Raw genomic sequence first — 288,358 nt, 5'->3', positions numbered from 1 at the left:
TGTTATTTCCTGGAGATTCTTCTGAGGGGAATTCTTCCGCTTGGTCATTTTGGATAGTCCCTGGTGTGGTGAGGACCTGCAGGGCACTTCCCCTGTGCTGTGGTGTATAACTGGAGTTGGTGGGCGGGGCCGCAGTCAGTCCTGATGTCTGCCCCCAGCCCACCGCTGGGGCCACAGTCAGACTGGTGTGTGCCTTCTCTTCCCCTCTCCTAGGGGCGGGATTCACTGTGGGGTGGTGTGGCCCGTCTGGGCTACTTGCACACTGCCAGGCTTGTGATGCTGGGGATCTGGCGTATTAGCTGGGGTGGGTAGGCAAGGTGCACGGCGGCAGGGGGGGCAGGATTAGCTCGCTTCTCCTTAGGTGATCCACTTCAGGAGGGGCCCTGTGGCAGCCGGAGGGAGTCAGATCCGCTGCCGGAGGTTTGGCTCCACAGAAGCACAGAGTTGGGTGTTTGCGCGGAGCGAGCAATTTCCCTGGCAGGAACCGGTTCCCTTTGGGATTTTGGCTGGGGGATGGGCGGGGGAGATGGCGCTGGCGAGCGCCTTTGTTCCCCACCAAACTGAGCTCTGTCGTCCGGGGGCTCTGCAGCTCTCCCTCCCTTTGTCCTCCAGCCTTCCCGCTTTCCGAGCAGAGCTGTTAACTTATGACCTCCCAGACGCTAAGTCGCGCTTGCTGTTGGAACACAGTCCGTCAGGCCCCTCCGCTTTTGCCAGCCAGACTCAGGGACTCTGCTTGGCCAGCGAGCTGCCCCTCCGCCCCGGCTCCCTCCCGCCAGTCCGTGGAGCGCGCACCGCCTCGCCGCCCTTCCTACCCTCTTCCGTGGGCCTCTCATCTGCGCTTGGGTCTGGTGACTCCGTTCTGCTAATCCTCTGGCGGTTTTCTGGGTTATTTAGGCAGGTGTAGGTGGAATCTAAGTGATCAGCAGGACGCGCGGTGAGCCCAGCGTCCTCCTACGCCGCCATCTTCCCTTCACCAATTTTCAAATTAGTGCTTTTAGAATGTGCTCAAACTTAAGTGACCATAAACTTAATGTAGACTGCTATGCACTGAAGATGTTATATATAAATTCAATGGTAACCACAAATTAAAAACCTGTAATATATACACAAAAATTAGAGAAAGGAATCCAAGCATACCACCAAAGAAAGCCATCAATGCATAGGGAAGAGAGCAAGGGAAGAAAACAAGAACAGAGAAAACTACAAAGCAACCATGAAACAAATGTAAAATGGTAATAAGTACATATATATCAACAATTACTTTAAATGTAAGTAGACTAAGTGCTCCAATCAAAATACAAAAAGTGACAGAATGGCTAGAAAAAATAAGACCAATCTTATGCTGCCTACAAGAGACTCAGTTCAGGCCTGAAGACACATATAGACTGAAAGTGAAAGGATGGAAAAACTTATTCCATGCAAATGGAAGCAGGGAAAAAAAAGGCCAGGGTAGCAATATTTATATCAGACAAAATGGACTTTAAAACACAGACTACAACAAGAGACACAGAAGGGCACTACATGATGATAATTAATCCAACAAGAGGATATAACAACTCTATGTATCTATGCACACAACACCTTAGCACCTATTCAAATATTAGCAGTAATAAAGGGAGAAGATGACAGTAACACAATTATAGTAGGAGACTTTAACACTACTCTTAAAATCAATGGATAGATCACTCAGACAGAAAATCAACAAAGGAACACTGGCTTTGAAAGATACATTAGACCTAACAGATATATACAGAATATTCCATCCACAAATAGCAGAATATTTTTTAATTGCAACAGGGAACATTCTCCGGAACAGATCATGTTAGTCCACAAAACAAGTATCAATAACTTTAGCAAGACTGGAATCACATCAAGCATCTTTTCCAAATACAACATCATGAAACTTGAAATCAATTATAAGAAAACAAACTGGAAAAACCACAAATACATGGAGGCTAAACAACATGCTACTAAACAACCAATGGATCAACAAAGAAATCAAAGAGGAAATAAAATATACAAAAACACTGCAGCACCTGGGTGGCTCAGTTGGTTAAGAATCTGACTCTTGATCTCAGCTCAGGTCATGAACTCACGGGTTCGTGAGTTTGAGCCTGGCATCAGGCTCCACACTGGGAAACTACTTGGAATTCTCTTTCTCCTTCCCTCACTCTCTGCCCCTCACCTGCTTCCAATCTCTCTCTCTCCCTCCCTCTCTCTCTCTCTCTCTCTCTCTCTCTCACACACACACACACACAACATACATACATATATATATATATGTGTGTGTATATACATACATACACATACTGGATGGCTCAGTTGATGAAGCGTCTGACTTTGGCTCAGGCTGTGATCTTGTAGTTTGTGAGTTTGAGTCCCAGGTTGGTCTCTGTGCTGACAGCTAAGAGCCTGGAGCCTGCTTCAGATTCTGTGACTCCCTCTCTCTCTGCCACTCCCCCACTCACACTCTGTGTCTCTCAAAAAATAAACATTTAAAAAAATTTATAAAAAAAATAAAGTGAACCACTTTCTTACTAAACCCTACACAAAAATAAACAAAATGAAATAAAGGCCTAAATGTGAGACCTGAAACCATAAAACTCTTAGAATAAATCATAGGCATTAGGCCTTAGAAACAGGAAAAAAAACAAGCCTTAGAAGAGGAAAAAAAGCAAAAATTAACTATTGGGATTACATCAAAATGAAAAGCTTTTGCACAGCAAAGGAAACCATCAACAAAATGATAAGGCAACCTACTGAATGGAAGAAGATATTTGCAAATGATATATCCAATAAGGGATTAATATCAAAACCTGCAAATATCTTATAAACCTAACACCCAAAAGCAATCTGATTTTTAAAATTGACAAAGAATCTGAATAGACATTTTTCCAAAGAAGACATACAAAAAGATGCTCAATCTCATTCATCATTAGAGAAAGGCAAATCAAAATCACAATGAGATATCACCTTACACCTGTCAGAATGGCTGGTAATAAAAAGGGAAGAAATAATAAGGGCTGGTGAAGAAACCCCTGTGCACTGTTGGTGGGAATGTAAATTAGTACAGCCACTGTAGAAAAGAGGATGGGTGTTCCTCAAAAAATTAAAAATATAAATACAGTAAGACCCAGTAATTCCACAACTAGATATTTACCCAAGAAGAACAAAAATGATCTCAAAAAGATATATGCACCCCTACGTTTATTGGAGACTTACAAAAACCAAGATATGGAAGCAGCTCAAGTGTCCATCAAAAGATGAATGGATAGGGGCGCCTGGGTGGCGCAGTCGGTTAAGCATCTGACTTCAGCCAGGTCACGATCTCGCGGTCCGTGAGTTCGAGCCCCGCGTCGGGCTCTGGGCTGATGGCTCAGAGCCTGGAGCCTGTTTCTGATTCTGTGTCTCCCTCTCTCTCTGCCCCTCCCCCGTTCATGCTCTGTCTCTCTCTGTCCCAAAAAAAAATAAATAAACGTTGAAAAAAAAAAAAGATGAATGGATAAAGATGTGGTATATTTATATACAATGAAATATTATTCAGCCATAAAATAGAATGAGATCTTGCCATCTGTGATAACATAGATGGACCTAGAAAGTATTATGCTAAATGAAATAAGTCAGACACAAAAGGACAAATACCATATGATTTCAATTACATGTGGAGTCTTAAAAACAAAGTAAATAAATAACCAAACAAATAAGCAAATGCAATAACAGACCCATAAATATAGAGAACAAACTAATGGTTGCCAGGGGGGAATAACAGCCATAGGGATAAAAGATACAGCATAGGGAATATAGCCAATGGTACTGTAAGAGCCTTATATGGTAACAGATGGTAGCTACACTTGTGGTAGGCATAGCATAAAGTGTAGAGTTGTGGCATCACTATGTTGTACACCTGAAACCGATGTAATGTTGTGTGTCAATTATAATGCAATAAAAAAAGAAATGTTTAAAAAAAGTAAATTATGAGAGCAGATGTATACTATTTATTCTATGCTTTAAGATTTGAAAAACTGAAGTATGCTTTTATTAATTACGCACCACAATATAATTACTATTTTAAACTCCAAATCTAATTCCACCTTTATATTATGTTCATAAGAAGGCTTATGCTCCTGTTGTCATATCTAAAACTCAAACATAAAGTTTCTATAAATAAAAAAAATAAAGAAGAGCAAATTAAACTAAGGTAAGTAGAAGAGGAAAAAAACAAAGTACAGAAATCAATGAAATGGGAAAGTAAATATGCTAACAAAGCCATAATTGGGTGTTTTTAAATGGTGAATAAAATTCATTAACTCCCAGCAAGACTGACCAAGGAAAAGAGGGAAAATAAGAATTTCTACTAGCAAAATGTAATCTGATTTTTTAAATGTGATTATGTGTGATAAAGGAATAGTACCTAAAATCTATAAAAAACTTACCAACTCAACACCCAAAAACCAAGTAATCCAGTGAAGAAATTGGCAGAAGACATGAATAGACATTTTTCCAGAGAAGACATTCAGATGGCTAACAGACACATGAGAAGATGCTCAACGTCACTCATCATCAGAGAAACACAAATCAAAACCACAATGAGATACCACCTCACATGTGTCAGAATGGCTAAAATTAACAACTCAGGAAACAACAGATGATGTTGAGGATGCCGAGAAGGGGAACCCTTTTGAACTGGTGGTAGGAATGCAAACTGGTGCAGCCACTCTGGAAAACAGTTTGGAGGTTTCCCAAAAAGTCAAAAATAGAACATCTCTATGATTCAGTAACTCCACTACTAGGTATTTACCCAAAGGATACAAAAATACAGCTTCAAAGGGGTAAATGCACCCTGATGTTTACAGCAGTATTAACAACAGCCAAACTATGGAAGGAGCCCAAGTGCCCAACAACAGATGAATGGATAATGAAGATGTCGTATATACATATACATATGTATAGGTACACACACACACACACACACACACACACACGTACAATGGAATGTTACTCAACTATCAAAAAGATGAAATCTTGCTATCTGCAATAATGTGGATGGAGCTAGAGTATTATGCTGAGTGAAGTCAGTCAGAGAAAGACAAAGACCATATGATTTCAAACTCATATGTGGAATTTAAGAAACAAAACAGACAAACATAGAGGAAGGAGGAAAAAAAGAGAAGGAAGCAAACCATAAGAGAGTCTTAACTATAGAGAACAAATGGAGGGTTGCGGGAGGAGGTAGAGGGAGGGATGGGCTAAATAGGTGATAGGTATCAAGGAGGGCATGTGGCGTGATAAGCACTGGTTGTTGTATGTAAGTGATGAATCACTAAATTCTACCCCTGAAACCAGTATTACCTTACATTAACTAACTAGAATTTAAATAAAAACTTGAAGCCCAAAAAAAAGAAAAAGAAAAAAAATGTATTGAATTAGAGATGAATGCACTAAATGCCACTGAACTGTTCGTTTTAAAATAGTTAATTTTTTATGTTATGCAGGTTTCACCTCAATAAATTAGTACTTACAGTTAAAATTTTAAAACACTATAAAATTTCCACATCAGAAATAAAGCAGAGGGCATTTCTATATTCATATAATTTTTATTAAAATAATATATTTAAAGCATTCTTAGTCTAAGTGGCAAGGTCACAATGTCTTGTGACAGTGGTCAGATAGAGTACGAAGTGAGCATAATCACAGAGAATGTATTAGAAATGTGACTGTAATTACAAATATCCTTGTCATAAACACTACACAAATAAGTGAAGGTACAACTACTTAATTTCTTAAAATGCAGTGGTCCTTGAGGAGAATTACTTGGAATAATGTACAACTCATGAATTTATCACAATCACCTTTGCAGTACAGCTACATGGAAAAACCCTTATTGTCTTTACTATAATATATGGTATCCTTACAGAAAAGGATGGTACCTTCTGGCTTTTCCCATAAAACTAGCATGGTGCGCTGGTACATATTATTACTCAGGAAATACTTGTTGAGCTAAATTAAACTGCTTCACTTTGTAACAAGACTCAGGGTATGATTCCTCTCAAATCTGATGCCATTTGAAATTATGCCCACATAACTATAGCCAAGGAATAACTTTAAAGCCCTAGGGTGAAAGAACTCTGGAGTCTGTGAGACCTATATTTAAATCTCAGTTTGGTCCCCTACTGATCAAGTACATTAATTTTGGTGAATTACGTAGCCTGCCTGAACTATGCCTCTTTGGGGGCAAGTTTCCTCACTTGCAAAATGGGGATGATGATAATTTCCAGGGCATGGCAGGTAAGGATGGTGATGGTAAAAGAAGCAGCTAACACTTAATTGTGTTCTTACATTTGCCTAGCATTTTGCATGTGCATAATATGAAGAATAATTTCCTCTAATCATTAAACCAGTCCATCAGGGTATTATTATTTTTTTCTTTAGGTTATTGCTATTCGGAGCTGTCAGCACAGAGCTTGATGCAGGGCTCCGACTCATGAACTGCAAAATCATGACCTGAGCCAAAGTTGGACACAACCAACTGAGCCACCCAAGCAGCCCAGTTACTGCTATTCTTATTTACAAATGAGAAAATGGATGATTAGAAATCTGCCCAAAGTCATATGTGTGTGCAGCTGGTGGGTAGGCCAGGATTTGAAAAAGAGCCTATGGTCTAACAACCACAGAACTTGACACATAATAAAGGCTCAATAAATGGAAGCTATTATAATTATTTTTTTAACTACTACATCAATCTAAATTATGATTAGGAGGGGCACCTGGGTGGCTCAGTCGGTTAGCTGATTTCAGCTCAGGTCATGATCTCATGGTTGTGAGATTGAGCCCCATGGTGGATTCGGTCCTGGGCATGGAGCCTACTTAAGATTCTCTCTCTTGGGAGAAGCCAAGATGGTGGAACAGCATGGAAGGGTTTTTTTTTTGCATCTCGTGTCCATGAAATACTGCCAGATCAACACTCAACCATCCTATACACCTAGAAAACTGATTTGAGGATTAACACAACAATCTGCACAACCTGAACCACAGAACTCGGCAGGTACACGGAGTGGAGAGGTGAACTTGGGGAGAGAGAAGCTGGGGAGGGCAGGGAGCTGTTTTTGCTTGCAGAGAGAAAATGGAGAAGGTGGGGAGGGGGGAGGATATGGAAAAGCACCCCCCCCCCCACCAAAAGCAGCTGGAGAGAAGGTGGAAAAGTGGAAACAGCCACAGGGACTGAACTAAAAAGGGAAAAAGGAGAAAGGAGAGGGTTTAAATTCCACTAAGACTCTATAAACAGGGGGAGCAGAGAGTCTGAAACTCCGTAGCTTGATACCTGGCAGTGCTCTGGTGGGAAGGGCAAATCCCCAGGAGCAGAGTGAAGTCCGGTTGGTTCTTGGGCCACATGGGGAGAGACAGTTCTCCTGCAGGGAGAACATTTGGTAGAGGCTGTGTGGACCCCCCACCAGCAAAGGTACCAGCAGACCTTGGAGAACAACCACATTCACTGGTGCTGGAACAAAGTTGCTAAGGGTGAACCCTGGTGCCAGATGTGTGTTATGTTTTTCCATAATTCCTGAAATACTGTTGCTACATGACTGTGTGAACTTTTTCTAGGGCAGGCTGGCACCAAGCCATAGTCTCTGGGCATTGGCAGCAGCATGGTCCTGCAAACGTTCCTGGGTGCAGCCGGCACCCAGCCAATGCCTAGTGAGACCCTCTCCCAGAAAGTCTGAGTGGGACAAAGCCGCAGTCCCTCAGAAGTGAGGGGTTGGGAAACACAGCTGCATCTGAGATAAAACTCAGGAGGGAGGTGCTGCCTGGCAACCTGATGGCTTGGTCATGGACAGTATAAAAGTGGGGAGTGGACAGAAGCCAGAGACAAAGGACAGGTGCATGATTGCTGATCTGGGAGAAAAGAGTTTCGATACTAGAGACTGGGTAGCTGGGTGAAGCCATGAAGCCATTTTCACCCCTCCCACACATGCGCATACACACCTATCAAGCACCACAACAATCCACCCCAGTAAGCTAAGCAGTGCCATCTAGTGGAGAATGGAGCCATTACACTACTGAGCCCCGCCCAACTGGGCCAGCATAGCTCTTCAGGAACACAAGTCTCTCCACCTGCTTAGTTTACGGACTATAAATTGATTCACAGTCTGACTTCTAGAGAAAATGATATAATTTCAATCATATTTTGGTCTGTTTGCTGGTCCATCTATTCAATTTTCTTTTTTCTCTTTTTCATTTCTTTTCTTTTTCTTGAATACAGAAAGAGAAAAAATTATTTTTACTTTCAATTTTTATTAAAATATTTTTTCTACTATATTTTTTACTTTTTTGTAAATTCCTCAAATTCTATTTTACTTCCATCATTTCATTTTATTCTACTTCACTCAATTCATTTTTTCAAATTTTCAAACATTTTTCTTTTTTTTCTTCCCCTTTCCTCTGATCTATCAAGCTCCTTTGAACAACCAGACTAAAACACACCTAGGATCTGGCATCATTTATATGATTTGTGTGTGTGTGTGTGTGTGTGTGTGTGTGTGTGTGCTGTTTTCAATTTTTTAATTTTAATTTTTTTTACCTTATGAATTCCTTTTCTCCCCTGAAAATGATGAAATGAAGGAATTTACCCCAAAAGAAACAGCAGGAAGAAATGACAGCCAGGGACTTAACACAGATATAAGCAAGATGTCTGAACCGGAATTTAGAATTATTGTAATAAGAATACTAGCTGGGGTCTGAAAATAGACTAGTATCCCTCTCTGCAGAGACAAAAGAAGTAAAAGCCAGTCAGGATAAAATTTTAAAAAATGCTATATCTGAGCTGCAAACTCAAATGGATGCCACAGTGGCAAGGATGGATGAGGCAGAGCAGCAAATCAGTGATACAGAGGACAAACTTGTGGAGAATAATGAAGCAAGAAAAAGGGAGGAAAATAAGGCAAAAGAGCACGATTTAAGAATGAGAGAAATCAGTGACTCATTAAAAAGGAACATCAGAATCATAGGGGTCCCAGAAGATGAAGAGAAAGAAAAAGGGGTAGAAGTGTTATGTGAGCAAATCATAGCAGAAAACTTTCCTGATCTGGGTAAAGACAAAGACAACAAAATCCAGGAAGCACAGAGGACTCCCATTAGATTCAACAAAAATCAACCATCAAAAAGGCATATCATAGTCAAAATCACAAAATACTCAGGCAAGGAAAGAATCATGAAAGCAGCAAGGAATAAAAAAGTCCTTATCCTAGAAGGGAAGACAGATCAGGTTTGCAGCAGACCTATCCACAGACACTTGGCAGGCCAGAAAGGAGTGGCAGGATATATTCAATGTGCTGGATCAGAAAAATATGCAGTCAAGAATTCTTTATCCAGCAAGACTATCATTCAAAATAGGAGAGATTAAAAATTTCCCAAACAAAAATTAAAGGAGTTTGTGACCACTAAACCAGCCCTGCAAGAAATTTTAAGGGGTACTCTCTGAGGGGAAAAAAGATGAAAAAAAAAAAAAAAGAGAGAGAGAGAGACCAAAAGCAGCAAAGACTAGAAAGGACCAGAGAACACCACCAGAAACTTCAACTCTACAAGAAACATAATGGCAATACATATCTTTCAGTACTCACTCTAAATGTCAATGGACTCAATCCTCCAAACAAAAGACATAGGGTAGCAGAATGGATAAGAAAACAAGATCCATCTATATGCTGTTTATAAGAGACCCACTTTAGACCTACAGACACCTTCATATTGAAAGTAAGGGGATGGAGAACCATTTATCATGCTAATGGTCAACAAAAGAAAGCTGGAGTAGCCATACTTATATCAGACAATGTAGATTTATTTATTTATTTATTTATTTATTTATTTATTTATTTATTTTAACGTTTATTTACTTTTGAGACAGAGAGAGACAGAGCATGAATGGGGGAGGGTCAGAGAGAGAGAGGGAGACACAGAATCTGAAACAGGCTCCAGGCTCTGAGCTGTCAGCACAGAGCCCAATGCAGGGCTTGAACTCACGAACCGTGAGATCATGACCTGAGCCAAAGTCAGACACTTAACCAACTGAGCCACCCAGGCGCCCCAGACAATGTAGACTTTAAAATAAAGACTAATAAGAGATGAAGAAGGGCATTATATCATAATTAAGGGATCTATCCACTAAGAAGACCTAACAGTTGTAAACATTTATACTCCAAATGTGGAATATATAAATCAATTAACCACAACATAAAGAAACTCATTGATAATACTACCATAATAGTATGGGACTTCAACACCCCACTTACAACAATGGACAGATCATCTAAACAGAAAGTCAACAAAGGAAACAATGGCTTTGAATGACACACTGAGCGGATGGACTTAACAGATATATTCAGAACATTCATCCTAAAGCAACAGAATATATATTCTTCTCCAGTGCACATGGAATGTTCTCCAGAATAGATCACATACTGGGACACAAATCAGCCCTCAACAAGTACAAAAAGATCGAGATTATACCGTGCATATTTTCAGATCACAACACCATGAAACCTGAAATAAACCATAAGAAACAATTTGGAAAGATAAAAAATACTTGGAGACTAAAGAATATCCTATTGAAGAATGAATGGGCTAACCAAGAAGTTAAAGAGGAATTAAAAAGCACATGGAAGCCAATGAAAATGATAACACCACAGCCCAAACCTCTGGGACACAGCAACGGCGGTCATAAGAGGGAAGTATATAGCAATCCAGGCCTTCCTAAAGATGGGAGAAAGGTCTCAGATACACAACCTAACCTTACACGTTAAAGAGTTGGAAAAGGGACAGCAAATAAAACCCAAAGGCAGCAGAAGACAGGAAATAATAAAGATTGAGCAGAAATCAATGCTATCAAAACCAAAAGAAACAGTAGAACAGATCAATGAAACCAGAAGCTGGTTCTTTGAAAGCATTAAAAAAATTGATAAACCACTAGCTACTTTGATCAAAAAGAAAAGGGGAAAGGATCCAAATAAATAAAATCAAGAATGAAAGAGGAGAGATCACAACCAACACAGCAGAAATACAAACAATAATATCAGAATATTATAAGCAATTATATGCCAATAAAATGGGCAATCTGGAAGAAATGGACAAATTCCTAGAAACATATAAACTACCAAAACTGAAACAGGAACAAATAGAAAATATGAACAGACCAATAACCAGTAAAGAAATCTAATTCGTAATCAAAAATCTCCCAAAAAACAAGAGTCCAGGGCCAGATGGCTTTCCAGAGAAATTCTACCAAACATTTAAGGAAGAATTAACACCTATTCTCTTGAAGCTGTCCCAAAAAACAGAAATGGAAGGAAAACTTCCAAACTCTTTCTATGCATCCAGCATTATCTTGATTCGAAAACCAGAGACCCCACTAAAAAGGAGAACTATAGACCAATTTCCCTGATAAACATAGATGTAAAAATCCTCAATAAGATATTAGCCAACCAGATCCAATAGTACATTAAAAAATTATTCACCATGACCAAGTGAGATTTTTACCTGGGATGCAGGGCTGGTTCAATATCCACAAAATAATCAATGTGATTCATCACATCAATAAAAGAAAGGACAAGAACCACATGATCCTCTCAATAGATACAGAGAAAGCATCTGACAAAATACAGCATCCTTTCTTGATAAAAACCCTCAGGAAAGTAGGGTAGAAGGATCATACCTTGAGATCATAAAAGCCATTCGTATGAAAGACCCACGCTAATATCATCCTCAATGGGGAAAAACTGAGAGCTTTCCTCCTAAGGTAAGGAACAAGACAGGGATGTTCACTCTTGCCACTGTTATTCAACATAGTATTAGAAGTCTTAGCCTCAGCAATCAGAAAACACAAAGAAATAAAAGGCATCCAAATCAGCCAGGAGAGGTCAACCTTTCACTCTTTGCAGATGACACAATACTCTCTATGGAAAACCCAAAAGATTCTACCAAAAAACTGCTAGAACTGATTGATGAATTCAGCAAAGTTGCAGGATATAAAACAAATGCACAGAAATTTGTTGCATTCCCATACACCAATAATGAAGCAACAGAAAGAGAAATCAAGGAATCGATTCCACCGACAATTGCACCAAAACCCATAAAATACCTAGGAATAAATCTAACCAAAGAGGTGAAAAATCTATACGCTGAAAACTACAGAAAGCTTATGAAAGAAATTAAAGAAGACACAAAAAATGGAAAAAGATTCCATGCCCCTGGATAGGAAGAACAAATATTGCTAAAATGTCAATCTACATACTCAAATGCAATCTACATACTCAATGCAATACCTATCAAAATAACACCAGCATTCTTCACAGAGCTAGAACAAACAATTCTAAAATTTGTATGGAACCAGAAAAGACCCTGAATAGCCAAAGAAATGTTGAAAAAGAAAACCAAAGCAGGAGGCATCACAATCCCGTACTTCAAATTGTATTACAAAGCTGTACTCATCAAGACAGTATGGTACTGTCACAAAAACAGACACTCAGATCAACAGAACAGAATACAGAACCCAGAAATGGACCCACAAACTTATGGGCAACTAATCTTTGACAAAGCAGGAAAGAATATCCAATGAAGTAAAGACAGTCTCTTCAGCAAGTGGTGCTGGGAAAACTGGACAGCGACATGTAGAAAAATGAACCCGGACCACTTTCTTACACCATACACAAAAATAAACTCAAAATGGACGAAAGACCTATATGTAAGACAGGAAGCCATCAAAATCCTTGAGGAGAAACAGGCAAAAACCTCTCTGACCTTGGCCACAGCAACTTCTTACCCAACACGTCTCCAGAGGCAAGGGAAACAAAAGCAAAAATGAACTATTGGGACTTCATCAAAATAAAAAGCTTCTACACAGCGAAAGGAACAATCAGCAAAACTTAAAGGCAACCAATGGAATGGGAGAAAATATTTGCAAACAACATATCAGATAAAGGGTTAGTATCCAAAATCTATAAGAACTTATCAAACTCAACCCCCCAAAAACAAAGAATCCAGTGAAGAAATGGGCCAAAGACATGAATAGACACTTCTCCAAAGAAGACATCCAGATGGCCAACTCACACATGAGAAAATGTTCCACATCACTCATCATCAGGTAAATACAAACAAAAACCACAATGAGATACCACCTCACACCTGTCAGAATATCTAACATTAACAACTCAGGCAACAACAGATATTGGTGAGGATGCAGAGGCAGAGGATCTCTTTTGCATCATTGGTGGGAATGCAAGCTGGTGCAGCCACTCCGGAAAACAGTATGGAGGTTCCTCAAAAATTAAAAATAGAAGTACCCTATGCCCCAGCAATTGCACTACTGGGCATCTATCCAAGGGATACAGGTGTGCTGTTTCGAAGGGGCACATGCACCCCCATGTTCATAGCAGCGCTATCAACAATAGCCGAAGTATGGAAAGAGCCCAAATGTCCATCGATGGATGAATGGATAAAGGAAATGTGGTGTATATATATACAATGGAGGTTTTACTCGGAAATCAAAAAGAATGAATCTTGCCATTCACAACTACGTGGATGGAACTGGAGGGTATTATGCTAAGCGAAATTAGTCAGAGAAAGACAAATATCATATGACTTCACTCATATGAGGAATTTAAGATACAAAACAGATGAACATAAGGGAAGGAAGGCAAAAATAATAAAAAAAACAGGGAGGGGGACAAAACATAAGAGACTCTTAAATATGGAGAACAAACAGAGTGTTACTGGAAGGGTTGTAGAAGGGCTAAATGGGTAAGGGGCATTAAGGAATCTACTCCTGAAATCACTCTTGCACTATATGATAACTAACTTGAATGTAATTTAAAAAAAAATAAATTAAATTTTTAAAAAAGATAATCTCTCTCCCTCTCCCTGTGCCCCTCCCCTGCTCAGTCTCTTTCTCTCTCTCTCTCAAAAAAAAATTATGAGTAGAAGAGAAGAACATCACCACAGATCCATTTTCTATTTGAAAAAAGTAAAAGGAAAGGGAAATATACTCAAAATAGAAGTAGTAGTTCAGAAAAGAGAAATCCTCTGATTGGGAAATAGAGGTAAAACATATATAATTTTCCACTGCTAAAAGGAAAAAGATACATTTTATGATCAACCATCCCATGGCCAGAGGGGTGAGAGAAGTGAGAATAAGAACAGAAGTAAATCCAACAGCCTAGCTCATGGCTTGAGATGCAGAAAGGTATCTAAGGGTAATTTTTATTAAGTCCAAGGAGATTTTAGATATATATATATCTATATATATATAGATAGATATATATATATCTCCAAGGAAAACATTGGCTTTGAAGCATTTACAATCATCTGAAAAAAATTACTTTTAAATCTAAGAGAAAGGAACTATGGATTAAATTAAGCAGTGATTAATAACAGTTAAGTTTGGAAAAAGTTGCCATTTTATCCCCTGGTGCTTTTAATTCTGAAAAGCTGTTGCTAATTACATATTTATAAATATAGACAATAATTTTAGTTTCTTCTTGTGCTTGGCTGTTTTAACTTGTTTTTATTTTTTATTTATTTAGGCATGTTCTTAATTATCTCATAAGAAATCTGGCTATCTGAACCACAAAGCTATTTATGAGGTACTGCAATGCTTCTAGTAATGGCTGAAGGAAATAAACAACTTTCTGATTTCTGACTTATATAAGAACAAAAACACCAAGCACACAAAAAAGTGTGTTGAATGATAACAGACTGGAGGTAAAGCAGAGGCTGATGACTATGTTCCACAGACAGGGACACAGTCTATACAAATGTTTGCTAGCAGAGGGAAGGAGGAAGACAGGGTGAGAAGGGTAAGAAGGGGAAAATGGGATTCAAAAAGAGCCACACAAAGAAATCCTGATATGAGGAGATGCTAATTAAAGTAGTCTGGTGGTAATGCAGATTTTATGCAAGGCGATACATGCCAAGAAAGACATGGTCAAACACTTACTTCAATCCTTTGTAGAACAACCTCTTGTAGTCAACATTTATTCTACTGATATTTTCTTTTGTAAGACGTTCAATGGAAAATAACTGGCCCACTTGCTGAAAACCAGGAGCTCTGCTTTGGACATACTGCCTATCAAAACTTGGCAACCAAAAAATCTGTAAGGAGAAAAAGGAAGTCTTTAGTGGATAATCAGCTCTCTAGGTACAAAGAGCCTCATTCCAGCACTGGTAACAGTCTATAGAGAGTAGAGAGAGATTCTAGCCCTTGGTGAAAGAGTCAACGTGGCCTAATACCATCCAATGAACTCTTATGATGGGACTTTCACCAGGGTTGTTCTGGAGTGAGATTTCTTAAAGTTAATATCCTGAGTCAAGGGCCCATTGTGTTCAGATAGCCCCACACTAGCCAAAGTGGATGAGGAGTTGGTAGGTGCAGATGAAAGGTAGGAATCCTATTTCCTCCAGCTGATGATGCTAAAAATCATCTTTGAGAGGGGTCATTTCCTGTCAATGGGGAATACTATTATGACTCATCTGTGGAAATAGTTCCATTTGCAAGAAGACACACATTTGTTTCACTCAGCACTCTACCATATTTTAATAACTTAAGAGATTTGGAATGATTGCCCAAGTGCAGAGAGTTGCTTCTGAAAAACATGATGAACAAATCTCTGCTCAAATAAGAACCAGCTCTTTCTTCTGTACCATTAATTAAAGTCAAATCCTCAAAGCCTTAGTGCTATCCAGGCCCCTTCTAATAGTTCTATGCTAGTGATGGTGCAGGTTACATTGTATAGTCATTACACACATACTTTTTTTTTTTAACAGAGTGCTGTTATTTCATTTGGTTTGGAGTAGCAAACAGCTTCTGTGTTTTTCCCCACTGAGATAAACTTAACTGGGTCATTCTTAGATTGCCACGTGTAGCTACATAAGCAACAATCTCTATTTCTACAGATAGCAAAATTATTTAGACATCCCAGGGAAGATCTACAAGCTAGGTCAGGTTCAATTGCTATGCTCCTGGGACATGCTACCCACCTCCCAACCTCTACCATAAATAATGAGACAGACATACCAGATGTTGCTCAATTTTAGAGGCAAGGATCACGCTTACTACATGGCGAATATACGTGTGTCTGAGAGGATGTTTTCGTGGAGGGGTATTAAGATCAAATATCACAAATTTTTTTTCCTTCTGTGCAAGTTCCAATAAGTCAGTTAGTTTTGGAATCCTCTGATTTTCTGCTTTTTCACGATCAGCCCTTGATAGGGGTTTCATGTGGTAAAATGGTTTAAACTAAAAACAAATACATCAGAGAATACATTGGCTCCTATCAAAAGCAATTTCCAATTCTCCTGCTAGATAGCCCCACACCCAGGCCTATCCCCACGTTGCTCCATTATCATCCAACCCACCAGATCCTCTGAAATACTGGTCCTGAAATAACAGTTGCCAAGGAGAGAAATTGAATGTAATCTTAATAGGTAATTATGGTATTTGGAATGATTTCTTCTACGCTGTAGAACATGTCGTATTTGCATGGAAAGTCCTTAATACTTTTGTCCTGACCTTCCTTTTCAGATTTTTTTCTATAACTTGAAGTAATACAATCTCTTTTTATAAAAGTCACACTGGCTTCCCACATTTGCTCTCACTGTTCTAGTTATGTGTAATGGAAAAACAGGGTTTGGCTTAAGATTAAATTGGATTCAATCCCAGCTCTATCACTCATTGGTTTTCCTTGCTGTATCCACCTGTTAAATCTTATCCTAAACCTACAAAGCCCAGCTTAAGTGCTACCCCCTTCATGAAGCCTTCCTTAAATATTCCTGAGCTAAAAAGACTTTGATGGTATTAAATTCCAAAAACTCATTTTTATGCCTCAGTTGTACATTTCATTTTGCCTTCTATTTATGTCTTAGGCCAGATTCAAATTTTGACTTCATATACTTCTTTCTGTGTAACTGTGGTAAAACCATTTAAATTCTCAAAGTTTTCATTGCCCAAACTATAAAATGGGGATGTGGAGAGGTAACCTATGTATTTCTCAGGATTATTTTGAATATTAAATATGATAAAACATTTACAGGTTCTATAAGCATGTCTAGTACATAGAAAAGTGCACAATTCACATTAGTTCCCTCACTCTCTACTGCTCCTACTGGAGTGTACCTTCCTTATGGCAGGAATTGTCATATATTCTTTGCAATATTTTTCAAAGAATTTCATTTTATACCTCAGTCCATACATCTATTAGCTATATTAATTTTAAAAATGGCTACTTTTATAGTCATTTGTTTATTTTAGATAATTTGTGGGTGAAGTCAGTGATAAAAGGCTATCTCTAAGAAGGAAACAGGACATGGGTCCTTTTCTCAAGACTCAAGTAATATCTTTTTCTACACGACTTTATCTTCATTCTCATTCTCACCCTAGATTTCTATTTCTTCCCCTTCCCCTGATCTCCCTCTTTTCAGAAAAGAAATCATCATATTGCACAGTATCATCAAACTAGAACAGAAGCCAGATCATAGAAGTTGAATTAAATCATAGTCTAGACCTCAGTTGAGGTCTATTATTAAGGGTCTTCTTAATCCTCAGGAAAATAAAAAAATTGCCTCAGAATTCAAGAATTCGGTAGATTCTTCCAGATATAGAACAACTGATTTCACTTAATTATTAGACCTTCATGTGGGGAAACTGTTAAAAGAGCAGAAAGAGAAACACCAAGACAGAACTGAAATAAATCAGCTGTGCATAATTTTTAAAATGTCCCTGAATGAGCAAAAAGAATAAGAAATACTCTATGGAAGGACATTTATAAAGCCTTTTCTTTAAGGATAAATTGAACAAAATTTTTTTAAAAAATAAATATTAAACAACAGGGTTTAAAACAGGATTCCAGTAAGCTTTAAATAGTAATTTGGGGTAGATCTAACAGCAGAAGCAAATTGAGCCTCTTTTTTTGGTACATAAAACAGGAGACTTAGAAAAATAAACTGGAACGGGACAAAACCAGTTTAGACTATCTCCAACAAGTTGTTGAACATTTTTTTTAAAAGCCCTAGAAAACAACAAGCTAGAAATGAAAACAAACTTGTGGTTCTCCACATAAAAACACTAAAAATGTCCTCATTCTCTATGCTTATGCTTAGAGAAATTACAAGTAGGAGAATCCAATGTACCCTATTGGTAAGAAATGGAACAATTATCCAAAATCTGCCCAATGATACCACTTAAAGGGAAACACTACTACCCAGCATGTGATTCTGAAGATAACTATATATAAATATAGATGAACAATATAGCTTCTTGTTGATACTGGTGCCACTACCTTTACTATTAATACCACTACCATGGAAAATCAGACTGCTCAAAGTACCAAAACTATTCAAGTAGTGGGAATTTCTAACCATCTTAAATCCTTTTCCATGTCCCAACCTATAACTGTTACTTTTGTCAGAACTCTTCCTTCCCTATGGCACTTTCCTATAAATTTCATCATTAGGAATCTACTGTGCAAAAAGACCCACCAGAAGAAATATACTGCAGACAAAATATTTTCAGGAGTTGCAGAAAATTCTACTGCACATTATCAAATTATAGCATGGACATTAGTATATTGATTCCAAAACAAGCAAATAATGGGGCACAGAACTAGAACCCCATGAGGGGAAATGACAGAATAATTGAGAGTCAAACCAGTAAGGTTCATATTGACTCTCTTGACACTGTTGCCTAAAATCCTCTTAATGCTGAAGTTAAGGAAGATCTAAGCCAACTATAACAGATTTAATAAAATAAGGATTAACTATCCCTTGCTTTAGTCCAAGCAAAATGTTTGTTTTACCTGTTTAAAAAAAGAAAACCCAAAACTGAGATGGTAGAAGATACAGATTTGTCCCACATCTGTAAGTTATTAGCCAAAGAGTTATATACCTCATTTTCTAGTACTGCCTAATGCAAATACAATCTCTTTGGCCCTATCTCTACTTTCTTTCCTGTTTTAGCTGATGAAGACAATCAATATGTATTGCCTTCACCAGGGAACAATCAACAATTTACCTGGAAAATTATGCCTTAGACATTTACTGAAGCCCCATCCTACTTTTCTCAAGTGTTAAACCAAGATCATAGGGATATGCAATAAGACATATTGAAATTGCAAGATCAACTACATATTCATGAAGCTTCTAAAAAAAATTTTAGGGGCACCTGGGTGGCTCACTGACTCTATTTCAGCTCAAGTCATGATCTCGCAGTTTTGTAAGTTCAAGCCCCGCTTCAGGCTCTGGGCTGGCAGCACAGAGCCTGCCTGCGATTCTCTCTCTCCCTCTTTCTATGTCCCTCCCTTACTCATGCCTGTCTCTTTCAAAAGTGAAATAAAATAAACTTAAAATTAAAAAAATAAAAGAAAAAGAAATTTTAATTCTACAAAGTAACAGTTCATTATCCAGGGTTCAGCAAACTTATTCTGTGAAGGGCCAGACACTAAGTATTTTTTACTTTGTGGGTCATACAGTCTCTGTCACAACTACTCAACTCTGCTTCTACAGTGCAAAAACAGCAAAAGACAATTCATAATGAATAAGCATGGCTGTGTTCCAAAAAAAACACTTTACTTATGGACCCTGAAATCTGAGTTTTATATCATTTTTACAGGTCATGAAACATTTTTCTTTTGACTTTGTTCAACCATTTAGAAATGTAAAAACAACTCTTATAGAAGACCAAAGCAGGAGGCATCACAATCCCAGACTTCAGCCTCTACTACAAAGCTGTCATCATCAAGACAGCATGGTATTGGCACAAAAACAGACACATGGACCAATGGAATAGAATAGAAACCCCAGAACTAGACCCACAAACATATGGCCAACTCATCTTTGACAAAGCAGGAAAGAACATCCAATGGAAAAAAGACAGCCTCTTTAACAAATGGTGTTGGGAGAACTGGACAGCAACATGCAGAAGGTTGAAACTAGACCACTTTCTCACACCATTTACAAAAATAAACTCAAAATGGATAAAGGACCTAAATGTGAGACAGGAAACCATCAGAACCTTAGAGGAGAAAGCAGGAAAAGACCTCTCTGACCTCAGCCGTAGCAATCTCTTACTCGACACATCCCCAAAGGCAAGGGAATTAAAAGCAAAAGTGAATTACTGGGACCTTATGAAGATAAAAAGCTTCTGCACAGCAAAGGAAACAACCAACAAAACTAAAAGGCAACCAACGGAATGGGAAAAGATATTTGCAAATGACATATCGGACAAAGGGCTAGTATCTAGAATCTATAAAGAGCTCACCAAACTCCACACCCGAAAAACAAATAACCCAGTGAAGAAATGGGCAGAAAACATGAATAGACACTTCTCTAAAGAAGACATCCAGATGGCCAACAGGCACATGAAAAGATGTTCAGCGTCGCTCCTTATCAGGGAAATACAAATCAAAACCACACTCAGGTATCACCTCACGCCAGTCAGAGTGGCCAAAATGAACAAATCAGGAGACTATAGATGCTGGAGAGGATGTGGAGAAACGGGAACCCTCTTGCACTGTTGGTGGGAATGCAAATTGGTGCAGCCGCTCTGGAAAGCAGTGTGGAGGTTCCTCAGAAAATTAAAAATAGACCTACCCTATGACCCAGCAATAGCACTGCTAGGAATCTACCCAAGGGATACAGGAGTACTGATGCATAGGGGCACTTGTACCCCAATGTTCATAGCAGCACTGTCAACAATAGCCAAATTATGGAAAGAGCCTAAATGTCCATCAACTGATGAATGGATAAAGAAATTGTGGTTTATATACACAATGGAATACTACGTGGCAATGAGAAAAAATGAAATATGGCCTTTTGTAGCAACGTGGATGGAACTGGAGAGTGTGATGCTAAGTGAAATAAGCCATACAGAGAAAGACAGATACCATATGGTTTCACTCTTATGTGGATCCTGAGAAACTTAACAGGAACCCATGGGGGAGGGGAAGGAAAAAAAAAAAAAAGGACGTTAGAGTGGGAGAGAGCCAAAGCATAAGAGACTGTTAAAAACTGAGAACAAACTGAGGGTTGATGGGGGGTGGGAGGGAGGGGCGGGTGGGTGATGGGTATTGAGGAGGGCACCTTTTGGGATGAGCACTGGGTGTTGTATGGAAACCAATTTGTCAATAAACTTCATATAAAAAAAAAAAAAAAAAAAAACTCTTATGAGCTCACAGGCTGTACAAAAATAGCTAGTGGCTGGATTTGTACAACAAGCCATAGTTTGCCAACACTTGATCTAGACCATGATATACTGGCTGAGGAAGGACGTATCTAATGAGAGATACAAATTATCCAAGGCCAAACACTAAGGACAATTAAATAATTTCTGGAATTAAGTGGATGTTGTAGAGTATATACAACAGACTGTTTTGAAACAGACCTCTGTGTATAATTAGACTTAATCAAACATTTTGGAACCATTTTCACAAAACATGGAAACCAAAAAGACCTTCAGTAATCTCAAAATAATTTCTTCAACAATCATCTTTGCTGATCTTCTAGATCATAATAAACATTTCCTTTTGAAAGTACACAGAAGGGGAGGCCATGGTCTGAAAGTATTAGTAAGCTGTAATAACAAAGACTCATTGTCTATTAATGCCCATTGATCCAGTATCAAGGTTTTTTATCTTTGCTTCAGAAGAAAATGCAGGCCTGGTGAAATTAGTCTAAGAATCTTCAGATGCTATACTAGTTTCATCTTTCTATTTTATGGAAACACATTCCATACAATCTCTGTTGTTAACCAAAAATACCCAATGTTTTATGCCAGTTAATTAATTATGAAATAGTCATTTTCTTTTCTTGTATTGCCATTCACCAATATAACACTCTTCATACAGCAACTGTATTATCCTACCAAAGGAGAATCTCCTAATTTCTGTAATTTGAGAACTTTCCATGCTTGGAACAAACCTTTTGTGTGCTCCTATACCAAATCTTGATCTAATATTGTTTACTGACAGGTTTTATCTTAACAATTAAAAAAGATAATAATAAATGGATTATGCACATTCTTCATAATAAACTGATTTTTCCAGATTCTCTCACAAAATCTCAAATCTATTACCAGTTATCAAATTGGCTTGAGTGGCCAAAATTAGGGCCTTCTCTAGGGCATGTGAGAAGTTTTTTTACCTTTTTAGTTATCTGTATTAAACATGAATAACAAATACACAAACTGGGTGCCTTGAAGCTTCCCAAATAAATTGCTGTCCTAAAGGTAGAGGTCCACAGTAAAGAGACATTAGAAGAAATACTTTAGCAGATCATTATACTAAACAAAATGCTCTGACTAAAACCCTTAGACAAGGGCCTTTTATAAAGAACAAAGACCAATCTACGGGGTTTAGGAATTCCACCATTAATGCATAAAATTTGGCCCCCAATTCTGAAAAGAAACACTACAACTAATCAGGTTGCCAGATTCATGGTGGCTACCTTGTAGCACCAGTTAACCTTTTTTTCAAAAATTTTTTAAATGTTTGTTTAGAGCATGAGCAGGAGAGGGGCAGGGAGAGAGGGAGAGGGAGAGGGAGAGAGAGAGATTGAGAATCCCAAGCAGGCTCCACACTATCAGCATGAAGCCCAGCGCGGGGCTTGAACTCATGAACCATGAGATCATGATCTAAGCTGAACCAACAGTCAGACACTTAACCGACTGAGCCACTCAGGTGCCCCACACCAGTTAACTTCCAATGGATACTTCCCCCAAATCTTCATGACACAATTCATTACAGTAGGGATAAATTGGCTGCAATATCAAACACTGATAAGGTAACTATTCTATGACATCAGAAGTATGACCAGTTCTTTCCCCACCTGTAACCAACATAATCCTGGAAAAACTATAAAGTGAGAAATGAATTGGAACTTTGCACCAAAGGGCCCTTTGAGGTTCTCTAACATGGTTTTGTACAGTGTCTTCCCTCTGTGGACTATGAATTTATACTAGTAACCATGTTTACTTTTTGGTTGGGCTAAAGCATTTCCTTATTAAATAGTCACTGCAACTTAAAATAGCTTTAAAAACTATGACTATTTTTTGGTATTTATCCTATTTGGTATTCTCTCAGATTTTTGGATCTGTGGTTTGATGTCTGTCACTAATTTTGGAAGATTTTCAACCATTATTACTTCAAATATTTTTTCTTCTCCATTTGGTATTCTTATTACATGTATGTTAATACCTTTTGTAATTTTCCCCATAATTCTTGGCTATTGTGTTCTTTTCAGTTATCTCTTTGTGTTTCAGTTTGGGAAGTTTCTGGTGATGTATCTTCAAGATTACTGATTCTTTCTTTTTTTTTTTTTTAATTTTTTTTTTTCAACGTTTATTTATTTTTGGGACAGAGAGAGACAGAGCATGAACGGGGGAGGGGCAGAGAGAGAGGGAGACACAGAATTGGAAGCAGGCTCCAGGCTCTGAGCTGTCAGCCCAGAGCCCGACGCGGGGCTCGAACTCCCGGACCGCGAGATCGTGACCTGGCTGAAGTCGGACGCTTAACCGACTGCGCCACCCAGGCGCCCCTGATTCTTTCTTTATCTGTGTCCAATCTACTGATAATGTCCCCCCTAAATCTTGGCTATTGTACTCTTTTTCAGTTATCTCTTTGTGTTTCAGTTTGGGAAGTTTCTGATGATGTATCTTCAAGATTACTGATTCTTTCTTCATCTGTGTCCATGCTACTGATAAGCTCATCAAAGGCATTCTTCATTTCACTTAAATATTTTTTATTTCTAGGCTTTCAATTCTTAGAATTTTCATCTCTCTGCTTACATTACTTATCTTTTCTTGCATGTTCTCTACTTTTTTCATTAAAGCTATTAACATAGCCTACTTTTTCCATTAGATCTATTAGCATATTAATCATAGTTATTTAAAATTCTCTAATAATTCCAAAATCTGTGTTATATCTGGGCACTTTTTTTTTGTCTCTTCATATTGTGCTTTATCTTGTCTTAGTATCTTAAAATTTTTTTGTTGGAAACTGGACATGATGTCATGGATATGAGGGACTGAGATAATTATGTTTTTATATAGCTATAGGTACTAGAGGATTCAGTTTCTGTGTTTTGTTTTGTTTCCTCTCCTATTGTCTTTGGATTCCTTAAGAGCTCCTTCTTAGACAAAGTATGTTTTGCAGCCCTCTCAGTTGTAACCCACTATTATTATATTGAAGCCCTATTCATGTGGTGGTAAGGTGTTGGGAAAAGGAAGCATTCTACAATCTTATGATTAAATCTTGGCTTTTACTGAGTGTAAGTTCCAGAAGCATTTTCTAGTCTTTTTTTTCTCTACCCTCACATGGGCAGGAAGATTAGAGTGAACTGGAGTTGACTAACTGCCCTTCCCACATGTTAGATGAGGTTCTGGAATAGTAGTTCTCCCTGAAGACTAGGGCTTTGCAATGGAGAACACTCAGGATGTTATTTCAAAAAAGTTACTTTTCTCCTCCTGCTGCCCAAAACAGAAGTTTTTTCCCCAGTCCTCACTATGAAGACCTGATGGGAGTCCTTGGAGGCAAAATGGGAGTCTATATAAAACTGGGTCCCCAAGAGTTTTTAATTCTCAAGCTAGTCCACACTCAGCCTCCAGCATTAATCAAAATTACCAATAACTTAAACTGTTCCTACCAGTTCTTGGCCCCAGTGGCTTCTGCTTCTAGTAAACTGATCTTGGCTGTGATTCTCTGTACTCACCTTTCTCTCTAGATTGAGTGGCTCTGTCCAGAGTGATGGTTTGCCCTGTGATTTCAATTCTTTTATGGATCTAAAAAAAGGCATTGATTTCCAATTTGTTTTGCGTTTTCTCTCTCTCTTTCTCTCTTTTTTTTAAGGATGGGAGTTAGCACTTCCAAGCTCTTTATGTGTTGTAGCTGAAATGAGAAGTCCTCTCTGATTAAATTTAGGGTTTTTTGTTTTGTTTTGTGTTTCTTTAAATATTGACCTTGTTTCTTGTGTCCATACTAAATTCACCTATTAGTTCTTGAATATTTTTTGTAGATTTCTTGGGATTTTTTACACCGGCAATAATGTCCCCTGCAAAGAGAAATAATTATATTTCTTCTTTTCCAGTCTGTATGCCTTCTTCCCTTATTGCACTGGCTAGGATTTACAATATGATGTTGAATAGGAGTGGTGAGACATTCTTCTTTTTTCCAAGTCTTAAGGAGAATAAGTTCATTCTTTCACCAATAAGTATGATGTTAGGTATATTATAGAATTATCTTTATCAAAAAAAGGTAGTTCCTTTATATTTTTAGTTCTCTGAGAGTTTTTATCAAGAATGGAAGTTAAATTTATGAAATGATTTTTCTTCATGAATTGAGATTATACGTTTTCTTCTTTGTGTGTTAACATGGTTAAATTAATTGATTTTCAACTATAAACCATGCATTGTCAGCATGATACCTCTTTGATCACAGTATATTATCATTTTTACATATTGCTAGATTCAGATTAACATTTTCTTAATGATTTTTATATCTGTATTCATGAGGTTTTATCAGTCTTGAGATTTCTTTAAAATGCCTTTTTATAGATTTGTTATAAGAAATTCTGGCCTCATAAAAATGTACTGGAGATTATTATTTTTTTATTTTATGGAAGAGAATTTAGAATTGGTATTATTTGTTGCTTGTGCATTTGGTAGAATTCACCAGTGAACACATCTACAAACTGGTTTCCTGTGGGATGTTTTTAAACTACAAATTCAGTTTCTTGAATAGATAGTCTTAAATAGGACTTAAATAGTCTTAAATAGTCTTAAATAGGACTATTTAGGTTACATATTTCTTCCTGAGTGAGTTTTGGTAGCTTGTGTATTTCAAACAATTGTTCCATTTCACCTAAATTTTCATATTTATAAGCACAGCTGTTCATAGACAATGATGTGCTGCTAAATGCTTAACAAGGAGCTCTTGAGAAATAAAGAGATCTGACTGTAGTGCTTGTCAAGTTTTTGTTGGTTAAATACTATAACCATGCCTAATTTCATAACTGATATAAGAATTGGTTCCAAAAATTCTTAAATTTAATAATTGGCTCTTATGAACTAATATGAGCCAGCTCCACTATTACCAGTATTTCATTATTATCTTCTTTAATGTCTGGAGGATCTGAATGGATAAACCTTTATCTCTAATACTTGAAATTTGTGTCTTCTTTTTGTCTTGGTCACTTAGTTAGAAGCTTATCAGTTTTGTTGATCTCTTCAAAGAATAAGTTTCTTTCACTGACATTTTCTATTTCTCTGTTTCCATTCCACTGGTTTCTGCTATTTATTACTTCTTTTCTTATTCTTATTTTTGGTTTAATTCACTGTTATTTTTCTAGTGTCTTAAACAGGAAGCTTAGATTACTGATTTGAGACTCTTCATTCCTAATATAAGCAGATAATCCCAAGGGGGTTTTCCTCTAAGCATAACTTTAGTTGAATTCTACCAGTTTCAATACGTTCTATTTTCATTCAGTTCAAAATATTATCTAATTTCCTTTGAGATACCCTATTTTATCTAGGGTTTCTTAGAGCTATGTTTTTAAAAACATTTGGGAATATTTTTAAAGAACCAAACAAATTCTGGAGCTGAAGAACTTAATAAATGAGATGAAGAATGTATTAGAAAACATTAGAAATAGAGCAAATCAAATGGAAGAAATAAGCAAGCTGAAAAACAGGAATCTTGAAATGATTCAGGTAGGAAAGAGACAGCTAAGACTTTTAAAAAGTGAAGAAACCCTATGAGAACTATCAGACTCCCTTAGAAGAGCCAAAATAAGAATAATGGGTATACTAGAAGAGAAAGGGGCAGAGAGTTTACTTAAAGAAATCACAGTGGAGGGGTGCCTGGGTGGCTCAGTTGGTTAAGCATCCAACTTCGGCTCAGATCATGATCTCCTGGTTCACGAGTTCAAACCCCGTGTCAAGTTCTGTGCTGACAGGTAGAGCCTGTAGCCTACGTCTCCCTCTCTGGATTCTGTGTCTCCCTCTCTCTCTCTGCCCCTCCCCTGCTTGTGCTCTGTCTCTCTCTCTCTCAAAAATAAATTTTAAAAAATTAAAAAAAAAAAAAGAAAGAACAGCGGAGGGGTGCCCAGGTGGCTCAGTCATTGAAGCATCAACTTCGTCTCAGGTCATCTGGAGTCTGCTTCAGATTCTGTGTCTCCCTCTCTCTTTACCCTTCCCCTGCTCGTGCTCTGTCTCTCTCAAAAATGAAAAAACTAAGAAAGAGAAAGAAAGAAAGAAAGAAAGAAAGAAAGAAAGAAAGAAAGAAAGAAAGAAAAAAAGAAAAGAAAAGAAAAGAAAAGAAAAGAAAAGAAAAGAAAAGAAAAGAAAAGAAAAGAACAAACAGTGGAGAACTTCTCAAACCTGTTGAAAGAGTTGGGACACAAAAGTCCATGGAGCCAATACATAACATTATCTCAATGCAAAGACCTTCTCCAAGACACATTATAATAAAGCTGTCAAAAGTCAATAATAAGGAAATGTGAGAGGCTGCCAAGAGTTTTTTTAAAGCAGCCTACAAAGGAACCCCTATTAGACTATGAGCAGATTTCTAGGCCAGAAGAGAGCGGAATGACATATTCAGGGTACTGAAAGATTGAAAACTGCCGGTCCAAAATACTTTATCCAACAAAGTTATCCTTCAGATATGAAGGAGAAATAAAGACTTTCCCAGACAAGCAAAAGCTAGTGGAGTTTACCACCACTAGACCTACCTTACAAAAAATGCTGAAAGGAGCTTGTCTACCTGAAATGACACATGTACACAAAAACTCTGAGTAAGGTGATACAAAGGCAGAATCAGAACACTAACTGTATTTTAGAATATGATGTTAAACAATTATAGCACAAAGGTTAAAGAAAAAGAGCATTAAAAATAACTATAACTATTACAATTTGGTAACAAATTCACAACATAAAAGATCATTTCTGACAGCAAAAATATGAAAGGGGAAGAGTAAAAGTATAGAATCTATATAGACAAAAATAAATTGCTATCAGCAGAAAAAGGAGTATTTTATCTAACATTTTATGAAAACTTCATAATAACCACAAAACATAAACCTAGAGCAGAGACACAAAACACCAAAAAAAAGTGAAACCCATGGGGCTCCTGGGTGGCTCAGTCAGTTGAGCAACCAACTTCTGCTCAGGTCATGATCTCATGGTTTGTGAGTTCAAGCCCCACACTGGGCTCACTGCTGTCAGCATGGAGCCTGGTTTGTATCCTCTGTTCCTCTCCCTCTCTGCTCCTCCCCCACTCACACTGTCTCAAAAATAAATAAACATTAAAAAAAAAAACTTTTTAAAGGTGAAACCCAGCAAACCATTATGGAAAACCACCAACCTTAAAAGGTAGACAGAAACACAAGAAAAAAGAAATAATGGGGATACAAAATAATCAGAAAAAAAAGATAAAATGTAAGTCCTTACCTATCAGTAATCACCTTAAATGTAAATGGATTGAAGTCACCAATTAAAACACAATTAAGACAAAGAGAGGCTGGATGAATAAAAAAAGAACATATGCTGCCTTTAGGAAGACTCATTTCAGCTCTAAAGACACAAATAGGCTCAAAGTGATGGGGCAGAAGATGATATTCAAAGTAAATAAACAAAAGAAAGCATGTATAGCCATATTTCTATCAGACAAAATAGACTTCAAGCCAAAAATGTTAACAAGAGGCAGAAAATAACACTATCTAATGATAAGGGGTCAATACATGAGGAACACAAAACAATCATAAATACGTATGCTTCCATCACCTGAGCACTATTTGTAAATTTTATTCCAATAGAGTTAACATAGTGTTATGTCAGTTTCAGACGTACAATATTGTGATTCAACAATTCTATATATTACTCAGTGCTCATCATGATAAACATAGTCATATTCCCTTTCACATATTTCACCCACTCCCCAACTAACCTCCCTTCTGGTAACCATCTACAATAAAACCTTGGGGTTTTTTTGAGTAACTTGTTCTGTCAGTGTTCTGCAAGATGAGTGAACATTTCTAATAAATTTTAACTTGATAAATGAGCAATGTCTTGTAATACAAGTAGCACATGACACCAAACATCACATGATTACAACTGAGCCAATGGTTCTCTCTCTTTCACTGTGGGATTGTGGGTGATTGTCTACCATGCTCAGCCTCGGTGTTTGGCAGAGATCAGTGATATTTCAGAACATTGGAAGGTACCCACAACTAGCACTAGGGTACTTTTTTGTCACTAAAGCACCTATGGGCAGTACCTTGCTTTTCCATACAAAAGTAAGCTTAGGAATGCTTTGCTTCATTCTAGATCATTGGATAGGTTCCTTGCTAAAGTTGCATGAAAATAAAAAAAATTCCACTGAGCCAATAGACAGCAGTGATTCTATCAATGATAGTGAAAACTGTCCTACACAATAACCCTCCTCTCTTGCCTCCCTCACACCAGCCACGAAGGTTTTCAAAGATAAGTGGAGAGTAATTTATTTTTTATACATTTTATATTTTATTTATTGTTTTGTATTATATTACAGTATTATAATCATTTTAATATGAAATTTATTGTCAAATTTGTTTCCATACAACACCCAGTGCTCATCACAACAAGTGCCCTCCTCAATGCCCACCACCCACTTTCCCCTCCCTCCCAACCCCCATCAACCCTCAGTTTACTCTCAGTTTTCAAGAGCCTCTTATGGTTTGCCTCCCTCCCTCTCTAACTTTTTTTTCCCGTTCCCCTCCCCCATGGTCTTCTCTTAAGTTTCTCAGGATCCACATAAGAGTGAAAACATATGGTATCTGTCTTTCTCTGTATGACTTATTTCACTTAGCATAACACTCTCCAGTTCCATCCATGTTGCTACAAAAGGCTAGATTTCATTCTTTCTCATTGCCACGTAGTATTCCATTGTGTATATAAACCACAATTTCTTTATCCATTCATCAGTTGATGGACATTTAGGCTCTTTACATAATTTGGCTATTGTTGGAAGTGCTCCTATAAACATTGGGGTACATGTGCCCCTATGCATCAGCACTCCTGTATCCGTTGGGTAAATTCCTAGCAGTGCTATTGCTGGATCATAGGGTAGATGTATTTTTAAGTTTTTGAGGATCCTCCACACTATTTTCCAGAGTGGGTGCACCAATTTGCATTCCCACCAACAGTGCAAGAGGGTTCCCATTTCTCCACATCCTCTCCAGCATCTATAGTCTCCTGGTTTGTTCATTTTAGCCACTCTGACTGGCGTGAGGTGATATCTCAGTGTGGTTTTGATTTGTATTTCCCTGATGTGGAGTGACGTTGAGCATTTTTTCATGTGCCTGTTGGCCATCTGGATGTCATCTTTAGAGAAGTGTCTATTCATGTTTTCTGCCCATTTCTTCACTGGATTATTTGTTTTTTGGGTGTGGAGTTTGGTGAGTTCTTTATAGATTTTGGATACTAGCCCTTTGTCCAATATGTCATTTGCAAATATCTTTTCCTATTCCATTGGTTGCCTTTTAGTTTTGTTGTTTTCTTTGCAGTGCAGAAGCTTTTTTTCTTCATGAGGTCCCAAAAGTTCATTTTTGCTTTTAATTCCCTTGCCTTTGGGGAGGTGTCAAGTAAGAAATTGCTGCAGCTGAGGTCAGAGAGGTTTTTTCCTGCTTTCTCCTCTAGGGTTTTGATGGTTTCCTGTCTCACATTCAGGTCCTTTATCCATTTTGAGTTTATTTTTGTGAATGGTGTAAGAAAGTGGTCTTGTTTCCTTCTTCTGCATGTTGCTACCCAGTTCTCCCAGCACCATTTGTTAAAGACACTGTCTTTTTTCCATTGGATATTCTTTCCTGCTTTGTCAAAGATTAGTTGGCCATACATTTGTGGGTCCCATTCTGGAGTCTCTATTCTATTCTATTGGTCTATGTGTCTGTTTTTGTGCCAATACCATGCTGTCTTGATGATTACAGCTTTATAGTAGAGGCTAAAGTCTGGGATTGTGATGCCTCCCTCTTTGGTCTTCCTCTTCAAAATTACTTTGGCTATTTGGGGCCTTTTGTGGTTCCATATGAATTTTAAGATTCCTTGTTCTAGCTTCGAGAAGAATGCTGGTGCAATTTTGATTGGGATTGCATTGAATGTGTAGATTGCTTTGGGTAGTATTGACATTTTAACAATATTTATTCTTCCAATCCATGAGCGTGGAATGTTTTTCCATTTCTTTGTATCTTCTTCAATTTCCTTCATAAGCTTTCTATAGTTTTCAGCATACAGATCTTTTAAATCCTTGGTTAGGTTTATTCCTAGGTATTTTATGCTTCTTGGTGCAATTATGAATGGGATCAGTTTCTTTATTTGTCTTTCTGTTGCTTCATTATTAGTGTATAAGAATGTAACTGATTTCTGTACATTAATTTTGTATCCTGTGACTTTGCTGAATTCATGTATCAGTTCTAGCAGACTTTTGGTGGAGTCTATCGGATTTTCCATGTATAATATCATGTCATCTGCAAAAAGCGAAAGCTTGACTTCATCTTTGCCAATTTTGATGCCGTTGATTTCCTTCTGTTGTCTGATTGCTGATGCTAGCACTTCCAACACTATGTTAAACAACAGCAGTGAGTGGACATCCCTGTCTTGTTCCTGATCTCAGGTGGAAAGCTCTCAGTTTTTCCCCATTGAGGATGATATTAGCTGTGGGCTTTTCATAAATGGCTTTTATGATGTTCAAGTATATTCCTTCTATCCCGACTTTCTCAAGGGTTCTTATTAAGGATGCTGAATTTTGTCAAATGCTTTTTCTGCATCAATTGACAGGATCATATGGTTCTTATCTTTTCTTTTATTAATGTGATGTATCACACTGATTGATTTGTGAATGTTGAACCAGCCCTGCAGCCCAGGAATGGATCCCATTTGATCATGGTGAATAATTCTTTCTATATTCTGTTGAATTCCATTTGCTAGTATCTTGTTGAGAATTTTTGCATTCTTGTTCATCAGGGATATTTACCTGTAGTTCTCTTTTTGTCGCTGGATCTCTGTCTGGTTTGAGAATCAAAGTAATGCTGGCTTCATAGAATGAGTCTGGAAGTTTTCCTTCCCTTTCTATTTTTTAGAACAGCTTGAGAAGGATAAGTATTATCCCTGCTTTAAATGTCTGGTAGAATTCCCCAGGGAAGCCATCTGGTCCTGGACTTTTATTTGTTGGGAGATTTTTGATAACTGATTCAATTTCTTCACTGGTTAAGTGTCTGTTCAAGTTTTCTATTTCTTCCTGTTTGAGTTTTGGAAGTGCGTGGGTGCTTAGGAATTTGTCCATTTCTTCCAGGTTGTCCAGTTTGTTGGCATATAATTTTTCATAGTATTCCCTGATAATTGCTTGTATCTCTGAGGGATTGGTTGTAATAATTCCATTTTCATTCATGATTTCATCTATTTTGTTCATCTCCCTTTTCTTTTTGAGACGCCTGGCTAGAGGTTTATCAATTTTGTTTATCTTTTCAAAAAACCAACTCTTGGTTTCACTGATCTGCTCTACAGTTTTTTTAGATTCTATATTGTTTATTTCCTCTCTTTCTTATTTCTCTTCTTACGCTGGGTTTGGGGTGCTTTGCTGTTCTGCTTCTATTTCCTTTAAGTGTGCTGTTAGATTTTGTGTTTGGGATTTTTCATGTTTCTTGAGATAGGCCTTGATTGCAATGTATTTTCCTCTCAGGACTGCCTTCGCTGCATCCCAAAGTGTTTGGTTTGTTGTATTTTCATTTTCGTTTGTTTCCATATATTTTTTAATTTCTTCTCTAATTGCCTGGTTGACCCATTCATTCTTTAGTAGAGTGTTCTTTAACCTCCATGCTTTTGGAGGTTTTCCAGACTTTTTCCTGTGGTTGATTTCAAGTTTCATAGCATTGTGGTCTGAAAGTGTACATGGTATGATCTCAGTTCTTTTATACTTATGAAGTGCTGTTTTGTGAGGCAGTATGAGATCTTGGAGATTGTTCCATATGCACTCGAGAAGAAAGTATATTCTGTTGCTTTGGGATGCAGAGTTCTAAATATATCTGTCAAGTCCATCTGATCCAATGTATCATTCAGGGCCCTTGTTTCTTTATTGACCTTGTGTCTAGATGATCTATCCATTGTTGTAAGTGGGATACTAAAGTCCCCTGCAATTACCACATTGTTATCAATAAGGTTGCTTATGTTTGTGATTAATTGTTTTATATATTTGGGGGCTCCCGTATTCAGCACATAAAGATTTATAATTGTTAGCTCTTCCTGATGGATAGACCCTGTAATTATTATATAATGCCCTTCTTCATCTCTTCTTACAGCCTTTAAAGTCTAGTTTGTCTGATATAAGTATGGCTACTCCAGCTCTCTTTTGAGTTCTAGTAGCATGATAGATAGTTCTCCATCCCCTCACTTTCAATCTGAAGGTGTCCTCTGGTCTAACATGAGTCTTTTGTAGACAGAAAATAGATGGGTCTTGTTTTTTTATCCATTCTGATATCCTATGTCTTTTGGTTGGAGCATTTGGTCCATTTACATTCAGTGTTATTATTGAAAGATACGGGTTTAAAGTCATTGTGACATCTGTAGGTTTCATGCTTGTAGTGATGTCTCTGGTACTTTGTGGTCCTTGCAACATTTCACTCACAGAATCCCCCTTAGGATCTCTTGTAGGGCTGGTTTAGTGGTGATGAATTCCTTTAGTTTTTGTTTGTTTGGGAAAACCTTTATCTCTCCTTCTATTCTGAATGACAGATGTGCTGGATAAAGGATTCTTGGCTGCATATTTTTCTGTTCATCACATTGAAGATTTCCTGCCATTCCTTTCTGGCCTGCCAAGTTTCAGTAGATAGGTCTGCTACTACTCTTATGTGTCTACCTTTGTAAGTTAGAGTCTGTTTATCCCTAGCTGCTTTCAGAATTTTCTCTTTATGCTTGTATTTTGCCAGTTTCACTACGATATGTTGTCCGGAAGATCAATTCAAGTTACATCTGAAGGGAGTTGTCTGTGCCTCTTGGACTTCAATGCCTTTTTCCTTCCCCAGATCAGGGAAGTTCTTGGCTATGATTTGTTCAAGTACACCTTCCACCCCTTTGTCTATCTCTTCTTCTTCTGGAATTCCTATGATACAGATATTGTTCCATTTGATTGTATCACTTAGTTCTCTAATTCTCCCCTCATACTCCTGAATTTTTTTGATCTTTTTTCTCAGCTTCCTCTTTTTCCATAATTTTATCTTCTAATTCACCTATTCTCTCCTCTGCCTCTTAAATCCGTGCTATGGCCACCTCCATTTTATTTTGTACCTCACTTACAGCATTTTTTAGTTCCTCATGACTATTTCTTAGTCCTTTGATCTCTGTAGCAATAGATTCTCTGTCATCCTCTATGCTTTTTTCAAACCCAGCGATTAATTTTATGACTATTATTCTAAATTCTTGTTCTGTTATATTGCTTAAATCAGTTTTGATCAATTTGTTAGCTGTTGCTACTTCCTGGTGTTTCTTTTGAGGAGAATTCTTCCGTTTTGTCATTTTGGGTAGTTCCTGCGGTGTCTCCAAATGGCAGGCCACTTCCCCCTGTGCTGTTGAGAGTAACTTGTGCTGGTGGGCAGGGCCGCAATCAGACCGGATGTCTGCCCCCAGCCCACCGCTGGGGCCACAGTCGGACTGGTGTGTAGCTTATCTTCTCCTCTCCCAGGGGCAGGACTCACTGTGGAGTGGTGTGGCCCCTGTCTGGGCTATTTGCACACTGTCAGGCTTGTGGTGCTGCTTCGATACTATCTAGCCAGGGTGGATCCACAAGGTGCACAGGGGCGGAAGGGGCAGGCTTAGCTTGCTTTGCCATCGGTGGTCCCCTGCAGGAGGGGTCCTACAGCACCGGGAGGGAGTCAGGCCTGTCGGAGGGATGGATCCATAGGAGCACAGTGTTGGGCATTTGTCAGTGCAAGCAAGTTCAGTGACAGGAACTGGTTCACTTTGGTATTTCAGCTAGGGGATGGGAGAGGGAAATGGCACTTGCCAGTGCCTTTGTTCCCCTGCTGAGCTGAGCTCTGTCTTCTGGGGCTCAACAACTCTCCCTCCCGGCGTCCTCATGCCCTCCCCACTCTCCAAGAGCAGAGCTCTTGACTTTTAACATTCCAGATGTTAAGTCCCACTGGCTGTCAGAACTCACAGAATCCGGCTCCTCTGCTTTTGCAAGCCAGACTTCGGGGGCTCTCCCTTGCCGGGCAGGCTGCCCCTCCACTGCTCCGGCTCCCTCCTGCCAGTCTGTGAAGCATGCACCCCCCTCTCCGCCCTTCCTACCCTCTTCCGTGGGCCTGTTGTCTACACTTGGCTCCAGAGAGTCCGTTCTGCTAGTCTTCTGGGGGTTTTCTGGGTTATTTAGGTTGATGTGGGTGGAATCTAAGCGATAAGCAGGACGAGGTGAGCCCAGCATCCTCCTACACTGCCATCCTGTTTAATTCATCTGTAGCTTCCCTCCACTCACTGCGCACCGCCTTGTCCCCTGGGACCCTCGGCAGTTATAATCATTTTTATACAAACATTTTGGGGTTGTGGAATAAATTGTCATTATTATATCATTATTTTTTATGGAAAAATTAGCTTTGATATACAAGTGCTTTGGAGTACAAGTATGTTTCTGGATGAATTATACTCGCAAACCAAGATTTTACTTTGTTTGGCCTCTATAGTTGAGTTTCTTTTTATGGTTTATCTTTTTATTTTGTTTCTTATATTCTACAGGTATGAGTGAAATAATATGGCATTTGTCTTTCTCTGACTGGCTTATCTCACTTAGCATTATACCCTCTAGATCCATCCATGTTGTTGCAAACAGCAAGATTTCATTTTTTTGTGTGGTTTTGATTTTAGCTATTCAGATAGGTGAGGTGATACCTCATTGTGGTTTTGATTTGCATTTCCCTGATGATGAATGATGTTAAGCATCTTTTCATGTGTCTGTTGGCCATCTGTCTGTCTTCTTTAGAGAAATGTCTTTCATGCCTTCTGCCCATTTTTAATTGTATTATTATTATTATTATTATTATTATTATTGGTGTTGAGTTGAACTTCTTTATATATTTGCATAGTACCCTATATTAGATGTACCATTTGTAAATATCTTCTCCCATTCCATAGGTTGCCTTTTAGTTTTGTTTTTCCTTCACTGTGCAGAAGCTTTTTATTTTGATGTAGTCCCTGTAGTTTATTTTTGCTTTTGTTTCCCTTGTCTCAGTAGACATATCTAGAAAAATGTTGATATGGTCAATGTCAGAGAAATTACTGCCTGTTCTCACTTCTAGGATTTTTGTGGTTTCAGGTCTCACATTTAGGTCCTTAATCCACTTTGAGCTCATTTTTATGTATGGTGTAAGAAAGTGGTCCAGTTTCATCCTTTTGCATGTAGCTGACCAGTTTTTCCCACAGTATTTGTTGAAGAGACTGTCTTTTTCCCATTGGATAATCTTTCCTGCTTTGTTGAAGATTAATTGACCATATAATTGTGGGTTTATTTCTGGGCTTTCTATTCTGTCCTATTGATCTTTGAGTCTATTTCTGTGCCAGTATCATACTGTTTTGATGACTGCAGCTTTGTAATGTAACATGAAGTTCAGGATTGATATGTCCAGTTTTGTTTCTTTTTCAAGATTGCTTTGATTATTTTGGGTCTTTTGTTGTTGCATATAAATTTTAGAATTGTTTAGGAGGAACCCAGATGGCGGAACAGCATGGAAGTTTTTTGTGTGTCTCGCATCTATGAAATACAGCCAGACCAACACTAAACCATCCTACACACCTAGAAAACTGGTTGGAGGATTAACACAACAATCTGCACAACCTGAACCACAGAATTCAGCAGGTACGTGGCGTGGAGAGGTGAACTTGGGGAGAGAGAAGCTGGCAGCAGGCAGGGAGCTGCCTTTGCAGATGGAGAGAGGATGGAGACTGGGGCAGGGGAGAATACAGGAAAAGCACCCCCTTCCCAAAAGCAGCTGGAGAGAAAGTAGAAAATTGGAAACAGCAGCAGTGACTAAACTAAAAAGGGAGAAAGGAGAAAGGATAGGGTTTAAATTCCATTAAGACTGTAAACAAGGGGAGCACAGAGTCTGCAACTCCGCAGCTTGATACCTGGCTTCTCTGGTGAGAAGGGCAAATCTCCAGGAATAGAAAGGGGTCCAGGAGGTTCTTGGGCCACATGGGGAAAAGCGGTTCCACTGCTGGAAGGGCATTTGGTAGAGACTGTCGAAGTCAACTGGTCCCAGCAGACCCCAGAAAATGGCCACATTCACTGGTGCTGGAACAAGGTAGTTAAGGGTGAAGCCTGGTGCCAGACGTGTGTTGTGATTTTCCATAATCCCTGAAACGCTGCTGCTACACTATCTTGTGAACTTTTTCTGGGGTGGGCTGGCACCTGGCCGCAGTCTCAGTGCACCGGCAGCAGCAGGGTCCCACAAGCGTTCGTGGGTGCAGCCTGCATTCAGCCATTGCTCAGTGAGACCCTCCCGCAGAGGGGCAGAATGGGTCAAAGCCGCAGTCCTTCAGAAGTAAGGGGCCTGGGAAAACAGCCACATCTGAGACAAAACTTGGGAGAGAGGTACTGCCTGGGGCTTGCTCATGGACTGTGAGGAAGCGGGGAGTGGTCAAAAGTTGAACACAGAAGACGGGTGCTCTGACTGGAGAAAACACAGTTCCCATACTAGAGACTGGGTAGCTGGGTGACGCAATTTTCACTGCTCCCGCGCATGCGCATACGCATCTAAGAGGGCTGCAACAATCCACCCCCAGCAGGCTAGCAGCACCATCTAGTGGAGAACTGAGCTGTTGCACTAAGCCCCACCCAACTGGGCCAACCTCGCTCTCAGGAACACAGGTATCACCACCTGCTTAGTTTGTGGACTACAAAGCACTACACAGTCTGACTTCTGGGGGAAAAAGAAGTAATTTCAGTCCTATTTCAATCTGCTAGCAGGTCCATCAATTCAATTTTCTTTTTTTTGTTTTACACTATTCTTTTTCTTGAATACAGGAAGAGAAAAAAATCATTTTTATTTTCAAATTTATTAAAAATGTCTTTTTTGGGGCGCCTGGGTGGCGCAGTCGGTTAAGCTTCTGACTTCAGCCAGGTCACGATCTCATGGTCCGTGAGTTCGAGCCCCGCGTCAGGCTCTGGGCTGATGGCTCAGAGCCTGGAGCCTGTTTCCCATTCTGTGTCTCCCTCTCTCTCTGCCCCTCCCCCATTCATGCTCTGTCTCTCTCTGTCCCAAAAATAAATAAACGTTGAAAAAAAAATTCTTTAAAAAAAAATGTTTTTTTTACTATATTTTTAACTTTTGTGTAAATTTTTTCAAATTCAATCTTACTTTCATCATTCTATTTAGTGTATTCACCTTTTCAAATTTTCAAACGATTTCCTTGTTTTCTTTTTTATTTTTCCCTTTTTTGTTTCTTTTTTCTTGAATGCAGAAAATGAAAAACTTCATTTTTACTTTGAATTTCTATTAAAAATATTTTTCTTTAATTTTTTTAGCTATATATATATTTTTGCTTGTATGTAAATTTTTTTCAAATTCTAGTTTACTTCCATCATTTTATTTTAGTCTACTACAGTGTATTCACTTTTTCAAGTTTTCAAATGATTTCATTTTTTCTTTTTTCTTTTTCGTTTTTTTTTCTTTTTTCGAAAACAGAAAGAAAAAAATTAATTTTTATTAAAAATATTTTTCTTTATTTTTTTCCTACTATATTCTCTACTTTTGTGTAAATTTTTTCAAATTTTATTTTACTCCCATCATCTCATTTTAGTCTACTTCAGTGTATTCATTTTTTCAAATTCTCAAATGATTTCCTTTTTCCCCCTCTTTTCTCTAATCTGTCAAACCACTTTCAATACCCAGACCAAACACACCTAGGATCTAGCATCAATTTATTAGATTTTGTGTCTGTGTGTCTGTGTGTATGTTTAAGTTTTTAATTTTAATATTTTTTAATTTTAATTTTTTTATCTTAATTTTCCTACCTCATTAATTCCTTTTCTCCCTTCAAAATGAGAAAACGAAGCAATTCACCCCAAAAGAAAGAACATGAAGAAACAACAGCCAGGGATTTAACTAACACAGATACAAGCAAGATGTCTGAACCAGAATTTAGAATCACAATAATAAGAATATTAGCTGGAGTTGAAAATAGATTATAATCCCTTTCTGCAGATATAAAAGAAGTAAAAAAACCATCCATCTTAGAAAGGACCAGAGAACACCACCAGACACTCCAACTCTACAAGCATCATAATGGCAATACATTCATATCTTTCAGTACTCACTCTAAACGTCAATGGACTCAATGCTCCAATCAAAAGATAACAGAATGGATAAGAAAACAAGATGAATCTATATGCTGTTTACAAGAGACCCACTTTAGACCTACAGACACCTTCAGATTAAAAGTAAGGGGATGGAGAACCATCTATCATGCTAATGGTCAACAAAAGAAAGCCAGAATAGCCATACTTATATCACACAATCTAGACTGTATCAAGAGATGCAGAAGGGCATTATATCATAATCAAGGGGTCTATCCACCAAGAAGACCTAACAATTGTAAACATTTAGGTGCCAAATGTAGAAGCACCCAAACATATAAATCAATTAATCACAAACATAAAGAAACTCATCGATAGTAATATCATAATAGTAGAAGACTTCAACACCCCACTCACAGCAATGGACAGATCATCTAATCAAAAAATCAACAAGGAAACAATGGCTTTGAATGACATACTGGACCAGATGGACTTAACAAACATATTCAGAACATTTCATCTTAAAGCAGAATATACATTCTTCTCCAGTGCACATGGAACATTCTCCAGAATAGACCATACACTGGGACACAAATCAGCCCTAAGTACAAAAAGATCAAGATCATACCATGCATATTTTCAGACCACAACACTATGAAACTCAAAATCAACCACAAGAAAAAATTTGGAAAGGTAACAAACACTTGGAGACTGAAGAACGCCCTACTAAAGAATGAATGGGCTAACCAAGAAGTTAAAGAAGAAATTAAAAAGTATATGGAAGTCAATGAAAATGATAACACCACAGCCCAAAACCTCTGGGACGCAGCAAAGGCAGTCATAAGAGGAAAGCATATAGCAATCCAGGCCTTCCTAAAGAAGGAAGAAAGATCTCAGATACACAACCTCACCTTATGCCTTAAGGAGTTGGAAAAAGAACAGCAAATAAAACCCCAAACCAGAAGAAGACAGGAAATAATAAAGGTTAGAGCAGAAATTAATGCTATCGAAACCAAAAAAAAAAAAAACAAAAAAACAAAAACAAAACAGTAGAACAGATCAATGAAACCAGAAGCTGATTCTTTGAAAGAATTAACAAAAATAACTAAACCAATAGTCAGTTTGATCAAAAAGAAAAAGGAAAGGACCCAAATAAATAAAATCAAGAATGAAGAGGAGAGAGAGATCACAACCAACACAGCAGAAATAAAAACAATAATAAGAGAATATTATGAACAATTATATGCCAAAAAAATGGGCAATCTGGAAGAAATAGGCAAATTCCTACAAACATATACACTACCAAAACTGAAACAGGAAGAAATAGAAAATTTGAACAGACTCATAACCAGTAAGGAAATTGAGTTAGTAATCAAAAATCTCCCAAAAAACAAGAGTCCGGGGCCAGATGGCTTTCCAGGGGAATTCTACCAAACATTTAAGGAAGAATTAACACCTATTCTCTTGAAGCTGTCCCAAAAAACAGAAATGGAAGGAAAACTTCCAAACTCTTTCTCACCACTCTCGCCATGTTATTCAACATAGTATTGGAAGTCTTAGCCTCTGCAATGAGACAAACCAAAGAAATAAAAGACATCCAAATCGGCCAGGAGGAGGTCAAACTTTCACTCTTTGCAGATCACATGATACGCTATGGAAAACCCAAAAGATTCCACCAAAAAACTGCTAGAATTGATTCATGAAGTCAGAAAAGTTTCAGGATATAAAATCAACGCACAGAAATCAGTTGCATTCCTATACACCGACAATGAAGCAACAGGAAAAGAAATCAAGGAATCGATCCCATTGACAGTTGCACCAAAACCCATAAAATACCTAGGAATAAATCTAACCAAAGAGGTGAAAAATCTATACGCTGAAAACTATAGAAAGCTTGTGAAAGAAATTGAAGAAGACACAAAAAAATGGAAAAAGATTCCATGCTCCTGGATAGGAAGAACAAATATTGTTAAAATGTCAATACTACACAAAGCAATCTACATATTCAATGCAATCCCTATCAAAATAACACCAGCATTCTTCACAGAGCTAGAACAAATAATCCTAAAATTTGTATGGAACAACAAAAGACCCCAAATAGCCAAAGCGACCTTAAAAAAGAAAACCAAAGCGGGAGGCATCAAAATCCCAGACTTCAAGCTATACTACAAAGCTGTAATCATCAAGACAGTATGGTACTGGCACAAGAACAGACACTCAGATCAATGGAACAGAATAGAGAACCCAGAAATGGGCCCACAAACGTATGGCCAACGAATCTTTGACAAAGCAGGAAAGAATATCCAATGGAATAAAAACAGTCTCTTCAGCAAGTGGTTTTAAGAAAACTGGGCAGCGACATGCAGAAGAATGAACCTGGACCACTTTCTTACACCATACACAAAAATAAACTCAAAATGTATGTAAGACCTAAATGTAAGACAGGAAGCCATCAAAATCCTCAAGGAGAAAGAAGGTAAAACCTCCTTGATCTTGCCGCAGCAACTTCTTACTCAACACGTCTCTGGAAGCAAGGGAAACAAAAGCAAAAATGAACTATTGGGACCTCACCAAAATAAAAAGCTTCTGCACAGTGAAGGAAAAAATCAGCAGAACTAAAAAGCAACCAACAGAATGGGAGAAGATATTTGCAAATGACATATCAGATAAAGGGTTAGTATCCAAAATCTATAAAGAACTTATCAAACTCAACACCCAAAAAAACAAAGAATCCAGTGAGGAAATGGGCAAAAGACACGAATAGATACTTCTCCAAAGAAGACATCCAGATGGTCAACCGACACGTGAAAAAATGCTCAACATCACTCATCACCAGGGAAATACAAATCAAAACCACAATGAGATACCACCTCACACCTGTCAGAATGGCTAACATTAACAACTCAGGCAACAACAGATGTTGGCAGGGATGCTGAGAAAGAGGATGTCTTTTGCATCACTGGTGGGAATGCAAGCTGGTGCAGCCACTCTGGAGAACAGTATGGAGGTTCCTCAAAAAACTAAAAACAGAACTACCCTACAACCCAGCAATTGCACTACTAGGCATCTATCCAAGGGATACAGGTGTGCTGTTTCGAAGGGACACATGCACCCCCATGTTCATAGCAGCACTATCAACAATAGCCAAAGTATGGAAAGAGCCCAAATGTCCATCGATGGATGAATGGCTAAAGAAGAAGTGGTACATCTATACAATGGAGTATTACTCGGCAATCAAAAAGAATGAAATCTTGCCATTTGCAGCTACGTGGATGGAACCAGAGGGTATTGTGCTAAGTGAAATTAGAGTAAGAGAAAAATCATATGATTTCACTCCTATGAGGACTTTAAGAGACAAAACAGATGAACATAAGGGAAGGGAAACAAAAATAATATAAAAACAGGGAGGGGGACAAAACAGAAGAGACTCATAAATATGGAGAACAAACTGAGGGTTACGGGAAGGGTTGTGGGAGGAGGGATTGGCTAAATGGGTAAGAGGCACTAAGGAATCTACTCCTGAAATCATTGTTGCACTATATGCTAAGTAATTTGGATGTAAATTTTAAAAAAAATAAAAAATAAAACAAGTTAAAAAATAAAATAAAAAAGAATTGTTTGTACTATTTCTGTGAAAAATGCTGTTGGTATTTTGATAGGGACTGCATTAAATCTGTAGATTGCTTTGGACAGTATAGATATTTTAACAATGTTTGTTCTTCTAATCCATGAGCATGGAATGTCTTTCCATTTGTTTGTGCCACCTTCCATTTCTTTTATCACTTTTATAGCTTTCAGAGTTGTGTCTTTCACTTCCTTGGTTAAGTTTATTACTAGGTATTTTTTTATTTTTGGTGCAACTGTAAAAGGGATTGTTTTCTTAATTTCTCTTTCTGCCACTTCATTATTAATGTATTCCTGTCTATTGATTTTGTATCCTGCAACCTTACTGAATTCATTCATTAGTTCTATTAGTATTTTTGGTGGAGGCTTTCGAGTTTTCTATATATAGTATCATGCCATCTGCAAATTGTGACAGTACTTCTTCCTTACCAATTTGGATGTCTTTGATTTATTTATTTGTTTATTTATTTATGTAGGCGGGGGGGAGGTCTGGTTGCTGTGGCTAAGATTTCCAGTACTACGCTGAATAAAAGTGATGAGAGTGGGCATCCTTGTCTTGCTCACGATCTTATAGAAAAAACTCTCAGTTTTTTGCCAGTATAATGTTCACTGTGAGTTTTTCATAGATGGCCTTTATTATGTTGAGGTATGTTCCCTTTAAACCTACTTTGTTGAGGACTTTTATCATGAATGGATGTTGTACTCTGTCAAATGCTTTTATGCATCTATTTTTTAAAATGATATGGTTTTTATCCATTCTCTTGTTGATGTGACGTACCATGATGATTGATTTGCAAATACTGAACCACCCCTGCATACTAGGAATAAATCAGACTTGATTGTGGTGATTTTTTTAATGTATTATTGGATTCAGTTTGATAATACTTTGTTGAGGATTTTTATATCTATGTTCATCAGAGATCCTGGCCTATAGTTCTTTTTTTTTTTTTTTATAGTGTCTTTATCTGGTTTTGGTATGAGGGTAATGCTGGCCTCATACAATGAATTTGGAAGCTTTCCTTCCTCTTCTATTTTTTGGAATATTTTGAGAAGAATAGGTATTAAGTCTTCTTTAAACGTTTAGTAGAATTCACCTGTGAAGTTGTCCGGTCTTGGACTTTTGTTGTTGGAAAATTTTTGATTACTAATTCAATTTCATTGCAGGGAATTTGTTCAAATTTTCTATTTCTTCCTGCTTCAATTTTGGTAGGTTATATGTTTCTAGGAATTTATCCAATTTCTTCTAGGTTGTCCAATATGCTGGCATATAATTTTGTATTCTTTCATAATCCTTCATATTACTCTGGTGTCAGTTGTTATTTCTCCTCTTTAATTTCTGAATTTTGTTTATTCTTTTGTGGGTTTTTTTTTTTTGATGAGTCTGAAAAACCTTTAGTTTTTCAATTTTGTTGATCTTTTCAAAGGACAAGCTCCTGGTTTCACTGATTTGTTCTATTGTTTTTTGGTTTCTATTTCAATTATTTCTGCTCTGATCTCTATTCTTTCCATCCTTCTACTGGTTTGGGGTCTTGTTCTTCTTTTTCTATTTCCTTTAGGTGTAAGGTTAGGTTGTTTATTGGAAATTGTTTTTGCTTCTGGAAGTAGGTTTGTATTGGTATAAACTTCCCTCTTAGAACTGCTTTTGCTGCATCCAAAGGTGTTGGACCATTGTGTTTTCATTTTAATTTGTTTCCACATATTTTTTCATTTCCTCTTTGATTTCTTTGTTGACCCATTTTTTACTAGCATGTTATTTAACCTCCATATATTTGTGTTCATTCCAGATTTTTTTTTCTTGTGGTTGATTTCTAGTTTTTTAGTGTTGTGATCAAAAGAGGCACAATATGACTTAGATCATTTTGAATTTGTTGGGGCTTGTTTTTTGGCCCAATATGTGAACTATTCTGGAAAATGCTCCATATGCACTTGAGAAGAATGTGTATTCTACTATTCTGGGATAGAATGTTCTGAATATATCTGTTACATCTATCTGATCCAGTATGTCATTCAAAGGCACTGTTTCTTTGTTAATTTTTTGTTTGGATGATCTATCCATTGATGCAAATAGGGTGTTAAAGTCCCCTACTATTATTGTATTATGATCAATTAGTTCCTTTATGTTTGTTATTAGTTGCTTTATGTATTTGGTTGCTTTCATGTTGAGTGCATAGATATTTATAAGTGTTGTATCTTCTTACTGGATCGTTCCCTTTATGATTATGTAGTGTTCTTCTTTGTCTCTTGTTATGGTCTTGTTTTAAAATCAGTTTTGTCTGTGGACACCTGGGTGGCTCAGTCGGTTAAGCATCCAACTTCAGCTCAGGTCACGATCTTGCATTTGTGAGTTCGAGCCCTGCGTCGGACTGTGTGCTGACAGCTCAGAGCCTGGAGCCTGCTTCAGATTCTGTGTCTCCCTCTCTATCTGCCCTCCCCTGCTCATGCTCTGTCTCCCTCTCTCTCACAAAAATAAAATAAACATCAAAAAAATTTTTTAATCAATTTGTCTGATATAAGTATTGTTACCTGGCTTTCTTTTCATTTCCATTTGCATGACAAATGCTTTTCCATCCCTTCACTTTCATTCTGCATGTGTCTTTAGGTCTGAAGTGAGTCTCTTATAGGCAGCATATAGATGGGTCTTGTGCTTTTATCTATTTTGTCACCCTACGTCTTTTGATTGGAGCATTTAGTCTATTTAGATTCCAAGTAATTATTGATAGGTATGTACTTATTGTTATTTTTTTAAGTTTTATTTATTTATTTTGAGAAACAGAGAAACAGTGAGAGAGTATGGGTAGGTGCAGAGAGAGGGGGAGAGACAGAATCCCAAGCAGGCTCCCTGCTCAATTTGGAGCCTGACGCAGGGCTTGATTTCATGATTGTGAGATTTTGCCCTGAGCCAGTATCAAGAGTTGGATGCTTACCTGACTGAGCCACCCAGGCATCCCACTTACTGCTATTTTAAAATCTATTTTAACTTTTCTCTGTTATACTTGGGCAAAAAATTATTTGTATTTAGTGTCTTGTTCTCACTGACTCCACAGAATTCAGATACAATTACTTTTTATTGAGTCTCTACTTTTCATGGCACTGCAGTCATTTACAGAAGTTGAATAAAAATCTGTCCTCCTTTACACTCAGATATGATTTAACAAACTGTGCAATCAAGGTCAAATCTAGAGGATCATATTTAAGAATACATTCCTTTCAATCAGATATGAAAGTCCCCAGTCTCTGTTTAAGACATAGATGTAACTGATATTTGAAATCTATGCTCGTAAGTCTTCCTAAGCAAACTTGTATCTGTTGTCGCACACTGCCCCAGCATTACAGGTAGTAAGAAAGGTCACTGCCTAGCAGAAACAAAAGAGGAATTTGTCCACAGTTGTAGGCATACAGGTCAAAACTGGTAGAAATGAATTTCTTATTTTATAAATAATAATGATGAAAAGAGCTCTAGAATGATAGGGACTATTACAAATAAAATTTTGGATTCTGTACATAATCTCCAGACAGAACTTAATTTGACAGACTTAGCTGTTGTTTAACACAATCTGCCTCTAGATTTGCTGATTATACAACAAGGATCCTTATGTGTGTTAAATGGCCCTTCTTACTAAAGCTATGTAAATTAATAAAGCTAAATAACACAATAAAGCTAACAATAACACACTGAGCTCAGACTCTAAATAATCTATAGATGTTAATTATGAATACAAAAAGAGACTGTTCAATTATTCGGACTAGAAACAAGGCAAAAAGTTGATTGCTGGACGATACAGTGTCACATTAGCACATTCTTTAACAAACCCATCTAAGGGTCAACAGATTCTTAGGGGAATGAATTTACCTTTGTTTGAATTACTATTTACTACTGATTAAGGCAACATTATGGAAAGTTAGATGTTAGCTTGTGGAAAACTGATAAAAATGTAAATGATTTTTGTCCAGTAGAGACGCAAATGATTTTTTCTGGTAGAGTAGATAACTCCAAAGGCATAGTTTATTGTAACTTAGTTAATATACTAAGTTTGTATCTAACTTAGCAATCTAATTTCAGCATTTCTTTGTTGCGCTGACTATATGCATGTTGGTTTGTCACTTCTCTTTTGAGTGGGTTTTGCCATCCTGCTTTGTTCTCTCATTTATGTGCTAAATAAAATTTATGCTCACTATCTAGTTGCGTGAGAATTATATTTTTATCATTTTGAGAATTATACTTTCACAAAAGGGTATAAGAAAACTACAGAAATGTTGGTTTTTCTGGAGAAACAGGAACTCAGCTGAGCTTTCAGGAATAATTACCAGCACTTTTCTATTTTTATTTCATTATCGATCAGATTAACGATTTAATTTTCACCAAGAATCTAAAGAATAATAAATATGCTAACAAATAGTGATCAACTCACCACCATCATCTTTCCACAATTATACAAATCCAATGAAGTGTGACCTGAATAATCTTTACAAAGAAAACCAATCTCTTTGCTATGAAAAAGTATCCAAATATCCAAACCTTTTAAATCACATGCCAATACCACTTAAACCACCCCTGACTGCACAGCATGCAAGCAAAGAAAACATCACCACTAAATCTAAAAATAAAGCCCCCTAGATAACCATATTTGAACTCCAGGTTTCAGGATACTCCCCAGTAGCCACAGTAATAGTATAACTAAATAGTGTAAGCCTGCCACCTAAATATGCTAAAATAAAACTATCAATCCTAAAAAAAATCCACAAAAATGTATTACAATAACATATCCAACCCTACCACTGAAAATAAGTAAGAATTTATGAGCCATACATTATACATCAGAAACAGTATCAGCCTTTTCATCTGGAACACATTTGCCAAAACACTAACTATGGCTAACTAATCTAATATATACATTCTAATGGAACATCTCTAGTTTGTATGTGTCTATTCGTGTATGATGAGACACACAAAGAGCCTACATACACACAAAAACCTGGAATATCAGAGTAATCTTATTATTTTCACAGATGGAAACAGTATTTATAGGCTATGTACCCCTATAAGAACAAGTTTTCTGACAAGATACAGTAATTACAAATCCACTTTCAGCTATCTCTTCTATTAACACTAGTTAATAGAATGAAATTGAAATGGGTAAGTCTATTTTTAAATAATGCTTTACTTAACACCATTTTTACATGAAAAAGGATCCAGTAAATTGTCAAGATTAATATCAAATATAAGTAAAATTCCAGTCTACCCCAATACACAATTAAAAATACCTTAAGACTTATTTTCCTAATTATAATTACCTGATAAGAGAGTTATTACAACAGCTGACTCCATACCACACTATATCTGATGCTACAGGTGCTAGCAATATGAATGCCTGCTCTCTGCCATGCTCAGATGTTTATTTTCAAAATCAAATTCTCAAAGGAATATATTTGATTGGTATAACTTAGGTTACATGGATTCCCTCTAGACATATTATTAGCTGAAAACTGTAAGCTGTTTTGTTTTCTTTGATATTTTTGAGAAGGCAGTTTGATCTTGACCATTTGCAAATCTGACCTTTTATTTTAGCTACTTTAAAATACTCAGGATAATTCTAAACTCTCTAACTCTATAGTTATTTAAGCACTGCTATAATCTCCTCTCAGCATGTTTTCTGAGGTTCTTCTCCAAATCTATCTCCCATCTCCTCCCTACCTCCCTTCTCTCTTTCCTTTCCTCTTTCTCTTCCTCTTTCATGCATGCACACATGCACAGCATTTCCACTCTTGTTCCTGTATACTGTAATCTCTGAAACACACCATCATCATTGCCCATGGTTCCCATTAATAATGATCTTTCCTCTGATCAAATGATACCTTTGCATGAAGTATTCTTTAACTCTCTCCAGTGGAAGCATTCACTCTTGTCTCTAAACTACACTATATGCAGCAACGCTTTATATTTTACCACACCTTTACTAGGCTATTTATCTCCTTCTTCAAGATTCCCCTAACTCCATCCCTCAAACTGAATTAGAAGTTGCTCTTGGGTGCTCCTAAGCAATCTGACTCTAGTTTAGTACTTATCACAGTGTACTGTAATTGTCTCTTCTAGCCTGTGAACTCCATTAGGGCTATGTATGTGTTTATTCGCCATTGTATTCCACATACCTAGTACCCAAAAGGTACACAATAAATATTTATTGAATGATAAAAAGGAGTCAAGCCCAAATATGTTTCCCAGTATGCCTCATCTATAATTGTGAGCTACTCAAAATGCCTAGGAAAATGCTATGTACAATGTAGACACACTGAAAGTTTATGAGATGCTTGGATAAAAAGGAATTAAATGACAAAAGTAAGTTGGCAAGTTCATCTTCAGAATTTTTAGTGAATATAGAAAGTAGCAGTCAGACTGACTGCATTTCTGGAAAAGCCTCCTGTCAATGCTACAGTTCTGCTACCAAACGGGGATGAAATCTTGTGTATGCTTGTCTTTATTTCTAGGAGAAGCATATGACTTCGTACAGTAGAGGGATTCAGTACAGGTTTGTTGAGCTGGGGAATGTGTCTTACCTGTGACTGTACAAACCATTTTCCTGCGTTCAGAGTCGACAGGAAACTCCACAGGAAGAAGCTAGAATGTATGATGGAGGCATTTGGCTGGACGTTCCTAATATTGGTTGTTCTTCTCAGGTCATTGTCATGCATGAGAAAAGGCACCTGATCATAACTGCGGGCAGAAAGGGAAAAGAAGAGGGAGATAGGCTGAACTCAGCCACCTTGGTAGACAGTGTTCTCAGAAAGCCCATCAATGTCACAAGTCTTACTGGGGTTCCTTACTCCCTCCCAAATGAGGGTGCCTGGGTTCGTCAATTGGTTAAGCATCCAATTCTTGATCTTGGCTCCGGTCATGATCTCACAGTTCATGAAATCAAGACCCGCATCTAGCTCTGTGCTGACAGCACAGAGCTTGCTTGGGACTCTCTCTCTGCACCTTTCTGTCTGTCTGTCTGTCTGTCTGTTTCTCTCTCTCAAAATAAATAAACTGCAAAAAATTTCTTTGAAAAAAAATCCTTCAAAAATGAAAGAAAAGAGGTTGCTGGGGAAATGGAAGAGTAGGAAGCACCAGGAATCTGTAGCTCCACCAACTACCAACAATTGTACTGGCAGACTCCATCTAATATAACTATTTTGGAACTCTGGAATAGACTAAAAGCTTACAACTTCCATAGGAAGGCTTGCACATAAATCAGGGTTAATTTTGGTCAATTTTAGGTCTTAGCCCAGTAGCAACAACCAATCCCCCACTCCAGCCACATGGCAAAAAACTGTAGATAGTTCTAAAGGCAGCTTTAACAGCAGCTGGTGAGAGCCAGAGTGGCAAAAACAATCCTGTAATCCAAATATAGGGGATCTGTGTTCTGGTCACTGTTTGTTGCTTTTTGACACAGAAGGGTAGACAGAAAGTCAAGCAGCCATTGTTGTACCTACTCCCACTCTTGCAAAGTCCTCCCTTTCTAGCTAAAGTGACTGCCAGGAAATTTAAAGGATTAACACTCTTTTTACCCTCCTTCATTTTTCTCCTTTTCTCAAACATTAAAGGCTAGCATGTTTTAGGTATATGGTATAATATTTCACATCCTTTTATTCTGTGAGTCCCTTGACTGATTTCTACAGAATACTTATTTTTACTGCTTTTGTGTTTCCTATTAACTCTAATAGTCTTTCCTTTCCATTCAAAGAGTCTCCTTTAACATTTCTTATAGGGCTGGCATAGTGATCATGAACTCCTTTAGTTTTTGTTTGTCTGAGAAACTCTTTATCTCTCCTTCTACTCTGGATGATAGCCTTGCTGCATAGAGTACTTTTGGCTGTAGACTATTCCCCTTTGAATATATCATTCCACTCCCTTCTGGATTGCAAAGTTTTTGATGAAAAATCTGCTGACAGCCTTATAAGGTTTCTCTTGTGTCTTTTCTCTTGTTGCTTTTAAAGTCTTTTTCTTTATCACTACTTTTTACCACTTTGATTACTATGTGTCTTGGTGTGGGCTTACTTTGGTTGATTTTGTTGGGGTATCTCTGTGCCTCCTGGATCTGGACAGCTGTTTCCTTCCCCAGATTGGGGAAGTTTTCAGCTCTTATTTCTTCAAATAAACTTTCTATCTCTCCACTTCTCTTTCTTCTCCTTCTGGGAAAACTATAATGTGAATGTTATTATGCTTGATGGAGTCACTGAGTTCCCTAAATTTATTCTCCTTTTCATGATTCTTGTTTCTCATTCATTCAGCTTGATTACCTTCCATTACTCTGTCTTTGTCTTCTAGGTCATCAAGCCATTCCTCCGCTTCTTTCAACCTGTTATTTATTCCATCAAGTGTATTTTTATTTATTGTGTTCTTCACCTCTGAATGGTTCTTTATGTTTTCTATCTCTGTTTTAAGGGTCTCACTGATGACCTCCACTCTCTTCTGAAGTCCAGTGAGTATCTTTACGATCATTATTTCAAATTCTCTATTAGGCATGTTACTTATATCTGTTTCACTTAGGTCTCTTCCTGTGGTTTTATCCTGTTCATTTGTGACATATTCCTCTGTCTCCTCATTTTGCCTAGCTCTCTGTGTCTGTTTCTGTGTGTTAGGAAAGTCAGTTATGTCTCTTGCTCTTGAAAGTAGTGGGCAGGATGTGCACTTTTAAGTAGGTGAATTTTGCCCAGTTTTTTTTTTGTTTTTTTGTAATTCTTGGAAAAATTAATCTTAACTATAGAGACTCTGCTTACTCCATTTTATCTGGAACAGAAGTTCCAGTAGCTATACTCCCTCAGGTTCCCTTTCACCTCTTTTGGTAGTTAGCCACATTTTACTTCCTAGTAATTCTTGATATTACATTTTTACTGTTCAAGTTACTGGTGTGGTATTTGTGTCCTGACTGGACTCTGATATGCAATTTTTGGTAATGATAAATTTTAGGGTATGACCATAAATATGGATGGTGCAGAGACAACAAGCAAAGAAACTGAGGGGTTGTAAGGATCATCTGCATCAAAGTTGAAGTCACAGCAATAATAGAAGAGAGAAAGACAGTATGCCAGGAGCTCACTGGCTCAGCACCTTTACCACATTATGCCAGGGCCACCAGGCACTTCAACAAATGAACCCAGGGGCTCTGGTAGAATATCTATTTTTAACCCCGAGTCAAACATTCTGCATGAAACAGCTGTCATTGTTAGGTAACATCAAGAATGCCAGTCAGAGGTCAGGAAATCTAGTTTTAATTCTGGCTTTATCATTTACATTCTAGCCTTACAACCTTAATAACACACTTCCCTTATTTGAATCTAGGTTCAAACCACATTTCCTCATCTGTGAAACAGAATGTTAATTTCTCTTCTGTTTGCTCCACAGAAAGGCTGTAAAGGGAATTTGTATACACATTATCTAATATACCCATGGTACAGATGAAGCCTTTCTATTTCCAGTTGCCCAGGTACATAGGTTCTACAGCAAAGCATGTCTTTTTGTCCTCACCCCTACTCTGATCCATCTTCTTTTGCTTTCTCTTGGACACTGGTATAGTCTACTACCCCTTTCCCTGACAACTCTCCCTCATATGCTGCCAGATGAGTGTTTCTAAAACAATAAAGTAATCTGTCCTCTAAAATCTACCATAGCTACCTATTACACATTTAGGGATCTCCATGATCCAGCCTTAGTGAGCCTTACAGCCATACCTCTTCCTCATATAGCCTCTCTTGTCCCCAGAACACATCACTTTTAGAATCCATACAGGTTAGCTTGCTAATCTGCAAACTTGTATTTCTCATTCAGATGCCTCTGAATAAACTGTTTCCTCTACCTGGAATACCTTCTTTCCCCGTATCTGATTGGTAAAATGATATTTTTCCCTCAAGACAACACAAACACAATTCTGAGGACACAGATCTTTTTGACACCATAGGTGGTGGGTGGCCTTTTCCTCCACTGAGGTTCCACTGCATTTGACTTATTCATCTCTGGAAGGAACTTACCACAAATGGTTTTATACTCTGGCTATTGTAAATATGCCATGTCTCCTTCACTGGATGGCAACATCTCTCAGGCATGGCTACCTCTTATTTGCCTCTTTCTAGCACTCAGAAGAAAGCCTAGAATATAGTAGGTGCCCAGGGAATGTTAAGAAGGTTGCTAAGAGAATGCATAGGGTTAAACTGTTAGAATGCTTTGCAATGAGGACGGTTTGAATTATGTACAGAGGCTATATAGCATGTATATGATTTATGAGACTATGTTGAGAATGCAGGGGTACAGATGTATGGTTCATAAGGAAGAAGTGGTTCGCATGTGTGCTATGTGCATATGTGCCAAATGAACACCAGGAGAAACTTCCCAGAAAGCTTCCAGAAACTTCCCAGAAACTTTCTCTACATCTTGGGCCATACTGTTTGTCTTCTATGGCACTGGCCTTATCTCCTCCCCACCCCAGCCCCTGATTTCCTACCTTAATTGTACATCACTCTCCAGCCCATAGGCCCCTTGTTCAACAGCCTTCTCAAAGGACATCATGGTATTCTCAGGCCCCAACTGTGGAAGAAAAGAACATCAGCCCCTATACCTCAGAGTCTCTCTTCCCAACATTCCTTTATGGCTGTAATGAAAGTGCAGTAATGAAAGTGCTTTAGGAAGCTGAGTCTGGATCCCTTGGCAATTTTTTCAAAGAGCCTGCCTTATATTCTCCTCTACTCAATCTGCTCATGTGAGGCAATGTCACTGGGCACAGCAGAGAAAACCCAAAAGTTAGCTGGCCTGGGTTCAAGTCCAACCTCTATAATTAACTCCTTTTCTTGTCATTTCAAGCCAACCCCTTTACCTCTGCAGGGATTCCTATGGTTCTGAGGTCCCATTCTCTCATCCACACACCCCATGCATACCTCTACTCACTATTCTCAGACTTACCATGGGCGCACCTCTATGTCCAAAGAAGTCTGGTTTCGGTCCCAATTTATCCTCCTCCTGAATGCAGGGAGAATGAATCCCCAATGGCACAATATACAGACATAAAAGGATAAGGAAAAAAGGCAATCCAATAGCCACCTGTAGAGCTGAAAAATTAGGAGAGAAGAAGTGAGAAGAAAGCAGAAGAGGAATAGAGAACTATCTCCAAGCAACTAACTATCACAGGAGCAGTCAGTAAACAGCCAGTCTATTGGTTTCATAGACTCTGTGGACTGGCTGATTGACTCTCCATTTCTGTCACATCCTTATTAATTTTCAGTGATTTGAAGGTACAGAGATATCCAAATACAAGCATTGTTATTAAGAAAAGAAATCCTAGAACTGTACATTTACAAGGGAATGAACTGTGCAGGAGGTAGGATGAAGAGAGAATGTTAAAGGATACCTTCTCAGGAGGAAGAGCAGTTTGGCTGGTTCTGAGAAAGCCCTGAAGCTTGTAAAGATGGGCCTAAAGTGCCCATATTTAAGCCTGTGCAATATTAGTGGAAGGGACACTAGCTGAATCTGAATTCAAAGCCAGACTCCACCACTTTGTAATTGCGTCACTAAGGACATGTTGCTTAACCTCTCTGGGTCATCATTTTCTTCATCCTGAAAAATGGGGCTATCTTGCTAAAACATACCTCACAGAACTGATAGTACAATGATGAGTCATAACAGGTAATCAGTAAGTATTAGGCATTTGCTCTTCTGTTTCTCTCCCTCAGCCCCCACCAAGCCTGTCCACAATACCTGTTACCGCTGGCCATTCCCCCAACACTTACTATTTTAGACTTCTGAAAATTTTACCAAGTTGCACATTTTTAAGTTACCACTTATGCTCCAGTCCTTGTAAATCTAGATCTCCAGCTCTAACCTCTCAACTTTGTGAGTATATTACATCCCTTGGCTGTTTCTCTGTCATACATCATCTTGTATCTTCTCATTCTAACTAAAATTTAGGAAATGAAAAAGAAGAGTTCATTATTATCCCCTTTAAGATCTTGCCCCAGACACATTTCCTAAAATCCACTACTTACTCATAAACACTTGTACAAGCACACAATGGCAAAGGATCAAGCCAGTCTTTCTTTTGCCTGCATCCTTCCACTAGTCAGGAAGTAAACACTCCTTGTTTAACCAATAGTAAAAAGAGAGATGTCCAGAAAAGAACCTAGTTTTTTTTAGTAAAGGTGCTGAAAGATAACTTCAGCTGAAAGATAACTTCAAAACCATTTAGTATAAGGCTGTGATTCTCTTTTGTTTCCATGATATCAGGGCAAAGAAAAGAATGGAGAGGAAATCAGTGGCAGAGGCAGACATTGCTGTTTCTGCTGTAAGTCCCCAGGTGTGACAGGGACTCATAGGAGACAGCTTTGAACAACTAGGATGGAACCAGGGGTATCTGGACCTATCATAAGTTCATTAGCCAAAACTAGTAATATGTGATACAAACAAAAGGAACTGTGACTTGTACCATCACTGGTCAAATTAAAATGTACCTCTATTCTCACCCCACCCTAAATCCATTATCAGACAATATGTAATAACATAGAGAAAATTCTTATTTTTCTAGAAGAAGAATCCCTCTTCATTATGAGACTTTTGGGTTAGGGAAATGCTGACAGGCCACATATGGTTGTGAATTCGACCATAAAGAGCACGTCCAAGTAACAAGCTAAATGATTTTCCAAGAGGTGTAGTGGTGGCTATCTACCAAGCTTGCATTTTGCTAAGTGGAGAATACAAGCTAACGTCTGAGCTGAAATAATCAGGCAGGGTTCCGTCCACATGACATACCTTCTTCTTCCAAATGGATCAAGTAGAAGGCCACAGGCCAGGAAAGGATAACCATCACAGTTATGCCACTCAGGTGCATATAGGGAGCAAAGATCTGGGAGAAAGCCAAAAGTTAGGCTAAACACATCTAGACAGACAGTGCCAAACCTATAGGATGATGCTTACCTGCAGTGACAGCCCAGCTGTCAGCCACCTCTCTTGCCAGAGTTGGCATAAAATCCACAAAACAAACGAGCATAGCAGAATCATTAGCAGAATCAGGATCTGGGGAAACAGAAAGAATCTCCTGACTTCCAGACACTAAGACTGAATCAGAACCCTCCTTGGGAATTGTATGTGTGTCCCAAAAATGTTAGGGACCTCATTCCTTCATCCTTTTAATCTGTCTTGCAAACCCCCAATATGGACTGGATCCACTCACTTACCTTCTTTGTATGCAAGTCTTTGCAGGACAGCATGGCTGGAAAAGAATTACTCAGCTATGTGGTTTGACACCTTTACTAATTTATCATCTCCAGCCTCAGCTGAGCCCTCAACATTGCTTGGCATCTCTCACTCAACTTCAGCAATGGCCATTACAAATGTTCACTACTTTTTTATATGACTCAATACAATCACAAGTAAACAATATATGTTTCCCCCAAAGGACTATAACATCAAAGCATCAAGGACAATACTTGTTTATGATTAAATCCTCACTGCCTTGCAGAGTGTTTGGCACATACTAAGCATCCAATAAATATTCGTTGAACAAAGGAAAAAAAATCTTCCTCCAAGAACACTACATACTTTTACAGAGAAAGAAAACATTGAGACCAAGAATACATAACTTTAAGTTTTTCCCCTTTAAAAACAAATGTAGTTTTTCTACATCTGTGTTGCCCTCTAAAGAGTGTTTAGTTACTTCCTTTCCATTACCTATCTATATTAAAGTAATTGAATCCATAATTAAACCTTCTCATAAAATATATCCAGGCTTTGCTGGCTTAAATGGTTAATTGAACAAATATTTCCAATCTTTAACAAACCCTTCCAGAGAACAGAAAAAGAGGGAACACATTCTAACTTGTGTTGTATAGCCAACAAAACATTCACACCCAAAGTCAAGAAGGACATTACAAAAAAGAAAAAGTACAAGCATACCTCAGACATATTCCAGACCACCACAATAAAGCAAGTATTACACTAAAGCAAGTCAGATGAATTTTTTGCTTTCCCAGTGCATATAAAAATTATGCTTACACTATACCATAGTCTATTAAGTGTACAATAGCATTATGTCTAAAAACACAATGTATATACCTTAATTCAAAATTACTTCGTTGCTAAAAATGTTAACCATCATCTGAGCTTTCAGTGAGTCATAATGTTTTTGCTGATGGAAGGTCTTGCCTCAATGTTGATGGCTGCTGATTCATCCGGATGGTGGTTGCTGAAGGCTGGGGTAGCCGTGGCAATTTCTTAAAATAAGACTGCAATGAAGTTTGCTGCATACATTGACTCTTTCTTTCATGTACGATTTATCTGTAGCATGTGATGCTGTTTGATGGCATTTTACCCACAGTAAAACTTCTTTCAAAACTGGAGTCCATCCTCTCAAACCCTGCCACAGGTTTACCAACTAAGTTTATATAATATTCTAAGTCCTTTGCGTCATTTCAACAATCTTCACAGCATCTTCCCTAGGAGTAAATTCCATCTCAAGAAACCACATTCTTTGCTCATCCGTAAGAAGTAACTCCTTGGGGCTCCTGGGTGGCTCAGTCAACTAAGCGTCTGACTCTTGATTTCAGCTCAGGTCATGATCCCAGGGTTGTGAGACTGACCCCCACATTGGGCTCCACACTGGGCATGGAGCCTGCTTGGGATATTCTTTCTCCCTCTGCCCCTTCCCCACTCACATACACACTCTCTCTAAAAAAAAAAAAAAAAAAAGAAGTAATTTCTCATCCATTCAAGTTTTATCATGAGATTACAGCAATTCAGTCACATCCTCAAGCTCCACTTCTAATTCTGGTTCTCTTGCTATTTCTACCATGTCTGCAGTTACTCCCTCCACTTAAGTCTTAAATCCCTCAAAGTAATCCATGAGCGTTGGAATCCACTTCTTCCAAAGTCCTGTTCATGTTGAGATTTTGACCTCTTCCCATGAATCACAAATGTTCTTCAGGACATCTTGAATACTGAATCCTTCCAGAACGTTTTCAATTTACTTTGCCTAGATCCATCAGAGGAATCACTATCTGCAGCAGCTATAGCCTTATGAAATGTATTTCTTAAATAATAATAAGACTTGATAGTCAAAATGATTCCTTGATGCATGGGCTGCAGAATGGATGTTGGATTAGCAGGCACAAACACAACATTCATTTCATTGTACATCTCTATCAGAGCTTTTGGGTGACCAAGTGTTGTCAATGAGCAGTAATATTTTGAAGGAAAAATTTTTCTGAGCAGTTGGTCTCAACAGTGGGCTTAAAATATGCAGTACACCACATTGTAAACAGATGTGCTACCATTCAGGCTTTCTTGTTCCATTTATAGAGCAAAGGCAGAGGAGATTTAGCATAATTCCCCAGTACCCTAGGATTTCTGGAATGGTAAATGAGCACTGACTTCAACTTAAAGTCACCAGCCAAGAGAGTCAGCCTGTCTTTTCAAGTTTTGAAGCCAGGCACTGACTTCTCTCCAGCTGTGGAAGTCCTACATGGCATCTCCTAATAAAAGGCTGTTTTGGCTATATTGAAAATCTCTTGTTAAATAACCTATTAACAAAACAGAAGCAAATCAACACAAACCTTCATGAATTATCTTAGCTATGTCTTCTGGGTAACTTGCTGCAGCTTCTACATCAGCACTTGCTGCATCACTTTGCACTTTTATGTTATGGAGACAGTTTGTTTCCCTAAACCTCATGAACCAACTTCTGTCAGCTTCAGACTTTTCTTCTGCAACTTCCTCACCTCTCTTCACCTTCGCAAAATTGAAGAGAGTTAGGGTCTTCCTCTTGGATTAGGCTTTGGCTTAAGGAAATGCTACAGCTGGTTTGATTTTCTACTCAGACCATTAAAACTTTCTTCATATCAGCAATAAGACTCTTTTGCTTTCTTATAATTCTTGTGTTTATCAAAATAGCACCTTTGCATTCATAGCATGGTTGTTTGGTGCAAGAGGCCTAGCTTTTGACTTATCTCGGCTTTTGACATGCCTTCCTTACTGAGCTTAATCACTTCTAGCTTTTGATTTAACATGAGAGATGGGACTCTTCCTTTTACTGGAACACTTAGAGGCCATTGTAGGGCTATTAATCGGCCTAATTTCAATATTAAGTCTCAGGGAATAGGGAAGCTTGAGGAAAGGGAGACCAGAGTACGGCCAGTAGGTGGAGCAGTCAGAATACACACATTTATCAATTAAGTTCACCATCGTATATAAGGGTGTGGTTCATGGTGACCCAAAACATTTACAATAGTAACACAAAGATCACTGATCATAGAGCATCATAACAAATACAATAACAAATAAAAAGTTTGAAATATTTTAAGAATCACCAAAATGTGATACAGGACAAAAAGTGAGTAAATGCTGTTGGAAAAATGGTGCCAGTGACGTGCTGGGCACAGGGTTGCCACAAACCTTCAATTTGTAAAAAAACAAGATCTGAAAACCACAATAAAGTGAAGCACAGTAAAATAAGGTATGCCTGCATATGCCAATCTCCTATGTACATAGATGCAAACGTCTTAAATAACCTATTAACAAAACAGAAGCATCCCAACACAAAGGTTTGTCAAGGCAGACTCACATAAATCTCTTGGGTTCTATGATCTACTCAACAGCAAACTTACTAATGATTCAAAGGATACAGGCACTTATAAGGTACATATAAAACATATTCCCTTGGAGGAAATGTGATCCTTTCAAATGCAGCTACTCACAAAAATGTCTAAGGATGCATTCTGATTTTGTGGCTTAAAATGTGGAGTGTGTTTTTTTCATTGAAATAGTTGACACACAATGTTACATTAGTTTTTTTTTTTTTAATTTTTTTTTCAACGTTTATTTATTTTTGGGACAGAGAGAGACAGAGCATGAACGGGGGAGGGGCAGAGAGAGAGGGAGACACAGAATCGGAAACAGGCTCCAGGCTCTGAGCCATCAGCCCAGAGCCCGACGCGGGGCTCGAACTCACGGACCGCGAGATCGTGACCTGGCTGAAGTCGGACACTTAACCGACTGCGCCACCCAGGCGCCCCTGCATTAGTTTTGGGTGTACAACACAATGACTGAATAAGTCTCTCTATACATTATGTTATGATCACCACAAGGAGAGCCACCATCTACCAACCACACAACACTATTACAGCACCACTGATTATATTCCCTATTCTGTACCGCCTTTCATCTCTCTGACTTATTCATTCCATAACTGGAAGTTAGACCTCCCACTCTGTCCATCATTCCCCCTTTTTGCTTATCCCCTACTCCCTCCCCTCTGGCAACCACCAGTTTGTTCTCTGTGTTTATGGATCTGTTTCTGCTTTTTGTTTGTTCATTTGTTTTGTTTTTTAGAATCCACATACAAGTGAAATCGTATGGAATTTATCTTCTCTAATTCATTTAGCATAATACCCTCTGGGTCCATCCATGTTGTTGAAATGGCAAGATCTCATTTTTTATGACTGCATAATACTTCATTATGTATGTATACTGTATCTTCTTTATCCATTCATCTATCATCGATGGACACTCAGGCTGCTTCCATATCTTAGCTACTGTAAATAATGCTGCGGTAAACACAGGGGTTCATATATTTTCTGAAATTAGTGCTTTCATTTCCTCTGAGTGTAAGGTATGTTTTGAGCAAAGTTATATGAACACATTGCTTCAAAGAAGGAGCCTTTTTGGTTATGGGGCATCCTTATCTTATATCCCACTAATTATACAACTCCAGCCAGCCATGTCTCCCACATGTATACATATCTATACATAGATACATACATAGATATGTATATATATCTATAAATTCCAGGATTATTTACAATAAGCAACCCTGATTTATATCTAGCAGTTATATTCCGCCAGAAATTTTCATTGACAAGGACTCTGTATTGCCTTTTGGCTAACAAATATCCTTAGTGTGTTTATCAGGAGGTTGGGTTATTATTAAGTTTTGATCGAGGTCATTCATTCCTCCCTGAGAATCCCTGGGTAGAAGAGGAATAGGTTATAGGCTTAATGTTAACCCTTTCCTTCTGGGTTTACTCTGAGTATACTAAAACTGAAACTCCAAGCCCTACAGAATCTCCCTTGCTAATAGAAGTAGTCTCTCCTCCCAAGTCCGGTTTGAAGACACAACCAAGGTAGTTACCTGCCAAGAGGATGCCAACTCTTCTCATACCCCACTTCCATCACTTCTCATCTCCTACAGACTGATAACTGGAATTAGATCCCAGAGTCTCCCAGAGAAAGGCTCTGTTAATTTATATTGACCAAAACCCCTATAGAATATTTATGGCACTGAATCCTAAGGGTGCTAGACACTTTAGATGAGGCTAAACTGATTGATAGGAGTGCACTTACCAGAGATTCTGAATTGAATACACTAGAATCCAGGTATTACACATCTCAAAGTGGTTCTAACTGTTTGGTTACCTAAAACCTTGGCTCATTAGTGGCCTATGCTTAATGAAATTGGGGTGCCAGCAGTTTCTTGCTGTAATATAGGAAGAAAAATCCAAAGATTTATTGAGAAAAGTTTGCTGGAATGCTATCAGCTATGATCAGGTAACCCATTTCCCATATTTTATGGGAGGTCTCAGAGGACAGTGAAAAATACACTAATGAGGAAAGTGTCAGTATCCTTGAAAAGTACTATAGTGGCTAAATCTCTATGCCTGAATAAAGGTGAAAGATACTGCCATTGAAACTGGCTTCCTGATTTCCAAGGCAATAATGAGATCCTGCTGTGACAGAGGTCAAGTAGCAGCACTAACTGCCAGAAGCAAGGTAAGCCTGATTTCTAAAATAGGCACAAGCCTGGAATGGTAATCAGAATGGTTCACTCACAAGGATTCTTTTTTTAAAAATTTGAGAATAGCTGATACACAATATTAGTTTCAGGTGTACAACTTAGTGATTCAACAATTCTATTTTATGCTGGGCGTACCACAAGTGTAACTACCGTCTGTCACCATGCAACACTATTAGAATACCACTATATTCCCCATGCTGTACCTTTTATTCCTATGACTCATTCATTCCATAACTGGAAGCCTGTGTCTCCTGCTCACCTTCACCCATTTTGCCAAACTTCCCACTCCCCTCCCCTAAAACCGTCAGTTTGTTCTTTGCATTTATTGGACTGACTTAGTGTCTATTCATTAGTTTTCTTTTTTAGATTTCACATGATTCTTCGTAGTGACTAACTGATCATGGCATCCCAAATCCAAAACCGTTGGTGATCTCAATAAGGCCTATTTTTTCACTTCTCACTCTACATACTTTCCCCATAAGATCCTATGACTTCAATTTCGATCTTTTCTAGTAACTCTTAAATTTACATTTCCAGTTCATACTTCTCGTTTGAGTAAGAGGAAATTTAAGGGGATAACTCAGAGTTTGGTATGTTCCTAGGTTTAAGGGAAAACAATGAATGGTATCAAACCATGCCTGAAAAGACTATAAAAAAGCAAGAGGCTGTGGCTGGAGCTGCTCAAGCCCGCGGCAGAACAAAATGAGGGAGGCTAGTTGGAAATGAGCCACATGTCCACAGATGTTGGGGCAAAGATGCTACTTTTCTGTAGCCAGATATGATCCTCTAAGAGACATCATTCAGAAGTCAATTTTAAAGGGCTCCAAACTAAGGGAGGGTCAAAAAGACCTCAAGAGAGAAATTTCTGGGGATATTTCTGCACCAAGAAAGGTGCAGTCAAGTTCTCTGAAAATACACACAGGAAAAGCCGGTGGCATAAATAGCCAACAACTGCGCATTTACCTGGTCCTGACAGCATCAACTCCAGATGACCCTCTTGCCCATCCTTGTGCAACCACGTTCTTTTATCCTATCTCCTCTTTCCCTGGGCCCTATTCTGGCGAAAGAGAGGTAAAAGGACCATCACACTCTCACTATCACTGCAGGCTTCCATGCTTGGGTCAGGCCCAAAGAAGGAGAGGGAAAGTCTTATAATGTTGAAGTTTGGGTTATTACAATGAACAGAAATTTTTAATGACCGAAATAAGAATGTTTTTGTAACTTTCTAAAGGACTGAGAAAGTACCGGAGCTTGCCTAAGACATTTTTGGGATGGGAAGAGCAGAGTCACAGAGTGAGTTTAACAAGAAGTGGTGAGAAAACAAAGTTTAAGTTCAGTTCCTTCAGTATATCAGTTACATGTTAGAAATTGAATTATTTCAATTAAAACAGTGTAAATAGATCAGTTCTTTCTAACAGGAACGATGAAAGAAAAGGTGACTCTAATTCATGCTGAGTGCCTAAGAGGCACATTCAATCCTGGCCCAAAGTCTCCTAAGAAGGTTTAGTGTCCTACCTTATGACACCAGTGCAGGTATAGTTCATACCCTTCCCAAACCAACAAAAATGCAAGTACCTGGAAAAGCAAAGAAGAAAAAGCAGGTTATTTTGAAACCAAGTTGCTGTCCAAAGCACTGTTCTGTAGTTCAAAATTCCTTTCAGAGTCTAGGATTACATTCACTTCTTGCTATACCTGCACTTGTCAGCCTCTGGTACTTTGTCATGCTGCTCCTCTGCCTGAAAAGCTCTCCCTCCCCATGCCACTGATGCTTCAAAGGCAATTCAAATGTCACCTTCTATTTGCAATTTTCACCAGCAACCCCCAAAATTATTATTGCCTCTGGTATTTCATAACAATCACCACACTGATATCCTTCCTGAGTTCCTACCAATTTATTTTCCCTATGATGAACTGTATTCCTGGTATGACTTAGACTCACTTGTGACAAAAGAGAGGACAAGGGCCAGCCCTTCCATTGGTTATTTAAAAGCTCTTTCTTGGGGTGCCTGGGTGGTTCAATCAATTAAGCATCCGACTCTTGGTTTCAGCTCAGGTCATGATCTCATGGTTCATGTGATTGAGCCCTCATACAGTACAGAGCCTGCCTGGGATTCTCTCTCTCCCTGCCCCTCCCCCACGCATGCACTCACTTGCTCTTCTCTCTCTCAAAATAAAAAGAAAACTTAAAAAATTTAAAAATAGAAAAACTTTTTCTTGAGAAATCAGTGCCATTGTTACAACTGTTAACCACTGTTGTTAACCCTTGGTATTTATTCAATAAATCTCGATTAGATTTGATTGTAAATCTAGCCAGTCACCAAGTCAGTATGGAGATGCAAACAAAATCAGAACCCTCAGATACTTAGGATATTAACAAGAGTTGGACTTTATAAAGCTCTTAACCTTTTTATCAAAATAATTTTATGTATCTTATTTCATTTGTTCTTTATCCAGCCCCATAAAATGTCATTTTATTAAATATTATCATTCTCATTTGAAAGAAAAGAAATTGAGGCTCAAAGGGTATACAACTTGACCAAGGTTACAAAGTAACCTAACGACAGAAATAGAACTCAGGTTTTCCTCTTTGTTCATTGTTGTTGCTACTGCTTATATCCAAAAGGAGGGCAGAATAGAAAGTTTGTTGTAATATATTGCTTTATTAGACACTAGAACTCATTCCTACCTTAGAAGCTAATGATACCATTCATTTCATGTTCACTGTGTATAAAAGCAATACAATTCAGTGGCCAGAGTTTGGCTCAGAGCACATCTTTCACCTGCATTTTCCCCATTAAAAAGAAAAGTTTCTATCCAACCTCTCTGCCTACAGCCACCCTCCACACCACAACTTCCAGGATGGTTTTCCTAAAATAGAAATCTGACTTATGCCAAATGGCATAAGTCTTACTTTCCAGACCTTCCAAAATCTGTCACAAGCCTATCTATCTTTTTAGCCTGGTTCCCAATTATTCTTCATTATGTTCTACATTCTAACAGAACTGACCTTTCCCTCTGATCTAGTCACACTCCATATTTTTGTCTTGCCAACTTTGTCTTGATGTTCCCACAGCCTGGAATGTTCTTCCCTGATCCCCATATACACATGTCCAAATCCAACATCCCATCAGTGACACCTCTTACGAGAAGTCTTACTTAATCTTCTTGGCTGCAAGTTGCCTCTTCCTTTTCAGAACCCATGCAGAACTTTTTTTACGCCTAATGACAAATATAATTTTCTGCCTGTGTTAGCTACTTTTGTCTGTGACTTAGTTGCCCTACTAGAGTCTAAACTCATTAAGACATTACTATAACTTTACATCTCATACCAATCTCTTTGAAGTGCCCTACATGAAAATGGAAACTGCATATATTTTGTTGATCACTGTATACTCAGTACTTATCATTCATATAATGATTAACAAATTTGCTGAAAAATGCAAATGGCAATGCATTTGGGGGGTTGGGCTTTTCTATATCAGAAAGGAAATCAGGGTGCCTGGGTGGCTCAGTTGGTTGGGATACCAACTTTGGCTCAGGTCATGATCTCACAGTCCGAAGTCTGTGGATTTGGGCCTCACATCAGGCTCTGTGCTGATGGCTCGGAGTCTGGACCCTGCTTCAGATTCTGTGTCTCCCTTTCTCTGCCCCTCCCCCACTCGCTCGTGCTTTCTCTCTCTCTCTCAAAATAATAAACATTAAAAAAATTAAGGAAAGGGAATTTTGAAATCAGAGAAAGATATGTATGTCCTATGTGTAAGTGCACACTGGAAAACTCCCATTACCTGAAAGCTATCCTCCCATAAGCTTTCCACTTCTACAGACTTTTCTCTTACTTGGCCTGAATTTCTCATACCACACTACATCACTATGTCAGCAACAGAGACAGTCAATATTGCCAAAACACTTGCTAAAATGTACTCAGCCCCTGGACTAGAGGAATAGCATTTGGTATTTTTGTGTGTTTCAATTTTTTTTTTTAATTCCAGTTGGTTAACATACAGTGAAATATTGGTTTCAAGAGAATTCAGTGATTCATCACTTATATATAACACCCAGTGCTTATCATAACAAGCGCCCTCCTTAATGCCCATTACCTATCTAGCCCGTCTCCCACCCCCATCCCTCCATCAACCCTCAGTTTATTCTCTATCTGTAAGAGTCTGTTAAGGTTTGTTTCCCTCTTTTTCTCCACACCCCATATGTTCATTGGTTTTATTTCTTAAATTCCACATATGCATGAAATCATATGGTATTTGTCTTTCCCTGACTTGACTTATTTTGCTTAGCATAATACATTCAAGCTACATCCACAACATTGCAAATTGCAAGATTTCATTCTTTTTGATGGTTGAGTAATATTCCATTGTAAATACACACACACACACACACACACACACACACACACACACCCCACATCTTCTTTATCCCCTCATCAGTCAACGGACATTTGGGTTCTCTCCACAGTTTGGCTAATATTGATAACGCAACTATAAACATCGAGGTGCATGTACCTATTCAAATCTGATCTTTGTGTCCTTTGGGAAAATACCTAATAGTGCAATTGCTGGATCTTAGGGATCTTAGGGTAGTTCTATTTTTCACTTTTTGAGGAACCTCCATATTGTTCTCCAGGGTGGCTGTACCACTTTGCAATCCTACCAACAGTGCAAGAGCGTTCTCCTTTCTCTACATTCTTGCCAATACCTATTGTTTCTTGTGTTGTTAATTTTAGCAACTCTGACAGGTATGAGGTAGTATCTCACCATGGTTTTTGCTTTGTATTTCCCTGATGATGAGTGATGTTGAGCATCTTTTCATGTGTCTGTCAGACACCTGGATATCTTGTTTGGACAAGTGTCTATTCATGTCTCCTGCATATTTCTTAACTGAATTATTTGCATTTTGCGTGTTGTCTTTGATAATTTCTTTATATGATTTGGATACTAACCCTTTATCAGATATGGCATTTGCAAATATCTTCTCCCATTCCATAGGCTGCCTTTTAGTTTTGTTGATGGTTTCCTTCACTGTGCAGAAGCTTTTTATCTTGATGAGGTCCCAAAAGTTCATTTTTGCTTTTGTTTCCTTTGCCCTAACATGTCTAGTAAGAAGCTGCTCTGGCTGAGGTCAAGAGGTTGTTGCCTGTGTCCTCCTCTAGGATTCTGATGGTTTCCTGTCTTACATTTAGGTCTTTCATCCATTTTGACTTTATTTTTGTGTATGGTATAAGAAAGAGGTCCAGTTTCATTCTTCTGCATGTTGTTGTCCAGTTTTCCCAACACCATTTGCTGAAGAAACTGTCTTTTTTCCATTGGATATTCTTTCCTGCTTTGTTGAAGATGAGTTGACCATAGAGTTGTGGGTCCATTTCTGAATTTCCTATTTTGTTCCATTGATATGTGTCTGTTTTTGTGCCAAGTACCATACTGTCTTGATGACTACAGCTTTATAATATAGTTTGAAATCCAGAATCATGGAGCCACCAGTTGGGTTTTTTGTTTTCAGGATTGCTTTGCTATTCAGGGTCTTTTGTGGTTCCATACAAATTTTAGGATTGTCCCACCTCTGTGAAAAATAGTGGTGGTATTTTGATAAGGATTGCATTAAATGTGTAGATTGCTTTGGGTAGTATAGAAATTTTAACAATGTTTGTTCTTCCAATCCATGAGCATGGAATGCTTTTCCATTTCTCTGTGTCCTCTTCAATTCCTTTTATAAGTATTCTATAGATTTCAGTGTGTGACTCAAAGCCATTATTTCCTTGGTTTTCTGCTTAGATGATCTGTCCATTGCTGGAAGTGGGATGTCAAAGTCCCCTACTATTATTATATTATCACTGAGCTTCTTTATGTTAGTAATTCATGCATATTTTTTTTGAGTGCTTTCAAGTTGGGGGCATAAATATTTACAATTGTTAGATCTTGATGGACAGACCCCTTAATTATGACATAATGCCTTTCATCTCCTGTTACCATCTTTGTTTTCAAATCTAGTTTGTCTGATATAAGTATGGCTATTCTGGCTTTCTTTTGATGTCCATTAGCATGATAGATGGTTCTCCATCCCCTCACTTTCTTTTTTTTTTTTTTTTTAATTTTTTTTTCAACGTTTATTTATTTTTGCGACAGAGAGAGACAGAGCATGAACGGGGGAGGGGCAGAGAGAGAGGGAGACACAGAATCGGAAACAGGCTCCAGGCTCTGAGCCATCCGCCCAGAGCCCGACGCGGGGCTCGAACTCACGGACCGCGAGATCGTGACCTGGCTGAAGTCGGACGCCTAACCGACTGCGCCACCCAGGCGCCCCTCCATCCCCTCACTTTCAATCTGCAGGTGTCTTTAGGTCTGAAATGAGTACCCTGTAGGCAGCATATAGATTGATCTTGTTTTCTTTATCCATTCTAATACCCTATGTCTTTTGATTAGAGCATTTAGTTCATTTACATTAAGGGTGATTATTGAATAATATGAATTTAGTGCCATTGTGTTACCTTTAATGTTGGTGTTTCTAGTGTTTTCTCTATCTCTTTATAGTCTTTGCTGCTTTTGGTCTTTTATTCCCCCCACTCAAAGAATCTCTCTGAATATTTCTTGCAGAGCCGGTTGAGTGGTCATGACCTCCTTTAGTTTTTGTTTATCTAGGAAACTCTTTATCTTTCCTTCTATTCTGAATGACAGCCTTGCTGTATAAAGTATTGTTGGCTGCATATTCTTCCCATTCAGCACATTGAATATATGCTGCCATTCTCTTCTGGCTGCCATGTTTCTGTAGACAGATCTCTTGTGAACTCAATCTGTCTTCCCTTATAGGTTAAGGGTTTTTCCTCCCTCCCTTTCTGTTTTCAGGATTCTTTGTCTATGTATTTTGTGAATTTGACTATGATATGTCTTGGTGATGGTCAGGTTTTGTTGAACTTAATGGGAATTCTCCATGCCTCTTGGTTTTTGATGTCTGTGTCCTTCCCCGGATTAGGGAAATATTCAGCTATAATTTGTTCAGATAAACCTTCTGCCCGTTTTTCTCTCTCTTCATCTTCTGGTACTCCTATTTTACGAATGTTAGTCCCTTTTTATAAGTTGCTAAGTTCCCTAAGTCTATCTTTGTGATTCATTACTTTTGTTTCCCTCTTCTTTTCAGCTTCATTATTTTCCATAATTTATCTTCTGTATCACTAATTTGTTCCTCCTCTGCATCCATCTTCACTGTCATGGCATCCATTCAAGTCTGCATCTCAGTTATAGCATTTTTAATTTCAGCCTGACTAGATTTTAGCTCTTTATCTCTGCAATAAGAGATTCTGTATAGTCTTCTATGTTTTTTTCCAGCCCAGCTAGAATCCTTATAATTGTTCTAAATTCTAGTCCTGACATCTTACTTACATCTGTATTGATTAAATCTCTGGTTGTCATTTTTTCCTGTTCTTTCTTTTGGGGTGAATTCCTCTGTCTTGGCATTTTGGGGAAAACAAGAAAAAATAATAAAATGAAAATTTTTAAATAATAATGAAGCTAGATCCTAGGTGTGTTTTGGTTTGTTTGCTAAGAGAAGCTTGATGGGGCACCTGGGTATCTCAGCAGTTGAGTGTCTGACTCTTGATTTCAGCTTGGGTCATGACACCAGGGTTGTGGGATTGAGTCCATGTCACTGAGCATGGAGCCTGCTTGAGATATTTTCTTTCTCTCTCTCTCTCTCTCTCTCTCTCTCTCTCTCTCTCCCACTTTTCCCCATTCACACGTACTGTCTCAGAAAAAACAAAGTTTAAATAATTTTTAAAATATTTAAATAGAAGCTTGATAGAAAAAAGAGATTAAAATTAAAAATTAAAAAAATAATAAAATAAAATAAAAATTGCTCTTTCCTTACCCAAGGGAAAAAAACACAAAAGAAAAACAAACAAAAAACCCAAAGGAAGCTAGATCCTGCTTCCCCTATAGCTGAAGTTTTGCAGCACTCTATGATCATTAGACTTAGTGCATGGAAGGGGTTTGTGCTGTTTGTGCTGGCCCTCTCCTCTGATTCTCAGGTGGATTTGCCCTAATAGAGATGTGCTTGGAGGGCCCAGGGGGGTGGGGCTTAGTTTAATGGCTCCATTCTCCACTTGGTGGTGTTTAGCCCACTGAGGTCAATCAGTGCTGGCTAGGGGTGAAAATAGCTTCACCCTGCTCTCTAGTCTCTGGAGTGGGAAGTTCCCACCCTCACAGAGGCACAATAAATCATCTGTAATCCCACCTTCCATCAGAACCCTGCCTTTCACCGTCTGTGTCCATGCTATCCACCTACTAGGTGGTGCTGCCCTCCTGGGTTCTATCTCAGGCTGTGTTTCAAAACCCCACACTTCAGAGACCCCACGGCTCAGACCCACTCTGATCCTCTGGGGGATGGTCTTGCTATGCCATGGCCAGTGCTGGCTTGTCCCAGGAAATAGTCATGTGACCACACAGTTGTAGTGGCTCAGAGCTTATGGTAAATCACAACACAGCCAGTTCCAGGGTTTGCTGTCCTCAGCCAATGTCTTTGTTCCTATACTAGTGATAGGGCAGCTCTATGGCACTTGTCCAGTCTTTTGCCCACGGATAGGCTGAATTGCCTCTACCAAATGCACTCCAAGCATGGGAACTGCTTCTTCCCATGTGATCCAGGGGATCCTTAGACCTCGTTTGCCCAAACCCGAGGCTCTACCCTGCTTCCTCGCCAGAGCACCACCAGGCACTGAGCTCTGAAACTTCAGACTCTGCGCTCCACTATTTATAAAAAAACTGGTGGTATTGAAACCTTCTCCTTTCCCCCCATCAATGGTTTTGGGGAACAGTTTTCTTGTACAGTTCTCTGTGAGTATTTTCACTTTTTTTCTTCACTGTTAGTTCACCTCTCTCCAATCGGGATCTCTCCCTACCATAGCACCCTCAGCTCTTTTCTCCCACACATCAACCCTCTGCAGTTCTTATCTTCCATGGGTCATTTTTTCTGTTTTTAGACTTGCAGCTTAGCTCTCTAAGACTTCTGATTGGTTTTTTAGGTGTTCAGAATGATTTGATATTTATCTAGGTGATTGGGGGAGGAGGCAAGCTTAGAGTCACCCTACTCCCCTGCCATCTTAACCGTCCTCTTGAGGACTAGCATTTGCACAATAGGATAGGTTTGACAAACTACCTAATTTGTAAGGCCAAGGAAGACTGGTTCTCAGGAGATTAAATATGAAATGAGATAGCTCAACATGTAAAGGTACAGCTAATGTGAATCTGTTGAGTGTTTAAAATAACAACATTGAATGAACCATAAAATAGGCCATGAAATAAGACTAGAAAAAGGATGTTCTACTACCCTTTCAAAGGGAAGATTTTAAGACAGATCCTCTAGTAGAACAAGCTTTTTTTTCCTCCATCCATCCCTTGTGCCTAAGATTCAAATAGCTAATATAAACTCCAACTCTGCTAATACAAGAGTAATCTTGGGTTCTGAAGACTCCAGGCACCAATTGGATACCATCCTAGACAGGAGCACCTCATGAGGCTACTTGGGAAGAGAGTAGGGGAAACATGAAACATTACTCACCAACAGCAATGAAACACTACTCACCACCAGCAATGAAGAGTAGGCAGTCAGGATCCCAAATAAACTCAGCAAAACAATGGACCAAAAGAACCAGTATCCTGTACCTAGAAAAATGACCCTGCAAAAATGTGTTCCAATTCTTAAAATATAGCAGCAATAAGTAGTGTCTGTGTCAAGGGTAGGGAATAAGACTGGACTAGATGAGGCTTAGGAAAATGGAAGGAGGTAAGAGAAGAAATCTGAGAATAGATCTGTGAAGAGCTCTGGAGATATTTAGTTGAAAGTTTTAACTTTATCCTATAGGCAACTGGGTACTTTAGTGGGGTTCTGTATAAGTGGTATGATTTTTTTTTTAATTATTTAGAATATATACTCAAAACTTATGTCCTCTTTAAAAAAAGCAATATAATAATACAGAAATTCTGCAATGTCAAAAGAGAAAAAGCCATCCATAAGTTCACCACCTTAATAAAATTAATGTTTTCTGGGGCGCCTGGGTGGCTCAATCAGTTGAGCGACCAACTTAAGCTTACGTCATGATCTCACGGTTTGTGAGTTCGAGCCCTGCGTCGGGCTCTGTGCTGACAGCTCAGAGCCTGGAGCCTGCTTCTGATTCTGTGTCTCCCTCTCTCTCTGCCCCTCCCCCACTCATGCTCTGTCTGTCTCAGAAATAAACATTAAAAATAAATAAATAAATAAATAAATAAATAATAAAATTAATGTTTTCCATTTTGGCATGCTCCCTGCCCATTTGCTGTATGTTTTCATATATAGCTGCAATCACAGCCACCATATTAACTGCTCTATGCTAGAGCTAAGATATTTGGGCCCTTTAAAAACAGTTCGAACGTGTTCTGTTCCTTAAGTATGTTATGAGAGAAAGCTGCTAATAATATGCTAAGAGAAACAGTGTTATTCTGGTCTACGTATTATATGTCAAATAATTTGAACTCATTTACAGATAACAGGAATTACCTTCTCTTCATATAAAACCTGGAGAAATTATAACTTAATAATATAAAATTTAGATTAGTGAACATATAACCACATTAAAATCAATAAGGGAAATTCTCTTTCCTCACAGGCTTTAAGACACATCAAGAACAAAGGAACAGGCAATCAGCCATCCTAGTGAGAGCTATCCCAAGTCAAGACACTGGGAATAGTATTCTGTAGAATATGAACTCACAACTAGAAATCCGAAAGCATCAAATAATGTCAGCAAATGAATTCAATAAAGCCAACAAATAAAAAACTTGCACTTAAGAAAATATAATGGCACAATCAGAAAAGAATCACAAAATAAATATATTTAAGATGTTTAGAGAAATAAAGGAAGGACTAACATCCATGTAACAAGAATATAATGTTTTGGGGTTTTCAAAAAAGATTTTAAGTAATCTCTACACCCAAAATGGGGCTTGAACTTACAACCCCAAGATCAAGAGTCACATGTTCTACTGACTGAGCCAGCCAGGTACCCCAAGAATATGATGTTTCAATATGAGCACAGGGATAATAAAAAAAAAAAGTTCTTGGGGAAAAAAATGAAAGATGGACTTAGTATCAGTCTAGATACAGCCAAAGGATTAATCAAACAGCTTAACCAAGAAGCAACACCAACTTTGCTTTCAAGTGAGAATGGAAAGTTAAGGTTTGCCATTTAATGGTGCCTCTACCTTTTCTAATCATTTCCCTGGCTATGTTAGATTTTTTCTTTTTTTTTTACTTCCTTTCAATCTTATTTTGTATATTCAATCACACATAAATATTATTAGTTCAATTCATCTGCTGTGAACTTCAGGCAAAGGAAGAGCTGTGGTTTTATTTCTCTCTCTCCCTTTTCTACCTCTTCCTGTCCTATTAATCTGTACTCATTCTTAGTGGTGGTGTGTGCATGTGGTGGGGGGAGATAACAAAAGGGAGTGAGAAGAATGAAAAGGAGTTAGCTTAAGTGACTGCCTACACATCAGTGGAACTTAAAAAAGGAAGTCTTTCTTGGTCATCACTCCTTTAATCTGCAAATATACAGTTGCTGGGAATATACAGTAGGCTCACTCCATATGGATTGTCCAATGCAGGCTTCTTCTGACTTAGTGTTTTCAAGCAGTTTTCTCCCTGCTCTGGGCCATTTGCTTTATATCCCCTTAGCAGCATAATCACATCCCCCTTTTAGATGGAGGCCTTCTCATTCAATACAGAAAGACTTTTTAGGGCAGACTAGTCAATGCAGCCTCCTCACCTAAATCCACATTTGCTGCACCAATGCTTAAAGAGACCTTTCAGGACCCCTTCTCTGCTTTCCCATAGCTGCAAGATGCAGCTTTCTTGTACCTTCCCCAAATACATTTCCTACATACCACAATGCTTTGTATTAGTCCCACCAATTTATTGTCAGCTGACAGTAATTCTGAGGGGGAAAAAAAGACACATTGTGGTGAGGCATTAGAAACTTTCACACAACATAAGGAATGGGGAGACATGTCTAACCCCACAACATACATGGGGGGAAAAGGGAAGTGATAGTTACCCCATCAAAAATTCTGCTCTAGAAGGGAATAACAACTAAAAAAGCTGGATGATATGTTCTTTAAAATCTAAATGAAGGCATCAGGGAGCCAATAAGCAGTGACGAACTATGGAACCAAGATCCAAGTAAGAGAGGAAAATCCACAATACATAACTTGTCATTTGGGTGATTTTTCTCTAGAAGAAGTGGCTGAGATAGAGACATCTTGCAGGGCTAGGAGGACAAAAATATGGGGAGGGTAATCTGCTAGACACTACACACTTTGATTTAGGACCTTCTGGGGCTAAATCTTAGGAGTAAGCACAAACCAAAAATAGACTGCTTCTGGGGGACTGAATCATACCTTTGAATAATTTAAGTATGTAATATTGAATTAAGGTGAACAGGATTTGCTAATACACCTAGGTATTTGTCAGAGTAACTGAGAGGACATAATGTAATTCAAGGTCTCAAATTACCTATACAACTTATTATGTACAATACTGCGCTCAAGCAAAACAATCAGGCATGCTAGGATAGGAGACCACATTAGTGAATGCCTAAAGAGATGACAACATAAAAAGATCTCTGGCATATCTAGGTAAGAAAGGTATTAGACACAGTCTTCTAAATAAATATCCTTAAAATGTTTAGACTGTGACAAAATTAAGAATTTCAGTATAGAACTATTTAAAAGGAGACCAATTTAAAAAAATAAAAGAATTTGTTAAACAAAGAATAGGTCAAAAAAAATATCAAGAATGAAACAGAGACACACGAACAAATATACAAAAAATAAAGAAAAGTAAGACACTTGGGGATAAAGAAAGGAGGTCTAATATACATAAAATTGAAGTTCCAAACGTAGAGGTGATAAAAAATTGAGTAAAAACATCTGAAAAGAGAGTGGCTGAGAACTTCTCCAAAATGATTAAAATATTTTATTGGTCTGGGATCAATCAGTAAAGGATTTACTATAGGGATCAGACCTTATGCTGTTATAGAAGCCACTAGAGAAGGCTATATAAGTCTGTTACATCTGCTCTGATATTTGGCCTAAAGTTGCTAGAACTCAGGCCAGCAGTCGGGAAGGAAAACTGAACCTGACATATGAGAGAACTAAACTCTATAATGAGCAACTGGAACCCACAAGAACAAACTGAAACACATGAGGGTAAACTGAAACCCATGTGGACACACACAATGGAACCTGTGTCTGTCTTTCACTGGGTCAAGCATTTAACTAAGCTAGTCCAGGGTACTGCTGCCTCAACATCCATTTTGTTTGGCCAAGTGGGCTGCAAGGAAGTTAAACTGACATTAGCCCCCTCAGAGAAACACATGCCCTATACACCATCCCAGAGTCACAAGCAAATATAAATTCCTGATAGGACTCCCCCAACAGCCCTTGGGATCAGATTTCCTCTGCTCCCTGGCACCTGTATGCCTTATGTGCCCCTTAGATATGACTCTCATGGGGCTTACCAAACTCCTGCTCTTTTAGTTTGAATTGACCAATCCGGTCCTAGCCCAGTAACCACTCCATCCAAGGACACTAATAAAGGCATGTGCCTAAGTCATGCCTCTCCTGTCTAAACTCTGCCTTGACCTTCCATGTGCCCCCTTGAGGTGTGCCATGTACATCCTCTAGTACCTATAAGTAATAAACTTCTCTCTTTTGATTTCTCTTGTGGCCTGTTGTTGAACCACCACTCACTACTGTTGTTGCCTTGACTCATGATCCAGCACCCTGTGCTCCACAGAAAAGAATGTTAATTTAGCAAAGTTACAATACACTGCCTCCAACCTTGATGATAAGAATGACCTGTAGAAAAAGTTGGTGCCTTTGGTCATTGAGCTGCACACTTATATGGCCTAGGACACAGAGAAACTAAAAAAGAGATGGCAGGATTAGGGAGTATGTAGGCCAAGGTACCACCCCATGCCCCAGCATGAAGGCTGCCATAATGCCGGGGCACATCAGTGATCTTCAGATTATAAAACAATGGCTGCTGATTCATTTCCCACATGCAAATTTTATGCAACTTTCTTGTGTACCTAATCCTAACCCAATCCTATACTGGCAACAGAATTCTTAGAAATGTAGTTTCAGTTTAGCAGTCCCAGATAATATAGGATCACAGCCCACTCATGGTCAACTTGGAATCCATACACACCTCTACTAAGTACTCTTATTTTCTAATATGATGCAATGATCTCTCATAGAACCAAAAATACACCAATCCTCTCTCCAAAAGAGGTTAGAGTTCTCACCACAGGGTGATGGTTATACCTCCAGTTTAAGTACTGATATATATGATTAACTACTATTGACACACCCTATTATGAAAAAAGAGAAAAATGTGTGTGTATGTATGCATAGATACATACTATATATACATATACATATATATATATATATATATCTCGATATATATATATCTTGATATATATATATATATTGAAGGAGGGAAGGAGAGAGGAGCAAGCAGAATTCTGGCCCCCATGAATTCTGTCCTCTGGTGTCACACCAGTGATGATATTATATTAGATGGTAAAAGGAACTTTGCAGACGTAATTAAGGTTACTAAACAGCTGACTTTAAAATAGGGAGATTAACTTGGATTATCTGGGTAAATCCAGTGTTATCACATGAACTCTTAAAATCAGAAGGGGAGGGCATAAAAGGAAGTAAGAGAAATGAGAAAGAAGAACTCAGAAATCTGAAGTTTAAGAGGACTTGACACACAGTTCTTAGTTCTGAAGATAGAGAAGGTCACAAGCTAAAGAATTCACTGGCTTTGAGAAGGTGAGAACAACTTCCATCTGACAACCACCAAAGAAAGGGCACTTCATTCCTACAATGAGAAATACATGGATTCTGCCAACACTGAATAAACCAAGAAGTGGATTCTCACCCAGTCTACACATAAATGCTCAGGCCAACTAGCACGTTGATTTCAGTATTATAAGATCCTGAGCAGAGTACCCAGCTGAGCACGACTGACTTCTGACCTACAAACTATAAGACAATAAACAGATATTGTTTTAGGCCACCCAATTTTCAGTAATTTGGTATAGTAACAATGGTAAAACTGCCCATAAAACTTACTTGTGACATTAGAACCTGTGGGAGCACACTCATGTATACAACTTCTATTTGATAATGGACTATTTAGTGAGAATTCTGCTTGCTGCTGAGTATGTTTCTTCCAACTATGCATTCCAAAACTAGAGAAATAACCATAGAGTGGGATTGGGATGTGCTAGACCCACTATGGAAATGGACCTCAGCCAGGAGGAGGGGCAAAGATGGCAGAGCTGCATGGAACTTTTTCCTCCCTCTCTTGTCCCTGAAATACAGCTAAATCAACACCAAACCATCTTGTAAATGGTTTGCAAATAGTTTCCAAACATAGAAAACTGATTTGAGGATTAACACAACGATCTGCACAACTTGAACCACAGAACTCAGCAGGTACATGGTGTGGAGAGGTGAACTGGGGTAGAGAGAAGCCACAGAGGGTAGAGAGCTGCTTTTGCTTGAGGAGAAAGAACAGAGACAGGGGGAAAGTACAGGAAAAGCACTCCCTTACCCCACAAAAGCAGCTGGAGAGAAAGAGAAAGAGTGGACGGAACAAAAAAGAAAGGAGAAAGGGACTGCAAGGGGCTAAACAAAAAAAGAAAGAAAGGAGAAAGGAGAGGGTTTGAATTCCATTAAGATGCTATAAACAGGAGAGCACGGAGCTTGAAACTCCGCAGCTCAATACTGGCAGAGCTCTGGTGGGAAGAGCTAATCCTCAGGAGCAGTGAAGTCCAAGGGGTCCTTAGGCCACACGGGGAGAGGTAGTTCCCCTCCTGGGAGGACATTTGGTACAGGCTATGTGGCCTCCCCACAGGCAAAGGTCCCAGCGGACCCCAGACAACAGCCACATTTGCTGGTGTTGCAACAAGGATGTTAGGGGTGAAGTCTGGTGCCAGATGGGTGTTGTGATTTACCATAATCCCTGAAACGCTGCTGCTACACGATCACACGAACTTCTGGGGTGGGCTAGCACCCAGCCGTAGTCTCTGGACATCTGCAGCACGACAGTCACACAAACATACCAGGGGGCTGGCCAGCACCCAGCCAGTGCTCAGCGAGACCCTCCCCTAGAGGGTCTGAGCAGGTCAAGGCTGCAGGACCCTCAGAAGTGAAGGGTTTGGAAACACAGCCCCATCTTAGATAAAACTCAGAAGGGAGGTGCCAGCTGGCAGGTTGATGGCTTGGTCATGTGCAGCATAGAAGTGGGGAGTGGACGGAAACTCTTGCTGATTGCTGGTCAGCAAGAGTACAGAATTCTGATACTAGAGACTAGGTAGCTGGGTGACACCATTTTCTTTTCTTTTTTTAATGTTCGTTTATTTTTGAGAGAGAAAAAGAGAGACAGAGACAGAGCATGAGCGGGGGAGGGGCAGAGAGAGAGGGAGACACAGAATCTGAAGCAGGCTCCAGGCTCTGAGATGGCAGCACAGAGCCCAATGCAGGGCTCAAACCCACGAACTGTGAGATCATAACCTGAGCCAAAGTTGGATGCTTAACCAAATGAGCCACCCAGGCGCCCCTAGGTGATGCCATTTTCACCCCTCCTGCACATGCACATACACGTCTACACATGCCACAACAATCCATGCCAGTAAACTAAGCAGTGACGTCTCGGGGAGAATGGAGCCGCTATACCAAGCCCTGTCCAACTGGGCCAATCATGCTAGATGAACACCACAAAATCTCTCTACCTGCTTAGTTTACAGACTATAAAGTGCTTCATAGTTTGACTTCTAGGGGAAAGTGGATGTAACTTCAATTGTATTCATCCTGTTCACTGGTACATCTACTCAATTTTTTTTCTTTTCTCATTCTTGAATACAGAATTTATTTTTATTTTCCATTTCTATAAAAAGGATCTTTCTTTAATTTTTGTACTTTATTTTTTACTTTTTAATAAATTTTTTAAATTCTATTTTACTGTCATCATTTCATTTTATTCTATTTTATTGTATTGATTTTCTCAAATTTCAAACATTTCCATTTCTTTTTCCTTTTCTTTTCTTTTTATTTCTATTCTGTCAAGCTTCTTTCAAAACCAGGCCAAGACACACCTAGGAATTGGCATCCTTTATTTGATTTTTTCTGTTGTTTTTAATTTCTATTTAAAATTTTTTTATTTTATTAATTCTTTTTCTTCCTTCAAAATGACGAAATAGATGAATTCACCCAAAAAAAAGAACAGAAAGGAATGACAGCCAGGGACTTAATCAATACAGGTACAAGCAAGATGTCTGAACCAGAATTTAGAATCATGATAATAAGAATACTAGCTGGGGTTCAAAATAGCATAGAATCCCTTTCTGCAGAGAATAAAGAAGTAAAATCTAGTCAGGACAAAATTAAAAATGTTATAATCGAGCTGCCATCTGGAATAGATGCCCTAGCGGCAAGGATGGATGAAGCAGAGTGGTGAATCATCAATACAGAGGACAAACTTATGGAGAATAATGAAGTAGAAAAAAAGAGGGAAACTGAGGCAAAAGAGAATGATGTAAGAATTAGAGAACTCAGTGACTCATTAAAAAGGAATAACATCCGAATCATAGGGGGGTCCAGAAGATGAAGAGAGAGGAAAAGGGGTAGGTTTATGTGAGCAAATAATAGTAGAAAAGTTTCCTAACCTGGGGGAAGACACAGAAATCAAAATCCAGGAAGCACAGAGAACTCCCATTAGTTTCAACAAAAACCAACCATCAAGAAGGCATATCATAGACAAATTCACAAAACACTCAGGCAAGGAAAGAATCATGAAAGCATCAAGGGAAAAAGAATCCTTAACCTACAAAGGAAGACAGATCAGGTTTGCAGCAGACCTATCTACAGAAACTTGGCAGGCCAGAATGGAGTGGCAGGATATATCCAATGTGCTGAATTGGAAAAATATACAGTCAAGATCTTTATCCAGCAAGGCTGTCATTCAAAATAGGAGAGATAAGAAGTTTTCCAAACAAAAACTAAAGGAGTTCGTGACCACTAAACCAGGCCTGCAAGAAATTTTAGGGGGATTCTCTGAGGGGAGAAAAGATGAAAAAAAAGAAAAAAAAAAAGACCAAAAGCAACAAAGACCAGAAAGGACCAGAGAACACCACCAGAAACTCCAACTCTACAGGCAACATAATGTCAATAAATTTATATCTGTCAGTACTCTCTTTAAATGTCAATGGATTAAAGATCAATCAAAAGACATAGGGTAACAGAATGGATAAGAAAACAAGATCCATCTATATGCTGTTTACAAGGGACCCACTTTAGAGCTAAAGACACCTTCAGATTGAAAGTAAGGGGATGGAAAACCATCTATCATGCTAATAGTCACCAAAAGAAAGCTGGAGTAACTCTCAACAATAGCCAAATTATGGAAAGAGCCTAAATGTCCATCAACTGATGAATGGATAAAGAAATTGTGGTTTATATACACAATGGAATACTACGTGGCAATGAGAAAAAATGAAATATGGCCTTTTGTAGCAACGTGGATGGAACTGGAGAGTGTGATGCTAAGTGAAATAAGCCATACAGAGAAAGACAGATACCATATGGTTTCACTCTTATGTGGATCCTGAGAAACTTAACAGGAACCCATGGGGGAGGGGAAGGAAAAAAAAAAGGACGTTAGAGTGGGAGAGAGCCAAAGCATAAGAGACTGTTAAAAACTGAGAACAAACTGAGGGTTGATGGGGGGTGGGAGGGAGGGGCGGGTGGGTGATGGGTATTGAGGAGGGCACCTTTTGGGATGAGCACTGGGTGTTGTATGGAAACCAATTTGTCAACAAATTTCATATAAAAAAAAAAAGAAAGCTGGAGTAGCCATACTTATATCAAACAATCTAGATTTTAAAATAAAAACTGTAACAAGAGATGAAGACGGGCATTATATCATAATTAAGGGATCTAGCCACCAAGAAGATCTAATAGTTATAAACATTTATGCTCCAAATGTGATGACACCCAAATATATAAATCAATTAATCACAAACATACAGAAGCTCACTTCAACACCCCACTTACAGCAATGGACAGATCATCTAAACAGAAAATCAACAAGGAAACAATGGCTTTGAATGCCACACTAGACCGGATGGACTTGACAGATGTATTCAGAACATTTCATCCTAAAGCAGCGAATATACATTCTTCTCCAGTACACATGGAACGTTCTCCAGAATACACCACATATTGGGACACAAATCAGCCCTCAACAAGTACAAAAAGAGTGAGATCATACCATGCATATTTTCAGACCACAGCACTATGAAACTTGATATCAACCACAAGAAACAATTTGGAAAGATAACAAATACTTCAAGACTACAGAATGAATCCTACTAAAGAATGAATGTGCCAACCAAGACGTTAAAGAGGAAATTTAAAAGTACATGGAAGCCAATGAAAATGATAAAACCACAGCCCAAAACCTCTGGGACACAGCAAAGGCAGTCATTAAGAGGGAAGTATATAGCAATCCAGGCCTTCCTAAAGAAGGAAGAAAGATCTCAGATACACAACTTAACCTTACACCTTGCAGAGCTGGGAAAAGAACAGCAAATAAAACCCAAAACAAGCAGAGGATGGGAAATAATAAAGATTAGGGCAGAAATCAATGCTATCAAAACCAAAAAAAAACCCCCAAAAACAAAAAAACCCAGAACAGATCAATGAAACCAGGAGCTGGTTCTTTGAAAAAATTAACAAAATTGATAAACACCTGGCCAGTTTGCTCAAAAAGGAAAAGGAAAGGACCCAAATAAAATCAAGAATGAAAGAGGAGAGATCACAACCAACACAGCAGAAACACAAACAATAAGAGAATGAGCAATTATATGCCAATAAAATGGGCAATCTGGAAGAAATGGACAAATTCCTAGAAACATATAAACTACCAAAACTGAAATAGGAGCAAATAGAAAATCTGAACAGACCCACAACTAGTAAAGAAATCGAATTAGTAATCAAAAAACTGCCAAAAAATGAGTACAGAGCCGGATGGCTTTTCAGGGGAATTCTACAAAACATTTAAAGAATTGTTAACGCCTATTCTTTTGAAGCTGTTCCAAAAAATAGAAATGGAAGGAAAACTTCCAAATTCATTGTATGAAGCCAGCATTACCTTGATTCCAAAACCAAAGACCCCACTAAAAAAGGAGAACTACAGACCAATTTCCCTGATGAACATGGATGCAAAAGTCCTCAACAAGATACTAGCTGACCAGATCCAAAAATACATTAAAAGAACTATTCACCATTACCAAGTGGGATTTATACCTGGGATGCAGGGCTGGTTCAATATCCGCAAAATAATTAACATGATTCATCACATCAATAAAAGAAAGGACAAGAACCAAATGATCCTCTCCACAGATGCAGAGAAAGCATCTGACAAAATATAGCATCCTTTCTTGATAAAAGCCTTTAAGAATGTAGGGATAGCAGGATCATACCTCAAGACCATAAAAGCCATGTATGAAAGACCCACCACTAATATCATCCTCAATGGGGAAAAACTGAAGAGCTTTACCCCTAAGATAAGGAACATGACAGGGATGTCCACTCTCGCCACTGTTCTTCAACATAGTATTGGAAGTTTAGCCTCAGAAATCAGACAACACAAAGAAATAAAAGGCATTCAAATCAGCAAGGAGGAAGTCAAAGTTTCACTCTTCACAGACAACATGATACTCTATATGGAAAACCCAAAAGATTCTACCAAAAAATTGCTACAACTGATCCATGAATTCAGCAAAGTTATAGGATTTAAAATCAATGCACAGTAGCCGCTCTGGAAAAGTGTGGAGGTTCCTCAAAAAATTAAAAATAGAACTACCCTATGACCCAGCAATAAAACTATTAGGAATTTACCCAAGGGATACAGGAGTGCTGATGCATAGCGGCACATATACCCCAATGTTTATAGCAGTGCTTTCAACAATAGCCAAATTATGGAAACAGCCTAAATGTGCATCAACTGATGAATGGATAAAGAAAATGTGGTTTATATACACAATGGAATACTACTTGGCATTGAGAAAGAATGAAATCTGGCCATTTGCAGCAACGTGGATATTCACTGGAGTGAAATAAGTCAGTCAGAGAAGGACAGATATCATATGTTTTCACTCATATGTGGATCTTGAGGAACTTAACAGAAGACCATGGGGGAGGGTAAGGGGAAAAAATAGTTACAAACAGAGAGGGAAGGAGGCAAACCATAAGCAACTTAAATACAAAGAACAAACTGAGGGTTGATGGGGAGTGGAGGAGAGGGGAAAATGGGTGATGGGCATTGAGGAGGGCACTTGGGATGAGCCCTGGGTGTTATATGTAAGCCAATTTGACCATAAAGTATATTCAAAAAATAAAATCAATGCACAGAAATCAGCTGCATTCCTATATACCAACAATGAAGCAACAGAAAGAGAAATCAAGGAATCTATCCCATTTACAATTGCAACAAAAACCGTAAGATACCTAGGAATAAACCACAGAGGTGAAAAATCTATACACTGAAAACTATAGAAAGCTTATGAAAGAAATTGAAGACGACACAAAAAAATGGAAAAAGATTCCATGCTCCTGGATAGGAAGAACAAATATTGTTAAAATGTCGATACTACACAAAGCAATCTACATATTCAATGCAATCCCTATCAAAATAACACCAGCATTCTTCAAAGAGCTAGAACAAACAATCCTAAAATGTGTATGGAACCATACACCAAAAGACCATACCAAAAGACCCCGAATAGCCAAAGCAATCCTGAAAAAGAAAACCAACCAAAGCTGGAGGCATCATAATCCTGGGCTTCAAGCTGTATTACAAAGCTGTAATCATCAAGACAGTATGGTACTGACACAAAAACAGACACTCAGATCAATGGAACAGAATAGAGAACCCAAAAGTGGACCCACAAGCGTATGACCAACTAATCTTTGACAAAGCAGGAAATAATATCCAATGGAATAAAAGTCCCTTCAGCAAGTGGTGCTGGAAAAACTGGACAGCGACATGCAGAAGAATGAACCTGGACCACTTTCTTATACCACACACAAAAATAAATTCAAAATGGATGAAAGACCTAAATGTAAGACAGGAAGCCATCAAAATCTTCGAGGAGAAAGCAGGAAAAACCTCTTTGACCTTCGCCTCAGCAACTTCTTACTCAACATGTCTCTGGAGGCAAGGGAAACAAAAGCAAAAATGAACTGTTGGGACCTCATCAAAATAAAAAGATTCTGCACAGCAAGGGAAATAATCAGCAAAACTAAAAGGCAACCAACAGAACGGGAGAAGATATTTGCAAATGACACATCAGATAAAGGGTTAGTATCCAAAATCTATAAAGAACGTATCAAACTCAACACCCAAAATACAAATAATCCAGTGAAGAAATGGGCAAAAGACATGCATAGACACATCTCCAAAGAAGACATCCAGATGATTAACAGACACATGAAAAAATGCTCAACATCACTCATCATCAGGGAAATACAAATCAAAACCACAATGAGATACCACCTCACACCTGTCAGAATGAATAACATTAACAACTCAGGCAACAACAGATGTTGGCGAGGATGCGGATAAAGAGGATCTCTTTTGCACTGCTGGTGGAAATGCAAACTGGTGCAGCCACTCTGGAAAACAGTATGGAGGTTCCTCAAAAAATTAAAAACAGAACTACCCTACAACCCAGCAATTGCACTACTAGGTAATTATTCAAGGGATATAGGTGTGCTGTTTCAAAGGGGTACATGCACCCCAATGTTTATAGCAGTGCTATGGATAATAGCTAAAGTATGGAAAGAGCCCAAATGTCCATCAATGGATGAATGGATAAAGAAGATGTGGCATATGCATACACACACACACACACACACACACACACACACACACACACCATGGAGTATTGCTTGGGAATCAAAAGGAATGAAATCTTGCCATTTGCAACTACATGGATGGAACTAGAGGGCATTATGCCAAGTGAAATTAGTCAGAGAAAGACAAATATCATATGACTTCACTCATATGTGGAATTTAAGATACAAAACAGATGAACATAAGGGAAGGGATGCAAAAATAATATAAAAACAAGGAGGGAGACAAAATATAAGAGAATTAAATACAGAGAACAAACTGAGGGTTGCTGGAGGGGTTGTGGGTGGGGGTGGGCTAAATGGGCAAGGGGCACTAGGAAGGACACTTGTTGGGATAAGCACTGGGTGTTATACCTAGGGATGAATCATTGGAATCTACTCCTGAAATCATTATAGCACTATATGCTAACAAACTTGGATGTAAATAAATAAATAAATGGACCTGAACCAATTGCCATCTGTTACCTATCATCCAAAAAAGAAAGCCTTATTCTGACTAGTGAATCACAGTGGTGTTTTTACAGCTCCAGAAATTCATGTCAGTTCAGTGTCAGTGTCCATTAATTCCCCAAAAGTACAACCCCAATGCACAACCACCTTGGTAAATGGCCAGAGATTCTTTGGGGGAAAAACTAGGAAGAAGACTGACAGAAGGAAGAAATACTTTTGGTCATGTAGCAAGGTCCTTCTGCAAGGCCTTCTCTTCATTCAAGGGCCAGTTCATTTGGTAAATGAATAAAACTGAGAGCAGGCAAACAACAGAAAAGATGAACAAAGCTAAAAGTTGAATCTCTGAAAAGGTAAAATCAACAAACCTTTAGCAAGACTAACCAAGGAAGAAAGCGAGGACCCAAATAAATAAAATTATAATGAAAAGGGAGACATTCCAGTCAATACCACAGAAATGAAAATGATTGTAAGAGAATGCTACGAACAACTATATGTCAACAAACTAGACAGCCTAGAAGAAATGGATAAATTCCTAGAAACATACAATCTACCAAAATGAATCATGAAGAAATAGAAAATCTGAACAGATCAATATTGAATGAGGAGACTGAATTAGTAATAAAAAACCTTCCAACAAAGAAAATCTTGGGACCAAGACTGCTTCCCTAGTGAATTTTACCAAATATTTAAAGAATTAATACTGATCCTTCTCAAACTCTTCCCAAAACTGAAGAGGGAAAACACTCCCAAACTCATTTTACAAAGCCAGAATTACCCTGATATCAAAGCCAGATAAGGGCACTACAAGAAAAGAAAACTACAGGCTGATATCCCTGATGAATATAGATGCAAAAATTCATAACAAAATATTAGCAAGCCATGGGTCGCCTGGGTGGCTCAGTCGGTTGAGCCTCTGACATCAGCTCAGGTCGTGATCTCACAGTTCGTGGGTTTCAGCCCCATGTCAAACAGCTCAGAACCTGGAACCTGCTTCAGATTTCGTGTCTCCCTCTCTCTCTGCCCCTTCCTCACTTGTGCTCTTTCTCTCTAAAATAAACATTAAAATTTAAAAAATTTTTAAACAAAATATTAGCAAGCCAAATTCAATAGCACATTAAAAAGATCATATACCATGATCAAGTGAGATTCATCCCAGTGATGCAAGGATGGTTCAACATACACAAATCAATAAATGTGATACATTACATTAATAGGATGAAAGACAAAAATCATATGATCATCTCCATAGATGAAAAAAGAGCACTTAACAAAATTCAACACCTACTCATGATAAAAATTCTCATGATAAAAATTCTCAGTGGGAAAACGGAGAAACAAACTCTTAACTATAGAAAATAAACCGATGGTTACCAGGGAGGAGGGGGAGGGGAATGGATTAAATAGGTGGTAGGGATTAAGGAGGGTACTTGTGATGAGCACCATTGTATGGAAGTATTAAATCACTAAATTCTACACCTGAAACTAAATTTACACTGTATGCTAACTGGAATTTAAAACTTGAAAAGAAAAAAACTCTCAACAAATAAAATATAGGAAGAATATACTTCCATATAATAAAGGACACATATGACAAGCCCATAGTGAGTATCTCACTCAACTGTGAAAGGCTGAAAGCTTTTCCTCGAAGATCAAGAACAAGACAAGAGTGCACACTCTCACTACTCATATTCAACATAGTACTGGAAGTCCTAGCCAGAGCAATCAGGCAAGAAAAGAAATAAAAGGCATCAGAATCAGAAAGGAAGAAGTACGACTGTGTCTACTTGCAGATTACATAATTTTATATACAGAAAATCCTAGACTCCACCAAAAAACAGTTAAATATAATTAACAAATTAAATACAAAATCACCACACAAAAATTAATGGCATTACTGTACACTAATAATGAATTATCTGAAAAAGAAATAAGGAAAAAATCCTATTTACATTAGTATCAACAATAAAATACTTAGGAATAAATTTAACCAAGGAGGTGAAGGTCTATGTACTGAAAAAGATAAGACACTGAGGAAAGAAAGTGAAGACACAAATAAATGGAAAGATATCTCATGTTCATGATTGGAAGAATGTTATTAAAATTTCCATATTACCCAAAGTCATCTACAGATTGTTCAATCCCTATCAAAATTTCAAAGGCATTTTTCATAGAAAACAATCCTAAAATTTTTAAGGAACCACAAAAGACCTTCAATAGCCAGAGCAATCTGGAGAAAGAACAAAGCTGGAGGCATGACACTCCTTGATTTCAAACTGTATTACAAAGCCACAGTAATCAAAACAGTATGGTTTTGGCATTAAAAAAATAGACACATAGATCAGTGGAACAGAGTAAAGAGCCCAGAAATAAAACCATGTAATAAGGTCAATTAATTTATGGCAAAGAAGCCAAAAACCAAGAATGTACAATGGGAAAAGAGCAGTCTCTTCAATGAGCAGTGTTGGGAAAACTGGACAGCCACATGGCAAAGAATAAAACTGGACCACTCTGCTATACCATACACAAAGATCAACTCAAATGGATTATTAAAGATTTTAATATAAAACTTGAAATCATAAAACTCCTAGAATAAAACATAAGCAGTAAGCTCCTTGACATCCATCTCAGTGATGATTTTTTGGATTTGACACCAAAAACAAAGGCAACAAAACAAGCAAGTGGGACTACATCAAACGAAAAAGCTTCTGCCCAGCAAAGGAAGCCATTCTCCAGATTTCACTTTCATCAAAATAAAAAGGCAACCTATTGAAAGGGAGAATATATTTGCAAAACATATACCTGATTAAGGAGTTAATATCCAGTACACACAAAGAACTCATACAATTCAAAAGCAAATAAATAATCCAATTATAAATGGGCAGAGGATCTAAACAGACATTTTTCCAAAGAGGACATACAGATCAGCAGGTCCATAGAAGTTATAGCAAAGGGAATACAGTCAATGGTATTGTAATAGCATCGTATGGTGACAGATGGTAGCTATACTTGCAGTGAGCACATCATACAGAATTGTCAAGTCACTATATTGTACACTTGAAACTAATGTGTGTCAACTATACATCGATAAAACAAACCAAAAAAAAAAAAAACCCAGTGGATAGAACAAAAGAGGAATGTGGGACAAGATGGAGGGAAATATGTTAATATGAATGTAGGGGCTATTAATGCAAAATTGTATATAGGCATGGAAGAGGATTGGTCCAGTTCACATCCCACTGTGCTCCAATCCTGGTTCCATTCTTGTGAAGAATAAGCTCATCCAGAGATGAACATCTCATATACGATGAATATGTTAAAGAAATGCTTGAGTTGTTTAGGATAGAGAAGAGAATATTTAGGGGAATGATGGCTGTCTTCAGTTGTCCTTCACTGTATGAGGTGCTAGATGGCAGAACCAAGACCAGTGAGTAAAAGTCACAGGGAAGGCAGGTTTCAGCTTATTATAATAAAGAGCTCTTAAAAACTTAGAGCTCTATAAATAGGGAAAGACTGAAACATAAAACTGTACGTGCCCACCACTTGAAGTTTTAATCAGAAATTAGAAGACCACCTGGAAAGACTATTTAAAAATATGTTTACCATGTAGAGAACTGGAACAGTTAGCCCCAAGGTCCCTTCTGACTCTGTGAGTCTACATCTTTAAATGGGATTCTGCTGAGACTACTAGATACTAACCCCCCACACATACCCCTCCTTTTATGGGTAAGTAGTCTCCACCTACTCTCTGTGTACACTACTAATGAAACTTTTTCCCTAAGAGAAAGATTAGAAGTCTACTACAATACTTTTTCTTTATTATTTTACAGTTTATGAACAGTATTTACATGAGATTCTCCCATTTGCCCCTCAAAACAGTCTCACGAAATGGGTACAGCCAGAGTTTGCTTGCTCTCTCTCTCTCTCTCTCTCTCTCTCACACACACACGCACACACACACACGCACGCACATGCGTACACATAGAAGCACATATGTGCACATGCACAAAGAATGAATACACACAAATTCATACACAGACCCATGCTAAAATACATGCATGAGGTAAATTTCAACCTTTATTGTGATCATAACTGATGCTTATCAAATGTAATTGGTTATTTTAAAAGTCAATCCAAATGAAATCTGAATAAGCTCCATCTGATTGTCAATTTTCTGGTTTTAATATTATATAATAGTTTTGCAAGATGTTAATACAGGGTGAAGCTACGTAAATGTTGCATGGGACCTCCTTGTATTTTCTTTTCAACTTCCTGTGAATCTATAATCATTTTCTAATAATTTTCCGAATAAAGTCCAAAAAATCAAACTAAAATATGATATCACACTGGTACTCATGAGAGAGAGAGCAGGTAGGGAAGAGGAAGGCATGAGTGCTGATACATAGGCACATGTACCCCAATGTTTATGGCAGCACTTTCAACAACAGCCAAATTATGGAAACAGCCTAAATGTCCATCAACTGATGAATGGATAAAGAAGATGTGGTTTATATATACAATGGAATACTACTTGGCAATGAGAAAGAATGAAATCTGGCCATTTGCAGCAACATGGATGGAACTGGAGAGTATTATGCTAAATGAAATAAGTCAGTCAGAGAAAGACAGACATCATATGTTTTCACTCATATGTGGATCTTGAGAAACTTAACAGAAGACCATGGGGGAGGGGAAGGGGGAAAAAAAGTTACAGAGAGGGAGGGAGGCAAACCATAAGAGACTGTTGGATAATGAAAACAAACTGAGGGTTGATGGAGGGTGGGGGAGAGGGAAAAGTGGGTGATGGGCACTGAGGAGGACACTTGTTGGGATGAGCACTGGGTGTTAAATTATATTTTTTAAAAAAAGAGGAAGGCAGAAGACAGAAAGATAAACTAAAAGCACAAGAACTTTAAAAATAAGTCATAGTGAAAACGGGCCTAAAAGATTTTAAAAATAAACAAGTGGGACTACATCAAACTAAAAAGCTTCTGCACAGCAAAGGAAACCATCAACAAAATGAAAAGGCAACCTACCAAAAGAAAGAAAATATTTCCAAATCATACATCTGATTAAGCAGTTAATACCCGAAATATTTAAAGAACTCCTACGACTCAATAGCAAATAAACAACCCAGTTTAAAAATGGGCAGAGGATCTGAACAGACATTTTTCCAAAGAAGACATTCAGGCCAAAACTACACCACTAATCATCAGGGAAATGCAAATCAAAACCACAATGAGCTATCACTTGACAACTGTTAGAATGGCTCTTACCAAGAAGCCAAGAAATAACAAATGTCAGTGAGGATGTGGAGAAAGGGGAACCTTTGTGCACTGTTGGTATGAATGTAAACTGGTGCAGCCACTATAGAAAACAGTATGGAGGTTCCTCAAAAAATTTTAAATGAAACTAACCATATGACCTACCAATTCCACTTTGGGGTATTTATCCAAAGAAAATAAAAACACTACGTCAAGAAGATACATGCACCCCCACGTGCAATGCAGCATTATTCATAATAGCCAAATATGAAAACAACCTAAGTGTCCATCAATGTATTAATAAAGAAAAATGTGGTATATATATATACAATGGAGTATTATTCACCCATTAAAAAAGAATAAAATCTTGCTACTTGCAACAACATGGATAGACCTTGAGGGTATTTATGCTAAGTGAAGTAAGTCACAGAAAGATGAATACTATATGGTCTCATTTATACGTGTAATCTACAAAACAAAACAAAACAAAACAAAAAACAAAAACCAGCCTCATAGATACAGAGAACAGATTGGTGGCTGCCAGAGGCAGAGCTTGGTAGGTAGGCAAAATGGGTGAAGGGAGTCAAGAGGTACAAATTCCAGTTATAAAATAAATGAGTCATGGGGATACACAGCATGGTAACTATAGTTAATAATACTGTATTGTACATTTGACAATTGCTAAGAGAGTAAATCTTAAAAGTTCTCATCATAAGAAAAAAATATTTGCAACTATGACAGATGTTAACTAGACTTATGTGGTGATCATTTTGCAAGATATACAAATATGAAATAACTGTACATCTAAAACTAATATAATGTTGAGTATCAATTATACCTCAAAAAAAAGTGTTGGTGAGGATGTAGAGAAAGGAGAACCTTGTGTACTGTTGGTGGGGATATAAATTGGTACAGTTAACTGTGGAAAACAGTATGAAGGTTCCTCAAAAAATTAAGAATAGAGAGCCACCTGGGTGGCTCAGTCAGTTAAGTGTCTGACTTTGGCTCCGGTCATGATCTCACAGTTCTCAAGTTCAAGCCCCACACTGGGCTCTGTGCTAAGAGCTGAGAGCCTGGAGCCTGCTTCAGATTCTGTCTCCCTCTCTCTCTTCCCTTCCCCCACTTGCGCTCTGTCTCTCTCTCTCTCTCTCTCAAAAATAAATTTAAAAAAACATTAAAATTTTTTTAAAAATTAAGAATAGAGCTACCATATGATCCAGTGATTCCACTCCTGGGTATTTATCCAAAAGAAATGAAAACAGTAACTTGAAAAGATATATAACCCCCATATTCATTGCAGCGTTATTTACAATAGCCAAGACATGGAAACAATCTAAGTGTCTACTGGTGGATGAATGGAGAAAGAATATGTGGTGGGTGTGTGTGTGTGTGTGTGTGTGTGTGGACAGACAGACAGACAGATAGATATTATTTAGCCATAAAAAAAGAGGAAATCTTGTCATTGTGACAACCTGGATGGTCCTTGAGGGCATTATGCTAAGTGAATAAGTCAGACAGAGAAAGACAAATACCATATGTTTTCATTTATATGAAATCTTAACAACAACAACAAAAAAATCCTAAACTAAATGTACAGATACAGAAAACAGATTGGTGATTTCCAGAGACAGGGGGTGAGGGTGAAGGTGGACAAAAAGGTGCAAACTTCCAGTTATATATATAAAGTCTTGATGTAATGTACAGCATAGTGACTGTAATTAATGATACTATATTATATATTTGAAAGTTATTAAGAGACTATATCTTAAATGTTTCCATTACAAAAAAATTTTTTAATTTAAGCTAGTTTAAATTTAAACTAGAATTTTTAACGATGGGTTAAACGATGTATGTTAACTAAATTTAATATGGTGGTCATTTTGCATATATACAAATATCAAACCATAATATTGTACATCTGAAACTAATAAAATGTTATATGTCAATTATATCTCATTAAAAATTTTTTTTAACTGGGGAAAATTTTCTAAATACAAGAAATGAAACATTTTTGTATTCCAAGTGCTTTATAATAACTTAGAACTGATCCATAAATAAAGACAGCATGTAAACTGATAAGAAAACTCACTAAAGATCCCACAAGATAATAGGCAAGGAAAGAAAACTAAAAAGAATATAAATTAAACTAGTTTTAACACTTAATCAATGATTAAATTAAAACAAAAATTCTATATAGAAAATTAATAAAAATTATTCAAAATAAGAATAGCTAGTGCTGTCAATGGCAGGTTAAAATAGAAACTCTCATATACTTCTGTTGTGAATAACAATCACTACCACCTTTTGAGAAAGTACTACAGCAATAGGCATAATGAATTTTACAAGTGTCTATTCTTCTTGACTTAGTAATGCTGCTTGTGGGACTCTATTCTAAGATCTAAGTCAGAATACAAAGCTTTCTCTGCACTCTTATTTTATAAAAACAAGAAAATTGGAAACACTCCTAATGCACAACAATAAAAAGTGGTTAAGTATATTATAGCATCTTCATGTCATGAAATATTTTAAAATCATCTTAAATGATATTGTTTTTGGGGCACGTGGGTGGCTCAGTCGGTTGAGCTTCTGACGTCGGCTCAGGTCATGATCTCACGGTCAGTGAATTCAAGCCCCGTGTCGGGCTCTGTGCTGACAGCTCGGAGCCTGGAGCCTGTTTCAGATTCTGTGTCTCCCTCTCTCTCTGCCCCTCCCCTGCTCATACTCTGTCTCTCTCTCTCTGTCTCAAAAATAAACATTAGGAAAAAATTTTATTTTTCAGTTTTTAATAATTAGTCAAAATATAATTGTAAGTGAAAAGGCAAAACAAAATTATATATACGTATGGTATGAGCGCAATAATATAAAAATAAGCGTAGAAAAAAAGGCTGGAAAATATACCAAGAAGTGACTGTCACTCAAGAATAAGACTAAACCAATTTTTATATTTTCTAATTTTCTGCGTTTGAAACAAACCATATTTTACTTCTACAAAGGTAAAACTAAACAGTATTCCATTTTTTAAAAAAGACTCATATCCAAACATATACCCCTTTCTCCCCGAAATACCAAATAATGGGTAAGATTTGCAACCATCAAGCCAGAGAAACTGGAAGAGCTGGGAGGAGTCCAGGATGAAGAGTTTGGCCATGAAAGGGTACCGAGAAGGACCTGCTACTGTGTTCAGAGTTCTAGGAAGCTCCCTAAGGGCAGAAGGAAGAGGCAGAGGCCAGAGGTAAGGCAGAGACATGAGGGTTGGTGAACAGAGATCATGAAGACCAACTAGTGTAGGCATCAACAACCCAGACAAAAGACTGAGGAACAAGGTGTCAGGGAATCATCTGAATAAATACTGGGGATACTGGAAAAACAGAAAAAGCTTCCCACTGAGCCAGATTTGGTCTAAATATGAGAGTGAGCCCAGGTGGAAGGTAAACATAGTAAGTGAGAGTGCTGAGCGTTCTTCCTCCATCCCAACAGTAGGCATCTTATCCACCTGCTGTGCAAAGCCCAATTTTGTCCACCCTCTGTCTTATGCCACCAGATCTTTTCAGCCTGAGATTCAATCCTGGTGGCCAGCAAACCAAAGAGCCTCTATCCAAATGAAAATACAAAACATGAAACTCACCAGTCAAAGCCAAAGTATTCATTTGACGTTTCTATCCACACGAACAGCAAAACCACAGACAAGAGAAATGAAATAATCAGAAATGGGAAAAATATCTTCTCTTTCTGGGAACATAAAGAAAGAAGTATAAATTAGATCCATTTATCCATGTCACCTCACCAATATCTGTATATACTTGTCAAAGGTCTGTATAGTTGCAGCTCATTACCCTCTGGAGGCTGGAGTGACCACTGTATTCTCTTTACCCCTGTGGAATTTTATATAAGCCTATTTCTAACATTTATTAGTTAACTGCAATTACATGCTTATATGTTTGTATTTGGTGAGACAGTTTCTTCTTTGAGGGAAAGGAACTTCTGTTACACACCTCTACCCTGCCAATATCTAGCATAGTTCCTTAAATGTCACTGTTTCTTAACAACCATCTTGCATTTATCCACCTCTTCATCTACCAAGTGTTTGTTTGGTAACTCATTCATTGAGTAATTCATTCACTCATCATTCATTGGTTCATTTAGTCACTTATCTACCCAAACTAGGGGGATAGAGGACAGGTTAGGAAACAAGGCTTTTTTTGAGTCGCTTCTTTGTGCCAGTACAATGCTAGAAATTTCACAAACTACTTTCATTTGCTTAATATTTCAATAACAGCCATATAAGTTGGGTATTGTTAACCTCACTTTGCAGAAGAGCTAAAACTCAGAGAGGTAAAGTAATTGACTTAAGGTCACACACCCAAAAAGTGGCAGGGTCACTGCCTAGATCTCTGAGCCTAAAGCCAGGATGGAGGATATCTTTACGGAGGAGGTGTTCAAACAGCCTTGAAGGCAACCCCTACAGTGAAAGTCACATCACAAACCAGCCATACCAGAGGTTGCCAAGCCCCTCCTAGGAATATTAGGTTTGGGTTGCTACCTGAGTTATAATCTTAACATTTATGTATCATGTGAGTAAGAAATTTTGCCTTTAATCTGTAATCTTTAATCTGGACAAATTAATCTCTGCCCTGTCTATATTATGGTATTATTGTGAAAAGTAAAAATAAAGAAATTAAATGGAAAATGTAGGAGGATGTAGGAGGATGAAGAGTACAGGATCTTTGCTTCAGGTCTTATATTCATTCTCTACTAAACCTTGTATGGACCTTTAAAAACATGTATCAGATAACGTCATTCCCCTGCTCAAAATGCGCCAGAACATTCAAACTGCCAGATGTGGCCCATGAGATCCTCCATGGTTAACCCTTGTCCACCCCTGACCTCATCCCATTCTACACACCCTATTTCTGAACTCCAGCTACAGTGGCTTTCTTTTTGTCTCTAGAACATGACCAAATTTGTTTCCACCTCAAGAGCTTCATACTTTCTGGTCCTTTTGCCTGGAAAACTTTTGTCCCCAGATGTATACATGGCTGACTCTACCTCTCTATTCAGGAGATAGCTCACATGACACGTTTTCAAAGAGGTCTTCTCTAACCATTCTCCCATCCCAGGTTCTAACACATTTTCTTATTTATTATCTTCAAAGCTCTTACCACCACCTGAAATCATCTTTCTTCATTTATTGTCTATTAACTAACTCATCCCCCTGGATTGTAAGCTGCAGGAGGGCTGAGGCCTTAGTTGTCTTATTCACTGTGGCACATAGTAAGTGTTCCACAAACTTGTTTTTATTGAATAAATCCATTTCCTTATAATAGATTCTCACTGTTGCCACTCTTGCTCAATCATTTTCAAAGGCCCCCCATAGTTTACAAGAGAAAGTTCAAATACTTCAGCTTGACACAAAGATGTTTCATAATCTGATCAAAATATTCCTTTCCAACCCTGCTTACCATTGTTTTACATGTCCCTAATTCAACACTGGAAATTTGTTTTTCCCTAAACACACCACTATGCTTCCCTATCCCTTGACGTCTGACCACCTCATTCCCTCTATCCACAATCCCTTGTACCAATATTTCTGTATGTGAAAGATCAGTTCCACAAGTCCATGGCTCCAAGGAGAGTAATAAAATAGCTAACATTTATTGAGTGCTAATTGTGTGCCAAGCACAATTCTAAGTGTTTCCTACATATTACCTCTTCCATCCCCACAACAAATCCCATTGGTGGGTACTGTTATTACCATCTCCAATATTCTAATGAGGAATCTAAAGCACCAGATGTCAAGTAACTTGTCCAAGGTAACACAGTGGTAAAGCTCTAATTTGGAGATAGTCAGTGGTGAAGACAGGTAGTCTTTTCCCAAAACAAAAGATTTTAGGTTTTTTTTAATTGTTCTTTTAATTTTTTAAAAATTTTTATTTTTTTTTAATTTTTTTTTCAACGTTTATTTATTTTTGGGACAGAGAGAGACAGAGCATGAACGGGGGAGGGGCAGGGAGAGAGGGAGACACAGAATCGGAAACAGGCTCCAGGCTCCGAGCCATCAGCCCAGAGCCTGACGCAGGGCTCGAACTCACGGACCGCGAGATCGTGACCTGGCTGAAGTTGGACGCTTAACCGACTGTGCCACCCAGGCGCCCCTAAAAATGTTTATTTATTTTTGAAGGACAGAGAGATAGAGTGCGAGCAGGGGAGGGGTAGAGAGAGAGGGAGACACAGAATCCAAAGCAGGCTCCAGGCTCTGAGCTATCAGCACAGAGCCTGATGCTGGGCTTGAATCCATGAACCGTGAGATCATGACCGGAGCCGAAGTCAGACGCTTAACTGGCTGAGCTACCCAGGAGCCCCAAGATTTTAGTTCTTATGCTATATGCTATACTCCTTCCTCTGAGCAGAATGGAGCCTTGAGAATTATATAGGGACCCTAGGAATTATCTAGTTCAATTCCCTAGCAGTAAGGAGGCTCAGAGATCTCCCATAACCAGCCCAAGGGCAGAGTTGGAAACAGTACCCAAACCTTCTCCCAGGCTCCAGTCCAGAGATTTTTCTATTATACCACACTGCCTCAAATGTCACTCTTCCCATGAAGCTTCCCTTTATCTTTCTTTTACTACATAGTAACTCTCATATAACTTACTACCTCATCCCTAGGTAATACATATCTGTTGAATCAATTTTCTCTTCTCCATTTTATCATCACTACTCTAATCCAGACCACCAACATCTCTTACCTTAAATACTGCTATTGCTTTCTCTTTGAAGGCAAAGACGTCTCCCTCCCTATTTTGTACTTTCCGATGCATTCTCCACATGATCAAATAATTGTTCCAAAACATAGATCAGGCAACATTAGCTTAAAATCATTAGGGATTCTTTATCCCCTACATGGCAGAGGTCAAATTCTTCAAACCACACAACATCTGTCCCATCTCCCTCTCCAGCTTTGTTTCCCATCATTTCTCCATTTGTATCCTCTGTTTCACCTAAAATAAACCGTATACCAATGCCCCTTGACTCCTCCAATACCATTTCTTCTGCCATTCCCTAATCCTTACTTACCCAATTCTTAATCTCCTTCTAAATAAAGTTTCACCTTCTATATAAAGTTTTCAGCCCCTCCCTTGACACATGGAAGCATGTATGCATACACACATACATGATACTCTCAGTATTTTTTTTTAATGTTTATTTTTGAGACAGAGAGAGAGAGAGAGAGAGAATGAGAACGAGCAGGGAAGGGGCAGAGAGACAGGGAGACACACAATCAGAAGCAGGCTTCAGGTTCTGAGCTGTCAGCACAGAGCCCAACATGGGGCTTGAACCCACGAGATGTGAGATCAAAACCTGAGCCAAAGTCGGGACACTTAACTGACTGTGCCATAACCGAATGAGCCACCCAGGCACCCTGATACTCTCAGTATTTTGAGACTGCATGTATGCTTGTCTTTTCTGCCAGTAGACCATGAATTACTTGACAGCAGGAACCGTATCTAAGGTATTTCTGTTATTCCCAGTCACTAGTATATAAATTAGTGATTAGAAGCTATAAGCTAGTATAATATCTGAGAAGGAAAGAGGAGACAGAAGAACACTTTTAATCTAGGCAAGCCTCCCGTTTCTACCCCTTTCCTAATATGTGCTCCCTATATATTAGGCATAAGAAATTAGTAACCTAACTGTTCACAATCTCAGACCCTAGGTGGGCCATGTCTACAAGTGCATGAAGGTACATGATATGGCCCTCCTCTTATCACTTCAGTGTGCTCATCATTTTGTCTCTTATATCAAATAGCCCACCAAAGAGTGCCAGCAGACAGCTTACAGTTTAAAGAAAAAGGCCCTCAGAGCACCTGGGTGGCTCATTCAGTTAAGCATCTAGCTCTTGATTTGGGCTCAGGTCATGATCCAGGGTCATGGGATCAAGCCCTGCATTGGGCTCCATGCTGAGTGTGGAGCCTGCTTAAGATATTCTCTCTCTCGGGGCGCCTGGGTGGCGCAGTCGGTTAAGCGTCCGACTTCAGCCAGGTCACGATCTCGCGGTCCGTGAGTTCGAGCCCCGCGTCAGGCTCTGGGCTGATGGCTCAGAGCCTGGAGCCTGTTTCCGATTCTGTGTCTCCCTCTCTCTCTGCCCCTCCCCCGTTCATGCTCTGTCTCTCTCTGTCCCAAAAATAAATAAACGTTGAAAAAAAATATATATTCTCTCTCTCTCTCCTCCTCTGCCCCTCTCCCCTATTCACATGCACTCTCTCTCTCTCTCTCTCAAATAAAATAAATAAATAAAGAGGCCCTCAATGAGGTTAGGCCACTTGCCACCATTCAGCCTTACTGAAGTTTTTCATTAGGGAAAATCGGGCATTAGCCTGACCAATAATAAAGGACTACCTTGTTTCCCACTTGCTGTTTTCCCCCCTCATTAAGCATAGCTCCTTTAGGAAACTCACAATGAAGAAAGAATTAAAGATTTAGGCATTCCTGTAATTCCTAGTCAAAAACATCTAATTGTATCTAAACTTCATTTTTTCTTAGAGCTCACTAAATGAATAAAAGCAAAAACAAATGAATGCTATAAAAGAGGTTGTAAGAAAAAGGAGAAGTAAAGAACAAAAGTGAAAGAGGAAGAAAACAAGCATACATTTCTGTAAGGTTAACTTTGGCTCCAGAATTGTGGCAGGCTTTTCGTCAAAGAACTAGAGCCCTATCATGCCCAGTCCTGGAGAACCTAATGAGCACTCATGGGGGCAGGGACCAGCCCATGTTCCCTACATCTGAGAAAGTATGGTCCAGCTCCTTCCCATCTCTCTGTACCCAAGAGCAGCAGCAGGGTCCAGGTCTAGATTTTTTCTCCTGCTTGATTTGCCACTCGCAGGTGTAGCAACCAGTAATTAAGGTGATATAGCATTGTCGGCTGCAGGTGCATATGATCCATGGATTATGCTTTTTCAGACTTCTTTCCTGCTGGCTCCCAGGCTCAATCCTGTTGGCCTTTTTAAGCATGGTTCACCCTTCTTCTGCAATGACAAATAAAACACAATTAGGATCTTCAAATGTTTCCTACCTCACTGTTCTATAGAAAATTCCATCAAAAATAGATAAATTTTAAAAGTTTATAATATAGGATAATGTACTGGAGTTGGTACAGATGAGTAGAGCTTCACCCTACCTTTCCCACTAATTTGTTGAGTATTTACTGCAGTCATGTACCATTCGAAGTTTAGTTTTCTGATCTCTAAAATGGGACCGTCGGGGCGCCTGGGTGGCGCAGTCGGTTAAGCATCCGACTTCAGCCAGGTCACGATCTCGCGGTCCGTGAGTTCGAGCCCCGCGTCAGGCTCTGGGCTGATGGCTCGGGGCCTGGAGCCTGTTTCCCATTCTGTGTCTCCCTCTCTCTCTGCCCCTCCCCCGTTCATGCTCTGTCTCTCTCTGTCCCAAAAATAAATAAACGTTGAAAAAAAAAATTTTTTTAAATAAATAAATAAAATAAAAACACTACTAAAGAGAAAAATCTCTCAATTAGCCTGAGGAAAAAACCTTTTACATGTAGAGGAACAAAGATAAGAATGACTTTTTGACATTTTTTCAACAAAAATAATTTCTTGTTGCAAACAGTATAGGCCAGAAGACAGTGGAGCATGACTTAAGCTAGAATTCAGCACTTGGCATAAACAGTCTTAAAAAAAACGAAAGGGAAATAAATACCTTTTCAGATATTCAAAACTGACACTAGAAGAATGAATCACCAGCTGACGTATACTACAAGAAATGTTAAAGCCATACAGTATAAAGGAAAAAGGTACCAGGTGAAAATGCACATTTACATAAAGAAATGAGGTGCATCAGAAATACTAAATATATGGGTGATATAAAATAATATTTTTCTTATTTACAAAATTACTTCAGAAGATAATTGAGGCAAAAACAATAATGATTAACACTGCAGTTTGTAACAATTATAGAAATAAAATGTACGACAACAATGGTTCAAAGGCCAGGAGAAGGGAAATTAAAGTGTAGTGTTATTCAATTCTCATACTATTCCATACATCACAAGGTAACCTCTGGGAAAAGGTGTATGTATATAATAAGTTAACAAAGAAGATAAAATGAAATCATAAATATGGATCAATCAAAAAGCAAGAAAAAGGTGAAAAAGGAACAGAGAACAGGAGAACAAATAGAAAGCAAGTAGTAAATGCCAAATTTAAACTTAAATATACCAGTAATTCCTATACAGGTAAACAGACTAAATGCTCCAATTAAAAGAAGACATTAAAAATTGTCTAACCAGTGGCACCTGGGTGGCTCAGTTGGTTGGGCATCCAACTTGACTTCAACTCAGGTCGTGATCTTATGGTCATGGGATCGAGCCCTGCATCAGGCTCTGTGCTGAGCATGGAACCTGCTTGGGATTCTCTCTCTCCTCTCTCTGCCCCTACCCAATTCATGTATGTACACTCTCTACTTCTCTCTCAAAATAAATAAATAAGAATTAAAAAAGATTGCTAACTGGATTAAAATAACAGAGCCCAATCATATGCTCCTTATAAGAGTTTACTTTACTGATACAGAAGATAAAAGAATGGAAAAATATACACTTTGTATATATATCAATGTCCCCTTACCAGGATATTGCCATGTACCAACCAAAGACAAAACCCCAGTCACATGTAACAGTAAGTATTTACTGCTCACACATCTAAGCTGATCAGCTATGTGTTCTGCTGATCTAGAATGGCCTCACCAAGTATGACTGGGGTAACTTGGCTCCCCTCCATGTGTCACTCAACCAGGTTGGCCTGAGTATATTCTCATGGTGGTGGAAGCTGTCCAAGAAAGTAAGTCCTAACATGCAAGCCCATTTCAAGCCTCTGCTTCAAAGGATGTCCTCAAGTCAAAGTCAGAAAGAGAGTAGGTCAACTCATAGGATGAGGGCACTGTAAAGTTACAAGGCAAAGAATATGAACACAAAGGGTGTAACTAAAGGAAGGGTAGCAAGTGGAGCCAAATAATACAATCTACCTCACTAGTTACCAGCAGATCAAAAGACCTTGAGGCAAAAGCATTACTAGAGACAAAGAAGGACACTTCATAATGATGAAAAATGACGTGAAAAATAATTTTCAATTTATAGGCACCCAATCACATGGTCTCTAAAAGAGAAATGGAGAAATCCACAATCATGGTGGGAAATTTAGCATACTTCTCTCAATAAAAAATATAATAAGCAGACAAAGAAGTTTATAAGGATATGAGGATTTTAACAACTTGATTAACAAACTAATCTTAATGTTTATAGAACACTATACTCAATGACTACAGAATGTACATTATTTTCAATGTGAAATGAAACATTTATTGAAATTCATATATTGAACCACACAACTGTTTTTAATAAGCTTCTAAGAACTGAAATCTTAAGAGAATATTTTCTGACTATAGTGCAATTCAGCCAGAAATCAATAAGCAAAAGAAAAGTACAAAAATCCACATTTGGGAATTAAACACTATATTTATAAAAACCCATGGGTCAAAAAAAAACAATCACAATGTAAATAAGAAAAAAGTCTGAACTGGTTGATGATGAAACTGTGATGAAACTACATGAGTTTGGAGTTAAGATGGCAGAGGAGTAGGGAGAGCCTAAGCTTGTCTCATCCCTTGAACACAGCTAAATAGTTATCAAATCATTCTGAACATCAAAGAAATCAATCAAGGTCTGAATGAACAAAAACTATAAGACTACATGTAGAAAAGGGACCACTATTTGGAAGGTAGGAGATGCAGAGAGTTTACCAGGGGAGACATTGCTCTAGGTCCAGCTGCAGAGAGGAATCCAGCTTAAGGAGGCTACCACAAAGTAGTATAAGCAATGGAGCCCAAAATCTGAACTTTTAGCAGTCCTCTACCATGGGGGAAGTGCCTGGCTTAGAAGTGCTCAAGTAGTGAAATGGGTTAGAATCCCAGGAGTGACAGCGTGGTCTGAGGATCCCATGGGTTACAAGAAAGACAGGTCATACCAACATGCTGTGCTGTTTCCAGGCATAAGAGAGGGGACTCACGCTGGCCGAGGGCTACAAGCAGAGGTGCCAGTTTTCTGTTCTGTTTTGACATAAACCCTGAACAGCTGAGCAGTAGTTCCACTGCTTTCTTCCCACAGCAAGCAAAAGCGTGGTAAGACCCTCCCCCAGAGGAACAGAGGAAAATTTGGACTTTTGAAACTCAGTCATGCACCTGAGATTAAAAAGCCTGGACACAAGCTGGGTGAATGCAGTCTGAAAGAAACTGGGGATATAAGAGGGGTGATTAATTGCTCTTCTGTGAGGTTTCCCTGGAGTTGGGGGGGGTGAACTTTCAGGTCCAGGACTATAGAGCCGGGCTCCACCATATTCATTCCACCCTTTAGAGCTGAAAGCCTTCAGGGAGCAAAACAGTGCACCCTAGAGGAGGACGGAACCACTTAAACCAAATCCCAATTCCTGCACCCCAGAGGCAAATTTCTACTGAAACAAGTCAACCTGAGCATTAGCACCACAGGCGTCTCCCCAGAAAACCAGCACAAACAACTCCCTTGCACCAAGTCTGCAGGTCATAGTGCTACAAAGCTTCAGCTCCAGGGGAAACAGGATCTAACTTCCCTTTTACTTTTATTCTTTATTTATTTTTTATTTTATTTTCTTATTTTTTAATTCCTTTTTTTACTTTTTACTATTACTTTTAATTTATATACATATTCCTTTATTTTTTATTTTATTGGTTTTGTTTTATTTGATTTGAATTTTGGATCTGGAGTCTTTTAACAAGCAGACCAAAACACACCCTGGATCTAGTCTTTCTGTGTTTTTATTGTTATTGTTTCTTTGTTTTTTGTTCGTTATTTTGCTTGTTGTTTGCTTTTTATATTCCTTCTTTGCTCTTCTCTTCTCTGGACAAAAATGACAACATAGAGAAACTTACCCCAAAAGAAAGAAAAGGTAACAGAACTGATGGACAGGGATTTAATCAACTATATAAGTAAGATGTCTGAACTAGAATTTAAAACCATGGTTATAAGAATACAAGCTGGGTTGGAAAAAAACATAGAAAACACCAGAGAATCCATTTCTGCAGAGTTAAAAGAACTAAAATCTAGTCAGGTCGAAATTAAAAATACTATGTTTTTCAGGAGTAAAGATGGCTCCATAGGAGGACACTGGGCTCACCTCGTCCCGCTGATCACTTAGATTCTACCCACATCAGCCTAAATAACCCAGAAAACCGCCAGAAGACTAGCAGAATGGACTCTCCGGAGCCAAGCGTAGATAAGAGGCCCACGGAAGAAGGTAGGAAGCGCAGAGAGGTGGTGTGCGCTACACGGACTGGTGGGAGGGAGCCGGGCAGTAGAGGGGCAGCCTGCCTACCAAGGCAGAGCCCCCGAGTCTGGCTTGCAAAAGTGGAGGGGCCGGACCCCATAAGTTCTGACAGCCAGCGGGACTTAACATCTGGAATGTTAAAAGTTAACAGCTCTGCTCAGAGAGCAGGAGGGCGAAGGGACACGGAGAGAGAGAGGTGTTGAGCCCCGGAAGACAAAGCTCAGCTGGGCAGGGAACAAAGGCACTGGCAAGCGCCATCTGCCTCTCCCTCTCCCACCCCACAAAAGCCGAAATCCCAAAGGGAACCAGTTCCCGTCACCAAACTTGCTTGCACTGCACAAACACCCAACGCTCCATGGGTCTGCCTCCATCCCAGTGCTGCAGGGCCCCTCCCACAGGGGACCACTACAGCAAAGCGAGCTGAGCCTGCCCCTCCTGCCCCTGTGCACCTTGCAGATCCACCCCGGCTAACACGCCAGATCCCATCAAAGCAGCACCACAAGCCTGGCAGTGTGCAAGTAGCCCAGACAGGGGCCACACCACTCCACAGTGAGTCCTGCCCCTGGGAGAGGGGAAGGTAAGGTACACACCAGTCTGACTGTGGCCCCAGCGGTCGGCTGGGGGCAGACATCAGGTCTGACTGCATCCCTACCCACCACACAAGTTATTCCAGACAGCACAGTGGAAGTGCCCTGTAGTTCCGCGCCACTCCAGGGACTATCCAAAATGATGAAACAGAAGAATTCTCCTAAAAAAGAAACTCCAGGAAGTAGCGACAGCTAACGAATTGATCAAAAACTATTTAAGCAATATAACGGAACAAGAATTTAGAATAATAGTCATAAAATTAATCACTGGGCTTGAAAAAAGTATAGAGAACAGCAGAGAATCTATTGCTACAGAGATCAAGGGACTAAGAAATAGTCGTGAGGAGATAAAAAAAAAATGCTATAAATGAAGTGCAAAATAAAATGGAGGCAACCACAGCTTGTATTGAAGAGGCAGAGGAGAGAATAGGTGAGTTAGAAGATAAAATTATGGAAAAAGAAGAAGCTGAGAAAAAGAGAGATAAAAAAATCCAGAAGTATGAGGGGAGACTTAGAGAACTAAGTGATGCAATCAAATGGAACAATATTCGTATCATAGGAATTCCAGAAGAAGAAGAAGAGAGAGAAAGGGACTGAAGGTGTACTTGAACAAATCATAGCCGAGAACTTCCCTGATCTGGGGAAGGAAAAAGGCATTGATATCCAAGAGGCACAGAGAACTCCCTTCAGACATAACTTGAATCAATCTTCTGCATAACATATCATAGTGAAACTGACAAAATACAAGGATAAAGAGAAAATTCTGAAAGCAGCTAGGGATAAATAGGCCCTAACTTATAAAGGGAGACCCATAAGACTAGTGGCAGATCTATCTACTGAAACTTGGCAGGCCAGAAAGGTATGACAGGAAATCTTCAATGTGATGAACAGAAAAAATATGCAGCCAAGAATCCTTTATCCAGCAAGTCTGTCATTCAGAATAGGAGAGATAAAGGTCTTCCCAAACAAACAAAAACTGAAGGAATTCATCACCACTAAACCAGCCCTACAAGAGATCCTAAGGGTGATTCTGTGAGTGAAATGTTGCAAGGACCACAAAGTACCAGAGACATCACTACAAGCATGAAACCTACAGACATCACAATGACTCTAAACCCATATCCTTCAATAATAGCACTGAATGTAAATGCACTAAATGCTCCAATCAAAAGACACAGGGTATCAGAATGGATAAAAAAAAAACAAGACCCATCTATTTTCCGTCTACAAGAGACTCATTTTAGACCTGAGACACCTTCAGAATGAAAGTGAAGGGGTGGAGAATTATCTATCATACTACTGGAACTCAAAAGAGAGCTGGAGTAGCCATACTTATATCAGACAAACTAGACTTTTTTTTTTTTAACGTTTATTTATTTTGAGACAGAGAGAGACAGAGCATGAACAGGGGAGGGTCAGAGAGAGGGAGACACAGAATCTGAAACAGGTTCCAGGCTCTGAGCTGTCAGCACAGAGCCCGATGTGGGGCTTGAACTCACTGACCGCGAGATCATGACCTGAGCCGAAGTCGGCCGCTTAACCGACCGAGCCACCCAGGCGCCCCTCAGACAAACTAGACTCTAAATTAAAGGCTGTAACAATAGATGAAGAAGAACATTATATAATAATTACAGGGTCTATCCATCAGGAAGAGCTAACAATTATAAATCTTTATGTGCTGAATACGGGAGCCCCCAAATATATAAAACAATTAATCACAAACATAAGCAACCTTATTGATAAGAATGTGGTAATTGCAGGGGACTTTAGTACCCCACTTACAACAATGGATAGATCATCTAGACACAGGATCAATAAAGAAACAAGGGCCCTGAATGATACATTGGATCAGATGGACTTGACGGATATATTTAGAACTCTGCATCCCTAAGCAACAGAATATACTTTCTTATCGAGTGCACATGGAACATTCTCCAAGATCACATACTACCTCACAAAACAGCCCTTCATAAGTATACAAGAATTGAGATCATACCATGCACGCTTTCAGACCACAATGCTATGAAGCTTGAAATCAACCACAGGAAAAAGTCTGGAAAACCTCCAAAAGCATGGAGGTTAAAGAACACCCTACTAAAGAATGAATGGGCCAACCAGGCAATTAGAGAAGAAATTTAAAAATATATGGAAACAAATGAAAATGAAAATACAACAATCCAAACGCTTTGGGATGCAGCGAAGGCAGTCCTGAGAGGAAAATACATTGCAATCCAGGCCTATCTCAAGAAACATGAAAAATCCCAAACACAAAATCTAATATCACACTTAAAGGAAATAGAAGCAGAACGGCAAAGCACCCCAAACCCAGCGTAAGAAGAGAAATAATAAAGATCAGAACAGAAATAAACAATATAGAACCTAAAAAAACTGTAGAGCAGATCAATGAAACCAAGAGTTGGTTTTTTGAAAAAATAAACAAAATTTATAAACCTCTAGCCAGGCTTCTCAAAAAGAAAAGGGAGATGACCCAAATATATAAAATTATGAATGAAAATGGAATTATTACAACCAATCCCTCAGAAATACAAGTAATTATCAGGGAATACTATGAAAAATTATATGCCAAAAAACTGGACAACCTGGAAGAAATGGACAAATTCCTCAACTCCCACATACTTCCAAAACTCAAATGGGAAGAAATAGAAAATTTGAACAAACCCATAACTAGTGAAGAAATTGAATTAGTTATCAAAAATCTTCCAACAAGTAAGAGTCCTGGGACAAATGGTTTCCGAGGGGGAATTCTACCAGGCATTTAAAGCAGAGATAATACCTATCCTTCTCAAGCTGTTCCAAAAAACAGAAAGGGAAGGAAAACTTCCAGACTCATTCTATGAAGCCAGCATTACTTTGATTCCTAAACCAGACAGAGACCTAGTAAAAAAAGAGAACTACGGGCCAATATCCCTGATGAATGTGGATGCAAAAATTCTCAACAAGATACTAGCAAATGGAATTCAACAGAATATAAAAAGAATTATTCACCACGATCTTGTGGGATTCATTCCTGGGCTACAGGGCTGGTTCAATATTCGCAAATCAATCGACATGATACCTCATTAATAGAAGAAAGGATAAGAACCATATGATCCTTTCAATAGATGCAGAAAAGGCATTTGACAAAATACAGCATCCTTTCTTAATATAAACCCTTGAGAAAGTCAGGATAGAAGGAACATACTTAAACATCATAAAAACCATTTATGAAAAGCCCACAGCTAATATCATAATCAATGAGGAAAAACTGAGAGCTTTCCCCCTGAGATCAGGAACATGACAGGGATGTCCACTCTCACCACTGTTGTTTAACATAGTGTTGGAAGTCCTGGCATCAGCAATCAGACAACAAAAGGAAATCAGAGGCATCGAAATTGGCAAAGATGAAGTTAAACTTTCACTCTTCGCAGACGACATGATACTCTACATGGAAAACCCAACAGACTCCACCAAAAGTCTGCTAGAACTAATACATGAATTCAGCCAAGTTGCAGGGTATAAAATCAACGTACAGAAGTCAGCTGCATTTTTATATACCAATAATGAAGCAACAGAAAGACAAATAAAGAATCTGATCTCATACACTTGCACCAAGAATCATAAAATACCTAGGAAAAAACCCAACCAAAGACGTAAAAGATCTTTATGCTGAAAACTACAGAAAGCCTATGAAGGAAATTGAAGAAGATATAAAGAAATGGAAAAGCATTCTGTGTTCATGGATTGGAAGAAAAAATATTGTTAAAATGTCAATACTACCCAAAGCTATCTACACATTCAATGCAATCCCAATCAAAATTGCACCAGCATTCTTCTCAAAGCTAGAACAAGCAATCCTAAGATTTGTATGGAACCACAAATGACCCAGAATAGCCAAAGTAATATTGAAGAAGAAAACCAAAATGGGAGGCATCACAATCCCAGACTTTAGCCTCTATTACAAAGCTATAATCATCAAGACAGTATGATACTGGCACAAAAACAGATAGACCAATAGAATAGAACAGAGACTCCAGAATTGGACCCACAAATGTATGGCCAACTAATCTTTGACAAAGCAGGAAAGAATATCCAATGGAAAAAAAGACAGTCTAACAAATGGTGTTGGGAGAGCTGGACAGCAACATGCAGAAGAATGAAACCAGACCACTTTCTTACACCATTCACAAAAATAAACTCAAAATGGATGAAGGACCTGAATGTGAGATAGGAAATCATCAAAACCCTGGAGGAGAAAGCAGGAAAAATCCTCTCTGACCTCAGCCACAGCAATTTCTTACTCAACACATCCCCAAAGGCAAGGGAATTAAAAGCAAAAATGAACTATTGGGACCTCATGAAGATAAAAAGCTTCCACACTGTCAAGGAAACAATCAACAAAACTACAAGGCAACTGACGGAATGGGAAAAGATATTTGCAAATAGCATATCAGATAAAGGGCTAGTATCCAAAATCTATAAAGAACTCAACAAACTCCACACCCAAAAAACAAATAATCCAGTGAAGAAATGGGCAGAAGACATGAATAAACACTTTTCTAAAAAAGATATCCAGATGGCCAAAAGACACATGAAAAGATGCTCAACATCACTCCTCATCAGGGAACTACAAATCAAAACCACACTGAGATACCACCTCACGCCAGTCAGAGTGGCTAAAAGGAACAAATCAGGAGACTATAGATGCTGGAGAGGATGTGGAGAAACGGGAACCCTCTTGCACTGTTGGTGGGAATGCAAACCGGTGCAGCCGCTCTGGAAAATAATGTGGAGCTTCCTCAAAAAATTAAAAACATGATGGGTATTGAGGAGGGCACCTTTTGGGATGAGCACTGGGTGTTGTATGGAAACGAATTTGACAATAAATTTCATATATTGAAGAAAAAAAATTAAAAACAGATCTACCCTATGACCCAGCAATAGCACTGCGAGGAATTTACCCAAGGGATAAAGGAGTGCTGATGCATAGGGGCACATGTACCCCAATGTTTATAGCTGCACTATAAACAATAGCCAAATTATGGAAAGAGCCTAAATGTCCATCAACTGACGAATGGATAAAGAAGATGTGGCTTATATATACAATGGAATACTACTTGGCGATGAAAAAGAATGAAATCTGGCCATGTGTAGCAACCAGGATGGAACTGGAGGGTACTGTGCTAAGTGAAATAAATCAGGCAGAGAAAGACAGTTACCATATGTTTTCACTCATATGTGGATCCTGAGAAACTTAACAGAGAATCATGGGGGAGGGGAAGGTGGGGAAGTTACAGAGAGGGAGGGAGGCAAACCATAAGAGACTTAAATACTGAGAACAAACTAAGGGTTGATGGGAGTGGGGGGGAGGGGAAAATGGGTGATGCGCATTGAGGAGGGCACCTGTTGGGATGAGCACCGGCTGTTGTATGGAAACCAATCTGACAATAAATTGTATTTAATATAAAAAAAGAATTAATGGGTTAACCAGGAAAATAAAGAAAAAAATTAAAAATACATGGAAACAAATGAAAATGAAAACATGACAGTCAAAACCCTTTGGGATGCAGCAAAGGCAGTCCTAAAGGTATGCTTTTTTTTTTTTTTTTAAAGCATATTCCAACTCAGGCCTACTTCATGATGCTAGAAAGGTCCTGAACACACAACCTCACTTTACACCTAAGGGAGCTAGAAAGGAATAGCAAATAAAGCCTAGACCAACAAGAAGGGAAATAATAAAGACTAGAGCAGAAATTAACGATATAGAAACAAATCAACAAACAAAAAACAGATCAATGAAACTAAGAGCCAGTTCTTCGAAAGTATAAAAAAAGGTGATAAATCCTGAGCCAGACTTATCAAAAAGAGAAAGGACCCAAATAGATAAAATCATGAATGGAAGAGGAGAGATCACAACCAACACCACAGAAATACAAATAATTATAAGAGATTATTATGAAAAATTATATGCCAACAAACTGGGCAACTGGAAGAAATGGACAAATTCCTAGAAACTCACAAATTACCAAAATTGAAACAGGAAGAAATAGAAATTTTAACAGACCCATAACCAGCAAAAAAAAATTAAACAGTAATCAAAAGTCTCCCAACAAACAAAAGTCCAGGGCCAGATAGCTTCCCAGGGAAATTCTACTAGACATTTAAAGAAGGGTCAATACCTATTCTTCTCAAACTGTTCTAAACAACAGAAATGGAAGGAAAACTTCCAAACTCATTCTACAAAGCCAGCATTACCTTGATTCTAAATCCAAAGACTCCACTAAAAAGGAGAATTACAGGCCAGTATCTCTGATGAAGAGACAAAAAAATTCTCAACAAGATACTAGCAAATCAAATTCAACACTATATTAAAAGAATTATTCACCACAATCAAGTGGAATTTATTCCTGGGCGCAGGGCTTGTTCAATATTCACAAATCAATCAACATGATACACAACCTTAATAAAAGAAAGGATAAGAACCATACAATCCTGTCAATAGATGCAGAAAGAGCATTTGACAAATAACAGAATCTATTCTTGATAAAAACCCTTAACAAAGTAGGGATATAAGGAACACACCACCACATTGTGAAGGCCATGTACAAAAGACCCACAGCTAATATTATACTCAATGGGGAAAAACTGAGAGCCTTTCCCCTACAGTCGGGAACAAAACAAGAACGTCCACTCTCCCCATTAATATTTCACATAGTATGAGAAGTCTTAGCCTCAGCAGTCAGGCAACAAAAAGAAATAAGTGGCATCCAAATCACTAAGGAAGAAGTCAGACTTTCACTGTTTGCAGACAACACGATACTCTATGTAGAAAACCAGAAAGACTCCACCAAAAAATTGCTAGAACTAAGACATGAAGTCAGCAAAATATCAGGATATAAAATTAACATGCAGAAATCTGTTGCATTTCTATACACCAAAAATGAAGCAGCAGAAAAAGAAATCAAGGAATCAATCCCATTTACAACTGCACCAAAAACAGTAAGATACCTAGAAATAAAACTAACCAAAGAGGTAAAGATCTGTACTCTGAAAACTACAAAAGACTTAGTAAAGGTATTAAAGAGGACACAAAGAAATGGAAAACCATCCCATGTTCATGGATTGGAAGAACAACCATTGTTAAAATGTCTATTCTACCCAAAGTAATCTACACATTTAATGCAATCCCTATCAAAATACCACCAGCATTTTTCACAGAGCTAGAACAAACAATCCTAAAATTTGTATGGAACCACAGAAGACCCTGAATAGCCAAATAAATACTGAAAAAGAAAAACAAAACTAGAGGAATCATGATTCTGGATTTCAAACTATATTACAAAGCTGCAGTCATCAAGAGAGTATGGTACTGGCACAAAAACAGATACATAGATCAATGGAACAAAACAGAAAACCCAGAAATGGACCCATAACTCTATGGTCAACTCATCTTCATCAAAGCAGGGACAACTATCCAATGGAAAAAAAGACAGTCTCTTCAACAAATGGTGTTGGGAAAACTAGACAGTGACATGCACAGGAAAGAAACTGGGCCACTTTGTTACATCATACACAAAAAATAAATTCAAAATGGATGAAAGACTTAAATGTGACACAGGAAACCATCAAAATCCTAGAGGAGGACACAAGCAGCAACTTCTCTGACCTCAGCCAGAGCAACTTCTTACTAAGACACGTTGCTGAAGCCAAGGGAAACAAAAGCAAACATGAACTATTGGGACTTCATCAAGATAAAAAGCTTCTACACAATTAAAGAAACAATCAACAAAATTAAAAGGCAGCCTGTGGAATGGGAGAAGATATTTGCAAATGACATATCTGATACTGGGTTAGTATCCAAAACATATAAGCAACTTATCAAACTCAACATCCAAAAAGCAATCCAGTTAAGAAATAGGCAGATGACATGAATAGACACTGTTCCAAAGAAGACATCCAGATGGCTAAGAGACACATGAAAAGATGCTCAACATCACTCATCATCAGGGAAATACAAATCAAAACCACAATGAGATACCACCTCACACCTATCAAAATGGCTAAAATTAACAACACAAGAAACAACCTGTAATGCAGAGAAAAGGAACCCTCTCGCACCCTTGGTGGGAATGCAAACTGGTATAGTCACTCTGCAGAATGGTATGAAGGTTCCTCAAAAAACTAAAAATAGAACTACCCTACAGTCCACCAATTGCACTATTAGGTATTTTCCCAAAGGATACAAAAATACAGCTTCAAAGGGGTACATGCACCCTGATGTTTACAGCAGTATTATCAACAACAGCCAAACTATGGAGAGAGTCCAAATGTCCCCTGACTGATGAATGGATAAAGATGTGGTATATGTATATGTATATATATATGCATATGCATATGTGTATGTTTGTGTATGTGTGTGTGCATATACACATACCCACACATACAATGGAATATTAGCCATCAAAAAGAATGAAATGTTGCCATTTGTAATGATGTGGATGGAGCTAGAATGTAATACGCTAAGCAAAATTCGTCAATCAGAGAAACACAAATACCATATGATTTCATGCATCTGTGGAATTTAAGAAACAAAACAGATGAACATATGGGAAGGGGGGGGTAACAGAAGAGAGAGAAACAAACCACAAAGTGACTCTTAATGATGGAGAACAAACTGAAGATTGATGGGGGTAGGTGGGTAGGTGGGCTAGTGGTGATGGGTACTAAGGAGGGCACATGTGATAAGCACTGGGTGTTGTATGTAACTGATGAATCACTGAATTCTACTCCTGAAACCAACATTGCACTGTATGTTAACTAACTAAATGTTAAATTAAACAAAAAAGAAAAAGAGAAAGAAAGAAAGAAAGAAAGAAAGAAAGAAAGAAAGAAAGAAAGAAAGAAAGACCCACCCTAGGGAGAAAAGCCAAGAGTTAATCAAGGAAAATTCCCTATTTTTTGGAATTGGGTGACTTGGCAATATTTTTCCAGCACAATTTTAGAATTACTATGGACCAGTAACTGCTTAGAGCCTCCCATTTCCCCCTTTTGAAATCATATCACAACTTTACTAGTTTATGAAACCCTGGAATGGAACATGATGCTGGCACTGGATAAGACTTCTGGCAGTGCTGGATTTGAAGTTACCATTATTTTGCTTTTGAGAGATATGTGTAACTGAAGCCATTAAGTGATCTGTAATAGATTGGTGACAAAAATGGGCTCATTTCTTTACCCCTTCCTTTGTCCATATCCTTCACAATGTGACTTTGAAGTCCTCTCATTAAAAAAAGTCTATTTTCCTACTCTTTTAAGTTGATGTTGTGAATTGATGTGTCCAAGAGAATGTGGCAAATGATGTGCCAGTTGCAAACCTAGGCCTCAAGAGACCCTATATGCTTATGCTCCCTCTTTTGGGAACCCATCGTTCCTATTTGAAGAACTCCTAACTAGCCTGATGGAATGAGTACAAGAGTAACCACAGGGAGGAGAGCCCAGTTATAAAAGTCAAGTCTTGCCCTAGGCCACCGTACAGGCAACCAGCCTAAAGCATATGAAAGAATTTAGTCAAGTTTAAGTGCAAGTTAGCAAGAACTACCTGCACGACTTTGCCCTAACAGGATGCAGAAATATATTCATAAACAATAATAAATGCTATTGTTTTAAGCCACTGAGTTTGAGGATGGCTTGTTATGCAATGATAGCCAACATGTAATAATCCTCTACAAATCTCAACTGCAAGCTAAGTAACAACCAAATCTTCAATAATTCTGGAATTAATTTCAACAATCCTCTCTTTAAGTAGGCCAGAACCCAAATTATCATTTTGGGTTCTTTCAACTTAAGATTTTGTTCTTAATGCCAATGCACAAAGGAGAGGATGAGATTTGGCAAAGTTAAGAGAAAACCCACTATTTACAACAGAAAAGTATCTGATTTTTACTTAAATGCTCCATGCATAAGTTCATAATGGCTCGATTTAAAAAGGATATAACCCAGTGAAAGAGAGATCAGTTGCTTTTACGTTTTGGGAATGTGACAAGTTCTCTCTCAAATATGTACATATATCTCTAACCATGGAATTTCTTGAGCAAACAGCCTCCCATGTTAAAAAAAATCTAGACTTGTTTTTAAATGTAAGGAGACAGATAATCTATAGTCTTCTAACATTTGCTATATGTCTGCGTGTGTGTTCAACATAATAAAAATTTACTATAATGAAGCTAAAAACAGAAGAGACAGTGAATTTGGTGTGACCAGTTGCAAATATTGGTATGTCAAAGAAAGATCTTGTAAACAAAAGCTCTGTGACAGGGAGGGTGGTAAACTGCTCAAATACTGAATAAAAGGCAGCATTTTAACCAGCATCATTACCACAACCATTTCCCACATGCCTACATATCCTTTGAATTCATTAATATTTAGGGAAAGATCAGTAAACATCGTTTCCCTTCCAAACATCTCCTCTGATTTCCAAACCCATACAGCCAACAGCCTGCTGAAATCTTCACTTGATTTCTCACAGACCTCTCAAAATTATCCCAAACTGAACCCCTGCTTTGCCCTCCCAAACCTATTCCTTCTCAAGACCATCCCCTCTCCGCAAAGGGCACCACTGTTCACCCGTTGCTTGAGTCAAACACCAGAGTGCGTTTGCCAGGTTTGACAAACTAGAACAGGACTTAGGCTCCCTCCAAAAACAACTCAGAAACTGGACACAAGACAAGAAACAACTATTTTCAGATGTTGAACACAGGCAGAGTTCGGCTAGGATGGCCCAGAGAAACAAACGAGCTGAGCACTTCCTTCACACCTGTCGGAACTTAATGCACACGCCCACGACAGGCCAGCCCTGGACGCCAGCCGAGCCACTGGGCCTACCCGGCTTGGTGCTCCTGTCGCCACCCGACTGGGACAGGTGGAAGCCCTCTGGTCTCAGCTTCCTCCCCTGAGCACTGGGGTGATGGCAGCTCCAGGTTCACCAGACGTAATGAGCTGATTAGGTAAAAGTGCCTCACGTTGGCTGACAACTTGATAATATTAATGTAGTTTCCTACTCCTGGAGATGCTTAAGAGGTGGAGCTCAGAGCTAGACACGGTACTTACAGCGACTTCAAAGCCCCAAAAGCAAACGGGAATTCCCCACCGCAGACCAGCGTCTCTCAAGATGGACGCCTGGTTGAAGAAGGCAGCGGAGACTGGCTGTGTGGGGTGGGCGTGGCCAGGGGCGTGGCCTGCGGTGCTCTATCAGCCCTGGAGGCTGAGTTTAAGGCACACCTGCAAACTTAGCTCTGAGCAATGCGTTTAAAATGTGTATTTAAAGTATCTTTCATTTTGCTTCTTTTAGAGATAACTTCGGGGCACCTGGGTGCCTTAGTAGGTTAAGCGTGGACACTGACAGCACAGGGCACTGCTTGGGATTCTCTCTCTCCCTCTCTCTCTCTGTCCCTCCCCTGCTTGCTCTCTGTCTCTCTCTCTGTCTCTCTCTCTCTCTCTCTCTCTCTCTCTCAAAATAAATAAACTTAAAAAAAAAGAACTTCAGCATAATTTTAGTTTTTGTTAATTATTTAGTTCAGGGATTAACTATTTTTTGTAGCCCAGTTATTTATAGATTGTCTTTTTTTAATTATTTTTGTCTCCTCTTTTTTTTCCTAACCTACTTCAAACAATGGGCCTGTTTTAGTTTTGTTTGTTTACTCTTTGATTCCTCCAGCTATTTCTCTAGCTCCGACCTCATTTCTAAGCTCTAAGACCATCATATCCAAGTGTCTGCTGGTCATCTTTATCTGAATGTCCTGTTGGAGACACCTCAAACTCAATAATCCGGACGCATATTTTTCCCTTCAAATTTGCTCCACCACCTGTGGCTCCAAATTGCTAAATGGCAAGAACTGAAACCAACCCTCCAGTTTTGATTCCTCCCTTTGCTTTTCAACACCCCCCCCCAACACACACACTTCATATCTGTTTCTCCTAGTCATTCCCTTGTTGCATTTCAATGCCCACTAGGCCCCTAGTCATCTCAGTAGGTACCAGCTGCTTAGTACTTGCTGTGGTAAGGGTTAAGGTCGTTATGGGAGTAGACTCCCAAAGAATCTCACTGCTTCCAGTTTACGTTTCCCCAAATTTGCCTTTCAAAGAGCAGCTAGTGATCTTCTAAAAATACAAATCTGGCCACGTTTAAAATTCATTCCTAAGGTTAAAGTTCAAGCCCCTTAATTGGATACTGCCCTTCTCTCCAGCTTCTTTCTCCCCCTACTCTCCTCCAACCCTACTCATATTGAAACTCCAGCAAAACCAAACCTCTTGCACTACTTACGCCTCCACACCATTGTGTATCTTTCTTCATTCGTGTTGTTCCTACTGCCAGGCTTACTCACTTCCCCCTCTTGACTTTTACCTAGCTAATTCCTTTTGTTGGTGTAAGACTCAGCTCAGGAAGCCTTCTTTGATCATCACCACCTATTCCTTACCACCAGGCCCATTAAGTACTTCCCCTCCTTGTCCCATATGTCCCTCCAAATTAACTTCTTAGTACTATATTAGCGGCATTGATTATAATTACCTACTTTGTTTTGCCGAGATTTTAATTTCTGCTTCCTCCCTTTTAAGTTCATCTACTTGAAGGTGAGACCATACCTAACTCATCACTTCTTCCCAGTGCTTACTGTAATGCTTGGCACAACTGGTTAAATAAATAGAAGCTACAGAGCCATCAACCCTTAAGCTGAGTAAGACAGGCTACATTTTTTTCTGACCTACCTGTGTTCCCTGGGGTATACCTCCCAATAACCAGTTGGGAGGACTTGACCAGAAGAAAGAATGGTAGCTTGGATCAGGGTGGTAATAGCGTAGAATAAGAAAAGTAGCTTGATCTTTGAATGTTTACCCTCCTTCTGCTAACTTCTATTCGGGGACCCGAGATTAACCCTTGACATAGCAGTACTAAACTGGTTGCACCCACTGAGATTAGGTAACAATCAAGGGATTAAGCAATTTTTGTGAAATGAAGATTTTCTGAAACTCTATTCTTTTTTTTTTTAATGCTTATCTATTTATTTTGAGGGAGGAGGAGCAGAAAGACGGAGAGAGATTCCCAAGCAGGCTCCATGCTGTCAGCACAGGGTCCCATGGGCACTTGATCTCATGAACTGAGAGATCATGACCTGAGCCTAAATCAAGAGTTGACTGCTTAACTGACTGAGCCACCCAGAGGCTCCCTGAAACTCCATTCTGATTTCTTCCTTAGAGACCTTTTTCTCATATCAATAGAGAATGAAAAAAGTGCTGGAAACTGGTCCCATGTTTGAGCAAATACAGGCCTGATCCTATTACTCCTGGTTTTAAAGCAGAAGTGAGACAAACAAAACTAAAGCATGCAAAACAGAATATTAAAAAGGGTACCAGGAGGGCCTGGGTGGCTCAGTCAGTTGAGCATCCGATTCTTTTTTTTTTTTTTTTCCAACGTTTTTATTTATTTTTGGGACAGAGAGAGACAGAGCATGAACGGGGGAGAGGCAGAGAGAGGGAGACACAGAATTGGAAACAGGCTCCAGGCTCTGAGCCATCAGCCCAGAGCCTGACGCGGGGCTCGAACTCCCAGACCGCGAGATCGTGACCTGGCTGAAGTCGGATGCTTAACCGACTGCGCCACCCAGGCGCCCCAAGCATCTGATTCTTGATATTGGCTCAGGTCATGATCTCATGGTTTGTGGGATTAAGCCCCACACCAGGTTCTGTGCTGATAGTGTGGGCCTGCTTGGGATTCTCTCTCTCTTCTCTCCCTCTCTCTCTTTCTCTCTCCCCCCATCCACTCATGCACACACACACTCTCCCTCTCTCAAAATAAATATATTTTTTAAAAGGATATCAAAGAACTTATCAAATAAATTATAACATTTTATTTCAAAGAACATAAATATTCAATTAATCTCGGTGGGAGTCTTCAAATTTACTGTTAAAAAATCAATAATGAAGGTAAACTGGGGGACATGATGTGGCGTTAAGAAACTGAGATTCCCATCAATATTTGGGGGAGATTTTTTCCCAGCTTTATTGTCCCAACAGAACTGACTCAATTTCATAGACTCATTATTCATCTAATTAAATTGTCCTTTTGCAATGAATATTGTTCAAACTCTGGTGGGCCCTGTCTGATCTTAGACAAAAAGTATGATGAACCCAAAAAAGACTGTGTTGGAAGAACTCACTTTTGTTTTTTTTAAGATTTTCAAGACTGCCAACTGAAGGTTTGCTAGTCATTTCTTCAAAACTCTACCTTCCTTCTGTAGTGTAGTGGGTCTTTGTCCAATAGTTTCCAGAAGGAGCAAGCTGACCTGAGGGAAGGTTTTTTCCTAGTGATTGCTGTCACACTATCAACTTACAGAGAATTCTGCTAAAAACAACGTAAGTGAGTTTTCAGTTTGGTGTAGTCCATAAAGCCAATTCGAAATATTTTGCAAACCTACACACACACACACACACACACACACACACACACACACATGCATTTAAAGCATCTAGGATGGGGTGCCTGGGTGGCTCAGACATTAAGCATCTGACTTTGGCTCAGGTCATGATCAGGGGTGAGCATGAACCTCACTTCCGGTGAGCTCAAGCCCTGCTTCAGGTAAACACGAGCCCTGCTTTGGTGGAGCCTCGCTTTTCTCTCTCTCTCTCTCTCTCTCTCTCTCTCCCTGACCCTTGCTCACTTGCACCCTCTCTCTCTCTCAAAAATAAAATAAAATAAAATAAAATAAAATAAGACATCTAGAATGGCACCGAGGTTCCTCAGCAAAATAGAAGCTAGCAATATCATAAAAACACAGCCAATTCCTAACTTTCCGTGCAGCCTCAAGTCTAGGCAATAACTATTCCAGCCTTCTGATAATTTTCTTATTATAAGAGCAAATTATTTATCACTCACCGCTTGGACTGAAGAATGAGTAAATAATCAAAGGTTGCTTTAAGTTTTCATTATATAAACCTGCAAAATGCTAACATTGACACAAAGAAAAGGATAAACTCGAGACCTATGGCCACATGTCACCTGAGCAGTTGAGCGCCAGCCTCTGAATTCTCTCTCTTGGCAGAGAGAATTCAATGCTGGGGCTTGATGCCAGACTCTAGCCAACTGTACAGCAGCGGATCAAGCCCAAAGCTTGGACATTATCTTTGCTAAGTGCATATGGTAGTCCTGTTTTTAACAAGTGTCCTTTTAATTAAAAGTAATGAATCTTCTCTTCAGTGACAGGTCATTGAACTAACTAGTTTTTGCTTTTAATACATCTATAATGAAGAAATATTGAACTACAAATCTGAAAGAGATAAGAAATACTAATTTTAGGGCTTAATCCTTTAGCAAGTTGGCAGGGCAAAAGGAGGCCCTAGGCTTTTAAACAGAGTATCCTGAAGCAACTTCAAATGGATAAAAAAAACTTTTTTTAATCAATGTTTGATTGACCTTTTGATACTATGGCCAGAAAGCAGTTATTGGCTAAGATAAGCACAACCTAGTCTCCTAGTTATTGATTCTCTTATAAAACCTCCATTTTTGTGCCAGTAAAAGAGTCAGAGTTAGCATGAAATTTCCTGACAAACCAAGTAATTTCAACCATTATAAAACGAGACTGAGTGTCCTGCATGTCAGGGGTTGTGTTAAATGCTTTACATACATTATTTTGTTTGCTCGGAATCTTAAAGGTAGATACTATTATTGTACTCACTTTACAGATCTAGAAGCTGAGGCTCAGGAAGGTTAAGTAGCTGCTCCATAGTCATACATACCTGTGACAGAGCCAAAAATTAAATACAGCCCATTTGACTCCAACTACACTATACTACTTTTTTTCCTCTAGACCTCAGCAGTCCAATAAGATAGCTACTAGCTATATGTGGCTATTTAAATTTAAATTAATAAAAATTAAAATGTAAAAATCAGTTCCTCAGTCACTAACCACATTTCAAGTGCTTAACAGCCACATGTAGCTAGTGGCTCCCATACTGGACGATACAAGTACAGAATCCATTATTACAGAAAATGATTTGGATAGTGCTGGTCTAGAGTCACCAGTAACTGGCGTGCCCTCTCCCTTTCTGATAATGGAAATTATATACACATTACCTTGTTACCTTAACTTCCAGGAAGTTTAATTCCAAATTTAAAGTTCAACTACAGCAATACTTTAACCCTGGTAACCAACATATTTGTGCTCATCTTTTCCTTGGCCCTGATTTCCTATCTGTATTTATTAATAGATATTAATTATTGTTTTATTGCAAATGTTATTGTTACAGGTTTTCTCAAATCATTTGTTGAAAAGGCAGTATATAAGTATAAATAACAAAAATCAGGACATACTCTGGTTTTTGCCTGCCTTCCATGTTATAAGGTGTAGAATAGGATTCATGTTCCAGCTATATGCTGTCTATAAGAAACTCACTTCAAATAAAACAATATAGGCAGGATGAAAGTAAATGGATGGGAAATTTTTTTTTTTTAACATTTATTTATTTTTGGGACAGAGAGAGACAGAGCATGAACGGGGGAGGGGCAGAGAGAGAGGGAGACACAGAATCAGAAACAGGCTCCAGGCTCTGAGCCATCAGCCCAGAGCCTGACGCGGGGCTCAAACTCATGGACCGCGAGATCGTGACCTGGCTGAAGTCGGACGCTTAACCGACTGCGCCACCCAGGCGCCCCGGATGGGAAATTTTATATCATGCAAACATTAACCAAAGGAAAGCAGAAGAGGTTACATTGAGATCAGATAAATTAGATTTTGGAGCAAAGATAATTACTAGAAAGAGAGAAAGACAGTATACAATGATAAAAGGGTCAATCCACCAAAAAAAAGAAATAGCAGTGCTAAATGTATGTGCAGGAGACAACAGAAATGAAAATCCATTAATGAAAAACTAATAGAACTGAAAGGCAAAAAATAATAAAATAAAAGTTCAAGTCTTCAACACCTATCCTTCAACAATTCATAGGACAATTAGACTGAAAATCAGCAGGTATTTAGAAGAGTTCAACAACATCAAGCAACAGGATCTAATTGATATTTATAGAACATTCTGCCCAACAACATCAGCATATACATTCATTTCAAATGCTTATTTCCATTACATATACCAAGATAGACCATATTCTGGGCCTTAAAACAAACTGCAACAAATTTAAAAGGATTTAAGTCATACAGAGTGTGTTTTGTGATACATTGGAATCAAACTAGAAATGAGAACTGAAAGATAACATGAAAATCTACAAATATTTGGAAACTAAGCAACCTACTTCCAAATAATATATGGGTCAAAGAGCAAGTTTCAAGGTAGATTTCAAAAATACATTGAATTAAGTGGAAGACAAATACAACATATAAAATTTGTGGGACACGCCTAAGGCTGTGCTGAGAGAGAAATTTATAGCACCAAATACATAAATTAGAAAAGAGGAAGTCTCAAATCAATAATCTAAGCTCCCACTTTGATAACCTAGAAGAAGGGCAAAATAAACCCAAAGCCAGCAGAAAGAAGGAAATTATCATAAAGAAGACATGGGAGCAGGGGGAAGTAGGTGTGGCTGTAAAAAAGAAGAATCCTTGTGAAGATGGAAATGTTCCATATCTTCACTCTATCAATGTCAATACTCTGGTTGGGATAGTGCACTATCGTTTTGCAAGGTGGTACCATTGGAGGAAACTGGGTAAAGAGTATGTGGGATATCTCTCTATGATTTCCAACACTGCATGTGTATCTACAATTATCTCAAAATAGGAAGTTCAATTTTATTTATTTTTATTTTTTTAATCTTTTTTAATGTTTATTTATTTTTGACAGAGAGAGAGAGACAGAGCATGAGCGGGAGAGGGGCAGAGAGAGAGGGAGACACAGAATCTGAAACAGGCTCCAGGCTCTGAGCTGTCAGCACAGAGCCCAACGTGGGGCTGGAACTCACAGACCACGACATCATGACCTGAACCGAAGTCGGATGCTCAATCGACTGAGCCACCCAGGTGCCCCAGGAAGTTTAATTTTAATTAAAAAAAATTTTTTTTGAGAAAGCGAGAGCGTGAGTGGAGGAGGGGCAGAGGACGAGGGAGAGAATCTTTCTTTTTATTTTAAAAACATGTTTTTAATGTTTATTTATATCTGAAGGAGAGAGATACAGAGCATGAATGGGGAGGGGCAGAGAGAGGAAGACATAGAATCCAAAGCAGACTCTGTCAGTGCAGAGCCCTACACAGGGCTTGAACTCACAAACCATGAGATCAAGACCTGAGCCAAAGTTGGACGCCCAACCGACTGAGCCATCCAGGTGCCCTGGGAGAGAGGGAATCTTAACCAGACTCCATGCCCAGCATGGAGCCTGATGTGGGACTGGGCTCTCACAACCGTGAGATCATGACCTGAGCCAAAATCAAGAGTCAGACACTTAACCAACTAATACATTCGAGTACCCCAGCAGTTTCATTTTAAAAAGGCAATCAAAAAAAGAGTTTATAACACAAAAATGAGAAAGAATAATTAGCCAGCATACACAAGGAATTTCAACAAAAAATATTTAAAAGATGACAAAAAAGAAAATAATGAGGAAAAGGTTTGAAAAAAAGACTTCACAAAAGAGTAAAAGCACAATGAGGGGCACCTGGGTGGCTCAGTCTATTAAGCGAACGACTTCAGCTCAGGTTCATGGGTTCGAGCCCTGCGTTGGGCTCTGTACTGACAGCTTGGATCCTGGAGCCTGCTTCAGATTCCATGTCTTCCTTTCTCTCTGCCCTCTCTCCCAACTCGTGCCCTGTCTCTCTCTTTGTGTCTCTCTCTGTCTCTCAGAAATAAACATTAAAAAATTATTTTTTAAAAAGAAAAAGCACAATGAAATACTACACTACACACACAGATTGGTTACAATGAAGTAGTCTGACAATAGTAAATGTAATAGTAAATAGTAGCATATTAGCAAGTAAATAGTAAATAGTAAATAATAAATAGTAAATGTTAGCAAGGATCGATCAAGCAACACGAGCAAGGTTGAGTAATGTGTACGAACTCCCACAATAGTGGGGGATGTCAGTTGGTACAATCCCTTTGGAAAACTTGTAGGTACTATCTTAAAAAGTTGAAGATATATATGCCCCATGATCTAATAATTCCACACCTAGGATATCTAGTAGATAAATTTGTTCTTGTGAGCACTAGGATAAATATACGATCATGTTCATAGCAGCATTGCTTCTGATCACCCCAAACAGCAAATAACCCAAATACTCATCAGCAGAAGAATGAATAAATAATGTCAACATATTCACACAGTTGAATAACATGGAGCAAAGCCAAATGACCACACAGGACACATACCAGGCCTTTGGAATAGTATTTATTGGAGGAAACCAACGAATATAGGAGCAGCAGCAGGTTTGGAAGTCCCTTATGGCTCATTCCATTTAGAGTCAGCATATAGGAATGAGACCCTGATCCTTGCATGAATATGACTATGTAGTATCTCCTACACAACTCCCTTCCTCATCACTACCAATGAGGAAGGTTGTTTCTTCACAAAGCTAGAGGTCTGAGAAGCCACAGAATGGCTGGCTGGATGAGGGTTGTGATCCAATAGCAGCATGACATGGCAGAACAATGGCTTTTAGCCCTATCCCACCACTTCGTTCACACACATATATATATCAAACATACAGAAGAGGCTGTCAAGACTAGGGGCAAAAGACCATGTTTTGGTATGGCAGACAAGTGGCCCGATCAGCATTCTAGTAGAACTGATTTTTCTAAGCATTTGGCTGTAGATAGTTTCCGTGGAGCTCAAAGGCCAACTCCTTTCCCAGGAGGCCACCCAGAAGAGAATATTGGGCAAGTTAACCCTTATTTCTCAACCATTGTAGTTCTTCACCTCTAATCTCTAGGTGGCCTCTATACATCATACCCCATTCCATCAGTAATACATACCATTATAGTTTGTAGGAAACCTTGGAGAATGGTTCTCAAACTTCAGCTGTTTCAGAATCACCTGGAAGACTTATCTGCAGATTGCATATCCATGAAGGACCCTGAGAACTTGCATTTCTGAGAGTTCTCAAGTGATGCTAATGTTGCTGGTGTAGGAACCACACTTTGAAAATCACTGGAATATGGAAAGCCATAAATAGCTGTTCCTTAAACCAGGGGCTGAGGGAGCTCAGACTCAGACAAGAAAAAGATGTACCCGTTTGGGATGCACTAAATAACCATACTGCCTTTTCCCATATGCAGAATATTGGTTATTCTACTTGCCACTAATTGTGATCTATAAATAATAGGAATTATTGATTAGGGCAGAGACAGCTGCTGTCAGATTATGAAGATCAGTTTTGTGGCCTAAATCCATTTTGGTTAAAATAACAACAATGATAAATGAAAATAAAACCACTCTGGCTAAGGAGTCCAGGCTAATCTGCTGGATGGCTAGAGTGATCTCCTTAGCTATTTAGCCTAGCATAACTGGTAGATTTTCTATCAGCTTCATATATCTCTACTCAGGAATAAGACTATGATGTCTCCTAGTCCTTTTTCCTCACTACCCACTGGGAAGTCTTCTCCTTTACATTTAGGCCAGGTGGTGGCAATGGGGGACCTGAGAATCCCAGAAAACATTAAATAGTTGGATTATCACCTCAGGGTTATAGGTCATGATTACTGGAGGCAAACAGGTGAAGGCCATTTAACCACAGAGGAAAACAGCCTAGGTGGAACATATTATCCAGTCCAGAGTTGTGTGTGTGTGTGTACACGCAAGCTCACATTGTGTGCAGTTAAGACCAATATTCATAGTTACAGCGCTTTAATAAAGCCTAACCAAAGCCTATGGAACTACTCCCAAGCCTTTTCCAACGACCAAGAATCCTATGTCATCCCAGGAAGTAGAGGAAGAGCCAGACATGGAACCCAAGAGTCCATTACTGACAGTTTCATAGGCTGGTGGTGGGTAGTATGATTCAGTGGAGTAGGATAGGAAACACGCAGCAGGTAAATGTTAGAAAACACTGGAGTGCTTCCAAGTCACCCTTGCTACAACCAGTAACTGATGACTGATCCAGCATTATGACAGATTCACAAAGGAGCCAATTGTCGATAAGAGATGCCTAGAAGAATGCAATAGCCTGGGTGATGATTCTCTTGAAGGGATCCAAGTATAAGATAGGATATACTTCCTCCAAATGTCTCCCATGGTTTCAGGTAGTCCCTTATTTCTGGCACGAGGCTTCTTCTGAAAATATCTATAACATCTGGCCCAGCACAATAACCTTAACAGGACCCAGGAGTAGTCCCATCACCACCAATCTCCTTCTTCAATGGTTCCACAGTAATTAGACTGCATTTACTTATACCTACAGGTGAGGACACCTTGCACAGTGTCCACATGGCAGGTATACAATAACATCAAATGCAAGATAAACGTATTAGTGTGACCTCAGTTGAGTTGGTCACCACCCAGCCAGCCTCATGGCTCTAGTAGTGCCTTTAAGTTGGTGTTTGCCTACTCTTTTTAATTTTTTTTAATGTTTATTTATTTTTGAGAGAAAGACAGACAAACAGAGCATGAGCAGGGGAGGGGCAGAGAGAGAGGGAGACATAGAATCTGAAGCAGGCTCCAGGCTCTGAGCTGTCAGCACAGAGCCCAATGTGGGGCTTGAACTCGTGAACCACAAGATCATGACCTGAGCCAGTCAGATGCTTAACCAACTGAGCCACCCAGGCACCCCTGCCTACTCTTGATAGAGTGTACAGAGGTATGGAAAGGAATACCTGGGTTCAGGTCCTTGCACTATAGTTATACTACTCCAGTTATTTCCCCTTCCCCTAATTCCTGTGTCCTTAACAGATGGCTGAGAGCAGATAGACCCTTCCAGTATATGCTGGGCAGAATTCTAAGATGACCCAGGGTGACTGGATGGCTCAGTCAGTTAAGCATCCAACTCTTGATTTTGGCTCAGGTCATGATTTCCCAGTTCGTGAATTCAAGCCCAGCATCGGGCTTTGCACTGACAGTGCAGAGCCTGCTTGTGCTCTTTCTCAAATAAACAAACCTTTAAAAAATTTTTTTAAATGTTTATTTATTTTTGACAGAGCGAGAGAGAGAGCAGGGGAGGGGCAGAGAGAGGGAGACACAGAATCCGAAGCAGGCTCCAGGCTCTGAGCTGTCAGCACAGAGCCCGACGTGGGGCCCGAACCCACAAACTGTGAGATCATGACCTAAGCCAAAATCAGACGTTTAACCGACTGAGCCACTCAGGTGCCTCAAATAAATAAACATTTAAAAAATTAAAAAAAAATTCTAAGATGCCCCTGCATCCTAGGGCATCTTCAGATGCCCCTGAATCCTTTCCAATTCTTTTGTTGAAATCCTAATGCTCAAGATGATGGTATGAAGAGGTGGGGGCTTTGGAGGTACTTAGGTCATGGGTGGGGGGCCCTCATGAATGGGATTAGTGCTTTTAGAAAAGAGACCCCATAGAGCTCCCTAGTCTCTCCTGCCATATGAGGACACAGCAAGAAGTTAGCAGTCTGCAACCTGGAAGTGGGCCTTCACAAGGATCCAAACATGCTGACACCATGATATTGGACATCTCGGCCTCGAGAACTATGAGAAATAAATTTGTTGTTTATAAGCTACCCGGTGTATGGCATTTTGTTATAGCAGCCCAAATGGACTAAGCCCCCCAAGATTCCCAGCCTTTGGTGTACATAACTTCTTCTAGTTTCTCCAAACAGGAATCTAGGTACTGTCGTGAAGGGTTTTGCAGATGTAATTAATTTCTGAAATTAGCTGACCTTAAGACAGGGTGATTATCTAAATAAGCCTGACCTAATCACATGAGCCCTTTAAAAGCAGAGTTTTCTCTGGCTGGTTGCCAAAGTGAAAGTCAGAGAAATGTGCTCTGGCTAATCTGGAATAAAGCAAACATTTGTTTTGTGAATTGTCTATGGGGGCCGTGGGGCAAAAAATGGTAGGCAGCCTCTAGGAGCTGAGAGTTGTCCTTGGCTGACAGCTCGAAAGAAAATGAGGACTTCAGTCCTACAACTACAAGGAAATGAATTCTGCCAACAACTAGTGAGCCTATAAGAAGACTTCAAGTTCTGGGTGAACTATAGCCCTGGCCAATACCTTGATTCCAGCTTAATGAGACTCTGAGCAAAATATCAAGCCATGCTGTGCTCAAACATTTGACCTATAGAAACTGAGATAACTTGTGTTGTACTGAGCCACATTTGTGGTAATTTGTTATGTAGCAATTGAAAACTAACACACAAGATAGATGCTTATGGTATCCATGGAGAATTAAATAAGCAGCAATTGTCTATGAGTAGAGAGTTTCAGAGTTCTCTTGCCTCCACATTCTGCAGGCAATAAGAGGCATGGAAATATGCTGTTAAGCTGTCTGGGTATGAAGAATGTTCTATTATCTGAGTGGATGTCTAGATATCCCAGTAGTAAACAGTCATGCCTATACTGCTTAAATAGAGTGTTGGAAAGTTTGCAGGACAGGCAATACTTCTGTTTTAACACCCAACTATCAGACAATCCCAAGATTCTAAGATTCCAGAGGGGCAATCAGCTAACAACTCCTCAGGCTTCATCAGACTAACCAGTTTACCACTGCAAGCTCAAAGTGGAAGATATAAATAACACTCCTTTCTTCTGATGGGCTGTACCATCACCTTGCATTCTATGTCACACATAAGCAATGCCACTGTACTTGTACTCTCAGTAACTGCAGTAACTAGGACCTCCAGTACCTTTGTACTTTTTTTTTTCCATAAGACAACATTGGGGATCACCAACTTTTTCATTTTTTTTTTTTACATTTTTTCTTTTTTTAATTCTAAATATAATTTATTGTCAAGTTAGCTAGCATACAGTGTGTAGTGTGCTCTTTGTTTCGGGAGTAGATTCCCATGATTCATCACTTACATGCAACACCCAGTGCTCATCCCAACAAGTGCCCTCCTCTATGCCCATCACCCATTTTCCCCTCCCCTCCCTTCAACCCTCAGTTTGTTCTCTGTATTTAAGAGTCTCTTATGGTTTGCTTCTCTCTGTTTGAAACTGTTTTTTTCCCCTTCCCTTCCCCCATGGTCTTCTGTTAAGTTTCTCAAATTCCACATACGATGAAAACATATGCTATCTGTCTTTCTCTGACTTATTTCACTCTTCACTTTTGACCCCTTGGTCTAAAAGTCATAACACATAGCACTATAAAAGCTGTCAGCTCACTTAGTCCCCACGGGAGTTCCTCCACCTGGAGGTGGGGATGACTGTGTGATGATAAACTTTCTGTGTCAATTTCACTGCGCCATGGGATGCCCAGTGTCTGGTTAAACATTACTTCTGGGTGTGTCTGTAAGGGTATTTCCAGAAGGGATTAGCATATGACTTGGTGGACAGGGTAAAGCTGATGACCCTGCTTGGGTGGGCATCGTCAAATTAGCTGAAGGTCTGAATAGAACAAAAAGGTGGAGTGGGTTGCTCTCTGCCTGACTGTTGAGCTGGGACATCAATCTTCTCCTGCCCTGGGTGCTCCTGGTTCTTGCGTGTCAGACTTTGGAATCTACACCACTGGCTCTCTGGCTCTCAGGCCTGTGAACTACACCCCAGCCTTCACGGGCCTCCAACTTGCAGATGTGGATCATGGGACTTCTCAGTTTCCACAACTGTCTGAGTGAATACCTTGTAATATATAAACAGTTCTCTTAATTTATATTTAAAAGTGTTAAGAGGAATGAATACACATTGAAGTACATGGTGGTAAAGGTAACTTAATCTCAGATGGTTCAAAGAGAAATATATATATATATATTTTATAATATATATTTTAAGTTTTCTTACAAGTTTGAAATTATTTTAAAATAAAAAATTAGATGAGCACTGGGTGTCGTACGGAAACCAATTTGACAATAAATTTCATATTTAAAAAAAATAGAATAAAATAATAAAAATAAAAATAAATAAAAAATTAGAAAAGAAAGGAAAAGGGCAAAGAAGAAAGGCATACTCCAAGTAGAATATTTTCATCTCCTTTTATTGAAGGAAATAAAACTTGTGCTACAGAGGCAGTGGTACCTCAGAGCATGACAAGGTAGCCAATGGGACTGACATGACAAGCCACAATGCTGGCCAGGGGTCCTATCATAGTGGGAGGACCAAAACCACAAAGATAGCAGGAGGTAGCAAACATCCCCAACACCCAGTGCAAGCATTTCCATTTGCAGAGAGCTTGGCCATGCATTGTAAAAACAGGGTCCCTTCACAGCCGGCAGAGTATCTTATCAGGTTGCCAAATCCATCCAAAACTAACATGTAGTTTCACATTTCGAGGTCCTTCCCTCTGACCCAAAGATTCAGGCCATCAGAAGATCGAAGTTAATCTTTCAGCTCCTTATTCCAGATGGAAAAAGAAGCTGAGTTCTCAAAACAACACATAGGTACAGCGGGACAGGTGCTGATACCTGACTTTGTTCTAAAAGCAGCTACATTTCTTCCCCTGACTTCTCACACTGTTCTCACCCAGCATGTGCCTTGGGAAACCTCTCAATGTTCTAAACAAGGACAGAATTGGGGCAGCAGCCTAGGGGATGTAGGGAATCAAAAGCTGCTACATAGCCAAGACCATTTCACAAGAAATAGCACGGGGAACACTACTGGGTGAAGATCCTCCCAAATAGCTGCTAGAAGCATACACAAAGAGAAAACATGGTAGCTCTCTCTCCCATATCAGGATCAGCTGCGCCAAAGCCATGGTCCAGGAAGATGAGCCATTTCACATCCCTGGCAGATTATCAACCCTCATGGCATTCCTCCAGCAGTTCCAATTTTCAAGTACAATAGGTGTTTGGGCAGTTCAGCCAAAGAAAAGCAAGCACTAAAGAAGTCTCAACTGATTACAAATTGATAATGTTACAAAGCCAAAAATTATAGTCAAGAACTGACTGGCAGGTGAGAGATGGAGGGGATGGGAAAAGGAGTCCTCGGGTTTATTCAAAGAAGCCCTTGATGGTAAACCACCCTCACATCCATGAATTGGGAGGAAATTCCTTATTTAGAAATGGACATCATCTCATTAGTCAGTTGCGGTTCTCTTCAATGCTGGACACATAGTTCTCAGGGATCAAAGACATGAGAGCGCTAGACCAGGAAATGGGAGGAGCAAGGCAAGGAAGAGAGGGCATCAGGGGCTTGAATTTCTAAAATGAGCATTTATTTCACAGAAGTCTTGGCACAATGAGGCTGGGGCAAGCGTGGTTTTAGTGATTGTTCTTGGTTGCCTCCTTTGCTGCAGCAATCAGTGGAGTGAGGCTGGAAAGGGGCTTGGCAATCTTCAGGAACTGATGCTAGAAAGGAAAGAAAGAGCAAAAGACACATGACTATTTACCATTCTTCCTCAGTAACCATTATAATATGTTAATAAGGCTATCCATGTTTGCACAAGGCTCTGTCTGGAAAGCTTCAGATCATCCCCAAGTTGAAGAACATCTTTAAAAGGTAACAAACCATTTTGGAAAACTGACAGTATCTACCTACCACTCAAACACACATCTCTGCTATATCCCAGCATTTCCACTCACAGGTATATTTCCAACAGAAAAGAGTTTGTGTATCCACCAAAAGACACACACGAGAATGTTCATAGTCACTTTACTTACAATAGTCATAACTGGCCATTTGCAACAACGTGGATGGAACTAGAGTATATTATAGCAAAATAAGTCAGACAAAGACAAATATCATATGATTTCACTCATATGTGGAATTTAGTAAACAAAACAGATGAACAGAGAGGAAGAGAAGCAAAAATAAGATAAAAACAGAACGGGTACAACCATAAGAGACTCTTAAATACAGAGAACAAACTGAGGGTGGCTGGCGCAGTGTTGGGTGTGGGGATGGGCTAAATGGGTGATGGACATCAAGAAGGGCACTTGTTGGGAGGAGCAGTGGGTATTATATATAAGTGATGAATCACTAAATTCTATTCCTGAACTCATTATTACACTACATGTTAACTAATTTGAATTTAAATAAAATATATACATATATATAATATATATTTTTTAAAAAGAATATTTTAAATAAATATTTAAAAAATAGTCATAACTAAAAAGAACCCAAATGTCCAAGAGAATGAAAGAATGAATGTGATATTTATATAATACTATACAGAAAATTACACAGCAATTCAAAAGAATGAATAATTGGGGCACCTGGGTGGCTCAGTCCGTTGAGTGACTGACTTCAGCTCAGGTCATGATCTCACGGTTTGTGAGTTCAAGCCCCGTGTCGAGCTCTGTGCTGACAGCTCAGAGCCTGGAGCCTGCTTCAGATTCTGCATCTCCCTCTCTCTCTGCCCTTCCCCCACTCATGCTATGTCTCTCTCTGTCTCAGAAATAAACATTAAAAATATAATAAAATAAATAAAGAAAAGAATGAATAATTGATACGCTGACAACAGGATGAATCCCATAGACACTATGATGAGTGAAAGAAGCCAGGCACAAGTTTTAATATTGTATGATTCCATTTTATATTAGGTAAGACTCAACTATGGTGATAATACAGGCAAAATTCAACAGGAGCTCAGTAAGCAGATTTTTAAGCTAAGCCTATGTGTAGTTTTAACAGATTGAGGAACAGCCTCAGGGAATAGCTTGAGCAAAGGCCCAGGGATGAAAGAGGTTAGGGAAGTAGGAATAGAAGTTGAGTGTAGGTAAGTTGTAGGAGAGAGGCCTAGTAGTGCCTCACGTGCAAAAATGAAGCAAAAAAGACTTGGTTTAGTGATCCCTTGAATTTGGAGCTTCTCTGCTTAGGGACAGTTACCTGCAGCAGCTCTTTAGCTGAACCTCTCTTCTCCACATCCATCTCAAGACAGCGGTTCAGAAAGTCCCGGAAAAAAGCTGATAGCTTCTCTGGGTTCTGAAGCTCCGGGGTCCCATTGGTGGCAATGAGGTACAAGGCCTGGCAATACAAATGAAGAATCACCGTAGGCTCTAGCTGGGGTTCTCTCCTAGTCCCCACACTTGCCCTCTAGAAATATGGTCGGCTGCCATAGACCATATGGTTGGCTTTCCAGAGACTGGAAAGAATATGACCTAAGGATCTTATTTAACATTTAAAGGCCATGTGATCATGTGCAAGTCAGTGAGTTTCCAAATTCCTCATCTGTAAAAACAGGGATGATAATAGTGCCTATCTATATCTATATCACATGTCTGTAAATATAAAACAAGATAGTATATTGGAAAGCACTTTATAAACTTATGAAGTGTGTTCCAGACCCATGGCTTTATTATTATTCTTGATTATAGAACTAAGGGGCTTATTATTCATTTAGCCTGAAGAATTAAACACCTGCCCATTTGCTGGAGGAAATTATTCCTGATGCCTTGGCACCTGAGTCATCTAAGAACTGATTTCTTCTAACAGAGAGGAATATAAAAAGGAAATGTCTGTAAAGCAACAATCTGTTTCCCTGTTGCCTCCCAGTTCCCCTAACATGGAGCATCTTATGGGATAAGTTAAAAAAACAAGACAAAACAAAACAAAACAAAACAGTCCTTTTCAAGCACTGAGCACTTTAATTCACAAAGTATTTACACAAACACTACCTCATTTAATGACCACAATAATAAATCTGGATAATGGGCTAGGCAAGAATCATCCGCATTTCACAAATAAGGTCCAGAAACATAAAGGGATATGCCAAGTATCAACTTAATCATATGAGCTTCTGTTCTCTGATTCTAATCGCAGTCTTATTTCCATCACACCCTACCAGTCATCATTTTCAAGGCTACTGGAAGATGGGGGAAGATGAGTAGTATGTGGATTCAGAGACCAAAGCTGGGACCTTCAGGCAGTTTCAGTTTGGTACACTGAAGCACTTTCCAATAATCAGAGCTACCCAAGAGGTATCCAGTTAAGACTGGATGACCACCTACCAAAAACGCACAGAGAATTCCTGCACTGGAGGGGAGGTTGGGAAAAATAAGAAAATAAAAGCAATCAGAATAATTCTCCTATTTGCCCATGACCAAAATTACCAACATACATCTGTATTCATATACTCTGCCTTCCCTCTCTTATTGCAATGGATAAATTGTCCATACTCTAATCTAATACTCTTTACTTCAATACTTGATCCAACCCCTCTCATCAACTTAAGGACATCACTCCTACAGATGTCACTTCTCTCTTGGACATGACCACTTTCCTCCTTTGCACTAGATTATTGCTATCCCCACACAAAACATGATGTAATAATATCTTTAAAAAAAAAAAACTAAACTAAACCCTCCCTCAACTCTACTTCTAGTTCCTGCTCCATTTCTTTTTTCTCTTAAGAGCAAAACTCCTTAAACAACAACAACAATTGCTTTCATATGCCATCTCAACTTCTCCCATTCTGGTGGATTTACTCTAATTAGGCTATCATTTCATTACCATCACTCCACTGACTGTCAAGCTCATCACTAACCTCCACATTGGCAAATACAATGTGTATTTCTCAACTTTGTCTCATACAATCAGTGACATTTGACACAGCCAATGTCCTTCTCCAAAGAACACAGTTCTTCTCCAAACACTTTGTTCTCTTGGCCTCCGGAACACACTTCTCTCAGTTCTAGAAAGGCCATTCCTTGGTCTACTTTGCTAGTTCCTCCAAACTGTAAACATGAGAGTATCCCAGGGCTCAGTACTCAAACCTTACTCCCTAGGTGAGTGATCGTATCAATCATCTCGTTCCAATGCTTTAAATAAACCAACTATATACTACTTCCTGATAAATTTGTATTTATAGCTCTGACCTCTCACCATTAAACTCCAGACTCCTATGCCCAACTCTGTGCGACATCTCTACTTGGATGTCTAATAAACATTTCAAATTAACACATTAAAAACAAACTCTATTATCCAATTTTACCTGCTCTTCGACCTTCCCAGTAAATGGCAACTGAACTTTTTCAGCAATTAAGGCCCAAAATCTCATAGGCATTATTGATTCCTCTTTCTCTGATATCTAATTCACCTTGTCAGCTGTATGTTCAAGATATTTCCTGAGTCTAACCACTCTTCATGCCACCAACATAGTCCAAGCTACCACTCTTACCTGAATGATTATAACAGTATTTCAGAGTCTGCTTTCCATGAAAGCAGCCAAAATGGTTAATTCATAACATAAATTACATCATACTACTCCTCACCTCAAAATCCTTCAATGGCTTCCAATCTCTTACAGAATAAAAGCCAAGTTCTCAAGATGGTCACAAGGTCTGATTTGGTCCCCTCCTAGTTCTCTGACCTTGTCTACTATTCTCCTCCCCACTCACTCACTTAGGAACACTGCCCTCTTTGGTTTTTTCCTGGATACAAGTGTGTTCTCAAATCAAGTCGTTTATATACTTGATGCCTGGGAAACTCTTGCATCAGATTAATTGCATGGCTTGCTCCTTTCTTCAGGTTTCTGCTCAAATAACTTATAAGGGAGGACTCCCTTCTCTACTCTAAATAAAATAGTACATTTCTCCCTCTTTCCCCATCACTCTCATAAGCCCTCTACTCAGCTTTATTTCACAGCACTTACCCTCTGTTACTATTTATTAATTTCTTCATTGCCATTAGAACAGTTTCTTTTACATGGAAGGAACCCAAATAATTGTTGAATAAATGAGTGACTGTGAATATCTCTTTTCTTTAAATCCAATAGTGCCTAGTTTTATCTAGAAAAGACAGATCCAGGTTGAAAACTGTAGGGAATAGCCTGAGTCTCATTTCCTGGGACTAAAGACAATAGCCCAAACATCTTGAAATGGGACTAGTAACACTCACTCTGAGAGGATTTTCATTGAGGTATGGGGGCTCCCCTTCAATCATTTCAATGGCCATGATGCCCAGGGACCAGATGTCAACCTTGGGCCCATAGGCTTTCCGTGTCACAACCTCTGGTGCCATCCAGTATGGGGTTCCCACCATGGTGCTCCGTTTGCTCTGCTCTGGGGTGATCTGGGCACAGAATCCAAAGTCAGCTAGAAAAAGAAAAGAAAAGAAAGAATGGACGTATATTTAGGGTACACCTTCCATAAGTATTGACTATGTGCCTATCCCTAGCTGTCAAGCTCTGTCTAGCTCCCAGCCACGGCAATCCCTTCTCTCTCCAGACCTGGAATCACATGACTGCCACCTTCACATCCAGCTCTTAGCCTGTCCTCTGTCCGACATTGAAAAGAAACAAGACAAACAAAAGAAACATCATCTCTGGCCTCCTACCCCTCCTCAAACTAGAAGAACTAGGCATTAGAGCTAAAGGTGCCCGTTTTGGCCTTGATTACTTGCCCCAATTCTGCTTTCTTCTTGAAATCCACACCCATGTCCCAGAATCTGGCAGTCTAGGTCCTTGTTTTATTTTCTGGGAATGAGTCCCAGACTTAAGCCCTAATCACCTACAAGTAGGAATGGCCCTGCTTTTATTAATTTCTCACCCTGTGCCCCTGGACAAAGACTGCTAACAATCTTCCCATAAGTTGCCCATCTGTAACACAGCTGTCTGTCTGGGCTACTGATCCTCACACTTTCGAACAAAATGTTCTGCTTATAGTTCATTCTTATTGTATTGCAATTATATGTTTATTTAAATTGAGGCCTTTGATAGAAAAGGCTATGTCTTCCCACTCATTTTTTTATTCCCAGAGGGCCTAGGTATAATAGATACTTGATAAAAGTGTGCTGAATGAATGAATGAAAGAAACTACACTAATTTCTCCACTACTAGACTGAGAGCTACTTGAAGACAAGCAAAAGTATCCTTGGTGCCCATCACTGGACATAGCACACAGTTGGCATTCAGAAAATTTCTTTTGGCTAAACATATAAATGGATGGGGAGAAAAAGAAATGACATCCTGCATAGTGCTGAGTACTATAAAGAGCTTGCATATCCCAGGAAACACAGACATACCTCATTTTATTGTACTTCACTTTATTGCACATCACAGATTTTTACAAATTGAAGGTTTGTAGCAATTCTGTGATGAGCAAGTCTATCGGTGCCATTTTTCCAACAGCATTTACTCACTTCATGTCTCTGTGTTATATTTTGGTAATTCTCATAATATTTCTAACTTTTTCATTATAATTACATCTGTTATGGTGGTCTATGACCAGTGATCTTTGATGTTACTACTGTAATTGTGTTGGGGCATCACGAACTGCACCCATATAAGATAGTGAACTTATTTAAATCGATAAATGTCTATGTTCTGACTGCAGATGTGGTAGAAATAGCAAGAGAACTAGAATTACAAGTACAGCCTGAATTAGTGCAATCTCATGATAAAACTTGAACAGGTGAGGAGTGGCTTCTCACTGATGGGCAAAGAAAGTACTTCTTGAGATGGAATCTACTCCTGGTGAAGATGCCATGAAGATCGTCGAAATGACACAAAGGATTTAAAATATTACATAAATTTAGTTGATAAGGCAGTAGCAGGGTTTGAGAGGACTGACTCCCATTATGAAAGCTGATCTACTGTGGGTAAAATGCTATCAAACAACATTGCATGCTACAGAGAAGTTGTTCATGAAGTGGAAGAGAATCAGTCAATGCAGCAAACTTCATTATTGTCTTATTTTAAGAAACTGCCACAGCCACCCCAGCCTTCACCAACCACCACCCTGATCAGTGCACAGCCATCAACATCAAAGCAAGACTCTTCACAAAAACAAAGATTACAACTCACTGAAAGTTCAGATAATGGTTAGCAATTTTTAGCAAGAAAGTATTTTTTAATTAAGATATGTACATCGTTTTTTTGGACATAATGCTATTACACACTTAATCGACTTCAGTGTAGTGTAAACATAACTTTTATATGCACTGGGAAACCAAAAAATTCATTTGGCTTGCTTTACTGCAATATTCATTTTACTGCAATGGTCTGGAACTGACCCTCAATATCTCCAACATGTGCCTGTAAGCGAAGACCCCTTCCTCAGTCTTGTAGCTACTATTATATGATTACCCTCCCCCAGGAGACAGGGTCTCATCAGGAAGAGAAGTATCTTCATTCCTACTCACTTAGCTTGACAGAACCATCCATTCCCAACAGGATATTGTCACTCTTGATGTCTCTGTGAATGACCTGGTTCGAATGCAGAAACTCCAAAGCCTGCAGGCACTATTGAAGTCATGAGCAGAGGGAGAAAAAAAGGACTTATAATATGAAAACTTATAGAAAACCAACTAATCCAACCTCCCCATTTTATGACCAAGAAAGTGGGGGCCCAGTGAGTAAACAGAACTTGCTCCCAATCTGTGGTGGAGGCAGGTCTACAGCCTAATCTCCTGTCTCCTGGCTAAGCACTCTTCTAATTTGGTCCTGCTTTATGCCTTTCTTATAATATGCCTTACCATATCTTATTGTAATTATAGTACACCTTACAATAGTTTCCTTTTTTTAATGTTTATTTATTTTGAGAGAGAAAGAAAGAGAGAGCACATACGTGTGAGTGGGGGAGGGGCAGAGAGAGAGGGAGAGACATGGGATCCGAAGTGGGCTCAGCAGAGAGCCTGACCCAGGGCTCAAACCCATGAACCATGAGATTATGACCTGAGCTGAAGTCAGACACTCAACTGACAGAGCCACCCAGGCGCCCCAATAGTTTTTAGGTACAAAAGTCCCTCCAATCCATTTTGGAGTTTTTTTGTTTTTTGTTTTTTTATCAAACATTAGATCCTTAACAAAGAAGCTGAGGCCCAAGAAAAACTACTGAGGAAGAATGGAAATGATTTTATAACGATAAAACCGGAGGAAAGTGACAAAGAGAGTCATATCTGAGACATATGAAAGTGATATTAGAAACAGTGAAGTTAGGGGGCACCTGAGTGGCTCAGTTGGTTAAATGTCCAACTCTTGATTTCAGCTCAGGTCACGATCTTATGTTTCATGGGATCCAGCCCCGTGCCGGCTCTGTGCTAACAGCACGGAGCCTGCTTGGGATAGTCTCTCCCCCCATCTCTCTTCCCCTCCCTTGTTCACATTCTCTCTCTTTCTCAAAATAAATAAATAAACATTAAAAAAAAAAGAAACTTATTTTAAAGAACAAGCAAGAGTGAAGTTAGAAAACTCTTATTATTGGCGAGGAGATAATTTGTACTGTTTTGGGTATGTTAAATTTTATATACGTATAAGCATTTGCAGACAAATATTCAGTAGACAACTGAACATATGAGTCTTAAGTTCTATATGGAGATATGGACTTGAGATAAATATTTGAGTCATTTGTGACCAGGTGATTTTTTTTTCAAGTTATAGTTATGGCTGCAACTGGCAAATGTTACAGAAGACAAAAGCAAGAAAAGAATCTTGGAAAACATCTATAATTAGCAGGCAGAGTGAATAACACAGAGGCTAATGGAACAATGAAAATGCCTGGTGCTGCCACTTCCTGACTAACGATACTAACATTCTAAACAAATCACTTACTCTCTCCAGGCTACTGTTTTCCCATCTGTAAAATGTGGGGATAAGAAAAAATAACCTCAGGTTTGCTACTAAATCTACTAGTTTAAGTCCATAACGAAAAGCTAACATTTTAGAAGCTTCTACCAACTGAAAAATACTAGAGATGCAAACCAATTGGAAAATACTACTTCAATGTTTTCAAATTAATACTTCACTTTCTAAGAACATACCAATGGCTAAATTAAGAACAAACCAATATTCAGAAGCACCTTTTGCCTAAAAAAGTAAGAGTTGCTTTCCTTAGGAGGCTGGAGACCCTGATTTCTGGATGTCAAAAATTATGATAAAAAAATAACTTTGAGAAATTAGAACCCTCATACATTGTTTGTAGGAATATCAAAAAATACAGCCACTTTGGAAAACAGTTTGGCCATTTCTTAAGCAAGTACACCGAGTTGCTATATGACCAGAAGTTCCACTCCTAGGCTTATACCCAAGAGAAATGAAAACAGATATCCAACCAAAAATTTGTACAAGTACATATGTTATTATTCATAATAGCCAAAAAGTGGAAATGACCCAAATGTCCATTGATTGATGAATGATAAATAAATGGAATCTTACTTGTTAATAAAAAGAATGAAGTACTAATGTACATTATAACATGGATGAACTTTCAAAATATTATACTATGGAAAAGAAGCCGTTTCCATTTATATTAAATGTCCAGAACAAGTAAATCTATAGAGACAGAAAATAGATTAGTGGTTGCATAGCGTTGGGGGGGAGGGGTCAAGAAATGGGGTGGGTGGGGCAGTGCCTACTAATGAATGGGTAAGGAGTTTTTTTGGGGGGGAGGCGTGATGAAAATATTTTAAAATTGATTATGGTGATGGTTGTGTAACTCAATATGCTAAATACCATTAAATTATATACTTTTTAATGGATGAATTATATGGTATGTGAATTATATCTCAATAAAACTATTTTTTAAAAGAGGGATGACCTCTTAGAACTTAAAGATAATAGTAATGTCACCTATTTATGCAACATTAAAAAAAATTTTAAGTGCTTTTTGATCCATATGGCGCCCCTAACGTATATACAGGGTGAATTCCCATTTTAAAGATACATAAACTGAAGCAAATTGATTTCCCTAAGCATACATATGCATGTATCCTCAATCAGTGCAAGTTAGCTCCTGGGGTGAGTGAAAAATATTTTAGATATTACAGTGGTTTGTGGCTTCCCAAAGGGCCACAATACATAAACAGATATGCAGTATATCTATGGTATTAATATTTCATGGGGGGGGAATGGGATTAGGAAAAAATGTCTTAAAAGGCTCCCTCAGGGAGAGATAATAATAATTAAAAAAAGTTGAGAAACACTGTATTAGCAGTGCAGCAAAGAAAAGAAGCCATAGCTCCTAAGAATCCCAGGTCTATGTTAATTCCATTTACCTACATGTGTGTGTTCCAGATCCCAGGATGCAGGGTGATCATATTTTCTAGGATGAAATTGATTTCACGTGACCTCACTTTTCCTAATATTGATTAAATATACAACTACATTTTTCCATCTGAATGCCTCCAGATCTTACATCATCAAACCCCAATCATAATATTGAACTTAATCCCATAATACTCTGAATCTCATCTTCTAATCACCTAATCTACTTTTCCCTAATTCTGAAACTTTTCTATTATTGGGCTACTGTAAAGTTCCAGTCTCTTATCAGCAAAACATCCAATATCCTCAACTTCTCTGAATATTTCCTTCATCTTCTTCCTCTAATAAAAATATGGCTATCCACAAGAGTCAGACGATAAAAAGAAATTAAGGGCATCCAAATTGGCAAGGAAGAAGTCAAATGTTTACTCTTTGCAGATGACATGCTACTCTATATAGAAAACACTAAAGACCCCCACCCCACCAAAATTGCTAGAACTGATATACAAACTCAATAGTCACAGGATACAAAATCAACATCCAGAAATCTGTTGCATTTCTATATACAAATAATGAAGAAACAAAAAGAGAAATCAAGGAATCAATCCCATTTACAACTGTACCAAAACCAGTAAGATACCAAGGAATAAACCTAACCAAAGAAGTGAAAGACCTGTACTCTGAAAACTCTAAAACACTGATGAAAGAAATTCAAGATGAAGCAAAGAAATGGAAAGACATTCCATGCTCATGAACTGGAATCACAAATATTGTTAAAATGTCTATACTACCCAAAGCAATCTGTATCAAAATACACATTTAATGCAATCTGTATCAAAATACCAAAAACATTTTTCGCAGAGCTATAACAAAAAATCTGAAAATTTGCATGGAACCACAAAAGACCCCAAATAACCAAAGCAATCTTGAAAAAGAAAAAAACAAAGCTGGAGGCATCACAATTCCAGACTTCAAGTTATATTACAAACCTGTAGTAATCAAAACAGGATGATACTGGCACAAAAACTGACACATAGGTCATGGAACAGAATAGAAAATCTAGAAATGAACCGAAAACTACATAGTCAATTAATGTTCAACAAAACTGAAAGTATATCCAACAGGAAAAAGATAGTCTCTTCAAAAAATGGTGTTGAGAAAACTGGACAGAAACATCCAAAAGAATTAAACTGGACCACTTTCTTATACCACAGATAAAAATAAAATCAAAATTGATTAAAGACCTAAATGTGAGACATGAAACCATAAAAATCCTAGAGGAGAACACAGGTAGTAACCTCTTTGACATCTGGCCATTGCAACTTCTTTTTAGATATGTCTCCTGAGGCAAGGGAAACAAAAGCAAAAATAAACTATTGGGACTTCATCAAGATAAAAACTTCTGCACAGCAAAGGAAACAATCAACAAAACTAAAAGGCAACCTATGGAATTGGAGAAGATATTTGCAAATGACATATCTGATAAAGGGGTAATATCCAAAATATATAAAAGACTTGTAAAACTCAACATCCAAACAACAAATAATCCAATTAAAACAAAGGCAAAAGACATGAATAGATATTTTTCCAAAGAAGACATACAGATGGCCAATAGACATATGAAAAGATGTTCAAAGTCACTTATCATCAGGGAAATACAAGTCAAAACAATGAGATATCATTTCACACCTATCTGCAGAATGGCTAAAATCAGCAACACAAGAAACAACAGGTGTTGGTGAGGATGTGGAGAAAGGGGAACCCTCTTACACAGTTGGAGGGAATGTAAACTGGTGCAGCAACTCTGGAAAACAGTATGGAGGTTCCTCAAAAAGTTAAAAATAGAACTACCCTACGATCTAGCAATTGTACTACTAGGTATTTACCCCCCCAAAATATAAAAATACTAATTCAGAAGGATACACACACCCTGATGTTTATAGCAGCATTATCTACAATAGCCAAATTATGGAAACAGTCCAAGTATTCATCAACTGATGAATGTAAAGAGAAGTTGTGGTATATATATATATATATATATATATATATATATATATAATGTGGTATATATATATATATATATATATATATATATAATGTGGTATATATATATATATATAATGTGGTATATATATATATATATATAATGGAATATTACTTAGACATAAAAAAGAATGAAATCTTGCCATGTGCAATGATATGGATTGAGCTAGACAGTATTATGCTAAGTGAAATAAGTCAGAGAAAGACAAATACCATGTGATTTCACTCATATGTGGAATTTAAGAAACAAAACAAACCAGGAAAGGGAAAAAAAGAGAGAGAGAGAGAGAGAGAGAGAGAGAGAGAGGCAAACCAAGAAAAAGACCCTTAACTATAGAGAACAAACTGATGGTTACCACAGGGGAGGTGGGGAGGAGGGATGGGTTAAAGAGGGGATGGGGATTAAGGACTGCACTTGTGATGAGCAATGGGTAATATATGGAAGTGCTGAATCACTATATTGTACACCTGAAGCTAGTATTACATTGTATGTTAACTGACTGGAATTTAAACTTAATTTTTTTAATGTCTTATTTATTCTTAAGAGAGACAGAGAGGGAGAGACAGACAGACAGAGCAGGAGCAGGTGAACAGCAGAGTGAGAGAGGGACACAGAATCTGAAGCAGACTCCAGGCTCTGGGCTGTCAGCACAGAGCCCGACGCGGGGCTTGAACTCATAGACTGCGAGATCATGACCTGAGCCAAAGTCAGACACTCAACCGACTGAGCTTAAATAAAAGCTTTAAAAACATGGGGCTCTCCCTGAGGATATTGCTTCTCACAGAAACTTTGTGAAGTTTTTTTTTTTCTCCTCTTACACCAGCATATTACAGACCTTTGACATTTAACACCAATGAGGAGAAAAGAGAATACCTATTTAAGTTTCATTTTCCATTTCTTTTGCCTGGAAGTATTTTACCCCAGATTTTTGTGTGGCTTGCTTTTTCATATATTCAGATCTTTATTCAAATCTATGGCAAAACCATCCCTGACTACTCTGTCTAAAATAGTACCTCCTCTGTCACTACCTTCTTAATCTGTTTTATTTCCTTCGCAGCACATGAAGAGAACAGGAAAGTAGAATAAAAATATGATTAAAATATATATCCATGTAAAAGAGAAAAATACTACAAAGTATTTATAGCAGTCACCTTTAAGGTTGAAATTGAGTGACTTTACATATATATATGTAATTTTTAATTTTTCTACAATGGGTATATACTTTTATAATCAGAATAAAGTTATCTTTAAATAATAGATCATAGTGATAGAAAATTCAAAACAGCTAAACAAAAGAATAATGGGAGAGTCCAGCAAATTTCTTCCACCTTCAGTGCCCAGGCAGAAATCCCATCAAGTAAAAAACTGATAGACACTGATATGAAGACCACTTCCTGCTCAAGGCTGGTTGGCCATTGGCCTTACCTCACGGCAGACAGCTGCGATCTGGCCTTCATCCATGCAAGTTTCTGTTACCACATCTGTCAAAGAGCCTCCAGCCAAGTATTCCATGACAACCCACAGCTCATCTCCCACGAGGTAACTGTAGGAGTATAGAAAAGGGGTAAGAAGGAACAGAGCACACTGAGCCATAGCAATGGGTTTCAAAGGCTCAGCATATACACAGAGTGAACCTGTATCTCCATCAGCTCTGGAAAAGTCTAGGGTTCTTTTTTCCGGGGAAAAGCAAAATCTGAGGGATAGAAACACTAACTTGATATCCCTTGTGGATTCTCCTGGAGGAAACAAAGCAGATTATTCTGTGAAGCCCAAAAGAGTAGAACTAAGATTATTAGGTTGAAGATATAATAAAATTACATTTCATCACAATACAAAGCAATGCTTCTCAAAATTAGGCATCATTTCCACACATCTAGAAGCATCAAGGCAGAGAGCAACCAAACATTTGACAAAGATGGGATTTGGAATCCATGTCACCAGCATTAGAGCAAGTCACAAAACCTCCTTGAGAGTTCTAAATCTGAGATCCATGAGACCAAGTACTGGGTCTTGTTCAAGACTCTATCCCCAGAGTCTAACACAGTAGATGCCAATGTTTCCTGAATAAATCAATGAGCAAAATAAAAGATAATTGATTGTAAATATTAAATGAAATAATGGCTATAAAAGCCATTTAAAAGCCATAAAGTATCATACACATATTATGTTGGCAATGATCTCCACTTTACATGATTCTAAAAATGAAATGAATTCAACAAAGCCTGCAGAGCCAAAGCCTCTTCTGGTAAGCCAAGCGCTGCCATTTCGTGCTGTATCCCTACAGAGATTATTGAGACATGAGTTACGACCAATACTATCACTCAGGGATTGGATCATTCAGCCCTATTATGTGATAAATAAAAAGATCACTTAGCCTGTCTGGTCAGTCTTTTTAGGTGCAGAATGAAACAAATAAAAAGACTAGCCAAGAGCCCTACAGACTTTTCTGCTAGCTTTAGACAAAGAAGCTATATTGGACTGGCTTGAGCTGTGTGGTATGTCATCTTATTGTCACCCTGATATTGGGACTACTTCTGGGCAGACAGAGGGACTGTTAAAAAAAAAAGCCTTCAGCAAAGGCTGAGAATAGGATTTGAATCCTATTCTCTTGATTCTGAATCTAGTACTCTCTACATAGCTTCTATATTCTTTGTAACTCAAAGTCTTGTAGTTTTTTGTTTTGTTTTTTTTTAGTTTCCAGGAAGAATATATGTGACAGATTAAGATGTTCTTCAACTTGAATCTCTTTTGAGAGAGAAGATGATGGGGACTTGGACTAAAAGATAATTTAGGACTGGGTAAAAAAGTCTCCACTGGCATGAGCCTATTTCTTCCCTGACAAAGAATGCACATTATGCCCTCTCATCCAGCACATCAAGGAGACATCTGCCAGCTTGGACTGATTGGGAGGAAGAAATATGAGGGTTCAAGAGACCATCTCTGGACACTGGAAAAGAGAGCCTCTTTACCTGGGCCTGACATGACATACCTGGGCTTTGCTGTGTAAAGCTAAGACAATGCACAAACAGATACAGGTTGTCCCAAAAACTCTGTGGTTACACTGTATGCCAAGGTACCATCAAAAATCACATCTCCAAGGTAAAGCCTCAGAGCATCACACATTTGGAGAAGAACAAATCGGATGGAGCTCTCCCCTGGGACAACTCACAAGAATCAGGTGCTCAACTGCAATACCTTCACTTACTGCTCAGGGTAAGGGCACCCTCCTCTGTCCTCCCACAGGAGCTCCTGGGTATTTTTTTATTTGAAGGCAGGGATTGAACCTTACTTACTTCTGGTTTCACAGCACAAGCATCTGGAAACACCAGCAAAGGCACAATTGATAAACAAATTTATAAATTTTCTTATCTTATTCCCAGGACACAAATTCCTTCAATAACATGGTCATGCATTTTATCGTTTAGATACCACCAGTGATAAGACACTAACTTTTTAATGAGATAGGACATACTTTTATTGGGAAGCTTTCATTTTTCCTCATCCTAACCCAAAATCCGGTACCCTTATAGCCTTCAGGAGTTTGTCCAAGCTATACTCTCTATATAATAAGTTCTTCAAAGAGATGGGAAGGTGAATAATAACTTTCAGAGGATTTTTCAAAGCCAGTCATGATCCGCATCATGGAAAGACAATCATTCCTCAAAAAGGAAGAAGGCTTTATTTGCTATAGTTATCAACATTATGCATTGGAAAGGTCAAAGTCCAACTCTTTTCTTCTTTAAAGAAACTGAAGCCTACCAATGTTTTAGATGCAAAAGAAGAAATCTGGCAGAATCTGGCAGAAATGAAATATAGCTGACAATGCAACATAAATATTAAAAAAAGTTAGAGTCCAAGACTTAGTCCAATAGCACCTCGACCTGTGATGTCTCTGAAACCCAGGCAAGAAGCTCACTTTCTTTTTTCACATATAGGAGAAAAGAACATGATATGATGGAAAGGGTATGGATGTTGGTGCTAGGAATATTCAAATCCAAAACCCTCATTTGCTACTTACTGGCTTACTGGTCTTGGACAAGTTATTAACTTCTATGAACCTCAGTTTCTTCTCAGTAAAATACAGGTAGTAAGCCCTATTTCACAATTAGATATGTTCATGAAAGTACTTGGTACAAAGTAAAGCATAACACAAATGTTAGCTATAACCACTATTATTATGTTTAAGAACAGAATTCTGATGAGCTGGAATAATGGGCTGACATAATCAAAATGGGATTTAATGAAGGTTCCTAAAAAGTTCTACATTACCAGTTTAAGGCAAGCTCCCATTTAAAAAAAAAAAGGGATCAGAGATTTAAATTGACTACAGACTAACTAGGGGTCAACAATGAAACAGGCTTCCTAAAAATAAAACAGTGAATGAAATCATGTTGAATTTAGAACAAGAGAAGTCTTATTCTTTCCATATTGGTCAATCTCAAATGAAACTACAGACTGTCAAATTTTGAGAGAATAAGTAAGATAAAGTAGAACTTATTCAGGAGGGTGAGCAGGATAAGGAAAGATCTGGAATGTGAAATGATTTAAAGGCTTACATGGCTGATTCTAGCAGATGGGCTGAAGGGCCTCTGTGAGGCAGAACAAACGGTTCTGGGACCAGGTGTCAGAAGCTACAGGGTGGTAGGGTTCATCTAACCCAGAAAGACTGTGCAGCAATCAGAGGTGTCCAGCAGTATACAGGGTCAGAGGCAGACAGCCAAGCATCACAGAAGATTCTTAAATGAAGGCAGTTTAGAGTGCTGGTGATGCCTTCTCCACTAATAGTTCCACCACCCATCAGTCCCAGGCTGATCTCTCTGACAAGACCTATTACTTCATACCTGTCCAAGTAGTTGACAATATTTGGGTTCTTGTTTTCCCTCATGACCAGGATCTCATTAATAATCAGCTCTTTCTTCGGCTGCTGCTGAAGGTTCATCTGCTTAATGGCCACCTGAAACAGAGTATATTCAATGAGCAACCAGTCACTCAACATTTACTGAGTGACTACTTAGTACCAGAATTTAAACACTAAGGAGACAGAGACGAATCAGTCTTAGCCCTTGCAGAATTCACATAAACCCGTGTATTCAATGTGAGGTTCCCGGACCAGCAGCATCAACATCATTTGGCAACTTGTTAGAAATTAAAATTTTTATTTTTTTAATGGCTATTTATTTATTTTGAGAGAGAGAGAGAGAGAACACACGCAAGTGGGGGAGGAGCAGAGAGAAAGGAAGAACAAGAATCCCAAGCAGGCTCCATGCTGCCAGCATACAGCCCAACACGGGACTCGACCTCATGAACTGTGAGATCATGAACTGTCAGATCATGACCTAAGCTGAAATCAAGAGTCTAACGCTTAACTGATTGAGCCATCCAGGTGCCCAAGAAATTGAAATTTTTTAGGTCCCACCCAGACAGAATCAGAAATTCTGTTTTAATAAATGCTCCAGCTGATTCTGATGTGCACCAAAGTTTGAGGATCAAACCTTCTATTAATAAAATATTCATATGAGAAAAATATTTTTTTTAAATCACAATATAAAAGAGGTATGCCATAACAAAAGTCCATACGAAGTGTTACAGAAACACAAAATAGAGCAAGACCTCCTTCAATATGGCAATGTTGAGACGCTTCATAAAGGGGGGGATGACTTTTTGAACTTGGTGTGGAAAGATAAATCAGAGTTGATCACATTAAGAGAGAAGAGAAAAAGGGGATGAGAGATATATAATATTTAATATATATTAATAAATAAATTAATTAATTAATCAATAATTTTAATAATTATTAATTTAATAATTTAATAATAAATTTAATAATAAATTTAATTTAAAATTAAATTTAATAATAAATAATTATTAATAAATTAATAAATATTTAATATATAATATTTAATATATAAATATATAATATTTATATATCAAAAAGAATTTAATAGGTTTTTTGTCTGTGGAAATGAATTTCCACATAACACAAATATAAGGTATAAGTTAGTTTCCAAGACACTTTTGCGTCCATTTCTTCTATGTATCAAGTATTAGGTAAGGTATTCTCAGGTTTATTTCATTTAACCCTCGGAGACACGCTATGAGTTAAGCATTAATATTGATTCCTTTTGACAGATATGGAAATCATGATTCAGAGAGGATATGTTATTTGTATACACAGTGATTCAGTAGCAAAGTTAGGAGTAGAACCCTCAAAAGTGATGCCAATTTATCCTGCACACAAGGCCAAATTAATCTTCCCCATAGTGCACATTTGATAACACCCTGCTCTGCTCAAATACATAAATGGTTTCTGTTTGCCTAGATGCTCCTCAGCCCAACATTCAAAGTTCTCATGATCTGACCCTTATCTTACTTCCCACTGTATTCCTTCACATACTCTGTGATCTGATCTTCTCTCCATTTGGAGTACCTTGCATCCTTTCCACATATTCAAAAGCTATTTATACTTTGTGTCAGGCCAAAAGAAACCTCATTCTCCAAACCAGATAGGCTTTTTTCTCTTCTTTAAAGCCTCATAAGATCATATTTATAGCTCTCTTAGGGAACTTACCACATAGTGCCTTTATGATGATTAGTTAGGGTGTATATCTCTAGAAGCTTGAGAGCTCATTTGAAAACTCAGAATCCCTGGTGCCAAGCACAGGACCTGACACACAGTGGTTGCTCAACAAATGTTTGTGGAAATGAAGAGAGAAAGAGAGAATTCAGTGTTTTTTTTTTGTTTTTAGACTATAAATAGCATGACTATTCCACAGAGCTTAAATTATTTGCTAAATGTTTACTCCCTAGAGATATTTTCTTTTCCTGCTTAACAGACAAGAACATGGACAACCTAACAGAACAACTAAATGAGTCTTTCCAGAAGCAGCAAGAGCTGTAAAAAATGAATAATCCACATTTTTATGGGAAAAAAAAACATAACTCTCATATTTCTTTAAGTAAAGTATAGGCAATCTTCCGCAGAGATTCAGTTCATCAATAAGAACAGAAATGATTCTTTTAAACACTTGACTACTTCCATTCCTCACCGCAAGCAAGAAAAATTTGCTTCGGAGTGGGGTCTCGTATGAGGTTAGGCTTCTGGTCTGGCTGTAGCTTTCCATAATGTTTGATTATTAGCTTTTTCTAATATCTGAAGAGCAACATATTGATCTAAAGATGTATTAAGTATAGTGACCTTTATAATATATATTAAAATCTGGGGTCAAAGGAATACCTTTGGAGTTCCTCTGGCCATCCTAAAGAATGGGACGGTGCTTACAAACCTCAAAGAGGTGGCTGCTGGAAGCAGCAAGGGAGATGACTGGCAAGTAGAGAATAACACAGAGGCAGTAGCAAGATACCAGGAATCCTTTTCAAAAGCTACTGACTAAATATGTGTTAGGCTAAATGCCCTTCACACAATCCGTCCCTCTTAGGACAGCACATAGCATTTCTATAAAAGAAAAAGAATTAGGCTTGCGCTCTGAGAACCTGAGCTCTGGGGACCTAAGCTCTGAGGCTGTCATTTACTGACCTTGACCAATCACAAGCTCTCTGTGCCTTGGTCTCTCCATCAGTACATTGAGGATAATAATCCCACCCTTGGTTCCCTTTTTTGCAGGATTGTTTTGAGGACTAAATAGGAGATAGTGGCCAATGCATTACTCAAATACAAGTAAAAATTTTTAATAATAAAGGAAGAGAACAATAAAAACCATGAATTGTAGTAATGACCGTATTTGAGGAATATCTAACCCAGAGCAGCAAGAATGACCACATCAACAGGAACGACAGCAAAAACCAACCACCGGCAACACTGTTTATTCAATGCTTACTGCGTGCCAGGTGCTAGGTTAGGTGCTCTAGTTACATTATCTCAGTAAAAAGTAACAACAACCCTCCAAGTAAAAATCATTATCTGTATTTTCAAGTAAAGAAATTGAGACTAAGACTTTTAAGAAATTGACCAAGGTCATAATCAATGCCCTCAGGTCCATATGACTCCAAAGTCTCTTCCAATCTATTCCTTCTATAAAACACATTCCCTCTAAAAATGAGTTTGAAAAATAATTGTTGAATCTGTAACTGGGAGACTTCCTGGCATTAACATGCTAATCTTCCTATATGTGACATACAACAGTTCTGTTCTTCCCAGGTGGATAACCCCCAATAAGCACTCACTCACAAAGACTGAGAGCATCTTGCCAGCTCCACTAACGATTTATGCTCCCTGGGGCAGGAAATGAGGCCTTCCTGACCACACTACATTAGCCACCCTAATGGACTTGCTTCCATTCATAGTTTTGTAACCACAAGGCAGGCATACAGTGAAGTCAAGTTTCTATTTCCTGTGGCCAGCTTCTCACACATGCAGGCTCCAGGCCTTTCCAGGAACTGCCAATTACCAGCCTGTCTCCCATCAAGGGCTGTAGGGCCCCAGAGCCCAGAAACAGGACAAGGAGCCCTAGTACCTAACCTTAGCTCTGTTGTGGCCTTGCAGCTTGGAGAACACAGGTCTAGGTTTTAGAATCAAGATTCTAACCCAGTCCTTGCTAACTGCTGGCAGCACAAACTTGCAAAAGTTGGCTAAACTCTCTGAGCCTCAAAATCTTAATCAGTAAAAGGAAATAATATTACCTACCCCACAGGGTTCTTTTTAGGATTGGTATAATCACCTCTTTTCTACCTCTGCCTCTAATTCACCATGTTTAAAACTGGCACAGTAATACCTTCCTTACTCACCATTACTTTAACGCAGGTTCCTGTCCTCCGATCTATTCTCCACACTACAAGACTTTTATATGTGCCCAATGGCAAGTGTGGTCTCTAACACTTACATATGATTTTAATGTCTGCGTGCCTGCACAGGATTCAATATTTCACACAGTTCTTAGCACAAAGTGTGGCATAAGGCAAATCTTCAGCAATTGCTTTGTGGAACAAATAAAAAATAATAAATATGGAATTTTTTACTGAATGTAATAAATATATAACTTTAATTCTTCAAGTTTATGATGCATTTTCACATACATTGCTTTACTGAATTCTTCCAACACTTTTGGTAGGTATGTATACGTTATCATGCACATTTCATAAATAAAATTCAGATTCAGAGAAGTCACATGACTTGCCTAAAATCATTTAAGTGCTAACAACAGTAAGCATCTAGGTTATTGAATTCATCTCAAAGAACAATGACTAAATCCTTAAATAATTATTTTGTTTTTTAAGTTGACCTACCGTCAACGGAGCCTCAAAATTTGGTTTTGATGCTTGTAAAAGACTCACAAGAGCAAGGTGAAATATGTGCTATTCCTATTGACCATGACTGCTCCAGTATACCAGGGGTTTCAACCACCAAACATCCACAAGCAGGTCTTAGTAGCTTCCCTCCCAGGAGCCGTACTCTATCACGGGAACAAGAGGTCTCTCTCACAACCTCTGAGTCCCAGGACTCTGCAAACTAAGAACTTCCACGAGCAGCTCCCATCCCCAGCCCACCTGCCAACATTCCTGCTCTACAATCAAAGAACAGAATGCAAGGAAAACTCAAGTACTCTATATTCCCTTCACGGCTTCCTTCTGCTGACGATGGAGGGTCAGCAGGCCTTAGCAATAAAGTCAGAGTTCTGTCAGCTTAATGAAATGAGAAAGACAAAGAGGTGCCTCCAAATGAGGACCTCAACGTCTGCTGGAATTCTGGGCGCAGACTAACGAAAGGATCACTACATCAGGAGTCAAGAGATGTGTGTTTAAGTCTCTTCTACGTCAGATTTCTCTACCAAACACCAAACTTGTATAAACCATCATCCACCACTAGGCAGTGCCACAGGAAGATCTCTCAGACAATATCCAACTTCTTCAAACCTATACCTCCACCTTTTTACTTTCTACTTAACTAGGATCACTCACTTGTGAGTCATCCTCACATTCATCAATCCCCAGATTCTGGCAAATCTACCTGTGTACGCCTCAAATCCAGCCACTTCCTCCCATTCATACTATGCTACTGCCTCAGTCCAAACCATCACCTCTCACCTAAAATTACGCAATAACCACCTGACTCATGTGCTCCAAGCTTAACTCCTCCAATCTGTTCTCCATGCTGTAGCCACAGAGACTTTTTCCAAAATCTGTAAGTCTCATTATGTTACTCCTCTGTTTAGTTCTAGTCTTCTATAGTGAGAAACTAGAAGTGTCCCTATTGAGCTAAGAAGAACTAAAAATTAACCAAACATAAAAAGAAACAGTAGAACTGAAGGAGCAAGAGTCGGTGGTTAATACTCACCTCCTGTCCTGTGGCCACATCCATTGCAGTGTACACAGTGCCTGAAGCACTACGTGACAGGTGAGAGAGAGAGAGAAAAAAACAACACAGGTATTAAATAAAGTGACATTTGTCAAATGTAGATCTACAGATGACCTGGCAATGCAAGTGTTAATAATAATAGCAGCAAAAATAACCCTCCCCAATCCCTCCTCCCCCTACTCTATTCTCATATGTGAGAGGCAGTACATGGCAGAAAGAGAACACAGGCTCCAGGGGCCAAAAGACTTAGGTTCCAAAATGAAACTTCTACCTAGTATCTACAAGCTATATGATCTTGAACAAGTGATTTAATTTCCCTGAGCTTCACTTTCCTCGTTGGCGAAGTGAAGATAAGATAAGAGATAAGAGACTATAAGAGAATTTAAATTAATTAGTTCATAAAGCACTTAGCCAAGTGCCTAGAATATAACAGATCTTGATTATATACTAGTTTCCTGTTCTTGCTCTTCCTCCTCTCTTCTCCATCACCCTTGGCAGGTTCCTTTAACCCCTTGCAGCCTCAAACTCTTCATTTGTAAACCTTAGTAAGGTCAGATCTATGGTTTTCAACCAGGGGTGAGTGAGGGGAAAGGGGTCCAAGGGAAATGTTCAGAATGAGGTGGAGGGAGGGGGCGGGGAGGGTTGACCTGCTTATATTTTTAGCAAAAGAAATACGGACTTCTGGGGTAATAGTAATGTTCTATTTCTTAATGTAGGTACTGGTTACATGGGTGTGTTCATTTTATAAAATTCATTGAGTTGTACACTTATCTGTGTTATATTCAATTATAATTTACATTAAAAAACTGTAAGTACTAAAAAATAGAAAATTAATCTCATGGTGCTTTAATCCTATGAACCTTTAGAACAGTGATTTTTTAATCACTTATCCTATCAAGAGGATATGTGAATTTTATTTTGCAGTTTATATTGTAAAATAGGTTTTTATTTTTCATTTTTTCAAACATAAAATATTAAATATGGTTTTTCAAACACATATGTTGCCTGAAAATCCGATATAATTCTTACCCCATCCCCAAGGTAAAAATAACCTCATATACACACATATGTACATGTATAATACACAAACATATATATATATATATATATATATACACACACACACACACACACACACTCACTCACACATACAAACAGAGAAAGAGAGTGGGAAGAAGAAAGGCAGAGACAAACTATGAATAATGCTAGGAAAGGAATCATGTCCGTTCTAAATAACTAAAAACTTAATTTTATGCCTATAACCATGAACCCTGTATATCTGTAGGTGAGTGATATGCAACAACATTTATAACTGTACATGCTGTATGTCAGATACATATGTGCAATTTGAAGAAATCTTAAAGTCTATGTATTACCAAATGCATTCCAGGCAAGCCCTGAGATTATGCTGCCCAGGGAAATCAGGTCCGTTTAGGGAGAAAAGTCACTTGTAGGCCTTGCAGCTCAAAATTATGGTCACCAGCTTCCACACCACCACTCTTTAGTTAGAAGTATACTTATATGCCAGGAAATTGCGATCATAAGATACGGGCTATAAGAACTGGATTATTTGTATTGGCAGTTACCTTCCCATTGCCTGATCATTCTATCTCTAGTCATTTTCTGTCATTAAGCCGGTGTCTATTTTCCTATACTCATCTTCTTCCATCCTACCATAAGCATCATTCTTAAAGGGCAAATATGCCCAGGCCCCAAGGGACTGGACATTTTGGGACTATGTCTCCATGATTACAGAGATTTAGATGTCAGGCCCACTAGTTAATACTTGATTATTTGTACCTTAAAAAAAGACATATGAATTCCAGGTCAAAAAAAATTCTTCAGGTCTTAAGGGATAAAAAGCAAACAAAAATTATAACTATCAATTCATCATATTTGTGTAGCATTTATTTTTTACTATTTTTTTTAAGTAGGCTCCATGCCCAACATGGGGCTTGAACTCACGACCCTCAGATCGAGAGTTGCATGTTCTACCAACTGAGCCAGCCAGGTGCCCTGTGGCATTTTAAAATCATGGAATGTGTAGGAGCTTAATACATTTTTCATTCCTCCCTTAGCACACTAACAGACCTGTCAAAAAAGCAAGGAAAAAACATTTTTCAGATGTTGCCTATTTATGCCTATATATGTTACATTTCTGATGTTCATTTCTGAATTAAAAAAAGAAGTCAGAGGGGCACCTGGGTGGCTCAGTCGTTTAAGTATCAACTTCGACTCAAGTCATGATCTCGCAGTTCGTGAATTCGAGCCCCATGTTGGTCTCTGTGCTGACAGCTCAGAGTCTGGACCTTGCTTCAGCATCTGTGTCTCCCTCTCTCCCTGCCCCTCCCCTGCTTGCACTCTGACTCTCTATCTCTCTCAAAAATAAATAAACGTTTAAAAAAATTTTAAAAAAAAAAAGAAAGAAAAGTCAGAAGTTCTGGAAGTGAAAGGCTCTGAGTCCACAAGCCCTCTCTTAAATTTACAGATAAAGAAATTGAAGTCCAGAGATGCAACCTGACTTGCCCACACTTGTCCATGCACCTTTCTTCTACATTCTTAATATTGTAATGTAGTTAGCTAAAGGAAATGCCATCCCAGGTTATTTTGAGACAAGCAATATGATTTCTCTTCAAGGTGTTAACTACCTTATATCAGTTCAGACTCGCAAAAGCATGTCTGGTAGGAAAAGCACTGGACCAGGAAAAAAATAAGATCCACTCATGTCCAGGGTTATTTTGAGGATTAAATTAAACAACAGATGCAAATAACAGATGTAAGCTGTAGAATGATGTACAAACACATCATTATATAATGCAATACTTTATTTTCAGAAGTTCTTGGATTCATAAGAAAGAAAACTAAAACAGAAAACTTCAAAGATTTCATTAGCAACAATGCTTTCATTCAATTAACTGAGAGCTTTCTGTAAGTCAGGTGCTTTTTTTTTCCAGTTTCTCTTTAATTTTAGCTATTTGGGTAGGTCTATAGAAATCTCATTATTTTGCTTTTTTATACAGAGATATGACTTGACTAAAGTAAACTGCACAAATTTTCAGTGTGCAACTTGATGATTTTTCAGTATGTACACACCCATGTGTTCACCATTAAGATCACCCCAAAGGTTCCTTATGCCCCGTCCCAATTCACATGCCCTTCCCAGACACAACCATTTTTCTGACTTCTATTAGCATAAATGAGTTTTGCCTTCTCTTGAACTTCACATAAACACACATCATATAGTGTCTGCTCTTTTATATCTGGCTTCTTTTGCTCAAAATAATGGCCAAACACTTTTAAGACTTATCATAAACATGAGGTCTTTGAAGACAGAGTTTGTATCAGATTCATAGCTGTATTCATAGTGCCTAGCACATAAACAGGAACTCAGTTAAGAATTGCTGACTTCAGTACACTGAGGGCAGCATGCAAGATTCACAGAAGAAATCAGAGAGCAGGAGACATGAATCCTGGCATCCACCTAGAAAAGCAGGTCCCATTACACTAGCAGAAGGGTCTGTAGTTCAGAGTCTTCCATTTCTCATTAGTGCTGGTAGGTCTCAGCGCCAGGTCAACAGGGTTAATCTGAAAAAGCAGAGCTGTAATTTGGGAAGCAGGTTTTGTGCTAAGAAAATAAATGGCTTTTGCACTCTCACTGAAGGGTTATTTTTAGCAACATGGTCAGCTAAATGGCACATCTCTCATACTAAGCATAATTCTGCCAAACCTGAAGTCAGCCTAACATAACACTTCCAGATGGGTGAGGGATGAGGTAGAGAAAGAACAAGGTTTATGAGAGGCAAAACAAAAGCAAAATCATATATACCAGCATACACAATTTTTAAGTCATTTCTCTAGGGAAAGAAAATGCCCCTACTAACCCTTGTCCAATCTTCTCAAACCGTGTATATTTCTTCTTAGGATCGCCCACACTCACTATGCTCCCTTTGAAAGAAACAGAGACCATGAATCATTTTTTCCCAGATCAAGATACAAAGCAGGGCCCATGTTCCCCCAAACCCTGGAGCTGGCAAGGATTAAAAAACTATCTCCAACACCCAAAACCATACTCAGTACATCCTCAGCTCTTGCCCGTAAGTTCCAACCAAAAATTTCATCTCCTTACGGCTTTTATTCATCGTATTCTATTCCATTTTCTAAACTCCTAAAGGCCACCATTCATTTTTAAATTCATTCATTCAATAAACATTTACCCATTTAATATGCTCACTTACTATGTACGAAGCCCTATGTTGAATACTAGGAATAAAGGGATAGATGAGACATAGTTAAAACAGTCCCTGCTCTCAAGAAGTTCAGTCTCATGGAAGAAATAGAAAAGTAAGCATAAAGTTCCATGAAAATCCAATTGTTGTAATACAGAAAGAGGCATAAAATACAGACTGAAAGTCTTCAGAAAGGAAGTGATATCTGATTTTTACAGGGTAAGTAGCAGTTAGCCAGGGAGAGGAAAGTCAAGAAGGGGTGACAGAAGGAAGTATATCAAGTGCAAAGACACAAAGGTATGAGAGAGGTTGGGTTTCACCATCTAGATGGTGAAACCAAGGCCCACAGAAGGGAAGATACTTCTTCCCAAGGTCACACAGCAAATTGGTAGTCAGAACTAAGATTAAGAGTTTGGTTTTTGGTCTCCCAGTCCAGTGTGCTCTCCCCAACACCAATTACTAATATTTGATACTTTTCACATATATTATCTCATTTGATTTACAAATAAGACAGTTATTAACATCCTAGTCTAAAAGATGAGAAAAGGGAAGCCTAGAGAACAATAGGAAATTGCCCAAGACCCCAAGTCAGTGGCAAGGCTGGGGCTTCAACCCAAGTGCCTTTAACTCCCAGGCTAGTCTGCTGTTCCTAATTCTATGTTCTAAGTATTACTGCTTTAAAACAAATCTGGTTCAGAGAAAAACACTACATATAGGAGTAAACAGATGGCTAGATAAGTGGCTTTTCCTACTTCATTTCATAAGGGCTCTGGGCAAGGGCAACTATTAAAAGAGTGACATTTTTTAAAAAGTCAAATAAGAATTATCAGGAAGCAATTGAAAGTGGCTAAGCTAAAGAACCAGAAACCTAGGCTTTAAAAAGCAATGCTAGTTTGCAGATTTGGCCAAATAAGTCATATCAAATCCCCTTTAGAAGTAAATAGGTACAGGGGTGCCAGGGTGGCTCAGTCAGTTAGGTGTCTGATCTCAGCTCAGGTCATGATCTCATGGCTCATGGGTTCAAGCCATACATCGGGCTCTGTGCTGACAGCTCAGAGCCTGGAGCCTGCTTCACATTCTGTGTCTCCCTCTCTCTCTGCCCCTCCCCTGCTCTCACTCTGTCTCTCTCTCTCTCTCAAAACTAAATAAACATTAAAAAAATTTTTTTAGTAAAAAAGAACTAAATAGGTACAAAGAATAAATTGAAGTCCTCATCAAATGATTTTTCCAAGCCCAAACACTAACCTAGTCCTTCCTTCAGGCAGAAATTCTCTTACAGTTTACTGAAACACAGCAACAAGCTATTCTAACACACCCTCATTTCTTGCCACTAAAGAAAGTGAAATAGAAGTTACCACCTGAGACCAAGAGGCAGCATGCTTTCATTACAGAAGCACAAGGGTTCTAACCTCAGCCCTGTTACTTTCTGGCTGTGTGAACTTTGGGCAGGGTATTTAGCATAACCAGAGCCTCAAATACCTTAACTGCAAAAAATGAAGATTATAATGTCTATCTTCATAAGGAATAAATTAACAACAACAAAAAAAATCAAGGAAATACCTTGCTTGTCATTTGGTACATAGCACAGGCTCACAAAATGTTAGTTTCCCTTCACTCTTTTCCTACAACCAAGATGGCAGATCCGTCTCCTCCTTGGTCAATGGCAAGCATCAATAATCACAGGAATCTTTCTGACCAGGTATGAATAAGGCCTCAGTCTTTCTCAACACAACATTCCAGACTATTCACTAGATAAAAGCTATTTTTCATCTCCATAACCCATGCCTAAGGTTGAGAGATACCTAGCCCTTGAAGTGAGCAATCCACACTCTCATCACATTTCCATTCTAACGTGATATCCTATCAGGGCTGCTGAGACAGAGGAGGTGGCTGCAGGGGCAAGGTGAGAAGCAAACCTTACGTGGCTAAGAAATCAAGCATAGCCAGCCAGCCACATAGACCAAGCCTAGGACCAGGATCCTTTTAGCAATGGTTTTCCATCTTTGCGCTCATCCAGTCACATACAAAAGGCAAGTCGAGAAGGCTACAAAGTGCTTACGTAATTTCTCCAAGATCTCCTCATCAGACATTTTAGGCTTCTTCTTCTGCTTCTCAGTATTCCGGGTCAGAGCATCTGGTGGAATGGTATTATTCTCAGTAGGTGAAATGGGAGATGTAGCCACATCCCGAGTTGGAGTAACAGGAAGCGGTTCAATCACAGACCGTGTGTATACCTGCATTGTTGGTGCAAGAATTTGGCAAGGCCAGTCTTTGTTAGCACAGGTGATGCTCAGGAGCCTCTTACACATGTGTGTTAGAACATCCACAGAAGAACAAATCCCAATAAACTCATCCCTTCTCCTAGGTCAAAATCTATGCTCCTCTTCTTCTGTGCCCCAGGCCCATCCTCTGTGGGTGGAATGGTCTTCCTTGTTCTCACATACACAACATAAATTAGGAATTAACAGTGTCCTTTTAGAAAGGAATACTATGAATTGGGGTGCCTGGGTGGCTCAGTTGGTTAAGCAACCAGCTTCAGCTCGGGTCATGATATCACAGTTCATGAGTCGAGCCCCACATCAGGCTCTGTGCTGATAGCTCGGAGCCTGAAGCCTGCTTCAGAAGATTCTGTGTCTCCCTCTTTCTCTGCCCCTCCCCCACTTACACTGTCTGTCTCTTTCTCTCTCATAAAATGAATATTTAAAAAAATTAAAAAAAAAGAAGGGAATGCTATGAAGATCAAATTTACCAATTCATTTGTTCATTAGATGTTTACTTCCTTTCTGTTATCTGCCAAGAACTATGTTAAGCGCTATTCATACATATATATTTCCTTTGTTTTTGAGAAGTTCTTGGTTTAGTGGGAAAATTTTTTTTTAAATAAACATGCTTGCAAACTGAAAAAAGGCCGTATCAAGGTGAGCTATCTTGACAACTCTCCAATTGTGAAGCTCATTGTGACCTACAGAAAGGGTGATTCCACAGATTCTGTTTAAAAGTTCTCATCCTAAAAGTTCATCTAAACCCCTTAAATTTCCGTCACAGCATCTCCTATAGTCAGTCAATCAACTTATGGTTGAACAGCTCCCTGAATCCTCTACTCAAAAGGCAGCCTTTTTTTTTTTTGTATTAGCACAGAGTGTAAGCCCTAGATCATTCTTTCATTGTAAAGCTCTTGTCATATTAAAATTCCAAACAAAGAATCATCTAATAGAGTATCATCTGATGATAGGTTAGTGTGCACTGATGCTAAATCAAGTAAAAGGCATGGGGACCAGATTGTGCAAAGTGAGGGCAGAGGGACTGTGGCTATTTTGAAATGCAAGAACCTCAAAGGAAGTTAAATAAAAATCACTGCCAATATCCAACATCAAAATGCGCTCCTGATGTCCAGCATATTAATAGCACTAACATATTTATAAATTCCTTTGGGCCTTTCAGTATCATCAATGATGTTCTAAGAGGTAGAATGCTACACATTTAACAGAGAAGAAAAGATCTGCAGCAGGCTGCTTTGTTGCTTCCCAGGAGACTAGAATAATTTATGTAAGTCCTCCACTAAGTAACATTAATTCTATACATCTTCCTGTCTGTGAGGAACAGGCTAAGCAAACTAGAGTTAGGTTGGTATAAACACCGATTATCTAGGATACTTCAGGACTACCTGCAAACCAGTGATAAATAAAGACACTATCTCATATCTTTAATCATACAGAAAGTACTTTTCAGTCAAGGTGGTTCTGTGATTTCACCAGCTGCAAAAATCCAAGGACCCTTACCACAGCATTAAACCTCTAGGCCTCTAGGCCTTATAACTCCCCCTGTAAGCTCTGTCAAATCCCAAAGCTGTCCACATCTCCAAAGACTCACAGATTTTGTGTGCTCTGGGCGTGGAGCAATCACTGGAGGAGGGGTAGCATCATCATCATCATCTTCATCTTCTGAAACTGGTGGCACTGCAGGAGTCTCAGACACCGTCTTCACATTCTATACAGCAGAGAAAAGCCGGTTTCATCAGGTCCAGCTGACACGAGACTTAAGCTACCAGAATTGCCAAACCCCAGGAGTAATCTCATTCAGACACCCCTTCTCACACCCGAATCAGACTCCAAACTCTCCACCTTTGTGTAGCCAGTCCCAGGAACTCAGTCAGCTTCTCCCTTTTCTTTTAGCTACTACTATCCACTAGTCCCTTGGGGGTTTCCTTCTCCCACCCAAAGCCTACTTGTGGGTTAGGAAGCCAGCTTACAGATTCTCTACTTGCCTTGCCTAGTCCAAACTCTGAACACAAGCTCATAGTTCCTTCCCTTATTCTATGAATTTGACTCTCTTCACTGAACAGGTAGCAAAGTACAAAATGTGGGAAAGGGATCAAAAGTTTGAAATTTCACAAAGTTTATCATTATAATTCCTTACTCCTTTCTGTATCTGATATGGGGGACAGAGAGAGGGTGAACTCCCCTCCTGCCTGCCATTTGGGGCTTCTGGAGAGAGGAAAGTCAGGAGTCAGAATGACAGGAGCTAAGTGAAGGAACTTACCTAGTGGAATACTAGGCAAGAACTACCGTGTGGGAGACTGATCTTTACCACATTTGACATACTAAGGGAGGAAAACTCGCAATCTCATAGATTTGAACAGGACTGCTGGTGCAGGGCATAACTTTTAATTAAAAATTGGCAGTCCTGGGTATATGTAAGCAACTAGCTTTGATGCCAACAGGTGATGAATTGATCCTCTTGGTCTCAAGATTCATCGTTTGAAGCACGTGGAGGAAGAGGAGGGGTATAATTGGAGGGGTAACCTTAAATTACTTCCCGTTCTGAAATCCAACAGAGGTCTTTCCCTGTCAAATCACGTATTTTGATATCTTTCTGCTCTCTACTATTTCTTTTCTCTCCACTATTCCACTCGACAAAAATTTAACTAGAAACCCAAAATGGGAACAAAGTTACTCAGCAATCTCTTCATCATGACGTGGCCCTGGGGCTCCCCATATATACTGTAAACACAATTTAACATGTTTATTTGCTTCCTTTAACTCTGTAGAAAAGGGCATTTCATCATCTTTCTTAGCAACACATTCTGTTTTCCACAGGTAATGGCTTTGGGTGGTAATATTAACAACCACCAGTATCAGGGCACCTGGGTGGCTCAGTCAGCTGGCTCTTGATCTCGTCTCAGGTCATAGTCTCACAATTTTGTGAGTTTGAGCCCCGCGTCAGGCTCTGCACTGACAATGCAGGAGCCTACTTGGGATTCTCCCTCTCTCCCTTTCTTTGCCCCTCCCCTGCTGGTGGTTGAACCCAATAGTGTGCTCTCTCTCTCTCAAAATAAATAAACATAAAAGAAAAAACTACCACTATCAAGAGATATAGGTTTTTAACCCAAATTTTTACTTTTTATCCCTGTGTCCTTAGGCAGAGCTGTCCCACCCTGAGCCACAAGTTTCTTGTCTATAAAATGGGGATAATGATAGCAGCTCTCTGCCTGAGGACCAAAGGAGGATGAAATGAAGTGATGTGGGCATAAAAACACTTTGTAAATAAATGCTAAGGAGCTAGAAGGATGTGAGGAATCAACTAAATTGTTATTATGTCTAATAACCACAAACCTCTATTTTAACAAAAGCAGTGACTTCAACTCATGTATTCATTCACTGTGTACCTGGCTCTATTTTAGGCTCTGAGGCTATATTAAAGAGCAAAACAAATATAGACCCTGGTCCTATGCTTGCATTTTAGAAGAGAATACAGTCAAAATTAATTACCAAAGCGCCAGGTAGTAATAAGGTACATGTACGAGAGCAGTAATTGGTTAGGAATGGGGAATGTTAATTTAGATAGAGTAGTCATGGAAAGGGCTCTCTAATGAGAAGTTATATAAGCAGAGGCCTGAATGAACTGAGACAGCAAGCCATGGGACTCTTTGGGAAAAGAATATTCACGGCAGGTAGAAGGAGTACAAAGATCCTGAGATGGAAACATGCTTGGTGTGTTCCAATACTTCTAGGAGGTCTACATATATTGCTGAGAAATGCTTATGACATAAAACCTGCTGAACTTTGGGTAAAAGCAGTAGGAACCTCCGATGCTCTGGCCCAGGGCTGCTTCCATCCATCCCGCCTGCCCCAGCCCCATCAGAGTGGGGGCTCTTCCAGGGCAAGGCAGGTTATAACTGCATCATCTAAGAGGGCACACCTTCATTTGGAGCAGTGGACAATGCCCAGGCCCCGTGGTGCTGTCAGCGGAGGTAACCTCCCAGAGCTGGTAGCAAAAGAGGCCACAACTCAGATCTACTAGCCTGAGACTGCAGTCCTGGATAGGCAAACAAATTCTGGCTAGCACTGCTCACAGTCACAGCAGTCATGAGAGAGGCCCCACACCAGTCTCACATGCCTAGCTGTGTGCATATACATAAAAGAATCAGGGGCGCCTGGATGGCGCAGTCGGTTAAGCGTCCGACTTCAGCCAGGTCACGATCTCGCGGTCCGGGAGTTCGAGCCCCGCGTCAGGCTCTGGGCTGATGGCTCGGAGCCTGGAGCCTGTTTCCGATTCTGTGTCTGCCTCTCTCTCTGCCCCTCCCCCGTTCATGCTCTGTCTCTCTCTGTCCCAAAAATAAATAAACGTTGAAAAAAAAATTAATAAAAATAAATAAATAAATAAATAAAAAAAAAAAAAAAAAAAAGAATCAAAACAGCCAAGCAGAAAGCAAAAGCTGTAACAGACCTCAAGGAGATGTCAATAATTAACAGAACTAGGATAAAAATTAGCAAGGACATAGAAAATTTGAACAATACCACCAATCAATTCAACCTAACTGACAGATATAGGACATTCTACCCAAGATCTGCAGAATACACATTCTTTTTAACCACATATAGATCATTCTTCAGAATAAACCATATGCTAGGCCACAAGACACATCATAATGAATTTTAAAGGATTAAAAACACATAAAACGTATTATTTGACACCTTGGAATTAAATTAGGAATCAACAACAGGAAAGACATTTCTCCAAAGAGATAACCAAATGGCAAAAAAAAATACATGAAAAGATGCTCAACATCACTACCCATTGAGAAATGCAAATCAAATCAACAATGAGATACCATTCCACACCCACTAAAATGGCTATAATCAAAAGATAGAGAATAACAAATGTGAAGGAAGATATAGAGGAATTTGAACCCTCATAATTGCTGGTAGGAGTATAATATGGAACAGCCACTGTGAAATATAGTCTGGCAGTTCCTTAAAATGTTAAACATAGAGGGCACCTGGATGGCTCAGTCAGTTAAGCGTCCAACCCTTGATTTTGGCTCAGGTCATGATCTCACAGTTCGTGAGTTCGAGCCTCACACTGGGCTCTGCACTAACAGTGCAGGGCCTGCTTGGGCCTTCTCTCCCTCCCTCTCTCTCTCTGCCCCTCCGCTGCACTGTGTGTGTATGTGTCTCTCTCTCAAAATAAATAAACTTAAAAAAAAAAAAAAAGTAAGGGTGCCTGGCTGGCTCAGTCAGTTAAACATCTGACTCCTGATTTCGGCTTAGTTCACAATCTCACGGCTTGTGAGTTCAAGCCCCACGTTGAGCTCTATACTGACAGTGTGGAGCCTGCTTGGGATACTCTCTCCCTCTCCCTCTACCCCTCCCTCACTCACATGCTCTGTCTCACTCTCTTTATCTCTCTCAAAGTAAATAAATTTTTAAAAATAATAAGTAAAAAAATAAATAAAATGTTAAACATAGAGTTACCATATGACCTAGCAATTCCACTCCTAGGTATATATCCAAGAGAAATGAAAATATACATCCACATACAATTTATACATGAATGAGCATTATTAATAGCCAAAAAGTAGAAACAACCTGAATGCCCATCAACTGGTGAACAGATTAAAAATGTAGTATATCAATACAATGCAATATTATTGAGACCTAAAAAGAAATGAAGTACTGATGCAAGATTCAACAGGGATTAATTTTGCAAACTTTATGCCAAGAATCTAGACACAAGACTATATGCTATGCGCACATTTCAATAAAATGTCTAGAAGGGCAAATTTATACAGACAGAAAGAAGATCAGTGATTTTCCAGGGCTGGGCATGGGAGTTTGAATGAACTGTAAAAGTTAACAAGGGAACTTTTCAAGGTGATGGGAATGTTCTAAAAAGTAGAGTGTGGTGATGGCTACACAAGTATAAACATTAAAAAAAAACCACTGCATTGTACAATTAGGGTGGGTGAATTTCATGGTATATAAACACTGCCTCAATAAAGCTGCTTTTTTAAAAGTAAAAATTTTAAATTATATCTAAAGCCAGTAGATTCTCATTATATATTTTAAATAATCTAGAAATGTAAGGAATTAAAAGTGAACTGTCCTCAGGAATGCCTGGTAAAGATGGCAAGTTGAACGTGGGAATCTACATCTTGAAATCTCACTAGAACTATAATAAAGAAATAGTCTTTTAAAGGCATTAAACCCAGAAGAATGAGGAGAGCAAGAGAGAAGGTAAGAGCAGCAAAAAAAAAAAAAAAAAAGGGAGGCAATGACTAATGGATGAGCAGTAACTGACTCAAGGAGGCTGAATTCAAAGCTGAAAACCAATCTATTTATCTATGAAACAGAATCCTCAAAGGCACAGGAACTGGTAACACTGTATACTTCTGAATTTGAAGATGAAGTAGAGGGGAAGGGGAGAGTACTAAAGGCAGATTCAATGAAAGTTATTTAAGATGTAGTTAGATCCCTAAATCTCTTCACCTACTCTACACCACTATGTGGCTGCCCTTTCCAACCCTAGCAGAAAACTGGAGGTCTAGTCTCTGGAAGGGGAAACAGAGAATTTCTGGATTAGGGATGTCAGGCACAGTCAAATGTTAAGACTATCAAATCAAAAACAGGGTAATTAAGAGAATATACTGAATGCTGAGACCCCTACCCCGCTTCCCTTTCTAGGCTCCTAGAACACTAGGAGTCTAACTTTTACTCTCAAAGCAGGAGATTAAGAAGATCCTTCTCGGTTTCTTACCAGCCTCAGTTCTAAGATAAAATACAGGAGGTTTCAGCAAATGGTCCAGCTGGATTACTCTATAGCGATACAAACAAAAAAACTAGATAGCAATGACTGCATAACTCTAAAAATTTATTAAAGTACTTAAAAATTTTTAATTTTTAGACAGAGAAGAGTACACATGCAAGTAGAGAAGAAGCAGAGAGAGGGAGAGAGAGAATCCCAAGCAGGTTCCACTCTGTCAGCGCAGAGCTTGACACGGGGCTTGATCTCATGAACCATGAGATCATGACCTGAGCCAAAATCAAGAGTGGGATGCTTAATAAACTGAGCCACCTAGGCGCCCCAAATTACTTTTAAAGGTATACATTTTACAATTATATACTTACAATTCAATGACACAAACAATGAGCTTAAAATTCTATTAAAGTCTTTAGTACCACAATTATAAATATGGGCATATATCCCTAAGGATTACCAAATATCCACAGAGTACTTCTAACTTAAGAGGAAGAAACCAAAATGAATGGGAAAAAAAGGACACTTGGAATAAACAGACTAGACAGGGAGAAAAATATATTAAAAAAAAAAAAAGCCTAGGGGTGCCTGGGTGACTCAGTTGATTAAGCATCTGACTTCAGCTCTGGTCATGATCTCACAGTTCATGAGTTTGAGCCCTGTGTCAGTCTCTGTGCTGATAGCTCAGAGCCTAGAGCTTGCTTGGGATTCTGTGTCTCCCTCTGTCTCTGTCCCTCCCCCGTTTATGCTCTGTCTCTCTCTCTCTCCCTCTAAAAAATAAATAAACTTAAAAAAATTTTTTTTATTTAAAAAGCCTATCATTCATCTCAGGGATAAGCAAAGATACCGATTCTGGAAACAGAACGGGATACTTTAATTAACAATAAATAAATAAATAAATAAGCTCTTCACAATTAAACATGAAAACAGAAATTAAAAATTCAATAGACAGACTGAAAGATGAAGTTGGGGAAGTCTCCAAAAATAAGAATAAAAAATCAAGGCAAGGGAAATAGAGAAAATATAAGAAAAATGGAGAATCAGTCCAGGAGGTCCAAAATCTAAGTAACAGGAGTTCCAGAAAGAAGAAACAAAGAAAACAGAAGAGATCACCAATGAAATAAGCCAAGCAAATTTCCTAGAACTGAAGGCTTGAATTTCCAAGGTTGAAAGAGTCCACAAAGCCACTTGCAAAATAAATAGATGAATATAGGGATATAAATATGAAATTTGAAAGCAATGGTGATAAAGAAAATGCCACAAACTTTTCAAGTGAAAAAAAAAAAAGGCCAGATACAAAAAAGCAGGAATAAAACAGCTTCAGACTTCAATAGCCAATGCTGAAAGCTAGATGACAAAAGTGCAATGTTTTTCAAATACTGATGGAAAATTATTTCCATTCTAGAACTCTAGACTCAGCCAAAGTATCAATCAAATCTGAGGGTAGAATAGAGATGCTCCATTTTGAGAGTTGGAAGACATTAAATATTTACTTCCCATTTACTTTCTCAAAGCTACTGGAAGATGAGCTCCACCAAACTGCAAAAGTAAACCAAAAATAAGGAAGACACAGCATAAAGAAAATAGCAACACCAACACAGAAATACAAAGGGACTGTCAAGACAATGGTGAAGAGAGATCCCAGAACAACTGTAAATTACAAGAATTTTAGTCCTATTTGACTTTTTAATCTAATACTTGGGTAAAAATTATTTTTAAGTGAATATTCTTAATCACCATCAACTCTGAAGGTAATTACTGCTACTATTCAGTGTTTAGCCTTTCAGAGATTATCTGTGGGTAGTAATTACATCTGTATCTGTGTAGGTCTTTATTTTGACCTCATGCATTCTTGAGTGCTAGTTTGATTAGGCACAGAATTCTTGGGTCTAATAACTTTTCCTCATACTTCTGAAGATACTGCTCCTTGGCCCACTATTGCTAATGAGGAACATTAGGTGTATATTCTCTTTGAAAGATTTGAAGATCTTTCTCTTCATCCTTGGGGTCTCTGCAGTTATCTGACTTGATAACTGGTACACCCTTTCATCTGAAGAGTCATGCTTTTTTTAGCTGAGGGATTTTTCTCCTATTATGCCTTTGGTTATTTTTTCTACTTTAGTGCCCCAATTCTATAATTCTTCTTGAATCTCCTTAAGTAACCCCCTTTTGTCCCTTATTCCCCTATTTTCCCAATGTCTTTATATTTTGTATCACTAATTCACTTTTATATGTATTGTTTAATCCTCTGGATTTCTTTAATCATAGTCTTAATTTCTAAGAAATCTTTTTCATCCTCTAATCTAATAGCACTGTTTTTGTGGATGCAACATCTATAAAATCTCTGTGAATATACCATATATTTTTTTGGAAATTCTTTTAATTATCTATTTCCTCTGGGGCCAGTTTTACTTTGTTTCTGATCCTTCCCTTTAATGCTTTGTTTCCCTTAAGTATCTAGAGATCCTGGGCTTTCTATTCACACTTATAAGTGAAAAACTAGATTGAACAGTGTACATGAGTAGCATGAGTTTCCTCTGCAGTTGTGAGTCTGTTTTTCCACTGTCCTCTCCTCTGATTGGAAAGTCTGATACAGTCTCTACATGAGTTATGGCGTCTGTACGTGGTTACTGGCAAGCATCACTTTAGGGTATGTTGGCATGGAAGAGCACATAAGACTGAGATTCCTCTTCTCCCAGTTATGAAAAGTATCTCCATCTTGGGATGGAGGAATTTAATGCATTTGCTTCCACTGCAGAGCTACTTTTCCTTTCCTCCTTCTTCATACTGCTGTAGAGATCTGTAGTTAACTCAGGTTCTGCTCTGCTTCTGTCTTAGGCCCCTATACTACAGCAGGAGTTCTCTTCAAGTAGGTGTTTACTTTCTGGACAAAATTATCTGGCTTAAGCTTAGGATCAAAATTCTGCTACCTTTTGCTCACTGTAAGATGAAGACTGTCCTTTCTGTTTCAAATGCAGAATTTTCATTAATTTTTAATTTACCCTTTAAGATGATCCAGGACTCCTTCCTGCTTCTTATATGTATTCTCTCAACTACTCTTATCTTCCTAGGAGTTTTCTTTTCCACATATTTTAAGCTGTGGTTTTTTCTGCTGTCATCAATCTGATCTTTGCTTTCTATCTTCCATGACAATGGTTTATTTATGTCCCGTTTTTGTTTTGGAGCACTGTTTTGTATTCATTTTTTAAATATATCTTTTCTGAAATTAAGAAATTTGGGGTAAGGGCACCTGAGTGGCTCAGTCAGTTAAGCATCTGACTTTGGCTTAGGTCATAATCTCACAGTCATGGGTTCGAGCCCCATGTCGGGCTCTGTGCTGACAGCTTGGAGCCTGGAGCCTGCTTCGGATTCTGTCTCTCTCTCTCTCTCTCTCTCTCTCTCTCTCTGCCCCTCCTCCACCCACGCTATGTCTCTCTCAAAAATAAACAAACATTAAAAAAATTATTAAAAAAAAGAAATCTGTGATAGCAAGAGAGATAGATACATGAATTCATTCTAGTACTCTGATCCAATTTCCAGAGGAATCTTTCAAGGATGTTAGTTTAGACTAAAATGCACATCCAGCTGTATCAATCTCCTATATAAAGCTCCAACACACAGTTCAAGGTTTTTGGCTTGACACGATGGATCCTTTACTTAACTTTTGTTCATGCTACCTCAGACAAAAAAGCATTTCCCTTTTTTCTGCCTGGTATCATTCATTACCTGTGTTTACCTGACAAGATATTATAAATCCCTGTTTACATGTTCTGATTCCTCACTAAATTGTGAATTTTTTTTTTACTGAGTTGTGAAATTAAGAGCAAAGACCTTACCAGTCCTTGATGCCCCAACACCTAAAGAGCCTATCACATAATAGCTGTTCATTTTATAAATGAGAATTCATGCGCTAACATGCTATAGAATCTGAAAGCCAGACCTCAAACCATTAAGCCACAAGTAACAAAATTTCAGTGCTAGAAGGAACCTTAAAGATTTTTTTTTAATGAATAAATCATTAGGGACCGACAACTCTCTACAAACTTCCCTCCACTACCAGGCAGAATAAATCACTCTATCAAATATGACCCCCCCTCATACATTATTCATACCTCTCTTGCAGCCCTCATCCCTCTAGTCTGCTGTTAATTTTATTCTTCAAGGACTAAGATAGTGCATATTCATTTTTGTATCACCAGCACCTGGGCACAAAGAAGGTGCTAAGTAAATATTTATAGTATGAATGAATAAATGCATGCTCAAGACAATGGGATTTTGTACTGGTTTCTACTACTACTTTATTCAAGGGTTGGGAGAAAGTCACTTAAACTCCAAGTCTCAACTTCTTAACCTGTGTTATGAGAATAACAATCCCATCCAATTATTTCACACATCAAGTGGGATGATATGGGAAACCAATTTGGAAAATAATGACATGCTACCACAAAACAAACCATAATCTCCCATGTAAAACTAGTAAAGAAATACAGAATACTGAATCACAGGGAAAAATGTTATGAATTGGGGGGGGGGGAATGTCCTTGATAGACTGAGTAGTTTTAATTTTAGATAGTAAACCAGCACAGGTGTTTACCAAGCAGGTGTTATGCCCTCTGACATATGGCATGAGCCCCAGGGCTCCTGCTCTTCATGTACGAATAACATAGCTATGGCTTTACTGTAGTCTCCTTTATAAGACCTCTCTGACATCATCTTTCTCAGTTTCCTGCCACAGTGAAAAGAATCCTGGACTGGGACTCAGAAGATCCTAGTTCTAATCTGGTTCTGCCACCATCACTAATTATGAGTCTTCAGGAAAGTCTGTTTTTCTACCTGTGAAATGGGGATGGATAATGCTTTCTTCACAAGGCAACTGTGAGGGCTAATCACACTAACCATACATAGTTATTAGGATAGTGCCCGGCACACATTAGCCAGGCCGTGATAGTGACGGCCATCACTCCTATAAAAGCATAACCACATTTGAGCCACAAAGCACAGCTCATCTTTGTTTAGGCCTCTTCTTCAATAATTTGCTGCTCTGTAATGGGGAGAAACTCCCAAAGATCTTAACATTTACAAATTCTTCCCCCTCCTTTAATTACATCCATCTGACAAAAGAAAGATTATTCCATTGCTTTCAGGGGAAAGCAATGCAGACTGGGAATCAGATACCTACTGTCATTAACCCTTTCTCTATTTCAGTTTTATCATCTATGAAACAATGATATAACCCATCTCATTAAACTCCTGTGAGGATTAAAAGAAGTAGTGACTACAAAAGGACACAGTATGCTACAAAGGCAATGGACATGTGAACATTTTTCTATGATTGATAGGAATGTAAATCACTCAAGTAAATCAATGTCTACTGCTGGAAGCACGGATTAAAGTATTTTAATGGTGACTCAGTATTGTGTGAGAACTTACTGTTCCCCTGCTTAAAATTCTTTAATAGCTTCTCATTACTCTTAAGATAAAGATAAAACTTCTACATGATCTGACCTGCCACCATTCCTCCTCATCACCTACCTCTAGTCCATTCACACTTCACATTCCAATCGTAACAAACTACTTGCAGTTCCCAATTAAAGCATACCTTGTGAACCTCCTTGTCTTCGCATGAGGTATTTATTTTCTCTTTGTCTGGAATATCCTCATCTCTCCTTAATTCTTGCCCTACATAACAAACTCCTTAAGCTCAGACTCTACAATCAAGACGTTTTCTCTTAAACATCCAACCTTTCATTCAGTAAATGGTTACTTGCCAGATGCCATGGATACGGCAATTAATAAGTCAGACATAACCCTTGGCCCCATGAAGTTTTAGCACACTGTACTGTATGTAACTGTTTGTGCCTTCATAAGCCTGGGACACTCTTAGGAGTTGGGACAATGACTGATTTATTTCCTATATTGTCACTTCTTCACACAGGACCTGGCACAGAGTGGGGATTTTGTAAATATTTAGTAAATCAATATGACAAAACCACCTCTGTATAAGAGAAAACATCAGGTGTAAAGAATAGCAGTATACTTATACATATCATAGGCGTACTATTTGTAAGACTCTTTCAAACATCAGCATCTCATTTTATCTGCTCTGAAAAATGGAATTTGTAAGTTGAGAGAGGCAGAGAGACCTTTAAGGTCATCTAGCTTTTTTTTTTTTTTTTTGGTTTTTTTAAATTTTAACTCCAGTATAGTTGACATACAGTATGCAATAGTTTTCAACAATTGTATACCTTATTCAGGGCTCACCATGATAAGTGTACTCTTAGTCCCTATCACTTATTTTACCCACCCACCCCCACCTGCCCTGTGGTAACCATCAATTTGCTCTCTTATAGAGTCCGTTTCTTGGCTTGTCTCTCTCTCTTATTTTTTCTTTGTTCGTTTGTTTTTTAAATTCCACATATGAGTGAAATCATAGAATTTGTCTTTTTCTGACTTATTCCTTTTAGCATAATACTCTAGCTCCACCAATGTTGTTGCAAATGGCAAAACTTCATTCTTTTTTAATGCCTGAATAATATTACACACACACACACACACACATGTATATACACCACATCTTCTTTATCCATTCATCTATCAATGGATGGTTAGGTTGCTTCCATAATTTGGCTATTGTAAATAACGCTGCGATAAACAGCATAATTTGTGTTTTTAAGAGCACCTACGTGGCTCAGTGGGTTGAGCATCTGACTTCAGCTCAGGTCATGATCTCACAGTTCATGGATTTGAGCCCCGCATCGGGCTCTGTGCTGACAGCTCAGAGCCTGGAGCCTGCTTTGGATTCTGTGCCTCCCTCTCTCTCTCTCTCTCTGTCCCTCCCCTGCTCATACTCTGTCTCTCTCTCTCTCTCAAAAATAAATAAACATTAAAAAAATTTTTGAATTTGTCTTTTTATATTCTTTGGGTAAATATCCAGTAGTGGAATTACTGGATTGTAAGGCAGTTCTATTTTTAAATTTTTGAGAATGAGATCATCTAGCTTTATTTTCCAGCCAATTCATCAGTGTAATATCCCTTCAAGTGACAGGCAGTCACTACAATGTCAGAGGACAGAATGAATGACTTTAAATGAACAGAATCTGCTCCCTTCAACAATTAGTCCTAATCCTGGTTTTGTAGACCATACCAACAAAAAAGAGGGAATTCTCTTCTAAATTCAGGTATTTGAAGACACGTCTAGTTAAGGCAAAGTGTATCATTCTCATTTTATTGATGAAAAAACTGAAACTCAGAAAGGCAACTTGGCTCTCCAAGGTTCAAAGCTACAAATGAAAAACTGAGTCTAACCAGTTCTGGCTCCAAGGTTAGGATTTCTGGAACACTAAAAAATTAAATCTGGAAGGGATACTTAACAGTTTATTAAGTCCAGTTCCTTTACTGTATAGGTAAAAACTATGAGGCCTGGTGGGGTGAGGGGCAGTAGCCAAGATGAGTTTTTTCCAGCCCAGACTCTGCATCTACCACACAGTCTGGATCACTAACCACCAGGTCTGCCCATATCAGAATAAAGAAAATTAAGACTTACCAAAGTGTTAGAAGAATTATAATCTTCAGCTGATTTATCTGCAAAGGGAAAAAGACAAGGGACTCAGTCAGTAAACAACTACAATTAATCCATTCTTGAGGGCTAAGGAAGCCTATCCAGTCAAGCACTTGCCAGGCTGAGAGAATAATGGTATTACTAGTACTATGGGCCCAACACCAGGCTAAACCACATTAGATACATTACCTCCTTTAATCCTCACTACAGTTCTGAGTACTATTATTATGTCTACTTTTACAGATTTGGAAACTGAGGTTCAGAGAAGTTAAGTAATTTGCCCAGGGTATACACAGGTTAAACGGGAGTCAAGATTTGAATCCTGGTCTAATTCTAAATACTATGTCAGAACTGTGTCCACATCATCAACTATATCATCATCAGGTCTCAATGGTCAAGGAAATTTCCTGCAATTTAAGAAAATGGAAAAGAATTCATGTCCTGAGCTATCCATGATAAATCATGACCAGTTTGTGACTTCAACTTTTAGAAAAGATCCTTCTACATGCATGTCTATTCCTTATAGGGAAAAACTGAGAAAAACTAAAGTTTAAGAAAAGAGAAGCATTAATCATGTCAAGTCTAATTTAAGGCAGGGTCTTATTTCTAAGAACAAGTTCAAGTTTCCTCAATGAGGCAATTACCAGAGTTCATTGATTCCAAAGTGTAAATTTTTTACCTTAACATCTATGAAATAGAGATGTGTCCTAAAATCAAAGGCATTTCATGGTTTAATTGGCAACTTTTTTCTCTTTAGTGGTATATAAAATAATGATGCAGGTTTAGAATTAATGATATCTTAGATTTAATGAAATATGAAACATAGACTCAATGGAGATCTTAGCAAGAAAATAAGTTTAAAAGCCAAATATTATGTTTGGTTTTATTCTTTAATTCCTACAGGCCTTAGAAGAAACTGATTTAGCCAGTTCAACACCAATGGAATTAAGGAGAAATATTCTACCAAACCCAACATATTCCTCACCAAAAACCAAGTCCAGAGAATGTCCAAGATCCCAATTCCATCATATAAGAAAGTGTCAGGTACAGCTTCTTTGGTCCTACGACAAACCATGAACCTATAAGCTATGACAATATATTCTTAAACCCTGAACAGCCAGCTATACCCAGGAGAAATCAATTCAGGATATACTCTAAACATAATTCCATCACATAGCACTTGATTCACCCTGAGTAAATCACTCAGTTTTTCTGAGGCTAATTAATTTCTCTGAGTCTGTGAACTGGGGATAATAGTCCTTGCCATACCAAGCCCCTAAGACCATCATGAGAATCAGTGAGATAATTCATGTGCAAGCATATACAAGTTAAAGTAGCACTCTCAGAATCAATAGTATGAGAAGAAGGGAAACAGGTAAAGGAGAGAGAAGACATTAAACAAAAACTGTGCTAAGGGCACCTGGGTGGCTCAGTTGGTTGAGCGGCCGACTTTGGCTCAGGCCATGATCTCACCATTCGTGAGTTTGAGCCCGGCATAGGGCTCTGTGCTGACAGCTCAGAGCCTGGAGCCTGCTTCAGACTCTGTGTCTCCTGCACTCTCTGCCCCTCCCCCACTCACGCTCTGTCTCTCAATACTGAATAAAAGTTAAAAAAAAAAACAACAACAACTGTGCCAAATATACAATATTGCCTAGAAATGGCCCTGGTCTTCAACTTCTAAAAAACTAAAAATTCTGCACTTGCATGTGCGTGCACACACACACACATTTACATATACACGTGTGTGTAAATTTATATACACAGAAGAAGTATGAACACATATCTAAACATTCTATATATATATACTGTTATTCATATATGCACGCAAAGGTGAACATATACACAATTACCTGAATGTGTGTATCTATATACATATTAATTCATGAATACCTAAGTGGTCTTTAATTCTAAACGTATGCAAACCCACAGAGCTATGCTTCCATATACATATCTGGTACTTGTACACGTCTACACACACGTACACATAAACACAGAGATTCTTCCAAAGACTCTGCTGCTAAGACTTTCAAAGCCAGCTTCTAATCTGAGGTTCATGACAAACACCTTAAAACATAAACTCTAATCTTCTGACTAGAAAACTCTCCCACCCAGCACCCCTCAACCCTAATTCCTCCTTGGAATGACCCAGTCCCTCAATGAGAGAAGTGAGACAGAGCCAACAGAGCCAGACGTGAGGAAGGAAATACTGCTGGGAACATGCATGACCCTCTCCTGGGTACCACCATGGCAGCATGGGCAAAGCTGCAGTTTGTCATCCTCACCATCTGTGCCCTTTGATACAAGCCAGACACTTGCTGGGGAAAGCGTCCTTCAAAATCGGCTAGTTCATCCTGGTTCTCACCTTCCCCAACAATACTGCTGTTTGAAAGAGACAGCATGAACACTGGAAAGAGTACCAGACTTGGAGTTAAGAGACCAGTTCTGCCATTAATTTAGCCATATTAGAAAGGTCTTTCTTGGCTTTAGTGTCTGCAAAACAAGGAGGACCTGGAAGTAGTATATACGGATGATACATCTTGCTCAAACATTCTAAGATGCTACTATAAAAGGCAAGTTTCTGGAAATGTAGGCCTTCTAATAACATATCCAGGAAAAGGAAAATGTCCCTGCTATGGGAGGAGGTGCTCCAGATAGAGTTCCTAGAAGCAGATAGTAAACTCCAAAGGTGCTCGTCTAGGAATTAGGAGGTCTGGATTCAAATCCCAATTCTGCCATTAAAAACACTGAAAGACACAGTCTGTTACGGAGAGGTACATCTAAAGAACATATATTATTACTGGCCTATTTTACATCTGAGTGATAAAAATTAATTCCTTGAGGAAGAAATTGGGCTTGCCTACTTAAAAGATACACATGAAATGTGTTATTAAATAACAATGATATTAAAATTAATAATGATAATGATAGCTACATTTCCATGGTGCTGTTTATAACCTATAAATAACTTTCATACCAGTGAGCTCATTTATTCCTCATTACACTCTCTGGAGACAGAAATTATTATTCCCATTTTGAGGCTCAATATATACATACACCATGCTACTTATAAAGAAGGTGCAGTTTCAAAATACTCAGGTTTGATGCAAAAACTCATCATTTTGGCTCTCAAATTCCAAAAGTCCATCTTAGTTAAAGTATTGTCTCCACTCTTTCCAATACTTTCTCTTCTTACCCCATACCAATAGGCATGTGGAGCTTTTCCATCCAGGTGAAAACATTTTTTTTTCCCTAGACTATTCTGGATTCAATCCCCATACCTGTAAAGCTCATGTACTTCTGGCTGTTGGAGGTCTTCTTTGAGTTATAAAATTCCAATACATCCAGAACAGCTTGTGGGTTTTTCTTCTGCTCTGACTTAGTGATATTTGATGTTTGAAGCAAGCGAGCCCACTGCTCTGGCATTCCCTATAAGAGAGACATACAACGTTGTCAGGAAGGCATAGTTAGAGGGGATCCTGAAGGAAAATCAAAGCTAACTCTAATACCTGCTGGCAGTTAAAGACGGGTTTAGTTACTTCTTTCTCTCTATACCCTCAGAGCTCTATATAAGCCTTTTTTATAATACCTCTCTCACTGGATTAGTCATTTCTTGAGATGTTTGCCCTTTCACTAGGCTATTCCTCCTTCAGAACAGGAACCATGTATGATTTGTCTTTATATCATCAGTGCCAAGGAGCCACTTAACTAAGGTCTACTTAAGAAATGGTGATTCAAAGCGTTTTCTGATAAAATTTTAGAGATGAGGAAAATGTCCCTCTCATGAATATAAGAACATAGTAATGAGGATCTCAGGCAAAGACAGAGGCATCAGGAATACTAGGGTAAAAAATGAATCTACATAGTCATATGTAAATTCAAATCTAAATGTAGCCTTTAATTCCTTTAAAGGCTAAAAGAAAAAGATGTAGTCATCTTTCTCCCATCAAACGTCTTGCATAAAGTAGATGTTCACAGAGGTCCTGCTGACCTGGCGGAAAAAGCTTCAATAGTTAAGGAATTGTATTGCTAAAGCAAAGTACCCTTGTCAGGGGTTGAATTATGTACCCCCATAGTACATAGTCAGAACTCTCAAAGATCAAAGGCCTTTCCGTGACCCAGGACTTACTGTAAACTCCCCTGTGACAGCATCAAAACCAACGTGAATTGTGTGCTCAAAATCTGAAGGAAGAGAAATCTCTGGCCGTTCCTTCTCCTTCTTTTTATTTGCTGCAAGAGAAACAGAGAAAAGGAAATAAAAAACAAGGACATTATTACTTTTTTTTTTTGCTTATTTAACTGTTTTTTGAGCTGTAGGCTCCTTTAAAGGCTAAGGACCGTCTACTTCACATATGTATTGACAAGCCAAATGCTACATTTAGATTGGAGTAGGTGCTCAAAACATGATTAAAGACTTATTTTTTTGTTGAACTAAAGTAAGAAAGGGATAGAAAGAATTTTCTTCAAATGTTCTTCAGATCTAATGAGCCATTTGATCTAGGGTGAGTAACTTTCTTTTTCTGAACACTGGTTTTTCCATCTCCAAAGAGAAAGCTAAGGCAGATGGTATCTAAAGATCCTTCCAGTCCTGACATCCTACATTCTATGAGCTTCTATGACCTACATCCCACTGGTTTGGTATTTGATTATGGACTGCTTTAAGGTTCCCTAAATTACAGAATTTTAGGTCTGGGTGGTATTTTAATAATATAAATCGCTAATATTTTATCAGGTGCTTACGAGGCAACAGTTTTAGTTCTTTACATGTATGAATTCACTTTAGCTTCATGGCAACCCTAGAAGTTAGGTACTATCCTTATTTTGCAGATAAAGAAACTGAAGCACAGAGATTCAGTTACTTGCTCAAGATCACGTGGTTAGTAGTTGGCAGCATCCAGGCACAAACCCAGGCAGTCTGGCCCAGAGCCTGAGCTCAAAACCACCATGCTGTGCTGCATCCCTAGGCTAGGACCTTAACGGATCATTAAAAGAAAAAGATGTAGTCATCTTTCTCCCATCAAACGTCTTGCATAAAGTAGATGTTCACAGAGGTCCTGCTGACCTGGCGGAAAAGCTTCAATAGTTAAGGAATTGTGTTGCTAAAGCAAAGTACCCTTGTCAGGGGTTGAATTATGTACCCCCAAATTCATATGTCCCAATTCCAGGTACCTCAGAATGTGACCTTATTTAGAAATAGGGTCATTGCAGATATAATTAGTTTAAGTTACAATAGGTCATACTGGAGTAGGGGGGACCCCTAAGCCAATAAGACTGGTGTCCTTACAAAAATAAGAAATGTGGAGACAGATGCACACAAGGAGAATACCATATGAAGATGAACAGAGAAGTCAGAGTGATGCTGTTTCAAGCCAAGAAACACCAAAGATTGCCAGCAAGCCACCAGAAGCTAAGGGAGAGGCATGAAACAGATTTTTCTTCACAGCCTTCAAAAGGAACCAACCCTGCATACAACTTGATCTCAGAATTCTTGTTTCCAGAACTGAAACAATCCATTTCTGTGGTCTAAGCTGCTTAGTTTGTGGTACTTAGTTACAGAAGCTCTAGTAAATCTAACCCTCTTCCAACTAAAAGGAGTTTCAAGGTCTTGGTATCAGGCTAGACTTCAGCAGCCATCTGCAAATGTAATCCCACTGAAACAGGTTTAAACAACTTCCAAGGCTCAGCCAGATAATCTTTCTTCCTAGATGGGAACCTACAGAGCCCAAATTTTAAAGAGCTGTAGAAACCCTCCTTATCCCTTCAACAAAGGCTCCTCCTCCTTCAACGTTCTAAGGAGAAGACATAGGAGAAGGCCATCTGGTCTAAACTTCCAGGGAACTCCGTACACATACCTGGGAGAACTGGGTTCAGAAGCTAACTGCAAAAGCTACTATTAATTGAGCTCTTAACATGTGCCAAGCATGTGCTAAGAATTTTATATGCATCATATGTTACCAAATACTCCATACAACCCTACGAAACAGATATTAACATCTTCATTTTATAGGTAAGGAAACATAAGTACTTATTTTTAATAATTTGCTTTATCATTCCTGAGTTTCAGTGACAAGTCTATCCTAAAAGCATTATAAATTGGCCATGGAGGCTCATAGGCCTGTGAGGCAAGACTAGAATATCCTCTCTTTAAGGCAAGTCAGCAAAGAAAGCCCAGGAACCCTAAGTCTCCAGTCTTCCCCACTATCAATCTCTCAATGAAATCACCAGAGTTTTCTCCTTGTAGACATTATGTTACATACAGTCACAGTCAAGGCCCAAAGTCCCTGGCTCCATGACAAGACATTTTCTCTCCTAGAAATGCCCAGGATTACACGACAGCAAAGCTAAAACAAACAAACAACAAAAAACAAAAACAAAACAAAAACAAAAACAAAAAAACAGAAACAAACAAACAAAAACATTGTAAGCCCAAAATTCACCTCTAAAAAAATTCACTGAGCAGTACTGAAGAACTTGGCTAGGGTCAGACAAAGGCTGAATGCCAGGCTTGTCTGAGCCTATCCTTGGAGATCAGATTAAAAGTATAGGCTGAATTATAGCAATCAAAACAGTATGGTGCTGGCACAAAAACAGACACATAGATCAATGGAATAGAACAGAGAGCCCAGAAATAAACCCATGCTTAAATAGTCAATTAATCTATGACAAAGGAGACAAGAATTTGGATGGGGAAAAGACAGTTTGTTCAATAAATGGTGCTAGGAAAACTGGACAGCTACATATAAAAGAATGAAAGTGGACCACTTTCTAACACCAAACACAAAAATAATTTCAAAATGGATTAGACCTAAATGTAAGAGATGAAACTATAAAAATCCAAAAAAAAAAAAAACCTATAAACTGGACAGCTACATATAAAAGAATGAAACTGGACCACTTTCTAACACCAAACACAAAAATAATTTCAAAATGGATTAGACCTAAATGTAAGAGATGAAACTATAAAAATCCTAGAAGAGAGCACAGGCAATCGTTTCTCCAACGTTGACCGTAGCAACATTTTTCTAACACTTCCCCTTGTCTCCAAAGGCAAGGAAAACAAAAGCAAAAATAAACTATTGGGACTATATCAAAATAAAAGCTTTTGTGCAGCAAAGAAAACCATTAACAAAAAAGGCAACCTACTGAATAGGAGAAGGTACTTGCAAATGATATATCCAATAAGGAGTTAATATCCAAAACATGCAAAGAAGTGAGGGGCACCTGGGTGGCCCAGTCAGTTAAGTGCTCAACTCTGCATTTCAGCTCAGGTCATGATCTCGTAGATCATGATGAGATAGGGCTCCACGTCAGGGTCTGTGCTAACAGTGCATAGTCTGCTTGGGATTCTCTCTCTCTTTCTCTTTCTCTCTCTCCCTCCCTGTGCCCCTCCCCCACTTGCACACAAGCAGGTGCACACATGCACTCTCTCTTAAAATATATAAACTTTAAAAAAAGTACTTATATAACGCCACACACACACACACACACACACACACACACACACAACCAATCTGATTTAAAAATGGGCAGAGGACACAAATAGTCATTTTTCCAAAGAAGATACAGATGGCCAAGAAACATGAAAAGATGTTCAACATCACTCATCATCAGGGAAATGCAAATCAAAACCACGAGATATCATGTGACACCTGACAGAGTGGCTAAAATCAAAAAGACAAGAAATAACAAGTATTGGTGGGGATGTAGAGGAAAAGGAAACCTTGTGCACTGTTGGTGGGAATGTAAATTGGTACAGCAATGTGGAAAACAGTATGGGGTTCCTCAAAAAGTTAAAAATAGAACTACCATATGATCTAGTAATTGAACTACTGGGCATTTACTCAAAGAAAACAGAAACACTAATTTGAATAGATACACGCACCCCTATATGTGCATGTATCTAAGCAACCTAAGTGTCCATTGATAGATAAATGGATAAAGAAGCTGCAGGTGTGTGTGTTTATATACGCACACACACACAGGAATATTATTCAGCTATAAAAAAGGTATGATAGTGCCATTTGCAACAACATGGATGGACCAGAGGATATTATGCTAAGTGAAATAAGTCAGACTGAGAAAGACAAATATCATATGATTTTCACTCATATGTGGAATCTTTAAAAAAAAATGAATCAACAAACAAAAAGCAGAATTAGAGCTATAAATACAGAGAACAAACTGATAGTTGCCAGAGGGGAGGGGGGTCGGGGATGGGTAACATGCATGTAGGGGAGTAGGAGATAAGGCTTCCAGCTATGGAACGAATAAGTCACAGGAATAAAAGGCACTGCATAAGGAATATAATTAATGGTACTATAATAGCACCATATGGTGACAGATGGTACCTACACTTGTGAACATAGCATAATGTGTAAACTTGAATCACTATGTTGTACACCTGAAACTAATGTAATGTGTGTCAACTACACTACAATACAAATAATTTTTTTTTTAATTTTTTTTTTCAACGTTTATTTATTTTTGGGACAGAGAGAGACAGAGCATGAACGGGGGAGGGGCAGAGAGAGAGGGAGACACAGAATCGGAAACAGGCTCCAGGCTCCGAGCCATCAGCCCAGAGCCCGACGCGGGGCTCGAACTCACGGACCGCGAGATCGTGACCTGGCTGAAGTCGGACGCTTAACCGACTGCGCCACCCAGGCGCCCCCAAATAATTTTTTTAAAGTATAGGCTGTAGACGAAAACAGGTGGCCAAATCCACAGTTAAGGCCCAATGCTCAAGAGAGCTGCATGCATGTATATGATCCACTTGTTCTATTACCTTTCCAGGTTGACTTGTCTGAACCTCACTACCAGACTGAACATTCCTGGGCAAAGAAAGTACCAGTATACCTTATAGCACTTTATAACAGATTTACATTTCATAATAATTACAATAATCACCTTCATTTGTATCATGCTCTAGTGCTCACATATATTATTTCACCAGGACCTGAAAACAACTGTGTGATGAGCAGGGCAGTGGTTAAGGCGCCTATTGAGAGAAGAAGAAACAGAGGTTCCAAGAGGTTAAATAACCTGCACAAGGTCACAAGTTAGAAGCAGACCTGCACCCAGAACTGGGGTCTTCAGACTCCCAGCCACAAGGACCTCCTATTCTGTCACTCTGCCTCTTATAGACTACCGCTGCTCATGATTATGTGATCTCTCCTCTTTCTCCCCATCTCTCTTAAATTCAGTCCCCAGGTTACTAACGATTTCCTCTGCTATACAGAAATCAAATTTATCCACTCTTCTCCATTTTCATTGTTACCACCCCCTTTCAGGCATTGTTATCTATGGCCTGGATCATTCTAAAAGTCACCTGTCACCTGCATTCTGGTCCCCTCCAATGCAGACAGCAGCCAAGGTGATCTATAGTCTTGATATTCCAAGCAGCATCAGCACAACTTGGGAGACTACTGGGAATGTAGGATCTCAAGCTCCAACCCAGACCTACTGAATCAGAATCTGAATTTTAATGAGATCAGAAACGATTCATGTGCATATAAAAGTTTGAGAATCAAGAGAATGAGAAGACAAGCCACAGATAAAAGAAAATATTTGTAAAAGATTTATCTGATAAAGGACTGTTATCCAAAATATATGAAGAACTCTTAAAACTCAACAATAAGACAAACAACCTTAATAAAATGGGCAAAAGACCTGAACAAGTAACTACCAAAAAAGATATACAGGTGGGAAAGATGTGCAACATCATGTGTCATTAGGGAATTGCAAATTAAAATGACAATGAAATACCACTACACACCTTGAAAATATCAAATGCCGACAAGGCTATGAAAGAACAAGAATGTTTATTCCTTGGGGAACCTGGGTGGCTCAGTCAGTTAAGCATCCGACTTCGGCTCAGGTCATGACCTCACGGTTCATGAGTTTGAGCCCCATGTCAGGCTCTGTGCTGACAGCTTGGAGCCTGGAGCCTTCTTTAGATTCTGTGTCTCCCTCTCTCTCCACCCTTTCCCTGCTTTCTCTCTCTCTCTCTCTCTCTATCTCTCTCTCTCTCAAAAATAAATAAACATTAAACAATTTTTTAAAAAAAGAGTGTTTATTCCTTGCTGGCAGGAATCCAAAATGGTAAGTCACTTTGGAAGACAGGTTGGCAGTTTCTTACAAAATTAAACCCACTCTTACCATACAATCCAGCAATCGCACTCCTTGCTATTCACCCAAATGAGCTGAAAACTTATGTTCACATAAAAACTTGCACATGGATATTTACAGCAGCTTTATTCATAACTGTGAAAACTTAGAAGCAACCAAGATATCTTTCAGTAGGTGAGTGGATAAATAAACTGTGGTTCCTCCAGGAAATGGAATATTATTTAGCACTAAAAAGAAATGAGCTATTAAGCCATGAAAAGACAATGAGGAACCTTAAATACATATTACTAGGAAAACAAATCAACCTGAAAAGACTATGAACTGTATTATTCCAATTATATGACATTCTAGAAAAGGCGAAACTATGGAAACAGCATAAGAATCAGTGGTTGTCAGGGGTTAGGAGGGAAGAAACGATAAATTAGTAGAGCACAGAGGAATTTTAGGGCAGTGAAACTACTCTGTATGATACTATCATGGTGGATATATGTCATTATTCATTTGTCCAAACCCATTGAGTGTACAACACCAAGAATGAACCCTAACATAAAATACAGACCTAAGGTGAACATGATATGTTGATGTCAGTGCATCAATTGAAACAAATGCACCACCCTGGTACAAGATGCTAATTGTGGGAAAGGTTGTACATATGTGAGGGCAGGAGGTATACAGTAAATCTGGATACCTTCCACTCAATTTTGCTGTGAACTTAAAACTATGCTATTAAACAAAAAAGCTTCAGAAGCTCCACCCTACAAACTTGTACCCTCTTTTAACCTCCTGCTACTTATGTTTCACACACTCTACACCAACTACACTGAATCAGTTACGTCACCAAACATAATGGGTTCTTTTACACCTCTTCACATTTTCTCAAGCTACTCCCTTTGCCTATGAATCCTGCCTTTCCTTTTCCCTTCCCTTGCTACCTCAGCCTTTTATTTATCCTTTTCAGGTCTCAACTTAAAGGTCATCTTTTCTCTGAAGTCCTCCCTGATCTCTAGGTTGGGCAGTCCTTCACCCTTTGCTCTGTTCCCACAGCACCATTATAGTAATTGCCTATTTTAAGGGTTTCTCTTGGGAAAAACCACACTGAGTCCCAAGTGCAGGGGCCATGTCCAATTCATTATGGATCCTCAATGGATAGCACATGCCTGGCACAAAACAGGTGTACAGACAGCAAGTAAAGAAAGTAACAAATAACCACATACCTAACTCAACTTGGCAAGGAGTCTAAGGAAATCTGCCTAAAACAGGCAAATTCTTTCCAGGACAGGAATAAATGTTTCATTTTTACAAGATCTGACCTGACTTTCACAATCCTTGTTACCCAGCCATCATCAGTCCTGTTTGAAAACCCTGCTCTGTGGGAGCTCAGTACATTGGCCCAAAGAAATTCTGAAGTCCTAATGTCTCCACAGACCCAGGATAACTGGGTAACCCTGATGAAATGAAAATCCTGATGAAAAATGTGGTGGGAGGAACAAGAAGGTTCTAGAGTTCAGGCCAGTTTTGCCTCTACACACCGTGATACAGTCCAGATTCTCAGCTTTCCCATATGAACAATGGAGAGAATGGATGAGATGATTGTTAAGGACCCTTCTAGCTCCTACATTCCATGAGTCTATGAAAACAGAGGGATGAATACTCTCAAGACTCTGTAGCTGGATTCCTCTTGACATGGCATCCTACAGTTTTTAATAGGTACTCCATTCACATCATCTCATATAATTACCACAATCCTGAGAGGCAATTAATTTTACTTATAGATTAAGTAACTGAAGCACAGACTTGCCTACAGTTATTGAAGTGACTGCAATTCAAAAGGTGTGGCTTCAAAGCCGAGGCCCTTTACATTCTATTTTTCACCTTCCCTAAAGAATTTCAAGTTGAGTCAAGAAAATATACTTTGGTATAAAAGGAAAAGAAATAATATTAAATAAGAACTTACCACGTGTAAGATACCATAACTTAACACATTCTTTTCCTGAATTCTTATAATCCTATGAGATAGATTATTATGATTGTCATTTTACAGATGAAGAAACAAAAAACAAAAAACAAACAAACAAACAAAAACCATTAAATAATTTGCTCAAGCTCACACAGTTAGTAAGAGCTGGGATTTGAACCCAAGTCTGATTCCAAAGTTCCTTTCCTCAGTGTCTTAATAAGAACTATTTGCCTACATGCCAATTGCTAGAGTTTAAACTATTCAGCACTTGGCAATTTCCCTTCAAGAAGCAGCTGTTTTTAGAAAGGAAAGGCCAAGAGTTTAGCAGGGCCCAAATAAAGCAGTCATTTATGACATAAGTCCATCTGTCTTACTCATAGCTAGAATGCATGGGACATGTTGCAGGGCTTTGGAACTGCTTATTGTTCCTAAATTTCCCCTGATCTAGTCATTTAAAAGATGGTAGGGAAAAACAACTTTTATGTTTTTGTTTTTTTAATGTTTATTTTTGAGAGAGACAGAGACAGAATGCGAGTGGGTTAGGGGCAGAGAGAGAGGCAGACACAGAATCCAAAGCAGGCTCCAGGCTCCGAGCTGTCAGCACAGAGCCTGATGAGGGGCTCGAACTTACGAGCTGTGAGATCATGACCTGAGCTGAAGTCGGACGCTTAACGGACTGAGCCACCCAGGGGCCCCTTTTATGTTTTATTTGGATTTGTATTTTATACTTCTATACCTTATATTTTTACATATCATTTCTAATTTATGTTATTAATATACTATATAACATGCCATTATAGGCATAGAATGTCAAATACAAAAGAAACTCCAGTAATGGAGACACAAAAAGAGAGGGCTTAGAGGATGAGTAATCTATAGAAAAGAGCCCCAAGGAAATGAAATCATTTAACACATGAACATACAGGGTAATGCTGAAGTTGGCTTCCACTGGTCACTTTTTGTCCCATAACCTTTGCATATACCTCCCATATTCCCACCTCCAAGTTTTTGCTCTTTTTCTTCTCCTTACTTTGGAATGCTCTTCCTCCCAATCTCCCTGTCAAATTCTCAGTCATCTTTTAAAGACTGGTCCAAGTCCCACTTACTTCTTCCTGACTTTTCCTCCCTCTGTGAATTCCCAAGACACTGAGTCTGCCACACCACCATGCATTTAGTCATTTCCTGTCTTGTATGATTCCTTGCTATTTTAAAGACTGACTCCTTTACTTAAAATGTAAGCTTCCTGAGGACCATAATCATGGCTTCTAATTATGATCGTTATACTTCCAAATCTTCCATTGAGGACCCAACACAGAATAGGTTAATTCAAGAACACCCCCAAAACATTAAGAAGTAACCTTAGAGTCTGTTATTCTACTTCCTGAAGTAAGAGGCCCTAAGAAGTAAACTGACTCACTGTATCACAGAGCATATGGTGGTAAGACTCAGTTCACCCGATCAAGTCTTTTACCCTTTGTGATAGCCTCTGATCCTTACTGACTGATTTGACTGGAAGCAACTACTTACTGAAATAACAGTTTAACACAGACCAGAACGAGTATAAGAAAAGAAGGGCTTGGCTGAAGTGGGAGAGGAGGGAAGTACAGGGGGGAAAAGAACCCTAGTGGGCAGAATTTATCCTGCGTGCCATGCAATTTAGGCTGAGTAGTCACTGACTGGAGAGCATCAGCAGGAAACAGGACACCTGAGGCAGGAAAGCAGGACAGAACTGGAGAAGCCACCTAGTCACAGAGCTACCTGGCACTCACCGAATGCCTTACTGGAAGTAACAATCACACTCACATGTGTATAGCCCTTCACAAAGCCTTTTCACAGTCACTGCCTCACTGGCTCCTTACAACAACTCCAAGAACCAGACAGCATAGATTATCCCCATCTCAGAGCTGAGAACACTGAGGTCAGGAAGTTAAAAGAAATCTGTCCTGGACTAGGAGTCAGTGGAGGATGGATCCAGTATTATCTTTGCCATTAATTCACTTTATGACCCTAGAAAAGTCACTTTCTTCTTCTTAGATCAAGTCTTCAATCTGCAAAATAGGTCAATGATCCATGTTCAGGTATAGATAAAGGTAGGTAAAAATCACCTTTCTGGAGAAGATAATACCTGAAAGAAATCATGAAGAATAAACAGGCGTTGGTCAGGCAGAAATGGAAAAGGGCATTCCAGAAGGAAACAGAATAAACAAAGGGCCAGAAAACAGTGATCTTTGCCCCAGCTTTCTATCTGCCCAGCAAGTCAACCAAATTTAATAAGCTCTTATTAGAGATGTACTCCAAGCATGGGACTGAGGGATGATACAATGGAGGAAATAAAGCAAACTCAGGATACGGGTAGTCCCAGATCCCAAGGCCACAAACGTCAGGCTGCCTGGGACAACTGCTGCTGCTGCTGCTAGCACATTTTTCTATGATGACTAGTAAGTATGAGTCTAGAGGAATCTGATGAAAACCTTTATCTGCACAACGACTTGTAAGTGAATGTTCATAGCAACATTATTCAAAATAATCAAAACATAGAAACCAAAATGTCCCTCAACTGATAAACAGATAAATGGTATACCCATACAACAAAATATTATTAAGCTGTAAAAAGAAATGAAGTCCTGACCCATGCTACAACATGGATGAACCTAAAAACATCATGCCAAGTGAAAGAAGCAAGTCACAAACGGCCACATATTGTATGATTCTATTTATATAAAATGTCCAGAGAAGTCAAATCCATAGACAGAAAGTAGATTAGTGGTTGCCAAGGGGAAGAAGGAAATATGGCGAAGTACAGGGTTTCTTTTTAGGGTGGTGGAAAATGTACTGGAATTAGAGCATTGTGATGTTGTACAATCTTGTGACTATACTAAAAACCACTGAACCGTATGGTATATGAATTATATCTCCGTATTTTAAACAAAGTAAATGCAATATACCAGAAGAACAAAATAAAGGAGAAAATGTATTTGCTAAAACTTTATATCCAATTGTGATTAAACATTCATAGCAAACTAGGATTATAAGGGAATCCATTGAATCTAATAAAAGCTAATTACCAAAAACACTAGCACCAACATCAAACTTAATGGTAAAATGTTGACAGTTTTCCTCTGAGATTACAAGTAAGATTAAGGGTGTCACTGCTATTTATCACAATACTGAAGGCATTAGTCAGTGCAACTAGGAAAGAAAAGAAGAAGGATTAAAAAGGAAGAAACAAAATTATCACAATTCACAGATAATAGGATTGTGTATATGAACATAGCAAAAATTCAAATAGAAAAATCTTCATAACTTATAGTAGATAAAGATTCTAAAAACAGAACAGAAAACATTAGAAAGGAAATAATACATTTAGCTATATTTAATTCTATCAAAGACACCATGTCATACATATATCAAAGATACCATTAAGTGCATAAATGAAGATATTTGCTATATATTCAACTGGCAAAAGGCTTATATCTAGGTAAGAACTCCTGAAAATCAATAAAAAATTTTTTTTCTTAAATGGGCAAAACACTTGAATAAGCACTTCACAAAAAAGAATATCCAAATGGCCAATTAACATGAAAAGCTGCTCAACCTCATTACAGACTGACAAAACTAAGTGGTGACAAAAAAGTGAAGTGCAACTCTTATGCATGACTGGTGGGAATATAAACTGAACAGCCATGTGTTTGAACTTCGAATTTTTTAATTATCAACCAAAGTTTAGCATAAGTATCTGCATGAGCCAGCATTTTCACTATGTATATGTACTCAACAAAAAAGTGTGAATACATCTATAAAAATATGCACAAGTGTGATCAGAAAACATTACCCATAAGAGTCTACCACTGACACCAACCTGATGTTCATCGATAGTACAATGGAAAATAATCCTATAAGAGAATATTATATAGCAATGGAAATGAGCTAAACTGTATGTAAAATTGCAGATAAATCTTATAAACAGTGTTAATCAAATGAAGACAAAGAAAAGAATATACATTGTATGATTCTATGTATAGCAACTCATTAATGGGTTTACCTTTGGGAAAGAGAGAGATGTTAGTGCCTGCAAGAGAAAACGAACGGAGCTTCGAGGGGGCTGCTTATATCCTTTTTTGTTGGACAGGTTAGTGGCCACATAGATGTGGTCAATGCAACACTAAACTGTACACTTCTGAAACGTGCATTTTACAAATAAAGGTGAAAGTTCAATGAGGGGACCTATAAGAAACCATGGTTCATGAGCTACATACGAACTTACAGAGCATTTAGTCCAATTTTTTTCATTTTATTTATTTTTTTAAAGTTTATTTATTTATTTTTGATGGAGGGGAAGGGCAGAGAGGGAGAGAGAGAATTCCAAGCAGGCTTCACGCTGTCAGTACAGAGCCCGACACAGGGTGTAATCTCATAAACCATGAGATCATGACCTGAGCCAAAATCAAGAGTCAGATGCTAACCGACTGAGCCACCCAGGCACCTCCATCTTTTTCATTTTAAAGACAGGAAAGCCTAGAGAAGTTCAGGAAGTTGTCCAAGGCCATACAACAAGTAAGTGAGAACACGGCAGGAGGAACCAAACCCCAAACAGAATACTTTATACTATTAATTCCTTAGAAAATCTTGAACATATAACTGGTTGCCAAGCTAAACTCCTAGTATCATACATACATCAGTGCTTCCAACCCTGTGGACAAAAACTATGTAAGTGAATCAGAGAACACAGAGGAAGAAGGGAAGAAAGGGAAAAAAAGGGAAAAGAGAGAGAATTAGAATAAGAAAGAAATGAAGAGTATCTAAGATTTGTAGTTTTAAGAGGCTTACCTTTTTGGCCTCAGTTTCAAATATATTATTTGTTCCAGAGATCCAAGCCCATATCCAGAGCTTAGACTCCTGCTTCTGACAGATATTACAGAGAACTCTTGAGAACTTCTTGGGAAACCTGTTCTTGGGTCTGCTTAGTCTCAATGCCCAAAATAGCTTAATCTGGCCTTCCCATTAGCCCTATCTCAACCAACAGGAAATACAGGCCTATATGTGGACAGAGAAAGGTAGCTTACCCCAAAACCATTTTTTAATTCTACCTTAGAGGAACCCTGTCAAGAGCTGCTATTTTGTAAACATCGTAACAACTCTGAAGTGTTAATCACAGATTCCAAAAGAAAACTATGACTGCAAGCAGTAATAGCCACCAAAATTTTACCAAGTCTTAACAAGGCTTACTTTGCGTAACATTTTTCACATCTTTAGTCTCATAATCCTTACAACAATTCTATGAGATAAATATTATTGTGTACCAATACTATAGGTAAAAGAACTGAGGCTAAGAAAGGTAAAGCAAGTTACCAAAAGTCTCAAAGTCAGGGATGGGCAATGGCGACAACTTCAAGTGCTTAAACTCCAACATGGTTTCTTTTGTATGCACTGTGCCTTCCCCATATTGCAGACTAAATGAATATGCCAGTAAGTGATAGAATGAATGTCATTCAATGCAAAGTTGTTTTAAAGCAAAAGAAACAACCAAATCAGTTCTACTAAAGGCGCTTGTATGAATATCTCTAGGATGGGAGCCCTCAAACACTATATGGTGTCCAAAGACTTAGAAGAATGAAAGGGTATGGTCCAGAAGTCAAGAGACAATGATTCAAATTCAGACTCCATGCACTACAACAATGCAGCATGTGCCCCTGGGCAAGTTGTTGACCTGCTAAGCATAAGAGTATCAGTGCTTTACAGTGGAATCAGCTTCAATCCCAACTCAGCCACCCTCTAACTAGATCACCTTGGGAAAGTTACTTAATCACTGTGAACCTGAGTTTACGGACTACAAAATGGAAATATTTATCTACCTAAAAGGGCTGGTATATTTTACAAACATCAAAGCTCCTAAAATACTGTGTGGAAATTAGCATTCAATAGATAGTAGCTGGGTTATTGTTGTTACCATTTTATGGTTATTACTATTGTGTTATTACTATTTGTTATTACTATTTTATTATTATTATTATTATTATTATTATTAATTTCAGGATCAACTAAGGTAAAGAAAATGTATATGCTTTATAAGCTAAAGAGCTTTACAAAATGAGTTATCATTAATGTGAGAGAGTTGCAGAGTAAGAGTTCCCAACCTACTCATTAAGACAAACTGTGGCTGAGAAGAAAAAAGAAAGAATCATCCTGATGTCATGTAACTAGAGATGACTAGCTTGAAGAAACAAAGTAGAAAAAGAAACTTGCAACCTCACACATCCTGATTTAACCCTATCTGTAGTCCATTTCGTTTTCAAATAGCATGGGAAATGAGGCTGACACTGCCAAATCCTATGGTGCGGTATAGCCATCTGGGTTTCAGCACAAATTACTGGCCTTATTTATTTATTTATTTATTTATTTATTTATTTTTAAAATTTTTTTTTAATGTTTATTCATTTTTGAGACAGAGAGAGACAGAGCATGAATGGGGGAGGGGCAGAGAGAGAGGGAGACACAGAATCGGAAGCAGGCTCCAGGCTCTGAGCCATCAGCCCAGAGCCTGACTCGGGGCCCGAACCCACGAACCGTGAGATCGTGACCTGAGCCGAAGTCGGACGCTCAACCGACTGAGCCACCCAGGCGCCCCTGGCCTTATTTATTTTTTAAAAAGATTTATTTTTAAGAAGTACCTCTCATTGGTTCAGCGGAGTTAATCTGAGCTCAAGGCAGTAAAACACTCCAAACTTGGGAGAGATAAACACTGACGTAGTCCAGTTTTAAAATTAACTTTGCTCAACTCTTCCCAAGCCTGGAGAATTCCACTTTGCTTGTGAAAATTCAGCCAGAAAAAGATTCCAAACTAAATGCTGCGGGACTTCTTAGAATAAGCCAAAGGCTCCAGACCCCAACCACAGGTACCAGGCTTTCCCACATAGAATTCTGCAACCCAGCGCCACCTATTACAGGCCTTCAATTACAGCTTCTTCCAATTATTTATGCATCTCCCCAGGCACACACTGAAGCCATGCTGGAGGTCAGCATTAGGTAATGCCCACAAGCATTCTAACCATTGCCAGCTCAAATCTCAACCACTACTGCAGGCCACAAAGACTCTTCTTTCTCCTTTCCCAAATCTCTTTAGAGACCTAAAACTACCACTCTGGTAATTTTGGCTCCAAAAGTCCGGGTAGGACCTAGACACCTATTATTTTTTAAAAGCACCATGGGTGAGTCAGATGAGTAATCTGGGTTGAGAACAACTAACAGAGAGAGTAGGTTATGCTGTAACAGATACTTTAGGAAGATTTAGTTCCACACTCATCTCGACCACTTTCCAGTTGTGAGATCTTGAGCAATTTAATTTTCTCTAAACCTCAGCCTCCTCAACTGAAAATGACTTGTGGGCATCAGATTAAAACAAGAAATGAGTTTCCCATTAAGACAAACAAACAAAACCCCTCATATTTGTAATGTTTTACAGTTTAGAAAATGTCTACTACTTTATGTCTACTATGTCAAATGACAAAAGCCTATTCATGATAGGGAATTATGATTATTCCCACTTTATAGATGAGGATACTGAGATTAAAATCAACTGGTAAAAGGAAAAGAAATCACAGAATAAATGTCAGAGATAGGACTCAATCTGGGTTCTCTAAATCCAGTTCTAGACCATTTCTAGACCAAATACTTTAGTAAGGGCATACCACTTCAAAGACTGCCAACACTGGTTTGTATCCTGCCAGGACTAAATGAGGCACAGGGCGAAGGGCAAAAATGCTTGTTGTTTGAAAGATAATATCAACAAGCACAGAATTAAACTGAACAAAGGATCCAAACAAAAGGGGAAAGAAGCACTTATTTCATTTTGATGTATGCATTAATTATAGCCATCTAGGTAGGTGTTCTTTAAAGGGGTGAAATCTCTGGGCTCAGGGCATGCATAGAAAATCTGTAACTAGGGGATGAAAGAGAGGTTACTAGATTATTTCACAAGAACTACTTATAACTCTATGCTTTCTACATCTATGCTTTGAATTTATAAAGATACAGCTTTGATCTTGAGCTATGAGATTTATTTTCGGACAGATTTGACCAAGGATCACTCAGCGAGTGTCCAAGCAAAACCTCTGGGTCTACAGCTTTATCGTTAATTAAAGTACTTTACAATGGCCTACTTTCTTTCCACCTACATATACAGCCCAATCCAATTTCATCTTTATAATCTTATTTATAGAATTACAGGATTTCAAAACTGTAAGAGACTTTATATGTCTACTGGTTTGACTCTAGTTTTTTAGATAAAGGCACTGAAGTCTACAGAGAAATAACTGACCCAAAAAAAGACAGCCAATTTATAACAGAACTAAGACCACAACCCAGATATTCAGAACCCCACCTCCCCATTCAGTACATAAGATCACCCCTTCCGTTCTCAATGATGTCTGAGGGTTATACTTGTACCTGCTGTTTTAGGCAAGAATCTTCTTTTTAAAAAAAAAGGTTTTAAAACCATACAATTCATCCATATAGTGTAAAATTCAGTGGCTTTTTGTATATTAATGGAGCTAGGCAACCATTCTCACAATCAATTTTAGAACATTTTCATCACCCCAAAAAGAAACTCCATACCTCTTAGCCATCACCCTCTGATCCCATCCGCCTCCTCCCACAGCACCAGGCAACCATTCATCTGTTTTTGGCCTATGGACTTGCCTGGACATTTCATATAAATGGAATCATGTAATATATGGTCCTTTGTGACTGGCTTCTTTCACTAGCATAATGTTTTCAAAGTTCCCCCATGTTGTAGCATGGATCAGAACTCCATTTCTTTTTATTACCAAGTAATATTTCTTTGTTAGGATATGCCACATTTTATTTATCCACTCATCAGTTGATGGATATTTGGGTTGTTTCTACTTCTTAGCTATTATGCATAATGCTGCTATAAACATTCATATGTAAGTATTGTGTGAACATGTTTCCATTTCTAGGTCATATGGTAATTCTATGATTAATCTTTTGAGAAACTGCCAGACTGTTCTAAGTGGCTGTACCATTTTACACTCCCACCAGCAGTGTATGAGGGTTCCAATTTCTCCACATCCTTGTCAGCACTTGTTATTCTATAGTCATCCTAGTGGGTGTGAAATGACATCTCATTGTGGTTTTGATTTGCATTTCCCTGATGACTAATGATTTTGAGCATCTTTTCATGTGCTTATTGGCCATTTGTATATCTTCTTGGGAGAAATGTCTATTTGGATCCTTTACCCATTTTTTAATTGAGTTGTCTTTTTATTCTTAAGTTGTAATAGCTCTCCATATATGTATGATACAAGTCCCTCATCAGAAATACGATTTAAGAAAATTTTCTACCATTCTGTGAGTTATCTTTTAACTTTCCTGATGGTGTCCTTTAAAACACAAAAATTTGAGGCGCCTGGGTGGCGCAGTCGGTTAAGCGTCCGACTTCAGCCAGGTCACGATCTCGCGGTCCGTGAGTTCGAGCCCCGCGTCGGGCTCTGGGCTGATGGCTCAGAGCCTGGAGCCTGTTTCCGATTCTGTGTCTCCCTCTCTCTCTGCCCCTCCCCCGTTCATGCTCTGTCTCTCTCTGTCCCCAAAATAAATAAACGTTGAAAAAAAAAATTTAAAACACAAAAAATTTTAATTTTGATGGTATCTATGAAGCAGGAATCTTAGTTAGTCAGCAAGAACAATTCCAACTTTAATTTTAAAAGTCCTTTCTACTATATGTAGAAACTTGGGCCAAAGACCTACTTATTTATAGAGTTCAAGAATTATTGTTGAACCCAAAAGACAAATAAGCCAGTTAAGAAATGGGCAGAAGACATGATTAGACACTTTTCCAAAGAAGACATCCAGACGGGTAACAGACACATGAAAAGATGCTCAATATCACTCATCATCAGGCAAATACAAATCAAAACCACAATGAGATACCACCTCACACCTGTCAGAATGGCTAAAATTAATGACACAGGAAACAACAGGTGTTGGCGAGGATGTGGAGAAAAGGGAACCCTCCTGGACTGTTGGTGGGAATGCAAACTGATGCAGCCACTCTGGAGAACAGTATGGAGGTTCCTCAAAAAATTAAAAATAGAACTACCCCATGAGCCAGCAATTCCACTCTTAGACACTTACCCAAAGGATACAAAGATTCCAAGGGATACATGCACCCTGATGTTTACAGCAGCATTATCAACAATAGCCAACTATGGAGAGAGCCCAAATGTCCACTGACTGATGAATTGATAAAGAAGATGTGGTATATATACATTGTGGAATATTACTTGGCCATCAAAAAGAATGAAATCTTGCCATTTGCAATGACGTGGGTGGAGCCAGAATATATTATGCTAAGCAAAATAAGTCAATCAAAGAAAGACAAATACCATATGATTTCATTCATACGTGGAATTTAAGAAACAAAACAGATGAGAATATGAGAAGACAGGGCAGGGAGAGAGGAAAGGGAAACAAACCACAAGAAACTCTTAATGACAGAGAACAAACTGAGGGTTGATGGAGAGAGGTGGGGAGGTGGGCTAGATGGGTGGTGGATACTAAGGAGGTTGCTAGTTGTGAAGAGCAGTGGGTACTGTATGTAAATGATAAATCACTGAATTCTACTCCTGAACTCAATATTGCACTGTGTGTTAACTAAAATTTAAATAAAAAAATAAAGTTTTCAGCCACTGGGGGGAAAAAAAAAAGAACTATGGTTGTTAAAGCACAATGTTAAAAATAAGCATCCACCTAAATTGAGGGATACAAAGTGACTATATATGTGGGAGAAGATTCTAGGGCAGGGTAATACCACCTAGATCATAGCCCCTGTATCCTAGGAAGTTAACCACTACTACATAAATAAATTAGCCAGAAAATGAAAGCTAAGCAACTTACCCCTACCTCTTCTATCTAGGCCCCCAAAGGGCTCACAATGAAGGTGGAATAGAGGAAAGAGTAAACACACACAAAGACACAAGCCCCAAATACTCAATAATAATCCTCAATAGTTCTCATTTCAGTTATTCAAGAATCATTTCCTATACGTAATATCACTGCCTATTAGACATCTCTATGTCAAGACATCTCAGATGCAAAGTGCCTAAAATTATCTTTTCACCTCAAATGCAATGTGTTTAAAGTCATCATCTTTCCTGCTCTCCAACTACAAACCTCCTGACTTGTTCCTCTTCCCGTGTTCCCTATTTGGTTAATAATACTATCATCTACCATCTTATACTGATCTATAGTTATGCAGTTATATTTTTCTGCAACGTAAGATATTTTCTGCAATTCACATTGTGCTTGTTATATTTGGCCTACTGCTTCAGAATCCCAATTCTGATTTTATCATATAGTCTAATGCCTCCCAGCTTCAATAAAGGAGTAAAGAGAAAGGGTACTAATTTTTGAGTACCTTCTGTGTGGAAGGTACTTAATTAGGAAATTTGCTGTAATCTTCACACAACAACCCTGTGAAATATTATCCCAATTTTAGAGATATGAAAATCCCAATGTTTCCTGCAGATAGGAAACTAAAAGTCAAAGGAGGTGACTCACATACCTAAGGTCAGAGAGCTAGTAAGTGATGAATACAGGATTTGAACCAGGTCCATCTAAATCAGAAGCTATGATAACTATTTATAAACAGAAAGCCAATTTTGTCAATACCCCACAAGAAAAGGACTTGCAAGCATGACTGAGAATTTTACCTCATATCAATAGCCACTTAAATAAACATTTGGGGAGTCAAACAAAAGTCATCTATCAATGTGGATACCCAAACCTCTATTTCATGATCTTCTTGTCCATAGGATCTCAGTGACTTTATGAGATACACTATTAAAATCCTGATTATTCTTCTAGAAGTTTTATCAGTAAAAAGAAAATGAGCCCACCTAGTATGACTTATCCTTAGCAAACTCATGCTGGGTCCTGCTTCCTTTTCTCAGCTATTCCTTACCCTTCTTACGATATCTAATCTCCAAATCTATGTGAGATGGGGGCATACGAATAAATAAGAGGCAATCAAGAATCAGAAAGACATTCCAAATGAAACTAGCTTGAGAAAAAAACATTTCTTGGAGCACCTGGTTGGCTCAGTCAGTTAAGCTTCCTACTTTGGCTCAGGTCATGGTTCACAGTTGGTGAGTTCGAGCCTTGTGTTAGGCTCTGGCACAGAGCCTGCTTCTGATCCTCTGTCTCCCTCTCTCTGTCCCTCCCCTACTCATGTTCTCTCTCTCTCTCTCTCTCTTTCTCTCTCTCTCTCAACATAAATAAATATTTACAAAAAAACATTTACAAATGAAGACATTCCAGTATTTCTTATATTTTGTGAGTTCATAAAAGTTTAATCACTTACTTAAAAAATAAGTAAATATTTGGCGTTAGATTGTCTAAACTTTGGTAACAGAATAATTATTTTCTTAGAATTTTGTTCAGATATAGTTAATAAAATATAAAAATAAGTCTATTTTCTATTTGACTTCAGCCACGTTAGGAAAGAAAGACAAAGGAAGTATTTAAGGGGAGAAAAGGCATTAAAGGAAAATTAAGTCAAGGAAAGGAGAGATCTTTTATCTAGGTTACAAAAAAAAATTGTTTTAAGTATACAAATTGGAGGGTATTATGCTAAGTGAAATAAGTCAGGCAGAGAAAGACACATACCATATGTTTTCCTCATAGGTGGATCCTGAGAAACTTAATAGAAGACCAAGGGGGAGGGGAAAGGGAAAAAAAAAAGTTACAGAGAGGGAAGGAGGCAAACCATGAGACTCTTAAATACTGAGAACAAACTGAGGGTTGAATGGCGGGAGGGGGAGGGGAAAGTGGGTGATGGGCATTGAGGAGGGCACCTGTTGGGATGAGCACTGGGTGTTGTATGGAAACCAATTTGACAATAAATTATATTTAATAAAATAAATAAATAAACAAAAAAAGCAAAAGAAAAATAAACAGAGTACACAAATGATGAGAAAAATGAAATACTGTACTTTTATCTCCAGGTAAGATGGATCGGTAAAATCGGTCCTTCTTTTTCTTCTCCTCTGGGTTTGGAGGCAGAGGTTTGGAACCGTGGTTTAGGGTTCCAGCATCTTTGCTGCCAGCTCCAATCATAGTGCTGGTGTTTCTCATCGGAGGGGCTGGAGGTTTGTCTTGAATGTCTAGGCCGTTATTTGACATCGTCACCACCACCAGCAGCTACTGGAATCAGAGAGAACAAAATAACTCTTTTATCATTTTCGTGCTAAAGGAAATATATATTAAAAAATTTTTTAAGTCCAAACTATACAACCCATCCTCCAGGGCCCAGCTCAAATCCTTCCACTGCACACCATAACTACTGCTGTCTGATTCAGTCAACAATACTCAAAGATGTAATACCTACTCTGTGCCAAGCACTGCTGAAAATTCACAAGGTTCTTGTTTTTCTCTAAGGCACTGGAGAGCACAGAGAACCACCATGATGTCATTTAAAAGGCAGAAATTTGGCCCAGCTAAAATATGAATCCCAAACTAAGTGTGAATCCCAGTGCCACTTACTAGCTTTAGAAGAATTTCTTAACCACTTGGGTTCCATTTATTCATTCATTAAATAAAACTGCTAACAGCATTCTACATAGTAACTCTTTGCCAACCTTTAATCCTGTAGCTTTAGGAAATCATGTTCCCTCTCTAGAATGGACTGTATCACTACATCAAAAGTCAGTAAAGCTGCCAATTTTGTTAATAGTCTTATTGGAACACAGTCATTCATTTACATATTGTCTATGGCATCTTTCACATTCCAATGAGTTGAGTAGTTGCAATAGAGACTATATGCTCACAAACCTAAAATATTTATCCAGTTCTTTTCAGGAAAACTTTGTTGAAGGGGGAGTTCTAGCCCCCTTGGCCTAGATCATCTCTCCAGTAAATTTGACCTGGTTCTAAACACATGATGGCCAATGCAGTAACCATCCTGTCATATACGGTGTTGAATTTACTGCTAATCTCCAATGCTTCTGGTAAAGGGAAGGAATAAAATCTTTAAAGGGGAATTCCTATCATGGTACCAATAGTTTTAATGAGGATAGGTGTTATTACCTTAAATAAGTAAGTGTCCTTGACAATGGACAGGCATGAATGTGTCCACAATTAATAAAGTCTCTCATTAGTCTTCTAGGTTACAGTAGAAATTATATCTCTAACCATGACTACTTAGAATATACATTCTGAAGGGCACCTGGGTGGCTCAGTCAGTTGAGCGTCCAACTTTGGCTCAGGTTATGATCTCACAGCTCGTGAGTTCGAGCCCCACGTCGGGCTCTGTGCTGACAGCTCAGAGCCTGGAGCCTGCTTCTGCTTCTGTGTCTCCCTCTCTCTCTGCCCCTAACCCCTTCGCATTCTGTCTCTGTCTCTCTCAAAAATAAATAAACATTAAAAATATAAGTTCCGTGGAGTAAAATACAACAATGCTTTAGAGATGAACGTTTCTAATTAAAAAACAAACAAACATAAACCAACATAATAATCATCACAAGCTTTTTAGGAATACAGATGCCCTGTTTTGATCCCCACGAATTGTGATTTAGTATGACTGGGTTATGGTCCAAATTCTGTAATTTTAAGACTTAGTGATCCCAATGCCAGCCAGATTTGAATACCACTGCTGTAGATGCCAATTACATAAATACTATGAACAAAATTGAATCTTTTTTACATTTTCTAATAAATGCAGAACTAAATGATCACCTGCATCCATTTTGTCTTTTAATTATTTCTCCACATGCCATCAGTGATCTAAAATACAGCACTCCTCTACTTTAAAATCCATCACAAAAGCTAAAGTTCCTTACAAACTAAGCCATAACACCCGGACACAGCCTACATTCAAATTGTACCTTAGAAACCTCTATTCTCCTGATTTGCCAAGTAGTTTCTTACCCTCCTGCCAATGCTTCTTGTCAATGATTTCTCCCTCCTCTGACTGATAAAAATCTTACTCATCTTTCAGGGCCAAATTCAAGCTTTACCTCTTTGTGTAATTCATCCTCACCTACCTCTGGCAAACCAACTGCTCCTTACTTCTCTTTTTGAACAAAAGAAATCAAATAAGCAAGGACAATCTTATTAATCTATACTAACTCTCTGGGTAGTGTGCTTTTTATCCATTTGTTCCAGCTTCACTTTGCAGATTTGCCTTTGCTTTCCCTTCCAGCCCCAACTCAAGTCCCTCAGCTCCCCCAAAGAGAATTTCCACAGGCTCAGTTCTCAAGTGTACTTTCCTACTCTGGACTGCCAGTTCCAAAATTACACTCCCCACAGCTACCTGATAGCCTAAGCAGGCCCTTCCTGCCTTTCTGGTCCTTCAGCCAACAGTTTCATTGAATGTAACTCCCTTTGAGGACTATAGCCCAAGATTATGCCAAGAAAGGCTTCATCACCCTTTTTGATACAGGGTTTTCTTCATTTCTCAGTTCTTTCACCACACTTGGGGAACTCTCAGGGGTAGCCCTCCATTTTCAGAATGATTCCAAATTATTAAAACCTAAAATCTGTTGTTGGAATACAATGCTTGAATCCTCTGTACCACATTCCAGCCTAGGTCACCCAGCCTATGCTTGAAAACTTCCAATTTTAGGAAATCTACAGTCTCAAAAGACAGCCTATTCTATCTTTGGTCACTTCATTTAGAGTTCTTACTTATATTAAGTTCTATCTATTTCACAGTGCATTGCAATCATCTGTTTAGACATTTCCTCCCCATACACTCCCTCCTCTGCCAGACTTAGACTATGAACTCCTCAAGAACAAAGTTCAAGGATGCCTGGATGCTATGAACAAAAACTGTTCTGTCAGTTAAGCCTTGGACTCTTGGGACTCTTGATTTCAGCTGAGATGGAGCCCTGTGTCAGGCTCTACACTGACAGTGCAGAGCCTGCTTGGGATTCTCTCTTTCTGTCTCTCTTCTCTCTTTCTGTCTCTCTTCACTCTTCCTTGCTTATGGGTGCACACACACTCTCTCTCAAAATAAGTTAGTAAACGTTAAAAAAAAAAGAAGAATAAAGTTCAGTCATATTTACTTCTCAATCCTCAACACCAGGTCTGGAACAGAATATTCAAAAAGAATGAAATCTTGCCATATGTAACAACATGGATGGAACTACAGTGTATTATGCTAAGCGAAGTAAGTCAGTCAGATAAAGACAAATATCATATGATTTCACTCATATGTGGAATTTAATAAACAAAACAGATGAACATAGGGGTAGGGAAGGAAAAATAGGATAAAAAACAGAGAGGGAGGCAAACCATAAGAGACTGTTAAATACAGAACAACCTAAAAGTTGCTAGAGGGGAGATGGGCAGGGGATGGGCTAGATAGGGGATGGGTTTTAAGGAGGGCACTTGTGATGGGCACTGGGTATTATACATAAGTGATGAATCACTGGGTTCTACTCCTGAAACCAATACTACACAGTATGTTAACTAACTTGAATTTAAATAAATTAATTAAAAAAAAAAGAATACTCAATAGGGGCACCTGGGTGGCTCAGTCGGTTGAGCATCCGACTTCAGCTGAAGTCATGATCTCACGGTCCATGAGTTCGAGCCCTGCGTCAAGCTCTGTGCTGACAGCTCAGAGCCTGGAACCTGCTTCAGATTCTGTCTCCCTCTCTCTCTGCCCCTCCCCTACTCATGCTCTGTCTCTCTCTGTCTCAAAAATAAATTTTAAAAAAACATTCAAAAAAAATTTTTTTAAATAAGAAGAATACTCAATAAAGATTTGTTGAACAAATGAACAAAGAGCAAGTAAACAAATAAATGAATAAATAAAAACTACTTCTATTTGTTAGTCCTAAATCTTAACTCACAGCTATTCCAAAAAGTCTATTGCTTCTTCCCCAGACTGAACTTTAGATACCTGAAAACATCTTTCAAAACCCCCCAAATCTATTTTCTCAATGCTAAACACTGTCAGTACCTTCAACTACACTCACAGAACACAATTTTATATCTTCCTGATCCTTCCCTCTGAACTTACTTGGACTTAATGTTTCTATACTACTTTCCAGTTTCCCTGCAGCCCTCCAACCAGTCTTTTCCTATGGTTCCTCCACAAGTCTTTACTCTCTTTACACTTCATAGATCCCCTCACTGGTCATTTTGTCCATCTACATTCAGGACAATAACTGGCACATGTTTAAAACTATGCCATTTTAAACTTTTTTTTTTTTTTACAGGAAAACAAGCCCAAAACATCAATCCTGAGGGGAGAAAGGAAAAACATACTCAACTCTTAAATAAGGAGACCAAACACATCTTAAATCTTCTAACAGTCTGTGCAGGCCAAAGATCTGGGAGGATAACAAGCCCATGCCTTCTGACATGCTGCAGTATAAAGCTAGGTTCAAAGCCAACATTTAGAATGATCATTCAGATGGCACCCTTCTACCCATCCTAGAGAACAAACTGGTAATACAGAGAGGGGGAAAGATAGACTGACCACATTTTACCAATACCCCAGAGGCTTAGGGAGCCTAATAATTTATGAGAAACTAATTATACTGAAGTATTATGAATCAACTGAATGGCTCTACAATACATGCAGGATCACTGTGAGGTTTCAAAAAGGCCATTGGTAGGACAACATAATAAAAAGATGACTGGAGGCTAAAATCAAGAGACCTGGATTTAAGTCCTGGCTCTGCTATTTACTAGCTACAATTCTAATAAAAGTCCCTTCACCTATGAGGGGCAATCTGTTGTTTCCCACTATGTAGTCACTAGACAGATACTGGTCAAGAAGGCAACCAAGGAAGGGAAGTGATTTGATGTCTCCTTTCCCATAAAAAGCATAAAGACATCGTGCTTGGGCAGAAAGAAGGGGAAGAAAACACTTTTCAAGTAGCCACTATGTGTAAGGTACTTTACATACTAGATGAAACTGGACAGGGACTGAGGGAAGAAGTGTGCACACCAACCGCTACTTCCTTCCACTTTATCACATCTGGATGCCACAGCCACAGTATAAAGAGCCAAGATACACATAACATCAAAGCCAGAAGCAACATTAGAAGCCACCTAATCTGACCCTTTCATATAACAGATAGGAACACTGAGGTCCAAAACACAGAATGAAATTGCTTAAGATCGCACAGCAATTTAAAGGTGGGGGTTCCAATGTTTTCAGACTCTGTCAAACAATTTTCCAAATATACCTGACGTAACTGTAGCGCCTTTGTAACTTTTCTTTTTTTTAATGTTTGTTTGGTTGGTTTGAGAGAGAGAGAAAGAGACAGACAGCACACAAGCAGAAGAGGGAGAGAGTGAGAATCCCAAGCAGACTCCAAACTCACAGGCTCCACACTCAACAGACTGAGCCACCCAGGTGCCCTGCCCCTTCGTACCTTTTCTGACCTGAATTCTGCTACTCTCGATTTAGGTAAGTCAAATCTAGCCAATGGCAAATATACAACAATATAAACATGTTTGGGCTGGATGTGATTGATATTTACTAATGTCTTCCATGAGGCTAAGCATGTGAAAGTTATGGACACCTTTTGCTATCACTGCAGATTCTTCATTTAAGTACAATTCAAATCAATAAATTTTTACTGAGTACTTACATATAAGCTGCCATGTTGGAAACCAGGGACACAGAGATAAATAAAGGAATATGATCTAACTCTAGAGGTTCTCACAGTCTCGTAAGCAAGATAGACAGAATCTAGAAAACCACAATGCCAGGCCACTTGTGAATAGTGCTGTAAGAACAGGATAAGCAGTAAAATGTCAGAAGACATAAAACGGAAAGACTATATTGAATTTAGGTGATCAGCAAGGCTTCATAGAAGAGGTGATGTTAAAAGGAGGGGCTTAAGAATAAACAGGTCAGACCGGTGGTCTTTGACTCTGGATTATTAGAACCCCCTATGAGCTTTTTAAAGCACCAGCCAAAGTACTTAGGGGGAAGTACACTAATATTTGCAATTTACTTTGAAATGCATTTAAAAAAATAAGATGGATTAATGAATGAACACAGGGATGTGATATACTTGTCCATATATAACTTATAATGAATGTGATAAAGCAAATACTTGAAAATGTTAATGGCAGAAGAATCTAGGTGGTGGGTATACATGTATTCACTGTAAAATTCTTCCAACTTTGCTGTACTTTTGGAATTTCTCCTAATAAAAAGTTGGGGGGATGGATACCAATGCTGAGCTCTGATTTAACTGGTATAAAATAGGCCCAGGCATTGGTATAGTACCTGAACCAAACAAAACAGTCAATAAATAAATGGATGATTTTGACAGAGAATGATAATGGCAAGTGCATCCCAGACCACAGGAATAGCAACCGTGAGAGTACACTGTGATAGAACACAACATGAAAATGAAAAAGTAGGACACAGTGATCACAGAGAGCCTTTTATGTTCTGTAACACATACAGCACTGGTCAGAAAAATGGTCCCTTCTAAGCAGTTCTAGATCCATGCACTGAATGTCCCGTGTTAAAAATAAAAGATGACACTTGATTTAAAAAGGCTGTGGAGAGATGACAATGAAAAAAGAGGTGTTGCCTGGAGGAGGGGACCAGCTGCCATCTGTCTGCACAGAGGACTCTGCGCTGACTTGAGCTCACACAATGGGACTTGGAGTTTAGAAGAGTCCTCTAAACTGCCTAACAGGGTTGCTAAAATTCTAAAAACCAGTGTCCCTGCAAAACCTCTTGAACTAACCATCTTTGCAAATAGGATTTCAGCCATCATTTGACACTGACAGTTTAATAACCACTAACATTCTAAAACACTTTGGAGTTTACAGAAAACATGGAAATCCATTTGGTTGGTATCATTTTTCTCATTCATTCGTGCAAATATTTATTCATCACCTACTGTCTGCCAGGCTGTGCTAGGTGCTGGGGATAAAACAGTGAACAAGTCAGAAGAAGCAAAATGTCAGAGATGATGCCAGTCACCCAGAGCCAACAGAGGCGGGGATCTGAAATGTAGTCTGTGTGACCAGAGGACCACCTCTTTTTCAACTACACCACATGTCACTGTTCACTCTAAAAGCAAAGGAATGGGCTAGATAACCTCTAATAATCCCTCAGGCCATTATTTATTTATTTATTTTTTTAATTTTTTTTTTCAACGTTTATTTATTTTTGGGACAGAGAGAGACAGAGCATGAATGGGGGAGGGGCAGAGAGAGAGGGAGACACAGAATCGGAAGCAGGCTCCAGGCTCTGAGCCATCAGCCCAGAGCCCGACGCGGGGCTCGAACTCACGGACCGCGAGATCGTGACCTGGCTGAAGTCGGACGCTTAACCGACTGCGCCACCCAGGCGCCCCTTCAGGCCATTATTTAAAATGAAAGAGAGAAAGGAAGAAGAGAAAATAAAACCTATTCCATATATTAACCACATCTGTCAGTCAACAACTCAAAGCAGCTGAGACTGGCATGACCAACACTCCACCCAGAACTGGGGAGTACTGCATGCCCTTGACACCTGGTTATGAGAATCTGATCTTTAATTAAATTGTGCCAGGAGGCTTTCTTTGGCAGGAGCCTGGAATGCTGCAGTCTTGAATTTGCTGAGGGATGTCCTTCTGACACGTCAAAGGCACTCCCGCTATGCAGCCTCCAGCCACTTGTTCTGGTTTAGCAACAAGAAAGCAACTGCTGAAGTAGCAGAGAGGAAAACTGTGGAGGCTGTTTCTGGGCTGTTAGGAAAGCTACTTTAATTTCTGACCCTCAGTTTCCTCTTATGTAAAATACACATAAGACTGTGTACTTTATACAGGTATGAGAACTTAAAAAGCATATATAGAGAGAAGCACCTAGCATGCTGCCTGGCACAAAATAGATGTCCAATAAATACCCGTTCTTATCCCCCATTCATCTTTCTAGTTTCATCTCTATTATTCCCTAAACTTGTTCATTCCAACTCAATATTCTTTCATGCCCCTGCCTTTGCCCACACTGTTCTCTCTGCCTAAATGTCCCAACTTGTCTGCCAAGCAAACTCCTACTCATTCTTCAAGACCCAGCTTGATTCACTTTCTCTATGAAACCTTCATAGAAACCCCCCTACTTCTATCCTTTCCCCAAAATTTAACAGCATTTTATACATACATTTATACATGCAGCATTTATACATTTATACATGCAGCAGTTTCCATATAACCATAATAACCTCACCAGACTATGAACAAGCCAAATGACAAAACTGAGTCTGATTAATCTCTATTCTCCAAGTCCCACCCAGCACAAACCTGGCACACATGAGGTAACTAGCAAAGGTTCACAGTCTAAGGCTGCCTTGTTTACAAGAAAAAAACATAGGAGCTAGAAGGATCATGAAAAATCAGCCAGTTCCAAACCTTTATTTTATAGCTGGGAACCTGAAACCCATAGGGGTATGAAATTTACCTAAGATCACTCAATGAAATAATGAGGACATGATGAGCCTCTGATTATTCTGATTCTCTTAAAAACACTCTCTTTCTACACTAATTATAGTTTGAGACAAAATGAACAAAGGACTATACCTGGAATCAGAGAGGTATGAGACGCAGCAAAATGAAATGGAAAAGGCAGAGAGATTTGGAGTCACAGACTTAAGGCAGCCATGTACCTTCACCCTTCCCTCCTCTCACCAATCAGATCTACATATCTTCCTCACTTCTACCACCTGTGCAGATAGCCACTAGAGTTACCTGCAGAAACTAGTACCAAAGGTCTGATACCTCTCCCTACCATCTTGGGAAATTCCTGACCTGCAGTTCCAGTTAAGCTATTCTCAACAGTTAAGGATAAGCTTCAAACCATCAGACTTCACAATGGATGCCCTGAACTAAGAAAATCATCACTGAAACCTGAGGCCCATACAATCTGAGAGCTGAAAGGAACCTATATGGCCATCTGGTTCAACCACCCAAGGAACAATGAAATCTACTCAGCTGCCTCTTACATGGATGACCTTCTAGTCAACCTCTGCCTAAACATATCCTGTGATTTCCCACACTGCCACATGCTGCCTCAAAGGAACATTTTCTCTTGGAAGTGTTAAGAACCACAGCTTAAAAGTGGACTGCCCTCTCTCCTCTAAAAGATAATCAGGACTAAGTCAATCAACCTTCCAGTGTCCATTTACTTCAGTCATCCTCAATCACCCAAAATCTTGTCCCCTACCTTTTCTGTATGCCCTCTAATCTCATCAAATTCCTCACCCCCTCCTAATTCTGGATCCCTTTCACTATTTCCTCTGTATCTTCCCATTTGTCATGGGCTAACTCCCCTTGCCTCCTTTTCTTAAAAGAAACCTGGCTATCACCTAAAAAAGAGACTTCAGCAGCCCTCTCAATTGGAAGCTATTTTCTCTCTCATACCCAACGTATCAGTGTTGTCCTTAACTTTTCAGAGCTATTTCCAAACAATTCCTTTCTCCTTGTAAAAACTTCTTTCCTTTGAGCAGCCTCCACTGGTTGCTATCACACTTCCGTCCTGCCTAATACTCACTTCCTGGTCACCTCACTCAAAGGCTTTAGTTCCTTGATCAGTCTTCTTCTGTACCCCTCTAGTTATCATTCTAGGTGACTTTTACAGCCACAATGATAACCATTCCAACACTCTGGCCATTTCAATTGCAGACCTCCAGTCCAAGCTGGCCAATACTCCCATGATCACACCCTAGACCTTATCACCAAAATGTGCATCAACTCCAATATCTGGAATGAATCATATATACTCTAACACAATCTCCAAGCCATGCAGCTCACTTGCTCAAGAAGTTCTACTACAATTCCTAGACTTTCTATTGAGCTCTAATCCACTATCCATTAGTACCTCCAGCCTTCACTTCTCTTTTTTCTTAATTACAGTCCATAAAAATCACTCAAACATCAAAACCCATCAGTCCTCTAAAACTCAACAACAAAAATCCTAACAATTCAAAAGTGAGCAAAGGATCTGAAATAGACATTTTTCAAAAAAAAAAAAAAGAGATATGTGAATGGCCAATAAGCACATGAAAAAATGTTCAACATCACTAATCATCAGGAAAATGCAAGTCAAAACTACAATGAGATAATACCTTGCGTCATTAGGATGGCTACTATCAAAAAAAGAGAAACCAACAAGTATTGGTGAGGATGTTGAGAAATTAGAACGCTTGCTCACTGCTGGTGGGAATGTAAGATGGTACAGCCACTATGGAAAATAGTGTAGTGGTTCCTCAAAAAATTAAAAATAGAATTACCATATGATCCAGCAATTCCACTTCTGGGTATACACACACACACACAAATGGGGTCTCAAAGAGACATTTGCACACCTGTGTCCATTACAGTATTATTCACAATAGCTAAAATGTAGAAGCAATACAAGGATCCATTGGCAGATGAATAGATAAGCAAAATGTAGTATACACATACACTCAAATACTATTCAGGGAAGGACAGAAATTCTGTAACATGCTACAACATGGATGAACCTTGAGAACACTATGCTAAGTTAAATAAGTCAATCACAAAAAGACAAATACTATATGATTCCAATAATATGAGATCTTTAGAGTAGTCAAAATCATAAAGATAAAAAGTATGATGGTGGCTGCCAGAAGCTGGTGGGAGGCAAAACAGAGAGTTACTGTTTAACAGGCCGAGTTTCAGTTTTATAAAATAAAAAGAGTTCTAGGATGAATGCTGGTGATGGTTGCATAATAATGTGAATGTATTTAATGCCACTGACCTATACACTTAAAAATAGTTAGTATGGTAAGTTTTATGTTATATACATTTTACCACAATAAAAAAAAAGGAAAAAGTAAGGGGAATTAGAATTTACTAAATACGCTACAATGTGCTCAAAGTTCACAATGGTATCACAGTCATATTACCATAGGAGCCTGTTAACACTGGGGTAGAGGCCAATGAACTGAGACTTAAGATATTAATTACAGGGGGCGCCTGGGTGGCTCAGTCAGTTGAGCATCCAACTCTTGATTTCAGCTCAGGTCACGATCTCATGGTGAGACATGAGATCAAACCCTGCCTCGGGCTCTGTGCTGGCTGAGGAGCCTGCTTAATTAAGATTCTCTCTCCCCCATTTGTGCACGCATGTTTTCTCTCTCTCAAAAAAAGATATTAATTACAGGCAAATGATGACTGGTTCTCAGTAAAATCTGTAGGACAATAAGACAGCTTATAACAGGCTTTCACTGTACATACATACTTTAAATAAATCTGATCAATCTAAACAAATCTGATTAAAACACACACATGACACACAGAAAACAAAACAATCAATCCCTTTGCCTCCTCTCCCTTTCCAAAATTCAACTGGAAAAATCTCAGCTTTGGCATACCTGAACTCCCTCCCAAATGTCTCTATACTGAAGCAGTTGAATGTCCTAGAGAACATTGCCTGATCGACTGCTTTCACTGAAAATTATGAATACCTCCCTACATATGATTACCTTGCCTCAAATAAGCACTCAATTGGGCTTCCCACTCACCCCTTCCCCTTTGCTGATGAACTCACCTTCTGTGAGAAAATAGAAATCTTTGCAGGAGAATTCCATCTTCCCACTCCCAAATCTATGTGCCTGTCTGCACCTGCATCACCCAGTTACAATGAAGGAAGTGTTCCTACTCTCATCAAAAGCCATTCTCTCTTTTCCCTCTACTCTTTTACTTGCACTCCCTCTCACCTGGAATGATCTCTTTCAGCTACATTAATCAACCAATCAATTAATCAGTCTCTCTCCCCCACTCCCTCTCTTTTTTAGATATATTCAGTCATTCAACAAATATTTATCAAGCATCTACATTATCCCAGTACTACTCTAGCTGAAAAAGACAAAGTCCCTGTGTTTGTGGATTCTATGAACTAGTAAAAGAAGCAGACAAAGAAATAAGCAAATAAATATGCAATGTCAAATCCATAATGGAAATTAAAGAGTAATACATGTGAATATGGAGAGGAACAGGGATGGGTGGTATGTAAGACGAGATGATCAGGAGAGGCTTCTCTGAGGAAGAGACACTTAAGACCTGAATAAATGAGACAACTAATCTTAGTAATACCTGGAAGCATTTTAAGCAGAGGGAGCAGTAAGTACAAATGTCCTAGATGAGACTATTTGGGGGCATGTAGGGCAGCAAAAAGGACAGCAAGACAAAAGTTTACTGAACAAGGAAAAGCACGGCAGAAAACTAAGATTAGAGATATAGCCAGGGGCCAGATTATGTAGGACTTTACAGTCCTACAAACAGTAAGTCTGAATTCTGTATCAAGCATGAGAAGATACTAACGAGTTTTGAGTAGTGTTCTGATTTATGTTTAAACCACTCTGGTTGCAGAGAACAGACTGCAGGGGAGCAAAGGAAAAGTAAAGAGACCATTAAGAAATTATTATAATAGTCCAGGTAGAAACTGATGATGCCTTAATGGATTGCAGTCGGTATACAGCAGTTTAAGCAAAGATAGATATTTTGAAGGTGGAGCCAAATGGTTTATTTAGAGATTGGATGTGAGAAAAAAAGGAAAAATCAAGATGATCTCTAAATTTTTGGCCTGTTCTGAGAATACTGAGTGAATATAAACATGTTATAGTGTCTCCCATTCAAAGACACCAACATCTTCCTCAAAACATCATACATTTCTTGTTGCCCTTCATAGCACAGCTTCTCAAAAGAATGGTCTATTTATACTATCTCCACTTCCTCCTCTTCTATTTGCCAAGTAATATTCTACTATTGCACCAAAAGTAGTCAAGATTACCAATCATCTCCATGTTGCCAAATCAAATGGTTACTATTCTGTCTTGACCTTACTCAATCTCTCTGCAGCATTCACCTGCTTCTCCTTCTTTTTGTGTACTCCTATCTCCTTTGCAGACTCTTCCTAGCTATCCTCGACATGTCCAAGGTTAGAAACCTCCTTTCTTCATATGTTACATTCTCATCTAGATGATCTCATCTAGATGTATGGCATACATGTATCTCTATGTATGACTTTACATATTACCTATATGTTGATGTTATCCAAGTTTCTATCTTTAGCCCAAAAGCTCTCTTTCAGATTAGTAACCATCTGTTAGACAATTCCACCTGTATTTCTCATAAGTACCTAAACCTAACATGAATAAATGAAACTCTTGGTATTCACAGCATCTATGATAAATTTTAATTGTATTTGCTTATTTATTATGCATCTCCATCAATAAACAGAAAGCTTCACAAAGGAGCAACTAAGTCTTTTGTGTTTACTAATATATACTTAGCAACTAAATAGGGCTCAGCAAAAGTAGACACCAAGATTTACTAGAGCCTGTCTCTACCCTCCAAATAGTCACATACTAATAGGATAGGCAGATACATAAACCGCAATGACAGTATGACATGACATGGTAAGTGCCACTGTCAGTGGTGAGAGGAAGAACATGAGTGCTTCATGAATCCCAAAGAAGGGCCCTTAATAGCCTTGGAGTCAAGGAAGGCTTTTTTTTTTTAATATGAAATTTATTGTCAAATTGGTTTCCATACAACACCCAGTGCTCATCCCAACAGGTGCCCAAGGAAGGTTTTCTTAAGAAGACAACTTAAGAGTTTATTTTTGCAAGCATAGTTATTCAGTGCCTACTATACACTTTTTTCTTTTTTATATAATTATGTTCAAGCTTTATAGTAACTCTTCAAGGTAGGTATAAATATATTCAATTTTATATATGAAGCTTAGAGAGATTAAAAACCAAGTAGTTAGTAGGTAGTGGAACCAAAATTTGAACTGAGGTCAGTCTGCTTTTCAATCCCTCCACCTTCCTTTCTTTCTTTTCTTTACTCTTCCTTTTTTTTTTTTTCCTGTATCACAAGGCATCACCAAAAATAATATCTTTTATACTTGTCACCTACTATTTGTTTGACCTAAAAGAAATCACTATACCTCTTGACTTCTGTTTTTAGCATGGGGTTCAATTACCAGTCAGTCTCTAAATCCTCCTCATTCTAACTCCCTCCTTTTCCTTTGTTATTAAAGATTGAGACTCATGGCACCTGAGTAGCTCAGTAGGTTACCGTTACTTGTCAGACTCTTGATTTCGGCTCAGATCATAATCTCACAATTCGTGTGAGATTGAGCCCCGCATCGGGCTCTGTGCAGACAGCCTGGGATTCTCTCCCTCTCTCTCTGCTGTTCCCCTACTTGTGCTAGCTCTCTCTCTCAAAATAAATAAATAACCTTAAAAAAAAAGATTGAGGGGTGCCTGGGTGGCTCAGTCGGTTAAGCACCTGTCGGTTAAGCTTTGGCTCAGGTCATGATCTTGCGGTTCACGAGTTCAAGCCCTGTGCCCATCTCTGTGCTGACAACTCAGAGCTTGGAGCCTGCTTCCTGTGTCTCCCTCTCTCTCTGCCCATCCCCTGCTCATCCTCTCTCATTCATTCTCTCTCATTCATTCTCTCTCTCTCTCTCTCCCTCCCTCTCAAAAATAAATAAAACATTAAAAAAAAAAAAGATTGAGGCTCAGTTTTAAAATAGTCAGTGAGCAACCCTAGGCATTTCTTTCATGCTATAGCATCTAAGCATTTTTCATGGTGAAAATACATTCACAAATAACCACAGTAACATCTGTAGATCAGTTCACAGTTTACAAATTAGTTTCACACATTCATTATTTCATTTGATCTTCACCAACCCCATGAGGTGTTAAATCCCTATTTTACAGAGGCCAATGGAAGTGAAATGCCTAGCCTAGCTCTATCAGGTCTCTGGCCTCTAAAGCCCACCAGAAATTGAATTTAAGAAAATAGAGGGGTGCGGAAGGGGATGAAGACAGCAAATGACTCATAGAGGAAGCTCACCCAAGTGGCCTAGAGCCAGAAGAAATTAACAGGGACCATGTCAGTTTCCCTTCCAAGGTAATGAGCGTTTGGCCATGGCACAGTGACCTACCACGTGGAACTGCTCTGTTTTCATTTCAGTAGTACCTTGAGTCCAGCCCCAGAAAAGAAAATGTAAGAACACTCTTTGTACACTGCATACACAGGGTCTGAAGACAACATGGCATAAAAGAACAGATACCACCTTTAGAGAAGACTTGAATTTAGGTCCAATCTCTGCCACTGACTTGCTGAATAAAAAGTTCCCTCCCTCTGTGTTATCATAGCCCCTTGTGCTTCTGTCACATATACTTATCACATGAGGTTATAGACACCCATACTCCTTGACCTGCAATGGAAGGTAGCAACTTAGTCCAATTTCCATCTTTGTATCCCCAGCACCTGGCACCACAACTAACACTGAATAGATGATCCAGAGAATGTGTGATGATAGATGTCATGTTCAAAGTTTTTCGTATACATATGCATTCCACATTATAGTCTACCCAGGGAGTGCCAGGAAAATAGCAACCTTGTCTTCTTATCTCTGCTTCCTCTCTCACCTCTCCTACTTTGAGGACACTGCTCAAGAAGAGTTTGTTGAGGAGAAACAAGACAGTCCAAAAAGCCGGCCTTCGGAGGGAAAGAAATTAACCTATATGGTCCTCTTTCCCAGACTATAGTCTTTCCCACCATACCTACCTCAACCCCCAGATAACCCCTAACTTTTCCAGTCCACCTTCTTCTTCAAAAGACCATTGTTCTTCTCTCCAGTACCCCACCCTCCTCCCTCTACCCCATCCCTGCTATCCCCTCTTCTTCCCTTGGCTCACAAGTCCACCTCTTTTCCTCCAGGTCAACAATGAAAGCTGCCACAGAGCCTTTCTTCCTCTCCCAGTCACTTGTCTCACAAAAGAGAGTCTGGGCCCAGTCCTACTGGACACCTTGCTCTACTCCCACTCTAGTCTTCAAGCTGTCCATTTTCCATCTTGCTTACTCCCTATGCTGCCCCCTCCCCTCTGGGAAGGAGGTAGGGGTCAAATCCTGGAAGAAAGATTGCTTATTGGCAAACCCAAAGCAAGGCACAGATGAAGGAAGGAGAGAGACTGGCACAGAATTTGTAGATGAAAGCTCAAAGTAAGGGAATTAGGTAGGAAATGGAGAGCATTTGGACCTCAAACACCACAAAAAGGTCCATACAAACCAGTAGGTTTATTAATAATGAGAAAGTTTAACCAACAGTTCTAAAAGGAAAAGAGAAGAAAGCCTAACCAAGAAGAGAAGGACCCAAGAGAGGGAAGGAAAAACTAGCTATGGAGGGTAAAGGATAAGAAAGGGAAGTATGAGGAGAGCAAGAAGAAGAAAGAAAATGGAGGGCAGGAGAAAAAACAGGGGAAGGAAAAATGAACAGGAGTAGGAAATAGAAAAATGGGGCGAGGAAGACAAGGAGGCAGTGTCACAGAAAAACTGGGGGGAGGTAGGGGATCAAAATCATCCAGGTAAGTTAGTATCAGGCCTAGTGTTTCTTGGTCCCAGATGATTAAGAAGGAAAGAATTATACAGAGTAAGACATTGCACAGCCCCCAAGGTCTGTCATTAACTAGGCTGAGTAAGGAGGGGGCTCCAGAAAAGATAGCCTAGTTTTGTTTTTTTTTTTAACATTTTATTTTATTTTTTTAGAGAGAACGAGAGAGAGCATGCAAGCAAGCTGGGGAGAGGGATAGAGGGAGAGAGAGAATCTCAATCAGGCTCCAGGCTCAGCACTGAGCCCCATGCGGAGCTCGATTCCATGACCCTGGGATCACAACCTGAGCTGAAATCAAGAGTCAGACACTCCACTGACTGAGCCACCTAGGCACCCCGAAGATAGCCTACTTTAAAGCAGCTTTACACTCAAGTATCAAATCACTGGCCAGTTCACAGAAAAACCATTAACATGCCTTGACCTGTTTCTTTCCAACCCCACCTCCCTACATCCAACATACCTACACTCAACACTAAAATAATCAGCCTCTGCCTTGCCCATGAAGTCTCTGGGTCCTCAGCAGACCAGCAAGATGTCATCCAAAAGGCTGGCTGGAGGACAGGATACAAAGGCCTGCTCTCAAGTTCCCCTGTCTTCTACAGGATTGAAGGGGACATCTCTGCAGCCCATTCTAGGATTTAACCAGCTTACTTTTCCAAAAGGCAGTTACATCTAGGGAAGCCAGAGTTACAAAAAGAACATCAAGCTCTTCACTGCATAGATAAGGAAACTGAGGCCCACAGAGGCTACCAGAACAGGACCAGCCTGGGTCTCCTATCTCCCGGTTTACTCCACCTCTTAACAAGTCACTTATAATATAATGGCCCTCCCCAGCACCCAAGAGAAACCCCCAGGGTGCCAGCAGGCCAGCACCTAAACCAAGGTAGAAGAAAGCACCACCCAAACCACCAAAGAGAGGGTTTTAGCAAAAGAGAACGGCTCCTGAGGCACAGCAGTTCCCCCAAACCAGCTTCCCCTTCCCAACCTTTCCTAGCCAGAGCTGATTCCAGGTGCTGGCCTAGCCCTAGGCCGGCTCATCTGAGGGTTCCGCCCTCAGCCCTTTCTTTCACTTAGAGTCTCTTTCCTTAAGAGACCCTAAACCCACCGGTCTGTGCGGCACCACTCCCCGGAAGCCAATGGAGACCCCTCCCCCTCCCAGCAGTGCCCAGCTGGGCGTGCCCCAGGGTGGGCCAGCATTACCTGGTGGGGGGAGCTGGCCCCGGCATCTCTGGCTACTGTTTTTGTCGCAGAGCCGCACCTCTCCCGCCCAGCTAACGGCACAACGCCCTGGCTCCACCCGCGCCGCTCTACTCAGCTGGGGCCGAGCTCCCAGCAGCTCAGCCGCCCCAGCTCCCGCTCTCGGTTGCAGCACGCTCCCGCCCTCGCAGGGCTCAGCGAAGGCGCAGCTTCGGGGTTGGTGAAGCAGAAGGGGCGGGGGAAGAAGGGAGGGAAGGAGGCGGGAGTAAACGGCGCTTCTCCCTCCCCCTCCCCCGAAGAAGCTCTGAGGGCGGGGAGACTGCTACCTTACCACCCTCTCAGCTATTCTCCCCCACCTAGTCCCGCTACCTAGCAGGAGGTAATTTCTCGCTGGGGCTAGGCTTTCCAGGGCCTGTCAGAGTCCTGGGTGAGCCCCAGAGTCAAGGAAGAGAACCAGACCCGCTCTGTACCTTAGTTTCTGCATCTGTACAAGGACTCAAGGGCACTTCAGGTCAAACCAGGTATTTTATCAGATCAGCCTTCAGGGAAAGAGATGCACCCACCCCTCTATACCACCAAGGTGTCAGGTTCTAATTCTAATGCCCGAGGGGAAACTAGGTGGGCACTTACAGCTGCTTCTAAGCAAAGAAAGCTCAGCAGCAGCTACCATTTATTAAGTGCTATTGTGTACCAGACGCTTTACAAAACATTTTGTGTAGGGGCACCTGGGTGGCTCAGTCGGTTAAGCGTTGTACTGTGACTCAGGTCATGATCCAGTAGTCTGTGAGTTCAAGCCCCTCAACCGGCTCTGTGCTGACAGCTGGGATCTTGGAGCCTGCCTCAGATTCTGTGTGTGTGTGTGTGTGTGTGTGTGTGTGTGTCCCTCCCCCACTCACTCTCTGTCTCAAAAAATAAACATTAAAAAGAATTTAAAAAAAAACAAAATGTTTTGTCTGTCTCACCACAACCCGATGAAGTAGGCACTCTACCAAATCACATGTCAAAACTGAGGTCCAGGAAGAACGTGGTTTCATACAATAGGTATTTCTTAAGCACATATTGTGAATCAGGCATTGTAATGAGCCCTAAGCTGAGCAACACATTACAGGACATTCATTAACCCTGGCCCAGACCCCCTAAACCCCACCAGTGCCCCCTCAATCATTTAACATTAAACAAACAAAAAAGCCTTCATACATTTCCAAATGCTCCCTAAGAGGTAATATTATGCTGCTAACTACCCCCCTCTCTACACCCTGCTCTTGAGATATATGGCAGGAGTCAGATTATGCAAGGTCTCTTCCAGGTCAGAACTAGGAGTTCGTGTTTTGTTCCGTTTTAATGATCAGAAGACTTTGGATGATTTTAAGCAGAATAATGAGATCTAATTTACATCTTTAACAGATCACTGATTGCTGAATGGAGAATAAAGGGGAGGATGATAGAAACAAGAAAACAAGTTAGTAGGTTCTTTCAGAACTCCAGGCAAGAGAAGATAATAATGATTTTGACTAATATATTGGAAGATGAGCTGAAACAAAACAAGCATATTCTAAGGATACAGCTTGAAGAAGCTGCAGCAGAACTTAGTGAAAATAGAATGTGATGGATGAGAGAGGAGAGTGACTTCCCCAAGACCACACAGCCAGAAAACGGCTGAGTTGTCCGAACTCTGGCCTGACTCCTAAGCCTATGCTTTACTTCTCTCTGCCATGTTAGTCATCTTTAGATCAACTGCCATAACCCCTGTCCCTACTGCCTAGCAAAGAGCAGATAACCAGCATTATGCCTGATCAATAATTTAAGGATGCTAGACAGAAATTTTATGGTATTTATCCATTTTCCTTGTCAGATGTCTACACCTCCATTCAATGTGGCCAAATTATTTAACTGCAGAAGGATGTAAGGGAAGAATTCCATGAGGACAGAAAGAGCTCTTATGTTAAGTATCTTCCATCTTTCCCAGACCCTGAGCACCCATACTAGTCCACTTACCAGAAGTCCCAAATTTGATGGAGGAGATAGGGAATTTCTTGAAGACACCCACATTATAGAGAATTGGTCAGTAACACCGGCTGGGGGACCTACGACACTATGAGAACTCAGCTCCAAAGTCGTTTTAGGATGTTCCTTTAACCCCATACCCTTGTATCAACTTATACAGAGTTGATGAAAGTCAGGAACAGTCTTCTGCTTTGGACATAGTTTTTCAAAGTAATGATCAATAATCATAACATCTGATCTTACCCAACTTTCCACCCCATGTAGCATCCCCCCTCTTACAGATGGTTTTCTAGGTTCTGCTGAAATACATGTAGGAACAGACAGCTTCCTTGAAAACAGCACTATTAGACAATGCTTCCTAACATTCAGCCAGGTGCCTCTCTGTAAACTTCCAATTCTGCCTCCTGGAAAACATCCTTCAGAGCAAATATTAAAGGCTTTCAGATATATGTTATGGTAATCTATCAAGTCCCCACACTTCTCTTCTCCAGGATAAATACTCCCATGTTCTATTCATCACCTGTTCATTCAATAACTACTTAAGATCTTGTATAAGCCACCAGGGATAGAAACATCAGTAAACAGGACCAACCTTTATGGTTTACGGTTTTAATATGATGGTTTTCAACTCTCCTTTTGCATCAAAATTACCTGGGAAACTTTAAAAATATACACTGAAGGGTGCCTGGATGGCTCAGTCATTAAGCATCTGACTTCGGCTCAGGTCATGATCTCACAGTTGGTGAGTTCGAGTCCCACATCAGGTGAGCACGAGCCCCACTTTGGGTGAGCTCGAGCCCTGCTTGGCTCCAGCCCTGCTTCGGGTAAAAACGTGAGTCCCAGGTGAGCATCACTTCTCTCTCTCTCTCTCTCTCTCTCTCTCTCCCTCTCTCTCTCTCTCTCTCTCTCTTTTCCTCCCTCTGTCTCTCTGCCCATAATGGGATATTCTATCTCTCTGCCCCTCATTCACTTGCACCCTCTCTCTCTCTCTCTCTAATAAATAAAAATAAAAAGAGTTTGGTTATGACTTTTCAGATACAACAGCAAAATCACGATCCATAAAATAAAAAGTTGGTAAATTGAACTTTATTAAAATGTACAACTTCTGCAAAAGATACCCATTAAGAAAATGGAAAGACAAGCCATAGACTGAAAAAATATTGGCAAAACACATATCTGATAAAGAATTTGTATCCAAAATGTACAAAGAACTCTTAAAACTCAACAGCAAGAAAACAACCCAATCAAAAAAAATGGATAAAATAATCTGGACACCCCAACAAAGAAGATACAGAGAATATGAAGAGACAATCAGCATCATATGTGATTAGGGACAATAATGAGGTGCAACTACATACCTATTGGAATGGCTAAAACCCAAAACACTGATAACACCAAATGTGGGTGAGTATATACAGCAACAAGGATTCTCATTCACTGCTGATGGGAATGCAAAATGGAACAGCCACTTTGGGAGAGAGTTTGGCAGTTTCTTATAAAGCTAAATACAGTATAGGCTTACCATACAATTGGCAATTGCACTCCTAGGAATTTATCCAAGTGTGTTGAAAATTTATGTCCACACAAAACCTTGTCCACAAATATTTATTACAGCCATATTCTTAATTGTCAAAGTTTCGAAGCAACTAAGATACCCTTCAATAGATCAATGGGTAAACAAACATCCATACAACGGTGTATTATTCAACAATAAAAACAAATGAACTTTCAAACCTCAAAAAGACACAGAAAAACCTGAAGTGAAAGAGTGTCAAGTATAAAGCTAGGCTGAAAAGCATGATATTCTTGGAAAATGCAAAACTATAAAAGCAGCAAAAATATCCGTGGCTGCTAGGGGTTTAGAAGGGGGTTGGGGTAAGGATTAGCAGGTGGAACACTGGGCACTTTTAACACAGTGAAACTATTCTATATGATATTGTAATGGTGGATAGGATACATGACATTATGCACTTGTCAAAACCCACAAAACTGTACAGCACAAAGAGTGTACCCTAATATAAACTATGGACTTTAGTTAGTAATAATGTGTCAATATTGGTTCATCAATTGTACCTAATTCACAACACTGCAAGATGTTGACCACTGACAAAGTGCAAGGGAGAGTGGTAGAAAGAGAGTACATAGGAGCTCTTTGTACTTTCTGATCAATTTTTCTGTAAGCCTTAAAACTTATCTAAAAATAAAATGTATTAAAATAAAATAAAAAGTAAAAGTTTTAAGCAATATAAAGGACATACAAGACAAAGCTCATTTTCTTTTTTAGTAGATTCATTAAACATAAAATTACTCTGTCAAATGGCTATAAAAATTTTTAACACTCTCAATTTTTATGCTTATCTCATTGTAGAGTGAGAACAGGTCAGACTCTACTTTGAGTAGTGGTGATCTAGGACATCTTCCACTATGCATAAACATGATACTCTAAGTGCAGTCTGTCCCCTTCAGAACATTGTTGGACTATCACCTCCTTTAACTCTACTTACCTCCAATAATTTAGTCTGAAGCTGCATTAGTTTTTAGCCACTGCAATGTCTTTGCTGACATTGAGCTTAGGCAGCCAAAACCACCATTTCTATAAGAATAGCATCATGCTAGGTCTTCTCCAGCCTGCCCATATGTTGCTATTTCTTTGAGACTTAAAATGTAGAACTTCTCTGTCATCCTCCTTAAATTCCATCTTGTTGGCTTCAACCCATCTTTGCAAGCTCACTTGCTCACTTGCACTCTCTCTCTCTCTCTCTCTGCCATCTAGAATAGTTCTCCCTTCCAGTCTTTATCACCTGTAAATCTAATAAGTATTCTATCTCTTCAAAAATTTATCAAACATCTACCATGTGTCCTTGCCTATAGTAGGCTTCAGGGATTAAAGACAACTTAGAAATGGCCTATGTCTCCACTAATCACCACTAATAGTGGAGGCAAGCATATATAAAATGAAAAGTCCCACACTAGAAAACTGAATAAACAAAATAAACTAGATAAGGTAGAAGAAACAACATTATCATATACTATAAAGCAGGCCCACTAATATTTTCAGCAGGAAAGATCAAATTTAGGCATTTTCTATTGTAGATTTCAGTTCTCAAAAACCAGGTGCTGATTCAGTTATAGAAGGCTGGCTAGCTGGTTCACTCCTAGCCAGCCAGCCAGCTAGGTGCTTCTTTCAATGGTGGGTGCTACTATAGGAAGCTTGGCTAAACTTGGCTCCCTCTGATAAAACATAAGACTCATGAAAATGAGGCATACTGGTAAGAAGCCAGAATTCTATTTATTACTGAGGGCTAATAATGAAGGAAGCTTTATTACTGAGGGCTAATAACCAATCAAACTTATGATTAAGGAAGGAACTATAAGCTAAAGAAATAAAAAAGCAGACTCAAATGAGGTAGAAGGGACTTTAAAGCCAAAACTGTACATTCAGAGAGAGAAATTAAATCTTAGAGATAAAAAATAATTTGTGCAAGTTTACACAAGTTGGCAGTTAACTTGTTTTAGGTGCAATTACTCCTTACATTTATATAGTCCTTTGGTTCACAAAGTAAATAATTCATAAGTTATTCTTCTGAGTCATGGACCTTGACCAGTAATGTTTTATCCATGTAATGACCAGGCCCTTTTAGGTCACTTACCTGGCTTGTATACACATATGAGTTTATGACCCTCGGTAACACTATATAAAGGCTAATGATTGGTAATAATTAGCAAATTTTCTTTAGACACTACAGGTTTCAACCTAACTAATGGCTTATGTATAGTGATTATACAGCCCATAGGAAAAAGAAAGATTGTTTTTATTTGATTATTTTGCAACCACAAATAATTTTAAGAACAACGCATTTACTGATTGAAAATTACAATTTTCCCATATCACCAGTTAAATGTAGGAGGAAGTCAGGCAATAATGATGACTTTGCTTATAAAGTAGTCATCGAACATACTATTCTTTCTTGTAATTAGATGGCAAGGCCAGTTGCCTATTAAGTACCATGAAATGAGGTACAGTATAAAATAAATAGAGATGCCTGGGTGGCTCAATCGGCTAAGTGTAGACTCTTGATTTTGGCTCAAGCCATGATCTCATGGTTGGTAAGTTTGAGCCCCGTATTGGGTTCAGCACCGTGTCACCATGGAGCCTACTTGGAATTCTCTCTCCTTCTCTCTGCCCCTACCCCACTCATGTGCTCTCTCTCCCTCTCTCTCTCAAAATAAATAACTAAACTTAAAAAATTAAAAATAAAAATAACAGCTTACAAAAATACTGCAAGAAAAGAAAGAAGCAATGGAGGAGATAGCATTTGGGCTGGATATTGAAGAAGCAGAATTTTTATAGATAGAGGTATTGAGATTGGGGATAAGGGTAGAGAATTCCCTTGAGGGAACCACAAAAGCAAAGACTCAAAGGAGGAAAAAGCATTCATTCTGTTTAGACAATAGTAAATAGTCTGATAATTCAAGAAAAGAGCAAATAATCTCATCATTCATTCACTACTTACTGAATATGTTCTACATGCCAGACACAGTGCTAGTCATAAGGGATGCAAACATTAGGAGACCTACATCTTAGAAGCAAAGCATTTTTAAATATAAGAAAAGACAAAGCTGTGTCACTGACAGTGGGACTTAACAGATCCAAAATCTGTTCCTGCTTCAGTCGTCCCCCTCTCAGTAAATAGCAACTCAACTCTTTCAGTTAGTTAGCCAAAATTTACATTTGGCCTTGACTTCACTTTTTCTATTGCCTCTACATCAAATCCAACACAAAGCCCAAAGCCACACTGACAACCCGGTCAGTAGAAATGACTACCATTACTTCTGATCATCAGATGCTAGAATGGGTAGCTCTGCCACTTCTGGCAGTGTGAGAATTCAACCTCAGTTGAAGAGCCACCAGCATCAATGCCACTTCAATGCCAGAGACTCAAACTTGCAGGCCGATGCTACTGCTTCTGCCACCAAAGACAGAAAGTTAGTTCCCCATTACTTTTTCTCTCATGTCATTAAATCCTAAATCCAAGTGCAGTTTTGGTGAAAGCTAGGTCACTGCTCTAGAAGCGGAGCAATTTGAAAAGCAACTATCTAAGATAAGATACATTTTTAGCACTTTTAGGGGATAGCATCTTTGCCCCCAAGAAGACTCATAAGCTGGGGAACACCAAATGCTATGCAGTAAAAACAAATGATACCCATTCACTTCAGTTATCTGTTCCTTGTACTTTTTCTTCCCATATGTAAATAGTTTTTTAAAAATACAGCCTATCATCCCTAATTGTGAGGGAAATGCAAATCAAAATCACAGTGAGATATCACCTCACACCTGTTAGAATGGCTGTTATCAGAAAGATAAAATATAACAAGCGTTGCTGGGATGTGGAGAAAAGGGAGCCCTTGTCCATTGCTGGTGGGCATGTAAATTGGTACAGCCACTATGGAAAACATAGTGAATGAATATTCTTCAAAAAACTGAAAATAGGGGAGCCTGGGTGGTTCAGTCGGTTAAGTGTCCAACTTTGGCTCAGGTCACAATCTCGCAGTCTGTGGGTTCAAACCCCGTGACGTGCTCTGTGCTGACAGCTCGGAGCCTGGAGTCTGCTTCGGATTCTGTCTCCCTCTCTCTCTGCCTCTTCCCTGCTTATGCTCTGTCTCTCTCTCTCAAAGATAAATAAAACATTTTTTAAAAAATTATTTTATATTTATTTATAATCCAAAGCCGGTTCCAGGCTCCAAGCTATCAGCACAGAGCCGGACACAGGGCTCAAACCCACGGACCATGAGGTCATGACCTGAGCCGAAGTCGGAGGCTTAACCAACTGAGCCACCCAGGTGCCCCTGTAAATAAAACATTTTTTTAAAGTTAAAAAAAACAAAACAAAAAACAAAATAGAACTATTATATGGTCTAGCAATTCCACTTCTGGTATTTATCCAAAGAAACATGAATTTAAAAAGATATATGCATGATGAAGCACTATTTACAATAGCCAAGATATGGAAACAATCTAAGTATCAATTGATGGATGAATGGTTAAAGAAAATGTGATCTATACATACAACAGAATACTATTCAACCATAAAAAAGATGAAATCTTAGCATTTGCAACAACATGGATAGACCTCAACATTATGCTAAGTGAAACGTCAGAGGAAAACAAATACGTATGATCTCACTTATATGTGGAATCTAAAAAAAAAAAAATCTCATAAACACATAGAACAGATTGGTGGTTGCCAGGTGGGCAGGGGAGAGGGTTGGTGAAACAGGTGAGGGGAGTCAAAAGGCACAAACTTCCAGCTATAAAATAAGTAAGTCTTGGGGATGTAATGTACAACATTACATGGTGATTTTACCATGGTGATTATGTAAAATATACTGTATTACATATTTAAAAGTTGCTAAGAGAGTGAATATTAAAAGTCCTCATCACAAGAAAAAGGAAAGAAAAATATTGTAACTATGGTGACAGATGTTAACAGACAATGTGGTGAACATTTCACAACGTATACAAATACTGAATCATTATGTTGTACACCTGAAACTAATATAATGTTCTACGTCCATCATACACCAATTTTGTAAAAGTGGCAGAGCAAAAATACAATTAAAAAAAGTACTCCGTCTTACACATTGTCACTAACCCTAACAAACTAAAAATACTCTTACCATCTCCCCCAAAAAAGGACAAAACAAAGTCTTATCAATTCCAATATCCAGCATTGAATTCTAAGGAATTTATCTCTTATTTATTGAGTGCTTTAAGTAGCAGGTACTACTCTAAGCCTCCATGCCTTTGTTCATGCTGTTACCTCTAATCGGAACAGCCTTATCTCTCATTATCTCCCTTTGTTTCCTGGCAAGCTTTTAACCTTCAGGTGTTAACCTCTCCAAACTTGCCATCTCTGCTGTGGTCCTGCCCAAGGCTTGAGTAGGTCTTCATCCTTTAGGATCTTAGAGTGCCTCATGAAAATTTACCACAGATGTCTTCTATCTCCAGCCAGACTAGTAGAAGTCCCTTTGGTTAGAGAATGTTTCATTCATTTGTTTCCTCAGGACCCAATCAAAGCCTCACACATACAAAGTTCTTAACAATTGTATCTACTGAATCAAAACAAATCTAAAAAATAAAAGTATCACATATCTTTTGGCCCAGCCACACAATTGCTCTCTGTCTTAATCTGCTCCCATTTAGACCCCAGGATACATGCTTGTTAAATATAGCTCTTAAATATTTAAAACTGCAGCAACACAAGTAGCTTTTTTAAAAAGATTAAAGATTATTAAGATTAAGATTATTAAGATTATTAAACAAATTCTTTACAAACCCAAAAGCAGTCTGAAGGTCCATTGTGTCATCAAAGCAAAAGACATTTTATTTTTTTTTTTCAACGTTTATTTATTTTTGGGACAGAGAGAGACAGAACATGAACGGGGGAGGGGCAGAGAGAGAGGGAGACACAGAATGGGAAACAGGCTCCAGGCTCTGAGCCATCAGCCCAGAGCCCGACGCGGGGCTCGAACTCCCGGACCGCGAGATCGTGACCTGGCTGAAGTCGGACGCTTAACCGACTGCGCCACCCAGGCGCCCCGCAAAAGACATTTTAATAGGCATATCCCTATTTTAAGAAATCATAGACTCAAAACACTTTAGATACAAATTTGAAAAAAAATTTTTTTTAATGTGTATTTATTTTTGAGAGAGAGACAGACAGACAGAGCATAAGCAAGGGAAGGGCAGAGCAAAAGAGGAACACAGAATCCGAAGCAGGCTCCAGGCTCTGAGCTGTCAGCACAGAGCCAGATGCAGGCCTAAACCCACAAGCCGTGAGATCATGACCCGAGCCAAAGTCAGACACTTAACCAACTGACCCACCCGGGTGCCCCCAGATTTTTTTTTTAAATGAGCTTCCAATCTTTGTTGCCACTAAAATCTTTCTTCTCACGTTAATTAAGCTTTGACTCCTGTTGTGGTGTTCCACTAGGTTAGTAAGGTATTAGAAAAGAAGTACTTCCTGTAAGATATGACAGTCTCTAACATTTATGCAGTTCGTTACAATAAACAAAGCACAGTCATACTCATTATCCAATTTAATTCTTACATAAAATCCTGTGAGATTTCTCCTCACAAGCAAAGCCCAGTCCCAAAGCCATCTCTCCCGGACCACTGGCACTACCAATGCCGGTCCCACCCCCCCACCACACACACACATTTGCTATAGCTCTTCTCACTGATACAGATTATCTGTTCTCCATGGTGAAGTGTGAGCAGCTTGAGGGAAGGGCAGGCCTACCACAATGTACAGCACGGTAAAGGCTTGGTAACTGCCGAATGAACAAGCCAACACGAGTTAGGCAGAAGAGTTAGCATATTTGCTTTAAAATAGAAACTGAGATGATATTCCCAAATTCTCCTAGCAAAGACATTAATCAGGGTGTTCTTGACTTTCAGTTCAGGACAATCTTTACCACAATGCTCTCTCCTAGAACTGGTCAGTGTACAAAGGTAGTCCTAAACTAAGACTCTTAAGTCCTGGTCCTTGGACAGGCCACTTCTCTGAGCATCAGTTTCCCCATTTTTCAAGTGAGAACAATCACACTATCTTTCCCTTCCTGAACATACTGTGAAGATTACATAAGATGATGGGAAAGTGGCTTGAGATGCGTGAAATGATACACTATGCCAGAGACAATACTTAGGGTGATGACTCCCATTGTTAGTGACAAAGTCAAAATCAGAGTCTGGCCTAGAAGAACCACATTTATCCTTACAGCTCCTAAAAACTGGCTTTATTATCCTCATTTTACAGACAAGAAAAATAAGGCACAGAGAACTTACACTTGCCAAACACTGCAAACCTAGTAGATACTAAAGCTGGAATTAGAAATCAGGTCTATCACATCCTAAAGAGCTTCTCATGCTGCTTCCCCAACAGTAGAGAAACTAAAGCCTTCTTCTTCTTTAATTTCAATTACCACTAGGCAGATGGAACATTGTCTCTCAGACAAAATCAAACTAAAAGTTAGCCTTTTAGGTAAGTACAAGTACCTTGTAGGTAAGCTTGACTGCAATCCCTGTGGTGCCCTGCCTCCGTAAGAGCTAAAAACTGAATACGTATGTTAGAAAATGTTTTGACCTCAATTTTAAAAAAATTTTTAATGTTTATTTATTTTTGAGAGACAGAGAGAGAGAGAGAGAGAAAGTAGGGAGGAGCAGAGAGAGAAGGAGACAAAGAATCTGAAGCAAGCTCTAGGCTCTGAGGTGTCAGCACAGAAGCTGATGCCAGCCTTGAACCCACGAACCACAAGATCATGACCTGAGCCAAAGTCGGACACTCAACCGACTGAGCCACCCAGGTGCCCCTTGACCTCAATTTTGAAATTATTTTAACTAGACTAAAAATCTGACAGGAAAGGTCAAAGTAAACAATCAATTTTTTTTTTTTTTTTTTTTTTTTTTTTTGCCATTCATTGTCATGATTATAAAGCATGGAAAAAAGCCTAGTCTTTGAAATCAGTTCAAACTTAGAAAAGAGAAGCCTGGGGGCACCTGAGTGGCTCAGTTGGTTCAGTGTCTGACTCTTCTTTTGGCTCAGGTCATGATCCCAGGGTCGTGGGATTAAGCCCTCCATTTGGGCTCCATGCTGAGGGTAGAGCCTGCTTAAGATTCTCTCTCCCTCTGCTGCTCTCCCCTGCGCTCTCTCTCTCTCTCTCTCTCACTTAATTAATTAATTAAGAAAAAGGAAAAAAGAAAGCCTGGACAAAGGCCCAGAGGAGGGAATAAGTAGAACAAGAGAAGACAGTGACGACAACTAGAGTAAGTGGGGTTGGCAGTGAGACCTATGAAAATACAATCCCCTATCGTTTTCTTCCTCCCTAGACACCCACATATTCTGCAAGGAACCTAACCAGTGACGCTTCTTTTCTCCCTTCCTGCACCCGAACAATACAGATTAGTAAGTCATTGAGAAAGTTTAACCTTCATTTGCTGACACTTCAGCCTAAATGCCTCTCCAAAAACAGACTAAATGATAGACAGGCTGTTAAAAGACACATGTTGTCATTACACTGTCCTTCATACAGTTTGGGGAAGGCTTTTTTGGTACAGTTGTGTAGCTGCCATTATTTGCAGCCATAGAGACCCATATACATGTAGCCAGAAAGTCTTTTATTTGGGATGAGAGTGTAGAGAATTTTTTTTTAAAGGATATATTTGGAATGCACAAAAAAGAAGAGCAGTGTGAATATTTAATTTTCTCAGAATGAGCTCTGACACAGGGAGGCATCTGACCCAGCAGTACCACAGCCCAAACGCTTGCATGCAGTTGAGCCTCTTGGACCTCAGCAGGACCTGTAAAAAGACTTCAGATGAAAAACAACAGACTCACAACTCAGAAGTCATCAACAAGTTCTACCGACTTTCCCTAAGAGTCTACTAGATACATGCCATGTGCTAGGTGAATTCAAAGAGCAGCCAATGAATCAGGAGCAACAGATAAAAGTCAATCATGAAAACAGGAAGAATGAAGTAAGTACTTCATCAGAAGTGGGGGAAAAAAAGGGATTGATTTTGACTATGGATGGAGGTCAGAGAGGCTTCACCAGGCAATCTCTTCCCTTTATAGATGCCCTCTTGACTATACTGTACTCAGGCTGTGATAGTCCACACCAGAAACCTGAACAAGCATCCAAAGGGATTTTGTCATATACCAAAGAAAAGAGTTAGCTAAGCCAAGGAGACGAGAAGACAAAGGCAAAAACTTAGAAGAGTACATGCATAGGTACATAAGGAATGGTCAATGACCATGGCTGGAGTGCAGGGTGCACAGAGGAGTTAATAAGAAAAGAGGCAGGAAGGGCACCTGTGTGACTCAGTTGATTAAGTGTCTGACTTCAGCTCAGGTCATGATCTCACGGTTCATGGGTTCGAGTCCTGCATCAGGCTCTGTGCTGACAGCTCAGAGCCTGGAGCCTGCTTCAGATTCTGTGTCTCCCTCTCTCTCTGTCCCGCCCCTGCTTGCTTGCTCTCTCTCTCTCTCTCTCTCTCTCTCTCTCTCTCTCTCAAATAAACATTTAAAAAAATAGGGGGAAAAAAGAAAGAAACAAGGCAGGAAAGGCACATTTGGGTCAGATTCTGGAGAGCCCTGCATGCCAGTCTAAGGAACTTGGAATTCACTCTACAGGCAAGGGGAACTATTATAAATTTTTAAAACAGAACAGTGGCATGATTTGACTTCTATTTTAGAAAGATCACTCTAGCAGAACTGTGAAAGATACAGGAAGATTAAAAGCAGTAAGACTGTTAGGAAGCTACTGTGTTATAATAGCCCAGTTAAAAAATGATGAGGGCAGCCAACATCGTGATCAGAGCCTAAACAGGGTGAGGAGAATCTGCACTGGGGAGAGGGGTGGAGGAGAAGCAGTCTGGTAAGGAGAACCGAAGCCCAAACAAAGTGAAAAGGGCATCCATGCACAGTGCAGGTAGATGGACTGGTGTGGGATATAAGAATCTAAGTATAGTGAGGAGGGCATCCATATGAGGGTGAAGGTACCTGGTATGCATTTCAGAACCCAAGCTGAAAAAAAAAGAACAAATCTCCATGACAGAGCAGCCTGGTCTAGGGTATTGAAGCCCACACAGGATAAGGAAAGCATCCATACAGTGGAGAGAGCCTGTAATGGGGAGTTAGAACCTCAATTCCTCACTATGTCTATTGTGAGGGCCTGGGAGCAGCATAAGCCCAACAGAAACAAGCATACCTAGCAGCCAGATCTTGGGTTCTAAATACCACTTACCACTAAAAGAAATGAAAGGCTCCTTGGTGAAATGGTTTATTCCAGGCTAGGGCTGAGAATGCACAAGATGAGCCTAGAATATTTTCTTGGGCCAGAAAGCAAGGGAGTGGTCAAAGAATGGCAGGGACATGTCAAAAGTAGACAGAAGCCAACTTGAACGGGGCTCCTAACCCATGGGGGAGGGGAAGAAAAAAAAAAAAAAAGAGGTTAGAGTGGGAGAGAGCCAAAGCATAAGAGACTGTTAAAAACTGAGAACAAACTGAGGGTTGATGGGGGGTGGGAGGGAGGGGTGGGTGGGTGATGGGTATTGAGGAGGGCACCTTTTGGGATGAGCACTGGGTGTTGTATGGAAACCAATTTGTCAATAAATTTCATATATATATATATAAAAAAAAAAGAAGAAAAAAAAAGAACGGGGCTCCTACTGGCCAAATCAGGGAGAATTTGAGCATCAAAATAAATAATAATAGCAATAGCTTACTACCTACCGAATAAAACAGGAAGCCATGAGTCCATATGGATACAAATAAATATATGGAAAGCTTGGCACAGAAAAGGATATTTACATAGTTTCATAGTACCTCCCTACAAAATACTTATTTAATTATGAAGGAGAAAAGAGTAACTTCTCAGTAGAGAAGCCTAGAAAACACCATCTTGAGCAAGTTACCAAACTGAACATCAAAGTAATGAGACAACCACAGCAACATATAATAGAATGTGGACTCTGGAATTAGATCCAGTTTTGATTCCTGACTCTGCCACCTTGACCTGACTATTTAACCCTTTTGAACTGGAATTTCCTCACCTATCAAATGGCGATAATGTTTTTATTTTAAAGTGCTGGAGAAATAATGTTTAAAGTACCTACCAAAAGTGTCATGAACAATAGGGGTTTAAAACATACCTATCGTTTAGCTACATTTTGCTATATTATTTGTAACTTTTTGCTATTATTTGTATTATTATTTACAACAATAATATTAATATTTACATTGGTCTAATATTAACCATTAATATTTACACTGGTTTTTATTTACATTATTTTTGCTATATTATTTGCAACTCCACCTTTTGCAAATAACTAATGTGTACACACAGTTTTAAATGCATCTAGGCTATCATTTACACTTCATAACTACCCTGAAAGGTTATGTAATAATAGTGGTACGCTTTTTTCAATTTGACAGATGAACAATGGAAACAAGAATAGAATGAATTGATGTGCCCAATTTTAACAGTTAGTTAAATGTACAGGTGAGCCTGAAACACACTCCCAATCCCTCTCCAGAAGCCTTTGCCCCTCACAGAGCTTGTGTTGCTAAAGGAAATGGCCCTTCTCGAGGGCTATGTCCTTTCACCAGAATGTGGAATAATATGAAAAGAAATAATCTGAGATGGGAGTGTGATTAAGGACAACTAAAACAGAGCAAAGCATCTTTGCTCCACTCAGAACCAGAATAAGAAGGGGCACCTAACTACCCAGCCACTTAGAATTTATCAAAACAGCAAACTTTTCAGAAGGACCTAAGTAAAGGAAGCCCCACAGAAGGCAAGTAATTTCACAACATGCTATTTAACTAAAGGGAATCTTACATACCACTGAGTCCAACTTTCCCATGTACAGACAGTGAATCTAAGACCTGGAGAAGAAGGGGCGCCTGGGTGGCGCAGTCGGTTAAGCATCCGACTTCAGCCAGGTCACGATCTCACGGTCCGTGAGTTCGAGCCCCGCGTCGGGCTCTGGGCTGATGGCTCAGAGCCTGGAGCCTGTTTCCGATTCTGTGTCTCCCTCTCTCTCTGCCCCTCCCCCGTTCATGCTCTGTCTCTCTCTGTCCCAAAAATAAATAAACGTTGAAAAAAAAAAAATTAAGACCTGGAGAAGGGAAAGGACATACCTGAGGACAAAAGAGTTTCACTATGCCAACCCTACTGTAACTGAATGGCCTGAAAATAAGGTCACTGTAGAGTTCATCTGGTAACTGTCCATCACATATCAACACAAGATGCTGTCTTTATCGTATTCCTGTGTTTTCAACTTTAAACCTACGTGTTTTTCTGTCTCCAAAACTATAGTGAATGGCCCCAAAACATCTTAGTCATGTGTGTACTTCCACAGGCTTGATAACCAGTTAGTACCCCAAAAATACTTCTCACAAAACACAATGTGATCCAGGGTGCATAAGGTTGGTTTAACGTCCAAAAAAGATCAGTCAATACACCATATTAACAGAGTAAAGAACAGAAAGTGTAAGATCATCTCTACTGACATATAAAAAGCATTTGACAAAATCTAACAGCTTTTCATGATAAAACATTCAAGAAACCAATAGTAGAAGGAAACTTCCTTAATGTGATAAAGGGCATCCACAACAAAACCCACACGTAGTATCATACTTAAATTGGTAAATAATTGAATGCTTTCTCCCCAAAATCAGGACAAGAAAAGAATATCTGCTTTTGCCACCTTTATTTAACATTGTATTAGAGGTTCTAGCCAGAGCAATTAGACAAAATAAATAAATAAATAAATAAATAAATGCAACCAGATTAGACAGGAAGAAGTACAATGATGTCTATTTGAGGTCACATGATCTTATATATAGAAAATCCTGAGGAGTCCACACATACACACACACATGCACACATAACTATTAAAATTAATAATGAGTGCAACCAGGTTGCAGGATACAAGACCAATACAAAAGATATAAGATCAATACAAAAATCAATTATATCTCCATACATGAGCAATGAACAATCCAAAAGCTGAAAAAAATGTTTTAATTACATTTACAATAGCATCAAAAAGAATAAAAGAAGTGTAAGACTTGTACAACCTTGAAAAAGAAGAACAGGGGCGCCTGGGTGGTGCAGTCGGTTAAGCGTCCGACTTCAGCCAGGTCACGATCTCGCGGTCCGGGAGTTCGAGCCCCGCGTCGGGCTCTGGGCTGATGGCTCAGAGCCTGGAGCCTGTTTCCGATTCTGTGTCTCCCTCTCTCTCTGCCCCTCCCCCGTTCATGCTCTGTCTCTCTCTGTCCCAAAAATAAATAAACGTTGAAAAAAAAAATTAAAAAATAAAATAAAAAAATAAAAAAAAAAAGAAGAACAGAGTTGGAAGATTCAAACTTCCCAATTTCAAAACTTACTACAAAGTGGTTGTAATGAACACAGTGTGATTCTGGCATAGAGACAGAGAGATAGATCAATGAAACACAATTGGGAGTCCAGGAATTAACTCTTATATCTATGGTCAAATGATTCTGACAAAGTGCCAAGACAATTTAATGAGAAAATAACAGTCTTTTCAACAAGCGGTGCTGGGACAACTGATTATCCACCTGAAAAAGTATGAAGTTGGACTACTACCTCATATCATATGCAAAAAGTAATTGAAAATGATACCTAGCTCTAAATGTAAGAGCTAAAACTATAAAACACTTAGAAGAAAACCTAAGTGTAGATATTCATGACCTGGGACTAGGCAATTATTTTTCATATATGGCACCAAAAGCCCAAACAACAAAAGAAAAACTAAATAAATTGGACAACAGCAAAATTACAACCTTTTGTACTGCAAGTGAAAGCAAGAAAGCAAAAAGAAAATCCACAGGAGAAAATATTTGTAGATCATATACCTGATAAGGGACCGTAAGACTACATAAAGAACTCTTACAATACAAGCATACCTCATTTTATTGTACCTCATACACCCCGTGAGGACAATTTTTACAAATTGAAGATCTGTGGCAATGCTGTGCCAAGCAAGTTTATTGGTGCCATGTTTCCAACAGCATTTGCTTGCTTTGTGTCTCTGTGCCACATTTTGGTAGTTCTCACAAAATTCCAAACTTTTTCATTATTATTATATTTATTCTGATGATCTGTGACCAGTGATCTTTCATGTTACTATTGTCATTGCTGTGAGGTACAACAAACCATACCCATATAAGATGGAGAACTTAATCGATAAATGTTCCATGTGTTCTTACCACTCCACCGACCAGATGTTCTCCCATCTCTCTCCCTCTCTTTGGGCCTCCCAGTATTAAAATTAGGTCAACTAATAACCCTACAATGGCCTCTAAGTATTCAAGTGAAAGAGAAAGTTGCATGTCTGTCAATCTAAATCAAAAGCTAGAAATGACTAAGCTTAGTAAGGAAGGCATGTTGAAGGCTGAGGTAGGCTAAAAGCTAAGCCTCTTGTGCCAAACAGTTAGCAAAGGTGTGAATGCAAAAGAAAAGTACTTGAAAGAAATTAAAGGTGCTACTCCAGTGAACATGCAAATGATAAGAAAGTGAAACAGCCTTATTGCTGATATGGAGAAAGTCTGACTGGTCTGGACAGAAGATTGAATCAGCCACAACTATGCCTTAAGCAAAATCTTAACCCAGACAAAAGCCCTAACTCTCTTCAATTCTATGAAGACTAAGAGGGGTGAGGAAGCTGCAGAATAAAGTTTGAAGCTAGCAGAGATTGGTTGATGAGGTTTAAGGAGAATAGCTATCTCCATAATATAAAAGTGTTAGGTGAAGCATGAAGTGCTGGTGTGGAAGTTACAGTAAGTTACCCAGAAGATGTAGCTAAGATAATTCATGAAGGTGGCTACACTGAACAACAGATTTTCAATATAAACAACACAGCTTTCTATTAGAAGAAGATGCCATCTAGGATTTCCATAGCTAGAGAGGAGAAGTCAATGCTTGGTTTCAAAACTTCGAAGGACAGGCTGACTCTCTTGCTAGGGGCTAATGTAGCTGGTGACTTTAAGTTGAAGCCTGTGCTCACTTACCATTCTGAAAATCCTAGGGCTTTGAAGAATCATGCTAAATCAATTCTGCCTGTGCTCCATGAATGGAACAAAACCTGGATGAGACCACATCTGTTTACGACATGGTTTACTGAGGATTTTAAGCCCACTATTGAGACCCAACTGTTCAGAAAAAAGGATTGCTTTCAAAATATGACTGCTCATTGACAGCGCACCCGGTCACTCAAGAGTTCTGATGAAGACATACAATGAAATGAATGTTTTCATGCCCACTAATACAATACCCATTCTGTAGTGCATATATCAAGGAGTCATTTCGACTTTCAATTCTTATTATTTAAGATACACGTTTTGTGGGGTGCCTGGGTGGCGCAGTCAGTTAAGCGTCTGACTTCAGCCAGGTCACGATCTCGCGGTCCGTGAGTTTGAGCCCCGCGTCGGGCTCTGGGCTGATGGCTCAGAGCCTGGAGCCTGTTTCCGATTCTGTGTCTCCCTCTCTCTCTGCCCCTCCCCCGTTCATGCTCTGTCTCTCTCTGTCCCCAAAATAAATAAATGTTGAAAAAAAAAATTAAAAAAAAAAAAGATACACGTTTTGTAAGGCTACTATAGATACTGATTCTTGTGATAAATCTGGGCAAAGAAACCCTGAAAACCTCTAGAAAGGATTCACCATTCTAGTGAATCAGATCTTAAGGCTCCACCTGTAACTCTAGTTCTCTTGCTCTTTCCACCACATCTGTACTTATTGCTACAATCTCATGATAAAACTTGAACAAACGAGGAGTGGCTTCTTACGGATCAGCAAAGGAAGTATTTCTTGAGATGGCATCTACTCCTGGTGAAGATGCTGTGAAGACTCTTGAAATGACAGAAAGGATTTAGAATATTACATAAACTAAATGGATTAAGCAGCAGCAGGGTTTTGGAGGATGGACTCCAATTTGGAAAGAAATTCTACCAACGGTAAAATGTTACCAAACAGCATCTCATCCCACAGAAAAATCGTTCATGAAAGAAGGGCCAATCAACACAGCAAACTTTATCATTGTCTTATGTTAAGAAATTGCCACAGCCACCCTAACCTTCAGCAACCATCACCCTGATCAGTCAGCAGCCATCAACAGGGAGGCAAGACCCTCCACCAGCACAAAGATTACAACTCACTAAAAGCTCAGATGATGGTTCACATTTTTAGTAATAAAGTATTTTTTCTTTTAAATAGGCTCCACACCCAGCGTGGAGCCCAACATGGAACCCAACGTGGGGCTTGAACTCACACCCCTGACATCAAGACCTGGGTGAGATCAAGAGTTGGATGCTTAACCAAATGAGCCATTCAGGCGCCCCAGTAATAAAGTATTTTTTAATTAAGGTACATACATTGCTTTTTTAGACATAATGCTATTGCACGCTTAATAGACTACAGTATAATGTAAACATATTTTTTTAATTTTTTTTAATCTTTATTTATTTTTGAGAGAGAGAGAGAGAGAGAGAGAGCACGAGCAAGGGAGGAACAAAGAGAGAGGGAGACACAGAATCTGAAGCAGGCTCCAGGCTCTGAGCTGTCACCGCAGCACCCGATGCAGGGCTCGAACTCAAGAACTACAAGCTCATGACCTAAGCCGAAGTTGGATGCTAAACCGACTGAGCCACCCAGGTGCCCCATAAACATAACTTTTATATGCACTGTGAAATAAAGAGATTCATTTGGCTCACTTTATTGTAACGCTCACGTTATTGCAGTGGTCTGGGACCAAACTCACAGTATCTCCAAGGTATGCCTACAGTAGCGTTGGTGGTATCATGGTGAGCATAGCTGCCTTCCAAGGTAAGTCTATAATAGTAAAAAGACACCCCAATTTAAAAATGGACAAAGGGTCTCAATAAAAATTTGTCCAAAAATATACAAATGGCCAATAAGCACATGAAAAGTTGCTCAACATCATTAGTCATTAGGGAAATTCAAATCAAAATCATAATTAGATTTCATACCCGCTAGGATGACTATAATAAAAAAGATAGATGGGGTGCCTAGGTGGCTCAGCCAGTTGAGTGACTTTATTGATTTCTGCTCAGGTCATGATCTCAGAGTTTGTGAGATTGAGCCCTGAGTTGAACTCCGTGCTAACAGTACAGAGGCTGCTTGGAATTCTCTCCCTCCCTCTCTCTCTCTCTGCCCCTCCCCTGCTCACTCTCTCTCTCTCTATCTCTCTCTCAAAATAAATAAACATTAAAAAAAAGATAATAACAAGTGTTGGTGCGGATGTGGAGAAATAAAAGCCATCATATAATGCTGTGGGGAATGTAAAATGGTGCAGTTCTTTTGCAAAAAGTCTATAAGTTCCTCAAAAGGATAAAAACAGTTACCATATGATCAAGCAATTCCACTCCTAAATATATACTTAAAATAAATGAAAACACGACACAAAAACAGACACTTAGATCAATGGAACGGAATAGAGAACCCAGAAATGGACCCACAAACGTATGGCCAACTAATCTTTGACAAAGCAGGAAAGAATATCCAATGGAATAAAGACAGTCTCTTCAGCAAGTGGTGCTAGGAAAACTGGACAGCGACATGCAGAAGAATGAACCTGGACCACTTTCTTACACCATACACAAAAATAAACTCAAAATGGATGAAAGACTTAAATGTAAGACAGGAAGTCATCAAAATCCTTGAGGAGAAAGCAGGCAAAAACTTCTTTGACCTGGGCCACAGCAACTTCTTACTCAACACATCTCCAGAGGCAAGGGAAACAAAAGAAAAATGAAATATTGGGAACTCATCAAAATAAAAAGCTTCTGCACTGCAAAGGAAACAATCAGCAAAACTAAAAGGCAACCGATGGAATGGGAGAAGATATTTGCAAATGACATATCAGATAAAGGGTTAGTATCCATAATCTATAAAGAACTTATCAAACTCAACCCCCAAAATACAAAGAATCCAGTGAAGAAATGGGCAAATGACATGATAGACACTTCTCCAAAGAAGACATCCAGATGGCCAACCGACACATGAAAATTTGCTCAACATCACTCATCATCAGGGAAATACAAATCAAAACCACGATGAGCTACCACCTCACACCTGTCAGAATGGCTAACATTAACAACTCAGGCAACAACAGATGTTGGCAAGGATGCAGAGAAAGAGGATCTCTTTTGCACTGCTGGTGGGAATGCAAACTGGTGCAGCCACTCTGGAAAAGAGTATGGAGGTTCCTCAAAAAATTAAAAATAGAACTACCTTACGACCCAGCAATTGCACTACTAGGTATTTATCTAAAGGATACAAGTGTGCTGGTTTGAAGGGGCACATGCACCCCAATGTTTATAGCAGCGCTATCAACAATGGCCAAAGTATGGAAAGAGCCCAAATGTCCATCGACAGATGAATGGATAAAGAAGATGTGGTATACATATACAATGGAGTATTACTCGACAATCAAAAAGAATGAAATCTTGCCATTTGAAACTATGTGGATGGAACTGGAGAGTATTATGCTAAGTGAAATTAGAGAAAGACAAATATATAACTTCACTCATATGAGGACTTTAAGATGCAAAACAGATGAACATAAGGGAAGGGAAGCAAAAATAATATAAAAACAGGGAGGAGGACAAAAACATAGACTCTTAAATGTGAAGAACAAACAGAGGGTTGCTGCAGGAGTTGTGGGAGGGGGGATGGGCTAAATGGGTAAGGGGCATTAAGAAATCTACCTCTGAAATCATTGTCGCTCTATATGCTAACTTGGATGTAAATTGAAAAATGAATAATTTTTAAAAATAAATGAAAATATACATCCACACAGAAATTGTACATAAATGCTCATAATAGCACTATATATAACAACAACAAATTAGAAACAACCCAAATGTCCATCAAATGATGAGTGAATAAATAAAATGTGGTATATCCAACCATGGAATATTATTTGGCCAAAAAATCACCAAATATCATTCAGCAATAACAAGAAATGATACATGTTACAACACAGATGAACCTCGGGGCACGTGAGTGGCTCAGTCAGTTAAGCATCCGACTTTGGATCAAGTTGTTACCTCATGGTTTGTGAGTTTAAGCCCCACATCAGGCTCCCACTAAGAGTGTGGAGCCTGCTTGGGATTCTCTCTCTCCCTCTCTCTCTCTCTCTGCCCCTCCCCCACTCATGCTCATGCGCTCTCAAAATAAATAAAACTTAAGAAAAAAGGCAACATACATGAAACTTAAAACCACGAATGAAAGAAACAAGATACAAAACACTACATATTGTATGATTCCATTTATATGAAATGTCCAAAATAGGCAAATCAAGTCTATAGAGACAAAAAATAGATTAGTAGCTGCCTAGGGCGAGGGTGATGAGGCTAGAGAAGAATGGTTAAGAGTCTGCTAATGGATACAGGGTTTCTTTTAGGAGGATAAAATGTTCTACAACTAGATTGTGGTGATGAGGATACAAGTCTGTGAATATACTGAAAAAACAGTGAATTGTACACGTTAAGTAGGTGAATTTTTCGGCATGTTAATTATATCTCAATAAAGCTGTTAAACACACACACGCACATACATACACAGTATGGTAAAATGGCAAGAGCACCCACTGGTCTTAAGAGTCTGACCGGAGTTCAAACCCTGGTTCCACTACTCACTACCTGCATGACCATGACTTCTCACTGAATCTATTTTCTTTATTGGTAAGATTAGGATAATAATAACAATTACTACCTTTACAAAATGGCTGGGAAATGAGGTAAGAAAACAGACATGAAAGCGCTTTGCATACAGCTGATCTCCTAAGATACTTATTTTCTCTTCATAAATATTTCTTGTCACTAGACCAAAATAATCTTACTGACCAAAACGAATGAAACAAGGAGAGAAGGACATTTTTCTCGTCTAAGTTAAGTAACTCTGTGGCATTTTCCCATAAACTAAAAGGAAAATGAACAGACCCCCAAATCTGAGTTTAAAAGCAGGCACTCAGCATGCAGTCCTGAATAAAAAAGGGGGTATAAGTAGATACTCTAATTGCCTTCTTCCTCTGCATTCAAACCTACTTTCTGTTTTAATCAGTATACCCTTACCACATCACCACTGAAATAGGAAGTAGTTGTTCAAGAGAGATAATATGATTCAGAAGTTCTGGGTTGGCAAGGAGAATGAGGCTTCCCTGGTTTTTTCTAGATACTTATCCTATGATTGGAGGCCACACCAGGACATCACTAGTGGAAACCAAGATTGAAATTGAGAAAAGAATAGTTGTTTAATAGTTTTGTTTACAGAAGGGAGAACTGAGGGATTTGACTACAGCCACACAGCAAGACCATACAGTCCCAATCATATGATAGGTATATAGCAAGAAACACGATGTCTTACAAAGAATTCTAGGCCTGAGGATAGGAAAAATCAAACCTAGTTCCAAAATTGCTACCAAATTGCTGTCTAATCTTGAATAAATCAATTTGATTCTCAGTTCCCTTCCTATATGCCTATTGATTCAGAAATTTCGCAAATAAAAGTAATTACTGCGTGCAAGGCACTGTGCTGAGATATTGTGGTGAACAAAACAGTCTGTTTACACATAAGTCTACACTTATGGAGCTTACAGAATAGAACACTGCAGAAGACAGATAGTAAAAATATAAACAAGCCAATTATTTCATAATTACAACTTGTGACATACAGCCAATGTCAATCAGGAAGTAAGAAGTGGGTTAGAAGAGCACATGTGCAAAAGAAAACCTCAAATCAGAAGGAGCTCCTCTCAACTCTTTCCATTACAAACAGGGGCTCAGGATTCTCTGCACATGTCACCTGACTGCCTGCTGCTTTGTGTGGCTGGAAGCATCATGGTCAACCACAAAAAACATAAAACATACATATAACAAACGCCAGGCAGCTCCACCAGTTTCTCCCCCTTTCTGTCCCTTAGTCTCAGTTTCTTCAGCTACAAAATGGAGGTAATACTATCTACTCCACAGTAACGTTTTGGGAGATAAAATAGGAAAAAGTACTCTAGAAACTAATCTCCAGCATACCCCCAGGGCTTCGTACAGAGTTAAGCACACTGTAGCTTCCCATCTGTAAAGTTATGGTAGCCCTGCATCCACCTCACAGGTGGGTTAAATGAGGTTGTGAGGATTAAATGATTTAACATATATGTAAGGTACTTAGCAGAGTCCTTGACACATAACAACTGATAAAAACATCAACTGCCATGAATTCACTTAACCTCTTCCCCTCAGTTTCCTCATTTGTGAAACACGAACAATAATAGTACCTAATTCTTAGGTTTACTATGGAAATTAAATGAGCTAATATATTTGAAGGCTTATAACAGTACTATACAAGGATAAAATTATATTATTACTATTATTATTAATAATTTTATCTTTGAGCTTTCTCTACAGTTTGCATGTATATAGACCACTGGTTCTCAATCAGGGTTGATTTTGTACCCCAGAGGACACTGGCAATGCCTAGAGACATTTTTTGTTTGTCACAACTGGAGGGAAGAGTAGATGCTACTGGCATCCAGTGGGTAAAGAACAAGAACGCTGCTAAATACCTTAGAGGGCACAGAACAATCCCCCAGCCCAAACACAGACTTATATGATCCAAAATATCAAGTCTCAAGGTGGAAAAACTTCAATATAGCTAAAGAAATCAAACAGTTCTCTCTTCCTCCTCCTCTGAAATGCTATTTTATTTGGATCTCTCTTTTTTTTAAGTTTTTTTTTTAATGTTTTATTTATTTTTGAGAGACAGACAGAGTGCCAGCGGGAGAGGGGCAGAGAGAGAGAGGGAGACCCAGAATCCAAAGCAGGTTCCAGGCTCTGAAGTATCAGCACAGAGCCTGATGATGCAGGGCTCAAACTCATGAACTGTGAGATCATGACCCGAGCCAAAGTTGGTCACTTAACCGAGCCACCCAGGAGCCCCTTGCATCTCTCTTCTAGGTTTTATTAAACAGGTACAAAAGTTTCAGACCTGAAACAGGTTTTAGAGAGGCCCTTTCTTTACCAAGGCTAAAATGGGCAAGTATTTTACAAAAGAACTGAGATTCAGGATGAAAGCCTGAACTGGAATGCAGGTCTCCTAACTCCCAGACTAGCTATCCTTCCATGGAGCTAACTCAGATAACTCTGCAAGCACTTTCTTTCCCTTCCCTACTCCTTCTACCCTTCTCCCTCTTCCTCTCCCTATCCCTCCTTCCCAGATTTGGATCTATTTCTTTTCTAGTATCATCAGAAGTCAGAGAGAGGGGTGACCTTTCTCCCCACCCTCCCAGTTGCCTACCTTTAGAAAGACCTGCCCTCTGGAGCTCCAGTCTGGGCTTTGGACCAGAGGCCAAGAACCCTTCCTATTTACCTTTTTTCACAGGGGTCAAGCTCAGCTGCTTTGGCCACCACTCTCTACTCTCTCCCGAGGTTATGCAGGCATTCTTCCCGAAAGAATAACTTGAGTCAGACAACCTGGGGTATTTCCTTTTCTCTGTCTATGGGAATGAACTAGCCTTAGGGAGGGGCCACAGGCAAGTTGTAACAGCTGACATTGGACTTTCTTCCCAGGAAGTGGTTTTGAAGAGAAAAAAAGACTATGACTACCTTGGTGAGAAAAAAACATGGAAAAAGAGTATGTAAGAGAAAAAGACTACGGATGGCTTTCACAGGGTATTCAGCCACATACAGGACATCTCAAACATTTCTCATGTCTAATTCATACCAGTACTTAGAGGACAAATGCCTGCTCCTCAAGAAAGCCTCCCACGGCTGCTTCAGCCCATGAAAATATTAAGCAAGTGCTCATAATGTGCCGGCCACTCTAGTAACTTTATCTCATTTAATCTTCACAACCTGACATAATTATTTTCCCCATTTCAGAGATGAAGAAAATGATAAGAGAAGTTAAGTAACTTGCCTTATTGCTTAGCCAATAAGTAGCAGAGCTGCAACTTTTCCCCAGATCTTTCAGACATCAGAAAACTAAGCTCTCAACTAAGTTACTAAAATGATTCTCAAGACAATTTCCCCCTTCTTTGAACCTATATTGCATTTACTATCTATATCACATATTAAGCAATTAATTTCAGGCATCAGATTTGTTCCAGACACTGTGCCAGCTCCGGTGAATAAAAGATATAAATAGCAGGCAGTCTCTTCTCTAAAGCAGGGTTTCTCAAACTGTTTTGACTACAACCTACAGTAAGAATGCAATTTATATGGAGACACAGTACACACACACACATAATCTATAACTATAAAACTGAAATACAAGTTTCACAAAACAGCCTTTGCTCTTTTTATATACCGTGTGTTCTGATTTGTTTCCTGGCCTATTCTATTTGGCTTTTTAAAAATGTGGTCCAATGTACTACATTAAATCTACAATCCATGAGTTATGACTTACATGGTTTGAAAAAAAACACTGCCCTTGAGAGCTCCCAGGTCAAAGGGGGAGATAAGATATGAGTAATAGTAAAATTACAATAACAGTAGTTAACATTTCAGGAACTCTTATTGTGTGTCCAGCACTCTGATAAGCACTTTACATGAATTATTTGGATCCAAAATTCAACCCAGCCTGCCTGTTTGAATCCAATGTCCATATTCTTTTCACCATACCACACTGCCTGTACAGCATGAGAACCATAATGAGGAACATTTCCATGAGGAAATGGGGATGGGGGGAGGGAATACTCAGAAAACTTCACAAAAGTGAAGATTTCTGAGTTGTGTCTTGAAGTATAAATTTTCAAGAATTTGGCACATGAACTCCTGTAGGTGCTCTACAAATATTTGTGGATAGAATCCTTAACCTTCTCTTGTGATACTGAAAAATAGCATGTTATTTTTACATGGAAATCTATGAAATTTTTAACTGATGCTCTCTCTCCTAATAGAAATCTCAAGGAACACCTGCCACATGGCACTTGAAAAAAAAAGTTCTGGAGTTTGATAACAGTTTTTCTAGAAGAGCTGTCTATAAAATGACATCCAGTACTTGCTACCAGGAGACCAGGATCCTAATCTCAGAATTTATGTGTGTCTTTGGGCAGATAACTTTACCTCTCTGGGACTCAGTTACTAATCTGTAAAATGATAAAAACAGGCCATATGATCAGCAAGTTTCTTTCTAGTACTAATAAATTCTAATAATAAATTCTAGTGACTCTAGTACTAACAAATTTAGCAAGTCCATGAAAAAGAATAAATAATTATAATAAAGTCCATTTGCTCACAAAGACATCAGGATGAATTTGAGGCTCTGGAACTAAGCTCCTAGGTCTCTGTCTTGCCTAATCCTCTTAGCTGGATGTGGAACTGACAATGTACACCCACAGATCTGACATCACCATTTCATCCACCAGAGCCTAAATTTCTTGTGAGAGGCCAGTGATTAGAAGCCACACAGGAGTAGATTTTAGTTTTAAGAGCCAAAATGTCAAACCATGAAAATGACGGTCTCTATCAATACAGAGCACTCCATCATGGAAATATGCAAACAGATATTGGCAAAATACTTGGTAGGACTTTGCAGAAGAAATTCAAACATGAGGTAAAAGCTGTATTAGACATCCTTACAAGGAACTTTTAGTCCTAAAATTCTACAATTTTCTCTTCACAAAGAAACAGAAGGAATAGCCCTTAGCACACTTTGAAGGGGAAAAAATACTCAAAAAGTTTTCTGAACTTTTCCAGCCTCCTTCCCTCCTTCTTTCCATATTACAGTTCCAGCACACTGGGTCATTCACAGCCAGAGACATCATGGCTACACTTGTCTACTCTCTTCAGGATTTGTTTTTATTTTATGAAGAGGGAAGGACAGGTTTAGTTGCCAAGGAAAGAACCATGAAGTACCTCTTCAAGGGCCCAGGTCCACACCAGGGAATACCTCTCAGGAGAATGAAAAGTTAAGAGACTGGCTCTACCCAGCAGTATCCAACTCAAGGTGGCCTCTGGTTTGTCAGGACACATAGATTAATGGCCCTCAAAGCACAAAGTTAGGAACCTATACGGATGTCTACCCCAGCCCCAGCCGCCCAGACTAGTCTAAGACACTCCTGTAATTGGAGAATGATGTACTGTAAACTGAGTCCCTGCTGCCTCTATTGGTGATCTTGGGCCATTCACTGCTTGACGTGGAGCCTGAATAATTCCAATTATAAAATGCACCAGTTGTAAAATGAATATAGAAGATGAATCGTAAGACTTTTTCCAGTACCGACATTTTGTAAATACTTATCACCTAGTGAGCACATATTATGGGCAGATGCAGTACCTTACATACTTACTTCCTTTAATCTTCACAGCAATCCTATTTTACATATGAGGAAACAAACTGAGAAAGATTAAGAAACTTGTCCAAGGTCACACAGGTAAGTGGGAGAGCCAGAGCTTTGTCCAGACCTACTGATTCTAAATCCAATCCTCCTTCCACTAACCTATTCATTTCCAGGCTTCTATCCCAAAAAAGAATACTACCTGGAAAATAAAAGAACAGAGAGTACAGAAAAAATGGCTAAAGACTAACTTCAATCTGCTAGTAAAGACCTGCTTTCTATAGCCAACAAGGAAATAATAAAAACTATTGGAGCCACCAAAAGACAAAGGCCCTCCCAAGCTGCTCGTAAGCAAGATTCATCTGAAATTCCTCCCACCTCTATCTTCTCTATTAGTCTCCAAAAGGTAGATGGGCTTGGGGACCAAGAATAGGCTAGAGAAAGCCTTTTTACATCTATATAATCCTAAAGAGGCAGAGGCCAACTTTTAAGACCAGTTCTTCTCACCTGCTGCTGATTCACCCAGCCCCCTACTTTCCCAGGAAGCCTGTTCAGTGACTTCTGCCTCTCCAAGAAAGGCCTTCATTCATTCCTCCAGATCTGGATCCTAATCCCAGAAGAAGCTATGCCACATTAAAAATGGAGAACTAGCCATCCCCTCTCCCACCACTGGCTTAAAGAAAACTGCCCACCTCTCCCACTACTGGCTTAAAGGAAAAAAATCTAAGGGGGAAAGGGTGACAAAAACATCTAGATTTCTTAGAAGACATCTAGGTCCACTGCTCTGCTGTTCTATCTATAGAGATGTAGAAAGGATAGTAGGCCAGGACCCCCAGGCTACTGCTTGCCCAATGGCATCAGAAAAACCAACTCCATCTTTACACGGAGAAGGCTTCTGCAATCACTCAATCCAATGGTTTCCAAGTTTTTTTTTTAAAGCCTCTCAAACTCTTTTTTCCAGTCAAATCTTACAGAAACAACAATATGTAAACAGGTAAATGCATAGCTGCTCTGGCTGAAAAGGAGGTGGGGAAGTTCCCCTTCCTCAGCGTCTTCCCACTTCCCAGTCTCACCACAGTAGCCTGTGAAGTTGCACTTCCAAACCCTGAGACTCTAGTTTACACCTCCTTGTGTTACTTAAGGAAACTGGGGTCAAGGGGGAGAACGTGACTTTGTCAAAATCACAGTTAGTGCCTAAGCTGGAACTCAAATTCAGATGTACTGACTTAAATGGCAGTCAATTTCCCATCTCATCACACTATTCCTTGTAGATGATCACATGAAAAGTGAATGTGAAAGGGGTTTTTAAAGCACTAAGTGCTGGAGGCTTGTAAAGTTCCCTCAGCTAATTTTCTCAACAGGTACAGATTTCCAAGGTTAATTTCACCAGGTAGCACTCAATGGCAAAGAAACCCTCTCATGCTCCCAACTGCTCAATAAAGTGTCTATTTGTAAAAACAGGCATGATTATGTTACCAACTTAGAAAGAGCAATAGTAAATACATGAGACTCAAGAGGCTTCTGCAGGATTCCCTGTTCCCTGTGTCCCAAGAAACTATCCCTTAAAGACATGGGAATTTTCCTGATATCCACCATACCTGGAACATGGAGTAGAATCTAAACTTGCATATTAAAGTTAACTCCTTAACTATGTATTATACAGCCTGGGCCTCAGTTTCTCTACAACTATGGTAGCCAGCCTCCAAGACAGTACCCAATGATCCCTGCCTCCTGGTATTCACACCTTTGTGTATCCTTTCCCACCTAGTAGAAGGGTTGGTCTGTGTGATCAAAAGAATACAGTTGAAGTGATAATATATCATTTCTGAAATTAGATTACAAAAGGCACTGCAGCTTCTGTTTTGGTTGCTCTTTTCTCTCTCAGATCATTCATTGTGGGGAAGCTAGCTGCCATATTGTGAGCAAGGAACTGATGCTACCAGCCTGTCAACAGCCAGCTAAAAACTGAAGCTAGCCAATAACCAGATGAATGAGTGTGGAAGGGAATCCACCAGGCCCAGGTGAACCTCTAGAAAACTGCAGCTCTAGGCAACAGCTTGACTGTAATCTCAGTTGAGACATAACAGCCAGAACCACCCAGCTTGGCCACTCTAAAATTCCTCACCCTCAGAAACTGTAAGATAATGTTTATTTTTTTCTTAAGCTGATAAATTTTACAGGCAATTTATTGAAGCAACAGTACATAACTAACACAACCACAAAACTAAGGCTTCTGGGTTTACATCCGAAAGCCCATTATGAAACCAAAAGTCCATCTGAAACAAAACCCAAGGCATCTAGGGTTGGAATTTCCCCTTAAACAATAATTGTCTCTATTGCTTACTCATAAGGTGACCGGTTGAAAGTCACTTGATCTCTCTTAGTTGTGGTTTCCTCGTTAAATATATTGGGATATTTTCTTTGCACATGATGGTGAGGATTAAACGAGAACAGCTTGTAAAATTATCTTTAAAACAGTATAAAACTATACAGATTAAGGGGCGCCTGGGTGGCGCAGTCGGTTAAGCGTCCGACTTCAGCCAGGTCACGATCTCGCGGTCCGTGAGTTCGAGCCCCGCGTCAGGCTCTGGGCTGATGGCTCGGAGCCTGGAGCCTGTTTCCGATTCTGTGTCTCCCTCTCTCTGCCCCTCCCCCGTTCATGCTCTGTCTCTCTCTGTCCCAAAAATAAATAAACGTTGAAAAAAAAATTTAAAAAAAAAAAAAAAAAAAAAAAAAGAAAAAAAAAAAAACTATACAGATTAAAATTGTTATAATAAAGACTTTGGAAGGTATCCCATCAAGCCCACTCCCAAAAGCCACCAAAAGGAGATGACCCTGTTCAGTGAAGTCAAATGGAACAGCTTCTTTTTTACCATTTATTCAACTGTATTAAAAGTATTACCCTCAGGGCACCTGAATAGCTCGGTCGGTTAAGCATCCGACTCTTGATGTCAACTCAGATCCTGATCTCATCGTCTTGAGATTGAGCCCTCTCGTCAGGCTCCACGCTGGGCATGGAGCCTCTTAAGACTCTCTCTCTCCCTTTCCCCCAGGGGTGTGCATGTGTGCTTTCTCATAAATGAATGAATGAATGAATGAATGAATGAATGAATGAATTCTCTGCTATCACTACTTCTCATAATAACAAAAGCAACAATTATCAGTGTTTGGTATTATATACCAAGCACAGTGCTAAGTGCTTTCACATTATTTTCTCATTTAATACTCTGTTTAACATACAAAGAAACTGAAACTTAGGTTAAAGTGATTTGGTTAGTAATGGAGTCAGAATTGAACTTCACATCCATGCAACTCCAAAGACCATGTCCTTTCCACTAAACCAACATGCTGCTTACCATACCTAGTAGCCTGAAAGTATCTAATACAGAAGGCATTCAGATACAACTTAAAAGAACTGAAAACATGAAAGAGAAAGGAAGAAAAATCACCTTTCAAATTAATGCGGAAATAAAAAGATTCAGGAGGTGTAGATTTTGGTCTTGTCTAGGGCACCAAGCAGTTATAACATCTTGGGCGAGTTATCTACGAGTGAAAAAAATTTTAAACCCTCATATTACATAGTACTTTTAATCTACAAAGCATTCTGAAGTATCTGCAAATATTTGATTGTCATAGCAAACCTCAAAGGTAGTTTTAACTGTCTCCATTCTACAAATGAGAAAACTGAAATCCAAAAAGAATTCCAGTAACTTGCCCGTAGTTATTAAACAGCTGGTACATGTCAGAGATAATATACCTAGATTTATTCTCAGAGGTACCTAAGATTCAATAGCTTTAGGGAATGTTCAAAGGTCACAGCAAGGACAAGAATCTGGTTTCTTTCTTACTCCCCTAAGCCAGTGCTACAACCAAGTATACAAACCAGGACAGCTTTTTAAAAACACTGATGCCTGGGCCCCATACCTACCTTTACCGCCCCCCCCCCCCTCCAAATTTAATTTATTTGGTCCTGAGTGGGATCTAAGTGTCAATACATTTTTAAGCTTTCTTGGAGTGGCCAAACTTGAGAACTACTATCCTAACCCCAGGAGTCACAGATTAAGAAATGTCATGATCCACTCTCATTTTCTAATGTCAAATTCCTTGAAGTCATCCATTCTTTGTATAAATTCATCACATTTACAAAGAAAATGTCTTCTATTACTAAAAATGACTATGTAAGTTAAATAATTTTTGTTACCTAAGAATAAATTTTTATTCAACATGCAATCAATATCTTAATGGTCAAGATTGGATATGTGGCATGAGCAATAAAAGTGCTTATAGAAAAAGAAAGAAGTTGCCCACAAAAGTACACTATGAACAAAAACAACTAAGAAGAAAATTGAAGTAATCTTTTTTTCTCTAAATATCCCTGCTTGGGGATCTCAGAACTCCTTGGTTCTACCAAGATGAACTTACCTGGAGTGTCCTCTTATGAGGATTTAGATACTGCACAGATTTGTCTCACAGTATCTCCACTTCTCTCTGCTAATTCCACTCCTAGCTGACTGAGTTCTTTCCCCTAATCCTCAAGCCTATGGTTATGGGTTTGAACTGTGTCTCCCAAAATAAGATATGTCAAAGTCCTAAGCCCTAGTACTTCAGAATGTGATTTTATTTTAAAATAGAGTCTTTACAGAGGTAATCAAGTTAAAATGAGGTTATTAAGGGGGGGGCCTAATGCAATATGACTTGAGTCCTTACAAGGAGAAATTTGGACACAAATTTCCAAATTCCAGCTAGGCTATTTTGGTCTATGCTTACTAAGAAGTTCACACACACATACACAAGGAGAGAGAGAGTCTATGAAAAGACAGGGAGATGTCCATCTACAAGCCAAGGAACACCTGAGGCTACCAGAAGCTAGGAGAAGGGCCTGGAACAGATCCTTCCTTCACCTTCAAAGGCAGTATGGCCCTGGCTGACACCTTAATTTTGGACTTGTGGCCTCCAGAACTGTGTGACTATAATTTTCTTTTGTTCTAAGCCAACCAGTTTGTGGTATTTTGTTACAGGAGGTCAAGGAAACTAATGATTCACCTTTCTCTAAACACTTCAAGTTTGTACCCAGCTTATTTGGTGGAACTGTTTAATTTTTTAGCATAGAAATCCTACAGTCCTAATAAAATCAAAGCCTCTCAAGGGCAGAAACACCATTTTATACATTTTTTTTTATCTACAACTCTTAAGGAGAGACTGGTCTCAGAAAAAGTATTGAGGAAACATTTGCTCACTTGATCACTTTCTGGAAAATGTTCTGCAGCCACTACTATTGTTTTAGAATTGAACAACCAGCTTCCTTACACCGTCACAAAATTTACCCAACCAAAGCCCCAAATCCTATAACAGGTCCTTTCTAGCACCTTCTTACAGAGATACCCCATGGTTCACCATAGGATATGTTCCCCCTTACCACAAGGAGTGATTAATTTGTTCAACTACAAGTGTGTTTCTCATGATATTTGGCTTAATTGTGCTAAGTGAAAGTGGCAACTTTTAGGGTAATGTGGCGAAGAGAAAACAGTCATGGTCATCAAATATCTAAGTAATGCTTGTTTTCTTATTTCAAATTCTCGTGTCTAAAATCAAACAAAAGTACACATGTACCCACCTTCTTTAACATTTAATCCTAGAGGAAAACAACAGAAACTAATATGAATTTGCCATCATTATGAGAAAAAACACATTGAGTCATAGATAATGAAAGGAAACCTCTGTGTGTGTGCATGTGTGTGTAAATAAAAACACTTTAAATTTGAAAAGTAAAAAAAAAAAAAAAAGAATTGAACAACCAGAAAATCACTTTTCCTACTTCCATAATTCTGTTACACTGGAATTAGCTATTTTTATTTTATTTTATTTTATTTTATTTATTTTGCTAATTAACATTTTTAGTTGCATTTATTAACATTTTTTAATATAATTTATTGTCAAGTTGTATACTAACATACAGTATATACAGTGTGCTCTTGGTTTTGGGGGTAGATTCCCATGACTCATTGCTTACATACAACACCCAGTGCTCACCCCAACAAGTATCCTCCTCGATTCCCATCACCCATTTTCCCTCTCCCCAGCCTCCCCCACCCAACCATCAGTTTGTTCTCTGTATTTAAGAGTCTTTTATGGTTTGCCTCCCTCCCTCGCTGTTTGTAATTATTTTTCTCCTCTTCTCTTCCCCCATGGTCTTCTGTCAAGTTTCTCAAGTTCCACATATGAGTGAAAACATGATATGTCTTTCTCTGACTTATTTCACTTAGCATAATACCTTCCAGTTCCATCCATGTTGCTGCAAATGGCAGGATTTCACTCTTTCTGACTGCCAAGTAATATTCCATTGTATATATATACCACATCTTCTTTATCCATTCATCAGCTGATGGACATTTAGGCTCTTTCCATAATTTGGCTATTGTTGAAAGTGCTGCTATAAACATTGGGGTACATGTGCCCCTATGAATCAGCACTCCTGTATCCTTTGGATAAATTCCTAGTAATGCTATTGCTGCGTCACAGGGTAGTTCTATTTTTAATTTTTTGAGGAACCTCTACACTGTTTTCCAGAGTGGCTGCACCAGTTTGCATTCCCACCAGCAGTGCAAGAGGATTCCCATTTCTCCACATTCTCGCCAGCATCTGTTGTTTCATGAGTTGTTAATTTTAGCCACTCTGACTGATGTGAGGTGGTATCTCAGTGTGGTTTTGATTTGTATTTCCCTGATGATGAGTGATGTTGAGCATTTTTTTCATGTGTCTGTTGGCCATCTGGATGTCTTCTTTGGAAAAGTGTCTATTCATGTCTTCTCCAACACTCTTCTTCATGAGTTTTTTATATATAAAATACCACTTACTCTCTGATACCCATAAGTGAAAAATTCGCAAAATCATAGAATCTTATACTGTTTGAAACTCAGAGAGGGCTAACAGACCATCTAGTGCAACTCTAAAGTGATACCTTTCTCAGGGCACACAATACCATTTCTCTCTTCTATTTTTAAAAAAAGTTTTAAAGATTTTATTTTTAAGTAACCTCTCCACCCAACATGGGGCTAGAACCCACAACCCCAAGATCAAGAGCTGCATGCTCCACTGACTGAGCCAGCCACACACCCCTCTCTCTTTTATGATAAATGCCACATCCTGCCTTGTCCATTGGATTAGTTACTGGCTTACAGGGCTCCTTCTCACCTTACCACCTCCCACTAGGCTATAAGCACATCAAGGGTTGAGATTTTCTCATTCATCCCCAGTGCTTATCATGCTTAATGGTACATGGTCAACCAACAATTCCTAAAGTATTGTTTTCTCTTTCTTTGCCACAAGTCTATGAGCTTCTCCAAGAGAGGAACTGGATCTTACTCACTTTTATATACCTTGGGTCTAGCACAGCATGTAGCATAAAATAAATACAATAATATTTGGGGGCGCCTGGGTGGCGCAGTCGGTTAAGCCTCCGACTTCAGCCAGGTCACGATCTCGCGGTCCGGGAGTTCGAGCCCCGCGTCAGGCTCTGGGCTGATGGCTCGGAGCCTGGAGCCTGTTTCCGATTCTGTGTCTCCCTCTCTCTCTGCCCCTCCCCCGTTCATGCTCTCTCTCTGTCCCAAAAATAAATAAAAAACGTTGAAAAAAAAATTTAAAAAAAAAAATACAATATTTGTTGTTCATGTAATAAAAATGTTTTACTCACTATTTCTGTGCTAGACTATTCTAGCCTATGAACTTACTAAGAAGTTTAGATACCCAATAACCAAAAAACAAAAAGTAGCAAGTCAAAATAGAGCCAACTTCTACTCCAAAAGGAAAAATTATTGCTGAGATACTTAAAGAGAATTAAATGTTTAGGTATCTTAAATAGGTTAGGTCCTAAAGACCCCACAGCTGCCTGGGATGACACAAAGTAGAGATTCCAAACAATTATCTCGAAAAATTCACTTGGGCAGCTCTCAAAAGGAAAGACATAATTTTCTGCTTACCTAACATACATCCATTAACAGTACCTGAATCTTAGGGTGCCTGGGTGGCCCAGTTGGTTGAGCACCTGAGCTCTTGATTTTGGCTCAGGTCATGATCCCAGGGCCCTGGGATTGAGTCCCGTGTGGGACTCCATGCTGAGCGTGAAGCCTTCTTAAGATTCTCTCTCTCTCCCTCTGCCCCTCTCCCCTGCTCACTTGCTCTCTCTCTCTCTCTCTCTCAAAAATAAGTAAGTTAATTAATTAATTAATTTTTTAAAAACACAACAACAACAGTACCTAAACCTCAACCAGACTAAGAACAACAGCCTGGCCAAGTGTCTTGTTCCAGATCTCCACTGGTATAAAGAGAAGTCCAAGCCAGCATCAGAAAAACACTAAATCAGACTTCGAAAGAACTTCTCAGTTCCTAATAGGCTCCAACGACTTCCCAAAGAAGGAGTCCTGTAGGTTCTGCTGAAGCCCAGAGAAATGGTAGACCTCAACACATTTTCAAACTGGTAAAGCTCAGTGGAAGCTCAATGGAAGCTCATTCTTCCACACATAAATGTCACCTCCTTTCTGGAGTCTTCAGTGCCTCTTCTCCTCCCTTTCCACTCCTTGCTTAGATAATACTTTGTACATCCCTCTATTATACATTCATCATTGAATGTTATAATAATTTTAGTGTCTTTCTCTCCTGCTAGAGCAGACACACAATAATCACAACTACAAAAAAACAAAATTGCTGCTCCTTTCCATGCTAAGACCTCAGGTACCCTGGCTTGTCTTAATTCTGGGAGAAAAAGCAAAAAAAGGTGAAATGTTTTAAAATACCTGCCTGTTGGGGCGCCTGGGTGGTGCAGTCGGTTAAGCGTCCGACTTCAGCCAGGTCACGATCTCGCGGTCTGGGAGTTCGAGCCCCGCGTCAGGCTCTGGGCTGATGGCTCAGAGCCTGGAGCCTGTTTCCGATTCTGTGTCTCCCTCTCTCTCTGCCCCTCCCCCGTTCATGCTCTGTCTCTCTCTGTCCCCAAAATAAATAAACGTTGAAAAAAAAAATTTTTTTTTAAAAATAAATAAATAAAATAAAATACCTGCCTGTTTACCATGTATTGCCTAAGAGCCATGGGTTTGTATACTGCAATTCCTCTTTTTTTTTAATATTTTAAATTTTTTAAATATTTATTTTTGAGAGAGAGAGAGAGAGAGAGAGAGAGCGTGAGCGTAAGTGGGGGAGGGGCAGAGAGAGCGGGAGACACAGAATCCAAAGCAGGCTCCAGGTTCTGAGCTGTCAGCACAGAGCCTGACATGGGGCTCGAACTCACAAACCATAAGATCATGACCTGATCCACAGTCAGAGGCTTAACTGACTGAGCCACCCAGGCACCCCTTTAAATATTTTAAATAGCAGCATTTATTCATCACCTTATATATTCTGGATATCGTGCTAGATACATCAATATGAATTAGCACAATACTCCTAATAACACAGTGCATTAGACAGACACTCCCAAAGTGGTTCCCAAAGGATTTTCATAGATATCTTGCATCTCCACCACATACACACACACCAAATTAATTAGTTTTCAAACAAATTTAATGAAATGCTAAACTAAAAAGTCAAAGGGGTTTTTTATACTGCAGATGTTCTTGTGGTCTTTAACACTATAGGGTAGAAATTCCAAGATGGAGAACATTTCATTGTCATTGCTACTATGTTGGGTTTTTCTCCTTTTTATTATATATATATATATATATATATATATATGTGTGTGTGTGTACATATATATATATATATACACACACACACACACACATATATATATTTACACACATTTAATTTAAATCCAAGTTAGTTAACATATAGTGTAATAATGATTTCAGGAACAGAATTTAGTGATTCATCACTTACATATAACACCTAGTGCTCATCCCAACAGGTGCCCTCCTTAATGCCCAATACCCATTTAGCCCATCCTCCACCCCAACACCCCTCCAGTGACCCTCAGTTTGTATTTAAGAGTCTCTTACGGTTTGTCTCCCTCTCTGTTTTTATCTTATTTTTGCTTCCCTTCCTTTCTTTTAATTTATTTTTGAGAGAGTGTGAGTGGGGGAGGGCAGAGAGAGAGCAACAGAGGATCTGAGGCAGGCTCTGCACTGACAGCAGCAAGCCCCGTGTGGGGCTTGAACCCACAAACCACGAGATCATGACCTGAGCCAAAGTCAGACACTCAGGCGATCCACCCAGGTGCCCCACTTCCTTTCCTTTTTTAAAGTATTGTGGTCTAGTCAGAATGGTAGGCAGATACACACACAGAGACTTCAGAGCACTCAATTCTATTTGTCTAAATCCTAGGCCTTCACCATCCTGAACAAGGGGCTAGACATTAGCATTAAAGGGTCAGTGCTCTTCAGGAATCAGGAAAATCTCAGACTCCTTAGAATAGTAAGGAACTTAGAGGTCATCAAGGAAAAGTTCCTAATTTATAGAGGGAAACTGAGGCCCAAAAAGGAGAAAGGATTTGGTCAAGATTCCATAGTTTCCTAAAAGCAAACTCATGTTTTGATGATTATTTCAGTGCAATTTCTGATGTATCTTTTCTCTTTTAAAAAAAAATCCAATCTCAAAAGTGAGGATTAGCAGGGGGACCTGGGTGGCTTAGTCAGTTAAGTATCCAACTCTTGACTTCAGTTCAGGTCATGATCTCATGGTTCATGAGACTGAGCCCTGCGTCAGGCTCTGCACTGACAATGTGGAGCCTGCTTGGGATTCTCTCTTTCTCTCTGCCCCATCCCTGCTGGAGCTTTCTATCTCTCTCTGAAAATAAATAAACTTTTTAAAAAATGAGGATTAGGGAGGTAATTTGTCCAAAGTCATATACCTAGTACATGATCAAGTCAAAATCTAAACCTAGGACATCTCCTAGGAAGGTCTAGCCTCTAACTCTCACTTACTTTCATGTCAAAGTTTTGTGACTCCAGATATAAATGTAACTTCATTTTCTTGACCTTTAAATTCTTTGAAGTTTGCTTGTAGTCCAATTTGGCAGAATAAAAACACATTTACCTATGTTCCTACCCAAAATCACACTAAAATAATATAAAGATATTTTATTTATTTATTTTTAATTTTTTTTAATGTTTATTTTTGAGACAGAGAGAGACAGAGCATGAACGGGGAAGGGTCAGAGAGAGAGGGAGACACAGAATCCAAGCAGGCTCCAGGCTCTGAGCTGTCTGCACAGAGCCCGACGCGGGGCTTGAACTCACGGACCGTGAGATCATGACCTGAGATGAAGTCGGACGCTCAACCGACTGAGCCACCCAGGCGCCCCAATATAAAGATATTTTAAAAGGTATAAACAAATCTCAACAAGGAAGAGAATGGGTAAGAGACATCAGAAGATGTCAGATTTCAACAAATTTTTAGACTATACAGAGTGAATGGAGGATTTGTGACCTTTTTTTATTTTATTTATTTTTTTTATATATATATGAAATTTATTGACAAATTGGTTTCCATACAACACCCAGTGCTCATCCCAAAAGGTGCCCTCCTCAATACCCATCACCCACCCTCCCCTCCCTCCCACCCCCCATCAACCCTCAGTTTGTTCTCAGTTTTTAACAGTCTCTTATGCTTTGGCTCTCTCCCACTCTAACCTCTTTTTTTTTTTTTTTTTCCTTCCCCTCCCCCATGGGTTCCTGTTGAGTTTCTCAGGATCCACATAAGAGTGAAACCATATGGATTTCTCTGTGTGTCTTATTTCACTTAGCATTACACTCTCCAGTTCCATCCACGTTGCTACAACAGGCCATATTTCATTTTTTCTCATTGCTACGTAGTATTCCATTGTGTATATAAACCACAATTTCTTTATCCATTCATCAGTTGATGGACATTTAGGCTCTTTCCATAATTTGGCTATTGTTGAGAGTGCTGCTATGAACATTGGGGTACAAGTGCCCCTATGCATCAGTACTCCTGTATCCCTTGGGTAAATTCCTAGCAGTGCTATTGCTGGGTCATAGGGTAGGTCTATTTTTAATTTTCTGAGGAACCTCCACACTGCTTTCCAGAGCGGCTGCACCAATTTGCATTCCCACCAACAGTGCAAGTGACCTTTTTTTAAAAAGAAAGGTAAAAGAAGCTACAGTGTAGCATGGTCCCTGGGCAACAGAGGTGTGTGGTCCTTAGACAGAAGGATCACATCCCCTGGAAAAACCACTAAACACCTAAAAGAATAGGCTTAGGAAGTAGTAATCATTTGACTCAAATCACATAAGGCTACCAAAAGCTTGAACCCTCGTCTTATTTTTGCTACCTTTCTGTAACACATTTGCTATTAATCAACTTAAGAAAATATAGAATGACTCAATAGCCCACATCACAAAACAAGGAGACAGGAGTGTTTCCCAAGGTCTACAATTTGGCCTCCTTTACTAACTCCATAAAAGTCCTTTGTGTTTAGGTTCTCCCTGGTAAGAGCTTAGGCTATTCAAACATTTGGAGTAAGAACCCCATATTCCAATTCATATTTCAATTGTCTGATTCTACAACTCTGAAAAAGTAGGTTATCAGCACCTGACAAAATTATGACAAAGCTTGGAAGTGAAAGATTTCAGAAGCACTACCACTGTTTCAGGTCAAAGCTGAGCTCATCCACATTACCCACGATAGTGACAGAGAAGAAGCTTTTCATCCCTTTTTAGAACAGAACATGCCCTAAGGTAGGTGTTGTTACATCTGCTAACCAGCTAAAACAGATTCATTTGTAAGTGCCAAATTTTAGGACTGCCTACAGTACCGATTAAAGCATTAACAACTCCAGGATCATTTCTTAATACACAGCAATTATGTGAGTGCTACGGCTGTTTGCACCCTACTCCCATTTGAACTCTTATCTATCACCGCATTAAGCACATCTACTTACTCAATTTGCGTTTTTCTAATGTACACAGAAAGAATACTGAATTAGAAGTCAGAAGAATAGTTCTAAACACAGCTCAAGCTTTGAAGTCAGCAAGCAGGTTTGAATCCCAGTCTTCTGTAAGATAATAAATAAATCACTCATCTCTGGGTCTCAATTACTTCATCTGTACAGTGGGTGTAATACCTACATGAGAGACCCATTGTAAGGATTAATTGACGGTATATGGCAACTTGCACAGCAGTAAGGCACTCAGTAATGTTAGTTGCTTCTTGTGTTGACCACCTGGCATATGACAGGTACTTCCAACACTGGAATAACTGAGGAAGTGTTTAGGGAGAGGACAGATACATGAACAAGTATAATTACAATACAATAAAGTACAATACAATAAATGCTGTCATAGCTTTTAGAAGAAAGTATCACATAAACACTGAAAAAAAGGATATTCTGTCTGGAACAGGAGGACAGTGTCAGAGAAGGTATCAGAGACAGAGATATTTTAACTGGGCTTTGAAGGTTGTTGAGCAGAAGTACAACAAAGCAATGAAAAACAGGTTACACAAAAGAAACTATGAGAAACAAGTTAGGGAGACATGAAAGAGGTATATGTGGCTTATTTAAGCAACAGCGAGAGAAAACCTGAGAGAAGTGAATGAGTTACACAAGACCAGAAAATTAGCATAAAGAGCCTACCCATACAAATTTTTTGTGGAGAGGAAAGTGATATGAGAGAGAAGGAGAAGTATCATGTGAGCAACTCATGAAGAAAATATTTAGTAGAAAAGAAATAAAATCACCACTGTGATTATAAAGGACTGTGATATGGAGAAGAACTCGAATTTACTTTGTATGACCCAAGGGTCAGACTTAGGAAGGTAGAGGGAAATGAAGAGTGACATAAAAATGGTCCAGCAATGGGGTGCCTGGCTGGCTCAGTCAAAGGAGCATGCAACTCTCAATCTCGGAGTCATGAGTTTGAGCCCCACATTGGGTGTAGAGATTACTTAAATAAATCATTTTTTTAACAACCCAGGGATATTAATCACATACAGAGTGGGGTATTTGGAATTTAAAAGGAAATGTCCCTTCTTTAAGTGGTGAAATTAGCCCAGAGAGCTCAAGGAAGAAACTCTTTATCTACTGGCTAAGGAGCCCAGGCTTTCTCTTCCTCTTTAGGGACAGGACTTGACTTGATGGGCTTTTGACGGAACCACGTTTGAGGAAGGTGCTTCTGCCACTTCCTGAGATACTTACACAATTCAATTCAACCTCCAAAGGGAACATTAGCCCACACAAAAACAGCCTAAAAAAGAAAACTAAACTAAAGAAGGCAACTGACTTTAGAGGAAACTAGGCTTAAAGACAGAAGGGCTATAGGGCTGCAGAACATCACAGACATCAAGTATGTGCTACTCTGTAATGGAGGAAGTAAGCAACAGAACAACTGCAATACCCTTACCTAAATGTCGGAGTTGTCAGGAGTCACAGGGGCATCCAGGCCAACACACTGTACAGAGAAACTGAAGCCCAGAGAAGGGAAAGAAGGAAGAGCCAGGCCTAAAAACAACTTACACACTTTACACTGCAGGTAGGCTCGTTTACTGGTATTATCTCAATTTTCCTCAAGTAGGAGGAAGTAGGTATTATTCTCCCAATAAGACTCTAAGTTCTTTAAAGCATTCTAATGTTTGTGTTAGTTACGCTTGTGGATTTCTGGAGTAAATGATACTTTCTTTCCTTTTTGACCCCATGGGTTATTAAAAAAATTCACTTTGAGGACTGAGGTTCCCCCACACAAATAACATAGACTACAAAAACAGTTTCTCAACACCTCACCCCAATTGCCCTACTCTCTAAGTCTAGATCTTCCAATGTATCCTATGTTCAATAAAAATTAGTCTATGTCAAGAATTACACATGGCCAACAGACACAAGAAAAGATGCTCAACGTCACTCATTATCAGGGAAACGCAAATCAAAACTACAGTGAGGTATCACCTCATACCTGTCAGAATGGCTAAAATCAACAACACAAGAAACAACAGGTATTGGCAAGGATGCAGAGAAAAGGGAACTCTCTTGCACCATTGGTGGGAATGTAAACTGGTATAGCCACTCTGGGAAACAGTATGGAGGCTGCTCAAAAATTTAAAAATAGAGGCTCCTAGGTGGCTTAGTCGGTTAAGCGTCCAACTTCAGCTCAGATCATGATCTCACTGCTCGTAAGTTCGAGCCCCACATCAGGCTCTGTGCTGACAGCTCAGAGTCTGGAGCCTGCATCAGATTCTGTGTCTCCCTCTCTGCCCCTCCCCCACTCACACACTGTGTCTCTCTCTCTCCCTTCCAAATATAAACATTAAAAAAAGTTTTTTTTTTTAAAGTTAAAAATAGAATTATCCTACAATCTAGCAATTGCACTACTGGTATTTACTCAAAGAATCCAAAATACTAATTCAAAGGGACAGATGCACCCCAATGTTTATAGCAGCATTATCTACAATAGCCCAACTATGGAAACAGCCCAAGTATCCATTGATTGATGAATGGATAAAGAAGTTGTGAGATACATACACACACACACACACACACACACACACACACACAAACACACACACACACACACAGTGGGTATTACTCAGCCATCAAAAAGAATGAAATCTTGTCATTTGCAATGACATGGATGGAGCTAGAGAATATTCTGCTAAGCAAAATAATTCAGTCAGAGAAAGACAAATACCATATGATTTCACTCATATCTGGAATTCAAGAAACAAATAAGCAAAGGGGGAAAAAAGAGTGAGAGGCAAACCAAGAAACAGACTCTTAACTAAGGAGAACAAACTGATGGTTACCAGAAAGGGGGGGGGGGATGAGGTAAATAAGCGATAGGGTTTAAGGAGTATACTTGTGATGAACACTAGGTGATGTATGGAAGTGTTGAATCACTATATTGTACACCTGTTACTAATATTACACTGTATGTTGGGCTGCCTGGGTGGCTCAGTCAGTTAAGCATCCAACTTTGTATCAGGTCATGATCTCACGGTTTGGTTTCTGAGTTCGAGCCCCACATTGGGCTCTCTGCTGTCAGCACAAAGCCTGCTTCAGATCCTCTGTCTCCCTTTCTCTCTGCCTCTCTGTGGCTTCCATACTCTCTCTCTTAAAAATAAATAAATATTTTTTTAAAACTTTTTAAATATTACACTGTATGTTAACTAACTGGACTTTATTAATTTTTTTAATCTTTATTTATTTTTGGGAGAATGAGAGAGAGACAGAGTGAAGGCAGGGGAGGAACAGAGAGAGAGGGAGACACAGAATCTGAGGCAGGCTCCAGGCTCTGAGCTGTCAGCACAGAGCCCGACGCAGGGCTCGAACCCACGAACTGTGGGATCATGACCTGAGCCAAAGTCGGACACTTAACTGAATGAGGCAACCAGGCGCCCCAACTAACTGGACTTTAAATAGAAAATTCAAAAAATGTAAAAAAAAAAAAAAAAAAAAAAAAGGTTCTATTTCAGTTCTTGTGCTGAGAATAGGAAATACAGATTTGAATCAGACAAGACTTCTACCTTCAAGGAGTTTCCATTCTAGTAAGGTAAACAGACATGGCAATCAGTGATGATTTTTGAGTCATAAAGACGTGGGTTCAAATCCTGGGTCTACCCTTTACTAGCTAAGGCAAGTCATTTCTTTTATCTAAACTCTATATTCCTTATCTGTGAATTGAGGGCAATATCATCAGCCTAACTCAAAGGGTTACTAAGCATTTGGTGAGATAATATATTCAAAGTACCCAGACTAATATCTAATCTATAGTATACATGGTTAGTATATATTTACTGAATTAATAGCTTATATGAGAGTATCCTATTTGGGGGGAAAGAAGGAGAGAACCTATCGGCATTATGCTTTCCCATAATCTTGGAACTTCTAAGGAAATGCTGTTTGCTTGATCATGCAAATCTCATGTTCTCCAGCTCATGTGCTTTAGACCAACCAACTCCATCCCAGAATTAAAAACCAGAAAGAGGAACCTGGCAGGTGCCACACAATGACTAGGAATGAAGGAAATAGTTGTCTGGCCTGAACCAAGGTGATAAAGGGAAGTTGGCAGTAGAGCAAAGCTTAAAAAAACCAAGACATGAAATCCCACAAATCCATCAGGCTAAAGACTATAAAAGCCTATTTAAATACAAATATCTCAGCAAAGTGGAGCTTGGATGAGAAATTAGGAGCCACAGGGGTTCATGGATCCCTATGGGCCACGGTACTTCTCCACTTCAAGTAGTCATTCTTCCAATAAAAATATACTACATATTGGGGCACCTGGGTGACTCAGTCAGTTAAGCATCTAGCTCTTGATTTCAGCTCAGGTCATGACCTCATGGTTTATGAGATGGAGCCCTGCATCAGGGTGGGATTCTCTCTTTCCCTCTCTCTCTCTCTCTCTCTCAAAATAAATAAATAAATGTTTAAATAAATACATATACAAATATATGCATACATATGAGTGTGTGTGTGTATATATATATATATATACACACACACACACACACATATCTACTGTAGGTCAGGTATTTGGGGCAACAGAGGACTTAGACATGGTCCCAACACTTTGAGACATTTATATTGTCAGAGACTGAGATCACAGTGAGAAAAGGTTTCACCACAAAGGTTCTCACATACTGATACTCAGTGGCCTGTAGACAGTGGTGATGAAAAGCAGCACTACTTTTCCCATTTCCATTCTCCCTTCCAAGTTTCCCAGCCACCAAATTTCCTCTACCTCTTCTTCAATCAATTCACCATATGCAATGCCTGCCATTTCTACAGGCCCTTCCCTGGACAGAAGAAAGACAGAAGGAAGAGCCTGACTACGGGCCACTACAGTTTAAAGCAGAAACCTAACCATAAAGCCCATACCTTACCCTGCCTATAGCCTCTGAATCAAACTTTTCAAAACAGTTTTAAAGCTACAGAAGAATGAGTTCTGCTATATCTATTTTAAGTCTTAAAGGAACAGTTCTGAGAAGACAGAATTAAGTCTTCTGAGATCTCACTTACTGAACAGCTATTATGCAACAGGCACCAAATTAAATGCTTTACATACACTAATGTTCTCCACACAGCTCTGTGAGAGTTACTATTGTCCCAATTTTACAAAGGAAAAAAAAAAAACCTGTGTTCACAGAAACTAAATGACTTGCCCAAAAATCACACAGTTAATAGGTGATGGGGCCAAAATCCATAGGCAAATTAGCCATGTCCACTTTCATCTGCCTTTTTTTCCACTGCATCTCACATTTTTATCCTAATAATAACCCCACGAGGCAGGTAAAAGAGGTATCAGCATTATCCCATCTTACAAATGAGGACACTCATACTTGAGGAAGTGATATTACTTTCTCAAGAACAAGTCAGTAAATGGCAGAGCCATGGTTTGTACCCAGATCTAATGCCCTCAGATCTATGCTCTTTCCACTACCTGACCTTTCCTCTTACATTTGCCCTGCAGAGGGGTGTAGTGAAATGCACTTAACAGGGAGTCAGAAGTGCTGAGATATAGTCCTGACTCTGTAACTAACTTACTGTGTAATACTGAGTTGTTTTTTCCTTTCCAGTTCTGGCCCCATACACAGCAGCAGCTGAGAAGTTGATGCCCAAGAAGAGCCATCTATGAACTCCTTTTCAAGGAGGGAAAGTGGTGGCCAAGAAGGACGTCCACATGCCTAAACACCCTGAGCTGGCAGACAAGAATGTGCCCAATCATAACATTATCAAGGCTATGCAGTCTCTCAAATCATAAGGCTACATAAAGGAATAGTTTGTCTGGAGACATTTCTACAAGTACCTTATCAACAAGGTTATCCAGTATCTCTGTGAATACCCCCATCTGCCCCCTGAGGTTGTGCCTGCCATTCTGCACCACATCCATCCTGAAACTGTCAGGCCATGGCCCAAAGGTGTGAGGGGAGAGCAACCTGTAAGACTCACATGAGGGGAAGCTGACAGAGACACCTACAGACAAAGCACTGTGCCCCCTGGTGCCAACAAGAAAGGTGAAGTTGGGGCTGGGTCAGCAAGTGAATTCCAGTTTACAGGTGGATTTAGTCATGGATGTGGTTAGCCAGAGATTGTTTTGTGTTGAATAAATCTGTAGCCAGAAAAAAATTGTTTTAAATACTGAGTGAGTTATTTTTTCTTCTCTTGGTCTCAGTTTTCTCATTCATAAAATAAAGGTGTTGAATTGGAAAACTTTTAGGTTGCCCTCCAGCTGGCAATCTGGGTTTTAATTAGTACCAACAAGTCTATGAGAAGAAGGGTCTCTGGTTTCCTTGCCACCCAACAGTAGCTTTCTAACGCAAACAAACAAATATTAATTGTTATAGTATAAAGTTAGAAGTGCTCAGCACCAGAGTAAAAATTGTTCATTCGATTTTATGCCTTCCTTCCTCAAACACCCTAGATGTAAACACAGAAAAGACCACTAATAATCCAATGTTGGCACACCCAATAACTAGCACATCTAATAACATGCCAAGTATGCCTAGGAGTGAAGAGTATGTCCACGGTGGGCCCTTCTTTCCACTGCTGGATCCACAACACTTCTACTCACTAGGTAATCTTATTTCCTAGGTTGGGACATCAGCTCTGCTTCATTTTCAGCAGACCTGCTAATGACTTTAATTAAATCCCATTAGATATAACCAAGTTAAGATAGACTTTTGACTAATAGGGGAAAAATGAAATTTAACCCCAGATATAAATTCTTCCATGGCAGGAGATAGGAAGAGGGCAAGAAGTAGAATACAAGACTAGACAAATTACTTCCCTTAATTTCTTATATAAAGTAAAGGAGAGTGGGGCACCTGGGTGGCTCAGTTAAGTGTCCAACTTTGGCTCAGGTCATGATCTCAGGGTTTGAGTTCAAGCCCCACATCAGGCTCTGTGCTGACAGCTCAGAGCCTGGAGCCTGCTTTAAATTCTGTGTCTCCCTCTATCTCTCTGTCCCTCCCCCATTCTTACTCTGTCTCTCTCTCTCTCAAAATTAATACACATAAAAAAAAAAAAACTAAAGGAAAGAGTCCAAGCCAATCCTGAACACCTTTACCACTGTAACATAATAGAATTTTATAAATATTCTATATTTAGAAAACATGAAATGTGTAAAAAAAAAAGTAGGATGAAGAGGGCAAAGTGTTACAAATTAAAATGATCTCACAGAAGAAAATAAAAAGGAATCAGTTATTCTGCCAAGGAAAACATAAAATATGTATGGTCACATCACCATTAATACATATTAGTTATAAGAGTGAAAAGAAATCCCTGTATCCCTGTGACAGCCAGAGTAAATAATTCACATAATGCCCCAAGAAAAGACTGCAGAGGCAGAAACCATTGCTCATGAAATTAAATCAGAGCTAATCTAAATATGGTCAAGAATCTGAGACCTGAAACAATTACTGAGAACGAGGTAATTGTCTTAGGAGGAAAGACAGTCCTAAGGGAGTACACTTTCCCTTGTCCTCAGAATAAAGTTCAAAGGACTTTGGCCAAGTATTTTTGGTAAATATTTACTAATATTTATTTATTTTACTAATATTTATTTATTTCATTAATATTGCTAAATAATCACCTAAGCACTTCCACATACATTCATTCATTTAATTCTTCCAACACTGTAGTAGTTATAGTCCTTATTTTACAGGAGTTTGAAGCTCAAAGAAGGGACCAAGATGAGAACCCAATCTCTGACTCCAAGTTCAATGTACTTTCTTTTTGAATGTTTGTTTTTTGTTTTTCTGAGAAAGAGAGAGAAAGTGTGTGTGGGCACAGGGGAGGGGCAGAGAGAGAGAGGGACAGAGGATCTCAAGCAGGCCCTGCGCTGACAGCTGACAGCAGCAAGCCCCATCCAGGGCTCAAATTCAGACTATGAGATTCTGATCTCAACCGACTCAGCCATGTAGGCATCCCCAATGTACTTTCTATCTCATCCCATTAGAATCTACCTCCTTCACTGCACAGGTCCTTCACACATACGTTATCTAGTTTTATATTTCACAACAACCTTGTGTGGTAGAAATTCAAGATTCCTCATTAACTGACCCCCTACCCACCTCTACAGTTCTGAAACGGATGCCGTTGTCAGCCTATCCAGCATTCATTCTCTACTTTCTCCTTCCTAATAGAGCCCTGATTTTTATCCAGTCTTCATCCCTCAGCAGCGTGTGTTACTAAGGCATTTCTCAAATTTTAGTCTGTTGTCAGCATCATAATCACCTGGAGGACTTGTAAAAAAAACAGATTCCTGGGCCCCACACCCAGAGTTTTTGATTCAGTGAATCTGGTACATGCCCTGAGTATCTGCATTTTTAACAAGTTCCCAAGTGACCACACTTTGAAAATCACTGTCCTAAAGTAATGCTGACTCCTAGCTCCAGGGAGAGGTCTTGATTCTACATTCAAACCATAGTATTTAAACCATTCTTGACAGCCATTAGTTCAAGAACTCAGCCTTAACCAATTAGCTTCTGGTATGCCTCCGGAAACTCTTGTGGTTCCAGGATGGGCAAGTAGCCTAAGTTGATCCAGTTGGACTAAAGAATTTTTTTTCCCATTTTGGGAGATGAAGTCAGTGTCCATCTCTGTCTCTTTCTCTGCCTCTCTCCCTATCTCTCTCCCTCCCTCCCCTTCCCCTTCCTCTCTATGTATCTCTCTCACCCATTGGTTAACAAAAAAACTGATCTCCTTAACTGTTCCTATCAGCCAATTTATCACCATGATGAAAGCAGCTTGGGGAATACACACACACACACACACACACACACACGTGCGCATTTCCCAGACTCCTTTCTAAGGGTGATTTAAGTTTTGCTAATCAGATGCTCCACACTAGATACTGATTTGGAATGAAATTAGATGGGTGGAGAGACTAGACACAGGACATCCCTCTTATTGGAGCAAACTGCGCAGAGGTAGCAGAGTTCTAGATCTAGCAGTTGTAGCAACAGCTTCCTGATTTTGCAGCTTCTAGATTATGGCAAAGGCTGTGGCATCCTTAAGAGCTCAGTTCTTCAATGTGGTTTAAGGAATTTGTTCTTGGAAGTCCAGCCTAGGTCCATTTCTTACTCTCACAAAGGCTCTTTAATCTCTCTAGCACCCTTTAGTAAATCATTTTTCCTTGAACTTGCTAGAGTGGATTCTGTTACTTGCCCCTATTAATAAGAAACCTGACCACTAAACTGCCTTACACTAAAGATAACTTATATTATTTAAAATCATGTTCTCATAACAGCTAACCCTTTCCTTCCTTGTCTTTGCAGCAACTCTTTCCTCAGTCTGGAACGTCCTCTCCCTCAAAATTGTCTCATTTGCAAAAGCTATCTACTTCTTCCATGAAGAGGTTTACATAAAAAGGAGTTAATCACAGAGGAAAGGAAGTAAATAGACTTGACAAGAGGAGACTGAGCCCTAAAGAACTAGCAATATGACATCTGGCAGAGAAGGGGCAAGGAGGAAGGAGAGGGGGATTTCATATGTAAAGAACAACATTCACAAAAGCATTAAAGTGCCTCTTGCCACCAAGGACTGACCCCATGAACTCACAACTTCTTAGAGTTGGGATTGATGCCGCAGCATATACTGGTGTTTGCTCAATAAATTAGTATTGAATACAAGTGACTTTTAGAGTCAGTTGTCAGTAATTACTAAGTCTTAATAACTGTGTATTTTTTTTTTAAAAAATGCTATACTAGGAGCCACAAGGAAATTCCCATAGTGAGATCACAGTTTCCTACCCATGAAGATTTACAATGTAGAGGGAAACAAAGATATCTGAAAAGATCAAGGACACAATATAAATACTATAAAAACAAGTGCAAATTCATATAAACAGGTGTAAAGAAAAAAGATTCAAGTCATTGGAGTATCTAAAAGTAGGTGTTTTTCAGAAAGGATATTCCCCAAGAGAATTCATTAATTTACTAAATATTTATCAAGCATCTACTATGTGCTAAAAAAATCCTCCAGACACTGAAGATACATACAGGGAAGCAAGTAGACAAAAATCCTTGCTTTCACAAGGCTCGGATTCTAACTGAAGAAGAATTAGCAACAAAGGTTTCAAAGACAGAATTGGAAATTAAAGCACTGGTCATTAGACTCATTGTAGCTTCCTTATGCTGTAATCATAATGATAGACAACACTTACTGATCACTTGTTATGTGCCAGAATCTGCTAAGTGCTTTACAATTATTGCCTCATGTAATCTTAGTAACAAACCTATGAAGCAGGTACTATTATTAGTACCATTTTAAGGATAAGGATACTAAAACTACACAGGTTACTTAACTCTCCCCAGATCACATAAGGAAGTGGCAGGGCCACAAGATTCAAAGTTAGGTCAGTGGCAGAGGTTTTAAATGCTGCATAATAGAGAGGACAAAATTATATTTACATCAGATAGATTTTTGTTAAAATGGGAGGCAAGGAATTATTAATTTGGCATGAGCTTTATCATCTCTGAGGGTTTTTTTTTTCCTTATCCCATAAAATGAGGAATTAGATTCCCTAAACTATGTTCACTTCCAGCTTGTTTCCATGGTTTCAAAAACAATGTGAAAAGGTATTCAGGTATCTTGACCAATTGTTAGTGAAAAGGTACTCTGAAGGTCGATCCTATACAGTTCTTATCTACCAGCTGGGACCATGTGCTTCCATGCTTTCATTAAGGAGCACATTAGCATTATATTAATTGGCATAAACAGCTGTAGCACCTCCAGCAGATAGGAGACTGGAAGCACAGAGAACAAAGGGAGAGGCAGGAAAGCAACGATTGGCTGACCTGGATCCGTCTAGGTCAGGTTTGGCATTTGGCCCCTCTGCATTTCTAAGTTCTCATGAATGTGGATGCCCAGGCAGCAGCCCAAAGCCTTCCTCATTTCCATCTCAATCTCCAGGAAGAATTACAATGAGAACAAGAGCTATTGAGGCAGAGAACGGACTCTGAATATTTAAGTACACACTAGGCAGGAACCAGCAAAAGAAAGAGTGAGAGATTTTTCCTTCTGGACCTAACAAAGTGTAACAGTCAAACCCTACTCACCTGACATACAAGCTCTGTCCCAAACAGTACCTTTTCAAGGAGCCCTTCCAAACCCTACAATTATTTACTTATTTCTGTCCCTATGCATTTATTAGGTACCTCCGAAGTACCAGACTCTGAGCTAGGCACCACAGGAATATAATGAATAAAGCATAACCCCCAACATCAGGGAACTGAAGCTAATAGAGAAACAAGTACACACAGCGGGATTCTTACTATCTTGAGTATAACTAATATCAAAAACTGCCATTTAAGTTAACTGATGAGGTACCAAAATTGCCTAGTAAAATTTTTTTTAAATGATTGGGACTTCAATTTATCAAACATAAAACAATTTTTTCTAATTCTTAATATTTAACAAAACTTTGTTATAATTGCCTATAAGGTAATACTTATACCAAAGAACATCTGTCACTTCACATTTGGCTTTTAAAACACGTTAAGAGGATCAATTTTGTAAAAATATTCAAGAGCTTCACCAATCTTTCCCAAGGGTCTCTCTTAATCCTTTGTTACTCAAATCATTGTCCTCTGAATCTCCTATTATGTCATTACTCATGTTAATTTTCCCTTCAATTTTAAACTGGTCTAACTCTACCTAATCCTCACTTGTCAATGATTTTTTTGTGTGTATGATTCAAACCATTCTCCAATATTGCCTTATTTCAAATTCATAAAAGTCTTAATGTTTCGCAGAAATGCCAGTTTTCATTTTAGAATCTATTTGCATCGTATTGTCAGATGTGAATTACCCACCATTAGAAAGGCACTTACTGAGAAAGGGTAAAGAGGACAGAGCCCAACGGTGAGCAGGGAGGGATGCCTGAGTGGGGATTAATTTTACAAGTGATCAGCTCCAATGGATAACAAATGAACTCCTAATTATAGTGCAAAGGAAAGACAGAGTGCTATGGACATTCAAAATGTTTAATAAATATTTGTTAAGTGAGCAGATAAGTAAATTATTTTACTCAATCATTCAACAAGTATTTATTGACAGCCTACTACATGCCACACACTGTTCGAGACTCTAAGTATACAGTAAGGAATGAAAAAAAAGTACTACACTGACTTAGTCCATTTAGGCTGCTATAACAGAATACCATAGGCTGGGTGGCTTCCAAAGAACAGAAATTTGTTTCTTACAGTTCTAGAGGCAAGATCAAAGCACCAAAAGATTCAATGTCTGGTGAGAATTCTCTTCCTGGTTCATAGATGCCCTCTTCTCACTATGTCCTTGCATAGCATTAGGGGCAAGGGAGCTCTCTGGGGTCTCCTTTATAAAAACACTAATCCCATTCATGAGGGTTCCATCCTCATGACCTAATCACCTCCTAGAAGTGTCACCTCCCCAATCATCACATTGGGTATTAAGATTTAACATATAAATTTGAGAGAAACATAAACATTCAGTGTATAGCACACCCTCAGGAATTTATAATCATGAGTGGTTGGATGAGGACTCGAAGACTACATGGAAGACATGGCATCCAAGCTGGATCTTGAAGAATGAAGAGTTTTAATAGCAGAGAGAGAAAAGGAATTCTAGGCTGAGGAAACAGGGTCATATGACATTTCAAAGTGAATGAAACACAGTCTTTTTTGAGAGATGAAATAGGGTCAAGAGAAATGAGGCTGAAGAAGTAGGTGGGGTCAAATTATAAAGTTCCCTGAAAAACAACTTAGTTTACATATTATCTTACAAGCAATGGGGACACAGTGATTGCTTTTGGGCAGAACAGTAACAGGATCAGAAACATTACTCCAGGCATAATGATGAATGAATGAAAGAGAAAGACTGGTGGCCAAGACACTAGTTATGAGGTAATCAAAAGCCTAGAGAAAAGAAGATTAAGGTGTAAACCAAGCAGAGGAGATAGAAAAATAAAAACAAATTTGAAAAAACTTCAGAAATAAAGCTGCCAAGGCTTAGTAATCCTTGATAATGTGAGCTCACTCATTCAACAAAGATTTACAACACTTATGTTCCACACACTGTATTAGATGATGAGGTATAATGGTGGATAAAAAAGATATGATCTTTGATTCCATGGAGCTGGAAGTCTAGCCAATAACAAAGAGTCAGATAAGTATAGAATTACAGATCATTACCAATGGCATTACAGAAAATAACGAAGTACTGTCAAAGGATAATGGCGGGGGGGGGGATCTTCTTTAGACAGGTTCTGGCTCACAATAGCTACTTAATATTTGTTTTCCAAAAGAAGATACAGGGGGGAGAGAGAAACCAGACTTGTGAAGAAGGCAGAATTGGGGAAGAACACACCAGGGGAGAACAGGTATGAAGACCCTGAGGCAGGAAAGACTTTCTCAGGCGGGCTCAGGTGGTTAAGCATCCGACTCTTGGTTTTGGTTCATCATGAGATGGTCTCACGGTTCGTGAGATCAAGCTCCACATGGGGGTCAGTGCTGACAGAGCGGAGCCTGCTTGGGACCATCTCTATCCCTCTCATGCATGCTCATGTGCACACATGCACACACTCTCTCTCTCTCAAAATAAATAAATAAACTTAAAAAAAAAAGACATTCTCAAATTATAGAACGGGGGAAAAGTGTCAATCACTCTAAAGCACAGTCAGTGCAGTGGGCAGTGGCACAAGATAAAGTTAGAAAAACAAAAACAAAGGTCAGGTCTCTCAGAACATTATAAATCATGTTTAAGATTTTATATTTTCTCCCAAATAAAACAAAAAGCTTTTACAGGCTTTAAGCAAAGAGCTCAGTTAAAAGACTACTATAATAGTCTAGGGTAGAGATGGTTGTGGCTTGGATTAGAGAGGTGACAACAGACATGGGGAGAGGTAGATAGACTCAAGAAATATACAGGAAGTAAAATTGACAAGATTGGGGGTGGAGTACATATGAAGGATAGGAAAGAAGGAAGTATCAGGGGTAAATCTTAAATTTGTGGTTTGAGTAACTAGGTAAACAAAGATGCCACTAAAACAGGGATAACTTAGGGAGTACCAATTTGTGGGAAAAGATCAAGAATGCAGACTTAGGGGCACCTGGGAGGCTCAGTTGGTTAAGCTTTGACTCTTGATCTTGGCTCAGGTCATGATCTCACAGTTTGTGACACTGAGTCCTGCATCAGTCTCTGCTCAGACAGTGAGAAGTCTGCTTGGGATTCTTTCTCTCTCTCAATCTCTCTCACCCCTTCTCTCTCTGCCCCTCGTCCCCACACGTGCACACACTTTCTCTCTCTCTCTCTCAAAATAAATAAACTTAAAAAAAAAGAATGCATTTTTAGAGCATATTAAGTAGAAAATGTTGTAAGATCTCAAAGTGGAAATATCCAGTGGATAAGAGGATATACGGGTCTAGAGTTAAGGACAGAGGTTAGGCTAGAGCTATCTGGGAAAATATGGGAGTTATCTGCATATATACAGTATTCAAAGGCAGGACAATGAATGAGATCAAGCAGAAAGAGAGTATGATGTAAGAGGAGGAGAGGATCTTACCCTTGAGGAATTTCAACATTTAAAATCAAGATAGGGGTTGGGGCGCCTGGGTGGCGCAGTCGGTTAAGCATCCGACTTCAGCCAGGTCACGATCTCGCGGTCCGGGAGTTCGAGCCCCGCGTCGGGCTCTGGGCTGATGGCTCAGAGCCTGGAGCCTGTTTCCGATTCTGTGTCTCCCTCTCTCTCTGCCCCTCCCCCGTTCATGCTCTGTCTCTCTCTGTCCCAAAAATAAATAAAAACGTTGAAAAAAAATTTAAAAAAAATAAAATAAAATAAAATAAAATCAAGATAGGGGCACCTGAGTGGCTCAGTCAGTCAAGCATCAGACTCTTGATTTTGACTCAGGTCATGATCTCACAGTTGGTGAGATCGACCTCCGCAGAGGGCTCTAGCTGACAACAAGGAGCCTCCTTGAGATTCTCTCTCTCCCTCCCTCTCTTTGCACCTCCCCAACTCATGCATGTGCACATGTGCATGCACATGCTTTCTCTGAAAATAAACTTTAAAATCAAAATAGAAAAAAGGCAACAAATAAACTAAGGAATGATCAGAGGTAGGAGGCAAAGAAAGTTATATCACAGAAGGCAAAAGAATATCTTTTTAAAGGCTTTTATAAGTTTATGTATTTTGAGTGAGACAAAATACATGTATCATGTATTTTGAGTGAGAGACAGAGAGAGACCACGTGTGCGCATGCTTATACACACACACACACACACACACACACACACACACACACACACGAGTGGGGGAGGGGCAGAGAGGAAGACAGAAAATCCCAAACAGGCTCCCATGCTCAGCTCAGTGTGGAGCCTGATGCGGGGCTCCATCCCACAACTGTGAGATGATGACCTGAGCCGAAATCAAGAGTTAGTTGCTTAAATGAATGAGCCACCCAGGTGCCCTGGCAAAGGAATATTTTAAAGAGAGAGTAATCAAAAAGGCAAATATACAGAGAGGTTCAGTAAGTTGACGATGAAAAGGAAATTCCATGGCTGTTAATATCACAAAAACAAAGACATCCAGGCATTAAGATCCCCTTGTTGAAAGCACACACTGATACCTATAAAGTGATCATGCAAAACAAACAAAGATAAACCTGAATCTGAATTACCCTCCAAATACTAAATTACACATAATATTATATAGGACCAAGGAGCTTGTTAAAGCATAACAGGGAAATGCAAAATCCAGACAGTAGGAAACTCTACAGAACAATGTGGTTTCTTCAACAAATAAGCTGAAAGGGGTTAAAAAAGAGATTGAGAGGGACCTTAGAGAGTAAAAGACAGAAAAGACCTATCAACAAATCTCTCAAAGTAGCCCTCATTTGGATTCTGCTTCCAACTGTTAAAGAAGAAAAAAAGTATGACATTTGAATCACAACTGAGTATTTTTATGATAGTAAGGGATTACTGGGTATTTGTATGCCACCATGGTTTTTGGTTTTTGGTTTTTTTTTTTAAGTAGATTTGGCACAATAGGGGTTATTATGGGTCTTAGTAAGTGTGGTTGTGATGCGGTGGTGAGGGTAGAAGTAGACTGGAGTAAGCTTTCAAGTAAATAGGAGGTAAGGCACTGGAAACAGAAGCTGTAAACAGCTATTTAAAGAAAACTGGCTTTGAAGGAGAACAAAGACAGGGTTTAGCTGCAGGCTGACATGAGATTTCAGGAGCACTTTTATTTGGTAGGGAAGGGGGAAATTGTTTTCATTTAAATAGAACATCTGAATGCTGCTTATAACTCAGCAGAAAGCAAAATGTAAAGATTCAGTGAAGTGAGGTTTCTAAGAGAGGACCATAGGAAGGAATCTAAAAGTATGTGAAGGAGAATCACTTCCTTCATTGTAAAGGAAGGCGCAAAGGCAAAAATGGGTGCAAATCCAAGTAGATCCTTAGATTCAGTAGTAGGAATATGAAATTTCTATTTTATGTGTGATACAGGAAGCAAAGTGAGGTAGGAGGATGGGGGTGGGTGGGGAGGAGAAACCCAGGGGAAAACATGGCAGGTGGAGAGTGAAGGGAGAACTGAAGATAACCCTGAAGAAAAGCAGCTATTTTCAGAGCTAAAAAACAGGGGTAAAAAAACAAAAAACAAAAAACAATTTTTTGGAAATGGGAAATGAGTCCACTGAATAGACCAACTCCTGAAGAAATCATTAAAAGAAGACTGTGGCGGTATTTTCAGCTTGCAAATATTAAGTCCTGTCAAGAGCACATTAGGTCTTTATATCCCTTTACCCAGTAATCCTACCTATGGGAATTTATTCCAAAAAAAAATATTTTATTTTTTTTAATGTTTATTTATTTGTTTGAGACAGAGAGAGACAGAGCATGAATGGGGGAGGGGCAGAGAGAGAGGGAGACACAGGATCGGAAGCAGGCTCCAGGCTCTCAGCCATCAGCCCAGAGCCTGACGCGGGGCTCGAACTCACGAACCGTGAGATCGTGACCTGAGCTGAAGTCGGACGCTCAACCGACTGAGCCACCCAGGCGCCCCCCCAAAAAAAATATTTTAAAGGAGAAAGCTATATGTAGTGTTACAGATAAAATTACAGTGTGATTTACAACATGAAAAGAAAACCTAAGTGATTATGAGTTTTATGTGTCAATTTGGCTACACTATAGTACCCAGTTACTTGATTAAATCTAACTACTAATCTAGGTATTGCTGTGAAGGTATTCTGTAGATGTATTAAACATCTACAGTCAGTTGACATTAAATAAAGGAGATCGTGCTTCCTAATCTAAGGGTAGGCTTCATCCAATCAGTTGAAAGGCCTCAAGAGCAAAACTGAGGTTTCCTGGAGAAAAAAGAATTCTACTGGTTCTATTTCTCTGGTAGAACACTGACTGACACAATGATTTTAGGCAAATCATGGAATATCAGGTAATAATTTTATAGTGAGCACTAAGAAATTACATGGGGAAATGTTTATAGATCAAGGAAAAAGGGGGGCACCTGGCTGGCTCAGTCGGTAGAGCATCGGACTGTTGATCCCAGGGTCATGTAGTCTACTTAAAAAACAACAACAACAACAAAAACCCATAAACAACAAACTGAGGTCTACATTGTGATTACAACTATGTAAATGTGTATGTTTACATGTAAGAAAAAAGGAAACAAAAGTGGTTATTCATGAGAATAATGGAATCCTGGCTAAATTTTAAACATACGAATAGTGTTACAAAATAGTTTGTGAAATAGAGCTCTGTTATTTTTTAAAAACTTTTTAAGTTTTTTAAAATGTTTATTTTTGAAAGAGAGAGAGAGAGTACACATGCTATGAGCGGTGCCAGGCGAGCAGAGAAAGAGGGAAACAGAGGATCCGAAGCAGGCTCTGTGCTATCAGTGCGCAGGTCTGGCACTCACAAACCATGAGATCATGATCTGAGCCGAAGTCGGACGCTTAACTGAGCCGACTGAGTCCGACTGAGCCACCCAGGTGCCCTTGTTATTTTTAATGGAAGAAAGTTAGTAACGTTATTGTTAAGCCTTATTAAAACTACATAACACTTTAAAGAAACTCCTGATAATCTAAAAGGAAACTGCCAATTTTGAAATGTCGCCTTGGATAGTACTAATAAGAATGGACCCTCTGGAAGGCAAATATACTTACAAAGGCCTCAATCCAATGCCATTTTTCAGTAACATAGAATTCTTCAACTCAAATGAAATGAAGTCCCAGAATGGCAAAGTAGGCAGTGATCAGTTTGATCAGCTTAAGAATTTTCCCACATCCTTAACCAGCTAGCATCAGGGCATGCATTCAACTTTGACTCAGATCAGAGATGTTTGTACTGAGCAGCTAAATATTTAGCACTCCAGGGTTCTTCTTTCCTTCCCTCTCCAACACCAGGCACTGAAAGGATTCTTGTATGCTTGTTGAACTTGAGAAACAAACAAATGCTCTAGTAAAGAAGTCATGACTCGGTTTGATGTTGGCTCCACGTTCATTCTTTCAATCAAAAAATATTCATTAAGTGGCTACTATATGCTAGGAACTGTGAATACAATGGTGAGCAAGAAAAGATAATTTTTATTTTAAAGAAAAGGGTGCCATTTTAAAACTTATTCTCTTTAGGGTGCCATGCCTTAAAAAGAAATAATTCTCTGGAGCTTAAGGTCTAGTAGGACAGATAGATATTAATCAAATAATGCCACCGTGTAGTGGGTAAGAGTATAGTTCTATGTAAACAAATAATGATACAAATGCTAAAATGTTTAAGGATGAAGTGCACTGGCATCTGAAACTTATTTGGAATTGCTTCAAAATAAGATGGATTGATGAATGGATTAAGGGATGGATAGATAATCAAATACAGCAAAACATTACAGAATCTAAATGAGTATATGGGTGCTCACTGCACATACTTCCCTCTTGATATTTTATTATAATTTTTAAACATACAAAAAAGTTGAAAGAAGTATACTATCAAATAGTTTCAAGAGTAAGCCTACAGGAAGGATTTTTTTTTTAATGAAAATTTCAATCTTTGACCAAGAGTTCTACTTAGATATTATAGATACCAAGAGGTAGTCTAAAAACCACTTACATTAATCAATTTATCCATCAGTACTTATTTGCTTGTTTGTTTTAGCGGACAGCGATAGAGAACACTCTAAACTCAAAATACTATGCCAAAAGTGCTGGCACTATACAGGTGGAGAGTGGCCCTCAGGCACTAATTGTCTCTGTCTATAAAATCAGATTTAATAATCCCTTCTCAGTCTCTTGGGATTAAACAGGATATCGCATAGGGTAGCAATTTGAAAGATCTCTTCCTATCACCCCAACTCTATCAAGTACCATTCACTCTTGTTCCATGTGCACCAGTCATAATGGCTTTTTTTTTTTTTAGTTCCTATGTTGAACTTAAACCAGTGCTAATAGAAATATAATACAAGCCATTAACGTGAGCCACATATGTAATCTTAATTTTTCTAGTTGCTATGTTTTTAAAAGCTAGCAAAACAGGTGAAATTAATTTGAAAATCTATTTTAACCCAATTAATCTAAAATACTAACATTTTATTATATAACAAATAGTGAGTTGTATTCTTTTTTCAGTACTAAATCTTCAAAATCTGGTATGTATTTCATACCTACAGCACATCTGTATTTGAACCAGCCACATTTCAAGTGTTCAGTAGCCATACTCTCTAGTAGTTAACATCTTGAGCATCATAGCTCTAAACTTTTACCTACTTTCAGGGTCTTTGTGCATTTAAAATGTTCCCTCTGCCTGATATGCTCTACATCTGGTTCTCCGAATGGCTAATAACTACTTATCTTGTATATCTCAGTTTAAAAGCATCATCTCCTCATTGAAGCCTTCCCCTTCATCACTCCAAAATTCTCTACGTTAGTCCTTTATCTCTTTTGTAGGACTTACCAAAACCTGCAACTATTTATTTGTATGTTTAATGCTTTTCTCTGTATTCCCCTCTGGAATGTAAGCTTTATAAGAGTAATGAGAAGGATCATTTCTATATTATTTATGATTGTACCCCAAGTATTAATCACAAGGCTTGGCACATAGGAAGCAACCAATAAATATTTGTAGACCAATGTAGGAATTGATAAATAGATACACTGTAGAGACATACTGAGTTTTTATGCACGTGAAAGTGTGTGTGTTTTGCCCCTACTCTACAAGCCCACAAATAAGAATACGTTCAGCAGCCATTCCCAACTAGCCTGGGACAGAATTGTCAAGACAATTCTCTGACAAGAGTTAGTGGGTAGAAACAACATGATTTTGGGAAAGAGAACAAGCTGTAAATAGCTTTACCATTCTCTAAAGAACTAGGAATTTTTTAGAAATCAAGAGAAAATGAAGGAAGTGCCACTGTAAGCAACACCCAAATGATCAGGAGCCAACACTAGATTTGGAGATTGCAAACTTCCAAACTCATGGCCATGTTATCATAGATAAGCACATACCTTCTTTCCACCTGTAAAAATAAGATGCCTTAAAGATAGAATGAAATGAGATTGTATATGAAAGTGTTTTGAAAATAGTAATATCTAAATACATATAAATTGTCTCTAGGCTGCTCAGAAAATTTGGAGTTTCAAAGGTCTATCATTATGAATTCTTCTCCTTTGCTTATCTGGTTTCTTGTTTCAAGTTACTTTGCAGATTTGGGGCACCTGGGTGGCTCAGTCGGTTAAGCGTCCAACTTCGGCTCAGGTCATGATCTCGCGGTCTGTGAGTTCGAGCCCCGCATCGGGCTCTGTTGCTGACAGCTCAGAGCCTGGAGCCTGTTTCAGATTCTGTGACTCCCTCTCTCTCTGACCCTCCCCCGTTCATGCTCTGTCTCTCTCTGTCTCAAAAATAAACAAACGTTAAAAAAAATTTTTTAAGTTACTTTGCAAATTATATATAGATAACTTTTTTTTTAATGTTCATTTATTTTGAGAGAGGGAGAAAGGGAGGGACAGAGAGAGAGGGAGAGAGAGAATCCCAAGCAGAGCCAGATGCAGGGCTCGATCCCACAAACTATGAGATCATGACCTGAGCCAAAATCAAGAGTCAGACACTTAACTGACTGAGCCACCCAGGCACACCAATAATTTCTTAAACTAATCAAGCAAAATCTATCCTGATAACAAATAAAAATCTGACTCAGGACTGATCAGATGACTCCAAATGGGAAAATAATCTTAAATGGAAGAAAACGTTATAAAATAGTAATTCTCCAACAGGTGTTGGGGAGGGGGGTGGTGGCTAAAAGTCCTTCCATTATACGAGGTCCTTCTGCAGCCATTCCCCACCATTGAGAATTGTTTCCATACTAAAACACTGTCACTGATGGATTATGTCTTAGAGTATTACAGAAGAAAAGTGAGGACAGAGGAGAAAGAGTAAAGGTAAAAAAAATCACTGTCATACAATATTTGAGCTGGGGAAGTTAGCCTAAGATTTAATGCATCTATAAAACAGCTCAGGAAAACTGAGGCTCTGCGTGGTTAAGTGACTTGCCATGGTCATAGAGTAATAATCATAAAAATGTCTCCAAATCCCAGTTTGATCTATCTGCTCCTAAATTTTCTCATCTGTAAAATGAGTATAAAACAGCATTTCTCTTATAGGATTATTTTGAAGAGTAAAGTAAAAATCAAATGTAAAGTGTTTGGTACCTTGAAAGTCCTTGGTGAGAGGTCAGTTGTAATGAGGCTGTTGATGTTCATACGTTCCTGATCTCATTTATCCCCAGTGAACAATGAGGCTGGGGGAAGCAGGTGGCTGGGAAGCAGGGAGATCACCAACCCAAACTCATGTTTTAAGAAGATTAAAAGAAAATAAATGATATTACTGGTTACATTTCCACAATAAAACTGACAGGTTTGTTGGTTTGGGTTTTTTTGTTTTTTGGTTTTTTTTTTTGGTTTTCTGGGTTTTTTTCATTTATTCTTCTGTATTCTGGAGTCAAAAGGACCTGGCTTCAAATCATAGCTGTGATGCTGTACAGTCCAGGCAATCCAGTTAACCTCTGTTTCCTATTCTATAAAATGGAGATAAAACAATTACAGTCCTAGCTAGCTAATCCACATACTTGTTGAAAGAATAAAGTGAAATAATATTAGTGACAATACTTTATACACTACACAAGAGGCCCTTCATCATCTAGGCCTTGTCTTTCTCTCTGCTTTTATGGCTCCCTACCTTGCACCCCATCCTGTAAATGTACTAAAATATTTAGGGATACCCAAACATACTCTCAAGACTTCTAACACTCACACTGCTCTCTTTCAAGAAGGTTGTTCCTCTCTCCTCTCTTCCTACTCCTCCCCAACTGTGCTTGGTTAACCCCTGTTCATCTCTCAGAACACAACTTAGCTGTCACTTCCATTCAGAAGCTTGCCAGGCATGGGGCACCTGGGTGGCTCAGTCAGTTAAGATTCTGACTTCTGATTTCGGCTGGGTCACGATCTCATGGCTCATGAGTTCAAGCCCCACATCAAGCTCTACGCTGACAGAATTGAATCTGCTTAAGATTCTGTGTCTCTCTCTCTCTGCCCCTCCCCTGCTCACACCTCTACTCCCTCTCTCTCTCAAAAATAAACATTAAAAAAAAGAAGAAGAAGAAGAAGAAGCCTTGCCAGGCCACCCCCATTTCAGGTAGAGAAGATGTCTTTCCTCTGTCTTCACATAGCATATGTCTCCACATGCCATTTTTGTCTCAATATAATTATCTATGGACATGTCTGTTTCTCAACTATAAACTTAAGGGTAGGGACCAGGTATTATTCATCTACTCCTTCAGAGCCCCTGACAATGCCTTGATGCTCAATATGTGTCTAGCAAATGAACCTTAAATAACAATTAAAACATTAATTTTCATATAAGAGTTACCAAAGACTTTATACAAAATATTACAATATAAAGCAATACTTCTCAACCTTGGCTGCATATCAGAATCACCTTAAACCTTCAAAAATAGAGATTCCAAGAGATTTTAATTAAGCAGACTTTAGAGCCCAGGCAACTGTTTTGTTTGGTTTTTTTTTTTTTTTTACATCTTCACAAGTATTTCAAATGAATAACCAAAATTAAAAACCACTGCTATAAATCATTGAGGTCAATAAGTTACAACAATTCTACCTAACACCCTACAATTCATTTTTACATAATTATTTTTTTAACCCAGTATACCTAAGATACAGTGTTATATTAGCTTCAGGTGTACAACATTCATTTTCACATGTATTATTAACTGAGTTTTCACAACTCTGTGAGTTAGGTATTATTTCTATTTTCCAAACTAAGAAACATATTTAAATAAATGTCCAAATAAGTCTTTGCCTAACTTCAAATTTAGTGCTCTCCCTCCTACATCTATCTCCTTCCCTAGAAAGCAATAATATTGCAGCAACATACAAAGTACATGGAGACAAGGGTTCAAATGAAAAAGACATTAATCCCAGCTTTGAGGGAATCAGTGAGAGAATAAGGAAAACTGGGCCTTGAAGATACAGGCAGGGAGATGAAGGTAGAAGTCATATATATTGTGTCACTGTCATTTGTCACCTCAAAAGATTCAAACAGCAGATTCTGTAAAGGAGAAAAATGTTCTTGCCAGCCTCACTTGGTACTTACACAGTCTGAAAGGGACATGAGAGAGGGCTGAAAGTAGAAAATGGAATAAGAAAGTCCCATAAATAAGAATGAACTTCCCAATGCTGCATGCAGATTACCTCACCCTGACTCCATGAATAAGGGCCAAGATATAAGGGGCTTGTTATAACTAAAACTTAAATCAATTTTAGGGAATTAATACCAAACAAAATCGTATTAATGAGGGATCAATGAACTTCTGGTTCCCTCTAGACTTACACATTATTGTCAGAGAGGGGATAATCTGGAGGATCCTAGCATGTAGATCATTTCCCCCATCTCAAAGACTGGGAGGATAGAGTGGTGGAAGAAGTTACTTGTGAAAGATAAAGCTTAATGCAGGAGCAGAAAAATGTATGACATTATGTTAATAAACTTATGATGGCAAAGGGAAATGAATATTCAGACACAGGTGACACAGAATGCTGGATAAAGTCCTAATTTCTCAGCTTCAGTAGGGAAGCGTTATCTTATAAGTCTGCAATATCATGAATATCTGACAGTTTTACCAGCAATTTTTTTTTTTGTGGTTCATACCGTGGACTTCAGTCAGGATTTTCTTAGAAGGAAAAGGCTAAAGAGAGTAAGAAGCAATCTACAAGGATATTTCTAGTGCTCCAAAGTTTAGTTTGACAGAATTTAAAAGGCAATATGATACAGTGGCAAAAGTGAAGTATTGCAATGAGATTCAAAAAATGTAGTTTTAAATCAGTATTTACTCATTTGCTAATGATGTGCCTTTGAGCAAATCAAGACTTCTATAATCCAGTCTCCTAACTCATAAAATGGAAATACCTACCTCACAGGGCTGTTGTGAAGACTAAACAAAAAACACCAAGCAAAAATGTTCTTTTTTTCTCTGTATGAATGATAAATGTAAATGCATGTAAATCTGTCTTCACCAATCTTTCTATGCACAAAAAAAGAGAGCAAGCTAAATGAAGAAAAAATTTATTTTAACTCTCACAGCAATATACTTGCAAAATGTTCCTATATCCTCTATACAGAAAAATTAAAGCAGCCTGGGTAATGAACATAACACATAATTGCTGGCATTAGGTGAATATGAACTGAAACAGAGGTCTACCACTTACTTTCAGCAAAACCTTGAACAAATTCCCTTTGCCAGTTTGAGCCTCAAGCTCTTTATCCATTAAACAGAGATACTAGCAATCATCGTATATTATTACATTATTTTGAAGATTGCAGAAAACAACTCACATAATGTCTGATACATAACAGGTATTCAATAAGGTTTATCACCACCTGATAACTGCTAACAAACTATACTTTCCAAAGGTTCCTTTATAATCAATATTGTATTTAGTTGCTTCGTACCCTTGTAAGCTACCCGTAGCAACTGTTACTATCCCCATTTTACAGCTGGACAAAAGGTACACAAATAAAACTACTTCCATAAGATCATGCAGTAATAAGACACTAAGGTTGCCTGACCATTCCTCCCACTCCAAATTACAACATTAATCCTTAGGAATTAAAATGATATCTATGAAATAGAACATGCTTTCGAAAACCTTCAACTTCTCTCTTTACAAAAAAAAAAAAAAAAAAAGGTTTTTCCCCTACTTTCTGGTTATGGTTTAGAAAGATAAAAAAGGGGGCAAGGGGCACCTGGGTAGCTCAATCGGTTAAGTGTCCGACTCCTGATTTCAGCTCAGGTCATGATCTCACAGTTCATGTGAGACTGAGCCCTGCACTGGGCTCTGTGCTAAGATACTGACATTGCACGGCCTGTTTGGGATTCTCTCTCTCCCTTTCTCTGACCCCTCCTCTGCTCTCTCTCTCTCAATATAAATAAACTTTCAAAAAGGGAGGGAGGGGAGAAAAATTCATTATAACCAGCAACAACACAATTAAGAATTGTCTCAATTAGCAACTACTGATTCCACCTTAATTTTTGTTTTTGTTTTCCCCAACAAAGCCATCGATCTCTTAATCAAGATATTTTTAAAAGTCTGCTTATCAAAATGACACTTGTTTGATAAACTATTCCTAAACTGATAAAAAAAAATTAGAAAGACAGCTTTCTCCCATCTTCCAAAGTACACATCACTTTTTTACCCCTCTACTTTATCCCTTCATTTCAGCTCTTATCATACCATGTTGTAGTATCTTTAACACCTTGAGGACTTGAACCGCATCCTATGTGTACCTGAACATCCTGTCCCAACAAGGGGCCTTGCACATGGTAGAGAAAGTCTCAATAATTGTTTATAAATAAACGGATGAGCAAATGAAGCCAATCTCTCAGAGGTAAGTTAGGAAAGGAGAAAACTGGATATGGTATCTTAGGGCTAATAGGAAAGTGAAAGAAACAAAATATTTTAAGAGCTTCATAAGGAAGAGAAACCTTTGTGTGGAGTCAAACAGGCCCTTGTATGGCTTTAAGTATCTCTAGAAAAAGACAAAAACCACAGAAGATCCGGAAGAGACAGTTTGAAATCCAAAAACTCAAAAGTTAGGGTGCTTATTTAGATTTGCAAAACCAAGTTGAAAATTCCCAAGAAATAATCCTAGCCTAAGATATTTTGACAGCAGTTTTCAGGTCTTGGCTAAAAGAACGATAGCTGAAAAAACTGCAGGCTTTGGTGGAGAAAGACAGATGTAAAAGGGAAGGGAAGATAAGCTCAGTCTAAAATAAATCCCCAAAAATGCTAGAATCCCACTTGGATTTGCATATTAGCTTTGGTTCCTCTTCATTCTGAGAACTATTCTTTAATAAAACCCCAATGTCGCAGCTGGCGATATATAGGAGTAAATCATCTTATGATTCTCATTTAACAAAAACTGAAAGCCTGCTATATGCAGCCACTACTCTAGGCAATGGGAATAAAGTAGCAGGAAAAAAAAAACAGACAAAACACTCTCAGGAAGCTTTCCATCTAGTGGCAAAAGACACAAGACAGACAGATGGGATGGGATGGGATGGGATGGGATGGGATGGGATGGGATGGGATGGGATGGGATGGGATGGGATGGGATAGGACAGGATAGGATGGATTGGGATGGAATGTCAGGCAGTAAGTGCTAAGGAAGAAAAAAGAAGGGAGTGGGGGAAGAGAGGGAAGGGAAGAGTGTGAGGGAGCTGGCAAGGAGACGTCTTATCAAAAGCAGATCTTTTAACTCAGTAGTTTTCAAACTTTATCAAGTGTCAGAATTGCCCAGGGGACTTGTTAAAGCAGAGGTGGGGGGGGGGCGCAACTCCACAGTTTTTCATTTGTAGATCCTGGGATGGGAAAAGTAATTTGCCATTCTATAAAATTCCCAGATTATGTTGATGCTGTTCATGTAGGAACCACACTTGGAGCTAATTGTTGTAACCCAGAAGATTAAGAAGCCTCTATCCCATTGGTCTTGATTTGCTTCTTCATACATCCATTCATTTCAAAAACATATTCAGAGCCAGGAACTTTGCTAGGCACTAAAATTAAACAGATCCTACCCTCAAGAAATTCACAGATTTACGGGGGGGGGGGGGAACTCAAATAATTGCAATAGAGTACTATAGAGAGCTATAAGGGTGGTATGTACATGAGCCAGAGATTGGAAGAGCAACCAATTCCATGGAAGTAATAGGAGGAATGACTACTGGACTGCTTCCCAGAGGTCCAACAAGCACTTCTCCACAGGCAGGTAGTGGGTGGGAGGCCAGCATTTCCATTGGAAAGAATAGCACCAGGGAAAAGCAGAAATGAGAAAGAGTATGGCAGGGAAGCTATAGAAAGTGAATCTGCAGAGGTAAGCAGTAATCTGATCTTTGAGAGTTTCTTATTCATGTTAAAGAGTTTGTCTTTAGACAATGACTAGTCGGGAGGGAGGGAGACATGATGTGATCTGGTTTAATTTTACAAAGGTCTCTCCGGATACAGAGCGCCCTTCTTTCACAAGGCACTGCCTTCTCCAAGCCTAGCAAAGGGCCCCTAACAGGAGCTTAGTAAATGTATATTTAACTGAACTGAACAAACTTTCTGTCAAGTGCTGTCTTATGAATGAGAGGCAGGTCACCACCTTCCCCACAAGACTCACTTTGGCCTGGACAAGACTTGTAAAACAGGTCCTGCAGCCTCAATTATTGCACACTACTTCTTGTACAACTGGAGCCCCCCAGAGATTATTAGGGCAGGCCTTCCTTGTTTACATGTGTACCTCACCTGCTAGACTTTGAGCTCTTTGAAATCAGGGAATGTCTTAATAGAATCTGAATCCCCATAGTCCTAGCAGAAGACCCAAAACATAGGAGCTCTCCAGACTCCAGTAATGTTGGGTAAATGAATGCCTGAGTAAGCAAATTTACCAGATAAACCCATGAGCTCATACAGGTAAGGATATGGATAAGCCTCAGGGAATGTTTCAGGGTCCATGTTCCCAAAACCCTTTTTGACAAATAGAGTTTCCAGTCGAGTGAGGTGCACCCGATATAGGATTTCCCAAATAGGAACAAAAAAATTGTTACAAGTGACATAAAAATCCTGCTGGGCCTCTGGGGATCCCAAAGAGAAGTCAATTTTGCCTGAGAGGAGTTTGAGGATGGAGGCTAGCAAAGACCTGGGGGATGAGGCATGTGGCAGGATTATTCAGTAGACTCTTCAAAGCTGAGTAGGTGCTTGATACCTGCCGATTTCTAGGGCATAAAAGCAAAGTCCTGGAATTTTCAGGCTGGAAGTGAACTGCTCAAGGTCACTAAGGTGAAGTCACAAGGTAAGGCCAATGAGGCATCTGTATATTGTTGATTCCTGTTTTCTCCTAACAAAGGCACAGCAAGGCAAAACTACAGCTTTTTCTCAGAAACAAGTTTTAAAACATGGGCTACAGTAATGAATTTGAATTTTTACTGGTAACCATAGTACCAACCCTTCCCTTCACCTTTCAGTACTGGGAAAAAAGCAGAAGACAGTTATCAAAGAGGTTTCACAAACAACAAGCACTTTGCTCCCGACACCCACAAATACCCAAAACTTCTTACGTATTTTTCCAAAATACTCGCAGCAATATTTGCTGCTTAAACATTCAAGACAGTAAAAGCCATAACAATCATGTCTTTCGAAATGGAATATTAAGCGTAAAGTAACCGTAGGTCTCCTTTCCTTGTTTGTTTTTAACTCCACAAGTTAAGAGTATTCCCGGGGTGGGGGAGGGGCTGCCCAAGTCAAGCTCCATCCAGCCGTATTTTTCAAGGAGGTGAACCCTAGAGGTGATTGCCCCGGCCTGGACAGGAGGGAGTTTTTTCCGTGCAGAATGAATCGGACGCCGCTCGGCTAGGCTTCCCGGTGGCCCGCCACGGTTAGCGCCGAAGGACCGCAAAGTTAGCAAGGGAGGCGGCTCCGAGCCCCGGACCTGTCGGGTCTCCGGGCCCCTCCCCCGCCCCGGACCTCCCCCGGGTCCCCAGCGTCTGAGAGCTGCAGCCTCGCCGGGGAGTGCACGGGGGGCCTTTGTTGGTACGCCGAGGGCCGCCGGCCACGCCGGGCGGCGCCCCGCCCCACCTTACCTGGCGCCCCCGCCCGCACGCCCGGCCCGGCCGCGGGGAATGAATGGGCCCCGGCCCTGACCCCGCGCCGCCCCCACCCTCGCGCCCCAGCCCGGCAGCCTGCGACGCCAGCGGGGCCGCGCGCGAGGCCGGCTCTCACCTTCCGCGCTCGCTCGGCTCGACTCCGCTCCTCCTCCTCCTCCTCCACCCTGGTGGCGGCGGCCGAGCCGGGGAGTGAGCGCGCGAGTGTGCGCGAGGGGCCGCTTCACTTTCTCCCTCCCGCCGCCGCCGCCGCGCGCTCGGCGCCTCCCCCACCCTGCTCGAGCCGGGGAGTCCCCTCAGGACGGGGGCGGGGGGCGGGGGTCAGCGACCGTGAGAGGGCTGGAGGCAGGCGACGCGGGAGTAGGGGGTGCTGTGAGGGGCGGGAATGTGAGGGGACTCGGGCGGCCTCTGGGGAATGAGGTGCGGAGTTGTTTGAGGGGATCTTGAGAGCACGGGGCTCCGTGAAAGAGGGGGTTAAGACTCTGAGGGGAAAGCGTCGGTGAAGTAGGACGGCAGAGCCGGTGAGGGCGACAGCGGGGAGGCGCGCGGGACGAACGTAGTGGAGGGGACGTGGGGAAAAAGCCGGGAGGGGGCGTCTACAGTGCCGCCGGTACCTAGGGCTCCAGCTGCAGCCACAGCCCGGCCGCCTCCCCCGCCCGCAGCCGCGCTATTGTACGCCGCCCGGCCAGGCCAGACCGCCTCTCCCACGGGCCCCCGCCCCCTCCCCCGCGAGGCAGCGGCGCCAGCCGAGCCAGGCCCGCCCCGCCTCCCGCAGGTGGGAGGGGGCGGGGAGAACAGGCGCGACCCACGTGAACGAGGCCAACCCGGCCTGGGGGGGGAGGGGTGAGCGCCTGGGATGACGTCATCGGCGCATGACGCCAGAGGCTGGGGAATCACCCGGCTGTTGCGTGATGTCATTGCGCCGGCATCTCTCCTCTCCCCTTTGACCCTCTTGCGGCTGCAGACTCTGCGCTGCCTTTCTCCAGGAAGGTTTTGTGATGATTTCTGGGGGCATTAATGGTGTAGTAGTCTAGGGTCGAAAAAGACAACTGACCCCCTGATCTTGTGGTCCTTCTCTTCAAGTTAAAAAGCACCGCTGC

At 39.2% G+C, this 288,358-nt stretch overlaps 2 protein-coding genes across 4 annotated transcripts in view; both read right to left on the bottom strand.

Moving 5' to 3' along the window:
• The window catches only part of GDPD4 (glycerophosphodiester phosphodiesterase domain containing 4), a 137,156-nt gene extending 37,582 nt beyond the window's left edge, over positions 1-99,574 (bottom strand). Inside the window, exons 1-12 of the mRNA XM_047072489.1 lie at positions 99,306-99,574; positions 94,114-94,217; positions 71,333-71,426; positions 63,269-63,328; positions 55,885-55,983; positions 55,720-55,813; positions 54,797-54,871; positions 53,881-54,026; positions 53,426-53,508; positions 49,503-49,659; positions 16,055-16,276; positions 14,978-15,132 (exon numbers count right to left, since the gene is read on the bottom strand). Of these exons, the coding sequence (XP_046928445.1) occupies positions 14,978-15,132; positions 16,055-16,276; positions 49,503-49,659; positions 53,426-53,508; positions 53,881-54,026; positions 54,797-54,871; positions 55,720-55,813; positions 55,885-55,983; positions 63,269-63,328; positions 71,333-71,426; positions 94,114-94,217; positions 99,306-99,494 (1,478 nt within the window). The 5' untranslated portion in view covers positions 99,495-99,574. The remainder of the gene's footprint in view (positions 1-14,977; positions 15,133-16,054; positions 16,277-49,502; positions 49,660-53,425; positions 53,509-53,880; positions 54,027-54,796; positions 54,872-55,719; positions 55,814-55,884; positions 55,984-63,268; positions 63,329-71,332; positions 71,427-94,113; positions 94,218-99,305) is intronic.
• Positions 99,575-129,479: 29,905 nt separating this feature from the next.
• PAK1 (p21 (RAC1) activated kinase 1) lies at positions 129,480-287,501 on the bottom strand. 3 transcript variants are annotated; one of them, XM_047070105.1, is made up of 15 exons: positions 287,377-287,501; positions 198,647-198,857; positions 177,684-177,784; positions 176,836-176,983; positions 173,543-173,580; positions 160,834-160,950; positions 159,023-159,197; positions 156,619-156,682; positions 152,717-152,765; positions 147,270-147,382; positions 143,854-143,971; positions 137,546-137,645; positions 135,302-135,498; positions 132,293-132,430; positions 129,480-130,809 (listed from the first exon to the last, which is right to left on the bottom strand). In XM_047070105.1, exons 2-15 carry the CDS (start codon positions 198,834-198,836, stop codon positions 130,723-130,725), a joined length of 1,635 nt encoding a protein of 544 aa, XP_046926061.1. In that variant the 5' UTR covers positions 198,837-198,857; positions 287,377-287,501; the 3' UTR covers positions 129,480-130,722. The 3 variants fall into 3 exon arrangements, with proteins under 3 accessions (XP_046926061.1, XP_046926059.1, XP_046926060.1); XM_047070103.1 differs by lacking the exon at positions 287,377-287,501 and adding an exon at positions 216,252-216,435; XM_047070104.1 differs by lacking the exon at positions 287,377-287,501 and adding an exon at positions 216,252-216,435 and having other exon boundaries at positions 198,647-198,854.
• Positions 287,502-288,358: the final 857 nt, after the last annotated feature.

The sequence above is a fragment of the Lynx rufus genome, unplaced genomic scaffold (genome assembly GCF_022079265.1).
Source record: "Lynx rufus isolate CCGP_SWC_20201006 ecotype Redwood Valley unplaced genomic scaffold, mLynRuf1.p SCAF_9, whole genome shotgun sequence".
Taxonomy (NCBI): Eukaryota; Metazoa; Chordata; class Mammalia; order Carnivora; family Felidae; genus Lynx; species Lynx rufus.
Note: the sequence above shows the minus strand (reverse complement) of the source record. Positions and strands in the feature narration are given on the sequence as shown.

Bases quoted from the DNA above. Each gene is read 5' to 3' on its own strand.
- PAK1 (XM_047070105.1), bottom strand. From the start codon at position 198,836: ATGTCAAATAACGGCCTAGACATTCAAGACAAACCTCCAGCCCCTCCG. The intron at 156,683-159,022 runs GTAAGCACTTTG...TTTCTTTCAAAG, and splicing joins GGAGATCTTGGAGAAATTAC to GGAGCATAGTGAGTGTGGGC. The intron at 135,499-137,545 runs GTGAGTAGGAAT...TTCTTTTTCTAG, and splicing joins GGATGGTTCTGTCAAGCTAA to CTGACTTTGGATTCTGTGCC.